Raw genomic sequence first — 243793 nt, forward strand, 5'->3', positions numbered from 1 at the left:
TAGGATTTAAAATATGATTTATAATTAAGACTGATTAGTCTAAGAATCAGATAAGATTTATATAGAAATGTTGAGAAATTAGGATTTAAAAGAAACAAAAAAAGGAATTAAAAAGGAAAAGAATTGAAAAGAAAAGGGGATTAAAAGAAAAAGGGATTAAAAAAAGGAATTGAAAAGAGAAAAGAAAAAAGAAAGAAGAGGAATTAGAAAGAGGAGGGAGGGGGAGGGGAGGGGATGAAAGAAATTCAAAAAAGGATTTATTAGATTTCTTAAACTCATTAGATTCATTAGATTCGTTAGATTTATTTGATTTATTAGATTTATTAGAATTATTAGAATTATTAGATTTATCAGATTTATTGTTATTACTATTAAAATTGAAAGTTCAGGGTTGGACATACTCCATTTAAGCCAATATATAAACCATTACTTTGAAAAACTTATAATCCTTAAATTTTTTGAATGTAAAAAAATTTCAAATGTGAAAATCTTCAAATCTACAAAATCTGTAAAATCTATGAAATCTATAAAATCTATAAAATCTAATTTCAATTTAAGTATAGTAAAAATTGAGAGCGTGGAGACTAGTTTTTGTTTATATTATATTATATTATATTATATTATATTATAACAATTTTTATTAATAATAATTTTTTTTATCAGTTATTAATAAACAAGAAAAATGAATTTGAAATTTATAAATTTAAGCAATTTCAAAATTATAATAACAATCAATAAGAAACCAGAAATTTTATAAATCTGGACCCTGAAAATTCTTTGTTTTTGGTAATAAATATTTTGTTTATAATAAAATATATATATTGTTTTTTATTATATATATAACATTATAATTTGAATTCGAATATTATTTGTTTTTCTTTTATTTAAAATAGAAACAGAAAAATAATTGATTTTCATAAATACATTTTAAATATAATTCAATTCTTATGAATTTCTTAATATTCTTTAAGTTTTAATAAAAATGATGTTTTCATTCTATTTTCAAGAGTTTTTATTATTCTTAATATATTAATAATTATACTATTTTTAGTTATTAAAAACTATAATCTTTCTTGAAATAATTGAAATAGTTTTCATGAATTATTCAAAAATTCTTTATAAGTAGATTTCAGTACTTCTTTTTATAAAGAACTAAATCTAATTAATGCTTCTCCTTATCCTTAGACTATCACTCCCCCTAACCTTTATATTCCTTTTGATAAAACAATTAAAAAAAGAAAAGCTTAGGAAACTAAGGATTTGGAATTCAAAAAAGAATTTCAGAATTATTTTTTCTTAAAAGATTTCAATAAAGTCAAATAGTTTTATAAAAAATATATATTTAAACTGAAAATAGAATATTAGGTTAATAAATACTTTTTTTTTCAAATAGCTATATATTTGAATATAAGAATTACTAATATATCTTTTCAGGATATAATTATATTTAATTTCAAATATATTCATAAAAATATATTAAGAAATATTAATAAACTGATATTATATAATTTTTATATAATTTTGTAATATTATAAAATTTATATTAATATTAATATAAATATTAAAATTATTTTTATAAAAATATCTCTTTATAATAAATATTATAATTAAATTATAAATCAATCTTTAAAATATTAATTTAATAAAATATGATTATTTATATTAATAAAATGGATTTATTTCTTTATTAAATTTGGTTTAAAATTACAAATCAAATCTTTTGAATCTTAAAATAATAATATAATTAATTAATTAACTTTATTGAAATCTAGTAAAGTTATAGATGATATAATAAAAAAACCAGCTTTATTCTAATCTCTATTTCAATCTAGGAATATATAAAATATATTTTTACTAGATTCTAAAATTCTATTAATTAATGTTTTTATAAAATCATCTAATAATAATAATGATTTAGATAATAATGATGGTAACTGAGATGGTGACCAAAATAATAAAGGCGGTAGAGGTAGTGGTAAAAGTGGTGGTAGAGATAATAATAGAGGTAATAAAAATAAAGATTATTATAATCATTTTAATTATTAGGAAAATAATTAATACAATTAGAATTACTATTTTATTAATTTCTTTAAGATTTATAGAGATAATGATAAATGTAAGAATATTGATAATTTTTTTTAATTAAAAATCTTTATATTTGTAAAATTTTATTATAAAATATTTATGTTAATTAAAATAATTTTGATAGTCTTTTTAATTATACTTTTAGATATAGCTAGAGATTTTTATTAAATTAATTTTAATATTTTTCTTAAAATGTATAAGGATATATATAAAATAATAATTAATAATTTTGAAGGATTTAAATATTAATAAAATATATTTTTTAAATAAAATAAAGTTATTTTCAAAAATTATATTGAGAAAAATCTAATTAAAAATCTCAAAAAATATTTAATATAATAATTACAGATTTATGCTTTATTCAATATACTATTCCTAGAAATATAGATAATTCCTAATTATATTATATTAGAATCTTATTTATATATAATAGTGTTTCAAAATGCTATTCTGTAATATATAACTTTTGTTTAATTATTATAGAGTTTATTAATCAGATTAAATAAGCTATTAATTTTTATTAAAAAGTATTTTCGAAGCAGAATATATTATTTGAGATATTCTTTATGAATTAATGAAATATATTATTTGAAATATTCCTTACAAATCAATATTTTTATAATAATAGATTTTTGAATTCTTTTTTTTGAAAACCTTATAATAAGTATATCAGACAATAATCTTTCTTTGTATTAATTAATAAAGGCAAGAATAATTATTATTTTCCTAATTGTATAAAAAAGGGTTATAAATATTATAAATATATATAAAAAAGAAAAACCGATTTAAGACAAATTATTATATTAAGTATAATAATTTTGATAATAAAAGTTTTATAAAATAATATAAGCAGTTTATTATTGATATTAAATAAAAAGATAATTAAAATGATAATAGTGATGATAATAATAATTATTTTATTAATTAATATTTTATTAATATAAATAATTCTAAAAGAATTTCTAGAATATTTTTTATCTTTATAAATGCTTGTAATAATTCTTTAATAACGATTGATTTCAATAATACTATAAATATTTATAAGTTAATAATTGAGGTATTTATTATAAATGATAAGTAATATGGTATTGATATATTCTTTAATATTATAATTGATATAGATATAATTAAAAGATTATTTATTAAATATAATTAGTATTTGATATAAAAGAAAATTGAGAATATTAAATATAATATAGTTATTATTAAATAAATGTTAATTTAATACAATATTAAAATAACAATTTTTATTAATTTGTTTTATATTAAACTTTTATTTAAGAAAATAGAATAGAATATAATAAAAGTTAATCTTTTATTTTTGTTTTTTTTTAATTAATATAAATAGATTTAAATTCAAATATAATGATCTTAATAATATTATTATTATATCTAAAAGCATTTATCCTATATATCAATAATTTAATTATACATTTTACTATTAAATATTAATATTAAGGAATTAATTAATTATTTCATTAATAATAATAATTATTATTTTATTGAAATTAAGTTATAACAAATTCATTATTGATTTAGTTATTTATTTATAAATAAATTTTATAAAATATTTAAATATTTCGGGTATAATAAAAACTTTAAAATAATTAAATAATTTATTAATTTTATTACTATTATTATTAAATTTATAATAAATTATTTAATAAATTTAAATTCTCTTTATTCAATAAGGATTTTGAATTTAATTATACTATACTTATCAATATACTTTATATTAATAATAATCTAATTCTATATATTATTAATAAAAATCATATATTTTCAAACTACTTAATAATTAAATAACATATCTATAAAGTATATATAAAATAATTCTATAAGTATTGGATTGATATATATATTAATTTATTAGAATATATCATTTATAATATTAATACCAATTTTGTTAGAAAAAAGTTTCAATAATATATTATATCAATATTTATTTAAATAAAACAATCCCTATAGAAATACATTATTCAATTGATATTATTAAAAGATTTCATATATTATTATATAAATTTTATGAAATTATTTATAAAGAAGTTTATAAACTTAATATTTATTAAATAATCATACTTTAAATAATTGTAAAAGCAATTAATAATATTATTAAATCTGATAATTTAATATCTATATTATTTGTTTTTAGAATATTTTTCTATATAATTAATACTAGTTTTTCAATATTTATTATTCAATAGTATATTATTATAATTTCTAAAGCTATAATAGAGATTTATAAACTATATAATTCTATATAAATACAAAAAGTCTTGAATATATATAATAAACTTTCTATAATTATACTTCATGATTTATTATCAAACAATAAGATTTTGATTTAAAGAAAAAGTAATAAAATAATTATTAGTAAATAGAAAAGATTTTTTTTATTTATTAATATAAAAAGAAAGATATATACTCTTGATCTATTTTATAAATCTATAAAATTTAAATCTATATCAATAAAACTAATTATAAATAATTAAAAACTAAATATATTAAGAAATTAAGGAAATTGATTATAATATTAATTCCGAAATAATTTTATTAAAATTCAGTAAAGTTATATTATCTTTTCCAAAATCAGTAGTTACGTATACAATAAATTCAAAAAAACCTTTTTTGGATTTATTCAAAAATAATCAGATATTTATATCGATATTTTTCCTATAAATAATTATATTTCAGATTTAAGTTTATATATAAAATTATAATCTTAAATGTTTTATTATTAATTCTAAGGATTTTATTATATATAAAGAATTCAAAAAAAAGAGATTAATAGATTAATAATTAAAGAAATATTTAAAATTATATTATTTTCAAATATTCCTTTTAATATATATATTTTTAAACTATAATTTATTAATAAAATTAAAAATAAAAAAATTAATATTGAATTCTACAAATTAAGATTAATTATTTAAATATATAATAATATTAATAAAATATTTATATTGATATAATTCTTAATAATCTAATAATTATATTAATATATTTTGATTTTATTAATTATAAATATTCAAAAGATAAGTATAAAAATGTATATTCAAAATATTATTCAGATATATATTCAATTTACTTCAAATTTATATTATACTTTTTATATTTATATTCTAAAAAAAAAATCTATTAATTAATATGATTTTACTAATTATTAAATTATTATATAATATTTCTAAAATAAGAAATCATTAATTTCGAATATACTATATTTATTATTTTAAAAAGCTTAAAACATAATAATTTATATATAACCTTTGTTTTTCATATATTAATAATAAAGAAATTAGATTTAATATTATAGGGCTTTAAATAAATAATATATTTATTATTGAAAATAATATATTTATATAAACTAAAAATAAATAATTCAAATAAATTAGTTTTATAGCTAAAAATTATAAGGAATTTATTTATAATTATTTATTAAAATTTAATAATATTATTTTTATATTTAAAAATAATGATATTTATTTTAATTAGAAAAAGTAATATAATAATTTATAATTTATATCTATAAAGTTTATAAATATATATAGTATACATAATAAGATTTGAAAATATATTTTTATGTATAAATAATATATTATATAATAAGCTTATAAAATATATATTATAACTATATATTAATTCAAAGCATTTTTTGATTTGTTTATAGTAATATAAATAATTCAATTTAATAAGAATAATATTATAGTATTGAATAAATATATCAAATAGTAAAAAGAAAATTTGCTAAAAAATTCAAATATATATTATTTAATCTAGATTCATTTAAGATTATTATTTTTATTAATATTTTTTTTATAAATAATAAGGATTATTTATTTTAAATAGATTATATAATTATAATAATAAATAAATATAATAATATTATTTATTAATTATTTATTAAATATAAGAAAGCTATATACAATATTTTAATATCTAAATTATATAAATTAATTTAGGAATTTGATATTAATATAATAATCATTTCTATAATTAGTATTATTCTTAATAAAAAGATTTTAAATTATTACATAATCTATTTATAAAACTAAAAATAATTAATAAAAAGAGATTAATAATTAATATTATAATATTATATTAATTCTATAAGTAAAAAAAGATTATTGAGATAATTCAAATTAATAATTTAATTAATTTAATTAATATAATAATAAGAGGAAAGCTATATCAAGTTCTTACTAATTTAATTAATATAAATAAGATTAATATCAAAACAATAAAGTAAATAAAATAAGATTAAGGAAAGGGATTAGTTCTATTAATAAAAAGTTAGAGATTTTAATTAGCAGATAAAGGATATTTATGATTTTACGAATTTCTTTTTAATTATTATATTTGAAGCTATAAAACAGAATTCCGAATATATAAACAAAGGAATTTATTTAAAGGAATTTACTTCAAGAAAATGATTTTTATATAATAGTAATTGTATTAAAGGTATTTAGGCAAAAACAAAGGAGATTAGTTTTTTTAGTAATGCCTATATAAAGCCTACTATTTTCTTTATTTAACTAGCTCCTTAGATTGAATATAAATAGATATTTAGGGGCCTATATATAGTGGGAATCACGTCTTCCGTATCTCTCTCAAACCAATAAATATATATAATTTGAATTGTTCGAATTTGATAAATTATATGTTTATAAGACTATATTCATATAATGATTTCGAATTTATAAAATTTATTATAATTAAATTATAGCCCTAATATAATAATTAGTTATATAATATAAAAGTTGATTAGTAATCAATCTATATTATATTTTTTAAATACAAATTCGTTTTTTTTTGAAATAATAGCTTTTTTTGGCCTAGACCCACTTCGGATTACTAAGCATTCAATACTAAAGCCCTAGTAGAATTTTTTTTTAGGCCTATATTATAAGCCCTAAAGCTAGCTACAGGGGCTAGCTACGGGGGTTTGAGCCTATAGTTTCAGGGCCTATAGGGGTTAGCTACAGGGGTTAGCGAGTGGTACTTTGACAGTGCGCGAACCGTACTTCCACCGTACCAGGATCGCGTACGGTACAGTTCAAACACTGTATCCCGTGGGGGTACGGTGGGGGTACCGTTCCGTATTCCCACTTGGGCTATTAAGGTAGTTAAAAATAATAATAATAATAATAATAATAATAATAATAATAATAATAATAATAATAATAATAATAATAATAATAATAATAATAATAATAATAATAATAATAATAATAATAATAATAATAATAATAATAAATAGATTTCACTAGCCTTTCGCTTTTAGCTTGTATAAGGGCACTGAAGGCGTCTTAAATCCTAAAACTAGCAAATCCAATAAATCCAATAAATCCAATAAATCCAATAAATCCAATAAATCCATAAATCCAATAAATCCAATAAATCCAATAAATCCAATAAATCCAATAAATCCAATAAATCCAATAAATCCAATAAATCCAATAAATCCAATAAATCCAATAAATCCAATAATCCAATAAATCCATAATCCAAAATCCAATAAATCCAATAAATCCAATAAATCCAAAAATCCAATAAATCCAATAAATCCATAAATCAATAAATCTAATAAATCTAATAAATCTAATAAATCTAATAAATCTAATAAATCTAATAAATCTAATAATCTCCTCTTTCTAATCTCTCTCCCCTTTCTAATCCCTCTCCCTCCCCCTTCTAACCCCCCTCCCCTTTCTAATCTCTCTTCTCTTCCTAATCCCCCTCCCTCTTTTTCTTTTCTTTCTAATCCCTTTTCTCTTTCTAATCTCTCTTTTCTTTCTGATCCCCCTTCCCTTTCTAATTCCTTATCTCTCTTATCACAAGCTCTAAACCTCCAAACTAATTAGAAACATTTATTCTATTCTTTAATTCAATCTCCTCAAATCTTTAATTTTTCAATTCACTCTTTAATTAATCATTTATATCAATTACAAATAGAATTTCTTTCAATTTTATTTTATAAATTCATTTATTTTCTTTTATTAAATATCAATCTAATATTATATTACAATATTTATGTATAGAGTATTTATATTTTTTTCAATCAATCAGCTTTTAGTTATGAATTATGTTTTAAATCCTGTATGTTAGGGATATAAAAATGATAATTAAAATTTAAAATGAGATAGTCTAAATGATGTAATGTATGAGATACTCAACTCAACTTTTGAATCGAATTCTATTAAAATAATTTTATATAATTATAGTATATGTCAACTGCTATCAGCCGAAATATGCTTTTTTTAAAAAAAATTATATTCCTTTTCAATATTTTTATTTTAATTTATTAATTATACTATTATACTATATTCTATTGACATTAATTAATTATAATAATATATCTAGAATAAATTTTAATTTATATAATTATAGTAGAATCATAGGAAAAGTTTTTGAAAATGTTAAATCTATTGATATTATAATTGACTTTGGAATCTTTTATAAAATTATTTGATATATTATTTTAAAAGATTTAATATATATTAATAAATAAATTATGATTAAAAGTGTCGAAGGAAATATATGTAAATTGAAATAAATATATTATATTAAATTTATATAGTTTTTTTCAAAATCGATATATAAAAAGATTATTAAAGTATATACTTTTAATTAGGTATAAAAAAATTATTTTTAAAAATGTTTTAATTAAATATAATATAATTAATTAAAAAATTAGAAAAAGATTTGAATTTATAGAAAAATATATTATTAAAAGATTAATCTAATATCTAAATTATAAAGAGTAAATAATAAAGAAAGAAGGATCAGTTTTTTATCAAATAAATACTTTATAAAATAAAATAAAGAAAAGGAGAAACCAGAAATAAATCCTTAATTTTTTGAAATAAAAATAGGAATAAAAAATAATTCAAATTTATTTTATAAATAAAAATATAAAGATTATAATTTAGAAAGTTTTTATAATATTAAAAAAAGTAAGCTTTATATTATAAATAAGGATTTCAAAAATCAAAAATTCAAATATAATATTGATTTTCATTTTGAAATTCTTAATAAAGAATTAATTTCTATTTGAAAAGAATTAAATCAAGGATATCAATTCATATAGGATAATAGTTCTATATATTAAATTAATAAAATATTAAAATAATTTAAAGTTAGAAATATTTCTTTAATTAATCTTTGATTTTCTTATAATCTTAATCTCAATTTTATAAAATATATTTAATAATATTTAAAAAAGTGTATTTTCGAAATATTTTCTAATATTATATAAAATAAAAGCAAATCGGAATATATTAAATAGAAATTAAAAAAATATATTATAAATAATTTAATTTTTTTAAATGATGATTTATTTATAAAATTAGAAGTTAATATATTAAATAAAATAAAGGTTTATATTATAATAAATAACTAATATATTAAATATTAAATAATTAAATCAAACTATTATTATAATTCTTTTTATTATTAAAATATATATATATTTCAAAAAATCATTTTAATTTCAAATCAAAATATTGAATAATTGATTTAATAATAAAGATTGAATCAATAATAATTAATAATAAAATCCGAGTAAATTCTAGTCAATTGATAGTAATTGATTAGTACTATAATCCTTAATATACATAAAGCTATCTTATTTAATTAAATCTGTATAAGCTATCTGTTTATTTGTTTATATACTCATAAATACAAGAACCCTTAGATTCTCCAAACAAAAGTCATCATGACCGGAAAGGCTCAGCTTAATCTAATTCTATTTACTATCTTAGTAGTCTTGATTTTGGGGATTATATTCAATAACTATTCAACTATTCAATTTGGAAATATAATATTAGGAACAATCCATAATACAATTGGAATTTGATATGCCTATATCACTCAGTTCTTGTTATCTTTCGATGATCTGCTCATTATTCAGACTAGTTATGATTTGAATTGTAGTGGTTTGTCTTTTGGTAATATATTTTTCAATATTAGTTAGATCCGAGATAATGTTTCTCTATTTGTTTAAAGTCTTGTCAATATTTTTTTATAATGGTTAGTGTATATATGTATCTATTCAAATCATTTATTTTATTCTACTTGTATTTTATTAATCATAATTTCTATCTCATTATATATTGTTTAAGTATTATTAATTACTTGGAATGCTAATTGCTTTTAGTTTTAAAATTAAATATTAGTATAGTAATGAGTTATCTATTTAGTTATTTATTTATTTTTATAGAAATACAGATCTTCATTCTACTCTTTTAATATTAAAGAATATATATTATATATTTCAATGTAGATATATATTATCTTATTATTGCTAAAGAATTTCTATCTTTGATTCCGATAATGAAGATATTTATTTCAGTTGTAGTAAGTTTATGTTTATGATTTAGATTGATAACATTTTAATTAATACTTTCAATTTGCGAATTGAGAGTTAAACTAATCTTTATAAGGGTTGTTATAAGGTTGGATATTGTTTGTTTTATTTTATTATTGATATTAAATTATTCTTTAACAATAGTATATAAGGCTTGGAGATTATCGATATTGGGAGTGTTATTTGCTATAATTTGTATATTTAGTTGGTTCAAGTAATTTAGGGCTAAATCTGTAGTTGGTGATGTAAATAAAACTCAAAATTTAGTGTTTATAAGTAATTGTGAATAGACGAAAAATTTTATTTATTATATTTCAGGTGTATTATATTTGTATAGAATTGAAAGTAATTCTTTAGATTTCTATATAATATATGTATTTCTTGTTTTATATAAATAAATAAGATTAGTTAATTTAAATTAAATAATAAGATATTAAAGTATGTATACAAAGTGAATAGGTTAATAAAAATTATTTCAATTCTTAGTTATTGATTATTGATTTATTTAAATAATTAGTTTTAATATCTCTATATCCTTTTTAAAACTATATCAATATTATATATAGATGATCTATATGTATAGGATTATTTTACTATCTGGTAATTATTAAGAAAAGTTATAGTAGTTTTAGGTAGGGGCAGTTTCTTATAGTTTGTATTAGAATAGAAATAATTTTCATTACTATAGGCTATAATATACTAGATAAAGGTTATAGGAAGGTTATTTAAGCTTTGAAAATTGTTTATATTTATAATATTTATTCTTCAATATTAATAATATTTAGAAAAATTAATAAGGCTTATAGGTTGTAAAGTAATATTATTTATAATAGTAATTTAAGAATGAATCTCATAAAAAGAGTAAATAAAATAAAGAATATGATTTGAAAGTTCGAATAATCATAGAAGATATATATATGACAGTTTTTCATCTTAAAACTTAAGTTAGTATCCCAATACTGTACTATCACCGGTTTTATAGCATATGTTATTTCTATTATGTTGTACTCTTTGTGCTTTTACTTACATTATTACTACCCGATCTCAAGATGAAGTCTTCAATCATCGGCGACCAGGCAGGGTTTATTCCAAGCTTTGCCTATCAGTTAAGAGTAGGAATAGGAAGAATTCACTCAATTCAGACATTACAATTGAATAAAGCACGTTTTTTGTTATCGCAAATTGTCATCAATCGAGGTTTACAGCATACATCAACATTACATATCAACTTACAGAACACATCACTTTAAGCATGGTACAGATGAACAGCAGAAAGTTATATTATCGCTATATTACCATAAGGTATTTAATTTGAATTTTTTGTTTCCAGGATATACTATACAATTGGAATCCACAAACCTATCATTTTAACACAATATAGTTAAATAGCAGAAAGTTATATTATCACTATATTACCGTAAGGTATTCATTCCGAATTGTTTATTTCCAAGATATATTATATAATCAGAATCTGCAAGTAATATTACAATAAACATTATAACATACAATTATATAACAATAGAATAGCAAGTGAAGAACTTGAATCTGCTTACAAGTAAGTCTTAAGATGTATTAAGAAGTTTGTACTTTATAAATAAATGCTGTAATAAAACATCGGCCAATATGAGATAGGTAAAAATATTCCTAGGCAAGCGAACCCCTTTTGAAAAGACAACTCGCTAGCAGATGCATAGTCATTCTCAAATACTTAAACTAATTCAACAGATCAAAACTGCAAACAGAAGCGTTCGCACTTGAAATGATTTATTCTTCAAATCTCACTAAATCATTATTCATGAAACATTTGTTCGATTCAGTATTTAACTTCAAGCGCTGCCTAGTGCCTTTATATATAAGTCAAGGGTTACTTGCTCGAGTATAGTAATATATATAATATTATAATACATATTCACTATATTAAAGAGTATATGATTAGTAATATAAATATAAAGAGAAATGTATATTATTTAATATATACTTTTATTATAGAATTTATTTTATAAATCAATAATACTTTGCTATTCAATTCCCTGAGTTATAGTATTTTCAGTTCCTGAATAGTTTTATATAGCTTCCTTTATAATCTGAAGGTTTCTAACAATATTGCCCCATATAGAAACAAAACTCTTAAGAATCTAAACTGTAATATCAATCTTAATTATTAAGGAATTTAAATTATTCTAAATTATATAAATATTATAATTAGTATTATAAAATAACAAAAAAGAATAAATAATATAATATAAATAATATAATACTAATGAAAACTGAAAGCTTCTTATCTTGATAAGATCTAAATCAATGATTAAATTTTTGTTAACTACTATTTTGTTATTATTATCCTCAATAAGTTCCTTAATTATATTGATTATAGCTTTTATCTTTATAGCTCTTGCTTTATATATACCTATAATAGCTTTAGCTATAAGGATCCCAATTGAATAGCTGTATAATTGAATTAGAAAATAGTTTATATAAATATAAACCTTCTATGAAATTAATATAACTTATTATTAGATATATATAACCGTTATTATAGTAATAATAATATTTAATATTATTAATTACTTTTTGTATTTAGGTTATAGATATCAAATAAAGAAACATATATATCTTCTTTATATTCATCTTAATTAGTACTTAACTCAATCTTATCTGATATAAGCTTTTCCTGAGTTTGTATTAGATCTCTCTTATTCCTAATAAACCTAACAGTAATCAATATGTTTTAAGTATTGAAAGTGATTTAATTCTCCCTACAATATTATTAAAAGGTTATCAAATCCTGTTTCACCTTTATAACTTTATTCTGTAGTATAGTTATAAAGTCGATCTTTGTATTTATGAGCTGAGTTATTGTATCTCGGTAATTAGTAATATTTGTCTGGTTTTGTTGAGTTATAGGCTTTTGCAACTTGTTATATAATAGATTTTTGTATTTGATAATATTAATATAGAATAATCTATTTACTGTACCGCCTGTTATATAAACATAATCTTTCACAATATAGCTCAGATCTATAATATTTCTATAAATATTGTTCTTAAAGTTTTAGTAGTGGGTTTAATATTACAAGAATTCAAAAATTAGTAATAATTTTATTGATTTTGAGAAATAATTGTATACTTACCGGCTTATATATATCTAATAGAGATTCGATATATATACTAAGAGTACTATAATAATCTAAAGTGATATTTATATGAGTTATATAATTATCTTTATTTATAATAAGAAACATCCTAGTCTATTATATATAGATATTAATATTAATGTTTTCAACTATTAGAAAAAGGAACTTTAGGAATTGTAAATAAATTTATAATATAATTAAGAAGACCTATAATTATAGTATTATTCAAGATATATTTGCTATCTAAGCTAATAAAACTATTTGATTTAAATATAATAATTTTAATAAAAGTACTCATAATAATCAAGATTGAAATATATATAAGATATTCGATTAGAATTTTTATATTATGAATTAAAAAAGACAAAGCTATTAAAGATTAATAGCAAAACAATATATCTACAAATATAAGAATATATAATCAAAGATAATATAATTTTTATTAATTTATTAACCGATTAATTTATATCCTCATAATCCCAAACATTATCTGATAATAGAAGATAGCAAAACAATAATGAAAAGAATAGGACAAAAGTATTGATAATCTCTAATACGATTTTCCTTATATTTCAATAAATAAATATATAACAAACTTTAAGTAATACAGATAAGAAGTTATAATTATTTCATAATAATCTATTATATTAGGCTTTATCTGATTTACAATTAACAATAAATAAGCTACAAAATAATAAAGAAAATAAAATAAGAATATTAATATTCTATAATACAATCTTTATTATATTTTATTAATTATATAAATAAAAAAAATTATATTTATTCTATAATAACTTATTATATTAAACCTTATTTTATTTATAATCAAAAATAAATAAGCTACAAAGTAATAAAAAGAATAGAATAAAATTTCTAATAGTTTTTGATATAGCTTGTATTATATTTCATTAATAAACCTTATCTGATTTATACTCGAGTATTAATAATTCACAAAATAATAAAAAAAATAAAAAAGTACTAGTAATCTCTAATAGGATTCTCATTATATTCCATCAGATTAAAGATAAATTAAAGATATAAGAAAATTATACCTCCTCTATATTAATCTATTCCATTAAATTATTATTTAATTTATTATTAAATATAGACTGAGAAATTATTCTAACTAAAATACTATAAATAATTGAGAATTGAGATATTATATTATGAAATTACTATTTAATAAATTATTATATCTCCTATTAATACTACAATTATCAGAATTTCTATACCAACTGCCCTTTATTCTATTTGCAAATAAGTTATCTATCAATATATTATAAATATATATTACAATCGATTTGAAATAGATTATTCCAATTAAACTAGTTTCAAGACTAATAATATAAGAGAATAAGTATACTGACATTTTCAAACCATTAATATCTCGAAGTGATATTACAAGTATCAATATGTACTCGTAAATTAATATAATTATAATAACTTTTTAACCTAATAACCTTGAATTAGTAAATATTAGTAATTTTTTGCAAAAACAATTTGACTGATAAAGAAAAGAAATAATCAAAGATAAGTTGAAGAGAATTATAATCTACAAATTATTTGTAGAACTATAATATAATCTCTTCTATAAAACTAAATTAAAAAAAATATAATATATATAATATAATAACCATCTTAATAAATATTCAACAAGAATAGGAATAATTTATTAATACAGATTTTCCTTTAACAGAAATAAACAGAATCTTCTCCTATATATTATAAAACTCAAGAATTATATTTTTTCTATTAATAAACTATTAGATATAAGTTTTAACAATACAATTCTAAATACCCCTAATAATTAGTTTTAATATTTAATATCTTATTCCTTATTGATTTTATCTTAAAGGTTAAACATAATAGTTTAATATAATAAAATAAATTTTTTGTAATTTATACATAATCAATATCTAAATACTATTATTATTAACAAATTATAATATATTATTTAAGATATTTATATTAATATATTAATTACTATCCTTATATCTATCTTTTAACTTATTTAAATATTTATTAATATAATAACCTTTTTTACATCAAAAATCACTATTTCGATTTCTAAAAATAGAATAATCTACATCATCTTCTAAGTTATAATAATAAACAAACTCTTTATTATTATTCTTAATTCTATTAATATTAACAAATTAGTCTTTATAATCTATAAATTTATATTTGATTAATTAATATTCTATAAATTGAATTCAAGCTTTATAATTCCTATAATCCTACTTAATCTATCCCCAGCCTCTGGAAATCTTGATATATAGATTAATATAAAGAATAAAAAAGTAAATCTAATCTACCTAATCAAATATAATGATTTGTCTATAACCAATATCGAGTTTATTAAATATTTAATTACTCAACTTCAAATCACATCTATTTTTTTTTAAATTTAATCTAATCTTTTATTAGATTTAATATTTTATATAATCTGAGCAATAGTCACCTTGATAATAAATATGCTTCTTAATTTACAAGCTTATATATTGAATCAATAAATCTTATTATCAATTTTTACAAAACCGAATATTAATTATATACCCGTCTTGATATTAAGTATATATAAACTAGTTCTGAATAATATTATTATAACAACTTTTATATTTGAAATATAATATAATCGATTTATAGATTAAATAGCTATTATTATAGATCAAAAAATCATATGAAAAGTGATATTAAATCAAAATAAGAATAATATTACTTTATAACAAACTCTTATTATCAATTTGTTAGCAAAATGAAATAATATAACAGATATTTTGAATAATATCGAAGTTATAATGAGATCTTATCAATTAAACATTCAGAATAAAGAATCGGACTTCAATCTGGGAATCCAAGAATGAAAAAGAGAGTAAATTATTAATACAATTGTTAATATATTTCAAGCTATATTTAGTAAGTACTTAAAACCTAGAATGATAAGTAATTCAGAGTATATATTCACTAACATCTCTATTTTGATTAGGATTTGCAACCACAATCGGTGAAATAGTGATCAGTGATTCTGAAGCAGTAGCCACTGTACCAGACACTGTTGAATCGGTTATAAAGATTATTAGCGAAGCTGAAAGCCTTGCAAACTTGTTCCTCAAGCCTGAGACTATTGAAGGTATCAAGGGCAGCACTGAAGCCATTTTGAAGCTATACAAAAGAACTAATGCCACAATCAATAATATAGCGGCTGTTAATTTGAACTCCGCGGGAGGTGATGTTTCAGGCGAAGACCAGAGTAATACTGATTTAGCTGTTATTGTTAGCATCGCTACTTGGGATAAATGAATGATACAAAGTGATGAGCAGATGGCGTATGCGGTTGAGCAGAAGATTGAGGGGGCGGAGGCGTATTAGGCGGAGTTAAGACGATATGCCATCAATGGAAAGCTTCTAGTTCAGGCAAGAGCACAGAGTGTTAAGATTGATAAGTAGTCCCTTAAAATCGATTGATTTTTTTGTTATTATAATTACTAATCCTATTGTATAAAGATTAGAAGTATATTCAGTTCTGGCTTTAATTGTAAGTAACAAAAAGTAATACAGTATGTCTATAATAGCTTTATAATATCTATAATGGAGAACAAGATGTAGTTCTTAAAGCACAAGATTATTTTTATGATTGAGTATTTATACTTCGTATTAATATTATAATTTATATAAGGGATACTATATGGACATATAAATACTATACATTAAGTAATAGTATAGTTGTTCTTGATTTATTAAAAACTATTATTGAATATCAGGAGAACTTGGAGATGATTATACAGAAAGTCATTGTATACAAGGAGAACTACTTGAGTGATTTTATATATAAATCTGTCTAAATACTCCCATATTCAGCTTCAATACTCAGAACTTACTCTCTCTATCTTCATTATATCTAGCTTTCATTCCGATTATTCAAATTATTAATATAAGTATACAGTATAATAAGCTTTCAATAAAACCATACCTACTGATCCATTGATTTATTACTTACCTCTAATTCCTACTCAACTATCAAATTAGTATTATAAATGTATTATAATCCTTCTTTAATTTTGTTATTATAATACTTTCATCTTCCTCTTTCACTTCAAATTTCATTTTTGTAATAGATACAAGTTTAAGTCTTTCATTTATCGCTAGTCCATTCATTAATGGATTCTGTTTCCGAATCTTTGACATACAGGTCTTTCTTTTTAGCGTAAATCCCAAGCCCTCAGCCTTCTCCTCAAATATCTCTCATACTATCATCCACCTATAAATCTACACCTCGGGAAATTATACCAATATTCAGGATAATATTATATATAGATTTACAATCAAATTGCTTAGTTGATTATTTAAATATACAATTATAAAGAATAGAATAATGGATTTGTCTCCTATAAAAAATAGTATTATTAAAAATTCGGATTATATAGATCCCATTATATTTATATAATAAACTATAAAGATTATAAATCTAGGAGATTTAGATCTAAATGGACTAATGAGATTGAAATTGTATTAAAAGGGAAATGTAAGGTTTAATTAGAAGATAACTAATATTTCTAAGTTTCAGTAATCTGAAAAACTTGTTATTTTCTTTTCGAGCCTGAAATTAATATAATAATCAATTATATATAAAAAAATTTAGATTTAAATTTTTCAAAATATTGTATGATCTTTATATAATTTCATGATTTCTATTTAAACAAATTAATTACAATTATCCCAAAATGAATTTGATTAGTAATTACTACAATACTGTTATTCCTTTTAGTCGAAATACTTAGTACCCCTATCCAATTAATATTACACCGTCTTTCATTTATAGATCAATATAATAAAAAAGATAGAATTTTAAGATAATCTTATAATCCTTATAAATTACTCGTAATAATATATCATTTATTTAATCAAATATTCCTATTAACTTGCTTTCTATTATTTCGCTTGTAAGCCTTTATAGCATTATAGACGAATATATAAAGACATGAGACAGATTAGATTATTAATATTCGGTTCTAAATATTCCTATTTATATAGATACTCTAATCAGACTCTATTATCTTTCATTTTGTAGTTTTCTTCTCAGTCTTTCGAAAAAGAGTTTAAATAGATTAGACGATAAGAATAAATAAGAAGATAAATAAGAAGATAGTTAGAAATCTGTCTTTAACTTCTTTCTAGATCTAAGTATTTAAAAGAAAACTTATATAACTAGATAAGTCTAGAATATTATAAAGATTAAAAAGTATACTAGCCGTCGAGGAAAAAGAATTTAAAAGCTAAGAATTCGAAGAATTTTATTATTATTATAATAATTAATAAGAAAAAAGAAATATAAAGAATCTATAATCTGAGAAATTCTTTCTCTCCGATAACTAGGATCAAAAGTAATATTCTAATATTTTCAATTTTCAAACTTTCAAATTTGTATTATTGTATTTAATATTAGATCTACTTGTATTCTATATCGTTGTTTATATTATTTAAGAATTAATACTTATATTTTTACTATATTATTCTAAATTTATTAATCTTTAAAAGAATCTTAATATTTAAATAGAAATCATTATATTACTTAAAAATTTAAAGTTTATTATAATAATTATCTATATATCTATCTGAGTAAGATAAATTTTATATAATTATTCAATAGTTATAGAATACGAGTTTATTTTACTTTAAATAATATTCTTATATAATATAATATTATATAATTAAAAACTATTTTAGTTCTTAATTTATAGCTTGAATAGATATACTAAATCTTTTAAGTTTAAAATCTCTTAAATCTCTTAAATAATTATAATTGTCACGGCGCCAACTACGTTGCCTTCATGCCTCAGGCATACACTATTAGCGTGCCCTATTTCCTATAAGAGGGCCTTACCCTTCCATAGCTCTTTTACTCTTATAGTATAATATAAGTCTTTACCCGTATCTTAACAGTTTATATTATTTTTTTAGAAACTATTCTAGCTTTATTTCTATTTCAAATTTATTAAAGTTTCAATCTAATTAAATTGATCAGATTTATTATTATTTTGCTATATATTCTAATTACTGTTATTCTAAATCTTAATCACAATTATAGCTAATTAGATACCTGTACCTAGTCTATCCCCTCAATTCCTATTTTTGAATTATATCCTTAACTTTATTGAAATCAATATTTCCTTATTTATAAATTTATTTAACAATTTAAACATTATATATTTTATAGCTGTTTAAGCTATATTCAAATTGATTAAATTATATATAAGTACATTTCAAATCTAAGTTATTAATATCCAGATTAAAGTCAACAAATTAAATAATATAATTAATATATTAAAAATCACTATTTAAAACAATCTATAAATTCTATATTACTATAAGTATCTTACTACTTCTAAGAAGTTTAATAATAATAAATAGAATATTATAAAGCACTAAAATTAATATATTATATTTCGTAATACTATTAATTATTATTTAATTATAAATTACAAAAACAAATCGGAATTTTAAAAAATCATATTTTTTATCAATTTACTTTTTGATTCTGTTTATATAAATAATTAAATACATTTTGATATAATTATTAATAACCTATATAATTCCAATCTTTAATTTTTCAAATAGCATATTATCACAAATATCTAAAATGAATTGAATAAGTAATATTAAACTCTTAACCTTTCCTATAAGGCTTTTATAGATTATAATAAATATAGAATAAAGAAGATTTTATTTAACAATTTTATTATCAAATTTAAATAGTTTATTATTAAATATAGAAAGATTATTGAATAGTAGATTATAAATTTTAAACTTAAGGTTTTATAAGAATTAATTAATATATCTATCAATTATCTAAATAAATTCTCTATTACTAATATTAAGGTATAAATAGTTTGATAACAAGGTATTTACAATGATTTAAAGAAAAAAGCTTATTTCAATAATTAACAAAAAAATCAAAATACTAATTTCAATTGTAATTACCTTAATAATTAATAAAAGAATTAAGGTATCAACTTTAATTATAATTAATCAAAATCTTATAATAGAAAGCTAGTTATTACTATACCTTCTCCTATATCTAATCTCTCTAATAATTCTATATAATTGAATATTACTTAATCAAATTAATACTTTTTAATTCATTATACTTAAGAGTAATATATCGAATTTAACCTTTGCCTTTATTATAAAAAGCTAGATTATATTAAAAGCAATTACAAGAAAAAACAAATTAATAATATAAAATATAATATTAATACTAATATAAGGTATATCTTTTATACTAATCATTTTCTTATAACCAATTAATATAAAAACCCAGAATTCTATTATAACACTATTTCCCCTTTATACTAGAATTTATTTCTATTTACTAATTATTTCTTAGTTATACTATTATACTATATCTTTCTAATCTCTTTTAACTTTATTCAAATATTTAATCTAAAAGGTTATATCGAGGATTCTGTTTATTCAAAGAAAAGTAATAACTCGATTTCTCAGTTGGATATATTAAAAGATTGATTTTGACTTACAATTATAAATCGAGATCTTTTATAAAAAATTTACCTTTATAAATTAAAAGATTTGTTATATCTAGGAATTCTTTATATCTTAAATCAATAAATAACAAATCTCTTAAAATTTCAATAGAAATCTCCCTTACACTTAATATAATCATTCCGTTTATTAGCCTTATAGATAATAAAGCTACAGATTATAGCTTTATTAATAAAAAAATCATCTCCAAGCTCTAGATACCTATACACCTTCTTCCCCATACTCATTACCTACTTCTAGCTAATAACAAGCCCTCCGATATCCTTTCTTAATATACACTTCTGAATATACAAATTAATAATCACAAAAAGATAAATTTATTCTATATCATCACTTTATTAATTACAGATTCTATAATTCTCGATTTTTTATAACTTTAATATCACAATCCTACTATCAATTAATTAATAATAATACTCAAATTTATATCTACATATTGCTCAAGGTATTACTGCTCTGCTAATATTATAACAACTATTATTTTTGATATAGAAAATAATTAAAAGATAACTTTACCAAAAAGTAGTAAAATTATATCGAATACCCTTAAACCTCCTTTATAAAAACTTATTTCAAAGATAGCCTTTATTCCTGATATAGTAAATAATTAAAAAATAATTTTGTTAAAAAGTAATAAAATTATATTTGATATTTCTAAACCTTTTTTATGGAAGCTTATTCCAAAATCAGTTTTTATAAAAAGAATTATTAATGAAAGCTTTAAAATCATTTTATTATTATTCCGAGATTAATCTGTAATCCTTAAATCTATTATTGAAATCTCAGAAATATCTGAATTAGAAACATTTAAATTTACTTCGAGAAGTATTTTATTAACTTTAATATCTTTAGAAAAGTTTAGTGAAAAGTATAATATTCAATAAAAATTGAATAATATTAGATATCTTATTATTACTCGTTTTATTTAGTTTTATAAAGATTAGAATATATATATTATAAAACTAATTTAAAATAAGCTAGATATTATTTATAAATTATATTAAATACTAATAAACAATCCTATTCAGCTATACTATAATATTATAAAAAGTAATATTAAAAAATTTATAAAGAAAATCGATTACTCAATATTATTTACAACTAATATTTAAAGCAAATTATTATTTTGACTACATAATTTATATACAGAATTCCTATCCTTGTTTACTAATAAGCTTTCCCCTAAACACTCCTAGGATTATAAGATTAAACTTATATTAGATAAGGAATTACTATATAACAAAGAATATTTAATATCCCCAGCCGAATTCCAGATTATATATAAATGATTTAACAATAACTTGAATAAAGAGTTCATCCACAAATCCTATTTTAGATTAATTATTTTACTTCTATTAGCTACAAAGTCTAATAAAAATATTTGTATTTATCAAGATTATTATAAATTGAATAATATTATTATCAAGAATTGATACTCTCTACTATTAATTAAAGAAACTTTTAATACTTTATATTATATAAAAGTCTATATTAAATTGAATATTATAACTATATTTAATAAATTAAGGATTATAGAAGGATATAAATAGAAAACAGTTTTTATAATTTACTTTAACCTTTTCGAGTTTCTAATAATATCTTTTGATTTTTATAATATTTTTATTTTATTTCAAAATTATATTAATTATATCCTTTTTGATTTTTTAAATAGGAATTGTATTATATATTTAAATAATATTTTGATTTACTCTATTAATATTACAAATTATTGAAAATAGATTTATAAGATTATATAAAGATTGATTAATATTGATTTACAAATTGATATTAAGAAATACAAATTCGAAATTATATAAATTAAATATCTCAAATTAATTATTATATTTAATAAGATCAAAATGAATTTAGATAAAATCAAAACAATTCTTGATTAAAAGTTATTAATAAAATTAAAAGATCTTTAATGCTTTTTTAAATTTGCTAATTTTTATTAATACTTTATTTATAATTTTTCTAAGATTATAAAATTACTTAATTACCTATTGAAAAAGAAGTTTATATAATAATAGATTATTGACTACAAAACTACCTTTAATAATCTAAAGTAAATATTTGTTTTTATTTCAATTCTTACTATATTCGACTATTATTATTATATAATTGTTGAGATAGATACTTTCAATTAGGTTGTAGAAAAAGTTATCTCTCAATATAATAATAAAGGTCAATTATAATTAATTACTTATTTTTTATTAAAATATAGTATAACTAAATATAATTATAAGATTTATAATAAAAAATTACTAATAATTATTAAGTTTTTAAAAAAATAAAAATCCAAATTATATAAAACTTAGAAACTATTTGAAATTATTACCAACTATAAAAACTTAAAGTACTTTATATTAATAAAAATGCTAAATTAGAGATAAACAAGATAAACAGAATTCCTTTTAGAATTCAATTTTTGTATTATATATCAATCAAATCATAAAACAATTCATTCTAATACTCTTAACCGAAAGACAAAAGATTACTTTGTATATATTAATCCTAATAATAATTGAATTAAGAATTGCTTATAAATAATACTCTCAAAACAAGTATTTAATGTAATTGTATATAAAGATCTTATTAGATAAGTAAATAATACTACAAATCTTATTATAGCCTTTATGAATATTATTATTTCTAATATCAAAAAGCTAATCAATAATCTTATTGATAAAGTATATAATTTATCCGTATTAATTACTAGCATATACAAAATACTTCAGAATCCCATTACTCGTTATTAACCACTAATAATTAGAAAAAACCTCCAGATAATTCTTCAAAATTATAGATTAATTAATAAACAAATATTCTATCAAAATCAACTATTCATTCCCCTATTTACCAAACTCTATACACAAATCATTTATCAAATATATTCAACCAGGCCCGCTAAATACCCAGATTGTATTAAGACTATTAATCTCGTTTCTTGTATATACTAATAGTCTAATATAATAAAAAAGATTAAAGTTTATATATAAGTCTATCAACTATATTTTTATACAAAGTTTTCTTACCTTACAGCTCCCGAATTCCTTAAATCTTTATTAATTCCATTCTAATTCTAGTTTAATATCTTTATTGATTATATTATATTATTACTAATTTGTGAATATTATAGCTATAAGTACAATTATATAATTACTATCATCTATTATCTAATAAAAATACATTATTTTATATTAATAATAGAATTATTTATAAAAAAACTTATTGATTATTTTATTAAAAAAGTTTATTACTTGTATAATACACCTAATAATATTATATTTAATAAAGGTTTATAATTTATATTAGTATTTTAAATACATTTTTCTAAATACTTATCAATTATCTTAAAACGATTTTCCTTGTTCCACCCCAAATTGAATAATCAAATAAAGAGATTTAATATTATAATAAAATAATATTTACAAGCTTTTATAAACTTTTATTAAAATAACTGATATAATTAATTACCATTAACAGAATTTACATTTAATAATATTATCTCAGAAATTATTAATATATTTCTATTCTTTACTAACTATAATTTCTATTCACAACTTAGAATCAAACCCTCCTTACCTATTCCATTAAACCTTTTACATCAACAAAAGTACGAATTCCTAAAAACTAACAAAATCACAAATCAATTTAATATTATTTTGATAAAACTAAAAGTTTTAATTATTTAAACTATTCAGAAGTATAAAGATTATATAAACAAAATATATATTAATATCTCTCTATATAAAAAAGAGGATATGATATAAATTAATATTAAGAATATAAAGACTAACCAATTTATAAAGAAAAATGATAATAAATAAATTAGATTCTATAAGATTCTAAAAGTTTATAAATACACTTACCTATTTCAACTATTCATTATTTTCAAGATCTTTCTAATATTCTATAATTCACTATTTAAACTACTTTATAGTTTAGTTAGATTAACCAATTAAGCTATAATTAATAAAGCAGAATCTCATTGTAACTAAAATTGAATTCTGAAAAGGGATAATAATATAAATAAAAAAACCAAATAATAGGAATTTAATAAATTACTTGATTATCATAATGAAAACAGATTTCATTATCAAATCAAATGGAAATATTATTTATTATTATAGTAATCAACTAAAGATTTCAAAGATCAGAAGGAAATGATTATTATATTTCATTTAGCAAATCCAAATAAACTGAATCCTTTTATATAAATAAGATTTAAAAGATTTATTATCTCAAATAATCCTATATCAAGTATAATTCTAAAACGAAAATGGGATAAATTGAAAAAAGATTATTAGTTAACTATAGATCTTAGAAAAATTCATTTCAACTTTATAACGGAAATCAGAGTTTTTTAATATTATTTTAAAAGATTTTAGATTCTTATTTAATCAAATTCATTGTTTATTTAATTTAAATATAATAATAAACTAGTCTTATGAATTAGTTTTTTATTACAATTTTATCAAAAGTTGGTAAAATTAATCGGGTTGTATTTTAGCTTACTTGGAATAAGTAAATCTTAAGGGAGGGATACTGTCACGACGTTAACTACATTGCCTTCATGCCTCAGGTATATACCATTAGCGTACCCTACTTCCTATAAGAGGGCCTTACCCTTCTATAGCTCTTCCACCCTTATAGTACAATATAAGTCTTTACCCGTACCTTAACAATAATATTATTCTATACGAATTACTTATAATAGTAACGCATACGCTATTATAATCGAAAGATGTATTATATTAATATTATATAGTTAAGACAATAAGTTCTATCTTTAAAAACTATAGTTTTAATAAAGATACTTTTTAAAACTATTTATATTAAGAAGAATATAAATAATATAGTTTCTAATGTCTATATATTCTAATTATTAATATCTTATTTTATTCAAAAAGCTAGCTATATATAAGAAATAATAGATCTTAACTACGAGCTATTACAAGAGCTTATATTCTCTTGAATTATATAGTAGTTATTTAAATAAAAGTTATTTATCTCTATTTCTTATATAACGACTAATATTCATATAATTCTAATATTTATACACTTAATTACTTAATTACTTTAAGATTTTTCTTATCTCTTGAGAGATTTCAACTATAAAGTTCTATAAACATTTATATAGGAGTTTATACTATATCTTTAATAGATCTTTTAGAATAAGATAATTATCTAGAAAGCTTAACGGTCTATTTTAAGTACAGTCTTTAAAATTAAAGAATAACTTAACTATAATTAAAATTAAAAATTAAATAGTTATAAGACTCTTAAGGCTTGAGTCTATAATATAGATTATTGATTATTTTATATATAGACTTTTATAATAGTTTGCTATAAGAGTTATATTATTCTATTGAAATTATAATGACTAGATCAAGAGTTGTATTTAATCTAGTAGTTTCATTCAAATCTATTCAAATCGACGTAAATTAAAAAGATTTATCAAATGAGGATATGAATTCAAAGAGAGCTAATAGAAGTCTGATTGCTCAAGGTCTTCCCTAATACCTGCTATTATCTATGCTATTATCTATTCAAGTTATGCTCTCCTGCATTGTTTGAAGACTAGTATAATTCTATAACTAATTCTACCTAGTATCATACATCGAGTAAGTATTCCTTCCACGATCTATTCTAACAACGAACGAAGCAAAAGATCAAGGAGAGTAACATATTAATCATTGATTTTACATATCCAACTCTACACATAAATGTGACAAAGAGATAGAAAGATGCTTTTCCTTTTACTTCTACTTTCTAGTTGTTTGCCCACTGATAGGCACATACAGCCGTCAACAAACGGAAAAATGAAAGTCGTTTATGATTGTACTACCCTTCCCATATTTTCATTCAGCCCATTACCACTCAAACTCCTGTTATGCCAAGAAACTCAAACAAAATAGTGCGATGCTAGCTTCTGCATCTTGTCAATGTATGCCTGTTCAGACCTATTCTATGCATCAACTGGAGTCTCCACTCCACAAATCCGTAATAACTCCTTCCCACAACCAAACTCCAATAACCACTAAACTGATTTCGCGACCCTTACAAAGAGGGAGACCTGGGTCGGACATTGGCCAATCTTTTCGACATGAAGTCAAAGAAAGCAAATTGACCAGGCGAGCTGCCGACTTCGTAGACGAATCGACTAGCAAGATAACTACCGAAGATAGCACGGAGGTAGTTGTCAGGTACCTATTCATATTAGCTGGGTGATTTATCAATGTGGTCAGGTCAACTTACTCTCTCCATAATCGTGTCGAGGCCGATCTTAGACAATAGCAACTGCGGCAGGGCATCAAGCAACACTGATTTTCTCAATTTTACATCTCTCCACAGATCAGATGTTTGAAGCTCCTCATCAAGTTTAGTAATAGCAACACTGATTGTGTCACTCAAGGTGCTTCGAGGGATTCCGGTTTGTTCATGTTCTCGCCAGATGGCTTCGAATTCAAGCTCGGCATTCATCTTTATAGTCTCCTGAACTTCTCTAACATATTGTTTGTAGAATTCCGGAGCCTGGCCGTTGCTTCCCACACACATGTTTTCTACAAAACTCTCGTCATCAAAACTCAAGGATGCAAGGACTTCCAGAGATGAAGATGTTACACCACCCTTGTTCGCAGAAGCATCCTTGAATAGGATACATCCCGCCTCTTCCAATCGTAGCTTTGCATCCTGGGTAATGAAAAGATTGGCACCTTCGACGATGTATGGGATGGTTGATTTTCCATCTTTGATAAGCTTATTGACACTGGAAAGGTCGACAGCCGCTGGACGACCACCGCAGGGGACGAAGGCATCGGTGATGCCAGTATCACGGAGATGGAATGTGTTCCGGAAAGTTGTACCATTGCTGACTTTATCCCCGTTGGGTAGGGTGACGTTTGTCTCATCGACAAGAACACGATAACCTTCGTTTGATAATTTCGAGAGATCGTACTCGGAGATCATAGCACGCTTCGTAGCCAGGCGCTTGAGCTCATCCATGTTGAGACCCTGTGGATCAACCAAAACTCCACTGCCATCGACAATTGATGTGTAAGTTTCGTTGCTCAACAAGATTTCATTGCTTCCCAAGTCACCGTCTGGACCACCAGTCTGCATTTTTCGAACCTTACTAGGGTCCAGTTCCAGTTTTCGATAGATGCCTTTGACGTATTCTCTGACCGACAATGACGTCATGCCGTAACTATCATGAGGGATACCGCCCAGCTTGGGGGACTTTCCGGTGAAGAAAGATTTCCACCATGGAGCATTTCGCTTGCGAGCGTGCTCAGTAGCCCAGTCAACAAGATCAGCAGTATTTTCATCGGGACCCATGAAAAGAATTTCTTCCTTGCCATAAAGATCAACGATGGGATTCTTGATACCAGGGGACGAAGGCGGCAAGAGAAGATCCATGATACTATCAATATACTTCTCAAAAGCCACACTGGCTTTGTCTTGCTGATTGGCATCTAAAAGAATGACACCCTTGGAGCCACCCTCCGGAATATCCTTGTTCTTGCGTTGTTGAGTATTGGCTAGACCGTAATTCTCGTCGAACATGGAACGAGCATTGATAGAGTATGCTTCACGATTTCGAGATTTAACAATTCGAATGCCACCTCTAGCAATGTCCCTGAATCTAAGGTGGAACCCACGTGATTCTGATGTAATAACCAAGAACATGCCATACAATGGCTGGGGATACTCAATTTCAGGAAGGAATGAAGGATCGAGACGGAAGCTCAAAGCAACTTTTGTAGGAGTGTAAAAGTTAGTTTTCAACAGGGAGTTGTTGAAGATACGGAACGCAGTCATGACCATGTCTTCGTGTTCATTGTTGACAGTCCTCGAGATCAGCTCTTTGAGTTCCTTATCGCTGAGAATGTCCCCAGATGGTGAAGGTGGAATGGAGTCTTCACTGTATCCTGGGCCGAGGGTAAGATGCGTGTTTGCAAACGAAGCGTATAGTGAACGGACAAGCTCCGGATGATTGCTGATGATCTCGAGAATGTAATCCGCAGTAAAAGTCTCGGTGCGCAGTCTGCGCTTAATGGTAGATAGAATTTCGGCGTGAGAGCTGTTGTTTGGATCCAATGCAGATACTAATGAAGAGTACTCAGAGCCCAAGCGGTTGAGAAAGTGCTGAACGAAAACCCAAACACAATGACCATAGATTGTTTCCTGAAGACTTAAGCGCCCACTGGCAAACAATGCCTGGAATTTGTTCTGTGGTATGCAGTAAAGCAGGGAAATTTCCTTGGTGATTTGATGGATAGATTGTTCAAGGGTAGGGAATTTCGTTGTCAAGTCGCTTGCAGGCTTGAGATAAAGACTCATGACAGTGATACCGTTGCTGAACTGCTCAACGTATTTTCTTGAGCTTGTTACCCCGTATGAGTGGTACAGGTCACTCAGAGCACTGAACAATCCGAGGGCTGTTCTGCGTCTGAAAGCCACGACCAATCTCTTCTCAATCGAGTCTTCAATATCAAAGACCTCGATGACTGGCCCAGTACGAGAGACAGCAAGCTCAATGATCTCTTGATAAATCTGCTTGGTGTTGTTGGTAGATTTTGCTAGAAACATTCTGTCACTGATGACTTCTAGGCGGGTTTCGCTGGGGGATGGGTTAGAGTCAACGAATTGGCACTGATAGACGAAGTAACAGCGTATCGATGACTTTGTTGGGGCGGAACCGCTGTACAAGTTGCTGGTAGAACGGAAGCTCTCAACCCGGAAGAGTTGATTCGAGGATGTATCCAAATATTTGGCCTCTAATCTGTGCTCATATCGTGGGCCACCAATTGCACTCACACCGGGCTCGCTAGTATCAATATATATGGCATGATCTGAAGACTCCATGTCCAACCTGATTTCTTGACGCTTGTCTTCGCGAGCAAATGCAGCAACCTTTGCAGCATAAAGCGAGGTTATATTGCTGACGACGGCTTCAACGCTCTCGGTCTGAAAGTAGACATCGTCGATCCCAAGCTCATTATAGAACCATTCCAATTGTGCGTCAATGAGTTCAGCCGGTATCCATTTCATTGCCTTGATCTGCTCTCTCACTTCAGGGAATTAGAGTTGTACATTCATCACGGCCAGAGTTGACTTACCTTTAACCATCTGTTCTGTCCTACCTGCGAATTCTGGAGCAACATATCCAACAGTGGCGGAACGCAAAACGCGGTGTCCATTTCCATTGCCATTTCTGTGGGGGATGTTGAAATGTGTTGGTTGTGGTGAGGGTTGTCGTCCAGGAGTTCGGATGATCTGCTCCACCAACGTATGGGGAGAACGGGGTGTTGAACTACTGATAGTAGCCATGTTTTCTTCTGTGGAAAGAATGAACTGTTCGTCGTATGCGGGAAACTGCTGAAGAGCACCCATTGAGTCAGTATTGATAGGGGAAAGAACCGTAGCCATGGTGACTAGTGGTTGTGATGTAGAGAATAACACCGCCCGCTAGATGACTTGCACAAGATATGTGAATAAAAGGGAAAAGTAAGTGATGATAGACCCAAAAGTACAGCAGGTCATCCACGCCTATCTATATCGGCAAGCCGGTAATAAAGGGCCAATTAATGGATGAAAAAGGAGTCAGGAATCGTGTTGACAATGCAACTCCTGGATTCCTTGACCGCTTCATTTCTCAGCATTACTTGCATTGCCTGCATTGCTAGGGAAGGATGCTTATCAGTCGATTCCACTTCAAGAGCAACCCTGATCTCAGAATAGTCCGAGGGCGGTTGTTTGAGATAGAAATTTGGACTTATTCGATCTTCAAATTGGCAAAAAGGGAACCTGATAGCGCCAAGCCTGTGTTTCCCAGGGCAATGGAGGCGTTTATTTTGATAGGAAGCGATAAGGAAATTTATGTGGGTTTCAGAAAAAGGAATGGAAGATCTGCGCCACGGAGGAAAAACGTACCTGAGAGATAAAGTTGTATCACATACACCAGTACCAATTGTATGTGGAAAAGGTGTGGTGGGAGTTTGTATTTTCAAAAAAAGTGTACTTTACAAGAGATGGAAGTTGGTAAGTGGTGTGTGTGGTAGTTGTGTTGGATTTAAAAAGTTACTGGAACCACGAAGTGTCGTCAAATGTATGGAAGGCTCCCGGTTAGGAACGGTTGGTTTCCAAAGATTTAGTGAATTTGAAGGCGGCTCAAGAGGTGGATACCAATTTAATTGGGCGATCTAGAAGCCGTATGGCGTATGGCGAATTGATGAGTCTTGCAAAGTATCGAATGAATAAAGACTTTTTATTTTATTTTGGGTACGTATCGTCACGTCACCGTAAGCCTATTTGATCAAATTAGAGGGGATGTTGAACACGGTAGCGGGACTTGGGATACGTACTAAGCAGGGCTGACAATCCAAAAAGACGATGAATGAAGGGTGTTGATGGGTGTTGATGGGTGTTTGATGCGTGTTGATGCGTCTTGATGCGTGTATTCCAGGGGGTGAATATAGTCTTATCTTTTGCTCAACCACAGACAATACGACAGCGAGATTGTTGGGCGGGGAGAGGGGGTGAGCGGTGACAGTGAAGAACTAAGAATAGGATATAGATTGAAAATGCGTCTTTGCGTCTTGCATTCCTCGTATTGAGTGATATATGCAGACACAATGCGATTGTTGTTGCTTGTTTCAAAGATAAGAAGAGAAAGGCAGAGGGGAGGGCAAAGGAAAAAGAAAGGAACAATCTGAGTCAGACAGAGTTCGAGATAAGACGAGAAAGAGCTGGAATGCTCTTGTTATTTATATCGTTGATGAAGGGAGTAACAACGTAGAGGATGATGGAGGTTGATATTGATATTGATATGATATTGATATGATCTTAATCTTGATCTTGATATGCTTGCCATTTCAAGGTTCCAATGGCAGCAGCAAGTGAATCAATTTATAATAAATCATTCTTCTCCGACTTTCCCTACCTCAAACTCAAAAGTCTCGATTGAGTAATAAAAAAGTTTCAAGAATGAGGGCTTTAATTTTGGGTCGATTTTATTTCTCTCACTCTTTTCCCCTCATAGCTCTCATAGCTCTCATACCTCTCGTGCCTCATGCCTCATGCCTCATGCCTCATGCAGTGGTCGATTGCTTTGATTTGCCCTCTTCTGGATGCTTCTGGTATGGTTTGACATATGTTCAGGTCAGGTTCCAATGCAACGATTACCTACCTAGTGGCTAGTCGCTCGTGTTGTTCGGACGGGAATTTTGTTGGTGGTACCTGACGATCTAGCAAGGTGTAAGGTACAGGAAGAAATCGATCAATTGATGTTTACCGCTCCTTAGCGTCTGTCCTCCCTGGCTCCTTCCCCAATCAAAGGGTAAGTGGCTCAAGTGGGTAAGCGGATATCCATTTTTTTGCTGGTCGTGCTGGTCTCTTGCTGGTCTCTTGCTGGTTGGTCTCTTGCTGGTACCGTGCTGGTTCTGCTGGTTCTGCTGGTTCTGCTGGTCGGTAAGCGGTTATTCGAGGCACATCTTAGATATTGCAACCCTGTGGCCAACCCTGTGCTCCACCCCCTGTGAGCTGATAGATACATAGTAGATACGGTAGATGGCAGCGTAGGATGATTTATTAATTGACTTTTACTTAACCATGTTGAGCTATATTGCACCCCTTCAATGCGGACCTAGGTACGTGCCAGCCTCTATTGAATCCATCGAAACTCCAGTGCGGTGGCAGCGTGGCTTGTGTAAAGTCCAAACGCAGACACTCTTCCATTATCCGAATTATCCACTACAAACTACGGACTACGAGGCACAAAGTATGTTTCCGTTGGGCATTTGAATGTTCCATGTTCCATATCTCTTCCAGAAGAATGGCTATTCTTATCACTTGATCTTCCTAAAGAGGGTTAGTTTTCAACATCTCCTTCTCTTTCGAAAGTAAGGAGTAAGGTCTAATCCCGTTTCCTATGAAGCTATCTCCCGAGGACATGCGGGAAAGGGCTGAGAATGCATACTCCGTAGGGTACTGGGAAACTCTACTGCTGCTTGGGTAACCTCGAGTTCAATGAAGCCGATTTCGTAAAAGTAACTGCACCCCAAGTCATCAAAAGGAAGATCTGAGGCAATTTTGGATTCTATTTTTGGTTGAATGCGAGAATGCTCAATACCGGTCCGTCCGTAAAAGCCCCAGTTTGCCCAGCCACGAATGGTTTCTGGAATATATGGATAGGTCATCACCAAGCCAAGGATATGCTGTACCCTGATATTTCATAGTATGGATGGTGCATGTTGTACAATCTCTATATACTTTTTGGAAAGGGACGGAAAGGAAACCAAAAAACCATTCGGAAAGTCCACCCAGTGACAATATTTCCAAATAATCCGTCTCCACGACAGCGTTCTTTCGCAAGGCCAAAAGAAATAACATTCAATGTGCAGTAGAGTCTTCATGATTAGAGGTTACTCGAGTAGGTTATTCTCTCGCACGAGTCATCATTCATATTTAGTTGCATGAACCAAAATCTACGTTCAACACTCGGACTACCATAATTACATACTCCTCTAACAACAGCAACAACAACAACAATAACAACAACAACAACAACAAGAAGAAGCTCTTGAAACCTAAAACAATGGCCCATGAAGAATGAACAAAGTCCTCTTTCTCTATCCACCACAATCCACAAATTCGCTGTCTAGATTCTGTCACTTCCCCAGTCTCGCATCGCGGATCTCCAAAACACGAGGCCGAAATGACTAATTCCCTCACGGATCCCGTGATATTCGTTCTCATGACCATCAGACCTCCAAATTTGGCAAAAACGCCATAGAGTTGACCAGGATATTTCAAACAAGTTCAAGAGATATTCGATTAGATCGAACCATATTAAAATAGTAATAGTGAGACTCATATAACAACAACAACAACAACAACAACAATCAATCAATCAATCAATCAATCAATGACGAAAGCGAGAAAGAACAACGAGAGCCGTGCAAATTCATGACCTAAGCGAATCAAAAAGTCGAGATGTGATTGGTGAGAGACAGAGGCAGTGAGTAATGGGACAGTACCTAGTGCTCTCCATATGGCAACTTTCAATCAATCAAGATTTTCCCATTCATTTCTCCATGATTTGCCATTGTTCTCCATAATTCCCCATTCTTTTCTTCCAAATCACGCTTTCCCCTTTTCAATTTAGCTTAGAAGATTCTTTCGTCAACCCCGCCATTTACTATTCCCCAAATTGATTTCTCTTACCCCCAGGAAATCATACTCCAACGTCAACCTTACTCAAACTTCATCTCCTACATCCAATAGCACCTCATTTTACGCCCATCTGTCTCCTGACTGTGACAAACGCATTTCCTCATCCCTTATTACCTGTCGTCATTCGGGGTCTGGATTGTACATTGAGAATTTAATGGAATCTCATGACTAAGAGTTTGCATTTTTCATTACACATCGGTCCATGCCATTACTTGGGTCCAAAGGGTCAAACAAGGTCAATAAGACAATATTCCACCATTGAGTCTCATACTTTCCCAGCTTCCCAAGGACCGTGTTAGTTTCTCTTACCCCAGATTGTGTCACCTGCCGCTAAAAACGACTCTTGATTCAATAAGCGCCGATTCACCGTGTTTGATACTCACCCTAGCCTCTTCACGGCACGCAATTCGAATCCCATATTTCTTCATATAGTACTCCACAGTGTTCTATGCTACACCGCTAGGTTAACGCAACCTCTCCATCGTTGAGTAATAGTGCAGTTAACCCGCATATTCAAATTACATTACGTTTCTCTTTGTCTCATGGCTTCCCCAGAGAATCATATTGGTCATGAGCAACAGGATCAGCACGGACAACGAGATCAGCACATGAACAGCAGAGAATATGCTGTGTCCCAAGATGCTCAGGATCCTCTTCGTCAGATCAGAGATGAATTCCTCATTCCTTCTACGGCTGATTTGCAAGCCAGGACTTTGTCAAGTTTAGGTACGAGATTCTACTCTAGGTAGTTGGATCTGTTAACTCAATGGCATCTTAGAGTCTCGAACTTCCTCTCCTGGCGATCCCTGTGTTTACCTTTGTGGAAACTCACTTGGCCTACAGCCGCGTACTACCTCTACTCGTATAGAACAATATCTCAAGACTTGGGCAACTCAAGGTGTATTTGGCCATTTCAAACCCCTTTCTGATTCGCCTTTGCCAACATGGCTACATGTAGATTCAAGTGCTTCGGAGAACATTGCTCCTATTGTTGGTGCGGAACCTTCGGAGGTCAATGTAATGCAGACTTTGACTGCCAATTTACACCTTCTCATGTCCGCATTCTACAACCCTGATATCAATGGCAGGCACAAAATCATATTGGAAAGCAAGGCATTTCCATCAGATCACGTGGGTCGCCCCTTTTGCGCTCGTCACCAACCGTTTATGCCGGCTAAATTACATACAGTACGCCGTAGAGTCGCAGATCCGGCATCACAACCTCTCACCTGCTACGTCGATGATTACCCTGGAGTCGCGTTCAATTACCGAACCCACTCTCTCCACAGATTACATACTCAAAGCCATTGAAACCCATGCTAAAGATACAGCGATTTTGATACTCCCAGGTATTCAGTTCTATACAGGCCAGTTATTTGACATACCCCTCATCACACGCCGGGCCCGAGATCTCGGCATATTTGTCATTTGGGATCTCGCTCATGCAGTCGGAAACGTTCCACTTTACCTTCATGATTGGGACGTCGATGCAGCTGCCTGGTGCACTTACAAATATTTAAACTCAGGACCGGGTTGCATTGGTGGAATGTTCATTCATGAAAGGAACACTCAAGTATCTGCTTCGTCACAGAACACAGATCCGGGGGCAGGTTTTGTAAATAGATTAAGTGGCTGGTGGGGCAATGACAAGAATACGAGATTCGCCATGGAGAATCGATTCGTGCCGATAGCGGGTGCTGCGGGGTTTCAATTGAGTAATCCAAGTGTGCTGGACATCACGAGTCTAAATGCATCTCTGGAGATGTTCAAGCTTGCCGGTGGAATGGAAATGTTGAGGGCGAAATCTGTGGAACTGACTGCCTATTTGGAGGATTTGCTTTTAGACACAGCGATCTTTGGAAAGAGCAGGTTCTCGATCATTACACCTCGGGACAGAGAGCAGAGGGGTGCTCAGCTGAGTCTCCAACTTGCTGATGGATTATTGAATGTGGTCATGAAAGAACTGGAGTTAAGGGGAGTGGTCGTAGATGAAAGACAACCAAATGTGATAAGAGTGGCGCCGGCTCCTCTATACAACAGCTTCGAGGATGTATGGAAGTTTGTGGAGGCATTCAAAGAAGCAATGGATATAGCTTGGAAGGCAAAGCTTGGAGAAGTATCTGCTGAGGGCACACGGGAATTAGAATTGACCACCTGAAGAGATAGGATGTCATCGCAATGGGAATCAAGTCGATCAAAATCTTTACCTCCATGTGTCAAGTGCACTCAATATAAACTTTAAGTTATCAAAAGTTCTTGTCCCACGTTATGCAGTGATGCGGGGTCCCATTTTCGATTTTAGTCCGACTAGATGATCTAATCTCAACCATCCAAATGTTGCTTAAGTTTATGTCAAGTTTACTGACTTCACAGTCACAGATTTGGTGTTGTTCACTGAATCATTTCGATGTGCGTCAAGCATGGCGAACGGACTTTCAATTTGTCTCTTGCACCTATAATATGAAGCTCTAAATAATGCCCAGCCAATTCCAACCTTCACATTCAGACTATTGCCTGTTTTCTTTACGTCCAATTCATCATATTCAAGATTTTGTATTGTCCAAGGCCGACCATTCGTCGTGCAGCATCTTCGCCAAGTGTTCTGGGCAATCTGTACTACAGAGCTTTGCCACTACCATATGGATCAAAGGAAAATAGGAGAATATTTAATAGGACACATGCATAATCGCACCACTAAGCCAAGGAATCAGTCATCTCGCAAGGCGAATATGCGCTGGTAAGGAGAAAAAGTACCAGACGGCTCTTGCACCTGCACGTGTATAGACTGTCGACGTCGCACAATACGGGAAGCAGAAACTGTGCATGTGTTTGTCAATTTCTTGGAGTTGATTGCAGCATTTGATCATCTAAGTCTTTACAACACGGTAGGATATTAAAATAATATACTAGGGGCTGGGCTTACAGATTCTTGTCTGCTGCATATTACACTGGTTCTTCGGGAGTAATGTGGATAGAGAAAATGTGCTACACGTATTTTGATGTTGCTATATTATTCTTGACATTGATCGGTACTGATTATTGATCATAATTGATTTGAGGGTAAAACTTGTCTTGGACATACCAGGCATGGTGGTACCACTTCAGTATGTTTGAAGCACGTGAAAATCAACTTTCAGCACTATGCAGTCCACCAGTGGGTGCACGGACTTATGGGACACATGTTTTTTGAAAATATTCTTAAAATAAACTATTCAAAATATAAATAATCAATTCAATTTTGAAATACTATTCAATATAAAATTAATTAAGTATAAAATTATTCCTATTAATAGAAAATTATATAAAGAATATGATTTATTAAAAAAAATATAGTTTTTTGATAAATTCGATTGATATTGTATAAAAGAAAGTATATACTTTATTTTAATTTAATTAAATATATCAAAATCTATAAATCATTAATAACTTTAAAAAAAAGATTTATTAAAAAAAAAGTCTATAAATAAATTTGCAAACTTTTAAATAAATTAAAAGGATTTATATCAATCGATAAGAATATTTATAAGATATTTATTTCACTTTTTCAAAACAAATTATAAATCGAGTTTTATAAAGTAATAATTAATTATTTTTGATTAAAAATTAAATATTGTTTTTTATAAAAGAATTTGAAGAGATTTATAAATTAAAGCTAATATTATAAAACCATTTATTTAGAAAAGCAATTTAGTAATCAAAATTATAAGAAATATATTATTTTTAATAATATATATAAATATAATATTATTAAGGGATTTTGGAAATACATTATATATACAAACAAAATTATTGTTTTTATATGAAAATAATATAATAATACATCTTTTTATATATATGTATATATATATAGTTCTATATTCGTATAGTATACTGGGAGCAAATCACAGGATCACCTGACTAAGTCACATGACCAAGTCACATGATCATATCACGTGATCGTCGCTTAAGGCCACTAGCCTAGAACAGCCGGAAAACCGATTCTTGATTAGCTCTTTCAACTCATATATAACTAGATTAATATAACTATAATAAAATCGAATAAGGAATAAGAAAGAAAAGCTATATCTAATGAAATGACTGAAAAAGGAAGAGATCTATAATAGTAGAAAGCTAGATTAATAGGAAAAAAGTATAAAATAAGGCCTTTCTTTTTTGAATATAAAAGGAAAATATAGAATATTATATATTATTTTATAAAAATCATATATTTTATAAGCTATTTAGTTATTAATACGAGCCAGCTTCCCATAATAGACTAATACTAGTCTAATTCCTTTTATATACTATATATATCATATACTCATATACTAGCTCATGACCTACAATAAAAATATATATAGATCCTGTTTTTATAAAGAAAGAAGATCCTACAAAAAGCTGGAATTCGATATAAATCAGAGAATATATTAAAATATCTTTTATTAATTAACAATAAAATCTACTATAGAATATAAATTACTTTTAATAAAAAAGCTAAAAAGCTTGAATTCTATAAAAACGAAGAAGAATATACAGATAAATCTAAATCTATTATTAAATCTAAAAAGCATTCTAAAACTGAAAGTCTTAAAGAATATAAAAAACAACTTAAAAAATAAAAAAGGAAACAATTGTATTCTAAAAATATCAAATCTTAAAAGAATATTATAATATAAAAATATTATATTAAAAAACTTCTTTCAATTTATATAAAAACAATTGAAATATTATAAATAAAAGATTCTAAAGATTTTATGTATAAATAGCTTTTAATAAAAAATAATAATAATTCATATAGATTTTTTAAATATAAGCTTATACAAAAGCTTAAAAATATATACAAAATCGAAAATCTATTTTATTTCTTTAATTTGTCTGATCTGAATTTAATAAAAGATATTTGAAATATATTAAAACAATAAATTTGAAAAAAACAATGGAAAATATTAAATGAATTAAAAAAGCTTATATAGGATAAATAGAATAAGATTATATAAAAGAAAATTCAAAAAAGATATATAAAATTATTCAGCAAATATAGAATTATTATTAGTATTAATAAAAAATATATATAATCGAAATTGTAATAGTTATTAGCTTTTTAATTGTAATATATACTCATTTTCCGTTTTTTGAAACTATATAGAATATTCTGTAAGTCCGTACATCCACTGGTGATCCCCACAACTCAGGCGTTTTGAATCCTCAATCAAGTTTCTTACATAGCTTTGTATCTTGAATATCTGAATGAAACTTTCTTCGTAAGATTTAAGTTCAATGGACAGTCTTCACGATGAGGACAAATATCTACTTCGATGCCGGCTTGAAACACAGCAGTACTCATATCATAGCAATATGATTATCCAATACATTGCTCATGAAAATGGATGATTGTTGACTGCCTCTCGATATTTCACATATATCCAGCCCTCCTCAATTCATCAGCTAGGTTGGAATTCCCCAGTCCCCAAGACATCCATCTACTTTGTATCTTTTCCATTGAACGAGCGTTGAGTTTGCTAGGTTTGATGGCAAGGACTACAGAGTTAGGTGTAACTTTCATTGCAATGTCCAGTTTATGCACACAGTATTCATTACTGCGACCCACATCCCGATAGGCAACAGCTCTTTTCAGTAATCTACGTATACGGCTTGAGTCGAAGGAACAAGTGAAATCACAATTGATGTGTTGATTTTGATTCGTGCGAATTTACCCGAATTCTCCAATCTTAACATGCACGGTCAAAAGAAAATGCGTCTTGAAACATATCGGTTATTCATATTCGTATTGCTGATCCTTTTCAAATCGATGATTGTATGTGAGCGTGAGAAATTATTTGATTGTCAGATTCGAAGTAGAATGTTGAGAAGTGTTAGTATTGCTATCATGCGCGTGTTCTTTGAACCTGATGTTATTACTTCCTTACTTGAAAGGATGCCTCGAGACAATTTCGATATCATTTTTGTATGTGCCGCCTGGACAATACAGATAATATCCAATACATTGGAGACAAAAAACAAAAAAAACTTAAAACTTACATTAAGCTTCGAACGTGTCTTATGAACGATTCATTGACTTGCTGATAAAATTCAATCCAGAAAATGTTTAATTATATCATAACGAAGGATTGTCCACAGACCCATGCTTGTCAGTCCAACCTTTTCTGGAGTCATCATGCCTTCTCCAAAGCTCTCTCCCAGACACGCATTGTGCTCTCCCAGACAACTCTTCCTGCATTGATCTTCCTATAATCCGGTAAGATGTCACCATCCGGTGCACTCTCATCATCTGCCTTGAGTCTGTAAACTCCATTTGAACTTCCATTCTCACCAACCACCGAACTCCTTGAAATTTCTACACCCACAGGTAGCTCTACGCCCGGACTAGCCCCCCCTCTTATTTCGGCAGGTGGGTACTTCGCACTAGTTGCCAAAAATAATCCCCGCTCTCCCGCTTCCTCCACACTCATTGCAAATAAGTTGAGAAAAGGTAACATTACCCATCTAAAGAAAGTTGATGGAATGGCATAAAAACCCGTGGTAGAAGACATCAATCTACCAACAGCCCCAGTATCCACAAATCCCGGATACTTGTGAATGAAAGTTATGCGAGAGTTAGACTTCGCCAGTTCTTCGAAAGCTAGAGTTGTTTGAGTTGTTCCACTACCAGCAGCTTTAATCATAGTGAAATCTCGCCTTACTTCGAGATCGTCAAGATCAATTGATTTCTCTTGGCCCCCCGCTAAGATTGAAATAACCCGGGGATTAGGAGCGGTTTGCAGAAGAGGAATCAAGTTGGAGGCGAACCGGAGACGAGAATAGTAACGGAGGGATTGAGGAATGTCAATCCCTTCAGATGATTCTGGACAATATCAATACATGGTGGATAGAAAGGGGGCTATGACTAAATATACCATTCCGACCATCGAAGGACAGATAGCCTGCGCTTAAGAATACGATATCGACCTTTTCTTCTTTCCTCTTAATTTCATCGCAAAGTCTATCCACTTCCTTGATCAAAGAGATCTCGCCTTCGAGGAAGTTCAGTGTTGCTGATGGATTTGAAAGTTTCAGGTCTTTGAGTAGACGCCCTGCAGCTGATTCGGATCGTCCAATGATATACGCCTTGGGAGCATTTGCGTACTTGATGAATGCTTTTAATGTACCCATACCAATACCTGACGTTGCACCCGCAAACACGGCAACCATACCTGGAGTGCCTGTAGCTTTAAGTGCGATATTGGAAGCCCGAACAGCATTAATGCCGACCATTATGCTGTCGATTCAAATAGGTTGGATACTGCGATGTTGTTTGAAAAGTAGTAAGGTGTAGCAGAGCTCACGATAGGTTGTACGATCTTATGGAAACAAAGCAAGGAGAAAAATGAGAGATGAATGATTTGAACAGAAGACTTACATTCTAGAGAAGATTCTTACCTGATATATATAGCCGAAATCATCATACCATTACAGTCACATATTATAAGGGTCAATTTGATGTCAAGTTGTATGCACCTCGGATTCATGAAAGCTGGAGGATGAATGCGAGTATGGACCGAGCTTTATCTCTTAACTATTTATAGATGCCGCCGACGATAGAAATGGAGAGAATATTTGGATACACGTTACTTAGCATGAATATGAATATGAACATAAATACATATCTCGGACGCATGTCTATAGATGCGCAATACAAGATTATTTTATAAGTTTGGTTTCGTAGACATCCAAAGATTGAATTCAATTCTGTTCATTGGATGGATGGTACAAAGTATTATTATTCTATTTGACTTATGTCATCAATTGCTTTCACTCCGTGGCTCGTGGTTCAGTCGGAAAAACTGCGGTCGAATAAATAGTGCCCATCTTGACCGCTATTGCTGAGCAATGTTTGTAACTTTTGATGATTACCTAGTACCTACAAGCTTTCGAACGTTGTAACTTCTCCCGTCTTCTACTCTTGATCCAATACTCCGATTTTGGCTCCTGTTGAACATGGCGACCCAATCTCTTACACGTAGATGTGCTGGACTTACTTCTACAACTCCCACGTCGGTAGTTCAAGGATTTATAAAGACCGCCACAACAACCCGGTCATTCCACCAAAACACCCCGCGTCCAGTCTTCGATTTTCTTGTTCCACGTTTGGGTACTCCATTGCAGTCGGCATATTCTCTCAAGCAGAATGGGATACTAAGGAATCCCGTGAGATGTTTCTCCAACACTAGGACACGAAAAGCTACCATCACCACATTCAATCCACAAAAGAATGATGACGGTACAGAACAGAAGATTGAAATCACACCGCGTGCTGCAGATGTATGTGTCATTGCCTTCCTAATTTATGTGCCTTACTTTAAGATGAAATGATATGCTAACAACTTGCTCACAGCGTTTGCAACAACTCCGCAAGAAAGAAAACAATCCTAATCTTGCTCTTCGAGTCGAAGTCCAGTCGGGAGGTTGCCATGGGTTCCAATATGTGATGTCTCTGTGCGACCTCCCCGCCAATATATCCCGAGATCTCTTCTCAAAGGATGCTGTCCAAGAAGAATCTTCGCCTGCTCTAAATACTTCATCCGCAGATCCAAATGCTATGCCTACGTCATCTACTCCCTCGAAATCAAATAATCCGACCACGTTGGATCTTCGCGAAGATGATACAGTATTCAGCTATATCAGTGACCAATCCCACGCTAGTGTAGTCATGGACGTGTTCAGTCTCGATGCCTTGAAGGGTAGCAGAATAGATTACGAAGTCAAGTTGATCGGTTCCGAGTTCAAGATTGTTGACAACCCGGCCGCGACTAGCAGTTGTGGTTGCGGAACAAGCTTCGACATCAAGTTTTGAGTTTGAAGAGGATTGATAAGTGTATTGTAAGTTACTAGATACGATATACCATTTGGGGGTTGAGTTTGGCGTGAATGGCATGGTTTCATACTACGCGGCGTTAAGCAACAGATTGGCGGCCACAAGGGCATGCATATCATGAAATGAATTCTTTCATTTTTACAAGGTCTTACCCACTCCTTCCGGGAATCTTGTATGCGTCCCAAGGTTGCCAATACATACTATGTTTCTGAAATTTTACTATGGCCAAATCATGAGGAAGCTTTGTTCTGTGCATGCAGAGGAGAGAAGAACCTCGGGAGGTACCATAGACAAATCATCTTAAGTAGTCAAATCAGTTCTGGAAGACATCAAGAGCAACCAGCTTGATAATAATGCTTTACAATTTATGACTGGCGTTGATAGTGATGAGGTACACATGAAATACAATAGCACAGGGACAGTAGGAAGTACGAGTTGTTTCGCAATAAAATCAAAATGGTATCAATTATTTCATAAAAGTGTATCATTCTTTTGGTTTCTTATACGCCATACATGCCAGTAAACGCTAAGCCAAAGAAAAATATCCCCAGTCCAATCACCAGCTTTAGTTCATTTGTCTGACCAAAGCGTTGATCTTCTCCTCACGGTTACCGAGGTCACCACCAAGAACGTAGTGGTTGAACTTTCTTGGGCGGAAACCACCAGTTGGGTTGCTGAGCTTGAATGGCCAGAGGAAGTTGGCAGCTTGCTTGAAGTTGGGGCCGACGGTGAAGATCTCGTGGATCAAATCTTCCATACAGACGATACCGTACTTGCCGAGGTTAGCCTCAATGATGGAGTTGTCGGTAAGAGCAATGCGTTGCTTGTCGACCTTTCCGTAACCACGCTTGTAGACGAGCTCACGGACGGTCTTGAGGTTGGGGTAACCATAGGCGATCCATGGCTCGACGACCTTGAGCATCTCGAGGGTAGCCTTGGTCATGCGAACAAAGACACCGTTGTTGATTTGAAGAAGACGGAGAAGCTGGAGGATCTTGCGGGGCTTTGGTGCGATCTTGTTGATACCCTTGATACGGATAACGAAGACCAACTTAGGCTCAGCTGGGATGTAGAAAGAACCAGATTGCTTGGCGACACGAGCAAGACGGATCTTCTCACGCTCCTCATCACGGTACTCCTTAACGTACTTCTCAGCACGCTTGAAGATGACACCACGCTTCTCCTTGTTGGCCTATATGACGAGTAAGGTTAGTCTCGAGGTCATACATATTTTGAAGTACCATTGGCATGTGTTGAACTTTTGTCAGACCCGAAAGATGGTTAATTTGGACAACATCGACGTAAAGTCTAGTCGCAAACATGGTTGTTTATGCATCATGTAAAGTAACACATGCCATGTGGTATTGGGGTTGGGTGGTAATATACCTTCTTGACCTTCTCGGTCTCAGCGGCTCTTGCCTCTCTCTCCTTGGCTTGACTCTTGCGCTTCTTCAAGAGAGTCTCAGGGATGAGAACCTGCTGGGCAGTTGGGGTGGTTCTATATCAAATATTAGTCTTGTGTCCCGCATACATATGTATGGAGAAGAGCGCCGAGAGGGAATTGCAGCTATAGCGCAGCATTCTCGCAAAAGGCAAACTCGACTGTAATGACTTTAATCGGTGAAAAATGAACCAGCCTCGACGATCCCTCTTCCCACGAAGGCAGAATCGCAGGACTCAGTTGACAAATATTCTCATCCAACAAAACCTTGGCAAAAATCCAAGAAATATGCACAGCGTAATTGAATGTTTTCATGGCTCTCTAGAGATACCATTGAATTTCCATCCTTGAGCGGCAATTATTTTAAGGGAGAAGATTTTCATCTTCAACCCCAAGACCCCATACTACGTCTCTCGAAGTGCAAGTCCAAGGACCTGAATCAACGAGGGAGCAGCTTAGGACAGTTCGAGCTGGAAACCATTTTCAGGTTCCAGCTTTCGAGAGGAACGCGACCATATCTGAATCCAAAACAATCGATTGACTCTTCGAAGGAGTTTTTGGGGAGATTCTTACGTGGCAGACATCGTGGCGGATTGGCGGTTTTCGAGGTTGTCGTATCGAAAAGAAAATATTAAACTGCGATCGCGAAAACTTTATTGCAAAACTGGATGTGTGAAAGTTTTCTCGCTTAAAATGAAGCTAGTAAAACTAGCTCCGGATTTCAGAGACATGCTGATACCGATATCACGTGGTGTTTCGATTCGCGAGAGCGAGAGACCTTCAGAATCGAACTCTTGACTTAAAACTTATCCTCCATATCATCTTCAAACTTCATAGAAAGAAATTTTCAAGTCTTGTTTTCTAGAGTATTGCAATTTGTGAAGTTTAGTTTAAATCAGTCGGAGAAAGTCAAAATTCCCTCCAGGTATTTTGCATCACCAGAAACTCAGTATTTAACAATGTCCGCGATATATGCCATTGGTTCAAATGGCTCAGGACAACTTGGAATCGGCCACGAAGAGGATGTATCAGTTCCAAAGCCAGTTCTGTTCGACGATGATGTACCCGAAGGAGTGCAGCAAATCAGAGCTGGAGGTAATCATACCCTCATATTATCGACTTCAGGTAAACTATATTGCTCGGGCGATTCATCCAACGGAGCTTGTGCGCTCACTCCCGATTCACACTCTTCCCACTCGAGATTTCGACGTGTAAAACTCTCGGATGATCCCACAATCAATGAAGCACTGGTAGTTTTGTGTGCAGCAACTTGGGAAGCGTCGATCATTGTCCAGCAGGATGAAGATGGTCATGCGACGAAGATGTATTCTTTTGGGACAGGAAATAAAGGGGAACTAGGTCTGGGAGAATTTATATTTCGATCATCCAAAGCTCACATGATTGAGGACTTTCCACCAACCGGTTTGCAAGTCGTTGACCTTGCCACTTCTGTCAGTCATGTAGTGGCTGTTTTAAGTAATGGGGACGTTTATGGTTGGGGAAGTGGCCGTAAAGGACAAATTGGTGAACCTGTCGGTATTGTGCATGCTCCTCGCAAGATTGAAGGTCTTAATTTCAATGTTGTTAGAGCTGTCTGCGGAAGGGAGTTCACATATCTTTTGGCAGAGTCCTCGAGTGGCCAACATAAAATTTTAGGGTCTGATAAATGGAACATTAGGTCTTCAGCACCAGAGAAAATAACGGGTTGGACTGATGTTGGCAGTACATGGGGGAGCATCCTACTTCTACAAGAAAACAAAGCTCTTTTGTGCTGGGGAAGGAATGACCATGGGCAGTTAGCCCCATCACGATTACCGCCCGCGAGTCAGATTGCGATTGGCAGTGAGCATGGCCTAGCACTCACGGTGGAAGGCGAAGTATGTGCATGGGGATGGGGTGAACACGGGAACTGCGGACCGAAAACGAAAGATGGAGATGTGAAAGACACCTGGAATGTGGTGGCATCCTCTAAATACTTGCCGCCGGGAGCAAATATCTCATACATTGGCACTGGCTGCGCTACCAGCTGGATTTGCCTAAATTCATGATAGCCGAAATAAGACGGGCAAATCATTATCTCAACAAGCTACCTGCTTGTTCTTCTCGGCCTGTTAATCTCGTCGCCAAATTCTATTGTACCCCGGTAACGCACATGTGAGCATGGAAACGCACGCCATATATCTTGGAATCATGCCCAGGCTTGACTTCGATCTATGCCCCATCTAAGCCTCTTTTTTATAAGAATCGATCTAAGAGATCACTCGTCAAATAAGCCGCGAAGCTAATGCTGTTAATAAACTACTTGACTGTAGGATTGGGCCACTTACTTGTGATAGTCGTTGAGTTGGCGCCACTCGTTGTGTCGGCACAGTCATGTACTTTTCGTTGGGCGGAATTGAGTCTTCGGGATTACTCTTATTTTGAGTCTCTTGCAATCTACGACTTGGGTCACCAGCTGACGGTTCCTGTCAAGTGTTAGAGGTAGTCTCGGCAGATCTTAACCAAACTTACGTCCACAGTTACATCCCACAATAACATTTCGTTGTCCTCATCCTCATAATCAACAGGGTCCCATCTACGATCGTCATCGTTCGCCGGCATGAATAGCGCTTGTGATTGGATGCTAGGTTGTGGGGGTGGTGGCGAAGGTCTAGAGACCTTTCTCCGTGTGTTTTCCCGAACTAGACTTGGACTTGGACCAACCGGTGCAGCCATCTCGGAGCCTGATCTAGTTCTCTTCAGACTCGATGCGGCTTCTAGAGGCTGCCTTAAAGCCGGTTTCTTTGAAACTGCTCGACTTCCGTTTGTAGCTGGCGTTGCCGACGCCGTCCTCGCTTCACCGGTTGTCATAAGGATAAATTCACACTGCATTCCGCCCTCACTATAGGTAAGCTGCATTGGACTAGAAGGGTTAGAGTATAGAGCTCTGATATTCGTGTTGGTTATCCCGGCATGCGCAATAATTGATTTAAAGTCTTTGACGCTGATGACAATGTGCAGCTGCTCTTCGACAGTGAACTCGACGAACTCCAAAGTTTCCACGGCTATTGTGGTGCGCAAAGGCTGCTTCAGAACTTCTACAGAAGAATCAGTGATTTGAAAGATCTTTGGGATCGAGGTGAAACTTGCCATTCCCGGACATAATCTTTTCTGTGAAACTGGTGAGGCTCACGCGTCCATCAACTGAGAAAATATCGAGTTGTTCAGTACCTGGTCCAAAATGCTCTGCAAACTCGCGCAGGGTTCTGGAAGAGATTGACCAGCTATTGTTAGCTGCTTCACTCGAAAATAAAGCATGCAGGGGAGGAATAGCTTCAAAGTTCAGTCGGTAAATCTTCAAGACCCCTAATTGTGGTGCGTTGGTTAGCAAAAAGATGTCTCATCATTATGATTCTAGATTTACCATGTCTGCATAGAATCTTCACGATAAAACGACTTTTTGTTGCCCCATCTCCATCCTCAATCGAAACATCACACTTTTCTATGGCAGTATCCTTTTCCTTGAAAGCATCACCTCCGATGCGACCCTTGAAAACCGCGAGTAGAGCCTATCAAACAATCAACCAAAAATCTTGATACTGCACAAAATGCAGACATACTTTGTTGTAAAATTTGCAGCTAAACTTTTCCGGTGTTTTGCGACCACTACGCAGTGGCGTATATTGATATTTAGAGAAGAACTTATTTCCCACCAACGTAAAGGAAGCATAAGCGGACTTTGTTGAATTGAGCGTTGTCAAGATAAGCTGTAAATAGCATTAGCAATTACTTACAATAATTAAATATCTAAACATACCCTACTATGAGTAGCTTCGATAGATACTGTTTCGCTGAATTTCCCAAGACAAACGAGTGCATCATGGAATCTCCCCAAAGCATCTGGATTGAGTGTGAAAGTCAGGATCGCCATGACGAATATCACCTGAATTTAATCTCTGGAGAATATGGTAAATGTGAATTGCCTCCCAGTTCTATCGTGATATCTAGTATAGACTAGAAGTGAAGTGTAATGTTAATTGAATTGAACTGGATCTTCCTCAAAAGTCGAAATCACGTGTTATCCATCGCGTCCTGCCTAATTACGCGATTTGCCCCGCGTCTCCATCCATCATCACAAGCACAAATGCTCAAGGATAAAAGCATCTACAATAAAAACTTACTTTACATGCACTTAACTCCTATTTATCATTTTCCATGTCAATATAATTCAAGGTACTAATCACGATCATAATAAATTAAAATATTAACCATCGTCTGTCTACCCGGAGGAATTGGCCACCGTTCAGTGCTGCGATATAATGTCTGTGAAGCTCGAAATCGAGGCAAACCCCAAAGATACCATCTCTTGTCCAGCACGCCACATTACACCTAACGAGCAGAGGAACATGAACTTACCAGGAGACATACTTCTTCAAATATGCGAAGAGTTAGCCACTCAACTAGAATTCGGAGTTCTTTTCAATTGTGCTTTCTCCGGAAAACAACTGGTTGGCTCGGCGTTGCAATGGTTATACAGGTAGGTATCTTGCCCAGAAGTCTATTTCCAATACCAAGCTCTTAGCTGATCCCTGAAGGACACATAATGAATACTTGAGAATTATTAGCAGTGAAGGAGAGGCTCCTGAGTGGTCAAAAATCCAAAAGCGCAATTCTAAACACAGCGCGGCTTCGAAATGGGCAAAATTATGGCAATCTGTTGTACGCTCTAGTCTAGGGACTACTGCCTATCCATACTGTCTATATATACGATCGCTCGATCTAACCAATCTTTCGAATCTTCTCGAGGATACCACCTTCCGAGTGGCTGCGAAGGATAACTTCTTTGCTGATGAGATGGCAGAGTTTCTAAGTGTAGATGGGACACCCAGAAGGCGATCCAAGAGAGGTCCACAAGTACGACTCAATACTACAAACATTATCAATCTGATAGGAGAATCAATCACAAGATATGTCAGCGAGCGCGCGGATGAAAATCAAACAACGGTCGCTTTGGAGAATCTTTCAGGGGATATTACATCAATTGCATTGCCAATATGGGCCGGACGCTTATCAAGGCTGAAATCCATGACGATTTGGGACGGGAAATCATTGAATGAGAACGTTGCGACGGTGATCTCCAAAAGCTGTCCCAACTTTGACGAGATCCGTATATTCGTGTGTTCAGATGATACCGATCACAATCCTGCATCATTCATAAAAGGCCTCACACAGAACAGTCTCCTTTCAGTCGAGGTTTTGTCTAACTGCAGGATTGGTCCTTCTTTTCTGACCGCTTTAAACCATCATTCCGAATCACTGAAGAGCTTGAGGCTACAGAGCCTCAATTCGGAAGCCATCAAGAATCTCAACATTCTTCAAAGATGCACTGCGCTTGAGACACTCGATCTAGAGGATAGTCAACATACTGTGGACTTGGAAGCTACAGAGAACGATGTATTTCTTGAAGTCGTCGAATGGTTGGGGCGCTGCGAGAAGCTCCGAGAACTGGTTCTAAACAGAATTGTTTGTGCCCCAGCCATTTTAAAGCAGGTTTGTCTACGAAACGATATCCGACTGCAACGGTTGGTAGTTACTGGCCCTTCTCTTGTCAATGATACAGAATTTCATAGAGCAATTTCACACCAGACTGAACTCGAGGCCCTTGAACTTCGAGGTGGTTCGGACGAGGTATTTAGAGTCAGAGATGATATTGATAATCTTCTCACATCCATATGTCAACTCACTAAGCTCAAGGAACTTACCATCATGGAATCGTTTGAATATTTCAGTAGTAACGAAATCAAACGTCTCGCAACAAGCCTGCCTCTTCTCGAAAAGTTTCACTTCTCAGGTTATGGTATTGGAGATGAAATCTTGCCTTACTTATCAAAATTACATAATTTGCGAGATGTATCTATCGCTGCAATCTCTAGCTTCACTCTCGATGGCTTACTGGCCTATGTTTCGACTTTACGAGATACAAACCAAGGTCTTGTACTTTCAGTTATGAGTCAGAATTCCGACCAAGATCTTGCACCCTTAGAGTTACAACTCATCCGAGAAGGAATGATCGCGAAAGTAGATGGAAAGTTTGACTTTGCACTGCTGAGAGAGGTGGCGGAATCGGAGTTTGATTCTGCTTCTGATTAGATTGTATGTATTACCAACAGATGCGAAGAATGGTGTATGGGGGCAAGTGGGTTGGGTAGGATGTCACCAAGGCGCGAATAGGGAGTTTTGCCTTTTAATGCAACAAGGAGTCAAGAGAACATGCTGCTAGTACTGAAATTTCATATGGGAAAGGCGCAAAGCTTATATGAATCATTGCTGGCTATCACAATCTCTCTTATAATAGTCTATATAAATAACAGAAACATCCGAGAAGCATTCACAATAGCTGCTGTCTCTTCAGTAATGTCTCTAATGAAGATATAATAAATAATCATTTGACGCTAAATTGTATCTTTTTCGATAGCATCTATACTTTAATTTCTATTAATCATTCATTGCATCCCCTGACAATTACAGCATAGCACTATGTTGAACAGCAGATTTGTTCCTCATCCCTAATTTAACCAACCACATGCACAATTCCGTCGACAAATCTTTCAATCTCATGACTCGGTATGTCCGAAGCCTCCAACATCATTAAGTTTCCAATTTCATCCAAGACTATAAACGATATTCTTTCCTCTGCCACCCCACTCAGGTTACTCAATGTTTCCTCACTCTTTCTACCGTTTCAACCCTATCATCCCCACCAGCGAACACCAACGTAGGCGAAGTGATGTTCCTCACCTTTTCCAATATATTCTCATGCATCCCATATTTCGGCCATGCTGCTTTCGCATACTGGTTGCCAGCTAGCGCATTCGTAGCTAAACTACTGACCACATGTTCAGAAAAAGGTGAAGAGAACAGAACATGAGCAACGACGAAAGTAGTAGCTTCAATGCTATCATAGGCTGTCAACTGCTGCTTTGTCATTTCCTCAAGAAGAATCAGAGGCGTAGGAGGAGCAGGCGCAAGAAGTATGAGGGCTTGGAGTCTTGGAAACGATTTTGTAGGAGAAAGTGATTCAATGGTAGAAGAGAGATGCATAGCAACCTTTCCACCCATTGAGTGGCCGATGAGAATGAATGGGTGATTTGGTGAGAGAAACTCGGGAATGGGAGTGAAGATATCGTTGGAGAGATCCGTGATGTGATACGCATCTGGATCTTATGGGCCAGTGGAGGAACACCAGCCTCGGAAATCAAGAGCTAGGAAGTAGTGGTTGGAGCAGAGTGGAGTGATGAGAGGAGCATAGGTGCTAGAGGAACCACTCCAAAAATGTAGAAATATTAAGGCTGGCGAGGAGTTGAGTGTGCTTGAAGAAGACATTGAGTTGAGTGGAGGAGTTGATCTCGTAAAGTCTTGAGTTTGCCATCATGATTATCGTCTCTTGTAAAGATTAGAGCTGCATTGAAAATGTTATACTGAATTTTATGAATAAACACCTAAGGCGAGTTGAATGCTTGGATTGAGCTGAAGGTTCGAATCTAATCGAACTGAGTGCTAGACCTGCAGTCAATGTAGATAAATATACCACCTCATACAACGGGCTGGGAAGCGGATATAGCGACAATATATGCGGGCATACATGTCCACCATCGATAGTAGAACGGTTTTACATGAACACCCGAGAAAGCTTCTTGGATATTGGTGAAGACAACAATTCTGAAAGGATATTCTCAACGTCAAGGACCACTCCCTCTGCTCGGTGACTCTTGCATTGGAACTTCCATATTTTCCAGGGGTTTTTCGCCATCATCAAGATTCACCTCCTCAAATCCCTCCTCCTCGACCTCCTCCTCCTCCTCGGCCTTGTCCTCACCTGCTTTCACAGCTTTCTCTTCTGCCAACAGTCGATATTTTCTCTTACTTTTCTTTACAGCACTGCTTTTCCTCTTCTTTTTGGTCTCCCCTACAATCGCAACCCTGCTCTCCTTCCCCTTCTCCAACAACTCAAGCCTTTCTGCTAGCATTTGCCGTGCGATTTTGCGATTCTGTGTACGAGAACGGGTGGCTTGAACTTTGAGGACCATACCTGTCGGGATATGTTTCAACTGCACTGCGGATGAGGTTTTATTCTATGGAATGGTGAGTTATAGTTCTCGACTTCAGATTCAATGGCAGATGGGCTTACGATCTTCTGACCTCCCGGCCCACTGCCGTGCAAAAATACTTCAGTAAATTCTGCTTCATCAATGGGTGCTGGCCGGTCGGGCATCTTTTTCTTCCATAATGGCGTTGTATTGCAAATGTTGCGTTTAATGAGTGAGTTTGAATTCACAGCAGTAACATTTTCAAGGCCGGTGCTTCTGGAAACTATTGAAAGTAATCCTCGTAGCATTGTACATGTTGACAATCTACTGATTGCCATGAAATAAATCGACGTAGTTGGATCGTAAATTTTATTTCTTGTATCGTAATTCCATCGCATTGATTAGCATAGTGATTTGGTGAGCTTATCGTCCACCCCGGAAATTTGATATTCAGGTACTTGCTCCGTACGGGTATTCGAAACAAAAAGTTCCGCTTCCATTGGTGGTGCATCGTTCCACTTCTTCCCTTCCCTTAACCTCAATTTCTATCATATTCATCTTCACATCATAATCTTCTTGTGTATAGTTGAATTCCCCTTCTTTGAATCATCAATTAAACAAGACTTAGAAATCGCAGCTATTCTCACTGTTGAACGGACTCGAGGAAATACACGGTCAAACTACGAGAAACAGACAGCAATAAGGGGTAACAATGTCTATGTTCGCATCTACATTTCGATGGCTGCAGAGGAAGAGATATCAATATGAGGTATTTGCGCTCGTCAATAGCCAAACAGAATAGATTCTGACACATTTGAGCAGGTCACATTCTCATTGTACATGTTGACACCCACAGAGAAATTTATATTTAGTATGTCTTTTAACCTCTCGACCGGCAGCCTCTTATTCTTATTCCATTGGTTGCATTTGTCCACCCCTTCTCGAGTCTTCAACTAAAATGCACGTGTGGCTAACATCTTGATCTGCAGATTCGTTCCTCTTTCTCTTCTTTAGCATGATCATTATTGCCATGACACTTTATCTCCCACAGCACATCACATTTCTTACCAACCGCGCCTGGTTCTACTACAACGGAGACGAGTCCGCCAAGTCTGCCCTTACATCTGCGAGTCCGGTCATAGAAGCAGTGGCCAAGGAAACTATTGCAAAAGCTGTCGCGGTTGGAGTTGGAAAGGAATTATGATTTTGGACTTTCACGCAAGGAACGTATATACTGGGGGCCGTGTACCAATATCAACGATGGGATGTGAGAAACGAGAAAACGCGGCGGTGACGACTGGATTTATTTTGTTTTCGTACGGGAGTTAATGATTGCGATGGGATAGATCGGATGAACATACACCTAGCATTGTTGTAATACTTAATCATGAGACGGGCATGGGATTTGAATAGATATTTTGTTTTGGAAGTTGCTATGTATGTCTTAATGCTGGTACTCTATGAGGTCGTTGTAAAACGTGCATTGCATTCTTCTTGGTGGGTCCTATGCGGAATTTTGTCTGGCAGCCATGAGATGCTTCATAGTGTTGTACATCAATTCTCCAGCCCCAGGGAAACCTTTGCGCTCCAGATATCTCAAGACACCCAATCTATAGTCTTGCCACGATACAGACAACCCACCGTCTTCTTGAAGCTTCCTCAAAGAAACTTGTGTCACTGGTCCAGCGTGTCTTACGTCAATTTTATCTTCGGCTTGGTCCTCTAATTCCCTCACATATGCAATGGCAAGATGACATGTTGCTGGCGAGTACGAGATACTGAATAGGGAGTTAAGTGAAAGCGATTTTTCTAGCTTGCCAACGTAAACGGCCAAAACTCCCATCGTCTGCTCTGGGAGTAAACAGCCAAGTGCATTCACATCTGCTGTGAGGAAAGCCCGTGATCTCCACAAACAATTGCAGATATCCATTAGAAAACCATTAAAGCGATTGACATATTCCTTGGGATATGACTGATTGCCAAGTGCATTCGAACCCGTGCGTGAGGCCATGGCCATCTCAAGAGATTTCTTGTATAGGGCCAGGATGTTGCAAATGCGGGAGATGATCGATAAATTGGAGCTGAAGAAGAGTGTGTAAACAATTTGAGGCGGGGGAATAGCTATTCGGACTTTAGATGTTATAGCTGGGTGAGATATGAGGAATGCATTCGCTTCGTAAAACTCAAGAATATTTGAGTAAGTTGAAACACTCGAAGACTGTTGCAGAATTGTGACGACCAGCTGATTGGCGTGATTCACCAGCGCGGCTAGGTCTGTACCATGGTTTGTTGAGGTTGAAGTCTCCGAGAGTATGTTGAGATTCCACTGGCCGAGCAAAGCTTTGTAGAATTTGAGGAGAGCAAGCTGCGACTCGTGAGTACCATCTATAACTGCATCTTCAACTAGAGAGAATATACTCTGGTAAAGGTCTACTGCTTGGTCAGTCTTGAACATATTGTGCGATTTGTGGCATACCGTCAAAGGAACCAATGGGAGTATAGCTTAACAACTTTAAGATTACATCACGGTTTGTGATACCGTTCCAAAAAGGTAGCAGGGATTCCAAATACGAGAAGCATGCCGAAGGCAGTATCTAATATGTGTTAGTAGAGCGAAGCAATATCTTGTGATCCAACAGACCTTGGTGTATCTAGTGTATTGAAGTATAAGTTCGAGCATATCTGCTGTCTGCGTCTCGGAGGACCGACCATTCTCTAAATGATCTTCGAAAAAAGCCAGAAGCCAATAATCTATGCGTTGCAGCGTAGTCTCCGAAGACCTGAGATGCAGCAACTTCTGAAGCAAAGGGTTATGAATACTAGCCACTAATTGGTTTGGGAGCTCGATCTTCTCAAGCTTTTGGACAAACTCATTCACATCTCCTACTTCCTCTAGTGTGATTGAAGTCTTGTAACTGGTTAGAACTGATCGTAAGCTTTGAAACGAGCACTTACATCTTGGGCATACGATGTATGTACTTCAGGTAAAAACCCGTGCTTTCTCTCTTTGGTAGTCTTTCGGGATATACGGAAATTTTGATGAGTAGAAACAAGCTTGTCCTCTATCTTCTGAAGATGATCTTCTTGGATTATGCCGAGCCTTTCCCGCCACTCACGATTTGGATGCTAATAATATTAAAACATGAGGTATGAATAAAAAATTGGCGAGAACTAACCATAAACACTGAAGCTCTCCCGGAAGTCACGTCACCTACGATGACCTCGGGATAGTAATCTTTGTATACCCTCATAAGTCCTACCAGAGCTGGATCGTGACCCGCTTTTCTTGTCCATTGCATTCTGAAGGAAAATTAGCAGAGCTTTGTACAATGTCTTGCTCTAACATACAATGCCTGTATCCTAAATGGTCGAACGTGTTTTCGGCGAGTGATGAGGGACAACACGTGACACAACTGTGACCTTGCGAATGTTAGCCGCGATGCCATAGTCTAGAAATCTAGGTATAGATAGACAGTACCTGAGGGCAATAGTATCAAGCAAATTGAACAGTACAGCATAAAGTTGTGACAAAATCTTTGGATTCTCCAAAACATCATAGACCAGGACTATCCATTTCAACAATGCGGCTTGAGCTGCATAAGAGGGTTTGGCCTTTCCATGGCCCAGAGCTCCCACTACTTTGATGACTACTGCATCTGGAACTTTGCTCGCCGGATAAAGATGCTTGATCAAGTTCCCAACACTTCCTTGATCGAGCTCGTTGGGCAGAGTGAGGATGTCAATAAGCTTTTCCAGCGACGCATTAGATAGCCCTTCTCCATACGCTCTCGAGCATAGCCTATCCACGTGGCTTGAAACCTTTACCGACCGTTGCTTGGCGGGAATACGTGATGCTATATTGATTGTCAGTATTTTTCTTCGTTATCAGAAATCTATGGTAGGTAATGGTTGTGGTCGCGTAAGACGCGTTTGGATCTTACCGTTTTCCAAATCATCAAGAATATCATCAACATCAATATTGTATTCGATCCCAGAAGGACTCTCCATAGCTTGTCAATATCTGGATTGGCACGATGTAGGTATAGTCTTATGATTGTTCGTAAAGTTTTATTGTCGGACTTCAGTTCAGAAGTCCAAATGTTGTGTGTATATTTTTGACGTTCTTGCTTCTTGGAAGGGAATCAAAGAAGGGATGAATATTACCCGACTTGCTATTCCAAAATTTCTTTTCAAATAAATTATCATTATACTTTCGAATTTATCTACATACATAGATATATATATGCATTGTACATTTAAGTCACTGTTCTACATACTTATGGATACCCTTTTTATCAATCATATTCCGTCAATCAAGAACATGACGGATAGAACTGGGTACAGATCGAATAGTATTAATTGGTAGTTTGTTCCGTATATATACATATTCGACACTTCCCCTCGAGGGTTTATTAAATACAGAATATTCCTATGTCTATACCATATAGATTAATATTCTACATCATCATCATTTCGAGAGATTATATTATGCAAATAATAAAGCTGGAAAGGGAAGTAGTACGTAAATACAGGATTAGCATTACTCGATGTATATGTATGTAGATGGATACTTGGTACTTCCCATTGGGTATTGACTATGCAGGCATTCCAAGATATTTCTACATATGTATATTTCGAACATCTGGAGCAATAGAAAGAATCCAAATCCATAAATCCAACCACCTACGGTATCTAGGCATATTCAAAATCGCCCTCATCGTTTCGTCTTTGGTTCCTGTGTAACCATAAAATATGCGCGAAACCCAATAGATGGCATATCCCTGACGACTCCTTTCGCGTTCCTCAGTGACCGCCTCAACCTCGAAATTATCACCCATTCGCGTCCTGCGCTTCTTTTACCCATATCTATGAATATCAACATTCAAACAGATCTTCCACATTGGATGATTGGAAATGTCTCCTGTCCTACCTCAAAGACGCCAATGTCATTGGTACTTGGACCGTTGAGCCTGCACATCCAGGCAAATCTTATCCCAATCTAGCTATGATTACAATTCATACGACATCCCTTGATACTGGGCGAGACTTCTCTGCCATACCCTTTCAGTCTTCGGGCTTTAAGCTCTCGGTGTATACTGTTGTTATTACATCGAGGGTGAAGTCATTTCCCTTTGCTGGGAAATTGCACCACATACTCAAGAAAGCTTCGTATGGGTATGGTCAAAAAGAACAACCCCTGCTGGTATCTGAGAGAACAGAATTGACGGAGCCACGCATGAAATTCGTGCCAGCAGATGAATGCACTCTTTGGCAGTCGATCGTTTGAAATCTGCAACTCCGTCCTGGTGCAAGGGGGGTGGAGTGAATGACAAGCATGTGTTGGTGTTGTACAGGTTTACTCCTTCGGAGAGCCCGCGAGAAGCAGGTGGAAGCAACTCAACCCCCGAGTACTTCTTTTTTTAACGCAGATGCATTACGAATTTCTACTTGTGAGCAGAAGGCTCCTGAGTGTCAACTTGCTGCGCTGGTAGAGTGGCCCCGGACCTCGTTTGTTGTTCTTGAATTTCCGCATTGTACCGCATCCTGCTGGAGCATATGATGTATAGACGCCAGATCTATACATAGCCCATGGAAAACTCTTTGTCTTGCCAGGCTTGGCTATGCCTCTGCTTTCGGTATGCGAACGATTTTATGAAATTCAGTCAATCGTCGATTTGGGCGAGAACATGGCGTTGAACTAAGCAACGGATTTTCGTCTTGGTATTCATCTTCATGTTCCAGCTGGAAGCTAGGATGGAAAGATTGAATGCATGTACAAACTTGGCTGACCTCCCTGGTCTTAGTTTACCCTCCTTGACATGCAATGCAGGCACAAGCCCTGATCACACACTAAGCATGCCCTGAGTCTAAGCTGCCAAAAAACTTATACCTGCGAAATACAAGACGAGGAACAATTCAGATGCTCTTCGGCAGTTCAACAGCCGGAAGAAATATGACCTGAATTACGGGAGAAGAATTTTGGAATCTTTCAATAGATTCTGGTTACTGAAGCATTTACAACATCTTCGGATTATCGTTAACATTTGCTCTACATTGGTAGTTTTGGTGCATCGCATTAATTCTTGTGGTTGCGGCTACGATTCCCTCTGCCAAATAAATTGGTAAATGTTGATAGTCGTTCCAAAGCTTCCATAGTATTAAGAGATGCACCGCGTATTGCCTCATTGGTAACAAAAGACCTCGTTTTGAGGCCCCAATGAATCAACCTTTCATTTATAGTGTGGTTTTGCTCTTCAGCCCAGCACGCGGATGACCCGGTTCGTGCGCCGCCTGCAAGGTTTATGGAGGGGAGGGGGGTCACACCAATTCGTCTTCATCCTATGATATCTCGTTTCTACGCTCGATCGACTAGTTTATCCCTTCTTAACAGGCGGCAGGGTATGGAACCCACACTCTTTTCGCATTGGCGGCAATCTAATTCGGTCAGAGTCAAAGAGAACGGTGTATTTGTGTACTTGTGTAAAAGTGGACTTTCGTCTGTTACTTGATCTTTGAACAATTTTAATACTATGTTATCACCTTACAGGGAAATAACCGAAGATTAGGGATGTGATCAAGCAAGCCATAGAAACGCTGAGCAACCAAGCTGTCGGTACACGCCTTCCTATATCTTCTTCTCCAGCCTTTGGCCGTCACAATCTTGGAAACTTGAGGTAGTTTTGAAACGCTAATGAAAGGTCAAAATGTTGATTTCAAAACAGGTCTCAGCTGCGCTATGTCGTCCTCACTTGCGGCATCAGGAAATATTACAGAATCAATGTATACACCTTCACCTTTAGTTACAACATAATTGCAGCGGGCAATCTAACTGTATGTAGCGACACTGACGAAGATTTCACCTCTGCCTCATCAGATATATCAGAAGATCAATCAGATCAAGGAAATACCTCAGCTACGATATTGAGAGATTCGGCGGATTTCTTGTCGAAAATACGATCGCTTCGCGAATCAGACGTCCTGGTACTTCTAACTCCAATTGTAGTGCCGATCAGTCAAGACATTACAGACACCAGTGATCCCTTTGAGTGTTTGGGACGGGCTCTGGCCAAGAGACACGCCAAAGTCCGGCATATCCCCTATACACGAAGGTAATTGGAATATCCGAATTGGCAAGGTCAACACTGATCAGCATAGAAACGGCATTACTTCAACTCATTTAGGTTTCATAAAAAGAAGCCATGTCATTATACTTTGTTTCGTGGATCATCCCGAACATCATCATCAGTTCGAAATCGCAGAAGTCCTCTTTGCAGTCAGCGATCACAAGCCTTGGTATGCTTAACATAGTATTTTATGTCATTTTCCTGGAAATCATACTTTGATTGATTGAAGGCTTTCCAAATATTTCCTACGTATTCCCACATACTGTCAATTCTTAATCCTCTTTGAGGTCTTTCTTTTGAACAACTACTAACTTATGGGCATATTTTAGCCTCATTATGGTATGCAGTGATCAAGTAATTAAGCAAGATTCGATTCCGTTCCCTACAGTCATCTTAACCTCCGGATATACACCAGAAGATATGGAAGCCGCAGCTGCAGTGATCTTTGGGGAGCGGGAATCCAGTCCTAATATAGGGATAAATAGTTCCGCGTCCGGTATGATGGAGGCAGCTCGACCCAAGCTCTGGGCCGTTGACCAATGGAATGAATCTAGAGATGTACCGAGTGTTCTCAAGCTCTGGAGTGACAATTTTGATGTCCGGTTCTCCATTGACGTTGAGGCATTCGTGTCTCTACTTCGTCGCCCAGGTTATGCAAAACATTATGTAGTGCGGGACCCAAGAACGAGCGAGGTTTTAGGTTTTTGTGCTACATATCTTTCGTACGTCGATCAAGAAGGCGAAAGACTCATCGCATCACTAGCGATTCTTGTCGTAGGAAAGACCTATCGACAACAGGGCATTGGTCTCAGTCTTCATAATCATGCTATTGCACAGTTCAGAGGCACACGAGGCGTCATTCGTCTTCACCTGGGGAGCATCTTTCCAAGGCTGTTGTACGGGCCACCTATTTCTTCATCCACAGAATTGACTGCGAATGATGAGTGGTTCCACCGAAGAGGCTGGATACTCAACAAGGAGTTAAGAGGTCAGGGACAACGCGTGTATGATCTGATTCTAGACTTTACCGAATGGAAATATCATCAAAATCAACGGCAAGAAAAATTTAAGTATCGGCAAAGTGTACAAGATGATATGGTCGAGGTACTTCGTTTGGTCGAGGAAGCATCTATTAAACAAGGTAATATGGGATGGTTCGATCAATACTTTGCTCTAATGAACGGACCCAACGTGAAAGACATTATCATATGTCTGGAAGGAGATCAGATCATTGCAACGGCACTCACATACACCCCATTCTGTGGCAGCTCCATATCTTCTAATTTACCATGGGCAGGGCGGATTGGCCATGATGTTGGTGGAGTCACATGCATATGCGTTTCTCGTAAGTGATCTAAACTGCTTCACTAAAATAAATCTTTTAATGCTAATTGGTTCGAAGCACAGAGAAATGAGCCATTACGCCCGGAATTACTTGATGCTTGTATCAAAAAACTATACCAGCAAGGTATGAGGAGAATGTTCTATGACGGTGTAGCAAATGATGTAGACGAACTAAAACAACTAGGTGAGTGTCACTTTTATTCACATACCTGGTAAGCGACTGACTTTTCAGGTTTTGAGGAATGGGCAAAGTACCGCGACGTTTGGAAGGACGCTTAAGTAAATGGACTAGTCTACAAGACAAGGGTATTTAAACATTGACTTCATTCATTCCTACTGAGAAGTCCACTGAGGGTGCCATAAAGACTCTCCCTCCGTAGTGACGAGGGTTTAATTTCTTTGGCTTTCTCCCGTCAAGTTAAAGATAACATGAATAACAAGTATAGATCCGTGTTTTTATTACCCATAATCTTCAAAATATTATATCCGACACATTGGGCATGAAAAGGATGACACTAGCATGGACCTGCTGCAGATTATGAGCGTGTCATACACATGGGTGATAGGCGAGAGCTTGGATAAGCTATGGAACTATTTACTTTAGCGATCAAAGCAAAACTGTTACTCAGCTAGGTTCGTACTACAGTCAGGACGGAGGATAACATTATGGTAAGCACAATAATGCTCAATCTTAAAATTCGAGGCACAGGCTATTCAAAATCCAGAGACACTCTCCGCGCTTGGTATTCTAATATTAACCATGGTGGATCAATGAAGTTACAATTCAAGGACTTTCCAATATCGGCGGCCAAAAATTCTAGGTCACGTAGCACTAGTGCTTGCAACCTTTCTATCTGAAATTAGACTGCATGAACGGGGACATCGAAACATCGCACCAGGATTCAGAACTTGTGTAACACGTTCAGAACGCCACGTCTGCATGAGATCCCCACTAAAGCCGCTCAGGAAAGTTCTGTGGTTGATTAAACTAGCTATCTAGGTATACGACCTGCCGAAAAAAGTTGTGTGTGATACCACGTTAGTCAGACCTAGATGTACTTGATTAGCAAAAGTTAATTGTTACACCAGCTCCATCGCATCTACTGCTGCCTGACGGCTACGATACCTTAACAAAGAGCCTTCTTGATTTGAGCAGGTGCATAAGATGCGGCATAGACTTTGTTGACCGACATTTTACGGTCTTACCTTCTCTTCTGGATCTTGGATATGGCGTAAAATTCCAGAGATTATGACGATGATTCGCTATACCAACTGGTCTCAAGGCTCAATTTATGGTTACATGTCGGGCGAGGCATTCCGGCTTGTCACACGCAATCCTTCTGGAAATACATAACATCCATGTACAAATGTTGCGCCACTGAAATTAATTCTGCGCCGCAGATCGTCAATTCAGGTTATAGCCCCAGCTTCTCTTCAAGCTCAATGCTTATGTGAACATTTGTATGCATCGTCTCATACACGGAATCCCATTTTAAATATATATATAGTGGATCGCATTTCGAGAAAAATTTCTTCGCATCATTTCTCACTATCAGCCAGTCACGATGTTTCTTTCTTGGTGGGGCTGCATGTTTTGGTTTGAGACCCTCGCTGCCCCCCATGTCGTCCCTAGACAACGCTATTGTGGTTCGATGTTCGGTATGCCCAAGAATCTGAACTGTAAGCCTTGTGAGTAATTGATGCTTTGAGGAAGTTTTGATGCATATTGCCTCTAAGAAGATTAAACGCTGGTGAGTGCTCTTCTTGGGATATACTTGACTTGTTATTATTTGTATTTCATTTGCAAAGCACTTCAAATAACCATATAAGTGGCCAGTGTAAGATCCCAATTCAAACATCTCCACAATTTCGATTTGGTCTTACCATTTCCAAGTAGGAATATGATGCCGTCCGAAGAAGACAGGGCAAGTTTAACGCGCTAATATGCAGGCCTCTTTTGGCATTTGATTCTCGTGCAATCATACTCGGAGGAAATGACAAATAATAACCACCGCGGTAAATTCAATGTATCAGCTTTTAATTGAATCGAACTCCGTCCTCCTTAAATTCTCGCTTGTTTAGCTCCCGCGCTACGGTACGGACCGCCGTTAGTCTGTGCGTATAGCAATAGTTTCTGTCCGTGTATAAGATAGACAGAACACGGACCACTCTGTCTTCCTTATTCACTTTCTTCCATTCATCTTTTCTAGTTCTGTTGACTTGTGCTTTCAACTTTTTGATTTGGTACATGTCCACAAAGTCAAACCTGTCCTTTCACATTCCCACTTATGCTTATATTCGTATCCACTCACGCTCCGTCTACTCGAACCATTATCTCGATCTCTACTTCCACATATACCATTCTAAATGTTCAGATCCTCTATCGTGATCGTGAGGTCCCACTCATGCCCAGCCACGACCTTCCTAAATATCCATACAGCCCAACCGCAATGCAACCACAGCTCGCTGCCCCCCCATAAGCTAATGCGCTCCCCTTCTCCAGTCGCACATGTCACTCCATCTAATTTATGATCTCCTGGAGGGTTGTTAAGAAAAGTATTCATTCTTTCCGTTCGTTTGCTTCCATTTTTAATTTTGACCCCACAAATTGCTAGGCCAATTTTCGATATGAAAAGAATCCCGCATATCTCATACGGACCTTCGACGAAATTTATCCTGTGTTCTGCAAAGTATTTTTAAAGTTTCTTTCCGTGCGATGATCTATTCTATATTAAGGAAGGAATCTGTAATGATCGCTGTCTCCCAGACGTAGCTCGTCTGCAGGGATTTTTCAATGGTCCGGGCTGCATTATGGACCCGAAAAGCCGGCTCTGCTTTCCTCTTGAAGCTTCCATTGATTCTAATACTCTGAATATCACGAACATTCTAGACGAATTCAGCGTTTGTCGTAGCACAGTTGTCTCTAGTATATTCTCAAATCTAAACACAATCATTGTTGGAATATCACTCGGGTATTAAAATCTCCTATTCACGATGCTGACAACTCATCGTCTGTATCTGCTCAAATCCCCCGCAGCTACTCGAGCACAGAGATTCCTCGTATGGAGAGCAAGCTCAGTTTTGTGAATACAGCTGTAACCACCACCATTTGGATGTGAAACTAGCGAATCAATTCAGTACAGTGTCTTTCAAATCCATATATTAAGCATTCATTGTGCCGAGCGTAGCGCGCAAAGCCCAGCATACGGCCCGGTATAAGAGATTAAGACTCATAGATTCAATATATATGGATGAGACTTTATTGAGCCATCCCCTGCTTCCTCTGGAATGTGCGAATCGAATATCAGCACTTGTCTATTTGAGTTTATGGAAAGTTGTATTGAAGCCCACAGGAGAGAATTCATTGCTTTCGCTATTTCATAATCATCTCTGCATCGTCTACCATCAGTCATACACCTAAATTTGCCATAGTATTGAGTTTGTGCAACTACGGCGAACTGTACCAATTATCATCATCTCGGGCCGGCCAGAACTATGAAACTGTATTCATTAAACTCTTTCACAGTTTGTTAATGTTCGTAAAGTCAATGAACACATCTGTTAATAAGTTTGAAACTGAAACCGAAAAGGAGAAAATGTCAGTAAGAAAGATGGCCGATTGGTAAAACTATCCGACTACCATCTTGAATATATGGGCCCTAAAGCAAGTTTTGCAACACTAGCTATTTTGCATTTAACAGCAGAGAACAGGCTTAAATGTTATTGTTCGCGTGTTGCAAAAGTCGAGATAAACGCCTTCAGTAGAATACCGACAAAGTACCGATGGCGTGGAGAGCATAGGTGTGGGTATTTGAGATGAGGATATTTGTAATGGCTGCATGGTAGCTTGGAGATTTCTTCATTGTAGATTCTACCAACAGTGTTTAAAAATGAACGGGGTATCGGAATGGATATGCCAGGCTAGATTACAAATTTTATTTCACAAAGATATGTTAGTCGATTGCCTCCTTATGCCTGATAGTTGCAGTGTACACTGTCATCCTCTATCAACATTTTCACCTGTTAATACTATTGAACTTGGTGACCAGATTATTTTCTCCATTGTAAATTATCAATCTTCGTGCTTATTTCTAACGCAATCACTTTGCTGATCCTTTTTGAGAGCAATTCTCAGCAATCGACGAGTCATTTCCAAACTCAAGGAGAAAATAACCGAGAACCACAGCGCACGAGAAGGCCAGGCTTTTACTGCCCTTGAAACATCTTGCAATCGATGCCGCGGAGTGCAGAAGGATGATGTCAAAGAGAAATGAATAATCAGCCATGATAACGAAGAAAATGAAGAGACGGCAATTATTCCGCTGTTGCCGGTCCCCATGAGTGTTACTGGAGAGTTGAGTTTCTTTGACTGAAATACATTGACGAATATATCTAGAGTCTAGATCAACCCATCCGCCGAGAGTAAGCACCTAATACCCTTCTAAAAGATCAATCATCTATGTTCCATTCTAACCTCTCCATCCCATCAACTTCGAGCCTCTGCAAAAGCCAAATTTCGAACACGTCGTGTTCCCACAAGCACAGGAAACACCTTACTATCGAAAGTCGGCACACAATCAGAATATGACGATATAGATATCTTAGAACCTCTTGCCCATCGAGCTCGCCTGTCTCCAAGCCAGAACATCATCCTACCACCATGCCGTGCTTTCTATCTCTTATAGAGACATTCCGCTAGAATCGATATCCTTACCATACCTCCACCATCGAACTATTTCACCTCCACCATTCTTCCTACTACAACTCTATACATATATACTCATCCCACCTCCCGCGCAATCTCCAATCCCTTATCACGACCTCTCTACTCCTCAATTTCCCAGTATCCTAACCTCATCACTCTACCCCTCAGTAGCAATTGGCAATTCTAACCATTCGAACTCGAGCTTTTGTTTCGAGCTCAATTTCCATCTCCATCTCTATCTCCATCTCCATCTCCATCTCTATCTCCATTTCCATCTCTATCTCCATCTCCATTTCCATCTCCATTTTCATCTCCATTTTCATCTCCATTTCCATCTCTATTTCCATCTCTACCTCCATCTCCATCTCTATCTCCATCTCCATCTCAATCCCACCACAAACCCAATCCCACCACAAACCCAATCCCACCACAAACACCCTTTCCCAGAACCGAACGCTGGATCTCACTAATTAGGAAATTAGTATTTTTCAGGAACGCGCCGTTATACCAAGAAAGACTCACTGGATATATACCAATTCTGTGAATGACAGCAAGAGAATTACGGAGTGTGTTCAACTCCCGGAGAAGGTCAATCTCACCACAAACCCTCCACTACTCTATCAACATCCATTATACTCCCAGTATCAAAACTCGAAACCCGCACTATCTATCTCTACAGTCCAGTTCATACAACACCACACCACACCACACCCAAAAACCCAAAGGATAAATTTCCATCATCCTCAACCCGACAAGCAAGAAAAGCACAAAGAACAAAGAACATAGAAAAAGCGCACAAGAAAAGAATATATTCCATAGACAGACAGACAGACCAAACACACATACAATCCACAAGATTCTCCATCCTTCAGACCAGCAGTTCAGCCATTCAGCAGTTCAGCCATACAATACAATACAATACAATACAATACAGTCAAGTCAAGTCAGTCAATACATCAATACCACCTAAAACTCAAAACCCAAAGCGCGATATTTCCTGAATCATCGATTTATATACCTACCTACCTACCTACCTACCTACCTACCTACCTACCTACCTACCTACCTACCTACCTACACAGTCTCCCACACAATTCAAATACATACAATTTTTCAAATGTAGGATGGATGGATTTATAATTCATGATTCTCACTAGGTAGGTACTTCCAGATAGGTATTGAGAGATTTTTTCACATCTGATTGTTTCATTTGGGGATCGATGAGTGTGGGGGTGAGTTGGGGAGATATGGATTATAGGGATGGGGAAGGGAAGGAGAAGAGAGGGGTTATGATGTGTGATGAATAGGTATGGTATGTGATGATAAGTGACTAGCCGATCCATGTATTTGATAGAAGTGAAGTAAGTATTTATTAAACATGATACAAATTGTAGGATGGTGAATGAATGGGAAAAGGAGTTCAAGGTACGATACAGATATTACAGCAAGGAGGGACGAACAGCACGTGGGCAATAATCAATGGTATGGATGAAAGAGATTTTGATAGAAAGACATTTATTCCGTGATACATGATCGATGATCGATTTCGTTTACCATCATCATCACCATCACCATCACCATCACCATCACCATCATGCTTGTTCAGCAGAAACCTCAACCCACTTCTCCACCTCTCCAAAGCTATTCACAAGAACCTGCCCCTCCCTCTCCTCCGCAGTAACCTCCGCGTTCCCCTCTCTAACCACCACGAAACTCTTCATTCCAGCTTCCCTTGCGGCTCTCACCTCCTTGATGTTATCGCTCAAAAACAACCACTCGCCCACCTCACCCAACGCATTGTTCGCCTGGGCAATCTTCTCATAACTTGCCATATCCTGTTTCAGCCCCGCATTAACGGTATCCCAATACCCGCCTTCAAGCTCTCTCCCATCATCTCCTTCGAGCCCATTCCAAATGCAACTCCTCAAGTCCCCTTCAGTCGTATATCTCCACAACAACTTCTGCGCGGCCACGCTCCCACTACTGTAGATACAAATATTCGCCCCGTTGTCTCTCCACTTCTTCATCGTTGGGTATACATCTGAGAAAAGTGGGCACTTCAATTCGCCCGATTCATAACCACGAAGCCAGAGATATCCTTGAAGGGATTTAAGGTATGGGATCTTGAGATCCTGAGCCATGAGATCGCGGACATGGGAAAGGAGTGCGTCAGGGGTAGAGGCGTGTTCAGGCGGAAAGGCAGAGCGATAAGGGAGGAAGGATGGAGAGTCCCATTGAGTGGAGAGTGTTTCTGGTAGAGCTGCGAGAGCGTATGGGAACTGATGGGGAGGTCAGTAATTGAGCATTGCTGTCTACATTCGTGGCAATAGGTGATGTGGAAAGTTTCCTGCCAGATGAGCTAATCGACAAACGCATTGATACATAGAAATACATGTTTCAAATGTATCGGGTACCGGCATGCTAATGGCGGGGTAAAGCCAGTATCATGTATATGAGTGGGACTCCGGATTCAGGGGGGCTGGGAGCTTGCTTTGCAGTAAAACAAAACGAAACAGAACGCTGATACTATGGAGTGAGATTATTGATGGGACACGGTGCAACCAACCCATCATACATAGATAGGCACCTATGGGAGTTTGGCTCTTCCCCGCAAATGATATGAGCGCTGATCTGTACATTGGATTGACCATACACATCCGTTGAGAACGTGGCAGACGACCATTTGCATTAGTGTCACTCCATTCTCTCCTCAACGTAGATACCATCACACTTGCGATTCAATTCACCTATCTCTTCTTCTACTACCACTATCCTCTGGTTTAACGTCAATGTTGCAAGTAATGACGATCCTCCCCGTTGCCATCCCAACCAATGATAGCGGGGTAGAAGCATTGAAAGACAGAGCACTGGTAACACGACAGCTCATCACAAGTCTCACATGACTATGCACAAATCAAATTTCCTGCCCCCAAGATATTTGTATGCCGGAGCTTACGTAGTACAACAGTTTTCCGCAGTTGTGTAAAGATGTAAAGGCAATCTCATCGAGACAGTGATTGATCATCGCAATCCGAACCGTTGAATTTGACTGGTAACTAGACCAACAAGGTAACTACTTGTTTCGCGTAAAGCGCATCGCAAGAGAGAAGGGAAAGAATATGCGACTCATGACTTAATGCATAGACTACTGTAAGATTGACCAGTAGGAATAGCAAGGAAATAGTCGACCTACCAAGATATCCTTGACGAAAGAAATCGGACACACCGTGCCCTCTGCAGAAGAAGAATGAATCCATCAGCCTTTTCCATCACATATTCATTTCCTCCCCAAGCTTACTTCACCACCATCTTCCAAACTCACCCACGTGATCCATTGCAATCCGAAGATTCCATTCCCGAGAAAAATTCTGCGGACGGGTGATGTATAGAAAAGCAGGAACGGGAACAAATAGGAACCGTAAATCCCCGAGTGAAAATTTTTCATCACTCACCGATATCCAACAATACCACCTTAACTTGTGGTTTGCCTTCCATTTTATCAAGTTGGGAATCCTTCCAGATGAAATTCCTCTCTTTCCCTCGATACAGTATTGAAAAAAAATCAGCCCCGAGGTCGAAGAGAGATAGCGGTGAACTCTCGCGAGCTTCTTTCGTAATCTTGGATGGATGGTGACTTGGTAAGGACTTAGGCAATGCGTGGATGCGCGCTGGCAAAGATCGACCCTAGACTACCAAGTCTACTTGCTAGGAATCGCACGTTCCGTTCTTTATGCACGAGGGTGGAAGGGTGGAAGGGTGGAAGGGTCGAGGATGAATTTGGGAATCTGATTCGTCAATACGGTGCGTTTGACTTCCCACCCGTCCTGCTTGAATCCCTCAGGCCAAAACTCTTGGCTCGTAAATCGTATGGATGAATTCAGGCTGTTCATGCAAGATGCAAGCTTATGCTGCAATAATCAGGAAAAGCTCTGTGGGCGAAGGCTCCATGCAGTTAGTAAACGGGGATTTTCGGCAAAGAGATTTGGCCTTTGGACTTTGGAGATAGGACCACGATATGATATGGGATAAGTAGCATGCATGTACGTAGGTACGCGGAACGTGTTCTGTGTTTTGTTGATAATGTTCCGGATTTGGCAGTGAGCATAGGGAAAATGAGGAGTAAAATAAAACAATCACCTTTTTTTATTAAAATTATGATGGCGGTGAAGATATCATCAATTGCGAAGGAATGGCCTTCCTGTCCTGTCTCTCGTGAATGGCCAGAGACCAAGACGACCGACCTATTCTGAAATTTTGCAATTGATCACATTCACATCTTGGTTTTGAACTGAGTGTTGGATACACCCCCCACTTACCAAAAACGATCAAAGATGGTGGGCGGTGGGCGGTGGGTGTGAATCGATCAACTCCACTCAATAATCATTACTTAATGTTTGATTCATGATCAGTTTCATACAATCCAATTGATCCGTTCAAAATTCACGAAAGAGCAAGTTTCAACGAGCAAAAAACAAAAAACAAATTCTGGCCGCGGTTCATTCAAAAGCACATTTGTTAATCATTCATTCGTAGCTGCATACGCTTTTGGGACTAAATAAAGTATGGGAAATCATGTCCGTCCTACCCAGGGACTCACTCTCACGTTGGAGGCATGGCATGTACACATCCTTAGTTTCCCATGATGCATGATGCATGCTAGAGAGGTACATATGTATGGGACGAGTGACAGTGAAGATTGCTATCTAGACCCATCTTGGAGCTTCAAGTGTGTCGATAAAGCTATGGTGGACTCTAAAGTGGTAGATAGGAATCGATACGATTAGTTGATGGTGATGATGTTATATTTGGATAGGTACGTATCCACGAAGAGATATGCATGGCTTGGTTGGGGGCCACTCTGACGATGGGATATATGTCAAGGAGGTATCAGAAGATATCGACGGTGGGATTTTGATCTGAAGGGCGAGAGTCAGGTAGGACTCTGGCAGTGATAGCTCCGCGGTATGGGAAAGGGGGGCAAGGATAGACTCAGCAGAGAGACAAGTAATATAGACTGTTCTCCGAGATATAGGTGTGCGTACAGTGTCAGTCTAGGTATATTTGCTTCTCTCGTAGCCAACATTCTCATCTTGAAGGATTCCAAGGTTCTCTCCAGAAGAAATTTCATCATCTTCACACTCAAGTGCCCCTCACCGCTGCTTGCTCCCTCAGAACAAAGGCGGCTTGAGATTATCGTGATGACAGGTACCGTCTTACTTTCATCCATCTCTCCAATGCTACTACTGTACCTTCATCTCTTTCTCTGGATTCTGGAAGCGGTATCCATATGCCGCTATTGGCGCAATCTGTGGGGTAGATGAGGAACACTGGGACAGACTAGAAAAGGATGATGTGATGCGATGCGACGCGATGGGGATAATGGTGAAAAGGTCGCGTGTTTACTGGGGGGGGGAGGGGGTTGAAGCAGTGGGAACCCACAAAGTCAACATACTCCGTACATCGTACATTTTATTCTGTGGGGGCGATAAGCAATGCGTGGTAGCGATAATGATAAAGATAATGAATGACCTCGGGACACCAAATTGTTGAATTGTTTCTTTCCTATCTGAGCTGAATTGAGAGCTTTATGACGTTTCCACATGGGGAATGGAGTCAGTCATTCAGTAATGAAATATGAAATATGAAGTATGAAGCTTCGATTTTTGAGTTTTCCATTTCATCACAGCACGTACGTACTCGAGGAGAGATAAGAAGGAGGCTTGCTTGGCTTGCTGGGCTTGCTGGGCTTTCTCTGTTGATATCATAATACATCATCCAGCCATGAACTATGAATATCATGTATCTTACATTCATGTATCGTAGAGTAGGTATCTTTGTATCTATCCAATGACTCCCGTCCAGCCAATAAATCCCCAAGACATGTAATCAATATCCTCAATCACATAATTACCGCCCAGTTGTTTCAAAGCATGTATGTAGCATTTCACACAAATTAAATGTTTCAATCCCAAATGAAAATCCAATCATCGGACTCCCTTTTCCGCAGGCTCTCGTTCGAAAGCTGATGAAGCATCACCATACGCGAGATTTCCAGTGTGGATTTCTGTTTCGCGGAAGAAATATCAAAAGGAAGATGAGTCTATCAAAGTAGATCATACTATATCTGAGGGAGAGTTTCGGGGGGTTTTTTGAATGGCATGGCATGGCATGACATGACATGACATTCCCAATGAACGACAGCTTCCCTAGTGAGTAGTGACTAGTTAGCTATGGAGACATCGGCGGAAAGGGTCGTCGATCATACGTCTCATGAAGCCAACGGTCATTCATTTCGTGCAGGACTCTTGGGGAAGCAGCACTGCACAGGGCGCTCGATGTACGAATCGGCACGTCTGGAATGGGAAGGCGGGTGAGGGTGCAGGGAAATGACTTAATCTTTCATGATGGGGAGGTTAAATGAAGATGTGCCTTTTCCCACAAAACGCAAAGGATAATAGATTGAATGATGCTGTCAATCTCGAGGACAGATTGTATTTACTATTTACGCGGTGGATAGCTCCGGAGACAGATGGTTGAGTTGTGACTAGATTCCCAATTGAAACCATTGGTCTCTTCCCATTCAAAGACTCGATACCTAGGTAGTCATACATACATAGTAGGTAATAGACAGACATAAATCAAGTCACCTCACAGAGCCATTCTGAAGTCAAAGGAACCAAAAGCATCCCAGCTAATCGCCCTGTACTCCGTACGACCCATCAAATTACCCCACGACGACAAGAATGATGTGTATGAATCTACTTGTGACATCCCTACATACATGCTCACATACATACTCAGGGTAGCGTAGCCGTGCTTCACCATATAATGAGATCTGTAACTTTCCTGCGAATAATGGTGAAGAGGTACCGCCCAGAAACATACATATTCGGAATACAGGACGGCTGGCTGGGGAAACAAGAAGAGTACGTGTATCAAATGATATGCGATGCACCAAACATCCGAAATATGGAGTAGGTAGGGAACGAGGTAACCTTACAGCAGTATGGTACGTACATAAGCGCGAGTTTCAAGATCAACGAATTCCCAGTGGGTGAACGCGAGGATCTTCAAACGAGAGGGTTTAGCAAGCAATCTTCTGTGGATTTTTCGAGTCTGCTGATTTGCTTGGAGAGTCATGCCGATTCAATTGTGGTGAGAAAGAATGGATCTGTCTGGTCTGGTCTGTCTTTGATGCAAACGATCCCATCTTCTCACAAGTCTTGAATTGGTCTCATCAGAATCAGAATCAGGACGGGGCAGTCAATGGAAATGGAAGAATGTGTGAGCGGAGACCTCCGTAAATATTGAAAAACATTACGACCTACCTAGGAGGTAGGTATGCAACAATCACAGAGGCCAATCCATCCGTAGTACCAAGATGTCGTCTGGTGCTTCATCTGCTCAGCAATGGGGTGACTTTTCCACATCATTACGACAAAATCGCCCCCTTTGTCGAACGTGATGAGGGTTGAAAGCAACATCGGAATGTCCTACCAGCTAAATTAAGAAGTGCGCACCTTGCAAGTTACCTCGAGAGGTCAAACGAGGTAGTTGGGTGCAGACTGCAGTAATGGAAAAGCATGTCACTGGTTTAGAAAGTGTACGTGTGTATGTAATATGTAACATGTATACGTGTAACATCATATCAGCTCATATCATCTCATATCAAATGATTTGATGTGATTGACCATTTGCCATGATCTACCGGATGATGAAAGAAAACAAGAGGCTGGGCCAAACCAAGTTCTTTCGCCTCTTTAATAACGTTTTCAATCGGGGTTTCCTTGATGGCAATAAGGACAGCAGCAACCACAACGACAAAAACCACAACAACCACCGTGGCCTAAATAATTCTTTGTCCTTCCAAAATCCAAATAGATGGTCACACGACCTTTCACCTCAGGAACGTACTAGGCATGTCAAACCCTTTTGGGGAATATCGGAAGCAGCGGTATCTTACCGTAAAGGGATCAGAAATCATTTGGAGGCTTGGTTCGTCGTCTGTCTGACAGTGACGGGTTATCTAACTTGTTACTAAGCTAAGCTCCTCTCCTCCATGGAATGGATCTAAGTTGTCTGGAATCTGGATTATGTGTCCTGTACTCTGTTTGTTTGTTTCTTGCTTTGTGAAATTACGATGAATCACTCAGAGGATTGCGAGTTTCGTATGTACTGACTTATGTGTTCTCATCTCATGATTTTCATTACTGTTTTGAGCCAATGGACAGGCGAGAAACGCCCAAATCGGGTTGTGTCATTCCAACACGAGTACATTGTACGGCTACCGTCAGTTGTCTTGTAGCCTTGTAGGTATCTAATAAGTCAAGTCATCATATCAATCTTGATGACTGATAATATGTATCCTTGTAGCGTAGTTATCTCCGAAGTCATTGATCAATTCCTTCGAGAATCCTCAACGAATTTGAGAATATATGTCATCTGGCTTCATCCATGAGAGTCCAGACGTTCAAGTAGAAAACGTGTTTAAATTTAGCTTCGCTATTGCCGACACAGCCTTCTCGAACCTCAACACACACCTTTAGAGCCTTCAGAGTAGTGAGAGACGGACTCCGGAGTTACATAAGAGATCGACTACAGGCTTTGTAGCATACCTGCCTACCTGCCTACCTACCTAGCATTGAATTGGAGTGAATGGGAACAGCCAAGGCACTCGCCATATTCGTCATTCTCTAGCCAAAGGCCGACCTCTAATCTATCCATTAATGCCACTCTAGAACCACCAATGGTAACGGTATTTTCCCCAGCTTGAGGGCGTAAAGATAGATGGACAGATGGGTAGCATTTGAGAGCGCCAAAGAAGGCACAGTAAAAGGCGGTAAAGTCCCTCTCTTTGACTGCAATGCTACCAAAGTATTGGTCTAGCTATGCTGTGACCTGAGATGGTGTGTATGGTGAGCGTGGGATGGTGTGAGCAGACGACGGTAATGCAATGCATGCATTTCTTAGGGGCGTGCATAAAGGTAAGATTAGTTATTCATGGGCTTTGGGTGAGGTTAAGATTAGCAGCCAATTGTATGTTCATGAGGCGTTCCAAGGAAGGAACCCGATAGAATCATGTAAGAGCAGCAGGATGTTAGTGATGAGATGTCTCCAATGATCTTCGAATGATTGGATCAGTGTGATCACTCTTGGTGTAGAATTCACAACCTTGAGCCTCTTTGGGTATGTGGTGGCTGATGACCGTCGCTGCTGCTTTCCATCGATTCTTTGTTGGAACTTGGAACCCTGGAATGTCAAGGATTTGGTTTCCTTTGAAACTCCTTTGAGCGATCGATCATCAATGTTATACCGGAGACGGACAAGTAGGGCATTCTTAAAAAAGAAGGCTTGTTATCATATTATTCACCGAAAGGCGTGTCTTGAAAGAACACCAGAGAGTGAGAGCATGAAAGGGTGGGGTGTGAATCGAATGAATGACTGGCTAATAATTAGACTTGGGAAAGCTTGGGAGGCTTGAGCAATGAGCGTGTGTACACATCCATCCGATTCCCATGGAAAATCTGGGGTGAAGTGTTTGTTTCCCCTCCTCATCATTTCTTTATTGATATCAAATGATAAGAGAGTAGAGGTATAGGTACATACCAGACAGATCGTTTGGATCCAATCAGAAGTGAAGAGTAAAAATGATGACAGGAATATCAATTGATAGATATATGTAGATGCATTGCAACCTTTTGATTTACCTTTGATTTACCTAGTATTTGATATTATTACCCATACTCCCTCCTCCGTACAGACTCCAGAGTCACTTCATTCGATCCTCCCTTCTACTTCCTTTCCTCACTTCACTCCACTTCATTCCTCATCTCACCTCGCCTCGCCTCGCCTCCTCTCCTGTCAGTCATCTCACACATTGCTTGTACCGTTGGAAATCTTGGTCACTTGAGCACCTTTTCCGAATGTGCTAGAAAATTCAAGAACCCAAGTGATTCAATTAGTTTTCAAACCTTCACCCTGGAACCTCGCGAACCTTTCTTTGATTTACAATCATCAATTCATAATAGTCGTCGCGGTCACCAAGCCTATTTCGAACATTGGGTTTCGTTTGGACTTGGAACTTATTTAGTTTATCGGTGGCCCTTCCCTTCCCTTCCCTTCCCTTTTCTTCCCGACGTCAAGCTCAAGCATCCGGGTCTCTATCTTCAACACTACTTGACACATTATCTCGCACAAACCCATCTCGTACCAATCCATCTCGTACAAACCTATCTCGTACAAGATTCCCTAAACGTGTACTATACCGGACCGGTACTCATATCACATATTATCAACCGAGAAAAAGATCTGCGACGGTTTCCCTATAATCACTTGCCGCGGATTCTTACATACAGCAAAGGAAGGACAACAAGTTCGTGCAGGACCGACAGAGACCATAATCCACGGAGAGATACTTTTTGTGGTGGTACAAGTCAATATTGTTTTACCATTATTTACGACCCAATTCATGAACGACTACGAATAATTACGAATAATTACGAACAATATATATATCCATCTACACAGACATACAGACAGACATACAGACATACGAGATTAATACCTAGGTACACTTGTTACCTCTCTATCGACGACTCACGAATTCACTCCGTACTAATTCACATACGGACCTAGTGATTAGTACTCTACTTGTCTATCTACACATTCACATTCACATTCACATTCACATCCAAATCCAGATCCACATCCACATCCACATCCATATCCAGATCCACATCCATATTTATATCTATCCATATCTACAACTACAACTACAACTACACTCACACCCATACTCCTTCATACTCCCACTCCCACTCAACAAAATAGACCTTCAACCTTATCACCACGACTCTCGCCCAATCACTTGACAACTGTGAAACCTCAAGATCCTTCTTTTGCCAGCCGTTCTCTGACTTTGAATACTTTGTGAGAGTTGCGTGTGTCCATCCATACCTCAATCTTCCACTCTAAAGATCCATAGGTACAAGTGACAACTCCAAGCTGAACTCCCTCGGATCCAAAAGCCACATCTACGCCCAATCGGGTTCTAGCCCCAAGTTTATTTATTTATTCATCTCTCTCTTTCTTTATCTCTCCAACCTGCAACAACAAGGTTCCTTCATTTTCCATTCCTTGGAGACCCCTGGCAGGAAACAGACACTTATTAGACACCTCATCTCGATATCCCTACACCCCACTCCACTCACTCCAAAAACCGGCCTTTGCTTTCGCTTACGCTTCCCTTCGACTCATCCTACTTACTTACTCTTCTTCGCCTTTCCACCTGCCGACTCATCCACCTCATACACCTTCAACTCCACATATGTGCGTACGATAATACTGGCTACAATCATCGTCGTTCGCAGTTAACTTCCTCCCTTCCCCCCCCCCCTTCCTCTCTTTTACCTCTTCTCCTCTTTCTACACTTTCGACTTCACAACTCATCAACATTCAATCCCGACCGAGAGACCCTTTCCAACTCTTGACGAACCCTCTACCATCTTCTCTCCCTTTCCATCGCCCATTCCTTTGATAAAGCTCCAACCACCGTCACTTGTCTCGTTCTGCGTCACACTGCTTGCTACCACGGCAACAACTACATTCCCGAACATTCACAAGGCTTTGCAGATCCCGTTGTAATCACCAACTTCATCAAAGGTCAACTGCATTCTTCCACCTCTTGAGCAATCATCCTCTCCTGATTTTCTTCCCAACGAACTCCTATTGTCGTCAACCTACAATTTCGAACATTGGCAGAAGAAGAGTCATATCTTCTACTTCCTTGTTCTACAAACAACCCACAGTAAACACATGAGTTCCAAGTCAACATTGAAGCGTTTATCACGATAGCCAACTTGATCATCTCCGATCTGTGATACACACGCCGCCAAAGTCTTCCACTGCAAGATCATTCGCTCCAGAACTGTGCAAGTCATCGATCACATCTGCTCTACCAAAGCATCACATCACTCCATCTCGATATTGCATAATTGATTGACTTCAATTGTGTGATTGCTTTCTCGATTCGACCCACCAAATCGACATCACACCTCAACTCACCCACACGTACGTCAAGTCGTACTCCTCGAGGAACCTTCGAAACCTCAGACACTCGTTCTATCAACGTCTGACTCCTATGTCAGCATAACGATTTTCAACTCTTTCCTTATTCTATTTTATTACCAGACTTCAAGTCTCTCTTCTTTGTCCCATTTAACGAACAACTTCAATAAATCTCTTTTGTCAAAGCGTATTCGAAATACCCCTATGAGCCTCTGAACACCCTACTTCTACGATCCGGAGTTATTCACCAGTTATCATTTTCTTTTTTTCGGCGGTTAGGATACATTTATATAGCGTTGCGAGTTTGTTTTATTGCCCATACACCTTTTATCGCCTTGCCTCATTCAGATCGAACTACAACCTCACTTATTCACTCCGACAATCATCAAGAGCATAGCTCTCCTTGTGCCACCATCAACTTTGTTTAGAGAAGACAAAAGCTTTTACGAATTCCACTTGTATCTCTCGATTCTTTACCTCTCAGGGCCCAAAAACATTTCGGTTGTAACAGTATTCAAAGCTGCACTTTTGTTTTTAAGTTTATTTATTTAATTTGCACACTTCACTCCTATTCGACCTTCACACTTCTTTCTTCACTCACATCACACTTCACTACTTCAACTCTTCATCATCACAATGGAGTGCTTAAGAGAGAAGTTTTACGACGGAGTCGTCCTTGATGGACGTTTTGAAACGATATCCCCCCTCAACCATGGTTCATTTGGAATGGTTTTCATGGCGAAGGACCTAATTACCAACGAAACCGTTGCTATCAAGTGTTTAACCAAGAAATCTGCCACGATGACTGATGCAGACTCGTCATTTGCCATCGATGAACACTCTGAAGAGCTATCCTGCCATGCTCGACTTGGCTCTCACCCAAACATAGTCAACCTCATCCACTCCTTCGAGACCGAAGCCCATGTGTACATCGTTCTCGAGTTTTGCTCCAGAGGCGACCTCTACGAGGCTATTCGAACTGGCACTGGCCCACTCGAAACGGAACATGTCCGACAATTCATGCTACAACTTATCGACGCTGTTGCATACATTCACAGCAAGGGCATGTACCACCGTGATATCAAGCCCGAAAACATTTTCCTTACCCAATCAGGAGAGATGAAGCTTGGTGACTTTGGCCTTGCAACTTCCGAGAAGTGGTCATATGAAACCACGGTAGGAAGCGACCGCTATATGTCTCCAGAACAATATGACTCTGCTGGCGCGGGATACTCTCCAGAGCAAGCCGATGTCTGGGCCATTGGCATTTGTCTATTGAACATCTTGTTCTCTCGCAACCCTTTCACAACACCCACAGAGTCAGACCCACTTTTCCTCGACTTTACTCGAGACAAGCAATCGCTCTTTGATGTCTTCCCAACAATGTCACAAGATACCTACGAAGTCATTGCTCAATGCATGAGCCTCGATCCTCGAAAGAGATCACTTGCCGCTGCTCGTGAGGCCATCGAGCGTGTACTTAGCTTCACAACATTTGATGAGTTCGCCGATGACTTCAGTTCTGCCGATCGACGTGGTATTCCCAGCTCAAACCGTGAGCCATTGCGTACACCTTCTATCCAAAGCCCTCAACTCGATGCGGGTGGATCTTTCCCTTGGGCCAAGGCATTGCACGCCAGCCCACCTCAACAGTTCCGCCAGCTCTCTGCCATTCCAGATGAGGACTATGACTCAGAGGACCTCTTCCCCGGCTCCGAAGCAAGCAACAAAGATTGGTTCTCCATTGGAGAACAAACTCCTTCAATGGAATCAATTCTTGATTCTTCCCTTGGAACTTCGATGCAATCTCTAGCCATCCGCCGCCACATGAAATCTGGTCCTCCAAAGGCTAGTCTTACCCCCATCTCTGGATCTCTACCAATCGCCATGGCAAAGCCAATCCCATTGCCATCTATGGCATCAGTCTTTGGCAAGAAGAACGACATGGTATCTAAGAGTTGGGGTGATCTCTGGGACGAAGAGATGGAAGAGGAAGAAGAGCTCGACAATCACTTCCAAGCCCGTCAAGAGGCTAACTCGCGAACTTGGAGCCACGAGAGCAAGACCAATGATGATAAGGCTGGCAGATCTCCATTGGAACCTCACACCTCATCATTTGTCAACATCCCCAGAGTCGCACCTAGTCGTACAGTGGCTCACGATATTGACGAGGATTTGGTGCCTGATGGCTTCTTTTTCCACGACACCCCTACTCAACAAAACTCACCTCGTTATTCACCACCCTCAAAGAGGACTGCTTTTGACAAGTGGTCTGCGCTCGGAGATCGTCGAAGGGCATTTGCAGGAGCATCACCCTCTGAAAGATCTATTGATACGTGGAAGAATCAAAGTACTCCACGTCGGAACGTTGGATTAGGTTTCACTAGTTTCGGTACAGGTGGTTGGGATACTAAATCGAACATTGTTAGTAAAGACAAGGGCAGAGAATGTCCATGGGCGCGGGCCAAGGGCCGAGATCATCATCAGGACAAGCGAAAGGACAAGCAGTCGGATCTCGGTGATTTGGAGTGGGTTGGAGGTTGGCATGACCTCCACTTGTAGTCATACGCTTTAGCTTTCTTTTTTACATTTTTCCTCCCAGACATACTACTCACACAATTGCTTATGGAGGATCGAACATCATGGAAGAAGCTTTGTTCTTGAATATACCAACAAATTTTATTATAGGAACGGAAAGGATGTGTCGATATTGGCTTGTTGATGAGATAGCTGGTGGACAGAGAAAAGTTGAGAAAGAACTTTTAGATAGGACTCGCTTTTCTGGTGGATTAGATAGATTATCATCTCAAAAACTTTTGTCGCGGAGATGAATGGCTTGATAAATACCAGATAATTACCCACTCTATATTTTTGTTTCCTTCATGGTGTTTATGTGATCTGAAAGGGTTTGAGCCGAATAGTTTTTGAGATGTAGGTAGGTAGGTGCACAGGGTGTGGGTGTGGGTGTGCGACAGGTAGGTTGGGGGTGGCTTTCGAAAGCTGTCGGGAGATGGACAAGTTCGTAGGTGGGCGAGATTTCTCAGGCTGCTGTACTGACCACTTTCCCCCTTCACTCGGTACCATGTATGAGAACCGACGGGACAAGTAGCAACATAGGTGGGCGAGTTTAAATTTCTCAGAGAACTGAGATGAGAGAGATATTGATGTTGCTATCGGCATCTAGCATGCAGTCTTCCCTCTTCGTATGATGTCGAAGGGGGCGTGGGATGACAGGTTGGCGTAGGTAGGTAAGGCTTCTTCGTGCATGACGCAGATGAATCAGGTCGTGGCATGAGCAGCCATGAAGTGCAGGTGAGGGGTTTCGTAGACGGAGTTTGGTCCTAAGAGTAAGTGTAAGTGGAGGTGTGAGGATGAGGATGAAGGGGAGGAGAAGAGGATGGGGAGGATGGGGAGGAGAAGAGGGAAGAGGGGGGGAAGGGGGAAGAGAGATGAGGAGGGGGAGGAGAAGAGGAGGGGGAGGAGAAGAGGAGGGGGAGGAGAAGAGGAGGGGGGGGAGAAGAGGAGAATGAAGAGATGTTGGTAGTGGTAGTGGTGTGGTGGGAAGTAGAAGTGAGGAGGTGGGTTGGAGTGGATGGTGTGGATGGTGTGGATGATGTGGGGAGGGTGTGAAATGATATGGATATTTGGAGAGGATGAAGATGACCATGAATATGAATATGACCATGAAGATGAAGATGACCATGAATATGAATATGAAGATGAAGATGAATAAGTATTCATCAGAGAGGAGAAATTGCCAGTGCAATGTATATCTCATATATTTGATATATCTGATATGATAACACGATATAGTATATCATATATGAAACCCCTCAAACAAGAGAAAGAATGAATGAATGAACAAACGAATGAAAAGAAGATAGAAGATACGAAAATTAGAAGATTGAGATGAGTGAGATGAGATGCTTTACGTGTTGTCTTGTTTTCTTTTCAATTTTTCTCTTCAATTTTTCCAATTTTTCCAAATCATGGGATTTGTGCGTGCGAAATGGGGAAATGGAATAGGAGCGGGTGATTTGGTTCGTACTAGATGCACTAGGTACTAGGTAGGTACTAGGTAAGGTATGACGGAATTGTATTCTTTCGACTCGGTTATTTTTGCGGGTTGGGGGTGGAGGGGAGGCTAGGGGGAGCTAGGGGGTGGGGTGAGTGATTGGGTGATTGGCTCTACGTAGGAGAAAAACAGGCCGGATTTGACCACTATGTTGGTACGTGCACCCTCACCAAAACAACGCGTAGAGAGCATTGGTCAAATCCGGCCTGTTTTTTCTCCTACGTAGAGATTGGGTGATTGGGTGGTTGGTTGGTTGGGGGGCGTGGGGTTGGGTTGGGTTTTTGGGGTGGTGGGGATGGGAGGTGGATGAGAATGGGAATGGGATTGGCATTGATTGTGGAGTGAGTTGAGTTTAGTTGAGGATGATTGAACCTTTATTGTTTTTGTGTTTTGTGTTTTGTGTTTTGAGAATTGAGAATTGAGAATTGAGAATTGGCTAGTGCTGTCATAGGGTAGACTGAGCTAAGAGCATAAAGGGGTTGGTTGTCACGACGAATCCAATTGCTGTCCTCCCCGCATCACCGATCGATAGATATATCGATCGACGAAGAAGCAACGGATTGGATTGGATTGGATATCTGTAGTGATAGTTCTACATGTAAAACATCCAAACCCACAGAGACAAAAGCGGTTGAGATCTTCTGGGGCAGTTGGATGCAAATGCGAGAATTCTACTTGCATTGAATACTAGTATCATTGGTATTTGTCTCTTCCAGTCTAGTGTATCTATCGATCGATCGCTCCTCGCAAGCTTGCATACCTACTCGTAGGGATGGGCCTGCAGGTAGAAAATACAGATGTGCGACAGAATATCTGGGTAGTAGGTCTTGAGATTTTCATTAGATTGTCTAGAGGCTGGCTAGAACTAGGTAGTTAGTGCTAATTGGAGAGGTAAGGAGAGTAGAAGTTCATTATTTCCTTTCTCAGAAAGCCATGCCATTCTGGAGACGAGAGGTAGCGCTTTCCCTTTTTCTCGGAGATGTTTGTCGCTATTGGTATTGTAGTAGGCATTTACCTTCCTAGCATTCGGGCTCAAATCGAAGGATGAGCTAGAATACCAATTCATCAAGCGGCACAAGTACAAATTCTCTTTCTTTCTTCCCTCTGTCACTCCAGGAAGCTTCCTGTGGCTCTGCATACCAATCCAGCTTCGGGCTCATTAAATCTTAATGAGGTCTCTCTCTCTCTCTCTCTCTATACATATACTCCATCTACGACCATCCGAGAGTCTCAGAAGATCTTACATCAATCAATCTACACCTTCAATCTAAGATTATTACTCAACCAGTATTAACACCTATATAGTGAGTGACCCATTACATATACCCAGCTATTTTCCAATGCCACCCTTCCTGAAAACTACTTACTGCCAATAAAATTCGAGGCTAACATACGTTTGAAAATAACACAACTCTGTTTTCGAGCAAGTATTCAGAATTCCAAACAGTGCTTGACAGAGATTAAACTGTTGATGCATATTCATTCCAATCAAAATATCATATTCATTCATTGAAATCTGCGCTCTAACATTCGCAGTCCCCCCCCCCAAACCATTGGAGACAGCTCCAAACTTCGCCCCGAGCAATTGACTGTCTGTTCTAGACAAAGGATTAGTGTCGTAATTGTTGTATCATTATCACCTAAGTTGACGCACGCTTTACCACGTCGGCTATATCCAGATTGAAAATGTATATGAATCTTATGAATAAAGTTCATTGAATTCTAACTAATAGCTTCCTGTTGTCTACACAAAGTGAGGTAGGTTCATTGCATTCCAACGTATGACTTCCTAGTTTTTTTTATACAGAGTGACGTCCCTTATATCCTTTAGATCCACAGTAGTTATCCACCCAACCTTCCCCCCAAACGCCATCGCCATGCATATCTATACATTTGAACCTTTTTAAATCATACCTCCCTCAACTTCACTGGCCACGTTCCTTTCTCCTCTCTTCCTAGCCACTTCATCAAACATATTGGCCTTCTGAACCGCCCTCGATCTCTCCCTTACAAAAGCCAACAATCTCAAACATCCACTCGGCGTCATCCCCTCAATCCTTCTCGCCTGTCCCACACTCTCGGGCCTTGTTATCTTTAGCACCGATTTCTCATGCATAGAGATCCCATGAATAGAATCGTAATCTAAATCTACAGGTAGTTTAAGCATCTCATCCTTTTCAAAGATTCTCTGCGCAGCTTTTTGCTGTGTGACATATGGTGCGTAGACGGCTTCGATGCCAACTCTATCTCGGATTCGTTGGGTGTATGTTAGGATCTCCGGGACACGAGTCGAAAGATCGTTCATTGTGACGTCTCGAATGCGTAAGATGTCCAAGGCGTTTCGCATAGTACTATCATTTGAAACTTTGAAGCCATCGTTGATCCATACCGGAGCGCTGAATTTACTATTTTTGAGCGCTGATTTGAGACCATCCATCTGAACGACCTCGTCATTGAAGGCGGACCATCGTTTTTCACCTACTACTCCTGCTAGTCGTCCCTTTTCCGTAAGTCGTAAATCGGCGTTGTCGGCTCGGGCACTCATACGATATTCACTGCGAGATGTGAACATGCGGTAAGGTTCAGAAACACCTTTGGTGATGAGATCATCAATCATGATTCCAATATATCCATCACTGCGGGATAAAGTCAACTGTGGCAACGATTGTGATGCAAGACCGGCGTTGATACCAGCTATGATACCTTGCGCGGCTGCTTCCTCGTAACCTGTAGTACCATTGATTTGACCGGCTAAGTAAAGACCCTGGATTGCCTTTGTTTCGAGTGTTGCTTTTAGACTTCGAGGATCGACATAATCGTACTCTACACCATAACCAGGAGCGGTCATTGTGACATTCTCTAGTCCTGGAATGGTTCTTAAAAGTTGTTCTTGGGCCTCCGCGGGTATTGTCATGGAGATACCGTTAGGATAGATGACATCGCTATCAAAACCTTCAGGCTCTAGCCATACAATGTGTCTATCTTTATCGGAAAATCGTATAACCTTGGATTCGAGCGATGGGCAATACCTGGGCCCTTTCACAGTCTCTCTGATATGAATTGACTTGTCCAGATTTGCCCGTACCACAGCATGTGAAGCCTCATTCGTGTACGTAGCATAGCAGAGTAACTGGTCCTGGACAGACACAGTCTCGTTGAGATAACTGAAAGGTGTCGGTGGCTGATCTCCTGGCTGCACAGTGAGATTTTTAAAGTCGATAGAACCCTTTGCAAGGCGAGGAGGTGTTCCCGTCTTCAGTCTTCCCAGAGTAAAACCAGCGTCTTTCAGCGATTTGCTCAAACCAAATGTTGCCGCTTCCCCCATGCGCCCTGCAGGATAACATTCCAAGCCGATATGAATCTCCCCGCCCAAGAACGTGCCAGTCGTGATAACCACTTGTTTGGTAGGTATAATTTCGCCCGATTCCAGTCGCACGCCGGTAATCTTGCCACTTTGCGCCTCGCCCTCCTCCTTCGAAATAATGATATCCGCCACACTCCCGGTTACGATTGAAAGATTCGGATACGCTTCTAGCTCTTCTCGCATATGCTTTTTGTATAGATCTCTATCGATTTGCGCTCTTGGACCCTGACAAACATGTTAGCCTACAATTTTGAAATACCGCTGCCACAATTATCGCCTACCCAAACCGCAGGACCTTTCTTCCGGTTCAAGACCTTAAACTGCACTCCCGCTTTATCAATAATTCTTCCCGCAACTCCATCCAGCGCATCCACCTCCCTCAACATGGTACCCTTCCCTATCCCTCCAAAACTAGGATTGCAAGAACAAACACCAATATTCTCAAGTTTCGGGGTAATCAATGCAGTCCTAGCCCCAGACCGCGCGGCTCCTGCACAAGCCTCTGCGCCCGCATGACCTCCTCCAATAACGACGACATCATATGGTCTAAGAATACAAAGTTAGTTGCGAAATAGAGGATTGGAGGATGGAGTTGGAGGGGCGCATTCCATACCTTGTGTCTGCTGCTACACTTGCAAAAGAATTTCTTTGGAGGAACCAGCTTCTGGTGAAAGTCTGTAGTAAGGGGCGACGATATGCCACCGCAAGGCTTCTATTCATATTGGCATTTCGAATGCGTCTTGTGCGATTCTTGAATCGGTGGGAAACTTATGGGCGGGGATTTATTTTTCTACAAGGCTTATCGGAGCTTTTTTGGTCTTCGCCGATTGGCTGCATGGGTTTCAAAGGCAATCGATCACGACAACATTGAGCATGTCCAATTTGATAATGTTCCAGATTGTTACTATCTGAATGTGCTACTAGGTATGGATTGAATTTTTCGAATTTCATGGTGCAACGATTCAAGCATTTTTATAAGGTCGAGGTGGATATCATGATGAGTTAGCATATAAGCTTTCAAGAGACACATATATACACATATATTTTAATCAGATAGAGAAGCATCTACTAAGTTGATAGTGTATTTTGGGGAGCATCGTTTTGAAAACTCAATATTCAAATTCATTGTACAAAGGGATGGAAAGGGGGAACCAGAAGTTAGTAAATTAAGCGATGAGCATTGGAAGTGGTGAAGTAGAAGATAAGTGAACGAGAAGATAGGAATATAGGCGTCAAAGGAGATGGAACAATATTCAAAGACATATAGTTTTAGCGAATAGGTCAGATGAATATATAATGTCAGAAAACCTAGCCTTACTTCCTATTGTGGAATGAATGCACAATCTCATTTATCATAATGTAAGATCTTACACATTCGTCTAATATTCTCCTAACATTGAAGTTCGTGTTTTCGTCCCGTTTCATATCGAATCCGAGATCGCTAATTGCATCAATACAAATGTATCTTATACACGGTATCTCCCTTTCTTAACAAACGCCTGCATCTGAATACCCATATCCCACAAACCTCTTGTCAAACCTTCTTTCCTGTATTAGTAAACTTCTTGAAACTTTAATGTGTCGGCATGACCTGCTCCTATTCATACTAATGAGACACTTGTATGGTACCTACTCTGGCCACAAGTAAATCAATTTTTACTCTCTGACCGTCTCTCCCCCTCTTCTTCGACAACCAAACTCAACTGCTAACATGTAAACTATTATCTAACGGAAACTGAGGGGTGCAATTACTGTAGTCAAGATCTTCAAACCTGTCATTGGCATCAAAAGTACTCATCTGAGAGGTTGAGATTAATGCTACCGCTTCGCAATATGAACTATTCCAATAACAAAACGAGTGAGGACAACAAGAACAACAATAACAACATTAGCAAATTTCCAATCGCAAAAGTATCGTTAAAAAGAATCCTGAAGAACGTTGTAGACATACAACAAAACACGGTAAAGCAGGAAGCCGCATAGAACCCAGAAGTAACATGTGCCATTCACCACTGTACGCAATGACTAGATTGGATTCGATCCTCGAGAAAGCAGAACAAATTGCAAATTTTCTCATGAATGATCTACCTCTCATATGAGATAACTCAATGCATAACTAGGAGCGTTTCTCAAAGATGAGAATATCATACCGCGATAACATGATACCGTACGAGAGACAAGACAAGATTTCATTTGACGGCGATATGTCACGCCCGATAGTCATCCAAAACTCATGTATGATGCATACAAATGAGATGATCATCGCAGTTTCTGCTTATATTGATATATATCTAGACACACCGAGCAGCCGACAAGACGATAGTGAAACTTAAAAAGACCATTTGCTATTTGCTATTCGCTATATAGAAATTTACATCGAGGAAGATATATCATGCATGGATGTAATGCTCAACAAATTACCGCTTGTCTTACCGTATTTTTGAGTAAAATATGTAGCAAGTGAGATGAAATTTAATCCAGGAATAGATATATAGCAAAATCACAACTCCGAATAACATCAGAAGCAGAAGTAGATGAGGTGATGGATGACCTACAACACAACTGAAAAGGAAAAATAAACATTCCTTTCCTCAAATTCTTCATTGAAGCGTTGATCTTCCCGAGTAAGACTCCATGGAAAACAACACCTTCAATCGAGTTGCGTCGCCTATAGAGATCTTGTCTGTAGAGTAGCAGCCTGTGATTCATAGGTTTACCTATCTTTCTGGATTCATTTGATACAAAGAGTTAAATTCGCGCGAATGACGGAATCCATCTGAACTAAACAATGCATTTGAAAGGTTCCCAGTCCCGTTGATGTTCAGAAAAAGACGGCCGAGAAGAGCGTATCTCGAGAGGCTACTACACAAGACAGCCTACCACGCATTATATCATAGCAATAAGCAACAGAGGTTTGTGTTTATTATAACGGATTCATTTCTGTTTAGCCATCAGTGATAGCTTTAACTAGAAGCTACTAACTATGTGTATCTGCGACGATAAACTCTAGCGGCCAAGAAACATAATCTGAAATCCGAGTTTTTTTATGTTTTGTTTTATGTATTGCTGGTCCCTCCCACACAGTTAGGCTACACCGCTTCTCCTTCCCCCAGTAATCCAACTCAATTGCTGTAGTCCAGACGGCCGAATCTTGCCTTAAGAAATGTAACAATATCAATCGTTATAGTACGAGATTTGAGGTATGACCATCAATCGTAAGAACATTTCCGAAATTGCTCCCCAATAATACAAGGCAAACCAGCCCTAACATTGCGAGAACTAACATGGGTATACCAAGCCATCATCTCTATAAAAATGCCACAAACCCTGAAAAGCCCATGCACCAATTCGTAACCATAACGCTCTCACTGGAGGAAGAAAAAATGTGCATGATAACCAGAACGCCAATATAGGAACCCCACCTGTGATGCCATATAAGCCATCACCCGAACTCCATTTGCCATGAGAAAAAAAAGAAAAGGAGGTTTGGCCGGGAAGTTACCTTGCTGATCCAGCAAAGCCGGGCGAGTCCAGTTTTAGGATCCGTCTTAAATCGTTTTCCATGCCTCGAAAATCGGGATTGCTAGTTCCAGGGAGGGTACTAGAGGAACCTTGTGGCACAGGGGAAGAATGTGTGACTTGGGTGGTATTATTAAGATTATTGCCCGCCGAGAAGTTATTTCCATAGATTTGAGAGAGGTTTTGAGATGGCCCGTATGAATGAGCACGCTCAGGCGTTCTTGTAGGAGTTTTCGCTGGGGAAACTTCTTGGCGAAGACCTGACCGAGCGGATTTGGGAATTTCACCTGAGCTTCGGGAATCACCTCTGAATTTGTAATTGGCCTGCGGAGATCTTCCAGGTAGGCCGCCATTCCTTGGGCCAGTGGGAGAGCTGTGTCCACCATGACTGGACATTGCGGAATTCGTCGTTAAGCTCAAAGCAGGCCCAAGGTTGCCATTGGTGGATGGTCCTTCAGAAAAAAGGTAAGCCTTGAGTTGTTCTGACTTGTCTAGTGGTGACTGAGAGTGACTTGGTGATACTTGATGTGGCTGCGAGGGACTCGAATTCTTAAGTGCTTTCATGATCCTTTCATTATAAGGAGTGGAGAATGCTGGCCCCAATGGTAATCCAGGACTGTTGGATCCATCCTCCTCCATGGAAAACATACTACTTGCTGAACCACGAGAAGCTGGTATGTTTTTATTACGGTATTGACTGTTGGGCTGTGATGGAGTTCTTGTATTCCCCGGCGACTCAATTGGGGGATTGAAAGGCCCAGCAGAACCGGTGGCATTTGAGTTGGTACTTCGTGCTCGTATCTTTTCGGCCTTCTCCCGTTTATCTGCTTTGAAGAAAAGATCGAGGGGTGATTCCTCCCTATGTGACACATCCCTAAATATCTGTGCTGAAGATGGAGTTTGCGAGGATTCATCTGCCGAGGAATCTGGCTCTTTGATTGCACTCCCAGTCCTGATCGCTGGTGATTCTGGGACAGACTTTGAAAAGAAACTGGGCATAGGTAAAGCTGACGGAGCGGGAGATGCATGGAAAGTTGGACCTGCATAAACTTGAGCTGCGGATGGTGTTTGAATAGGTCTTGGAGCAGTTGAGCCACTGGCAGATTGAGCACCGGTCAATGGCGGGGTAGTTCGATCGCTCCTAGTTGCAACGGGAGACGTCTGAACATTTTTGGGTCTTCTTTTGTTGGTAGACTTTCTGGAACTATTGTCGGGTAGGGTTGAATTTGGTTTATTTTGAGAGGCTGGCTGGTTCTGCTGGACTCTTCGAGGAGTTCGAGGAGGGGTAGTAGGTTGCTGATCAGAATAAGTCATCGAGGGGTGCATGTTTTGTAAATATGCCTGATTATTGTAATCATGTGGACTTTGAGGGGCGTTTCGAGGTGAGGCTGTTCCGAAGTCTGTAGTGAAGCTTTGGGGTTGACGTTGCCCTTTGTGGGGAGTCATCGAGGACATCTTAGTTTGACGCCTATGAATGTGTGATTGGGTTGATGAAAGCTGTTCTTGATACAATGAAATCGAAATGATTGTGCTTGGTAGATAATACGAGACGAAAGCTTCCGCGTGTCTGTGCTATTGCCTGTGTAGATCAGATGGTACGAAATGGAGGGCTATAGGTAAGGAGGTGGACGTTCGTTGGCTGTGTCTCGCAATCTAGTAGAAGAGTAGTATTTTTGGTTGAATCTGTTTAATTTTACGTGGTTGAATGATTGAAGTGAGTTATTCATTGTTTTCGGTATGATAGTTTTATAATCTGTAGTATGTTTTTGAATAAGAGAAGGGGGGGGGAAGAGAGGCTGAAGAAGGTAAATGCGATACTGCGACCGATCGCTCTACTCCGTACCGTTTCACTGATCGATTTGGTAGATTAGTCATCTCCTTCCAATCAAAGCCCTCAGACTCTTCAGACAGATACCGATACCGTGAACAGGACGTAGGCAATGAAGGTAATTCAAAGACATCTTGTATTCATTCGACAGCCCTACAGCTATAGCTACAACACAGCCCTACGGTTGAATGGATCTATTTCATGTTAGTTTGGTGAAAGTTAGAGATCCGAAAATATTCAATCGAAGCCCAAGGAATTCTAGTACAGTATTAGCGCCCTCCTTTCGAGCTTTGTTTACACCAAGCCGGAAAGCAGCCAAGAGTTCACGTGACCAAGACTGTTATGCCTAAACTACGGATAGGTAGTTCCAGAATATCAAAATACCATCATATGGATGTCTACCGTAGATTGATATCTATCTGCGTCCAAAATCATACATAATCAAGAAGTCCTTTTATTTTAGATTCCGAGATTAATCGTTCTTCCATTGCAACAAACACCAACCTTCATTTGAACCGATTCATACAATCATCAGCTTATCCATATTAAATTCGCAAATCAATTCGTTCGCATCTCATCCTGAAGTACCCCGCCAACACCAATAATTTAGATAACCATCAACACTCCAAATATCCCATCACCATGGCAGACGTAGAAATGGCAGATGCCCCACCAGCTACAGGAAAGAAGAACGGTCTTAAGAAGGCAGGAGGTGGTGAAGGTTCGGAAGGCAAAAAGCGCTTCGAAGTGAAGAAGGTATAGATGCCTCGACTGTTGTTGGTTTTCTGCACAGCTTTAATAAGATATCTAGTGGAACGCGGTAGCTTTGTGGGCATGGGACATTGTTGTCGATAACTGCGCCATCTGCAGAAATCACATTATGGATCTTTGTAAGTTCGAGGATGCCAAACAGGATACCAACTGCTGACTTTCACAAAGGTATCGAATGTCAAGCAAACCAAGCCTCTGCCACAAGTGAGGAGTGCACTGTAGCTTGGGGAATTTGTAACGTCAGTAATTCCTTTCCCCTAGTGGTATTTGTTCTAACATCAGACTACGAACAGCACGCTTTCCATTTTCATTGCATCTCCCGTTGGTTGAAGACACGCCAAGTTTGCCCACTTGACAACAGAGATTGGGAGTTCCAGAAGTATGGTCGTTAAGTTGGGGGTTTGAGATTGTATTTGGGATTGGATGGGGTATTTGAGGAAGATGATGAAGCTACGGACATGAAGTATAATATACCAAAAAGAGCGGCACGAATCTCATCTGCGCGGTTCATCCAAGACCCAGTGGGAGGCAAATGGAGAATTTCTGGCAGGATTGGCGTTAAGGACACAGAAGTAGAGCGAAACTTCGGTACAATGTAGCTTTCAATGTGAAGCGTTTTATTTGTGCCAATATATTGTTTGCATTTTGAGGTATTCCCAATCCTATGACGCCCCCAGATTAAATATCCCTTCAACCATTCTTCAACCAACAGTCTTTCCATCCACAACAATCCCTTGTGTCGATGCATCCCGACCACCTAAAGGTAACCATCTAACGGGGTGTTTCTTGTAGAAGGGCCATGGAGGCACAACGATGGCGAAGGTGAATGCCGTTCCAAGTAAACCGAAAGCAAGCGCCAGTTTGATATCTTGTTTGAAGAAGCCAACAAAGAAGGCAATGGCCTATTACTATCAATCAGCATATTTCGAATGACCAGGAAGGGATAGAATGATTTACTCCGGATATTGCTAACAGAGCTGTTGTCAAGAATTCTGCCAATCTTTGACCTTCAAAGTCCTACACGCGGAACAGGGAATCAGCATCAGACCCAGCTTTATGACCTTCAATAATATGATTGTGTGAATGATTGTATACTAACAATTTGTCCTTCGGCAAGATCCCGAACCTGGTCAAGAATTTGGTCTGCCATGTTCGTAATTTGTGTGCAAAGTTGGATGACCGAATTACAGAAACAACGAATCAAGTCTTTTACTAGATAAGAAAGTCGATTTTGTGAAATGTTACCAAATTCTACAAAGTGTCCCTTGAAGCTTAGGTTGAGGCCACAGTTCAGCCTTGTTATGGTTACCTATGGTAGGTAGGTATACCCTTGACTACTAATCGCCTTGGCCGATAATTGGTAACCGGGGGGCTAAAGGCACATGGTTAGAGTTTGGGTGAGGGATGAGCGAGTTTGGTTCAACAAGATGTACAGTTTACTTGATTCCTGTTACTCAAACGGCTTGATATTAAAGTTATCCTACGAGTATAGAGAATACTATAGATATATGAGCTGGACGAAAACCTTCAAGTCTTGGCTAAATCGATAGTAGATAAGATGTGATGGGAGAAGATTCCAGTTCATGTATGGCGATAATCCACGACAAGAAAAGGCTTGGAAGATAAAGAACAAAGGGTATCTGGATGCAAGATTACATTCTCAGATGTCTGGATATACCAATGAAGAAGTCTCATGTCCTCAATGCACATTCCAAAATCAAGATCAATACGTCTTCTCGTGGGACCAAAGCATCCATTAGACAATTGGAACACAGGCAACCCAATGAATCCAAGCACCAATGCACCGATCCCGTATGTGAAAAGACGACTTGTATCGTTTGGCCTGTTGAAGAACATTATCAGGTCTTGGCCTTTGGATGATGGTACACAATCATACCACACCAGATGCCTCGATGGCCCCGAGCAGAAGGATTTGCCATGAAGAGGTTGTTTATGTGGGAGAGATGATTTTGCAGCGAAGGAAAGAAGATGATCTATTGTGAACTCTTATGATCTAATCGACGAGATATGTAAGACCTAGCAAAATGTAATTGATACCTAATAACTACCTAACCACCTACCTAACCATACGAGCCATACTATATATATCAAATGTCTGAGAACTGGCTGGAGGTTGGTAGGTCAATTCTCCATCCATTCTCCACCAAATTCCCCCCCACCAAATTCACTTTTTTCCAATGAATGGAACTCTGAAGAAAGTGTACGGAGTAGTAAGGAAGAATAAGGAGTAAGGAACGATAAGGAATGATGAATTCGAATAAGGAATAATAAAAGGAATGAAATGATTACCTACCTTCGTAGTAGGTATTGTACACCAGCTGGAAACATACATCCACCCATCCATCCACATCCACCTATCCATCCACCATCGTGACCCGTACACTAATACCTACCACTAGTCATAATAAGCGCCTCCACCAAGATTTCTCTTTCAAGCTTTCTTCCTCCAACTCCACTTCTTGTCCTCCTTGAAAAATTAACACCTCAAACAATATCGGATTGGTTTCGACCTTTCAACTCCCTTTCTTATTTAAACACAACATCTAACATCTCAATTCTTATCTTCAAATATCATTTTGCGATTAGCAACTTACCAAATATCTTTCATTTGGCCATTGGCTGTACCCTTAGCCATAACATAACGAGTACGCTTAGGGTTCCCAACACTACATAAAACCGGCCGACCTTTTTTTCAAACTTCTTTTACCTCGAAAAACTTCAACTCAAGACCGGCCACCCATAAAACCGACTTGTCCACCCTTCCAACAATCCAAGCCACGATCAATTCAATTTAAATACTGTTCCATATCGAAATATTCAAATTGTCGCATCAGAGCGATTGTCGAACGCGAGCGTCAATTCATTTCGACTCACAACGCCTCAACGGCTTCATAAACAATCAACCACCAAATTGGCGGGACTCGTATTCCAAGGCTTTTCCTTCATCCGTCCCCTCCTCGGTCCAGTGAAGATCTGGGCCTACTGCGGAGGCGACAAGAAACCCCCATAATTGCACTTTAAGCAATCCAAAGTCGAAACATATAACTGCAGCTATACATACACATCAAAAAGGGGTAGCGGATGGACGAGTAGCCATTCTTCACTAGACACCACACTGTACAGGGAGCACCTGTGCAAAGCCAACTATCAAATTGACGCCAAACAAGCGGTGGGCGCTCGTTGCGACCTGCCTAGACTTTGAAAGCTTTGGCTTCCTAGAAATTTGTATGTCGTTCTTGTTGTAACCGATGGAGTCTAATGGCTAATTCGCATGCAGAAACTTAACCTAAATATATCTTATCTATAATATTATAACTTAAAATGTCTGAACACGAAGACACCTCCCTTGATACCGGCTACAGCACGCCGGTGCCAGAATTAGATGACCACAGACATCAATCCCAAGCTCTACCAAAAGCTCGTTCTCGCAGCGGTACTATCGATAGCATGCAAGCTCCTTCTCCCCGAGCTCCACACAGTCCAGACCTAGCACACGTAAATAACACACTTCTTCAAACAATCGCAAGAGATTTCGAGGAAGCCATTGTCGACGAGGACTCGAGAGGTGTATCTCCAATGGCCATTCGAATGGCAGATAGAAGTCGTAGAGGAACTGCTGTCACTGCCGATATCCGTTCCCTATCACCACCAAGCTCAGTGAAAGCATTTGCAGATGCAAGAAGAAGAGAACGAGAAATGTCTGTTTCGGACCCAACCCCTGGAAAGGCATTTGCAGATGCCAGACGGCTCGAAGACCATAATGCTCTTCATAGAACAGAATCACACGCCAGTCACCGAAGCCATCGTACATTTCGTAGCAGACGCTACACTAACGACAACGATGCGAAGAGCTTCGCAAGTTCGTGCAAGTCAGCCAAGGAAGATGTTTGCTTCCCTCTACATGCTTCTCCAACCAAAAACACCTTACAAATCAATTTTGAAACCCTCGAGGATTTCATTTTGGAGGAGGAAAATCGTTCCAAGACTCCCGTAAACCACACGCAACCTCGAATCTTCCACGATTTGAGAACTAACGGTGCGGTGCCCATGATTGTTACATCGGAAGGTACAGTTGTTGATATTCCTTCGGGTCCACCATCAATCAATGAGAAGTTGGATTCATCTGACCTCGAGGAACTTACTCGGCCAAAGCAATCGCACCCAGACACTAATAGGTTTGAATACTTTTCCTCGCACGGAGTAGATAGTATTCACGCATCGGAATTTGGTGATCTCATCTTGCCAGGAGAAGATATAAGAACCCTATTCACTCCTCCACAAGAAGAAGAACAACCAGGAGAGAGTGTCTGGTGGTTGAATATGAACAGCCCGACAGAGGAGGAGGTTCGTGTGATTTGCGAGGCATTTGGCGTCCATCCTTTGACCATCGAGGATATCACAGCTCAGGAAACGCGAGAGAAGATTGAACTCTTCCCTTCGTACTACTTCGCTTGTTTCCGTTCCTTTAGCGTTGTAGAGATTGAGGACGGCCAGGAATACGATCCATTCAACATTTATGTCATTGTCTTCCGAGAGGGTCTACTCAGCTTTAGTTTTTCGCCAAATCCACATGCAGCCAGTGTTCGTAAGCGTATCACATTGCTGAAGGATTATTTGTCTTTGAACAGCGATTGGATTTGCTACGCGCTAATGTAAGTTTTCCCAACAAGTCACCGAGACCATGAACTGACAATTTCACAGTGATCATATCGTTGATACCTTCGGCCCTGTTATCCACAAGATCGACAACGAGACGGATACAATTGAGGATCAAGTATTCATTGCTCGCAGTGATGACATGCATGCCTTTTTACGAAAAATCGGCATGGTTCGAAAGAATGTTATGGGTCTGATGAAACTTCTGGGTGGCAAGGCCGATGTCTTGAAAGGCTTCACAAAGCGCTGTAATTCGAACTACCTCGTCACTCCTCACATGGATATTGGTATGTATCTTGGCGATATTCAAGATCACGTTGTCACCATGATGACCAGTTTGGGTCACTCTGAGAAGATGCTCTCAAGATCGCACAGCAATTATCTCGCACAGCTGTCAATTGACAACATCACCCAAGGGAACAACGCCAACAAGGTTCTGAGCAAGATTACTCTCCTCGCCTCCATCCTTGTTCCTCTTAACTTGGTATGTGGTATGTTTGGTATGAATGTTGCTGTTCCTTTCGGGAACGAGACGAACAACCTCATTCCGTTCTTTACAATTTTAGCTGTACTGGTGTTTTTCTCTCTTGCTTCCTTGGCCCTTGCAAGACGGTATAGATATATTTAGAAGTTTGTGGGAATCATTGTGCTTGATCTAATAATACTGTTGAGAGGGTTTGTAATCTTGGCAGATGTGGTAGATGTGGTACAGAACTTGGGCTAGATTCATGGTGTTACTATTACGGATCTCTTGGATACATTTTAGATGTCTTTAGATTTTGATATTGTTAATAATAAACCAGATACTACCTAGAATGTATGAATTGCATGATTCCAGTAAAGTGATATGATAATTGATATGTGCTTCAAGATGTCTGGTCTGAAGCGGCCAAAGAGGATTTTACACGTGACCTGATCAATGACTCTGATACCGATAATCTTTGAACCCGGCAAAATTTCTGAAGCTCTGCTCTCTCAAGCTCTGTATCAAACCATTGAATTTCAACCCCAGCAAATCACCAATTTCTCTGTCGCACACATAGGAATCCTTTCCTTTCCTCTCCAAACAAAATCTCAACACACAACTGCGAAATTCTCCATCAGTTAAACAAAAGAAAATGGATTCCTCATCTCTTCAGCAAACACCGGATCTCTCCAAGTTGTCGGATAGAGACAAGCAGGAATTGCAACAGTTTATTGTTAATGAGACGCAGAAGGCTAGGATTCAACAGTGTATGTGTTTTTTTCTTTTCATTTCTTTCTTTGTTCTTTTTGCTTTGGTTGTTGGAGTTCTTCTGGAGTTCTTCTGGAGTTCTTCTGGAGTTCTTCTGGAGTTCTTCTGGAGTTCTTCTGGAGTTTGTTTTGGGGTGGTGGGTTTTGTGTGGAGGGGGGGGGGGTTTCTGGGGGGGGGTTGTGAATTGTACTGCACTGCACTTCATTGCCACGCCGAGTCTTCTTCCCCTCCACGCAAGAGGGAGGGCTATTTGAAAACATGGATGGGCATAAGAATAAGAAGAAGAAGAATATCGAACCACAAGCTAACAACCTCTAGCCGTTCACTCCCTAACCGACGTCTGCTGGAAAAAATGCGTGACGGGCAGTATCCGCAGCGGCAAGCTGGACAAGAGCGAAGAGAGCTGCACGATGAATTGTGTCGAGAGGTTTTTGGATAGTAGTATGGCGGTGATTACGCATTTGAATACTATGAGGGCGAATGGGGGGGCTTAGGTTGGGGTGGGGTTGTGGTTTGAGGAGATGGGGATGTATGATTATTAGTTTGATGGGATGTGATGCGATGCGGTGGATGGGATGGGATGGGATGGGATGGGATGGGATGGGATGGGATGATGTTTTGAGGGGATGTCTGTGTTGGAATGGATATCTTATGATATGATATGATATGATATGTATACTTTCCACTTGTTTCTGATATGACCGAGGTGAGGGAGAGGGGGATGGAGTGTTAAATGAGGTATATGGATATGAATGAGACATGCATGAATGATGTCTCTTGTATGAATAGAAAAATCTAGGCGGATATGCTATGTGATTTGGGTTCAATGAATAACATGATATCTCTTCTCGCAGGATCTTGACCTCGTTGTGGAGGAAGTCGATGAATGGTGCTTGGCTGTATTGATGTGTGGAGGGTAGAAAAGCGGCAAAGTCGATGGAGAGACAGCCATTCTACATAAGGGTATGTTAGTCCAACATACGGTTTGAAAATCACTTGGAGGGGCTCGTGAATTTGGAGTAGAAGCTTGATTTGTTACGAATGATGTCCCTTATGCAGGAGGAACTCCGGGGTTTTCATATGGATTCATGCAATCGCAAGTCGAACTCGTTCGCTTGTACACAGTTTCTCAAAAACAAAACATAATGTAGCACATGATAGAGAGCCATCACAAACAAAACATATACAAGTTCAAGTGTATCAAGAATTGTCATTGGCAGGGTAATACTGCATTGGTATACACATTTTGGAAATCATCTCATTACGCTAAATGGATGTGGGTATCGACCAATCGTAGAAAAAGCTGGTTGTTTCTTCAACCATAAAACTTTTTGTTTCCCTCAAATCCAGATTCCTAATTCCACTCCCAGTTTTGATAATTTAGACAATGGCGAGCTTGGTGGCAGCAATGTCAAGAGCATCAACATCAGCAGTAAGACGGGCGAAGGCCTTCTTGGATCCATCAGGTCTGTAGTCGATATGTTAGTAATTGCACATGATGGAAGAATTTGAATTGAGCCTACCTGATGAGGGTGTTGATCTTGACGGTATCAATGTCGTAAAGCTTCTTCAAGGCCTCCTTGATTTGAGCCTTGTTGGCCTTGATGTCGACAATGAAGACAAGGGTGTTGTTCTCCTCGATCTTCTTCATGGCGCTCTCGGTGTTCAATGGGTGGATGATGACCTTGTGCTCATCGAGACGGGGTTGGGAAACGATGGAAGTACGTGGGTACTTTGGTGCACGGGAGAGTTGGAGGGTCTTAGGTCTGTGGAAGGTGGTCGAGAGACGGACCTTGCGGACCTTGTGGGAGTGAACCTGATAGAATCATTAGTATCAAATATTAATCTCAAGAATGAATAGAAGAACTTACACCCTTCAAGGTAGCCTTAGCAGCGGCATTGGCCTTCTTGTTACCACCCTTGGCGGCGGCACCTATTAAAACTTACGCATCAGCAAGCGCTCTTGAAGAACTCGCAATATCTGCTACTGCTGGTGCGCATCTTTCGCATTCCTTCCGGCTGTATCTGGAAATATTTTCATATTTCGTAATTTCAAAGCGGTCGCAATATTTTCCAAGGACGATATTGCGATTAAGAAATGCGATCAATGCGAATTTGAGAGAAAGGAGACTGTACCTTTCTTTGCTACGGGAGCCATTTCGACGAATATACTTCCTGAGGGATTAGTATTGGAATTGAGTTGTCGAGGAGTTGATGGATTGCTTCAAGAAAATATCTCGAGAGAAAAAGTCGAATTCACAGATCGTGGGCGAAAATTTCGCTAATCGGAGAAACTGTTTTGCCGGGCACCGAAGAATGACAAGGGATGCATTTTCCATCTAATTTTTCGATGTAAATACTTTGTGTACTAGTCGGGTTTAATCTTCTGTTATTAATTGATTCATTTTGGTTTTTTTATATTCGTGAAGATCTTCCGTTTTTTCGCTCGTGAAGACTCATGCTGGTTTCAGCATTGATTTGAAGTTCTCAAATCTTTCACCATGGGTATCAACAAGAAAACAAAACTTAAGTCTCTCTCACAAGGACGACCACCCACGATCAAGAAACCAGCTCAACGTATTTCAAGCAAAGCTACTCGAACAATTATTCGTAAGCACCATACGTTAGAAAAGCAAAAGGCCAAGGCGTTAGCAGAAGGTGATGAAGTTAAGGCGGCGGCACTAACACGTGAGATTGCTTCACAAGGGGGATTGGAAAGCTATCAACGTGCAAGTCTAATCGGGCAGGGCAATGATAGAGGTGGAGATAGTAGCAAGATCTTGATGGATTGGCTAGCGCCTCTATCTAAAGATCTCAAGGACCTAGTTGAAAGGAAGTCACCTGTCCGCATGTTAGAGGTTGGAGCTTTGAGTACTACGAATGTTTGTTCGAGAAGTCACACCTTTCATGTTGAGAGAATTGATCTAAATAGTCAATCGGAGGGAATCACGCAGCAGGATTTCATGCAACGCCCGCTACCGAAGGACGAAACCGAAAAATTTAACATAATCAGTCTTTCTCTAGTCTTGAACTACGTTCCGGATGGCGTAGGCAGAGGTAATATGCTACTCCGAACTCGCAAATTCTTGGAAACAATCTGTCCGGCTGGTGATGGCTTTAGCGAATGGTTTCCGGCATTGTTCTTGGTACTACCATCGCCTTGTGTGAACAACTCACGTTATATGGATGAAGCGAGACTGGAAGCAATCATGGAGAGCTTGGGATACGTCATGGTGAAGAAGAAGCTTTCGAACAAGCTGGTATATTATCTCTGGCGTTTACAGTCGCCAACGATGAAACCACGACAATGGAAGAAGGAAGAGATTCGAGCTGGAGGCAGCCGCAACAATTTCTCAATTGTGCTTAAGAATTGATCGTTATAATGGGGGGAGGGCAGGCGGTCTACATTATACATTGTACGTTGATGGACCGGTTGCAGCTGTGTCCCACGAACGACTATCAGAAGGAATTCTAACGACAATCAACACAGATTCCGGCATCGACCGGAATGTCCAGCTTGCTTCCGTACACTGAGGGGTTGTATCCTGCATGGAGCGATAGGCGCAAGATGCAAAATGGGCTCGGACTACAAATTTTATATGGTGGGTCGGCACCCTTGAGGAACATTTAGGCCTCTCCTGATGAATAAATAGACAAGACGAAAGATCGCCCAATCAGTTAATGAGAAGGTACTGGTGCGTAATGCGAAACAGTCAAAATCATGAATGGCATGGGGAGATTCGGGAGAATTAGTTGAGGCATTCGAAGGTGGGGGGATTTTCGAGTTTTTACACAAAAGTACCATGTAAAGGATGGATAAGAATACGGTAGATATCAGATTGGCCGAGAACTGCAAAGGACCTGACGGGCAGGTGGGGCATCTAATCCATGCATCTACCTGCGCCGCTGCATTTCCAAGTTTCTACTAAAATGTTGCACTACTTGAAGGGCAAACTCGAAGACTCATTGAGTAAGTTGGAAAGTCTAGAAAACTTTGCTTGAAGGAACTCAACGAATGAGAATCATAGGAGGGGAGGAAAGAGGGGAATAAACAAAAGTAATGGTTGCACGAAAATACAAGGGATGATATAAAAAATTTGTGTTGTGCATAAAATTGAATCTCGCATGACATCGGCATGAAAGCCCGATAAGCGTTATCTTTGGCTGGAGAAGCTTGCTTGATTTTTAAAAAGGCGGACTAAAACCATAAAATATCAATCTAGATAGTTCTCAATATGCAACCCACACCCAATTACACCCAATTCTTGATCCTGTCATATTAATTTGCTCGTGTGTCCATTCTCAAGAAACATCAGATGGTTTGGCAGTGATTTTTCTCTCAAGGTTTACTAAGGATTCGAAGATTATAGAATTTTGTCATACTCGGTTTCTGACTGTGGCATTTGATGATATCGCAATAACGAATAATATATTGCATCCTCATCATGGCGCCTCCTCCCAATCGAAATCCAATAACCTTCCATGAGTACGAGCATGGCACATCAGGATCCCCCAGAGGCTCTATTAGTAGCAATCGAAGTGTACGATTCGACTCAGGCAATTTCTCTCCATCTGCAGAATCTGATTATCTAGCCCCTGGGGATCAGAATGAACAGATGGAAGGTTTGAGGAGACGAAGGTATTTCGTCCTTCTCTTTCTTCGCGTGTATGATGGCTAATTTTTGATTCCAAGGTCTTCGATTGCCATGCGATTTAACTCTATTGCCCATGCTGGAGGTGTAAACAGTATCGAGAACTTCGCGCGAAGTTTAACACGAGCTACTGCCTTCCACGAAATTACTCCGCGCCGCCCGTCCTTCATACTTGCTGGGGACGGCACCGGAGAGGGTGATGATCCAGATCTAGAATATGGAGGATTGCAGGCGGACTATGGTAGAATACCTCGATCTTCCTTGATCAGAGAACAGCTACGGAGATCAAATTCGGATGGCGTGGGTGATGACGAATCTGCAATTGGCGATGAGACAGAGAGCAACCTATCCCGGGTTGCCAGCCACATGAAGCCCGAAGGAGAACGACTTCTTGGAGGCGATCGCTCAAGCGTGCAAGGAAGTGTAAGAGGCGGTCAATCCATCTTTGCCATTGCTCCGCATCTATCAACTCCTTTGGCGGGAAGCTATGGAACGTCTTACGGCACATTACGTTCAAACTTAAACGAGTCATCGATGATCCATGCTGGCCAACTTTGGCGACAACAACAAGCCACCGGCGCAAATGTTGCTGACGGGGAACACATGCCTTTGATCGTCAAGGAGGTTGAAGAAGATGGAAAGATCGTACTTGTGGTTGAGGGACAGTCTACGCTTCCACAGACGATCCTTAACTCCACGAATGTTCTCATTGGAGTTGGACTGCTCAGTCTCCCTATGGGTTTGAAGTACTCGGGACTGCTATGTGGCATGATATTACTCTTTCTATCGGCGCTTGTTACGTCGTACACGGCGAAATTGTTGGCTAAGTGTATGGATAGAGATCAGAGCCTTTTGAGTTTCGCAGACGTTGCTTATGCAACCTATGGTCGCAAGGCAAATATAGCGACTAGTATACTTTTCACTATGGAGCTTCTTGCGGCATGCGTTGCCTTGATTGTCCTTTTTGCAGATTCCCTTAATTCGCTAATTCCATCCGTCGGAGTCAATGAATGGAAAATTCTATGCGGTCTTCTTTTGATACCACTCAATTTTGTCCCGTTGCGTTTATTGAGTTTTACTAGTATCCTTGGAATCGTCTCATGTTTTTCCAGTATGCAGAACTATTCCCCAATTCCAACATATCAGCTAACCATGATAGTTGTGCTAATAATTCTCATTGATGGGTTTGTAACACCACGAACTCCTGGTTCTCTATTGGAACCGGCAACTCAATATATTTTTCCAGCCAATGTAAGTGTCTTAGATGCGCCTCATCTCAGTATCATTCGTCATTGTATATCATATCATCACCAAAAACACCCAGGCTATCAGGTCTATTGTATCCTCGTACACTTCTAACGTAAATTGGTGCATTCAAACCGCGGTGTTCAAATTCGAATCAAAGAATCATCTCCCAATATGATGTTTCCGAGAATGAGATTGACATGATATGATATCTATCACTCTAATTTTTGCTAATACTACTCCTGTCTAGTGGCTCACGCTCCCACTTTCGTTCGGCCTTATGATGTCGCCCTGGGGAGGACATTCGGTTTTCCCCAACATTTATCGTGACATGAGACACCCATATAAGTTCGACAAGGCAGTCAAATACACATTCAGTTTCACAGTAAGTTTCGATTAATCTCCAACCTCGCCTACATTGTGCTAAACATTTCATAGTATGTGCTTGATGCTACAACTGCTCTGGCTGGTATATTGATGTTTGGAGGTAAGCCCGCATTTCAAATTCAGCGCTCCCCTCTTCCTTACATCTTAGTCTTTGGGTCTATCCTTCTTCCGTTCAAAAAACACATCCCCCCACAAGCAGTTTCAATGCCAGACAGACACTAATATGTCTGTAGATAACGTTATGGACGAAGTGACCGCCAACATTATTGGGAACTCAAGCTACCCTCGCAGCTTGTCTCTTATGATATGCATATTCATTGCCATAATTCCATTGACCAAGGTCCCTCTGAACGCCCGCCCTATTGTTTCCACAATCGAATTGCTCTGTGGGCTTGATTCTCGCGCCATGCCCGAATCACAGGCCCTTACCGGACTCTCAGGCTACACTCGTGGTATAATCAAAGTTGCCATTCGTATCATTGTTCTCATCGTATTTGTAATCATTGCTATTGTCTTTCCGGCTTTCGATAGTATTATGGCGTTTATGGGTTCGGCTTTATGCTTTACCATTTGTGTCATCCTACCACTTTTGTTCTACGTCAAGATGTTTGGAAAGGAAATCAGTAGGAGAGAGCTGATATTGGATTACTGCTTGATTGCTATTAGTTCTATAATGGCGGTTGTGGGTACCGTCTGGGCTTTCTTGCCCAAGGAACTTATTCACGCCGAATAATGCGCGTACGGCAAGCGACGCGTTTTTAATATTCTTGGGGAGGCAGCACACATGTTTCGGAAATGTATTCGTTGCATGGTTCATAAGGATTGGTATTGGAGTTCTGCATTATGCATTGATGGTGGTCGTTTGATACTCTCTATGCAGTCGCTCCATACCCACCTTTTCTTTATCTTGTTTATATATATTTCTTATTCGGTTCTCGGGTTGTCAGTCATGGAGAATGGTCGCTGGTTATTCTGTGCATATGATGGAGATGAAGTTACGTACATATTTAGGGTTTAAATGAGAAATAGGATATATACTACTACTCGATTTCGTGCAATGTTCTCGTGAATATTATATGTAAGCGTCCTTTGACTATTTGCTTTTGGGGGGTTCATAGTCTTGAGTGAGCTTCCGGTGAGTATTGGGATAGTTGTAGTGGAGATATACGAGGGACTACCTACATGCCTGGTTGAAGGAACAATGCTCATGCTTTCATTCAAATCAAGTTTTAGGAATACAAAATAGGTAGTTGTGATAATTCGAAGTCTTTCCCATTACTCTGTAGAATTCTATAGGATTCAATGGTATCACTATATCGTTTCATCAAGTCTTCTCATCTTATGTTCAATGCCTACCTTTCGTAATCACATCTCTATACCTCGCATTGTGAGACAAAAAGTCTAATGTATATTTCCGATATATAAATATATATATACAGTCTGGATTCCTAATATTACATGCAATCCCATCATCATCTATTCGCATACTTTTGCATCACGGCTTCTTATCGGATTGTCCCTGTTCCTGTCCCTTTGCCTTCTTGGTAGCATCTGGTTGACCGACAATCTTAACGGCATCTTTGGTGTAGATGTAACTCATTCCGCTCCAGATGGTGGTTGTGGCTACTAGGTATCTGTGTGATCTGTTAATGTACTATTTTTATCGACTCGTCGGTATCTCGTTTCCTTGCTACATCAACTCTTCTCTCGGATTTGAATCTCTTCACCCATACTCCTCGCATCACTGGCTTCAGATACATCCTACCCAACATCTTGCCGAACGAGTAAAGAGTCCAGAGCAGAAGAAAGAAGAAGAAGAAGAAACATAGATTGACTCACTGAAACCCCGTCATAGCAATCCCAACATCCCAAGTAATCAAGGGCAAAGCCGTCGTTGCTCCAATTAATCCCAACTGCAATGCCGTGTTATACTTACTAATAGTAGTTGGATGTACCTCCGCCGATGGAAGTGAAAAGTCCCAATAACGAGAGAAGGTTTTGGGAGGAGGGAGAGAAATCCATCGCCAATAGATGGCGGAAATGGCGAGCCCAATGTCGCGGCCGAGGATTATGGTTGCGAGCCAGACTATGATAGAGAGAGTTATGTTTAGTCATCTTTCTTTTTTTCTTGAAAAGGGTGAGGATTGATGTTCGAAATATTGGGCAGAGATTGACATCATCAATATACCAAGGCACAAAGGAGGAGTAAGAAAAAACACACCAGGCAAACCCCCCTTAATCGCCAAACAAACCGTCAAAATGGTCATCAGCGTCTTATCCGCCATCGGATCAATAACCGTGCCCACTACCGTTTGCAAATTCCATTTTCTCGCAATCCATCCATCTACCAAATCCGTGATCCCAGCATAGGCAAAGAGTCCAACAGCCCACGCGTGTTGATCATGCAGAACGAGGTATCCACAAACGGGCGCAGCGATAAGGCGAGAAAAGGTGAGAATATTGGGAACGGTATAGATGTTTTCATGGGGAGTCAGCGATTTCATGGATTTCAGGACTTCGAGGGGTTTCTTGAGGGGTGTGGGTGGGGGCGTTGGTTGTTTGCTGTAATTGCGTTTGCATTAGGTCTCTTCATGTTTGAGAGGGAAAGGAAAGGATGGAATCCAATAAGAAATCCATCGCTGTGTATCCAAACAACTCTCAAGTTCACCTAGCTCATCTCCCATCAATGAAAGCGTCACTCGACCTCTCATAATCTCGCGAGTCACGTGACATAAATCCCCTTTTTAAGAAACTCTCATCCCAACTCCCACCAAAAAAAGAAACAATCGCCATACCTTTCCTTCTCCCCACCACTCTCCGTCGAATACCTCACAATCCCCCTCTCCCGTCGTGATCTATAACCCATTAGTCCCATACCACACAACCCCACGCGGCTATCACCACCCGCAAAATAAATCAATCCTCACATATCAGAAAAGAGCGCACCCCCATTCCTCCCCTCCCAACCCCACCCCACACTCCTCCCCCTACACATCGATCTCGAAAGCGTATGCATCGCCACCCGCGGCATCGAACGCGTACAATTCGTTCCCATCCCCGCCCGCATCCCCATTCCCGCCGGCAGCCCTCCCTTCAAAAACATGAAAAATTGTTGTCTAGCCATCACTCCCGATCTTCTCATTGCATCCTGATTTTCCCTGCAACCCTGGAGAAAACTTTACTTAAGACCCAGCACCGATAAACTCAATCCGACGGGAAGTTTATTTTATCGAAAGTCAAAAAGATATGGTTTGAGTTTGTTGGGTGTTTGGGGTGGGAAGAACCTTGATCTTAAATCGGATGGAATCCAAAATACACTTTTCCAATCAAATATGGAATTGCCCGCGGGGAAGGTGGGGTGTCTGCTCTTCCGGAAACCAATAGCCGCCGCGCGTTTATTGGCGGTAGGTAAGGTATCACAATGTTTCATCACCATAAATCTACAAAATATGAGCTTGAAGGAATGTTTCTTCTTACTTGTCCAAGTGTAGAACGGTGTCTTGTTAATTTTGTACATTCTATGGTCTATGGAAAATCATTAAGAACCATGGAAAATCATCTTGATGTACAGTAGTAAATGTATTTCATGAAAAAGATGAGATAAAGTATCACGGAGAGAAAGATCGATTGATACACAAATCTCAAGCAAGAGTCACTTTCATATAACGTTTTCTGTAAGTTCTTTAAGAATATCAATATTTAATTACAAATTCAAGCCTATTTAAGAGCTGCTCGCCCGATTGACCTCTATAAAACTGTTCAATATACAGTTGTAAAACGGATAATTTCAACAACGCCTACAAAACCAAGAATCAATGACACCTATCGGGATCATCGTTCAGTGATGGTATAACAATGGTATCCGCCCCGACAATCATTCCAAGAATATTGCTGCTAAATATCTGCAGTACACGTACGCCTGCGCCAGCGACCATGCGTAACCCATATACACACACACGAACTTATATATACCCTGGCGCCGGCAGTCACCCGTAACCCATACATACGTACATACATGTATTTAACCGATTAAAATCAAAGTAAAAAAGTTTCAAGACCCGGCATCCCAATCGCCAAGAAAGAGACTTTGTCTCATAAGCCATTTTCGAATAACCAAAACAAAGAAAAAGCTTCCTATCGATACAGAAAGGTTGCAAAATGGTAACGATCATGAGACATCTCCTCCAAAGAAAGAGGTTGAATGTATCGTCAAAATATACAAAGAAGTTATGCTCGCTCTCCAGCTTCGCGTCCGTTATTAGAATGGGCGTAGTGGCGTAGGAGGAAAGGTAAGAGCTGGATGATACAGGACATCTGGGTCTGAAGAAAATATAATCAAAGTTGGCATATTATGTTGTCTGCCACTTTTTGAATCAACAGCTTCTAAAGTCCGTTTGAAGAGGGCCAAGTTTGATGGTCCACGTTGTAATGAGCATGCCCAGTGCTGACATTTCCCGGCGAGGTTTCCATGTTTTGAGGATATTGATTGCCAGTTTGTGTGTTGTATGGTTGGTTAGATTGCGACATGGTTCGCTGCGCTTGAGAATAGCCATGCGAAGGAGTGGTTGCATCTCTTGTTTGATATAGATTTGGGGAAGCGTATGTACTCTCATTGAAGTTTCTCGAGCCCATTTGGCTCTGGAACATTCCAGAAGCCGCCGAGTCGTGTGAACTCCTCGAGCTCATTTGACCTTGGATCATAGCAGGCATCCCCGATACCATTTCGGATACTCCAGAACTAAGTCCTTGCTGGCCATAACTCGAAGATCGGTGAGCAAGGGGTGTTGCATTCATGTTAGAGATGGAACCATGTCGCTGCTGTCTGTAGACATTGTTGTATGCATCAGCTCTTTGTGTGTCATACGTGCTTGGAGTTGATGAGTATTGAGCGTAAGAAGAGGCATGCGAACTTGTCGCAGGTAGTCCTCCGGTATAAGGACTGATGGAATTTGGGCTCCCAGAGAGAATGTTATTGTAAGAGCTTGGACCTGAGCTTACTGCAGGGAAATTTCCGTTGAATGGCGCGAGACTGTATGGTGCGGCTGACATGCCCATTGTGTAGTTGTTGTTGGAGAGAAGGCTGTTGGTTTGGTATGCCATGCCATGCGCAGATGGTGCTGGTAGTCGTGGCGCATTTCGATTTGAATAGTCGTAATTGCTCCGTCCTGAATTGTGTTGGTAGGCAAGGTGATTTTCATGTACGTCGTCTTCATTCAAGAGATTGGAGTCATTGGGAGAGTGCTTGTAGCTTTTGCTATAGATAATGTCCCTACGCGGCTTGACGTCTGGGAATGCATTTTGTGGGATTGAAAGTTTACCAGAGACGACATCATCGATTGTGTAATACGACACAATGTGATGGGTGAGTTCTCCTACTTGGACGGTGATTGTCTTCTTGATGAGACAATTTCCATCCTTCTTGAAGTCGTATGAATCAACTAATGAACCGACCAATTCACGTTCCATCTCTTTGTTGAGTGGTCCATGCATAGAAGAGTAAACGCTGCCTCCGGGACTGGTGGAACCATTGCCATTCTTTCGAATGCCTTGTCTCTTGTCTTTGGCCATGGCTCTCTTTTTCTCTCCTGGTGCAAATGGCTTATTCAACTCTCTGTAGACAAGGAAGTTTCCTACCATGCGACTTGGACTCCATGTTGTACCATCGGTCCATCGTTTTACTCCAGAGGACTGTGCTTCGTGTATGAAAATGTTGCCGCTCTTGATGAGTTCAGATCGCTCCTTGTCATGGGGGCGACGGGCAATATGATTAATCTTTCCAGTAAAGGCAGCTTCGAGAAGGATCATTGCAGCTTTTGTGTCGGGGATGTAGCCATACCAGGTTGGCTTAAGGGTACCATTCACCGCAACCGGTACAGGCATTGGCATAGAAGCACCTAACGATGCCATCATGGAGACTGATGTGATACTATATGGGGTGGGTAGGTTGTGATGTGTACTAACGACAGTTGACTGACAGAAGGAAGAAGGTTAAACAAGAAAGGAACTGTCGGGAGAAGGTGGTGGATGTGGTAACGTAGTAGTGGTGATATACTCCTGGTGTGATGGACGAGTAATGATAGATTCAAGATCGAATATCGAATATCGAATAATGAACAATGAACAATGTATATTGAGAAATATCGAATTTTCAAGCCGAGATGATGTTAAGTGGGAAGAAAAGAAGAGACCCAATGATAGCTGGCACTCCACTGAGTGACAACGACTAATAAATATAAAGTTCGGTGAGAGAATAAGGCTGAGAAAAACAAAGTTCAATATTGAACTATGGAAAGTTATTATGTGGAAATGTCAAATTGCTGGTAAAGCTTTTTTTTTTGTCTTTCTTTAGAATTATGAGGATATTTGATGTTCTTGAGGTCGAAATGACGAGGTACGGGTATATATGTAAACGACGGGGTTTTGAGCTTGGGCTCTCGTTCGATACGTTCCGGTGGATGGATGTTCGAGGTCGAATTCCGAGTACGATGGCTGATGGATGCTGATTTGGATGTCGATGTTGGTTTGGATGTCAGGCTTGCTTGGCTGTGAAGAGCAATGATTCCATTCAACTAGACGATTGATGATGATAGTCGGATGAATGGGAAGAAGAAGAGTGTGATCGGTTCTTGCGTTCCTTCTGCTTTTGCTTTTTATCATTTACGTGTGGGATGGTATGGTAATAAGAAGATAGAAGTGATGAACCAAATCTCCAGAATAGAAAGAGCAATTTGGAAAAAAAGAGAGTTTGAGAGAAGTTGCGGGGGAGAAATCAAGCTAAAGTACTGGGAGGTATACTAAGTCACGACTCACATGATGTAGCAACGATTTAGGATTTATTAACCCTCTAGCAGCATTTTACTATCATTTAAATAGTAAAAGCAAAAGCAAAAAGCAATGAATTTTATCTATCTATATCTACGCTTAACTTAAGGAGGGAAGGAGTCAAGAAAGAGTAAACGTTTGAAAAGTGGAGTGGTGGTAAGAGGCGGACTACTGGTGTACCTAGTAGTATCAACGATTCCAGACTTTTACACTTTATTATTATTGTCCAGTTATGACTTCCGAGTTACGAGCTACGAGTTATGTTATCTTATGTTATTGGCTTGCTACATTCACCGGTCGAGTCGAGTCGAGTCGAGTCTTGTCCCAAAGAGTTAGGAATGAGAACTCAGACCCAGGTCTCCCGTTCGAAAAACTACCGACGGATCAGAAGCTGTGTACAGCGGACTTTTGCTAAATTTCCGCGAAACTAATTGGTACTTTCTGTCCTCTGCACTCTGCACTCTGCACTCTGCTGCACTCTGCAATCTATCATCTACAATCTGTAATCTGTAATGCATGTAGGTGTGTTATAACTCAAGTCGTGTTAGTCCAGTTAGGCCGGTTAGTCGTCTTAGTCCCTCTAGTCGTGTTAGAACTGATTAGTCGAGTGGAAATCCATCTGGTAGGTGAGGTCAAGAAGTGGACATACCAAGACTTGACGAAAAGTAGCAACTAGGTAGGAGCTATGTACTCATGTATGACTTGTGTATTGCCCATTAATTAGTGATCAATGATCATATCTGTGCATCACTTCACCTAGTTCTCCCGCTAACTCTACATGGGGTCCGGCTATTTTCTGAATGGTTCATCGCCGGTACTAGCATCTTGTTCAACTCTCGACTTGCAAGGGACGAGGAGCTGTGTTGCGCCTAAGATGCAGGAACTGAACTCGAAGACTCTTGAGATTGAGAGTCAAAGACTCAAGAGTCAATTTATTCCAATGTTCAGGGCTATCCGTGGTCCAGGCGTCAAACCTTTAAATTTGAAGAACCTGAAAATAATACACCGTATATACCACACCGTACCCATACCCAGCTACACACCCATTAATAAATGAAGATACAGCACGGCTGGTGAGTTGGTGAATCGTAACGTGTCGACACTACGACTGCTTGGGTCAATACTTGTCTGGGATATAGTCCTTACGGACGTAAAAGCGTAGAACGAAATGCCTGTTTGATGGCGATGCATTGCGCTCCATCCCTCATGCCCGCCCTCACAGCCAGGTGCTGGGATTTGCTCATTTGGAGGTGGGAAATCTCCGTAGAATGTACTTTTATGCTTGTAATCTGGATTCTCGACATTTAATTTCATACATAACACAGCTGAGCAAATTATTTCCAATATTAATTGACAAGGTGTGCTGCGGATTAGCTTTGGCTCTACATCGTATGTACAACATGGATTCACAAGAGCCGAAATCACTATACGACACCTCTCTGAACAAATGGAACATCACAGCAGCAGAGATCGTAAATGCATTAGCATCCCATACGTGAATCCTAACCACTCCATAGATAACAATGATACAATATTCACGCTTGAAAATGCTTAGCTCTTCGTGACATGGTCTTTGCAGGGGGGGAGGTGAGAGCTGCCGCTTCTCGGGGAAGCATTAGTCTGAAGAAAGCTTAATACTTATTATTATGCTACAAGGTAGCGAGATGATTAGAGAAAGAAAGGCTCTTTTCCATGGGTTTCACTTGATGCTCAAGTCGGCGGCCGGGAAATTCACATTTCGTAGAGTTCATGTTGTATTTCCTTTGAGTTGCCATTAGGAAGTGTCAAAGATGCAGACGGGGCCACCTCCCGAAAGTTTATGTACGGAGGAGCACGTTGCAGGCGGGTACCGGTATTCTGCTTATCTGGGATCTGTACTGGCTTGGCTGTGATCAGAGTTTCTCATGGCAAGGAAGTAGTGGGTGCTCTCCGTCGACAAGTTGGAAACTCCTCTTGGCTGTCAAGTCTTCAAAGGTGGACGACTTTCTTAGCATTATTAGCAGTGTGTGTTCTATTATTACATTTTTTGTGCAAGTTGAAACATCTTGTGATGCTCCAATGGAACAGATGTCCGAACTGTATGAGAAAGACGTTTGTTTCTCGAAACTTTACAGAGAAAATTCCATTCCTACGTCTGCACGGTTCGGTATCCAGGACCGCAGCAGCTCCTACATCTTGAGATTCATTCTCGAACCTCCTGAGCATAACAGTAACAGAATGACCCGGTGGATTTTCGGTATTAAGTACCATACCAGGCCTAGTTTTTGATCCTCGAAACGATCTTCTAGGCCTCTTGTACTTTGAGAAACACTAGATAGCGACTGTGCACCCGAAGATGAACGACGTATACGGATTGGAGAGACACTGCGCACGATCCCTAATCGTTAGTGGCTCACGAGTGAGCAATTCCTTGCGAGCCGTTGTGTAAAGTCCTGGTTCGTCTGGTTCTCCCCCTCATTGTGTACCACGCAGTCTACAGTTCTGGGCGCGGTTGAAGTGGTGTTTGTTCTGTGACACACAAGATGGTTCTACGATCTTCTATCGAAATAGGAAAACGAGAAGCCTGGCTATACGTATACAAACTCTGCGATGCTACTTCTGTTCTGCGAACAAATATACTCTAGCTCTCCATGATCGGGTTAGAGTGACTTCATGGCCCTATCAGTTGCCACCCACCGACCAGCACAAATACTGTAGCCTCATACATCGCACACCCAAAGTGTGATCGTTCTTGGGAATGTTTTAGAGTTTTCGTTCCCTGTTCCAGTGGGCTTCGAACCAGTATAGTACACAAACCACCAGAAAACATCCGAGCACAAACTTTAACGGTGAATCTATTTGACTTTAGAGCTAAAAGCGAAGCACACGTTTACCATCCTCCTTATATCGACTTCTGCCCTTTCGCGATGAACTTTCACGGTATTTTCAGAGACGTCTGTGTGGTTTGGCCAGTATGGGTTCAGATGCGCACAAACATTGCAATATATCTCCGCGTTGTTAAAACCGGGCCGTGATTCATATTATTTCCTGGGAGTTCATAGATCTGAGTTGAGAGAGACCGAAGAAAGTCTAAGTAGCGAGGTAGTGGACGATGTGGTACAGTGAAGTGATCGATCGTCATTCTCTAGTTGTTCGCCATAATGGAAAGGATGGAATGTCAGTGACCATTGGCGTTAGGAGGCTTAGACTATTAACCGCACTTGGAACTCAAGTAGCGCCACCTACGTAGTAAGTCTGTACGCGAGATGTGTAAGTGCAAAATGCTTAGGACTTACCGTGAAGATTGACGAATCGGATCTGGTCCGACACAACCTGAAAAATTGGCCACTTTTGAATGGCCCGAGTCCTTGCAAGTTGCCATCGTGAAGATTCAGTAGAAGCAATCCAGATTATTATGTGTGCTCGCCTCTACACCGACGTGTGTAACGAACAGAACATTGTACAATCACGACCGTCAAAAGTAGATTTTGTAAATGGCAATATAGTACGTGATGGTGTTCATGTGGTAAATGTCGATCCCCAATATTAGCAAACTCTAATACGATTTGGTGATTAGAGAATCGAAATTTTCACGATTGGCATCAAAAGTATAGTCTCATGTGGAGGAAATGATGAAAGAAATATCAACTTGAAGAGACTAGCTTAATAGCTCCCTTCCAATTTCACGATTGACATAAAAAATGGTCTCAAGTAAAATGATGAAAGAGATATCGACTTGAAGAGATTTGATAGCAGGTAATTAATACTGTGATTGTCAATCCTCGAAACATTTACTATGATTTTGATGGGAAACTCAGTTATTTCCAAATAGGTATAATTAGTAAGCTTATTGAGAGCGTATAGTAAACTTGTGTAACATATATAATTATTTTATAAAATAATACTCGAGATGTGAATAGATTCAAGACCCTTAAAAATGTAGAATCTCTCGTTTATTCAAATTTATACTATTTTTATCCTGATTCTCTACCGAATTCATATCGAATTAGATATAGAATATACAACATTACAGTACGAATCTACCATTCAGATATCATATTAGTAAGAGATTAGGTGTACCGTACATGCAATATAATCTGGAAACTCAATATCACAACTCCATGATCTCTATTAAGATTTCATCAAAAGATCGACATTTCAATCTTCGTTGTTCACAATTCAACATTTATCGCTACGGTGATTACATAACACGCATTGCCAGCCCATTAGGCCTTTGGTGTATCTACTCCGCAAGTATCGACACGACACAATACCAAGTAGCCAAAAAACATACGTGGAATGTACGCTTTATGGTGGATTGCATCGCTGTAGAAATTTGAGATTTTGGGTTACTCTACTTTCCTTCCTCGAGCTTTTCTCTCTATTGAATGGACTAAGAAACTGGAGTGAACGAGAAAAGCTGTGATCAAATCTTCATTCGATCATATCTCCCAATAGTGTGTGTAGTGTGAACAGGGAATTCGAGCTAGGAGATCGACCGACCATTGGCCTCGAACTTAAGGTTATCCGAGAGATCGTTTGAATCATTAGTGAAGGACTTGAGACTTCAAACTTCGATATTCGATTCAATTCAGTCCGATCAACGGAGCAAAGGAGACAGTTGGGTAGTTAGTTCATCACAGCCAATCAAACCAATCAGGTCCATTCACCCATGATAGCATCGATCGAATCCCCGCTTGACATAATCATAACCACAATCATCGTTGTATGTTGTAAGTTGTAGGTTGTAGGTTGCATGGCGTGGGTATTTCCCGACACTTGCTCATTTCTTAATTATGCCCTTAATTATCTAATTACAGCAAAAGTAAACGCCAAGAATTTCTAAGCAGGACGGAGTACGGAGTAATCATTGTGATGGAATCAGAAAGGGGGGGTTATTGATGTGGAAGTTCCTCGCTCTTTTGCCCCCCCTGCCCTGCTTCAATCTTTGCAGATTGTGAAGATTATGTGAAGATTGGAAGCTTGGAAGCTTGAAGATTCTATTGCGCCCAAATTAACTCGAATGTCCACTGTCCACCTATGGTATGGCCTGCCTCCTCCAAATTAGTGTAAAACGTCCCGCCCCAAGTCGAGTAAATTAATGCGCATTTCTCGTGATTCGATTGGTCTATATACGGCCATGTATAACTCGGCGAAAAGGTCGGAGATTGACCGAAGTTGCATCGACTAGCAGAACCATGATCTACTTGGGCCTAATCAAGATACTCGTGCAGGCAAGGAAGATGTGTATTTAGTGCTACCTATGAAGCTAGATGCACATACCACGAAGTCATTAGACGATAAGAGGGTTAGCCCCCTTTTCCCTTAGTGGCGGAGTTGCATACCAGGTACTTTACGGCCGCACGAGTATTGGTCTCACATCTCCTTTCAAGGTAGATCCTAGATTAGCGGGGGGTTGTCCACATTCATTTTGCACCAGATTTCAGTACCGACTTCGAACCCCCAACTACCGTACAGTGGCCTGGATACCCCCACCAAAGTGTTGTGTAACATCCCTTCTACATGGGCAATGGGCATGTCACTGCAGATGCTCACCTACTGATTTCACTTGGAGTGGCCCTTGTCGAGATCCGCTTCCATCAAATTAAATAAATCCTCCTAATTTCACTGGGTAGCAGACGCTTTTCTTCCTCAGTCTTCTTCCATCAAGCGCTGCACCCTGGTGCATTCCGATCTGAGGGTGCACAGCTGCCCAACGGTCGAAGTGGGCAAAGAGGGAAAAAAGTGGCACGAGCAGTATGGGTCGGCGCTCATGCCCGCGAAGATCCCCGAATCTGTAGACGAAACTTTCGAGTTCGCCGTTTCGAAAGCTTCCAATTTGCTATCTCGCCATGTTGGCTCTGGGGGAGAAAGATACCGTGTCCACGTTGAGCATTTACTGTACAATCTTAGCAATTTTTCCACATGATGCCCCCCAAATTGTCTCATGGTAATACGGTGTTTGAACATAATGTCCGTGACCTTAAGTGGGCTCATGGTCATGATTCTACAAGATGATGAGGAGAGCGGTCTGTGGGTTGGCTGAAAAGGTCCTAAAAGCGAATTTATACCAGATCAGGATGCATGCTTGTTGAACACGCCTCGTCCATCTTGCCTATTCTGACCATGTTGTTATGGACATTGGTGTAGGTCAAACAATAGACGAACATTGCAAAATCATGCCATAGCAATATTTCTCTCTTAATTCTACATTCTCGCAAACGTTGCCATAATCTGATCCTTTCCAAACACAATGGCATACTTCGAGACTGCTGGTCATGTGGAATTATCGAATGTTTTTTTCTTCTCTCGTCGCGCATGATGAAACCTCATCTGGAAATGCCGTGCAAGGGATATCATGTCCACCACGAGGCTGTTCGATGTGGCAATGCCTGCTGGGCTTACATAAATCAAATTAGACATCGATCTTCAGGAAGTGATGAGAAGCCAATCATGAGGGAATCTTATTCATGTCGGGGTCAATACGAGATGATGGCCCCATGGATAACGACGACGTCGGCATTACAGATCCAATACCGGTGCAGGTGTTTTAGAGGGGCCTTCGCCTTGTTTCGCCCTGGGCATGTTGTAGATGAGACTCGGGAGAAAGAGGGTTGTTTTCTCACATGAGCGGGTTCTAAGAGGGTTCTACGCGCATCTAAAATTACTCACTATTATTCCTCAAAATATTAACATGATTACCTAGTATGTTAAGTTTGAATTGAAGATGATTACACACAACTTTGATAGAGAATTGATAATTAAGCGAATCTAACACTTCGAATGTAATATTTTTCTACTTCAAATTAGATAGAACTTCATCAGAAAAAGCAATCTTATCAATTCTGGAATGATTAATCTATTAATGGATCAATCCTTATGTCGAAATCTAGTTTTCGAGAAGTGATTTTTAGATGAAATGTTTATAACGAAAATAGAAAATAAAAATAATCATTTTGATAACTTTGTATATATTCACTAGGACAAGTTATTTTTATTGAAATACAGAAAAATCTCTCTATAAGAATCCCCTCTATAAAGGATAACCTCTTTATAAGAATATATTTTTCAGAGCTAAAAAAGGCCTATATTCTTAAAACCCTTCTATTAGTATATTCTTATATTTTTCGATTTCAGGATTACATATATTCTTATTGAGTCAATAGAATTATTGGAATTAGTTATCATATGACAAATATATTAGGGTTTTAAAGCGATTTAATTAAAGGTCAAAAAATATTACGAAAATGTTACGAAAATAGTCCGATCGGAATCAAGCAAAAAGAAATTACTACTATATCAGGATTAAGAGGAACCTCTATATTAGGATACCTCTATATATCCTTTAAAAAGACTACAAAAACCGGTATCCTTATAGAGAGGTTTTGCTGTACCTCCATCAGGTAGTTGGAGTTCTTCATGTAAATTCTAGAAGTATAATTCGATGGGTTTATGCCTAAAAATCAAAGAACATGCACGTTCGCTTCTCTAATGCATGCGTTTTACAAGACTTACGCCGTCAATCATCGCATGTTACACCAAGCAGATAGATGAATTTTACCCTGTAATTAGCAATCACTCAATCCTACTTCCCTACTGTCTCTAGGAAATTTCACACATCTGTCTTGGCAACTGTGCATCTATTTTGACTGATTCTACATGACACAATCTCGATTCCTGTGTTGTTCTCATCAGGCATCATACTGGTTAAAAATTTCTCCGCATTGTCTTTAAGTCAGGGGCCTGCCTTCATGTTAAAATCATCGTGAACAGTACCCTACCGACACGTTTCATAGCACCCTGAACCCCAGCGAGTGTGGATGTCACTGTCCACAGATCTGCATATTGGACTGCGTGCTTATCATAGGGAGCAATATCCATGAGGTGCCAATACCCAACCGCACGTGGTACACCGCAGTCGGAACTAAGACCCTCAGCCCATAACGCCAGCGCAGGCTATGGGAAGGTATCCGCAGCTGTGAATACCACCTTAGGATTGACTTACGGCAGGTCCAATAGGAAAATCATCGCATCGGAAGATTGACTTAATTAAGGGTATTCGCTGTAATACCAGGGGCGCTTCGATCCATACACATTACCCGGGAAAACCATGGGTACGGGGATAGACCCATCAAAAGCCTCCATAGTCGGCATGCCCGATTTAGGGACAGCGGCCGGTGCATTCAGATCGGTGAGGGAGCCGGAGAACAAAACACCGCATTCCCAATTGCTGCAATTCAACTTGGGCTCCTTCGTTACTCTGTCCTTTACCATACGGCCCCTTTAATTGGTAAGGTTAGCTATTTTTCTGCCCGAGCAGCACACCGCAATAAATAGAAAAAGTATTTTGTGAAAACGGAACACTTGCCATGCACTTTCCGAGAGGTTTGCGCTTCCAACGTATGCCCATGCAATGGGTTGTGGACTTTTTTGACTTTTCTGGGATCTTACGAATAACATTTTGTTGTGCATCAATAATCCCTTTCTGCGACTTTGACAATCGCGCATGAGGTCCCTTGGAAAAGCACTTGCATTGTACCATTTTGATCGAAAGCAAATCGTGCCAGCAGCCTGTACATCGTAAAGTTAATGACCTTTTGGACCTCTTATCCTGGTAACCATGATGGACTCTTCTTACATTTGTGCCACCCTTGCTTTCTTTGACGGTTTGTTCGCTGTAAATGGAGATTTAACAACCAATTCTGACGTACAAGGTTGAATAACTTACCTGGGAAAATACACGCGAAACCTGCGCCCAATTTCTTCTGAAAGCTGAGTCTCCATCTTGCACCTTGCGGGCTTCTCTGTTCTCCACTTGTATTCCTTGAACCCATTATCGCCTAGTACAATAATTCAGTCCCGTTTATCGGCAAGAAGCGACAAGAATGGGTGCTCGTATTAAGGACCCACTTCATCCCAGCGGATGCCATTATCCGCGTGATAAGGCAGGTAATAAATTAAAGTCTGGGGAAAGTTCGGAAATGATGCAGATGTCAGAATAGCATGCTTACCCTGTGCTGCCAAATACATTGTTCGGAGAAATCGGTCATCAAGATTTCCCATGGACGATGTCTGTTGACGTTAGTGTCCGCCTCCGACAGCAGCCTCATATTTTGTTGAATGGGTGTGAGCTTACTACGTATTCAATCTCCAAGGGGTGGTCGGTATGCAGACCCAGGCTCCTCACACAATTACCTAACCCCGGATAGCCGGTTCTTTGTAATTCCATGCCAAAATGGGAACCTCCTCTGACTATTGTTAAATGTAATCAAGTGAAGGGGGGTTACGGAAAGAACAAACATCGAATGTGCGAATGCTAAATGTTTCGTATTAGAGAAATCAAACCTTCTGAGACTTTCAATCGTCCGAGGTGCCAGAGTCATCGCATGAAGATAGTACAGTAAATCCTGTGCAAATGGTGTTAACTGGTCATCAGAAGCTCTCTCGCCATTGGGTAACCTTGGGAGATCGATCAAGAACACGACCTGGCCATCTTTCATCAGTCCAATCCCGATATCAAAGGTAGGCGCTCACATTTTCCAAAATGCCACCACTCTCCCCCCAATCATATGGGGTCAAATTTGCCGAGGGTATGACCAGTCGTAAATGCGTAGGGTGTGCCAGGATTTGAAGTTTTGAGTGCATGATATTGACATTGCCTTCCATCGGAGGAAAGCAAAATCGATAAGTCTCCGGTGCCAATGACCTGAAGTTCATTTTCTATAAGATGTCAGCGAAAAGTTTCATTTGAAGTGCAGTGCATGGTTTCCATCCCCCAAAGTTCGATAGTAGAGAAGCAAAAGCCGGAACAGACGCCGATGGTCTTGATACTGGATCACAGTTTCCAAAGGTCTTGACTGTAGCTTAGATCTGAAAACTTTTGCTATTTGTAAAGCCACGAACTTCATAAATTGATATCATAATCAAGCTTCAAGTTCGATGCATCCAATGATTCCACCGTATAGAGCGAGTTCATTGTTCCGTTGCAGTTAAATCCCTGAAATTCTTGAGACATGCCGTCGACTTCCAAACTATCGTAAAGAAGTCCAAATATACATCTGGTAAATCTCTTGGAGAGCCAGATAATTTTGATCAGCCATATGAGTCGGAACCGGCCTCTTTTGATGCCTGGGGAAGCTCTGTTGCTTCTGTCTACTGAAGTAATCTTTTCCAGCCTCGGTTCGTTGTACCCAAAGGATCTATGGACCACTCGAGCACATCGATACTATTGTCCTGGAAAGAAAGAGAAAGATGATATAGATAGACCGCGAACTAGAACAGAGGTATTTTCCTGTATGAAACTGCAAGATCAAGAAAATCCTACTTACTTCAGCTTCAGTCTTTGCTTGCAAGACCCAGATGACTTTGGTAGAAGGTTGAATCTTCGATCTGATCCAATCAGAATCTATCTGAAAAGCCCCTAGAACAGCATGTTCAAGGGTTGAACTCTGAAGAACCTCTTCAATTTTGATGTCATCCTTCCGGGGGAACCCTTGCGCCCAGGTCTTTTTAACAATCCCGAGAGGAAATTGAATGCCGGTACCTGATATGTCACCTTCTGATATGGGACGTTTGGATAGCTTTCCTGGCATGGTTGAAGCTTGAATGTCGGTCTCGGAATTTGGCTCTGTGAGGCTTGATGATTGATCGAGTGCGTTGTCTAGTCCTTTGTCGGTGGAGTCTCGAGTTGTAGACTCCACCTTCCTACCTTTGACTGTCATTTGATGGGATATGGGTTCCGACCGAGAGACTTTCGGTTGGCGGCGATCATTTAGTGAGTTTGTTGGCGACGAAACCGAAGCCTTTCTTTTCTTGGAAGTGGCATCTGGCTCTTTGCTTCTTTGTTGAATTCTTGCTAAGCGTTCTTCCTCTATTTGTTTACGAGTCAGGCCATTGAATAACGTGTTGCTTGGCTGGCTGGATACTACAAGTGAAGTCAGTATCAAAATCATAGGATACGCATTTTTAGGATGTGAGATCGACACTCACCTTGAGAAGTGGTACTGGATTCAGCATCAGTGCATGTGTTGAGAACAGGATTAGTTCTTGGAAATTTGAAATGTGTTGCGACTGGCGCATCAAGGTCATCGTCATCTTCATCTTCATCTGAATTGGTGAGATCGACAGCCTTCTTCTCATGGATTGGGGCCGACGATAAGGTTTCCCTCAAAGAAAGAGCAATAGCTCTTTTCAAGTCTTCGTCGCTTTCGGAGTCGAACATAGTTGGTGGACTCTTTGAGGGAGCAATAGCTTTCTTTAAGTCTTCGTCTTTTTTTGAGTCAGACATGGTTGTTGGACTTGTAGTGAGATCGACAACATTCTTCTCACGGATTGGAACCGGCGATAACGTTTCTCCCAAAGAGAGAGCAATAGCTTTCTTTAAGTCTTCGTCATTTTCTGAGTCGGACATGGTCGTTCTACTTTTAGATGTGGTTGTAGAGATCGGTTGTAAAGACGCACTTTGGACAAACGGGTTATGAAGTATCTTTGTACGGATAGCTGCTTTACCTGCCGTTGACAATAATAGCGAGTTTGTCAGTATCAGAAAGGTTTCTGGTCGCTTATAGCAACGAGCAGATACACGAGGAAAGTGTGAATATATCAGGCAACGAGGCATGAAAGGTACAGTGAGAAAAGTGTGGCAATATAGAAGATTTCACTAATAATTATCTCATATTCCAAATGTCTAGACTTATGGTAACATTGGCAAATACCTTCAGAGTTTTGAGATGAAAGATACAGACTGTCGATGACCCTTGACTGATTTTATTTCGTTGATTTTCTTTTCTCAGCACAAAGGTAAGATGTAGAGAAGAAGTGTAGAGGAGTTGAAAAGTTAGAGAAGGTAAGAAGTAGTCGAGTTTCATACTCAACGCTACTCCTTCTTATTAGTAGGTAATCCTTGCTATTGATATTCATCTGTGGATATAAATTGGATAAAGAGTACTAGGTATATTATTAAAGTAGCTAGTTATCCGTTAGCTGGGTGAGTTCTTATACGGGCTCGAACGGATCACCAGATTAGTCTCTCCGACTGACTACTCCGACTGAGAAATCTCCGTCGGCAGTTGGTCTCTCGAATCTCTCTTGACATCTTTCGAATCAATTGAATGATAAACCGACAACAAATGAAACATACGGATTTGAGATGGTCAAAAGATTTGTTAGCTTTCCTTACTTGACAGAAGATCAATTGATACGACACCACTCGAACATCCAATATGGTAGGCATGGTGTTCATCCAATGTCAAATTTATCATTGTGTCGGCTCAAACATTCAGATACCGAGCGTTATCCGGATATTCAAAGTATATTGAGATACAACAGCCCTACTCAGCCTTATTCCATTAATTAAGCTCGATCAACATGCACCTCATTCAAACACTCTAATAGACTTTCGATGCCTACCTAGTAACCTCAAAGGATCCCAAATAGGCAAGTGTGTCGAGGTAGGTACGAGGTAGTCTCTCGCCTGTCGAAAAAACAAGGACACCGAAAATATACACTCATTTCAAAACTCGATATCAATTCAGACCATCATTGTTTCTGCTTGGAAGTTGATCAAGTATCTTTGCTAGCTTCGAATCTATCATGAGATCTATATATATTATTTATATTTTGAACACAAATTGATATCATTATGAAGTATCAAAGTACATCAAAATACAAATGTTATCAATGGATAGCTCTCTTTGGAGGATTTAGTGTCCCGAGTCCTCCGTCCTACTATCACGTGACTATCTCGGCCCGTGGGTTGAATGCGGATCAGTGCGCGGAGATAAGGATTTCAGCGAGGTTAGATAAGACATTTATTCCAGAAGTATTACGATGATGGCAATATTATTGCCTGGGTGTTCTTTGCCTTTTCTTTTGGACAAGTATTAACACGTCTTTATGTCATTACGTTTATTTGGTAGGCCAATTTGGCGTACATCTTCTCTTCGTTATACTTTGCGCAGTTCTCGGTACATTTCTCAAACTCACAAATCTCCGCCATTTCCTACCATACCAAAATGCCCCTCACCAACATGTTCTTGCGCAGAGAACCCCGAGATGCCAGAAGGCTTCGAGATAGACCATTCGAAGCCACTCAATGGAACAATGGCCGCATATGCTGAACAAGTCCTGATATGCACGGGGAAGCCAGATTGGCCTTCTCGTATCGAGGAAGAAAATTCCGGGGATAATCTCGCTGCGGACATTAAGGAGTTGATGGGCCGCGGCGGAATGTATAGTGATGTATGATCACCTTTCCTTCAGTTGAACTACCATTAACATTGTTCTATTTATTAGCCTTACAACAACGTTGCTGTTACAAATTCATCCTTTCCTTCTACCGTTGCCTCACATCGACCCGAAATCATAACGACTTCTGCCTATATAGTCCCATCCTTCAAATATATACCTTTTCTCCCGCGAGTATCGTTCGATTCTGTTCAAGCTTTGGTGAAAGGATATTTACTTCCTACGAAACTACATCCCGCACACGATAACCTATCTCCGATACATAAAGACCGCTTGCTGCGAAGTAAAGAACAGGCAGATTTTCTACCCGCCGTGAAAGACGTGAAAGATACATTAGTATTGATCTGCGGACACGGAGGACGAGATGTCAGATGTGGAATTCTAGCTCCAATCTTGCAAACTGAATTTGAAAGAGCCCTATCAGCGAAAGATGTACAGGTCTTGCACGGTGCGGTGGAAGTAGGTGACGGGAGCTCTACAGAACGATTAGAAGGGCCAATCGAAGCAGTTGGAAATACTGCAAGAATCGGGTCTATAAGTCATATTGGAGGACATAAGTTTGCTGGGAACGTTATATTGTATATTCCACCTCATACAAAGACGAAAGATGGTGAAGCTCATCCATTAGCCGGGTGTGGGATCTGGTATGGGAGAGTAGAACCAAAACACGTAGAAGGGATTGTGCAGGCGACATTATTAGAAGGGAAGGTCGTAGAAGAGTTGTTCCGCGGTGGCATTAAACAAGGTGGTGAAATCTTGAGGATATAAACTTCTCTAATTCCAATGGGAGCCAAATGTAACAACACAGTGTGAAGTGACCCTGTCGACGGAGTGGTAAGGCATTGACCCAAACATTGTCGAAGATAGACAATGGACTGCAACAACAAGAATTGGATTCAGAAAATATCTCCACGGTGGGAAAAGTTCCAAGGCATAATTGAAATCATTGCAACGGAGAGCTGTAAAGTCTCAACCTGGAGAGGCGGCCCAGGGAGGCAAAGTGTCCACATGCTGATCGTATTACCAAGCCCGATACAATGCGCGGAAATCACTCATGCATTGGCTGTGCGTGGCGACGAAGGTGAAATGTTTCCGGTGTGATATTCATCGTGAAGATCGAATTTTTAGAGCCTGCAAGAAAATCATCGTGTCGAGGTTTTTACTGCAAGTTTTGGCATGATGGAGGGAGGGAGGGCCTCCTTGTTAGGCTAAATTTTGTGGTTATATGGTTATGGTTATACGGTGGAATGTGTGGTGATATAGTTTGAATGTTGGATTTGTATTAGACAATGAGATTCTTAATATAAAAGAATAGAAGGGCTTTAAAGTAATATAAATACTAAATATAAAGAGATTAATATTCGTATATAGTAATGAATTATAGTGATTTATAATGAATATAGTTTAAATATTATGTTCATATTAGACATTGAGCTCTTTGACATGAATGGTAGAAGGGTAGAAGGGTTTTAAGATAATATAAGTGTCAGATATGAATATTTATGGTTTTACTAAAAGTTTTAATATCATGAAGGCTTCTTTGGAGAATCTAATCGGATCTATTAGTGGCGGCGCTTATCGTCTCTACTCTATTTGCCCGCTTTACGAAAGCAAGCGGTGTCTTTGGAGAATCCAATCGATTCTATTAGTCGACGGCGCTTGTCGCCTCCTCACTCTCCTTATTCGTTTTACGAAAGCAGATGGCTTCTTTGGAGAATCTATTCGTATCTACTGGTATGGAGGCACATGTATATTGATGGCGGCTCTTGTTATCTCTCTCTCTCTGCTCTATTTGCCTCTTTTCCGAGAGCGGTATCTTTTTGGAAAATTCAATCGGGTTTATTAATCAAAGAACAATGAGTATTCGTTACATCAAAGATCCTGTATGAATACAATGCTCGAACCACATCGCCATGTATCAACGTATCATCACCATATCACCATATCACTATATATGACGATAACCCAATACTATATACATCAATCTCTTCATATCTGGATTTAATATTGTTTTAGAGCCCTTTTTCAAATCCCTTTTACATCAAATATCTCATTGTCTAATATGAATATAACATTTGAACCATATCACCATGTAACTCAATACATAACCTACCATATGTATCTATCCCTTCATATCTAGTACTCACATTGTTTTAAAGCTTTTCTACCCTCTTCTACCCTCTTCTATATCAAAGATCTCATTGTCTGATATGAATACAACATCTGTACCATATTATCATACATCACCGTACAATAATTTAGCCTAGATAGAAGACCACATCGAGAGAATCACATGATAATATAAGTACGCAATGCATTGCAGGTCAGAAAGAATCTTGGAAAAAAATGGCGATCGAGATCGATCATCGAGAACAAGCATCGGTATCGGGTTTTTGGAACATATGGAAAAGAACAGCATGGAATTTGTAATTTCCATTCCACCATTTTATTGATTTTCATGAACACGAGATCAAGCAAAAGTGGAGTGAACTTTTGCATAGAGCAGTCTAGAAACCACTTAGCATGAGTTGCCCCTCTCAAAAAGCAAGTATTTTGTGCTTCCCATGCACATCAAATTCTAGAATCAGTATTCGTATCGTTGTATGAGAACTGCTTTGATACAGCCTGTGAACCTATTAGCCACTCATGGCGGGGGATCGCCTTTCCGAACCGAAGGTATCCGCACCGCGCATAGCTTTCCCCTCAACTTGGTTTGGGAAAAAGTTGGTCAAGCCACATTATGGTGACACTTGTATCGTTTATGGCTTAGCTTCATAGAGACCCCTGAATGGCTCAACCACACCCATGGTCCATTACCTACTTTAATTGATACAGGCAACGTCTCCGAGCTACGTACTATGTAATGAGGCTTGTGTTTTGCAAATCTTGATTGGCTCAAATCAAAAAGCTCCTACGTCATTGTAAACAATGGAAGCTCAGCTGTTGTAGCAGATGGAGCTTGAGCTCTTTCTTCCCAAGTCAGAAGGTGAATCAACTCTCCCTTTGTCTGCTAGTTGGAAACAACTGCCAACCAAGCAGATTCCAAGTATGACGTACTAGAGCTATCCAGGTAAGGAGTGAATTCGGTCTTAGCTTCCTTTTGGAGAAAGAGACCAGAATATAAACCTCATCTTCTCCCCAAATTTTCGATTTCTTCTCCATCAACTTTACAACTCACAACTCTACACTACAACTTCAACAATACAAACAACTTCAAACCAAACCTTTAAATCAACACTTCAAACCTTTCAAAATGGAGACCGTCAAGGCAAGTCTACCCTTTTTACAGTCCATCTTCTCTTCCCAAACTTCCACAACATCTTACATATACAACTCAACCATCTTTTCTCTATCTTCTTAACCCTCTAACATCATTTTAGAACGCCGCCAACTACGTCGCAGAGACCGTTCAAGGTGCCACTGCCACCACCTCCAAGGAGGCCAACAAGCAAGTCGCCAAGGATAGCGATGCTAGCCTTTCCACCCGCGCCAGCGCCGGTATCGATGCTGTTAAGGACAAGGCTGATGAGTCTGGACACAACACCAAGGCTGATGTCCACAAGGGTACGTTTCAGTTTTCTCACCTTTGAACGTTTATAGACATGTACTAATGGTTTCTACAGAGGCTGCCAAGCACTAAATTCCTCAATTTGACGGATTTTACTCTCTGCATTCTATCATAATGACTTTGGCGTATGGGATGGATGGGAGGATTCCTGGGGAGGTGATGAGCCTGAAACTCATGTACTAGTGGTCTCAATACCCTCATAATAACGATGCTTTTATGACACTCAACCAAATTTGTCTTCTATGTTGCATTTGTTACGTGAATCTAAGCTCCCATTGTCGGCCGGTTCAAGCCAAAATCCGAACCACATTTCAGCCAATTGAGCAACTATTGTTTCATTATCGTTCTACTATCGTTCTACTATCGTTCTACTAAATGACCAAAAAAGCTGGTCACTACAGATTCTGACCTGCGGGATTCGCTTCTCCACCCGATCATTGGGGGGATATTCTGATGATGTCATATCGTGGGGAGCTTTTGCTCCGACCACGTCTACGGATTAAAGTTCTCCGCGTTCCGTAAAGTTGTGAAAATTGTCAAAGCTTCATCTTCAGCTGGAGCTTTCAAACTTTTGGACCGACAGTTGGATCAAATTGTCCATTGACTTCAATTGTCTTTCCCTGCACAATTACAGGCTCTCTCCCCAAATCTTGATAGATCGGTGAGTTGGATTTGAGTCAATCAATTTTTACACTCTCTATCTACCATGTCTTCCATAATGGAGCATATCGACCAAACCACTATCCTCTCTCTCCTCGGCGTCGTCGCAATTCTTCTATCCTCCTACATCCTCTCTATCCGAGTTCTCGCGCCCACTACCCCCTCCTCCCTTCGTATCCTCTTCATTTGGCACTTCTTCGATTTCCTCATCCACACCATCTTCGAGGGTTCCTTCCTGTACAACTGTTTTTTCTCTCGCGCCCCCTTCGATTCATCAATTGCTCATCCAGTTGCTCTATCTAATTTCTTGGGTACAAGCGAATATGTATATGGAGCACAATATGCGGATAATTGGGCGAGTAAATTGTGGATGGTTTATGCGCAAGCGGATCGAAGATGGGCGGGTGCAGATTTGACAGTGGTTAGTTTGGAGTTGTTGACTGTGCTTGGGGCTGGACCCTTGGCACTTTGGATTTGTTGGGGGATTGTGAGGAAGGATTGGAGAGTTAATTTTTGGATGGTGGTGCTTGCTACGGGGGAATTGTATGGTGGTATGTACATGGGGTTCTTCTCTGACAATCCAATGATAGGAAATTATATGCTAACTCTGTATGTGAATAACAGGTTTCATGACATTTGCACCAGAATGGTTAATCGGCTGTAAGAATTTGGATACGAGTAACTTTATGTTCAAATGGGTTTACTTGGTATTCTTCAATACGTTGTGGGTTTTCTTACCTCTATATGCAATGTATGTGGCATTCTATGATATTGGTAATGCGATGCAGTTGAGGAATAGCGTTATCAACGCAAAGGTAGAGATGATGAAGCGAGAGAAGAAGAATTGAGGTCGAAAGGGGGTGTCTAGCATGAGAGGAGGAGATAGCATGAAGTCAGGTGGATGGGAGACATCTTGGGCTCGTTAGGATACCTGGATTTGGGAGCCATTTAAGCCATATAATACATTCTAAGACCATATATTGTATCTAGAAGAATAATATAACATTTATTTCAATGTCGGTATCTAACCTCGGAACTGGAGTCTCAATCTACACACTAGGTACCTACTAGGCGGTATCTATTAAGTAGTTTGGAATTTCTATGGAGGGTATATAATTTCCAATGTAACAATGTTATGGAAATAAAAGGGTTACGGCTAATATTCAATGAGCCAAAATACAGCAAAACAGCAACAAGAGTTCAACTCGTTACAGTTTATAGTCTGCACCCAGGTATGCAAATGTCATATAATTCTATGAGTGGTGTACCAGTGTACAAGTGTACAAGTATACCTCGGTAGGTAATTATTGAGTTGTAGATGTCATGGAAGTGCTCAGATCTTCCAAGGAATAAGGGCTTCGGTTGACCCTACGCTACCTGTTTCCATGTCTCTTTAGTTGAATTCCCGAGGTTTATGAACATAGGTACTTGTATGAACTTCTACCAAGTACCTACTTAAAGGTCATCGGCGATCAGATCTCATCTGGAGATTCTAAGAGAACTCCCTCGATAGTGGCTGTGCTAGCATTTCACGTGACTAATTAAGAAAGAACCTGTTTTCAAATTGTGGCTTAGCTTAGCTAGCTTATTCTTTCCGCCACTGACGAATCACCAATCTTGGATGTGATCCCTTGATCCCTTGATCCCTTGATCCTAACACCTTTGGCAATGACGTCAACAAGGTCTCGATCAATGTTCCCAAGCATTTGGAAGACAAAACGTTACAATCATGACATTCGTTAAAAAAGATTCTAATGACCAAAAACGACGAATTGAAGACGAATTGAAGACGGATACCAAGTCTTTGCAATTGGAAAGGTCCTTGAATATCACTTCTGAAATCTTGATGTTCTCAAATACTTTCACCGGAATCGGTACATCCCGTGAAACGGCACAAGATCTTCCATTTCGTCCTCTGGTGCGAATAAAGGAACAGCTCTAGATCTTGTGTTAGAGTATTCTCCAGAGTAGTTTCAAAAGTAGCTACTTCCTATTCCTACTTGATGCAAATGATCTCGGCCGTTATCGTTTTGGCGGCAATTGAGAACAGCCACCAAAGTTACTCAATCCTGCATCGACGAGCGAAGACTCACATAAACAAAGAAAAGTGAAGGCACGTGAAGAAAGCAGAGGACCGAGCAAAACAACCAAACTGCAAAACAAAGAAATCTTATACGAAGACGAGGCTTTCTAGGTGAAGGTTACAACACCATCTACTTATCATCATTGGTTCCCGCTGCCGAGTGGTTCGATTTATAGTTTATGATCAACCGGCTCCATTTGACGACATCATACGCAGATCTTCATAAAGTCATCCCTCACTTCATATTCTCGAAACTCCATATTTAATATCTTTATTGTCCTCAATTTTCTTCTTTTTATCTGATCTGATATTTTTCCATCTACCCCTTCATATACCCAAAAAGGAACATAAACCTTTATATATTTCATCATGAGAGGCGGCGGCGTAGCACTCAAAGCCCTTCAATGGTTCCTTCGCGGCGTGGAATTCTGCTGCTCGGTTATCATTCTTGGAATCTTTGCCTATTTCCTCGCCAAACTCTCTACCAATAAGCTTCCTATCGCTACCTACATCAAAGCCGTCGAAGGTATTTCGGGTTCAGGTGCATTATACACAGTTCTTGGACTCAGTCTTCTCTGTTGTGTCGCCGGTTTGATGTTCTTTTCCATCATCGCTATCATTCTCGATTTCTGCTTCACCGGCGCATTTATCTATGTAGCTTATGCTACCAGACATGGTAGATCATGTTCCGGATACGTGTATACACCTTTGGGCAATGGAATCGCTGCCACGAATCAAAGACTTTCCGGAGTGGGCGCCTTGAGAAATACATCTCTGCCTAGTTTGTCCGATAGCTGTAGATTGAATACAGCTTGTTTTGCCGTTTCAATTGTCGCTGCGTAAGTGCACCGTCTATCTTTATTCCTTCATTTCATGTGCAGAGGATCAATCGAGAAAATATAAGAAATCACACTGACATCGATATTAGTGTTTTCTTCTTTATTTCACTCTTTGTCGAATTAGCTCTCATCAAGCACCACAAAAAAGAAAAGGCATTCGGTCCATCTCCCAACAATGGCTATACTGCCGGAACCCGTGGAAGATTCTGGCCAAAACGTCAACGAGTCCACGATGGTGAATACATGGCTGGAGGAGTTGTCTCAGAAAAGCCCGACGCATTACCCATCCACTCTACTCCTAATGATGTGAGAACCTCGAATGCTACGGATGCAACCATGGTGGCACGAACTCACGAAGGTTATGGTTCACAAACAGGATATGGACATCCTCCTGTATCCCCAGTCGTTGGTACCCATGGTCATCAGGTCAACGGTGTGGACTATGGTACTGGTCCGACAATGTATGCACCACCTCATGCAACAGAAATGCCAGCTGAGGGGTACAGAGGAACTCATCAATATCAAAATTCCAATGGTACTTTCTAGGTACCGGCGGAGCGATATTCTGATGCAGGAGATGGGGGAGGGATGAAAAAGAGTCAGGCAAGGACCTGCACAACTCATTGCAATTTGGCAGATTATGTTTCTCCAAAGTTGACAAAAATGTATATATGTTTGTAACGATACCACGATATTTTAATGCGTAATACTTAAGTTTCTCATCAATAACATTGGTCTTCAATATTCTCAGTTGCAACTGATTTCCTTTGCTCCTCGCTTGTGCTTTATTATTCTATCTATTGTGGTAGTGATAATATCTCATCTGACTTTTGTCAGTTGTACTTTTTTCATTCCACATCATCTCATCTATCCATTTTGTTCATCTACAGTCTACACCATTTGAAGCTTCCAATCCCTTCCAAACATCTGGGATACTGAGTGAGTTCACAAGATACGAATTATCTAATTCGTTTCGAATATTTCTACTACCTAGTCATTCTACCTTTCTTATTCGATATCGCATACTCGGTAACAAAATCTAAATGCTATCATGCATAATTCCTGAATAATTGGGTTATATATATCTACTATTTCTATTTCCATTTCCCATTTCCCATTTCCTATTTCCCACTCTGAATAGGTAACCTACTTACTTGCTACCTTGCTACCTTGCTACCACATCCTCCCTTTTATATCCCCATCTATCCATCCATTTATTCATCCATTTATTCATTTATTTATTCATCTATCTATTTATTTATTTATCTATTTATTTATCTATTTATTTATCTATTTATTTATCTATTTATTCATCTATTTATTTATCTATTTATTCATCTATTTATTCATCTATTTATTCATCTATTTATTCATCTATTTATTTATCTATTTATTTATTCATTTATTTATCTATCTATCCATCTATCTACCTATTCATTCATTCATCCACCTACTCATATACTCACTATATCTCACCCCTATATCTCTATAAACAAATATAAATAAATATTACTTCATCTCCATCTCCATCTCCATCGCAACCCTAAATTCCACGCTATACACCCGACTAAAGCATCGAGATTAATTATTTTATTAATAATAAACAGACAGACATAATTATATTGAGATATTATAGATATATACTTTAGTATATGATTTACGATATTAAATATGAAATAGAAGTTCTGGCGATATATAGTATTGGTTATGTTTCTTATTCTTATATAGTATAGTATAATCTCTTAGATTGTAGTTATATTTATAGTATTTATTTAGGATTTAGAAGTTTAGAAATTTAGAAGTTTAGAAATTTAGAAATTTAGAAATTTAGAAATTTAGAAATTTAGAAATTTAGAAATTTAGAAATTTAGAAATTTAGAAATTTAGAAATTTAGAAATTTAGAAATTTATAATGAGGTTATATTGAGTGATTATATTGACTTGGGTATGTTGAGGCGGGGTATGTGGAATGGGATAAGGTAGAGTATCCCCTAGACTACCAACTAGCGGCCTCTACGTAGGAGAAAAAACAGGCCGGAATTGACCACTATGTTGGTACGTGCGCCCTCACCAAAACAACGCGTAGAGAGCATTGGTCAAATCCGGCCTGTTTTTTCTCCTACGTAGAGGCGGCGCCGTGTGTAGTCCGTGCACTGAGCAAGAACATCAATAACCTTATAAATAGTATTATATATAAAAGTTTTAATATTATATTTGAAGTTTAGAATTTATTGAAAAAATAATAATAAATATATTAATTATATCTCCAAGGTTTTTTATTATGAAATAATGATTCTAAGATTTTATAAATATTATTATATTTTATTTTTGGGAATAGAAGATATTTGTAGGTAATTTCTATATGATTTATATTTAAATATATATATCAAATCAAAAATTTAATATTTATTAAAAAAAGAAAGAGTAAATAAAAGATTATATAAAGATTTTCAAAGTATATTATTTGTTTTTATTAAAATTGTAAGTGTTGAACTATTATTATAGAAAAACGTATCAAAATGATAAGAATTCTCAAAATCCTGATGTTCTAATTGGTCAGTAAGTGTATATTAAGCGACGGCGCTGCTAGTTGGCAGTCTAGGGGATAAGGTAGAGAGAAGAAGTACAGGTGGTATTTGAGTTTTGTGGTGTATATTCTTTCTCCTCATTGCAGGATTTTTATCTAGTTGAAAATCTTCCTGTGCTCCCCCCAAATCAGATCATATTATATTATATACTCCCTCACAACAGAACAAACAATCTCAAACACATCCCAAATTTCCACTCCTTACTCTCTACTCTCTACTCTCTACTCTCTATTCTCTACTCTCTACTCTCTACCCTCTACCCTCTACTCTCTACTCTCTACTCTCTACTCTCTACTCTCTACTCTCTACTCTCTACTCTCTACTCTCTACTCTCTACTCTCTACTCTCTACTCTCTACTCTCTACTCTCTACTCTCTACTCTCTACTCTCTACTCTACTCTACTCTCTACTCCCCCTATCTACCAACCCCTCAAAAATGAGACGCGAATCTCAACCCCCTAAACAAAAATACATATCTGCGCGAACCACCCGATCAGCCGCACAGAAAAAGTCAGCAGCGCAATGGAGAGTCTGGTAAGAAAAGTTACTGCGAGGGAAAAAGTAAATGTGAAGATAAAGCATCTAGATGAAGATGCACATCCTATCAATAGCGTAATCAATAGGAGGAGTGAGAGAGATACGAAGAAGACCTCGGTGACTACGGCTGTTATGAAGGGATGATGATGATGATATGATACGGGTACTTACTTGTTGAGAGAGAGAGCTTGCTGAAGCCTGGATGAGTATTGGAAGGAGCGGGCGGATGAAGTAATGAGTAATGAGAGAGGGAAGGATGGATTGATAGAATGCAATATCATTTGGGTATATGATTATAGTGATACAGTAATACAATAATATAGTTATCCAATATTTTCTTCATTCATTCGAGATCGACAACCCCAAACTCTAGAGTTGTGTTTCTCGGGGAAAAAAACCGCACCATGAATGTCCATAGACAACAGACTCGAAGCGCGAATGATAATTGTTTTGGATTCGTTGCTAGGCCCCTTTTCAACCAAGCCAGACGTGTTGAGACCGCCCCATATCACTTAGCCTGATTATCCTATTATAGGATAAGCGAGGCCAACTTAAAGTACCTACCTACCTAGACCAAGTTGGAAGCTTTACATCTCTCAGGAGAGTAATTAACGAGGCGAAGACAGGTGTCAAACCTAGATTTCTGGTAATCACAAAATTGAGAGTATGATTGAACTTTAGCAGAGCACCTTTATACAGGGAGAAAAAAAAATGCAATAATTTGAACACGCACGACCGACGATATAATAGTATAGTAACAAGATAGATTTTAAGATAAAAGTTTTAGATATGTACAACTAAAATTATGTCCAAGAAAGAACTTCGAATATGTACAGCGAGAAGTTCCAACCATAGTATGTACAAGATAAGTTGTATATTCAAGAATGGGCCCGTTTCAAAAGGCGAAAGAGAGCGGAAGTAATGGGCTTCACGAGCCAAAGAGTTCAAGAACCCTCTCTTTAGAGCTTGCCAATACCGGCATGGGCCTTGACATAAGCGGGGACGGAAGCAGCAGCAATCGCAGCAGGAACATAGCCACTTTCCTTGGTCTTGATGGTGGCCAAGAAGGCGGTGGTACCGTAACCTGGAAGGGCTCCCGAGCTTGAAACTGCATTTGCGACACAAGCACGGCCGAGGTATGCGGTGCAAGATGATTCGGTTCCAGAAGCGGTGGTGAAGATGGAGCCTCCAGCTGAGGAAGAAGCAGCTGTGATAGGAGTTGTGACAGATTGGAAGTAGTTGCCCTCCAACAAGACTGCAGCGCCAACACCGATATCGAAATCATGGCCTGCGACATTGTAGAAGTAGTTGTTGACGGCGTGCATGGTGATAGCATCGCCGGAGCTTCCACCGACCTTGGGAGCTCTGCCAGAGCAGTGATGAATGTAGTTGTTTGCGAGAGTAACGTAGTCGGCGGCACCATAGAAGAGCATTGTCCAATAGTGTTGGCCGTTGCAAGTGGCGGACCAGGAAGTTTGACCATCGAATTCATTGTTGGAGATTGTGAGTCTACCGGCTGCATTGTATCCAGTGACAAGCATTTGTCTACCGATGAGAGAGAATTTACAGTGATCGATCCAGATCAAGTCTGTGCCAACCTAAAGATAATAGTTAGTATGTTGGCTTTGCAACCTCCCTTCCCCCGAGAAGCAAAACATACCAATGTGATAGCATCACCACCCCAGATCAATGAAGGGTTAAGGTTGGTAATATGAACGTTTTGAATAATGATGTTGGAAACACCAGAGAGATAGAGTCCCCGACCAATGATAACACCCGCGCTGCCTACACCAACAATACTCTTGTTGCTCTTGACCTGGATTGGTGTGGTACCAGCGTTATCATATTTGACCGTAGTTGCGGGAGCAGATCCACACCAACCATTTGCATTGATGGCATTTTGTCCACTAGATCCGCAGGTATTGCTAGTTGGTACGCATCCAGTTGCAGTGGTAGTTCCCAAAGTACCGCGGAAATCAAATGTCTTGGTGATAAGAATGACTCGTGGCGATGAGTCTGTAAGGTAAGAGACCAATCTAAGAAAGAAAATCAGTTGAGGCTTCTATGTCAAGTGTACATTTCGACTCACTCGGCAGTTGTAGTAGGTGTGACAGGGCTAGCACTTCCACCACCAGTCACCTAAACGAGGTTAGTATGCAAGAAAGGAACAGTACACCAATGAATACTAACTCCGTGAGCAGCACCTGAAGCTGATCCGGTAACGCCTGCGCCATGAGCGAAAGGCAACAGCGCGGCTGTAAACCAAAACAAGAGAGAATGCATGATTGTGCTAAGAGTGATATTATGGAATGTTGACTTGACAATCTAGGAATTGGTTGCAATGTTTTGTGTTTAGATTTCGTTATCTGGAGGAACATCTCTTTATATATTGTTGATCCTTCTGCCCCGCATTAACAGATGAAATGGAGCTTCCTCCTATTCCAGAATATCGTAGCACCAGGAAACTGACGATGCCTGGTGGATAATATTTGCCGTTAATCTTCCATATTGAAATGCAGGACCGTCTGTACGCCGGATGTTAATGAATTAGGAATCTGACAGTCAGGGCTAAGTAAGCCTATACTTCAACGGTGCTCGGCGCCCTGGTGGACCCTGTAAATATTGGCATTGAGTTCCTCGCTGGTGGTTCCTGGAGCGTATAATGAAGGCAAAGTGACCGACGTCTTATGCCTGCATGCCACAAGCGCCAACTACACCGGATCAAGCCCCCAATACAGAGTGCCAAGGTGATGCCAAGATATGGGTTCGGCACTATGTGGTAGCGGGAAAATCTCTTGTATGATGGAAAATTCCAAACCTCCGCCGAGATATGTGAGAGGAGTTATCTCTAGACTGAATGAAGGACAAAAGCTTGCGCACCAATGATATGGGCATTGGTGTTGGGGATAGAGGACCCTGAGTACGTACAATATCTTCAACAAATTGCCTAAATAGAAATTCAACACGTCAATGTACATGCGTGAAGATCACTTGACCTCTTTGGAAGGAAAATGGAAATGTGGTTGGTACATCACCGTCCTCTTTAGAACAATACAAATATAGAAATCTACACGACCCAAATTGGTAAAGAAGAGTGTACTAGAACAGTCGGCTTAGGCTTCATAGAAAAAAAACTAAAATCCGGGCCATAAACCATTGCAAGTATAATAAATTCCAGTGGAATATACCGACAATAAATTGTTTTGTTTGCCGTGTATGTTCCCCAGATATGCAGATAGAAAATCTCCGATCGGTACCGACGCTGTACTACAGCACATGCACCGCCATACATGTATTGTTATCTGACAGCGTGGGATTGAACCTTGAGTGGGATTGAACCTTGAGTGGGGGAAGGGAAGGATGGCAAGTTGCCAAGATGGAATAATTACCGATTGTGCAGAGAAAGGTAAGCATCGTGACCTATAGTGGCGCAGCTATTGCTTCAGATAAATCATCACGGAGAGTCTGTACAACGATGGGAATGCCACCGTCTTGGGATTTCGAGGCCGGTTCTCCCGAGTATGGTTGCTTTAACGGGAGAGAAGTATTGAGCACCCGGGATTTGCTCTCCGAATACGATACTTGACAGCGTTTAACCGACAGACAGAGGACTGTGTTGTTGGCATACTCGTCGAAAAGGTCAACAACCCCTTGGTTACTCTCGGGTCATGAGGCCAAGTCGAGGTCGAAATTACACATGGTTTCATGCGAGGTAATTCCAGAAACATCGTAAGTCATTTTCTTGGAATCTCATGCATCTCATTCGACAAGCTAATTGTATGATGCTAGAATAGTCTTAGAAAGGGTTTCTCCCGCTGATGGTCGAAGTTTTGGAAAGTATGAATGAAGTCCTCCGTTCAACAAGGTGACTAATTTAAAGCACTACAAGCCCGAGGTAATATCGACAAAAATGGGGGAGGAAATATTCAAAGTGAAAGCAAGATGTTTCCGTCCATAATCTTATACTTCGTACACCAGTACTCTCTTGATTCTTGGTATTCCAAAGAGGAAAAAGGGGTCCATATAAACGCTTGGTACGTATTTCCATATTGAGCGACGGCGGTCTAGACACCTGGGTAGGGATTTCGGCGACTGCTTCGACTCCTTTGTTGCTGTCAATGCTATTCAATTATGAATCGGATATTGAGCAAAAGAGTTGTTTTTCAGTAAATTCTCAAGTCTCTCATAAATGTTCTTACTCTAACCGAATGACCAAAAAAGTTTGCGTTGCAGCGAAAGAGAAGTCGAAGCTGCAAGCTGCGAGCTGCGAGCATCAAGACGAACCACAACCAGCCACAGCCCAGTCCGGCACGTGACGTGACTAGGGAACTCAAGCCCCAATTCTTTCTCAGTAGTACGACCTCGGGAGCTCGAGCTTCTTGGAAGTGATCTCTCCTTTTATTATAATTATCGATCATGAAATTGCTCCTCAGTCGTTCGCGCGGGATGATGAAGCGTTCTTGTCTCTCATCTGCTCATTGAGCGACCTTCTAGAAGACATGTTTTCCATGGAGAAGGTACCTGTACCCTCGAGAGCTTTTCCAGCACTTGAAGTCTGCTTCTTACGGTGTTTCTCATGAATACGCCCACGGAAATGTGTTTCGAACTTGCTGACGCTGATGTCTGTGATTCGCGACTTTTCTCTCTCATACTTCATGGTCGCATTGTAGGACATTCCAAAACAAGCTGACGCGGTCAGTGATCTGGCCTCCAAACCAGTCTATACATAGGAGAAAAAACAGGCCGGAATTGACCACTGCGTAATGGTACAAACACCCTCACCAAAACAATGTGTAGAAAGAGATGCTACGCATTGGTCAATTCCGGCCTGTTTTTTCTCCTACGTATAGCCAGTATCCAAGAACCAATCCAATATCCTCTGGCCACCGAATAGGGATACATGCTCTTATAATTTGGTCTTCGATTCCGTCCCATGCTCAAACAATACAACCTCATTACGTTGAATGGCTCCGAACGTCGAGATTTCATGGTGGCCTGAATTGGCACTGCATAGTAGGTGTCTACTCTGGAATCATCACAAGGACTCAATGGGACATAGAAAATCAATGATGCCACAATTTCTATTATCGTCGAGGCTGATTTTCTCAGTAAATGCGCGAGTGTGCATTCAATCACAGCATAGTGTCGGCTATGCAGACCGGGTATGTTGGTTCTGACGAGTTTGTAACGAATCAACAAGGATTTGCGGATATTTGATTGGCCTACAACGACTATGCCTGACACATTATTGGCCAGCTCCCTGGACCATTGAAGAAACGGCGTGATATCAGTCTCCGAACGAAGATTCTCCTTCATTGTCCAGCCACAAATCAAACATTTAAGTAGGTAGACAGAATACCTCTGGGAAACTAACTTATATTGCAATAGAAACTGAAATTTACATACACATAATACATTTTTGGCTAGCCGATCGATCATGTCGAGTCCTGGATATTCGCAGACCGATGTCTCCTCGAGTAACCGATCTCCCTCCATCTCGGTCAGCCGGGCATCCAGTCTACCGTCCCGGCCACGCCTCAAGCCTTACCAGACACCCGATCGACCAATATTGGGCAAGTTCCCTACCTCTTCATCTTCGGTCTCCAGTGTCAGTACGATGTCGACTGCTGATAGCACATTTTCGATTAGATCTTTCGGACGTGATTCGTCGCCAATCACCCCACCAAATGATTTCGAGGTATCAATTGATCAGTGGCCTGCACGACCTCGAAATTTGTATGAATCCCCCACAAGAACTTCAAGGAATTCAAGATGTAAATATCAAGCATTGGCTTCGCAATCCAAAGCTGATGAAGGTCGAGATCGAGTCGAAGGTCAAGGAGATGATGAAGTTGACTACCAAGATGTCAATAATGAAAACAACCAAGCTGAAAGGGTATTGAAGATGCCTGGGGCTTTTCCCACCGTTGCAGAAGAAATCATTGCCGAAAGGCGCATGAGCTCGGGCTTCAATGATGCCTGCAATTCTATGCCTGTTCAGTATCCTATTCTTCCAGCGATAGCACCACAGTGCCCGAAGTTTTGTTCTTATGGATCCACTCGCAAAAGCACCCGAGAAATAAATCACGCTATACAATCACTTCTCCAGAAGCCGCTCAAGCCTTATTGCGACCTTACTGCTGGTTACATATATGCTTTTGAATCTCCCAGGTATGCTCCTCATCACATAAAGATTGGCCAATCAAGCAGAGCTCCAGAAACTCGCATGCGCGAGTGGTCGAAATGTAGAATACCAATTTCCAAAATTTCCAAATCTATATCTATAGCTTCAACCGAATCACCCAGCGGAAATGACGAAGACGCTTTCTATTACTACGCGTTAGTTGAGTCTATCCTCTTCGAAGAGTTCTATAATCAACGCAAGTGGTTTGAATGCGAGGTTTGCAAAAGCAACCACCGCGGACCTAGAAAGCATACAGAATGGTTGGAAATCGATCCATCAACTGCAACTCATGCAATAAGGCGTTGGCGTACTTGGGTCGAAAGAGAAAAGCCATTCACATCGCTGGGGAGGCTAACGGCCTATTGGCAGTGGAGAGTGGATGAATTACCGAAGAACTCATCGAGCATAAACTGGGATGATTGGACACGACCTGGACTCTGGAAGTATTGGGGATTTCGGCTAGAACAGCTTTCCCTTCATACTTCAAAGTTAAAACCGCATTTTACGAGGAAAGATAAGCAATTTTGGACGATGAGTTGCTTTTTCGTATTTGTTTCATTCTTTATATACACCCCCGAGTTTACTATTTCCTTTGCAATGGTATTACTTGCTCTGTGATTCTACTTTTGGTGTGGTCATCGAACTTTCGGGAGAATTTGGAGTTGATGGTTGGCGTTTGCATATGGACTTGTGATTGGTGAATACCAAATTTGAGGTGTGTGGTGGCAAGTAATCCAATATTGTTATGATTCTCTTAAATTTTTCTTTATGTGTCTTACTATACCTTTAGAAGATTCGCTATCATATCGTCCATCCAAGTATGATTAATGACTTTGGTAAATTGACTTTTCAACAGGTGCCAAAATATTCCTTTTAGCCGATACTCGGGTAGGAGAGAAACGTGTGTGCACGTTCTCACTCTGGACGGAAAAACGGACACACCAAAAATATGTTATCACTTCCGAAATTCATTTTTAAATCAATAATCGATATTTTTAATTTTTGTTTGAAGCAGATTATTTACAGGTTGATATTCTATAATATGATTTTATTATATTTAATTTACTATATTATTTCAAATTATTATTGAATTTTGAATTAATAGTGTTTTGAAAAAAGTCTTGATTTTAGCGGCTTTGATGTGCCCGTTTTTCCGTCCAGAGTGAGACGTTCTAACCATTCTTGGTGTAAACGGAATTTTCGGTACTCGAATCCCCGTCCACGGCGAGCGGTCCACAAAGACCCGTTTTGATAAATATGCTTACACGTCGTACAATATTTGAACTTATAAAACAGTAGGATCACCCGTAAACTATACTTGTGTGTTTACACTCTGGATACTGTCCAAAGCTCAATCATCAGGTCAACGATGGCTCTACCACCTCCGCTCCCCCAAGGGCCAATCTACCACCCAACGCTGCCGATATGGAAACGCATGACTCTGTGGCTCAAACTACACTTCATCAAAACCCTTGCCAATATCTTGGGCCCAGTATTGATCTCCCCCTATGTGCGCGGTCGAGCAAGCCTCCCTACATTCACCAAAATCTATCCCATCCACTCCTCACTCACCCATAGAATTTTCGTCCCACCAACCTACAAATCCGGCGACCCACCTCTTCCCCTCTACCTCAACGTCCACGGTGGAGGATTTGTCTTCGGTGTCCCTGCCATCGACGACGAATTCTGTTCTTACTTCTCCTCTAAACACAACATCCTGGTCATCTCCCTCGACTACTCCAAAGCTCCCAAAGCAATGTTCCCTCAACCAATTAATGAATTGACTGATGTCGTAACCTCCATCCTCGAAGACGAATCTCTCCCATTCGATCGTTCCAAAGTAGCTATTGGTGGTTTCAGCGCTGGCGGCTGTTGTTCCCTCGCCGTTCCACAAGCTCCCTCTCTTCAAGGCAAAATCCAGGGCGTATGTGCATTCTACCCCCTTTGTGGGTTTGTGACGCCGCCATCAGTCGCAATTGCAGCGAGACCTTCTTATGCGACTAAAGATCCTTTGGAAACTTTGGGACCACCGTTCAACTATGCATATATATCTCCTGGAACGGATTTGTGTGATCCGAGACTTAGTGTTACCTATGCGGATAGAAAGATGTTGCCGAAGAAAATTTGTATGGTGGGGTGTGAGTTGGATATGTTGTGGTATGATGCCGAGTTTATGGCGGAGAGGCTTGCGGGTAAGGAGAGGGTAGAGGGTGAGACACTCTGGGAAAAGGACGGAGTGCGATGGGAGAAGATTATGGGTGTTGAGCATGGTATGTTGAGAAGACTTCTCTTGTATCGACCCTTTGAGTATAAGGATGAAGTAGCCAGGCTTTCCAATAGTTTGGACTGCAGTTCAATAACGAGAGACTTTGGATTTCTGGATCCGATTTGGACATTTAGAAGATTTGAAACGTTGAATTAATTTCGAATGTTGAGTTACACTTGGAATTTGAAGGCTTCTATCCAGTCTGCTAGTCTAAACTAGTAGAGATCTTGGTACTCTGAAAGTATAAATTGAAATACTAATTTTGATCTAGGATTTGAGAATTCTGGGGGGCGTCTGCAAAGAGATAAAGTAAAGAGAGAAAAGTTAATGGTAATAGGAAGGAAAATGTATGATGACGCTGCAGAGTGGTTATTCAGAGAAGTCTACCACTAGATTTTCGCCCTCGTCTGGCCCTTATACTCTGCAATTCGGTTCGTTTCGTTCCATCTACTAGATATAACCCATCGAAAAATGATTGTTTAAATATATAGCTTTCCAGGCCTGAAGGACTCTGAGCAGCATTAATCATTGTTTATATTTAAATTATATATTGCTTTTCATCCTTGAAACGTTTAGATGAGAACTTCCACAGTCCTCCTGAATGAGTAATAGCAATTCGAATTGTTTTCTCAATTTATCGTAATGAGAATCTTCATGCCATTGTTCAAGATACCTACCTACCTAGGTACCCAAATTGCGAAGAAGTTCTATGAAGCGAGGACAAATGCACCCTGAAAATTGTGAGGCCCCCAAGCAGAAACAGAAAGTGGATAAAATCCATCATCGAAACCAACATCTTACGCTCGCTTCACCACATCTACCCCATCCGCCGATCCCCCAACCGGCTCGACATTCTCCGCCCAAGTCCACATCTCCATCGATATGTCCACCTGTCAATATTTGCTCTACCAGGATCCAGAGTCTCCCTTTATACTTATCTTCATCTCAATACCCACCCATTATCGCCACCAAAGAAATATTCAGTGTGTATTATCATTGTGCCAGCCAAGAAAACCCCGTTGTTTCAAACTCTCGACCCTGGCTTGGCGATCATTTGGGAATCATGCGTTTCCAAAAGAGGTTGGGCCGGCCAGAGCACTGACGGCTCGGCTTGCGGGCACTACCGAAGGGTATAAGGCTCTTGAACCTTGGCTTTGACACTGAAAGTTGTGGGTCAGATCTAGATTTCTAGATCACGGCGTCGGTGGGAATTTCCCTTTAGTATGGATTCATTCGAGAAGGGGAAGAGCAGAGTGAGAACTGGACTTGAGCGGAGAATAGCTGGTGAAGATAAAGATTTCAATGAGTGACAACAGAAGATGAGTTTGAATTTGAATTTCTCTTTATATTGATATATCTATAGATATATGAGTTGCTTTATCTTGCTTTTTCTGCCCATCATTGAGACCCCATAAGATTCTATCCTCATGTTCAAATTATAATGTAAGAGCTGTGTGGTATACTTCCAGCTTGACCCGAGCCATGAAAACGCCACCATAAGAACCAAAGAAAAAGAAGAAGAAAAGAACACACTCACAGCTACTACGCCGTGTCAATAATAACAAATGATTCCTTCATCTTTTGACGCTTGTAAATTACATATCCAATCCATCCTCATTCACATCCATTCATTGCAAAAAGTGAAATGGGAAATCTATTCCTCATCATCTGCACTCCTTGTCTCCACAAAAGTGAGCTCGGCAACTGATCCCTCGACCATATTGAGGTTAACACCATCAATACCTGGGCTTGGTTCACGCTTAGTGACTGCTGAGCCGTTGATATCTTCGACGTTGCGGACTGTGGAGATGGAATTTGTTTGTCCAACTATTGTGCTGACATATTAGCTTTGATTCTGTGATTAAGAGTGTATGAAGAAGGGAGTAACTAACCAGCTGGTCCACCACGAATAAACATGGTTGTGACAGTAGTCTTCATCTTGGGGTCGGCAACACCGTCCTCACGTTTACCCATCTTGGTCTTTGCTGCACCAGCAGCGGCAGCGGTTCCTCCGGTGCCTCCAGCTTTGACGAGAATACCAACACCAGACTCTTCGGTTCCGAGTTGGACTTCGGGGCTGGTCTTGATGGCACCGGCAGCGTAGTTGAGAGCGGCAGTCAAGGTTTGGATGTCACGTTTTGCGGCTCTATCTACATCCGATCTCTCGAGCTTGACAACACGGGGTGCGATTTCCTTGCCCATTCCTTGGAGTGCTGTTACTTGAGCTTCGGTCTTGTCTTCGGTAGCTCCCTGAACGGCGGCGGCGGCGGGTGCGGCAGCTACGGCTGGTGCTGCTTGTGCTTGTGTTGGGGTTGTGGCGGCGGCACCACCGTTCGCTGCGGCACCGTTTGTAGCGGCGCCATTAACAGCGGCTCCTTCGAGCGCGTTCATGAGGTTCGATACATCTGCTTTCCCTCCGAATGATATTTCACCATCACCGACTACCAAGGCAGGTGAATAGGCGCCAAGGTTGATGTTCAGAGGGAGTGCCGAGATGCTAGTGGCGATCATGGCCATAACAAGATAGTTGGTCAACATTTTGAAAGTGGATTGTGAAGAGGTGCTTGCGTTGGAGACGGGCTGTGAAATAAGGGTAGTGGGATGAATTAAGTGAACGAATATCTTGAGCGTCAAGCTTAGATGTGTAAATAAAGATCAAAAAGAATCAAATGGAGCACAGCTGAGGAATTAAAACTCTTGGGTGCATGAGGACAAGACTTCTTATATCAAGAATTCATACAGAAAATGCGTTGCCAATAATTTCCAGAGGCCGTGCAATATAGCTTTGGCCAACCCCACACCACACCCACGGTTCCTAACATCGAGGTTCTAGCCAATCGAACGATTTTCCTATTCTGAGATCCTAACAATTCACAGGTTTTGATTATGACCCTTTTTCGCGTGGGATGAATGCCAATATTTCGTCAAACGCCAAGTGACACCGACAACGCGATGCACAGGAATGGTATCAAGCTCTCGAGAGACTCAGCACAGACCAAATGCGAGGAAGCAATTATCTTGGCTGTGATTGCAAAGTCACGGCGACGTTTTGAAATGGCTTTGGTAAGTCTGGCTATGCTTTTTGGCGTTAGCTTTCTGATAATTCTAGTTCTTGGCAGGTTCTAGCGTCGTATGAGAATCCCTTAAAGGTCACAGCGTAAACCCCGAAATCTCTGGAAACGAGTTGCATCTCCAGACATTTCACAATTTGACATACTATAAACAGATTAAGTTTCCTCAGAAATTCCATTTTGACAAATCTCCCCCAACGTTTGACGTTTTTCATCGCAAGTCTTGGCTGACATTCTGTAAAACCCTGCATATGTGTTCTTCCAAGTTCCAACCGCGGATCAACATCAAAATGATCCAAATCTCGGTCAAATGAAGCAAGTATAGGTAGAATAATTGGTGGTAGGAACTTTCCTTCCCAAGGGGTCAAAGTTTGAAGACGACATTTAGGAAATGAGATGAAAGAAATTCTGTTTTAGTCGACGCCACATTGTTTGGACGTAGTCTCGCGGTTGTTTTTCATACCTAGAAACTAGATATCAAATGTATCTACGTGACTAAGAGTTGGCAAAGCAATATCGAGCTTTTTTGAACTAGTAATGGCTCGGAAATCGAATGCATGAATTGAACTTACGTCCCCTTCTCAAATATGGACCATAGCACTATGGCCCATCACAATCTCAATAACACAGAGTAGAAACGCGAAGAGCTTAATCTTCCGTATCATACCTCATCTGAGGAATCCATCTGTATTGCTTCATTCTGATACAAAGGGCTTGCCTCAACTTCTCGCACCCATAACTGCCAAGGTCTTTCTGCGGTGTCGTCGTTAAATTTTTCGGAACCAGAAGCTTGTTCGGCATTCAAAAACCTTAAAGGGCCAAGGTCAGCAACTCTTCCCTCGGCGTTCCTGAGCATAAGAGCTTTTGCTTGGAGACCCGCGTTGACTTGAGTATAAACGGCACGGTAGATGGCTTGCTTGATACTTGATCCAACCGTCGTGAAACCGTGATTTGCCATTAAGACGACGTTATAGTCTTGGGTGCTTGATTCCGGCTTGGAAAATTTCTCGGCCAAGGCACTGCCAAACCGTCCAGAGTTTACCAAGAAGTCTTGTCTATCGTTCGAGGTGTATAGCTCCGTGATATCAAAATTAGGTACGTGGTCACCTATAAGTAATCATTATATACATATTCATGCATCTTTCCCGGAAGAGTATCATACCTAAGAACCCAGCCATGTGAAATATCGGTCTCATCTGGACTCCGTTCATCGTGTAGGGGATTACGGCCTCGGCATGACTGTGGATAACGCAATTGATTTCTGAAAATCTCTTGTAAATTTCGCTGTGGATAAACCGTTCTTGGTAGCCCTTCTTCGCCTTCGGATCTACTGGAGCAGCATCGGATACATTATAATGTACCAAGTCGGAGATGGATGAGACCAATGCTGGCGCGGTCGATGCCGACATAATAAAGATACCTGGGTTGTCCGGATGGCGAACAGACACATGACCATAAGCATCGACAACATTCTGATGATGCAAAATGTGATTCGCGTGGACGAGGGTTTGAATCTGAAGGTTATTGATTAACCTAGGTCAATAATCTTACACCATTCTTGATCATCCAATCTTTGGACTTTTGCAAAGCCCTCCTCCCAATATCAACATTTGCACCGATTGTCCACGCACGCTTCAGACTATTTAGGAAGTTATGTTCTCGACACCAAGAGCTTGCCAATGCCCCATGCCTTTGTTTTATCCGAAATCTTTGGACGAGTACATTGACTAGATGCATGAGGGCACACAAACTGGGCCAACACTCACAATCAAGTTTTTCATTTTCAATGAATCTCACAATGTCCCAAAGTATTACGACCAATCGATACGATTTGACAAAGAGTCGTGATGTTGTAAGACGATGTTGATGTGATTGCGGTGATTGTGTCAACAGCGTTGCGAAAACAGACGGCGATGATACTAGCAAAATCGACGACGATATTGTTTGGTTGTTTGTCCATCGGATGGAAGCACCCGTGGCGGGATGATAGGTCACCTGCTTTCAATTCTCCAGACCTCGGTGTCTCCACAATCCGATCTATCTACCGGTATCTGCATCTACAGCGGCGCGCACCGATTTACTGCAAACCAGGGAAACATATCACATGTGATAGCTTAATAGGGTTAACGGGACCGAAATTACCGCCAGCAATATTTCACGTCTTCAGAGATTTCATACCTTCATATCTTCATATCGTGGTAGAATCGTGGGACCTCAGAAGCGACAGTATGATGATAATCATTGATGGACGACGGCGAGCAGCGAAATGTGAGAGGATGCTTGGCGTTCTTATTTTAGAAGGTCGCTCGAGTAAATCCCAGCAATCTGTGTGGCTACCTTCCAAAAACTACTTAAAGAGTCCACGACAACAACCATCAGAAACATCACAAGGGATGATAGGAACTTTTTAATTTTTCTATCATTATCTTCAGGGGATTTTGAGCCTGCACAACATCTTACCTCCTGTTGTTGCTCCAAGAGAAAATCTTTCCTCGGCGAATGATAACCGAGTGGTAGGGAAGTTTATCATCTATCATCTATCATTCGCTAGACGGTAAGAATACGTAATGTACCTGACTATCGATTAGCCTTATTAACTTTCTTCATTTATCGATTGGGGAATCAAGTCCTTTCATTTGACTGCCGATCAGGGGACAAGCATAAAATGGAGATCAATATAGTATCAAGCGTCGGTTCTAGCCCATTTAGGAACCTTCAAAACATCGTAGTTCGATATCACAATTGACCTATGAGCATGGAATATTGCCATGTCGTCCAGCCTTTCCTTTCTTATACACCTTCTTCTCTTAGATAATGTCTCTAATACAACCCAACACCAATGGAGTGTGACACGTTTTGGTGAAGATTGCTTATCACCCATGGCGAATGAGTGCGATTTGGAAATGTTATATATCTTTGGCCTCGGTAGTAGTGGTAAATCTTCTTTGTGTGATATAGAAGCATCGATTTCCCTCGCTTTCCCTTGGTATTGAAACTTTGTGCAATAATGACTTCCTCAATCTCCAAAGTTCTTTTGCCATTTGTGCTTCTGGCACCAGCTGCACGCGCAGCCAGTCTAGCTGCGACTCCTTTGGTATGTTCGAGTCCAGCATTGAGTTGTAGCGGTTCCAGTACCAATACTTGCTGCTTCAATACTCCTGGTGGTCAAATGGTCCAGACCCAATTCTGGGACTCCAATCCTAGCACAGGTATACAAATCTCTTTCCCTCCTACCTTCGCTTCACAAGTTGGAAACTAATCATACTCAAGGTCCTTCCAACTCTTGGACAATCCACGGTTTATGGCCCGATCACTGTGATGGTACCTATGATTCAAATTGCGATACCAGTCGTCAATATTCAAGCATAACCAACATCCTTTCTGCTGCTGGCCAAACATCCTTGCTCTCGTATATGAACACCTACTGGGTCAGTGATGACTCTACCAATGAGGTGTTCTGGGAACACGAGTGGAACAAGCACGGAACTTGTATCAGTACTCTTGAGCCTTCTTGCTACAGCAGCTACACCACCGGTGCAGAAGTTGTAGACTTCTTCAACGTTGCTGTTGATCTTTTCAAGATTCTTCCTACCTACACAGTAAGTAGCCTTCCACATAAACAAAAGAGAGAAGTAACTAACATCACCACAGTGGTTAGCCAATGCTGGCATCGTGCCCTCCACCACCAAAACCTACACCTCTGCTCAAATTCAAGCAGCCATCACCGCCGGTTTCGGACATCCTGCCACCATTCAATGTACTTCTTCCTCTCTCGATGAAATTTGGTACTCCTTTGAAGTACGCGGTTCCGTTGCTACCGGAACATTCGTTCCCATTACTCCCGTCGGTCAATCTGGAAACTGCCCCAGTACCGGCATTAAGTATACTCCCAAGTCCGGCTCTGGTACTCCAACTACCACCGCGACTGCTCCTGTTGGCACTGGCAGCTTCTCTGGATCTGGTTATTTGGAGGCATATGTTGGAAGCACCAATAACGGATGTTTGATTAGTGCAGGTACCTGGTACACTAGCGGTACTTGTGCTACATACACTGCCACTGCTTCTGGTAAGCCTCTTTTCCCCCACTCCTGATGAGAAAATGGTTATCAAAAGACCTACCTCAACTCCTCATCTACCATCAAACGAACACCACTAACTCTCAATCTAGGGACTGGCTTCACCCTCAAGTCCTCCAAGGGAACGTGCGGTATCTCCGGCAGTACATTTTCCTGCGGCGCCGGTGTCTCCACCGTTTTCGGAGTAAGTTTTATTCTTCTCCTCTTCCCCTTCCATATCAAACCCCAACCCACTAACACATCCCAGTCCTCCGGTGGCTACCTTACATACGGCGGCTCATCTACCTTCTACGCCACCGCTACCCCATCCGGTTCTACCCAAGCAACCGTTTACACCTCCAGCCAAAGCGTCTCTGTCAAGTTCGCCTGGAGCGCTGTCTAGATGCTTTTTCTTTACTCGTCGCGTTAGTTTGCTATGTCGGGGAAAAAAATATCAAGGTGGTGAAAAGGGGGCGGCTCAAAATTATCAAAGACTGTGGTGTTGTAGCATGGAAAGACAAGCGCATGACAAGAAAACAGTTGTATTTAGGAAAAGTTCGAATTTTGCACAAGAACATGAATCTGGTTCAAAAAAAAAAATTCATGTGAACGTTTGTGTGTCTAAAATGAAGATTCTCGAATTCTAGCTTGCTGGGATACCTACCTAGTCTTACGGTCCAAAAACATAATTCAAATCTTGCATCCACATCTCTTACCACCCCTCTCCTCACCTCATCCCACTTCATTCTACGCCCGATCTTTATATGACTTAACCGCCTACTACATAACTCATAGTCACACCTCGCCGCTTCCCATAGAAACCACGAAATGCATTGATGTGTGTATTGTTCTTCAAAGCCTGTGCCTCATACCGCGCCGCATCGTATTTTCTGACCAATCCAATCATGAGTCATAAAATGCACCGCACCACGCCGCGTTTGCATCTTCGTATCACATTGCGCTTATATCCAAGCAAATTTCAGTAACCAGGTAGCGCTCGTGCCGCACCAGCATTTATCTTATTTCTCCACTCCACGTCCTTACTTTTCGCTTGCTACTTCTCTCCATACAACTTGTATGTAGAGTGGTATTTGAAGGCTCACTTCCTCCACTGACGTATTACAACGAATTTATGCATGGCGTATTATCATTCCTTCGCGGTATGTATGGAAAGCCTGACGAGCGACATATGATCCCTTTGAAATTTTCTTTGTCTCTTCTACTCCATCTAGTCTCTGTATCCCTCATATCTCATTCCTCAGAACTAACAGTCTGATTATGTACTGTATTGGAGTATTCGAATTCGGCATCGAAAGTAAACGACACAAAGCAAAACAGAACATCAACATTAGCAATAACATTACCAGATCTTAACCAAAAGCTCTTCAAACTTCAAGCTTAATCGGCGACTACAAAGCAGCTCTTGCATCTAAACCTAAAATATTATGCTTGCCCACGCATCCTAATTTTTTGGAAACCCGTTGGGAGTTTCCTAATTCCGCATCAGCACCAACATCACTCCAACGCCAAGCGCTCCCCCCACCACCAACAGTTATGAAAACCCGTAAATTGCCCATTTCCGACCTCTTATCCCGTATCATATCACCCCGATCTTACTATTTACCCTATGCTCAATTATCAAAATCTGCAAAGAGAAGGAGGCTCGGACATGAATGTGACATACCTAGTATGCCTAATCCACGAAATTTCCAATCTTCAATAAATTCGCTGCAGAGCTAAAGCTTGGTGCCATGTTGGTGGATCCATATGTGACGTTTGAAGTCATGTCTATGAGGCTGATTGGAGAACTCGTGGTCTGTGTAAACGCTGACGAAGTGAAATCCTTCAGTGCCATTCGATGTCAACAACCTTTTCGAGTCACTCTATGCTGGATATTCCCTCTCTAGACCCTTGTTTATCAAGCTCAGCTTGCAAAATTGAGCGAAAGAAGCGTGAACCGAGGGGCTTTCCCTTAGAGTAGTACAATTGTTCAATGTAACTCTGCTGTTGAACTGCCAATTGAATGATTGCATTCCAACTCACATTGCACTGGTGTAGCTGTATTCCTTCGCTTCCCAAATAAAGTATTCGAGGAAAATTTTGAATGTGAAATGATTTATATAAGAGGCTCCGGTCGTTCAGCTTGAGATGATATTACTGTATCAATCCTTTTCTTTCCAGACCATACAGCTAGCTCGGCTTCCCTTACCTATTTTTTGTGCTCTTTTTATATCATAATCTCTTTTCTGGACACTTTATCCTACGTAGCACTAATTGCGAAACTTTCGATATGGCATCTCCTTCCGGCAAGAATGTGCACTTCGTGGGAAGTATCTGTCTCCCTGACACACCCACGGTTTACCGTACACTCAGTGCTGCATTTCCAACTCAACTAAAGCGTATCCCCGATGGTGAGCCCGGTAACCGAGGGAACTTCGTCCTCTGGCAAAGAAGCGTGTTCTACAAATACCCTTATCTTATCCGCTCTTTATATTTCTCCCTGGCCAAGGATCCAGGCCCGATTCCCATTTCTCCTGAGAAGATCCAACTCATGCCTGTTGGATATGACGATGCTGCCATAGACTCATATGCTACTTTTTGTCGACTTCGGGATAGTGGTACTATACCGAACGGGGTGAAATTCCAGGTTTCGCTTCCTACACCTATCAATGTTCTTCACGTAGCAATAGAGCCAGCTTATCAAGAAGCAGTTGAGCCAGTTTATGCGAAGGCTTTACTGAAAGCTGTTCGTCGTATCCAAGATGAGATTCCTGCAGAAGATTTGGCTATACAATGGGACGTTGCTGTAGAGTTCGCATTTCTGGAAGGAATTGTGTTGCCTCCACCGCACGTAAGTATTCATGAACTTAGTGACATCTCTATCATTTCCTGTTTCAGCGTCCTAGACGAGTACTAACTCGACGTTTTAGTGGATCATGGCTTTGAAAGACAGTATCATCAACCGTGTCCTCGAATTAGCAGATGCTATAGATCCATCCGTCGAACTGGGCTTCCATTTCTGCTACGGTGATCTTGGACATCAACACTTCACGCAACCGAAAGACATGAGCTTATTAGTCGATATTGCGAATCGAGTCTTGACTGGAACAAGGCGGAGAAGATCTGTCAATTGGATTCATATGCCTGTACCAAAAGATCGGGTTGATCGAGGATACTTTGAACCATTGAAAAATTTGGAGAAGAATGACACAGAGTTGTATTTGGGAGTCTTGCATCAGGATGACCTAGAGGGAACGAAATTAAGAATCAAATCTGCGAGTGAAGTTGTAGCAGATTTTGGTATCGCAACAGAGTGCGGTCTAGGCCGCGCGGATGCAAGAGAGTTGGAGAGTGTCTTGGAAATTGCAAAGAAGGTTACGGAAGAACCGTAGGAAAGAATGAAAGGGTGTATTAGATATGAGAATCAATGAAGGGTGATTGTTTTGGTGCTTCAACATTTGTGTCTTATCAATATTCAGTCAACACAGATGGCAGGTCTGACTTCAAACACTGCGTCTTTCAATGCTTGGTCATGGATAAATTCCAACTTGTAGTAGAGGTATTATGTGAGATTCATGACCTGTGTGTCAGACAGATCATTGTTAAGTCTGTTTCTTCCTTTTCAGACATGACTTGAGTGGTGTCAAATAATGTCTTGTCTCATATTGTATCGAGTAGAACAGTTGTCCTCTATTTATCTGTTCTCGACTTAATTACTCCAGAGTGGTGAATATGGTAAAAGTAATGGTTGATTGTGGTTGCGATTGTAGTTGTGGTTTTATGTTTGTGTTTCCTGGTGAATCCCACTTGAACGAGATACATACGGTTGTGGAACCAATAACCTTACCCCTGTCAATAGAGGGGTTTAGTGGATTATAAGCTCACAGAAATACCCCCCACTATGAAGGAGCAACACTCAGCTGCTCTTCCACCTCCCGACTCCAATCCCTCTATACCCCAGATCCAAATTGAAAGCTCCAGTAACTTTCAATTCATACCCAATTCAAAATGGCAACTCATGAGCAAAAAGAATCTACATCCTCCCGCTCCGTTCTTGACCCCACTACCAGTACCCAAGAAAAGTCCTCCAAAGACGCTGCACCCCTCCGCGCCCTCGATCACCAATCCGAACGCGAGACATCCCAAAATGAGAAGCCAGCCACTATTCATATTGGCACACGCAAATCCGCACTCGCCATGGTGCAAACCGAGCAAGTAAAAGCTGCGCTCGAAAAAGCTCATCCCCATTTAAACTTCGAGATTACCAAATTGGAAACGATGGGCGACAAGAATCAAGTAACTGCTCTGCATGATTTCGGCGCAAAGAGCTTATGGACACATGAACTCGAGGCTTTGTTACTGGACAGGAAGTTGGATATTGTGGTTCACTGCCTTAAAGATATGCCGACGCAGTTACCGACTAAATGTATAATTGGTGCAATTCTTGAACGAGAGGATCCTCGGGATGCGTTGATTATGAAGGCAGGAAGTAACTATAAGAGCTTGTCAGAGCTGCCAGCAGGAAGCGTTGTGGGAACAAGTAGTGTGAGAAGAAGCGCGCAGATAGCTAGGAAGTACCCCGAGTTAAAGTTTGAGAACGCGAGAGGCAACATTGGAACTAGATTGAACAAACTGGATGCGGATGATGGGAAATATTCATGTTTGATTTTAGCGGCGGCGGGTTTATTAAGAATGGGTTGGGGAGAGAGGATCACGCAGTATCTGGATAGTAAAACAGAGGGTGGCGGTATGTTGCATGCTGTGGGACAAGGTGCGTTGGCTTTGGAGGTTAGAGATGGCGACGAAGAAATCAGCACGATGATCTCTGCGTTACAACATGAACCGACTCAATTGGCGGGGTTGGCAGAACGAAGCTTGATGAGAACTCTGGAGGGTGGATGCAGTGTGCCGATCGGAGTTGAGACGACCTGGATCGAAAAGGGGAAATTGTTAATGAAGGCTATCGTTGTCAGTCTTGATGGCACAGAGAGTGTGGAATCAGAGAGGTTGGAGGAGATCCTAACACCAAAAGACGCTGATGAGTTTGGATGGTCTCTTGCTCAAGACTTGGTTAGCAAGGGTGCTGCCAAAATACTGGAGGCCATCAACCTTAATCGACCTGTCATTAAGGAGGGTGGTAATGCATAGTTGAAGCCCCGAATGACATCGTTTTTCACAGACACATAGGCTACAAAAGTAAACTTTTCCTTTACATAGATTGACTGGCTGGACCACCAATAGCTTTCAAATATGTTCCAAGAAGGCTACAAGCTGCATACATGTATAAATGTAGCAAATCCAGTGTCATTCCCCTCCAACCCTTATGTTTGTTGAATAAACTCCATTCCCAAATACACATTCATCAATGTTGAGTTGAATCCTCCGTCTATGCTATGCCCCGCCCGTCCATGCAATCATGCCCTCGTTTCTCGTCATATACCAACTCCCATCGCGCTGCCTATTCCTCAATAAATGTCTTGTAAGCACTTTCATCCATCAACCCTTCCAAGTCCTTAACTCCTTGTTCCCCAACTTCAACCTTGGCCACCCAGCCTCCGGCACTTGTTTCATCTTCGGGACCCTTGTTGATGGTGCTTGGTGCTTCCTCCAACATCGTATTAGCTTGCACAATCTTGCAAGTGATAGGGCTGTTGATATCGGATGCGCTCTTGACAGACTCTACGGCCCCAATGGCATCACCAGCGCCGACCTCTAATGGGACGGTGGGAAGCTCAACATAAACGACGTCACCGAGAGCATGTGCGGCATAATCACTGATACCGATTGTGCCAGTCTTGTTATCGGAAGAGAGGAGAATCCATTCGTGGTCTTTGGTATACTTCTTGTTGAAAGCTGCGGTTGGGGAGAGAAAGTGTCAGTATTGGTGGGATATATGGTATGAAATGGGTAGAATCGGACTCCAATAAAGATTCCCATGATAGTGATTAGATTGCGAGTCTTCCAAAGTCTCATCCACACGCCGTAGACCACATTGGCTCAACTTCTTCACTCTGCGCATAAAAGCTCTATGACATAGGCCGGTGGTCGGAGCACCTTGGATAAGAAGATCAACTTACCAGCTCTAGATACTGAGAAAGCTCGAACAGCTCCAAAAGATGAAGATCTCCACGACGGAACCGTGTTGAAAGTGCTGGATGTAATTTTTGAGGCACATGGCCTTAAACTCCTTGCGATTGATGCCATTATTGTATATGTAAATGGTGTTTGAGGGGTAGAATTTTGGGGTGGAGTTGAGCTTTAGTCAAGGAATCATTAATTCAATTATCAATAGAGTGTAAGAGAGGTGTGAGATAATAAAAATGAGGATTGTTGATATGGATGGATCAGAAGAGATTGAGCCAATCAGAGAAATGTCCCAAAATAAAGCCGACAAAAATCCAGGGCCACCAGCGGTCTCTTGTCAAGATGTCTCTGTCTCTGTCTCTATTCTGTCTCTATTCTGTCTCCGTCTCCAAAGACAGGGAGGGAGGACAACGAGGGAACCCAATGGCGAGCTATTGAATTGAATGAAACCCCCACCTGAGGAAAAGGAATCTGAATATCAATAGGAGCAAGAATATCAATTGGCTAATAATATGTGTATATCGTATATGTTTCTGTATAATGTATAAAATGACCATATATTAAAATACAGATATAACTGCAAATGAAAATTCAAACAAAAACAATAACAATAACAAAAACAAACACAATATAAATACAAGCACACACACGATATAAAAACAAACACAATATATAAATACCTACCTAGGTAGATTCTATCGTATTACTTTCCCAACTGGAAGAATGTACTGGTCGAAGTGTATCTAGGAATAAAGTCTTTTTCCTTCTTCTCCTTCTTCAATACCTAGGTACCGGTACTTTGATGATAATATCAATCAACATCATAATAAACAAACACAACCTTCTTCTTTTCTCACATCCACAACAAACCCAAAGAACTCTCAGAGGAAGACGCGTCGAAAAGAAGGGAATATCTACTATCTCCTTTCCTCCCCTCCCTTCCTCTCTCCCTCTCTCCCTACCTCCCTTCTTTATTACGGAGTAAACTGTCTCTGGTCGACCTGCCCGAGTTGCCTTTCGCACGCCCAAGCGCCGAACCACCGCATGACAATTATTTGCCTTGCCTTGTCTTCTGGCCTTGTCTTGTCCCAAGCTTATTAAAAACCCCCTGGATATTTCTCACGAGGTATAACTTCAATCGTCCAAACCAAAATACAATTCAAAATCTCTCCGTGAATCTTATTAGTCATTCATATCTTGACTTTCATCGTGGTGGCTTTCATCTACGGCGGTTATAGATTCGTCGACAATTTTTGATACCAAAATAACTTACACACTACACCACATTACACTACCTACACTCCTACACTACCTACACTACTCTACAATCAGCCGTGAATGATCTACCATAACATCCCAGTGTTGATCTCCTTCTTCCAGCCGCCAATTCGAGATCTCACCCTTATAAAGATTCATAGGTAACCTTACACATTCATTCATCTCTATAATTACCCATAAATCAGTCAACCTGGATCCTACCACTTTACCAGTGAGCTCTCCCGCTCAATTTCACGACGCAGTAGATTCGATGGACGCCGAAATCGCATACGAGAATCAGGGAGTCGACCCACCTCAAGACGATGCTATGGGCGGAATGGAGGAGAGAGCACATACGCCAACGCATAACAGTCGACACTCTGCGTCTGCATCTGCAGATTTTCAAACCCCATCACAATATCCACAAGAATATCCTGCGTCACCTCCACAAGAAGAACCTACAAATGGTCGATATGCTACCCCTCCCACGACTTTTCCCGCGTCACTTTCGCGCCCGGCTTCAGGTTTGTCAGGTCAAGGCAACTATGGCAACGCATACCAAGAACAAAATTCACGGGGCTCAGGTGCGAGTACAGATCAGCAACAGCAGCAACAACGGGGCTCGAAGAATAGTGTCGTCATCAAAGTCGGCATGGTAGGGGATGCTCAAATTGGCAAAACCTCCTTAATGGTCAAATATGTAGAAGGTAGTTGGGACGAAGATTACATTCAAACCTTGGGTGTTAACTTCATGGAGAAAACTATATCTATACGCAATACTGAGATTACATTTTCAATATGGGATCTGGGAGGACAGAGAGAGTTCGTGAATATGTTACCGCTCGTTTGCAACGATGCAGTAGCTATATTATTCATGTTTGATTTGACGCGAAAGAGCACGTTGAATAGTATTAAGGAGTGGTATAGGCAGGGGAGAGGTTTCAACAAGACTGCGATTCCGTTCCTGGTCGGCACAAAATACGATCATTTTGTGAATTTTCCGAGAGAGGATCAAGAGGAGATCTCAAATCAGGTTAGTTTGACCAATTCTTCGATTTCGTTTCGTTTTGAGGCGTGCTAACAGATGCGACATCAGGCTCGAAGATTCGCAAAAGCAATGCGCGCAAGCCTGATTTTTAGTAGTACAAGCCATAGCATCAACGTTCAAAAGGTAAGACCATCTATATTTCATTCTTACATACTTGCTTGCGGTCACGCCATACTGCTTATATACCAAACCTTCAACTGACAAACCACCCAATTGCAGATTTTCAAGATTGTCCTCTCAAAAGCCTTCGACCTCAAATGCACAATCCCCGAAATCGAAAATGTTGGCGAACCTCTTCTCCTTTACCAATCCGTCGGTTAAATCGTTGTTTTAATCTTACGATTTGAATCGAATACCTATTTCTTTACGCCCCCAACAATCTCTCTGTCAACCTCAATCCTCGATTCCGCGACCATCATTCATTCTCCTTCTACATTGTGTAAATTCTACTTATAAACTACCCACTACTCAATACCAACATCAACCTCTCCCACAATCCCAATCGAAATGCACAATGCAAAGGAGGAAAACACGAAACCTTCAACACAGGAAAGTCGAAGAAATCTTCACATACCACATCACACCAGATCATTCTAGAAATCTGGCAATTTTTCACATTACACACATCTCAACCAATGGGCATTCGGGAAAGGCGCGCGGGGAAATTGGAGGGAAAGGGGAAGAAATTCTTGTAATTTTATCTCTCCTACTTTCTATCAAGTCCATTCTTGTCTTATCTTGATCTGGCACTGCATTCGCTGCATGGCCAGTCATCTTCACCAGAGAAGGGGAAGCATAGTATTCATTGGTTTCATAAGACAGACACAGACGGGCAGGCATGCAGGCAGGAAGGGAGGGAGGCAAGAAATCAAATTTTTAAATGTAATAAGAAAATCTTCGTGTTCATGTTAGAATGAATCCATCCATACAGTCAGTCAGTCAGTCAGTCAGTCAGTAGCGAGTGAAGCAAGCAAAGACTTGCAAAATATATCTCGGGCGACTTTTTTTGAGGTGATAGTCAAGTGAATATGAATATGAATGCGAATGCGAATGAATGAATACACGGTAGGTAGGTAGGTACCTACGAACTTGCATGTAATGAATGTGATTGCGGGACGGATTCTCGAGATTATGGGGTATATATGGAGTACGATGCAGGGCATATGCTTGTGTGAGTGTGACCTGCAGATGGGTCTGGACTGCGTATGTATGTCGTGCATAAGTTCTTTCTTGGAAATTTCCACCTCCTCTATAAATTACCAGCCTCCTTGTGTACACGCATCCATCACATATATCCACTTTCCAAATCTTCGACTGCCCAAGCGAGCCAGGCAAATGTCATCATGATAACGAATGAATTTATTAAAGTATGTCTTTTCTTTCCGTCATCTCTCCTCTAGTATTCAATTGCAATTTTGCGGATTCAAAGCTATGTGTGTATGTATGTATGTATGAATGGCATTTTGGAAACAAACCCACAAAAGAATGTAACGGGAATGGATATTATATACATCCTCATCACGAATAATATCACCCATAGCATCACCACTCGTAACGATATGATCCGCTCCAATTCTCCCAGTCTCCGAATAATCTCAACTCATAAACTCCTCCAGCTCCAATTCCTCAACTGATACCTGTTCAACAGCCCCCAATCCCATACTCCAAACTCTACTTGCATTTCCACTCTCAACCCTTCTACCGGTATTACCACCACCATCATCAATTCTTACAAGCATGTCAGCGCCGTCGCAATCCGTAAAAGATCAACAGTGGCCACTCACAACCCTGACGATGTCTTCTTCGAGCTACCGAATCCAAAGTAACTAGCAAACCCACTCCCCGCCGAACTTTGTTCCGAAGGAAATCTCCTCTTTTCTTTCCTCAGGCTCGAAGGCGTGATAGATGGCGGATAGGCGCCAGAAATATGCAACGGCGTGATGGGCGAGGGATAAGGTGCAGCGGGTGATGGAAATGGTGCTGGCGGTGCTACGCTGCCCTTTCGGCTCGCCATACTCATGGTTCCATCCCCGTCAATTGGAGTCACACCGATAAAGGGATTCTCTTGATCTTCAGAAAGGACTTGGGCAAGTGTAAATCGAGCGTCGCTTTCGTGTGAAGCAAAATCGTTAAGTCTAGGTCTCCGACTCCCTTCTTTTCCGATAGTGGACTTTTCATTAAACTCCGAGCTTTGGTCGTTGAAATGTCGAGCAATCCTTGTGCTGTATTTTTCAAATTCGGTGTCCCGACTTGCACTAGCTTCCATTCTCGCTCTGTCGGCTGGAGCAATACAGTCATCCAGACTGTGTAGACAATCCTCGTAGTTTGTATGAGTTGATTGGTCATTATCACTGGTATCGACGAGGAGTCCACCAGGAAGTCGAAGAGAATCATGAGATGTGCTGTTTGGTTGGCTACCCTCGGCTGGTATGATAGAGGGGCAACTAGAAGCTCTGTGCTGTTTTACCACGGAAGTTCTATTGCTTGAGGGGCTAGAGACGACACAACTTGAAATTCGGTGCTGTCGGAGAGGAGTAGAAGGGCCAGAATCTGCTGCACAATCTTCTAGTAAGTGCTCCTGTTCTTCTTCCAACACCAACAACAGGTGTCCCTGCTTTTCTCCCGACACTGAAGTTACATCGCAGTCTATCTCATTGTGTTGCAAAAGTGGGCTGCTTATTTTAGAATCATAATCGCAATCATCGAGTAAATGCTCATTGCATTCTGAAATGGCACTAGAAGCGATGCAGCTCACGGCCCGATGCTGACGTGGGTTAGGAGTTGATGAGCCCGATATGATATAGCCGTTCTCGTTCTTATTATTTGCTGAATTTCCAGAACCGGCATTGCCACCGCAACTCGCAATACGATGCTGCTTGACAGGGCTTGCAACTCCAGAAAGTAGACATCCATCTTCCATCAAGTGAGCCATCACCGCTGAACTTTTACGACTCGATTGAGGACTATCAGCCGCATAGCTTGCAAATCTATACGGCTTAGTGAGAATAGGCGTAGAAGATCCAGTCGTAAAGCTACAGTCTTCTAACCTATGAGACCCAACTCCATTACTTTGGTTCATGCTACCAGAAGGAATCGAGGCACAGCAGCTCGATATACGATGTTGTCTGGTCGTAACAGGACTGCAGCCACCAGACAGGGCAGAGCAACTCTCTATGGAATGTTGCTCGCGAGAAGGAACAGGGTTAAGGGCCGTACAACTGAAAGCTCGAGATTTCGATGATAATCTAGACATAGGCGAGCCGGATTCGAGAGTACTCTCGTCCAAAAGATGACCGTATTGTGAAAATTGAATAAGAGGGGTTGAGAGGTTGGAATCATCCACGATATCCATGATAGATTTTGAGTGATTGTTTTGCATAACCGGAGAAGGTGAGCTTGATGGAGGTGCAGTCTCGACGGTGCAACTTAGCATGCGATTCTTTTCTGCAGAGCTTCCGGGGGTCCTAATAACCGGGGTGCCAGGTGTAGCAGGACAGCTTGCAATTCGATGTTGTCTTATTGACCTTTGGATACTAGACGGGTTCCTAGGCATAATGGAACAACTTGTGATTCGATGTTGTATTGGTATATCCAATAACCAAGCGGAATCCACCGATTCAGCGCAGCTATCGATACGACGCGGGTTGGCAAGCTCGGAAAGCGGCATTTCAGCAACATCGTCTTTAAAGGTATGCTGCCGAACAGTGCTTGAACCAGAGGATGTGGTAGATGGTACAACAAGATCATCCAAGGCGGGCAGCAGAAGATTTTCTTTATCTTCACCAAAGTGAACGGGACAACAGACGCTTCCTTTCTCCTGTAAACGCCTTTCTTCCTTCGCATAATGATCCAATACAATCTTGGTAGCGGAGTAATCAGAGAAGTCATGAACGTAGGAGAGATTTCCTCTTGCTGGCATTCTAGAGAGTTTCTCGCAGCCTTTGACTCGTAGATAACTTCCATGAAGTGAAGGAGTCGGCGAATCTGGCTCAATGACAAATGTACTACAACTGGCAATACTGCCCAGACTAAGTCTCTCTGAACTTACTCGGGTTTTCTGTTTCGAAGATGTAGTACCATCAACAGCGGCACCAGCATTGCTGGAGTTGATAGCTCTCCTATGCGGCTCCATAAGCATGTGGTCCTTCAATTCCTCCATCTCACAATGTTGAGCGGTGCTCTGGTAATCCGAACCCCGACAGCTATGTTCACTGGCACTCAGAGCCACTGCAGGAACCTCTTGAAGCTCAGAATTTGTAAAACGCCTTCCTTGATTGAATATCCTGCTTTCTACCCCAGGATTTTCGGCCGAAGGTGCTTTCTGCGAGGAATATCTCATTGGCTGCGATAGTTTGGGTTGTATCCGAGACATTTGTGCTTCATTGGGGAATCTCGCTAGCCCTGAAGCACCTTCTCTAGCCCGTACTTCTCGATCATGTTGCATCATAACACATGGACCACAGAAACATGACTTGATAACATCATTCCCCATAGACCCTAAGATTCTGTATTGGGCACGAATCCGGGCACGTTGTATAAGAGTAAGACCAACTATTTTTGTTGGTTAGCAGAGACATGATGAATATTGACCCGAGTGTTTACTGACTCGACAAACAACAAGCAGCTGTCAAAGCACCATGGATCCAACACATCGAGTTACAACCGTCAGAAGACTTGAAATTATGCGGATCTCGACCAAGAGCTACATTCTTCAACCGCCAGTGAGTCTTTCCATACAGAAGACAAGGAACAAATAATCCCTCCAAGGCAGTTGTGTGATCGCCCTCGGGATGATGGCAGAACGGAACCATCCAATCACTTTGTCCTTTATGCTCAGACTTGTTCCTGTTCATAGATAGCTCCGATCTTTGTGGTTGATCGGGAATGGCATAACGTAATTGAGGAGTGGCAGCGGGCTGCCTGGCTTCAACCATAGCGGGAGCGGGGGCAGTCGTTGCAAGTGATTGTCGATGGACTGGAGTAGTTGGATCCAAATTATATTTCGTGACTGGTGGATTCTTGGCCAACTTCCGTTTCTCCCGGCGAGCTGCCATGGTCATTGGAGCGATATTTATGAATGAGCCTGTTCATTCAGGTTAGTAATAGATTTCAACGTGGTACGGAATTCTCAACTTACGATGCACTTATTATAGTAATGATTCGATGCCGAAGATAATAATTCTGATGATGTTTGGGTAAGGGTACAAAAGTGAAGGGGTAAAATACACATCAATAAACACTGGAGTTCTGTCGCTCCTTCTATATAGTCTACCACTGACTAGCAATTGCTCTTCCTAGATTGTATGGATACTTTGGCAGGTGTGACACTTATGTTTGGCTCCTAGAGTACGACTTTCACTTGAACTTTGAAGATTGGCTTTCCATCAGCAATTATGGATGGTTCATGGAATTCCGACACTAGACAGTCAAATAACTTTTTATTATCGAAATCTGCTTCCCACTCTCGAATCCAACACAACTACAGCACCAGTAGTTATTCAGTAGAGCAGTTGCCCGAGTATGGCATTTAAATCAGCCCATGAAGAGATGCGCACATTGCGGAATAAACAAGAGGAAGAAACTGCAATTCATGATAATTCCCCCAGGAAATCTATCATTACGCTTTTGTGAAGGATTTTGATACATTATGTACATTACGACGGGGCAAAAGACACATTATTGTATCTCAATCGAGATCATGAACATGAATATTTAAGAATCAGATTCTTCCTCAGGCTGGGATCATCGTTAGCATGGCTCATATCTTTCCAATGAAAGACTGTATCTCTCGTGAGCTCAAAGCATTGAGGATGCACAATCTTTTCCATAAGTTCGAATTAAATTTAGTTTATACCTGGGGGCGGTTTGGGTCGACGGTTCCCTTGACCTTGGCAGTCTCGGGAGCACCTTCACCCTTTTTACTCTTGGTAGGGTCGTTGGTAATATCGGTGGAGTGCTTTGTATCGGTGTTTGAAAGACCTTCTTGTTTGCCAGATTGAGTGTTCTTGCCTTGGGGCTCCTTTGAAGCAGCGGCCTAGGAGTAGAGATGTTAATTTCGGATATAATCCTTCGACGTGTAACAACATACCTTATCCGATGGCTCTCCCTCCTTTGCTTCTGAGTTATCCTCGCCTTGCTTAATGGCAGCCTTACTCTCTGATCGAGCTTTGTTTCCGCCCTTTGCATCAGGAATTGACTTGCGGACGTTCTTGTCGGTCTCTCCTACAGTCTCTTCGTCATCGGAAGTAGCTGGTGTGTCTTGTTCCTTAGCCTCGTCATCACTGTCGGATTCTTGGGTCTTCTCGGACTCCTTTGGCTCTTCCTTGTCCTCGGTCTTTTCATCGGTCTTCTCTTCAGTCTTCTCTTCAGACTCGGCTGGCTTGTCTTCTTCTTTCTCTTCTACCTCCTCTTCCTTCTCCTCCTCCTCATGCTCTTCATGTGCATGGCTATCCCCGTGTCCTCCATGACCGTGAGCAGGTTCTGGTTTGTTTGAGATCAGGAACCAACATGATGGAACAGTAACAGCTACTGCTCCGGCAGCCCTAAATTATGACGTATTAGTTTACGAATTCTTTCTGTTAAGGTCAGTAAGAACAAAGTAAAACATACCAGACGGCATCACCACCGGACTTTGCATGTCCATGACCTCCACTGGCATAAGCTCTTCTAGCGACTTGGTTGAATTGAGGGCGTGCCCGGATGTTGCGCAAGTTGCGCACAATAGCTGCTCGTGAGAATGCCATTATCGGAGGGGTAAGATTGAAGGGCGGGTGTGAGTAATCTAATAAAACGTTATCAGTAACAATTTTAATGATAGATAAAGCTTGAGAAAATAGCTGTATAAATCAATTGATATGTAGGAGGAAGGATAGGAAATGTAGGTAGGTACTTTATGAGGTAATACAATATTATTGAGTGAATTGAGATTCCGAAAAAATCCTGGCAGATTAGTAGTTGGGCGAAAGATCACGCCAGCTGAGTCTAATTGGAGCTTCTCTGGAGCAAAGCTTGGTGTAGGTGGAGCTTCCACACTATTTTATGTAGCCTGAGGCAATAATTATGGGAATGACTAAGCCGATCTCCCACTTCCCACGGCGAGCCACGGCTAGAACCGCCAAATACCTACCTAGGCACGTGCTAGAGTCTGGGTATCAAATCAACAGACACCTGCTGTACGGAATACTGTACGTACTAGCTCAACCCCCCACTACTTCTTCCGTCACCTCAAGGACCCATAAGCCATACTACACTACCTACCTAGTAGTACTTTAATAATTATCTATCAACTTTACAAACAAAATCAACATATACTCCGGATTGTCACTGTCTTTACGACTTCATACAACCCTTTCTCAATACACTATCTCACCAGGTAAGTTCGCAATTTTCCCATTCCCTAACACTTTCTTGCTTATGGGTCTTGGAAATCCAATCTCAAAATAACATCCAAAAGTAATAAGCTAACTTAGCTCGACCTCCTCAAGGCTCCTCCCATTCACGCCCGCATCTAAACTAGAAAAAAACAACAACAAATAACTACCAGTTTCTCCAAAATACAAATGGTAGTTTGATATTGTCACAACACACATTTCTCCTTCTAGCTATCATCATTAGGCCTGCCGGTCCATAGTGAAGATGGCTTCCAGCTCAATAACCGTCAATCCCACCTCATCAACAGTTGCATCTCTGTTGCCAAAACTTCACGATGCGGATCCAGATTATAGATTCATGTCATTGAATGATCTTTTCCAGGTGTTGGAGAGTGGAAAACCGGATTTCCTTCACCACGATTATAATACAGCGGCAAAGACTGTGGATGGCATTATCAGAACGTTGGATGATCAAAATGGAGAGGTACAAAATTTGGCCATTAAATGGTTAGTCTGCCAACATCCCTCGATCTAAGTGGAACTCAATTGACTTGAAATAGCCTTGCTCCCCTTGTTGCCAAGTTACCCAGCAGTATAATCGCTCCGTTGATTGAGAGACTTTCGACATTAACAACTGAACATTCGGTTGACAACTCAATACCTGCTATGGCTCTGCGAACGGTTGTCATCACTTTACCAAGACCGATCAGTGGTGTCACCCCCTCCAAAGATGTGCTCGAAGCATATTCTGCTATTAGCAGAGTTTTGATCCCAAGATTAGTCGGACGTATCGTTGCTCAAAAACCAAACAAGGGCCAGAATCTTCCGAATCCCCCACCAGGAATGCTTGATCCTTCCACAAATACCGAAATTGACTCGGATGCTGTTGATGTTTTGATAGAAGTTGCAAGATGCTTCGGTCCTCTTTTGCAGCACACAGAAGTCGAAGCACTACAAAGTTTAGTTGTCGGTATCTTAGAGACCGAGAGAGCTAGTTCTGTCGTCAAGAAGCGGGCTGTTGTTGCAGTGTCTCTACTTGCTATGTATTTGACGGATTCCGATCTCAGTGGCTTTGTATCTCATATCATCGAGTGTCTTCGTAATCCGCACCTGACCCCTGTACAACGACGTTTATACATTACCATTCTCGGATCGATGGCTAGATCCATACCCTTGAGGTTTGGACCTTACTTGAAAACTCTTGCGCCATTCGTGCTTTCTGCGCTGAGCGAGCAAGAACTTCAAGATCAGCTTGAGAACTCCGCGGAAGATGGTGAAAGCAACCCTGAGATGGACGATGTGAGGGAATCTGCACTCGTGGCACTGGACGGCTTTCTAGCATCTTGTGGTGCAGAAATGCGAATTCATACAGAAGAAACGATCGCAGCAGCTCTCAGATTTTTGAAGTATGATCCAAATTATAACGACGACGATGACGACGAAATGGGAGGAACTCAATCTGATGAAGATGATATGGCCGATTTTGATGATGACGATGATTTCGAGGCAGACGCTGGATTTGACGATGATGATGACGACGCAAGTTGGAAGGTTCGAAGATGTGCTGCGAAAACTCTCTATACCTTGATCTCGACTAGGGGTAGTGGTGACCTACTCGAGGATGGAACTCTATACGCCCAAGTGGCTCCAACTCTTATTCAAAGGTTCAATGAACGAGAAGAGAACGTTCGACTTGAAGTTATTGCTACCATGGCATGTCTAATTGGGAAAACTGGGGAGGGTGTCCTGGTCAACTTTTCACCAGATGAGTCTTTAAGCCATGCAAATCAAGCGCCCCCAAGTCGAAAGCGCAGAAGAGAGAGTGCTGGGTCAGCCACTTTTGATACCAAATCTTTTATTTCAAGATCTGCTGGTCTGACATCACCAACTATTGAGCCGCTCCCTGCTTCAGGTCCCCGAACAGACCTGGCAAGATTGACCCCTGTGATTGTAAAGACTGTTGTGAGATTACTGAAGACAAGCCCCATTCCAACGAAGCAAGCTCTCGTCAATCTTTTGGATGGAATGGTTTCAGTTCAGGTGGGAGGGCTCTCAGAATACTTTGGTCAGCTTGTGGATCCTATCATAGATTCTATCAAAACATCGGGAGGTTCATCGTCTACCGCAACTACTAGTGGCGGTGCTGCCTCGGCCACTGCAAATACTCTGCGAATTGCTGCTCTCAAATTATTGGGTGATGTTGCACAAACTCATTCTTCGAGCGTGTTACAGCCACACCTACCTAAAATCATTCCATGTGTAGCATCAGCTGTACATGATAGGTTTTACAAGATTTCTGGTGAGGCTGTCGGTACAGCCGAACAACTCGTAAAGGCTTTGACACCTCCGAGATCGAAGTCGGCGAAGTCAACTCAGCAAGAAGATATTTTGAAATTATATCAAGTTATAGTCGATCGCGTATCCGCTACCGATGCAGATGTTGAAGTTCGTCAACGTGCTATACATGCTCTAGGTATCATGCTTGCTCGTACAGCAAGTCCCGAGGGCTTATCACTTCTCTCAGAAACTAACCGAAGTTCTGCTCTCACTCTGCTCAATGATAGACTAAAGAATGAAACCACTCGCCTCGCTGCTGTAAGAGCTATTGATACTATTGCTGTCGGTTCAATTGAGGTTGGTCCAACCACTAAAGGCCAACTGCAGCCACCGTGGATTCGAGATGTTTCTCTAGAGCTTGCAGCACAACTCCGAAAGGCCAACAGATCGCTTCGCGGTGCAAGTCTTGGAGCCCTTAAGAATCTCATCGTTTCTCCGGCAGCCAGAAGCTCCCTCGACGCTCCGACTGTTCAAGGCCTTATTGACGCGCTTCTTCCGCTTCTAACCACAGTTGATCTTCACCTTCTCGGTCCGGCGCTTTTAGTACTGGCTACTTTGGTAATGGATGAAGCAAAGCTTGTTGTTACTGACCAGTTAAACCTTGCTCTTTGCGGCTTATTGACTTCATCATTAAGTGGCGCTGTACTTGACGCTGTCCTTCTTTTGGTAGCCAATATCGGCAAACAAGGAGTTGGCCAACCTTTGATGTCTGGTTTATTAAGAGATGTTAGTACTCGCGGAGACTCTACAGTCGTAGGAAAAGCTATTGGCACGCTTTTGGTATTTGGGGGATCCTCAGTCGGAGTCACACTTGACAATTTCTTAAGCGAAGTACAAAATCCCTCCTCGGATGAAGCTAGACAATGCTTAGCCTTGGCTGTTCTCGGAGAAGCTGGATTACAGTTGGGTGCAAAATCGCCATTGAATCCATCAACCTTCACAGCTCATTTCAAATCCTCTTATGACAAAGTTCCTCTTGCTGCAGCAATCGCATTAGGACGCGCAGGAGCTGGAGACACATCTTTGTATCTTCCAGAGATATTAAAAATGATTAAAGGTGGAGATGAATTTTTACTTCTACATTCTATCAAGGAAATACTTCAGCAAGCTGGCAACAATCCCACTGCCATCACCCAGCACACTACTACTCTTTGGGAAAGATTACTTGCCGCTTCGCAAGCTGAGGACAACAAGGCTGTTGGCGCAGAGTGCATTGGTCGTTTGACAATGATTGATCCTAAGGCATTCATGCCACAATTGAAGGTTTGTTGCGATTGGAAGATGTTGAATTTGCATCCGCTAATGATTTTACAGGGCTATCTCTCCGATCCAAATGCTTCAATTAGAGCTATGGTTATTCAAGCAATCCGTTATACCTTATCTGATAGTGATGACTCACTTGATTCAGTGCTGAAGGTCATGTTGATTGATATGCTGAAGGTCATGCTGACTGATACTGAGTTGGAGAACCGTCGGTTGGCACTGACTACATTGAACGCTGCTGCGCACAACAAAGCAGATCTCATCAACCCCAATCTCAACCAGTTACTTCCATTTGTTATGAGTGAATCAGTAATAAAGGAAGAGTTGATTCATGAGGTAATGATGGGACCTTTCAAACACAAGGTTGATGATGGTCTAGAGGTCCGAAAGGTAAGACACTCCTTACAACTTCTGTGATGCATCGCTAATATAGGTTGTAGAGTGCATATGAAACGTTGTATGCTCTTATGGAGACCGCGTTCTCACGTATAAACATTCTTGATTTTTACGATCGTATTATCGCCGGTTTGAAAGATGAGCACGACATCCGATCTCTTTGCAATCTGATGTTGAATAAGTTGGTCATCCTGGATCCTGACGAGACAGCTCGACGCCTCGACGCGATTGCAGATTGCTTCCGCGTTACTCTGTCAGTCAAATTGAAGGATTCAGCCGTCAAGCAAGAAATCGAAAAACAGGATGACGCAGCCAAGAGTACCCTCCGCTCAACGCTGAATCTGCATGCTCGGATTCCATCAGCGAGCACAGGCATGGGTGCGCAAAGCAGCCAACATCAGACATGGAGAACCTATTTTGAATGGGTAGAGAAGGATTTCGAAGCGCAGTTGAAAACACTGAGAGAAGAGAAAAAAGATTAAATTTTGCTTGGCGGAGCGGAGGAGATGTAAATTTGACTAATAATGCTGATGACATGAATGACGACGAAGACGAATGTGATGAAGATAGCGGCGAATGATATTGGCATTGTTACGTATATGGTTTTACAAAAGTAAAGAGGCTTGCATACATGATTTGCAATGCATACAAAGTGAGCGAACATGAAGCAAAGGCGGTCGATTTTAAATAGTGGAGTTCAGTATGAATCCGTTCTCAAGCTAGATAGCTACTTACGAATCATTTACATTCTCAAATGACGTGCTATACATGTGTTAGATATTGTGAGTAGACTGTTAGGGGATCAAAAGAAACCATCACCCAAGGCAGAAATGAGAGGAGTTCTATCTTTCATTTCCGCTAAAAAGCCACCCAGCTATTGCTGTAATCTACAAAGAAAGGGTTCTAAATTTACATGTGTAACATTGAATAAACGAACTCCTTTCTCGCTATTCAAATATACAATAAAAGATCCATTTCTTCATAATCTTCCTTTCTTTCCCACCCCATTTTCCCACCTTTCCCTTTCGTTTTCATTGGACGTTCATTTTATACGATGCAGTTGCATTGTATTTTCTCCCTTCCGTTTCATACACGTTATACGTCATCCCATTTTAGCCCTTCTCTACTGTTTTAATGCATTAAATGATTTACTTGATGATTCTGGTAACCAATCCAGTGGCGACGGTTCTTCCTCCCTCACGGATGTTGAAACGCTGACCAACGTCCAAAGCGCAAGGCTTCTCAATCTCACATTGCATCTCGACATTGTCACCTGGCATGACCATCTTGGAATCGGCGTCTTCAGTTCCGTCAGGGAAGTGGAGAGCAGCGGCTTCATCAGCAGTTCTGATGAAGATTTGTGGGCGGTAGTTTTGGTGGAAACCGGTGTGGCGTCCTCCTTCTTCCTTGGTGAGAACGTACATGGAGACGAGGAATTTGGTGTGGGCCTTGGTGTGTCCTGGAGCGGAAATGACCATTCCACGTCGGACATCTTCACGCTTGATACCACGGAGCAAAAGACCGGAGTTGTCTCCTGCACGGGATTCGTCGCAGGACTTCTTGAAAGTCTCGATATCGGTGACCTTAGTCTTGATGACTTGGTCTCCCTTGCCAACAATCTCGACTTCGGAATCCTTCTTGAGGACACCACGCTCGACACGACCAGAGGCAACAGTTCCACGACCTGGGATGGAGAAAACATCCTCAACAGACATGAGGAAAGGCTTGTCGAGGTCACGTTGTGGGGTTGGGATCCAAGTATCAACTGCGTTCATCAACTCATCGATCTTCTCGGTTCCAATTTCTGGTCTGCGGCCCTCGAGTGCGCAAAGGGCGGATCCAAGAATGATAGGTGTCTCTTCTCCTTCGAATCCGTATGTGCTAAGGAGATCACGCATCTCCATCTCGACCAACTCCAACATCTCAGGGTCCTCAAGAGCATCGACCTTGTTGACGAAAACGACAATCTTTTGAACACCGACTTGACGGGCAAGCAAAAGATGCTCACGGGTTTGAGGCATTTGTCCGTCAGAAGCAGCAACGACAATAACAGCACCGTCCATGTTGGCAGCTCCAGTAATCATGTTCTTGATGTAATCTGCGTGACCGGGACAGTCGACGTGGGAGTAGTGGCGGGCTTCAGTGGCATATTCGATATGGGCAGTCGAGATGGTGATACCACGCTTTCGCTCTTCGGGAGCCTTGTCAATGGCACCGTATTCGAGGAAATTGGCCATTCCCTTCTCTGCTTGTCTCTTGGTAATAGCGGCAGTCAATGTAGTCTATACAATCATGATCCAATTAGCATTTATTTGCCTCTGCGGGGCTTTCGAGATTGATATGATGTACCTTTCCGTGATCGACGTGACCAATTGTACCTGTAGAAAATTAGCAAACGCCCAGTGGCATATATATAGAGGCAGAAACCATACCAATATTAACATGCGGCTTCGAGCGCTCGAAAGCGGTAGCATATGAGCGAGCAGCATTGATCACAGCAGCTCCATTTTGTCTTCTCAAAGCATGCTGCAAAGGACTGACAGCATTACCCTGACGCAGCGCAGATCGTGCTGTCTGGAAGAAAGGAGTAATTGATCTCGCAAACGCCGGCATTTTGAATGTGAGATTTAGAGGAAAGAAAGAAAAAAGAGTGTTTTGGATGGGATTTACAGACACTGGTGCCACTGACAATATTTTGGTTCCATCTCGAAATATTTTTTGGGCCATCTAGGTCGCCGTAGTTGAGTATGAAGTTGGTCTGTGCGAGGTTCCAAAATGACTTCAGGACTACGAAGTACAAACATGTTTGAACACAGCTACCTACGTCGTATTTAGAAGTTGGTTCTAATTTGAATAATATATACAATGGACTTCTTTCTTCTTTCCTACCTTCTTCCTTCCTATTTGCTTGATGATGACAACCCTCAACGACCTCACTCTTTGAATACACACGTGACATTACATCAGGTTTCCACCAATTAAGAGATTCGGATTAGTGGTTGCAGATCCACTCCGCACATAGCTTTTCAATATCTGAATTGTTATTGAGATCGGAAAGACACCGAGAGTTCAAGTGTTCAAAAGTTATCCAGGCAGCTCTATAAAACAAAACGAAGAACGAGCCGTTCTTCAATCAGCATCTATATGCCTCTCTCACCGAACTCCTAACTCCCGCTATGCTAATATATCAATACATGCTAAATCACAAGGCAATGTCAAATCTTCTAAACTCCCTCGCACCCCAAAGATCAATTTGGGCAAAAGCGTCCCGGATACCACCCCATGCATCTAATCGCTCCAATTCTGCTGCCTCAACCTCGTTTGCTACACGAGCACTTGGTTGATATTCGTGCCATGGCCATTCATCAGCGGGACACTTTTCCCACTCCCCGTCAAGCAAATCTGATCCATTCCCTCTGAGTCTAGGAGCACCGGGGACTTTTCCCTCTCGAAAATACGCCCTGACTTTCTCAATGGTACATCTGGATTTCACAGCTATAGTGCAATGTCCTTCGGATTCTTGTTCAAAGAACCCCGCGTCCACGAACTTTGTGGCCATCTTTACTCCTGCGAATAATGGTGTAACGGGGTCTGCGCTGTTGCTAATATAAAGCAGTGGAAATGCAGTCTTGATTGGCTTCTGCCTGTGTGCTGGATGGTCATCCCATCGCATGGGGGGATCAATACTTTGGATATCATATCCAGAACATTGTATCATGAGCGACATCCATGCATCCGCAAATACTGATTGGGCTTCCATGTCTTCGAACATGCTCTCAATCTCAGAGTACGTGTGGTTGAGCTATAAAACAAGTTAGAACTTCAAAAGTAATTCGTGCAGTGATATGCTTACTGGGTACTTCTTGTCACTGCAAAGAATGACTCGTTGCGCATCATTGAAATAACTCCACTTTGGGAGGGAATGGTTACAAACGAGCCCGAGATCGTACGACGGAGGTGTTGGAATAAACTCAAACCAATCTTCGCCGTTGCGTTCCAGGGCATCAAGCAATTCAGCGGCAGCTCGGAATCCGTACAGGGGAGCGTAGAGCATCAGGAAAATTTGATATTTGACGTCTGAATAGGTCACGAGAAAGGGTGTTAAGACGTCCTTTGAAATAACAGATATCGGGTTCTCTTTCAGTCTCTCCATAAAAGACTCGAACCTTTCCTCGATATCTGTTACTTTGTCGTTCTCCCTGTAGAATTGACACGCAGATTTCGCCTCGTGGCAGTATTTGAAAAAAGATGACCACACCTTGTCTGCATCTCGTTGACTCTCGAGCCACTGCAAAATCGAGGAGTCAGCATCGCTTATCACGGAATAACTTTTGAAGCAAAATGAGAAAAAGCGAAGTATAAAATTTATATCGGGATCCCAAAAAGTACACGTTATAGAACATAAAAATGAAATTTGAGATCAGGGATTAGGATCAGGTAGTAAAAGAAAAAGATTGTTGTGACCGGTTGAACTTACAATAGGAGCAACATAATGATCAGCATCAACAACACCATCCAGGACAAGTCGGCCTACTCTATCCGGGAACATTGCTGCGAAGGTAGATCCAAGAAGTGTCTAGAGAATTCAGCAATTATCACGAGATGGTTGAAGATACATACCCCGTAGCTGAAACCCCAATACACTAATTTACCCTTCGTTTTTCGACTTGCATCTTCGGGCTCATTTTCTGGCTCTCTTTCATTAGGAAGATCAATATCGGTAATATCAGAGTATGGCGATTCTTGTTTTATACTCGAGGTCCAATCATCCCACGCATCTATGATACTAATCATATCTCTTGCAACACTTGGTGTTCCCGCATGTCGGAAAATACTGCTTTGTCCACTCAGAGAATCTTTCTCCGCGCACAATTTTGCCATAGCCTTTGCACGTGCGTTAAGATGTCGCAATGCTGTTGAACTCGCATTAGCCAGACCTATTGCTTGGCCCGCGACGTTGAAGAGTAGCCTGTGGTAATCTCCTCGTGTCTGATCATCTCCCACTCCATCATATGTCCCTCCATACGAGAAACAATCGGCTCGTGGTGTCGTTGCTCCAATACCTCGAGGATCAAATCCAATCACATCTTGATCGCCACCAACAATGTTTTGAATCAATGATCCGGCTCCTAAACCAAACAATGTACCAGAACCTCCGGGGCCACCTGGATTCAAGAGTAACGGTGATTCAGAGAATTGATCTCCATTATGATTCCCAGGTATTAGAATTAACGCAATATGTACTTTAGGATTATCATCCGATTCATTAAGAGGTCGATGATAGTCCATAGGAACTGTGAGTCTTGCACATTTGAACCTCGATCCAGGTTCGTCAAAGCATGGGTACCATTTAAGTTTTTCACTCGGTATTATCTGTAAACATGTCAGACAACTGAGGGTCCATAAACCTGGAGAGAAAATTCTAAACCTCATCAAATTCATAGTACTTGTTCCCATGGTTATCAGGTATTGGTTCCCCAGACTCAACTAAATCTGATATGACGAACCACGTCCACCAGACAAACAAAATGGTAGCAATAATGAGACCTGGCCATTTCGGGGAACCTTTAATAACCTTTACGTTCTCAACTCGTCTGATGGTTTTAGGAAGAAGACTTCTTCTCTCCTCCACCTTGGCATCATCAACATCGAAATCTTGAAGCGTCTTCATTGTAGAGTCCTATAAACTAGCTGGTTCATCGAAACGAGAACTCGCTAAGAAATCAAACATCAGTGAAAGTCTGTGTCGTATCTGTAGATTTTGAAACGCAATAACTTCAAGAAAAGGCGTAAGAATGAACAAGACTGCTTGAAATGGAAGTAAAAGGGAAGTGTATGTCTAAAGCGGTACAGTTTCAAGCAGGCGGGGGCTCGGGGTAAGCGCATAGGTCTCATGAGGAATTACAAAGATCGAGCACGTAATAGATCGGATGAGTTGTGTCCAATCATAATCCTGGTGATGTTTCGTTTGTGTCCATCAGCTGGCGCGTTTGATCTCCCTCCCTACAGGTAACAGAAGGTGGGGGCTGAATGGTACGTGCGCCGCAATTTCCACCAGGATCAGGTGATCCAAAGGTTGTGGAGGAAGGCGCTGAGTACCACAAGCGTTTATATATGCTAGAACATTATTGACGACTTAACAAGCTTGGGTCATGTTCGCAACGAAATGCTCTGAAAATAACAAGACTCGAATCACCAGACTCACCAGTTTGAATAGCAAATAGAAAGAGCAAACTATAATTGGTGGCCCAAGAATATAGGAAAAGCCAATTTTGCCGAAGGATTGGGTTTTCGGCTGGAACGAAAGTAACGTTGACAATGAACTGGAATCTCATTTACAGGAAAGCAAGAAGCTCCTTCATATGCATACCTAGGCTGTAAACTCCAGCATTCCGGTTGCAGGCGTCGTTCTCAGTATGCGCATACCGCGCGAGCACGAACGGCAATGTCTCCCTCCAGATACATACCGACTTCAAGGCACATGGATTTGGGGGATTTTGAAAGGCAGCGATACATCTGCATCGAAAAAGCTGAGAGCGACACGGCGTCCCTTAACTGCAACCGACGAACAATTTTCCGTTGCCAAACTAATCGTGTAGCGAGCTTCTATATAGCAAAGTTCTCTCTACAATGACACGCATAAACGAACGAAATATAGCGCTTGTCGAATCGCACTGTGTGATACCATTTATATGGATAACAAAGCCACACAAATATACAAACTGACGGCTCGAAGCTTGATAGTATACAAATAGATGACGGTTATATGGCACTGTTGCTCTGTATTGCACTTCCAGCAAATGACGGAGCTTCTGCTTCCCGCCTTTAATGTGCATAAGGTCACCAGGCCAGTATCAAACCATTTGTTGTACCACCTTTACAATACAGACCCTTCCTTCGGAATATCTATCAACCACGGACGTGGGAATTCGCGTAATCAAGATAGGTGTGGAACACTCAGAATGTCCGCAACCTTTTGGTGACTTTGGTCTCGTGATACCCAAAATTTCGTCGTTGCCAGCCTGAAGCATTCATCCGAGCTCTATGCTCTTGTTTGAGAGACTCAGACCCACTCCATATCATCGCTATCATACTGCAAAGTATAGAGTTGTGGCACCATATGCGGACTTGCATGGACTTTTAGAACTGCAATCTCTCGCATTTGTAACACGAGAACGAACCTGAATCTACATCTCACACGCGTGTCACCCTTTCCAATCCCCCGAATAGCACTGGCATCATATGATATCAAGTCTACTATGTGCAAACGTAGATCTGTGTTTGTTTTCATGCAGTTGCAATGCAGTTTGCTAGAGATTGAAGGGTACCCGAGAAACCTTGTTACGCCTGTACTTCCACGCACATCCGATATGGCACAACAGCAATAGAAGCAATCGCAAATTTGTTTTCCATCAGAAGAATGTTCGGCACGCCAGATATCGTCATTTCATGTCGGTGAGATCCATGTCCTTCAGGGCTAGCGCTAATCTACCTTGAAACTAGTCATAGCTTAGCGGATATCTATCCCTATCTTCATTCCCTCCACACTTCTTGTAATATAAAACTTCATCTGTCAAGATGTATCATCACTGTGCAAGTTTTATAATTTGTGATTGCGAGTCGTGCATATGAAAGACTTACCATGTGACCTTTTGCGCTTCGTTGTTCTGCTTGGTTACAATCGTAACCAATTCACTAACAAGCTAGGAGGGTGAATTCCAGGGGCATTGTCCAACTCAGTCGGTTGCATATTGATGGATGTCCCTATTTTGATGCATTTTCTATACTGCTACAGGTGAATTGTTTCCCCAATGGGAGCACCCGAAATGCATGAAAGACCTTGGACACCACGTTCCATGTCTGTGTCTCAATGCTTGATGAGCTCTTCATTTATCATGGTATGGCAGCTTGAAGTGAAAAACGTTGTTTCTACCGGTGTTCTACCCTTCTGATCTTACCACTCTAGTCTAGGGGTTTTGAAGTTCCCGATATCCCCTTTGAAAGAGGTACAATCAAGTGACAGCGGGTGCCGCACGAGGAAGTTGCGAAGCCTTGTTATTCTACTGTACACACAAGGAAGGCACGAGGTCTCGACATTTTCAAATACGGTTCGTTGAGTCTACAGTTTACATTACAATCAATCAAGAACAAATGCACATAAAAACAGACCCAAGTGCTCATCCTTCAACATCCTAAGTTGCTAGCAAAACCAACACCCAACACCTAGAAATAATCAGCGAACATTATCACTCAAATGTCTCCTTCGGCTATCATCGACGAGTCCAACTTCCTTCCAACTGTTGTTGACGGGGCCAAGGCTGCTCCTCCTAGCCCATGTCCACTGGCACCAGGAAAGGGAGAATTTCCTTCTGTCGAGTACTACGATCATCTTGCTAGAACCTATGAGGGTGCTTTTTCCCACGACATCGGTCTCCGAGAATTCATTGAGAGAACGCTTCTGGAACTACCCAACAATGCAAAAGTTCTCGATGTTGGCTGTGGAACTGGCAAGCCTGTCTCATACACGATGGCAGCCCATGGTCATGATGTTCATGGTCTCGACCTATCCGGCGCCATGGTCGATCTATCCATGAAATGCGTTCCCACGGGCTCATTCACGCAGGCGCACATGTTGGATTATACCCCCCAATTCCAGAACAATACTCCTGACTTTGACGTCATCTTTACCATCTTCTCGCTCTTCTGCTTGTCTCGCGAAGAGATGACGACAATGGCCTCAAAGATGTTCAGTTGGTTGAAACCAAACGGACTCTTGTGTATCGGCACCATCTGCGCCGAAGACTTCAAAACAACACCTTCGATGTATGATGCGGATAGACAGTGCGCCACGAATGTTGGAATGATGTTCATGGGATCAAAGTGTTCTTCCATGACGGCATTCACAAAGCAGGGTTGGAAAAGCGTGATTGAGGCCGCTGGTTTTGAGATAATCCACACGAAGAGTGATTTATTTACGCCACGGCCAAGTGCAGATATTGCTTCCGATGATGAGATGCATTATTATATCATGGCAAGGAAGATGTAAGACGGTTGGTCTTCTTAGGGTGAGTCTAGAGTGTATCAATTGAGCTTGCGCATCCACACTTATCTCTCATCCTCCATTTTGCAGTGATATTTCCACCAAAAACTGCATGCATGCACCGATCTATGTTGTGTCAATCTAAAAATACGGAAGTCCTCAAATCCTGCCAATTTATCCTCCCCCCGTCATTCACCGCCCAACATTCACTCTCAAAATTTCCACTCATTTCCCCTCATAAAACAAGTGGGTCCACCACCTACCTCATCGTCGCTCAATCTCCAACCACCCCCGCCCCTCAAAAAGAAAACCCCCCCCCCAAAAACCTAAGATCACCACCACCCAAAAAAACAGCAAAATGATGGGGTGGCCAGTCCCACCATCCCAGCTTCTCACGCGCGTGAGGCTGTGGCCAATACCCTGTTTAGCGCATTCAAGCCAGTCACTTCGACGACCTCCGAGCCACCAGAAGCCATCTCTATGCTAACTCCGCTAAACGAATACATATTGGTTGAAGATAATGCTGGGTATTGGGATATATGTATGGATAGCAAATGTGAGGAGGAGATATGATATGAATGTGATACTAGGAGATTCATCGCGCCTATCGTCTTGATTGTCATCTTACTAAAGATTTCTGCAAGCTCGATTCTCCCGCCCATCGGCTGAAGGCATTACAATTAAATATAGGATGCAGCATGTGCTAATTCAAATGATGTCTTTGAAACCCTATAACAATAAGCGCATCACAAGGAACGATAGAACATGCGTATAAAATCAGAAATATTTGAAGTTGGGCTGTGTAGGTGTGGTGCAACGAGTATCTCAAAGTAGGAAAAATTGACTCTTAGTACCTAGTAAAAGCAGACCTTGATCTCATCCGTACAATAGAAGCAAACGTCAACCAGACAATCATTGTTATAATAGTTATGCCAGGAAAAGATCCAAACTAAGTTTGCTGAATTGCGCAAAATGTCTCGAATTTCCACTTTCCCCATACCATTCCTCACTCCCATAGCCATAACCATTCCTGCAACCGGTTTATCGCTGTTATCTCAACATCTAGCATCTTCCCCAAGTCCAATTTCCAATCTCCCACCCTTGACTACCCTTCTTTTCAAGACAATCCTCTCCAAACCCAAAATTAGGTTGGTCATGATACTCATTCTCCACCACGAACAACTTAATTTCCACACCACCCGTTTCCGTTCCTACTTTCTGCAAGTTGTCCGCGAAGGCTTTCACATCGTCGACAAAGACTTCGTCTTCACCAGCTACGATTAAAATTGATGACACGGCGGTGGGAAGACGTGACCACCATGATGAGGAAGCGTAGAGTGGTTCAATGTAGTTATCTGATGGAGCAGAAGCCTGATAATCGCTTGACCACTTTGGATTGATGAGTTTAGGTTAGCCGAGTAATGACGGAATTAATTGAACAGTGAGGTTGAGGTTTGGTTAAAGAAATATGAAGGAAGTGCAATTGGAGAACGGAGACTTACAATTCTGATAGCGGAGGGATGAATTAGATCTTTATATTCATTCCTCTCGTAGGATTTAGAGCTGGTGGCAAATGTAATCCAAGGTGCTAAGAGCACAGCTCCATCCAGTGGTTCTGAGAGGTGAACTCGAGGAATGCTTTCATTTGGATGACCATGCATGATGTGAGACAGCAGAGCGAGAACGAGATTTGCGCCTGCGGAGTCGCCGGCTAGGATTATAGAGGATGGAGCGTAGCTGGAAGAATAAAGATATGACAGTTAGTCTTGGGAGCTTGTGATAATGTGACTTGAGCTTTTCCAATAATCTGGACTACAATTCATTTAAGATTCTAGCTTTAAGATTCTGAAAATACTATCATCGATATATAGATTCATCATTTCAAATCAATTTGATAATCAAAACGATTTCAATGCTTAAAAGGGATTGAAGATTCCTAAAGCTTTGGTTTTTGGGATGCAATCCGGACTATTGGACACCCACTTTCAGAAAATTAAAAGATAAACTTACTTCAAAGTTTGAACGACATGATTCAGCAACGCGGCAGCTTGTTCCAATTGCCGAGGATAGACCCTACTCGGGGAAAGATCTATATGCATTTATCAGTATTCACATATCAATACTCAAATTACATGTAGATGTAAGGTAAAATAGCATACCATAAGATAGGAACAATACTGCCAAACTCTTTCCCTCTTTCTCTGCACCATCCACAAGCCTAAACATATATTCGACGGCGTCGGGGCTTGCAGGAAGTGCAAACCCACCCCCTAATAGACACAAACAGTTCAGACCTTGTACGCGATACAATGAGAGGAACTTTGGACGAACCATGGAAATTAAGAATTACTTTCTTCGCTCCTTTTTTGCCTATCCAGTGCGCCTGCGTTCCATCCTCCAAAGTCTCGCTCAAGGGCTCTACACCCCGCTGCTTGCAAACGGTTTGGTATGCATGATCGGTGTTTGGATTGACATATCTTATTAATTAGCATTTGATGCCAAGCTTCTACCCTCACTATTCATCATGGCAACTCGATAGCGAATTGGAATAAAGGCCATTGAAGAACTAAACACAAGATGTTCCAGTGAACACCTCAAGCAAGTCCGCAATTTCCCCAGCCAGTTTCAAAGACAACTTACAAAATTTGCCTAGGACTCATTCTCCTACACATAGTCCTCACAGCTGTAAGAAGGACATATCTCTTATAACTTCCCCTCTTCGCATTTTTTGTACGCCATATACCGGTCAGAAGACTAAAGAATGTGTTTCCTACTATTTCGGGTTTCTCTGGTTAGTCCGAGTTTGCAATGGTTTGGTACATAAGAAAGGAAGCATTGGAGAAAATGAAGGGGTTGCATACAGATACTCGTGTATGCTAGCACAACATCCAGTTTCTCGGCAATAGATAAAGTATCGGCCAATTTTTTCTGCGAAATAGTCGAGGAGGACATTTTGAGATAAACTTTGTTGAGTTTTTGAGAGACAAAATTAATGAGTTGAGAAGAAACGAAACAAGATTTGTTCAAGAAAGACCAGCGATGAGCTAAACAACTCTTCAGCTGAACCCCCCCGCATCGATGTGCAACATCACCAGGATCGATCCTACTGCATACAGCTAGTTGCATGAGCTGCAGCTGGCATCCGAGCGGAATGACGGCTGCAATGTAACCTCCAATAGTCATTGAACAATAAGAGTAGGATAAACAATAAAACAAGGTTGAACAATGAGAATAGGAATAGGATAGATAACGCGAATAAATTGAATGACGCACAAAGGCTAGCATAGGAAACAACATGTCCAGTATACAAAAACCTTCCGCTAAACCATCCGTACGTTGATTTTCTGGCGGGCCGTAAAACATTGTCTTTTCGTGTGTATAAAAAAAATTCATATTTGGGTATCATTGCTCTCTTTGAATTCAATTCAGCTTTTTCATGCCCCTCTTTCGCTTTCCACCAACTTCCCTTCCTTCCTCAATTTCTAACATAGCTTCACGTTTCTTCTCTCCTACCAACTTCAGCGATTCTCTGATTACTCTCGTTTCCAGGTTTACGCCATCCTCGGCCCAAGCTTCCATCTGTCTTCCTACTCTGCTCTCAATGGCCTGTATCAACTGTACATCCCTTTGGCCTACGAATGAAACAGCTTCTCCTTTCCTTCCAGCTCTGGCTGTACGTCCAACTCGGTGAATATAATCATCTGGATCTCTAGGGATATCGTAATTGATTACTAGACCCACCTCTGGAATATCAAGACCACGAGCAGCTACATCAGTCGCAACTAGAATTCTGGCCGCAGAGGCACGGAATCGACCCAAATTATCAATTCTTTGTCTTTGTGGAAGTTTAGAATGGAGGGCCGTAACTCGATGATCTAGAAGTCGCAATAAGTGGGTGAGGTAATCGGCAGTAGCGGTTCGATTGCAAAAGATAACGATGGATTTTGGTAAGTTTTTTTCAGTAAGTAGGAACATGTGCAGATAGTGCTCTCTATGTGTTACCGGTACCTGCAGATGCATTTGATTGAGGGAAGGTGGAATCGCCAGAGCCTGTGTATCCACTTCGCAAACAAAAACCGGAAGTTTTCCTGGTGTGCGAGGCATATCCTTCAAAGCTCGCACTTCTGGAGTGACTGTAGCCGTGAACAATAAAGTTTGTCGTTTGGCGGGAGGTGGAAGGATAGATAGACATTCTTCAACATCTGGTAGCATACTTCCTGCGCTACCGGATGCAAGTAATCGATCCGCTTCATCAAGAACCACCATGCGCACCCTACGTAAAGCACCAATCGTGTCTTCGCCCGAGGTTCGAATATGATCTGCCAATCTACCAGGGGTTGCGATAACAATATGTGGTCGTTGAGCAAGGGCCGTTGCCTGGGGCCGCATGTCCGAGCCTCCCGTTATCAGGACAGCCTTGAGAGATTGAGGAGATGAGATCGCTTTGAATTGCTCGTAAATTTGTAATGCCAATTCTCTGAGAAAGTGATGTCAGCCAGATGATACCATATTCAACACGGCAAGGTCTTACCTCGTGGGAGTAAGCACTAAAGCAAAGATCCCGAAAGGATCTTCAGCCCATTTTTGTAGGATTGGAACAGCGAATGCCACTGTTTTTCCAGAACCTGTGCGACTACCTCCTATACAGTCTCTTCCCTTTAATATTTCTGGTATGCAGCCCTTTTGAATTCCTGTAGGCCGCTTGATAGCCATAGATCCCAGCGATCCCACCAACCATGGCTTCACATCCAAGGCCGCAAAAGTGGTTTGCGCATCTGTAGGAGCCAATATTGCGCCATTGCTAACATTTTTGGCATCGAGAGAATTCTTTTGCGATTTAGCCTTCACCCGCGAAGGAACAGATGTGGTAGCAATCAAGGGGGTATCTTTTTGCGTTGGCTCCTGGGATGTTTTTCGCCGTTTCCGCGAAGCTTGACTGTCTAAAGAATCTGAATCTGAATCTGAACCCGCACCGGATTGCGAAATGTCATCCTGTTCATCTTGTTCGTCATCGGATGAGGAATTGTGATTTGATCGTGGGGATAATCCGGGCGCTTCAATTGAAACTTGATCAACGGTCTTGGATCCTTGTATGGATTTTTTGGAAGGCATCTTTGGGAGGTCCACGTCGTTTTTGGTGATTTGAAAAAATTCGAGGAAATTATTTTTTTCCCTTATTCCATGGCTCGCTCACTACCATTTGCTGACTGTACTATGGTACATACCTGCCAAATTCGCGCGCGCTAAAAAGCTTGGCGGGGTTCATCGCCTTTCTCAAAGTTTCTGGATTGAGACAAGTAGTTCAGCCAATAGGATCATCTGGATTCATATTTACATGGGCAGATAAGTTCATGGTCTTGTTCTACGAATTACCAATCGTCTAATAAGAGTACAAGCATCAATAATCTCAATTCTGCATAGAAATGGAAATAGAATCACTCATGCAAGATTCTCTATAAAAATAGCTCGGTTATCCTTTTCATTCTTGAAGAATTGATCTTGTGAGTGATCAGAGAAACAAAGAAAGCGATACTTTCTTTAGTTACAATTAGATTGATGTTGACTTCCATCTCTTGAGCCAGCTATGATTTTCTCATACGAAGTGGTGTATCTCGTGCCAGACAAGGAGATATGGGGAAGGGGAATTCCAGGAACCGGCAGTTTGGGCGGCTTACTACATACGGTTCAACTACTCCGTAAACAGAACATTGACAGCCTATGAATTGGTTTAAATGACTTACTTGGCTCAGAAAAATCCAAAAAGTCAACATGTACAGCTATTCAATTACTAGATATCCATTATCTGATCACATTGAATAATGAGAAGCGAGATAGCAATGTAGAATTACGAAGTATGTACTCCTTTTGATGAATATACGAAGCGACTTGCAGAGCTTCTTCATTGCATATGTCCGGTACCGAAAATACTCATGATGTTAATCTAATATGCAAATATCGTAGATACATGAGAGTGCTTCTGAAAATCGGTGCTCTCTGTATGACTGCATTTCTCTGACCACCATCATCTTACCTCTCCTCATTCATACCTTTATTACTGCACTTTATTCTTACGCCCCCCATGATCTATACCAGTGATTGGGTTGCACGGAGTATACCGAGTAGAATTCAGCTACGAAAGAGGGATTGTTACGAAGAGAAAAATATATATGGCTGAACCCTAATTGTCCAATTCGCTATGAAACACCGATGCACTCGAAGGTAAGCAAGCACCTCTAATTGATTGATGAAGGCAGACGACGATGTCAGCAACGACGACAGCTTTTCGAGCATCATCCACCGAATATCCGACTTGCCTTTTTATGCGTTTCGGGAAGAGTAGCCAAATGCAGCTGTCTCCATAGCAGCAATCTACAATTAGTTTGGCGCTGTGCTGGATGTATATATATATGCTACCCAAGCGAACAAGGTTGAACTAATTTACATAGGATAGCCGTTGAGCCGTTAAGAGACAAGACTCAAAAGTCCCTGGAACTGGAGTAGATCCGTAGCTCATGCTATTTTGATCGATAGCCAATCCCCGGGATGCTGTAAAAAGAATTCATGTTACGTTCTGTCCTAACTCGTTAGATTGTGCAGTAGTACTGATGAAGCGACGAGGTAAGGAGTGAAAAACAAACAGGCATTGAGTAGTATAGATTGGTAACAATGATTTGCAAAAGAAAAGAAGAGATCTTTTTTAAATAGAAACATTCAGGGCGGTTGGTTGGGTTGGTTAGTTGAAGGAATGTTTGGTAGTTTCTTGGATCTCCATTGCACTCTCTCTACCTCTTGAGCCTCTCTACTCTGTACTCATAGATTCTATTCCCATGCCTACCTTGGTAAATCCAATCGGTCTCATCCGGTCACAATAATTCTTTCAATCCTCATCGCTCTCGTCCGTTGTTGTTGTTGTTGTTTGTTTGTTTGTTCCTTTTCAGCTACCATTTATGACAATGCTCATGATAATATTTTATTAATCTACTCCATATATAATCTTCGAGCTTCTCTCCCTGTCTCCTTCGCTCCCTCCCTCCTTGCTCGCTCACCCCCCTCTCACCCCCCTCTCTCTCTCTCCAAAAAGATCCAACTATCTTCTGTCTTTTACATGGATTAAATATAAACTCTTGTCGTACGCGCATCGACCCCAATATTGTATTCCCTTGCAGCTTTTTAACGTGTATGCGGGCACGGCGGGCCTTTCCATCCAATCCCATTTCGATTCAAGGGAATCAAATCTTCCCTTTAAAACATTCTTTTACCACCTGCACCATTGCCATTTCTTCTTCCACCATCAATCAGTTCATTCACTTCTTATTGTTAGAGAAAAGAAACACAACATTGTTTGTGCATGTTGTGATCGATACCTACTTGTTATTGGATTCTTATATTATTTATATATTATACCGACTTTTATATATCTTCCGATTAGACAGAAGATCCTCTCCAATTGTTTCAAATATTGCCATACAAAGGATTATCACATATCCTTTTCCCCTCTTTCCGCCAAATCCCTCCCAAGAACCATACCCTCAATTTACTATTTTATCGACCCACACTTCGTGACGATAAGCTTTGAAACGGAAACGAGTCTCGGTTTGAATACCCACAGATTATTACGAGTACCTACCCAACATTGGAAACTGGAACTGGAAGTTGGAACAAATTGCCTTACCATCCTTACGAGAGTTGTCACAAAAATCCTTTTACACAACCAACCTTTCTCTGCCTACCTACCTACTATTCACTCAATTTATCCAACATCCAACCTAGCCAACTTTTCGAGAATTGGGATCAGTCACAAGACGGACCTCGGACTCATTTCGACCATATAAAAGCATTTCCTCGTTTGCAGCAACAGTCTCTTGCAGCGGTGGACTGCATGCCGATGCAAGATCAGTGCAATAACATAAAGAACACCGGCAACGGTGTGACCCGAGATTCGGAACTTAAGACAACGGCAACGACTTCGAATCCTGCCGTGTCCGTTTCATTTTTACGCCGCAACCTTTCGACTGTTCTGTGTGTACTATGAGTAGACAATACGAAGATCACACCACCGATTCGAAGACCTCGAGCAATCTCTCCCTCAACCCATTACCCAACATGTCTTCTCCAGCTCCATTGTTACGCCCTCCGATTCCAGGTAGTCGACAAAATGGCGGCGCAAGGACACCTAGGTTGGGCCTGGCCATACCACCTTCTCCTAATGCTAAGCCCGTCAATGCTCCTGCAACAAAAGGTCTCACACTTCAAATGCCTGGCTCGATGCCTGCGCGACCGGCATTACCTCGATTACAACTAGCCACTCCTATGGGAAGTAATGCTACGCCATATGAACAATCTGGAAGGGGTGCAGTTGCACCAGGACAATCTGCAAGTGGGGGAAGCGAAAGTAGTGCAGCACATTCAAGATCAGGTAGCTTTGGGCCGATGGATGGGAAGGGGAGTGGTCCAACATCTGCAGGTTCCCAATATTCTGCATTCTCATTAGCATCGCAATATGGTTTGAGCAAGCCGCAAGGTACACCCGATCCGTCATCAGCTGTAGGCTCATTATATTCGGAGAGGAGCGAGGGAGGTGTGGGCATGGAGCGGGATGGCAGCATGAACGGACTTGAAGCATTCGACAAACTTAGCTTAGAAAAAGGGAGAACATTAGATGTCGAAGATTTAGATGACGATGGATGGCGGATAGCGAGTATGGAGAAGAGGATTGAGGAACTCGGAAGCTTGGGAGAGGGAGCAGGAGGTGCAGTAACTCGATGTATGCTGAAGGGTGGAAAGACCGTCTTCGCGTTAAAGGTAATTTGTTATGCCTCACAATATCTTCTACGCCGCTTACTGACTCTCTTAGATCATCACCACAAATCCCGATCCTGATGTCAAGAAACAGATTGTCCGTGAATTAGGTTTCAACAAGGGTTGTGCTAACGAACACATCTGTCGCTACTACGGAGCTTTCGTAGAACCATCGACGGCTACCATTTCCATTGCTATGGAATTTTGCGAAGGTGGTTCTCTCGACTCAATCTATCGTGAAGTAAAGAAACTTGGTGGTCGCACTGGTGAGAAGGTCCTCGGAAAGGTTGCCGAAGGTGTCCTAAACGGTTTGACCTACCTCCATGGGAAGAAGATCATTCACCGAGATATCAAACCTTCCAACATTCTCCTGTGTCGCGATGGTCAAGTAAAACTATGTGATTTTGGTGTAAGTGGTGAGTTCGGTACAAAGGGTGATGCAAATACCTTCATTGGAACATCATACTACATGGCGCCTGAACGTATTACGGGTCAATCATACACCATCACTTCCGATGTCTGGTCAACTGGTGTAACACTTTTGGAAGTAGCCCAACATCGCTTCCCATTCCCAGCAGATGGATCGGAAATGCAACCTCGTGCTGGTTTGATCGACCTTCTAACATACATCGTTCGACAACCTATTCCAAAATTGAAGGATGAGCCCGATGCCGGCATCAAATGGAGTGACAGCTTCAAATACTTTATCGAGTGTTGGTATGTTCAGTCCTAGTTCATTTGGGTGGAAAAAGTCATACTAACTTCAAATTAGTCTCGAGAAAGACCCTACTCGTCGTGCCTCACCTTGGCGAATGTTAGAACATCCATGGATGGTCGAGATGCGAGGCAAACGTGTGAACATGGCACACTTCCTAGCCACCGTATGGGGCTGGTGATCTAACTTCATGAATCATTCTACGACGTTATTATCGCAAAGTCTATCCGATATCAGAGGATGGAATAGCAAACCAATGTAGACCAAATCTACTTGGCGACGAGAAAAAAAAAAGCCAAAGCACACCATGATGATATATTACACACAACGACCTTGAGCCCTGACGATACGAGACGATTACGCTATTACATGAAATTCCACCAGATATGAGAAAAATCTACACCATGGTTTTATCATCATACCATCTACCTATACTTTCCCTTTGTATCAACCACCTCCCTTCACCTCGCAATCTACAATCATCTGCATTTACCGGCGTCGCCATGTTTTTCTTCCTCTTGAATCGGGTTCGGCGAAGCGGCTTCTTTTTTTGGGTATAGGAGAAATGGTTTTGGGAAGCATCGAGAGTGAGCGAAACTGAGCGGTTGAAGGGGATGCAATTTGCGTATGCGAATGAGTAGCAACTGTTGAAGGCTTCTCGTTCCAATTGTACTACTTACATATTCTTAGTTATCTACCGAACTACCAATCTATCTATACATTTATCTATATTTGAATCTCTTATGGAATAACATCATGTGCTTGAATTTTATCATGGCGATGCCGTAGTTGGAAAGTGGAAATTGGATGAGTGATCTAGTGATAATCGAATTTACCGACTTCTCATTAGGTCTCGATCTTGTATACCTGGATATTTGGCACAAGATTTAAGGCTCATTCTATGAAAAAATACGCGCATACTTACAAATCCCCTCGAACCCCCCAATCTTATTAATGCCAGTGTTCTTGAGGACCAGAAACAGCCTCGCTAGCAAGATTGTTCCCCCTCCCTCCCCCCTTTATCACTTTGAATATCATGTTTTGGCTTCAATATAAATACAATGTTAATATCATAGTACATCAACAATAACCTAAATTACGATTCAATATACACACCTTGTTGGTAATCTCATCGCCACCATCAAACCCATTTTTATAGCCATCATGGTATCATATCAAGGGCACCCATAACTCCACTTTGATTGGCTGGCTTCAAAAATGCCGAGGTTGAATAATCCTTGAACACATCCGAATGAGAGGGGTCTACAACCGAACAGACGGAGATATGAACCTCACTATCAGCAAGAGGAATACACCACATCATACTTATTCAATTACCAATTCATCATGTCACAAATAGATCTGATAGCAATCATCTTTCCCAAGGAGGGAAAAGCAGATAGAGTGAGCGTCGATCTCCCCCAACATGTGCCCTGGTGACAACTAACCCCTATACCTCACTAGGTTGCAGAACTCCTGAATGAAATCTCTACACATATCGAGGCAACTGAGCCTGGGACATTGAAGTATGAAATCAAGAAAGAAGTCAACAAAAAGACGGGTGCTGTAGAAATTGTTATGCTTGAGAGGTGAGTTTGATCTCATTGACGTCATCTGCTACATGTGGATTATATGAAACTAATGAATGAATCAATAGTTACAAAGACAAAGCTGCAATCGCAGCCCATGGATCTTCAGAAGAATTCAAAGCTTTGGGCAAGATGTTAAAGGATGAGGATCTGATTGCCAAGCCCATGGAATTGAAGTTTTTGCAGCATGTTGGGGGATTCTCGTCGAGGTTGTGAACGCGGAGGGTTGCAGTATGAGAGACTTTAGTAATCGTATCTAAACTCTCGAATCTAAACTCTGCGAGGGATATAGAGACAATGCAACTAATTTAAAAACTTGGTTGGCGGATTCAATCGATGCATACCTTAGATGTGAGAGTCGCACGTGACAGAGAAGTACCTCGTCATTGACCCTTCAAGAAAGATTGGATGAGAATGTAAAGCAAGAGAATATGTCACTTTTGGTCTTATTGTTCCTTTAGTTGCCATGAGCTTTCATGCTGTATTCAAATACAATTTTAGTCTGCCATGGATTTCCAGAATAAATGGTGGATTGTGGATTGTGGAATACAAAATAGTACCAATCTACTTCGATCTGGCCACCAGTCGTGACTTCCCTTTTCATTCTCACCACAACAATCATCATCATCGATGACCAAATGACCTTACACGGCAGATCCTTTCAAATCTACCTCTTTCAATGGGTGGGTTTGTTTCTCTAATAAATCATACTCCTTGAATCTATTTGTCACTCTTCTTTCTCTATCAACTCATCAAATCTCGCAATCATGGAGCATGAATGTGAGCAACAACATTTCACGCCCTTGGTTTTCACCTCTCACACGGGAAAGGTATTCCAGGTGGAAATTGATGATATCGCACAATTGTCGCCAAAGCACGGCAGATCCAACAGTGTGGTATCAATCATTGAGCTGAGAGCTTCATCTCCATCCCCAAAGATATCTGCCTTGGGAGGTTTTGATGGCCATGGACCCGATGATCCACAACTTCCAAAGTATGTTCTCAACCCAAAAGTTAAACTGGAAGTTACGATGGCAAGACCAAAGCATAGTTGATACGCGCAGACACTGATATGAATGGAAGGTGTACTTAATCCAGAACACACCATGCTGACAAGAATCTTTAGAGCCCTGCCTTCACACCAGCGGAAACGTTCCTCATGCGGAGGCTCTCCTCTTGTTTCCTTCACGACTTCTACACAGTCGTGCGAGAAAATGGAAACCTCGGGCATGAAATCATCGTCATCTCGCAAGAAGCAACCGGAAAATTCTTTGTGTGATGATTTCCAGGAGGGTGAGGAGTTCGATGTCTGCAAAGCTTATATGGTTTATAATGAATATGGTGAACTGGTTGATGCTCATAGCCATCTTCAAACCAAAAACACCCAGGATTTGTCAGTCACAGAAATATTGAGATTGATTAAAAAAGCATATCACCATGACGTTAGTTCTTCCCGTCATCATTGAATGTTGTGAGACTTGCACTTCGCATCGCTATAGGGAGTTTGGAATTTCATGCTGACTTTACGTTCAATAGTTCAGAGCGAGAATGAAAGATATCGAACAGATCAAGGGCCAAAGCTCATTGGGCTCAGAAAAGGACAACTTAACATCTGAGGAAAAATTGTCATATTGGGAATACAACCCGAGCTCATCGACGAAAACTACACCGGTCAGTGGAGAGCTGCAGTCTCGGTCTGTTCCTGTTTACCAAGGACCACCTCGGGTCTTGGAGGTATGTCTTTTCTGCTGTACATTGGAATCGTACTAAAAACCACAGATTGGGTGTAGCGATGGGAGTTGGTGTTTCAAAGTTAAGGAAGACCAACCAGATTGGACTGTGGAGGGAATCGATGAGACAGACCACTGGTCTTGTGTGCAAAGAGACATTCAACTTGAGTATGATGGTTGTACTCGTTTGGGATCAACGTGCTGATTATTTCATAGGGATTTTATTGTTCCGACTCCCGAAATGGACATGTCCGATTATTTCAGCCGTGTCAATTCTTCACAAACCCAATCCGCTCCTGCCTTTAACGTTCGAAACCTCAATTGTCTACTTGCGCACGCGGATCCTATTCCACATAATCTATACTCCTTTATCCGTGGAAGAGATGTCTTCGATAGAGTTGAGAGTTACAAGAGCTTTTTGGATGATGTTCGCTTGTGAGTGAGTTCCTGAGATTTACTAGCTACTACAACTAACGGCGAATAGAATTCTACAACCTGGTGGAGTTGTGGAATTTTTGGAAGTTGACCCTAGACCAAGATCAAAATTGGCAGGTCATACTACTGTGAATCGTGAAGAATATCACCGGAGCGTACCCCAAACTGACTGGACTGATAATATTGCCGATCGTCTTAAGCGACCATCTTACGATAGCGAACTTGCAGACACAGTCCCCGGCTGGATGGAAAGAGTCATGGAACGCCATAAAGCAATATTGCGTCCACGTGATGGAATTCCTGCCGCCAATCTAAAGTCTTGGCTAGAAGGGGCGGGGTAAGCTAATGAATAGGCAATCTGTCTCATGGAGAAGAAGCTAACGGTACATAGATTCTGGGATGTCAAAGAGATTGTTCATCGGCTACCCGTAGGAGGATCTACAACTACCGGTCAACGTCTAAAGGAATTCATCCTATACCAGATTGAACTCGAGAACGATATACCTCAGGTATTCTTTTCCTGGCCATTTTGAGTCTCTCGGCTAACTAGATGTAGCTTCGCGAGAGGTTGTCACCTGTCGAAATTGAGGAGATTGAGAGTGGCAATCACTACCTCACCTTGCACATCGTCACGGCTCGGAAGCCGCGCTGCCCCCGAGCTGGCGATCTTCTCATGAATGGCACCAGAGAAGAAATGACGGATATGAAATATGATCAGATGGCTAGAGTCAATGAATTGCCAGTGAAGAACCAAGCAGGATGGAAAAGGTTATTCCAGTGCAGAAGTAGTCTCTTATCTCACACCTGCTAATTTGTTTGCGTCTTGATAGATTCGATCTCGGTCGTATTTCCGAAATGATGACATCATTCGATGAACATCACCCTGGAAACATCTCACTCTCATCACCACTCTCTCAATTAAGAGATGGGGCTTGATGTAAGTCAGAGTGAAGGAGGTATTATGATGAAGCCAGGAGAAAAGATAGAGGTTGAATGATGACATGGCTAGAGTGAGTATATGGTTTATCTCAATGGCTAGATTATATAAACTATGAGCATTGTACCGCAGGGTGTTTGCTTCCATGATACACAATTACAATCAGACATTTACAAACTATAGCTCTTGATATTTGGCCATCCAATGAAAAGAATACTGAATTCGATCAAAGGCCAGCGATCAACCATATACTCCTTAGACTGTAGTTCAATTGCTGATTTCTTGATACATAAATTGTAATTTTATAGAAAGGATACGCAACCCGGCAGGAGACAGAACAGTAATCACTTAGTAGTTTTCAGGGACCGGATCAAGTCCCTGCACCTGAACGACATTGGGAATCAACAGCACAGATTCCCCCAATATATAGGGAATCTGCCGTTCTCATTCTGAAAGAATTTGCTTGAAAGCAGTAAGGAGCTTACCGCTTAAGCGAGTGGTCTACGCTGCGTTTGGTAACAAAGCATCACGACTTTCGTGAAATACACTAGGAAAGCTTAGTATGACAACAAGGTGTTGTTATTTTTTTGGGGAGGGAGAGGAAGTATCAGGCATTATCCGGCGATGGAGATGACACAAAATTAATGCTTTACGATTGACGTTTGATGTACCCATGGACCACAGTCGGAATTAACCTCTAAATACAACAAAAGCCCTCGGAAACTCGGAAAATAATCTATCTTCGTGCATTGAGGGATTACCATTCCAATTTCTGGTTGATTGCCTTGATAATTCTAATCTACGGTGTGCAACTGCATCTCATAGCAAATTCGAACAGCAAGGAAGATAGACCTCTTCATAATGGTAGAAATTATGGGTGGGCAATGAAAAAGACGCAACAAAGAAACAAAGATATCCCACGTGGAATCTTGCAGAAGAATTGACGGAGATACCCACGCAACAACGTAAGGATCGTGATATCAAGTATTTTGTCATTGGTTTCAACCTGCCAATGTTTGTTCGGTTGAGATGAGAATGTGGAGATATCCTTCTGACAAAAAGGGAAGGGGGGTGGTTCTACTTTGAAAATCCTTTCAAATTCTGGATTTTACCGTTTCAAGACATCGGATTTCGATATTCTACCGTGTGTACTCTGTACAAAGAAGAGGTGTGAAGATAAACTGAGAGGATCATTCTCTGGACCTTGCATTGAATGTATGAATGTATGAGTGTTCTGTCTGCTCATGATATTATCATCCAGCCGAGGAAAAAACTATAGTCTTACGTTTGCTTCAACACCAATCTCTTCAGTTGATCTTTCCTTTTAATATCTCAAAAATACAAAAATTTAATAATCAATTAAGAAATTTTGGAAAGAAATATGTTTACTCAATGGCGATTCAAATGCGGAAGGAAATGTGAACCCCGAAAATTGAACATCGTCTACTTGACTTATCTCGCGGGGTGAAATTTGAATGACATTGACAAAAATCTCAAGAGGAAGTGACTGTCCTCTAAACCTGCCTGTTATGGATTCACATACTATCTGTTCGCCATTTCCGAGAAGTTGCGATCATGCAGGTCCCATCACAACACTTGCTTGTCGCAAGGACTCCAGAATAGACTTGAGCGATATCTGTCAATACTGTAACGCTTTTCATGCGTCACCCGAGGAGTGCGGAAACATTCCAATTAAGATGAGTGAAGCCCTCTCAGATTACACGGTGCCCACGTTGCCGAAGGTACCGATATATCTAGACACGATACAGGAAATCGACACTGAAAGCTCGACGACAGTGGCGCAGACCTTGAATCTCGATGGCTTTGATGGGACTCGGGAAAGGGATGATCAAACTTATGGTTTTGTTCAGCTTCCGAAGTCGGGAAAGAAGATTTCATCGAGACAAGTTCCAGCAGGAACTCATATGTGTAAGATAAAAATGCTTCTGTATTTTTTAACTTTAAGGTGGAATATCGTGCTGATATTATGGTAGCTCCGCTCCATCAATTTGTAACCTCTCCTTTCAATTTGATGCCATTATCTCCAACGTTTTCGGATTCTTCGGGCCAGTCTCGTTTGTACGGCGTATCGAAAATATCAGTGTTGTCGAATCCTCCACGGGAGGACGAAGATGACTACCGTCTTGAAAAGTCAGACTTTATACGCAAGGAATTGAGGAAGCCGGTATTTCCAATCAATGAGATACACACGCTGCAAAGTCTGATCGATGACCTGCTCGATGAAGGACCATCTCTCGAATTCGAGGTTATCACTTATGCCCGGCTGGACAAGATAGTCGAGGAGATTTTGCAGCACGTCCGGAACAATTTTCTCAGCCAAGGACCTTCATTCAGACAGATTATGAGGAAAGCGCAAAAGCTTCGTGAACAGTGGATTGAAACTTTCGGAGACAGGTTTCACACTATGGATGATGAGCGATTGCGGTTCATGAAGGAATCTGGCTGTCTTCGGGACATTGAGCTACAGACCACTTCGGAGATATCCGAATTAGATGGTCCGACGTGGAAAATAAGAAGGGCCGCAACATTTTCGGAGAAGGAGGCCAATGAGAATTTTGAGCCAGGAGCGTAAGTTGAAAACTTCTGTTGTTTCCCATTGCCTCTCATTGTACAAATCCCTCTCAACACACAAGAGCTTCTCATTGCACAAGAGCCTCTTAATGCACAAAAGTCTCTCGGGGTACGAAATTCTCTCAAGTTATAAGAGCCTCTCAGTGCACAAAACCCCTTTAAAGTACAAATTCCTTTCAATACACAAATGTCTTTCAAAGCACGAATATCTTTTAGAACACAGATGTTTTTCAAAGTACAAATTCCTTTCAATACACAATATACCTCTCATTGCACAAATGCTAACCAGACAATGAGCAGTTGGTTTCTTAACACCCATTGTGCTGTTCGGGATGGGATTTTGCCTGATGCAAAGGACGGGTTTACTTGGGGAGTGAATGGTAAACCAGTTGCATTTTCCATGCTTTCTGGGTTTGAAATTAAAGGTTCCGGAAAGAGACAATGGGTACACATCATCGAATCGAGAGTCTGCGCATACCACGCTCGCCGGCTCATGTGTGTCGGGAATGTGATCAGACTTTTGCGGGGCTACAAATTGAAAAGTGAAAGGGCACCCAGACTCGGTGTTCGGTATGACGGCCTGTAAGTAAATTTCTGACACTCATCGCTTGATATATTTATATATGCTGACTTGTATAGCTATAAGATCGAAAGTTGGGGCCAAGTTCTCTTGAAGCTTTCGGCGGGACCTGACATCTATCGTAACACTATAACCCTAGTGGAACTCTCAGGACAAAATACAATGAAAGACCTGGATGTGATTCCAACTCCGTGGCAGATGGACAACTTCTTGATTTATAAGAAGATGATTGAGAATGATATCAAGGCACGCGAAGGTGAAGCTGCTTACAAAGAATACAAGTCCTCGGAAGGTAAAAAGGAAGCGGCTCGAAAGGCTTTTGTATCGAAATTGAAGTCCTACGACCAGCCTGCATATAAATTGCTAGAGTGTACGACTCACAGACTTGAGAATGCATTTCCGCTTCCACTATCATTCGAAGCATAACCAACCACGCCATCTTAAGTATGCTTAGTTTGAGGATACGCACAACGTGGAGAGCTAAAACGATGTTGTGATGAAGATGATAAGAATGGATGTTGAAGGAGACCGGGAGAAAGAGCGAGCCCCTCTACGATTATAACGAAGTATGACACATAATATAATATAACGAATTGACGAATCAAGATAGATATGATGGTCCTCTGTGATCTTGATTCCAACAGCATTCTGTTCTCACCTACTCAGGCAGAATTTGCATTTAAACTTTGAAACTATCTTGAACATTGACAGAGCATTTGACTGGATTTGATCTTGACCTGTCTATACGTGAAAGAAAAACACGATTGGGATTGATCACTAGCGAAACTCTTCAACAATCCAATTGTTCCATTTCGATTCAGAGAATAAAAAGATTGAATATAATTATAATTATAGATTGTCTAAGGATTTGTTCAATACTGCCAACCCTCATAGATTTTTTTGTAGTTGATTTATTACAGAATTTGTTAGGGTGATCATTTTTGGCATCTTTTCCCTCGCACGTATATAGCCTGCCCTGCATAAGTTACGGGATTGGCTGGTTGCCGTAGTTAGTGCGAAACGAAATCACGTGCAAATATACCTTGAGGAAAATCTCAATTCATTTTCCGTCTTCACTTCTCACCTCACCTTCCCGTCGGAACCTTCCCAATTTGATAATTTGAGGTTCTTTCCAGTTCGAGATTTTGGACTAGCAAGTGAATTTTATCGACAAATATGGCTAGCTTAGAAAACAACGAACAAGGTTCGTCACCTCGCAAGAGGCAGAAGCTCGATTCTTCTTTAGCTACCCCAATCTCTTCAACTTCTTCTTCCCAATTGAACATCGCAACCAGTTCAAATCCAATCGCAAATTCAAGCGACAAAATGGAGATTGATCCTCCAGGCCAAAGTTTGGTTTCTGACGTTCCATTATCTTCCCGACCTGAACATGCTCAAGAAGTTCGATCTGGAATTCTTCATTATGTCAATAAGAAAAACCCCGGATTTCAAGGTATATTGAAGCAGAGGTATGTTTATTTGTCTTTCCTTCCCCCAATTTGGTGTGATGTTTGTCACTGCGGTTCAAGATGGTTGCTTTTACAATTCTGTTTGTTACCTGCCCTTTCACAAAACTATGGCGTGTACCTTTCAGAATCCGTTGGAGATGTCCAATTACTTTGATTTCGCTTTTCATTGAGGTCAAACGGAGTGTAGTTATTGCCAATATGGCTTTATGATTTTATTTATATTGTAACTCTATCTTCAGTTTGAACTGTAGTTAATTATGGTGCATTAGATATACGGATTTCCTGGTCAACGAAATTTCCTTGGGAGGCGAGGTGGTCCACCTTAAGGATCTTAAAGCTCCCCAGAGCAACCAGCGCGGAGTGAGTTACTACCCCAAAAGATATCTTAGATCAATCTACATTTTTCTAGCAGAACGTGAAACTAATGGCTGTGAACAGGATGCAGCAAATGCCATTGCCGTTTCAACAGAAATTGGTAAAGAGAACCAACCAACAGCAGGAGGTTCGGAGCAGGCTGAATCAGTACAACCTACTTCTACTGGCTCTGCTGCAGCTGAAATTGCGGCTCTCGCAGATGTCACAAACAAAAGTGATTCTGTGGCTCCAAGCACTTCAGTTACTGCAGTCAGTGGTGATGTCACTACACAACCATCAGCTGAAGAACCAAATGTCGTCAGTATCAAAGAAATTCGACCCAACGATATGGAGATTCTTGTTGAATACTTTGGCGACGCTCTAGCACTCCAGATCATCGAGTTGGACAAAAAGATACAGCAGAAGCCCAATGCCAAAGCTGCTACATTTGGCTCCCTAAAATCAGAACCAATTGATGATAGACCCCGCCGTGGACGCATTCATGGCTTTGTGCGTGCGCGTTTTGAGTCGCGTCTGGAGACTGAGGCTATGGATGATAATTCTATCAGTATCTTCGCGGCAGCTCCACAGCAGCAACAACGTGGCAGAGGACAAAACCAGCGCGGTAGAGGCCAGAATAATGCCGGTCGAGGCAATTTTCGCAGTCAACCAAATGGCCAGCCCAAACCAAAGGGAAAAGTTGGATGGGAAGAACTTGGTGGGGAATATCTTCACTTCACGCTTTATAAGGAAAACAAAGACACCATGGAGACTATCAACTTATTGTCTAAGTTGACTAGGACTGGCGCCAAAGACTTTGCCTACGCAGGTACCAAAGATCGCCGTGCAGCCACCGCACAGCGTGTTAGTGCTTTTCGACACCATGTCACAAGCATGGCTCAGCTCAACAAGACGTTAAGAAATCGGTGCAGAGTTGGCGACTTTAAGTATGAAAAGTATCCACTCAGACTGGGCGATCTCGAGGGTAACTTTTTTACCATCACACTGCGCGATTGCCATTTCGGAGACGATAACGATATGGACGATGCTACAAAGGTTCAATCGGCAGAAAAAGTTATTGGAGATGCTATTAAACATCTGCAAACTCGTGGTTTTCTCAATTACTTTGGTTTGCAACGTTTTGGTACCTTTGCAATCGGTACACATGAAATCGGCAAACTGATTTTGAAAGGTAACTTCAAGGGTGCTGTCGATTCTTTGCTCGCGTTCAACGAGGATGCACTTGCAGCAGCCCAGTCAGGCCAAGATAGCAGCACCATTGGTAGAGATGATATGGCGCGTGCCCTTGCTATTCATAAATTTCGGGAAACCGGCAGGAACTCTGGTGGCAGGGACTCACTTCCACCAAGATTTTCCGCAGAGCGAGCTATCATTCAACACATGTCTTCTGAGCGCAAGCGCAACGACTATGCGGGTGCTATACTCTCCATTTCACGCCATCTTCGTACTATGTACGTGCATGGATACCAATCTTTCATTTGGAATATTGTAGCCTCCAGAAGATGGGAACGCTATGGAGACAAAGTTATTGAGGGCGATCTTGTTCTGGTAGAGAGCAAAGCTCCGGAACAAAAAGATGAAGTTGATGAAAATGGAGAAATTGTGATTCACGCATCTGGAGGGGACGCCGCACTTACTTCAGATGAAGTGTTCCAGCGTGCACGCTGCCTTTCGGCCGAAGAAGCTGACAGTGGAGCCTTCACCATATTCGATATTGTCCTTCCCATGCCAGGCTATGACATTGAATACCCCAATAACGAAATTGGAGACTTTTACAAGGAGTTCATGGCTAGCGAGCAGGGCGGTGGTCTGGATCCTGCGGATATGCGTCGAAAGATCAAGGACTTCAGTCTTAGTGGTAGCTATAGGCACCTTATTGGCCGAGTTAAGGAGGGAATGAGTTTCGAAGTCAGAACTTATCACGATGAAACGGAACAGCTAGTCGAGACTGACTTGGAGATTATCGAGAAGAACAATCCTCAAGATCATGAACCTTCCCATATTCAAACAACACACGTCTACGCTAGGAGAGAAGGCGACCCACACGGATATGCAAACTTCCAAGAGAATAACCGCCATCAGAATGATAATCAACAGGAGAACGGACATCGAGATAATGGCGCTCAGTACAACCAAGGCGGAAGACAACAAGGTGGACGTGCTCGTCACATGGCTGATGCTGCAGAACAAGGTCGCCAAAACCATGCTGTCTACGGTGGCAGTGCTCAGCATAATGCTTGGAAAGCACTACCTAACAAACTTGCCGAAGAAGACAAAGCTGCAGCTGAAGCATGGGAGGTAGAAAAATTGAAGCCTGTCAATGTGGATGCTATCAAGCAGCCAATCTATCAAGAGACATTTATCCAAACTTCTGTGGACGATGAGGGTCGCCGTACTGGAGTTAGAACTCAACAAACTCTCGGTTCGAAGAACGAGCTTCTTGAAGCAAACATCTTGGATAACAGAGTGGCAGACATCGAGAAAAAGTCGAAGGTTCAGGTCACTGAAACTCCATTGTCCGAATCTGATGATGACACTGAGACTCAAGAGGGAGGCGTCAAACTTGAAGTCTCGGCTGGTACCAAAAGACCTGCCGATGAGATCTCGAAGGGACCTGTTTGCGAAAGCAAGAAAGATCAAGTAGTCGTCAAAGTTATGGAAATTGAAGATAAGAAGGACGGCAATTCCGCTATAGTTTCTACTGAGATCAAGGAAGACACCCAATCATCCGAATTACCTCAGCCAACATCCACTGACACTGAAATTGCAACCGCACCAGCTGTAGAGGAAGTTGCCGAGGAAGCAAAACCTGTTCGACTTGCAGTCATCGTCAAATTTGGTCTCGGCTCAAGTATGTATGCTACAATGGCTCTTCGGGAGTTGATGCAGCAAGGAGGCGTCCAGGTCTACCAACCAGACTTCTCTTCCGGCAGATAGTTTTTTATTACATGCATTGAAGCGATTGTTACATAGTCAAAGGTTGGAGTTTGTGGCAAGATTTTCTGTGGTCAGATCTGGTATGATTTGTTGCTCATCGAATAGATGGATTTATTCTATGATACATGGAAGGTCATGGATTTAGAAATACTGAGCAATGACTTGTTGATAGATAGACTATATCTCTGAATGAGACATGAATAAAAGTACATGTTTTAAGAAAGAATTTCATGAAACAGTAGCTTGATGTAAATTTTGACGTGAATAACGATCCATCTCCCTCGTTTCTATCCTACAATTGCTTGTCATGCCTCGATAAAATAACGAGGTGTTAGTGTTCATTATGCTTCACATTATCTATGTCGTATACCGAGCTGGGTGTTACTGGACAGCTCGATCACACAATTTGATCTATACGGATCTAGAGCATCTGGCACATAATGTCCAACTCTCTAAGATAGGCATTGCATTGCCGTGCTGCGCGGTTAAGGGCGATCTAAAAAGCACCTACAATTATATCCAAGGACACCAAATGAGGTATCGTTTGTTCTATCCCAATTTCTAGATATCGTACAGTTTAAACTTGCATCTACATCTCTTCTCATCTCTAGATATTTGACAAACAAAATACAAAGTCTAGATCTCTTCTATCTTTAAATCTACAAAACAATCATACCATATAATTTACACCTGTCCGCCGACCCTTTCCCCAAACACCGAGTAGAAGTTAGACTGCGTAACATGGCTTTTCCTTCCCGTTTTCTCGTCAAAAATATGGCAGCCCTCTCGCGCCGCATTCGGGGGTGTGTATAGATGTAAACTCACAGCCACGTTCTCGGGATCGGGATTGGATATTCTGTGGAGGCCAAGATCGTCGGACATGTAGGTTACTTGATTCGTGGTGTAGGTTGTAGTTTTTATTATTGTGGGGGGCGTGTTGAAAGGCTGGGATGCGCATGGGGAATGTGTGGAGGACGTGGAGGTGGATGGGAATGTGTATTGGGTTTCCGAGAGAGTTCCCGCGAGGACTTTCATGAGACAATGCGCATCTGCGTGGTCGTGCAGGGGCGAGCCTTTTCCTGGACTCCAGACCAGAATTAACTAGACGGAGATTGATGGTTAGTTCGGTAGTATCGAGAGCAGAATGAAAGGGGTAGGTGTCCAGTACCAAATTACTCTTCCCGTTCCCTTCATCTACCAAGTTTCTCGTGTAGCCTCTGCTTAAATCTGCAAATGCGTATTTTCGCCACTCGTCTTCGTTGGAGATGTAGCGCTCCATTAGGGAGCGAAGCTGCTGCACATCTACGTCCGCGGATGTGAGGCCGGAAGATGGGCCGAGAATTTGGGAGAGGTCTGCGACGAGTTGATGGAAGGAATCGGGGGACGAGGAGGGTTTGGTGGATGAGAGAGAGGTTGAGCATGCGCCGGTAGCGTCGAGAGCTATGGATGGAGTCATTTTGAGTATTTAGTGAACTATTGAAGGTAATGTCTAGCGGGATAGGTAATTTTCCTAAGGAGGGAGGTCTTTCGGACAAATGTATGAATTTGATATATGAATATGATACAAGCAAGTGTAAAGGTATTAAAGGAAGAGGAAACCGTTTGTACAATTATAAATACATGAAACAAATAAAATAATATCCTATATAAACGACTGAATGATTGTATGTACGAAAAAAATAGAATCTCCAAAAATCATTGTTCAAAGAAAATTGTAAGTGAAGTCAAACTTTTGGTCACATCATCGGACTTTCTTTCCGCGGCCTTAGCAAGCATATCAAATGCCCCTCCATTCACATTCGGTTAGCCCAGATCAATGACATTGATATCAAAAAGTCACGCTCCGCTGACAACATCCAGCTTCAGACAATTGCAACCAGCTCTTCAACGCAACGAAACAAAATTCCGGTATTCTACATCGCCCAAACTATCACCATGCCACCAGCCAAGAAAGCCGCCGGGAAAGGAGGAAAGGGAAAAGGAAACGACGCGGGCGATGCGAAAGAGACAAAAGTTAAAGGAGCCCAGCAAATTAATGTTCGACATATACTGGTGCGTCACCTGATCTTTGAATACTTCCTTTGTGATTGGAAATGATCAGTGGATGGGATATTGATTTGCATACCTACAATAGTGCTCCAAACATAGTAAAATGACGGAAGCTCTCCAAAAATTAGAGGCGGGTGCAAGCTTTGATAGTGTGGCTCGGGAAATGTCTGAAGATAAGGCGAGAGCTGGTAGGTTTTTTTTTGTTTACTAGGTCAATTTTGTAGATATTTCCATCGAGCAGGGGAGGATTTCAGGAAAAGAAGCTGACAAGGAGTTTTATCATAGGAGGTGCATTAGGATGGAAGGGGAGGGGAGATTTGGATGCTGAGTTTGAGAAGGTGGCTTTTGAAATGGAAGCCAGTACTACGGCGAAGCCAAAGTATAGAGAAGTGAAGACGGGGTTTGGCTATCATATTCTTATGGTTGAAGGAAGGAAGTAGGCAAGAGCAATCTAATGAAGCGAGGAATGAATATTGGAAGCTGATTCAAGGACGAGAAAGACTTTGGTGGATGGGATGTGCATTGTAAGGGGGTGATGAAATTACTAGCTGAAGTGTTGGGCGTTGTTTGCGTTTTCTCGATTGAGTGCATGAAAAGGTTCTAGATGAGCCCATGGATAGGGCTGAGAACCTAGTCTTATTAGAATTAATAAACCTTTCTCCACAAACGGCAGAAGCATAGGTCAGAAAATGCGGCGCGACCAGTGGAAGGTTATAAAATTGGCCATTGAAGGTGCATGTTCACGTGCGTTCACTGTGCGAAAAAAGGACGAAATTTTGATGCTCCATAGCCAATGTCATTGCCACCAGTAATCCACGCTATTTGTGTGTAAATCCGAATGATACAATGTATGTCCGCTGTAGAAACTCCATATCCGTGGCGTATTTATTGCTCGGTTTGGAAGTAGTTGAGGAGCATGGTGCGCTCTTGAGACTCCTCACCCCAATCCTTGACGACAACGCAGGAGCAGTTGACGACCTTGCGTGCGTTACCCTCACGGTCCAAAACACCTAAACGTTTGTCAGTTAAAGCCCCAGGTAATCATATACCGGATATACTTACACAAACCAGCCCACTCGCCCAATTGCTTTCCGTCTGGAACCTTGATCAAGGGGATCTTGTGCTCGGAGCAGAGAGCAACGACCAACTTCTTGTATGCTTCCTCCTCGCATGCCTCGTTGAGAACACACATGTGTGCTTGGCGACGGTCGAGAGCCTTGGAGGCTTCACGGAGACCTCTGGCGAGACCATCGTGCATAAGTGCGAGCTTGAGGACACCCTTCAATGCGTCGATAACGGACATTTGTCCCTTGGATGCATCTCCGGAAACTTCGACCTCATCGGCCTCGGCGACAATTGGGGAGGTTGGCTCTTCTACGTCAGACTATGAGAGGATGATTGTTAGCGACGATTACTTCATGTAAAAACCCAAATCATTGAATTTCGTATTTTGGTGGGGGATATATCCCAGATATGCGACTTCATTGCGCCAATGGCGCGTACAATCGATGAAGCTTTTCTACCAAAAAATAACAAAAAAACCAACTTACCATCTTGATTGTGATGATATCTTTAGGTCCTCGAAGAGTATGTTGATATATTTGGATTTTAATGTATGGAGAAAATTAGCTTGAGAATCTTGTGTTGTAATTATTCTGCGTTTAGCGAGACCCTAGCACAGGCGACCAATTAGGTAATCACGAAAAGTTCCCACAATGAATTTTAAAATTCTCCATAGTAAATTTTGATTGAAAACCTCACGATCTTGAAATTTATTCCGAATTCCCTTCCCACGACAACTTCAACGCCCATTCTATAACGAGGTGTGTAAATACTGCTACGATGGCAATTCTTTCAGAAAGTCCTTCATGATTGACAAAGAGGAGCAAATCGATCATCTACTCAACTGTAAATGTGGTATTCTTTGGTTTCGATAATCGATAAGCTTCGGCCTACTTTATTTATCACCATGAATCCATAGCAGTTGAAGGATGTCGACACTACTTACTCTATCATTCGACACGAGCTTTAGAACCCTCTTGTCAATCATGAGGGCACTCTTTATGCTTGAGAAATCTTGAAGGCTAACATATCGACCCTGCAGATACCTCATCTTTGATCAAGCAGATTATTTGAGAATCTCTATCCGTCAAAATGGTTAAGACTTCAGTCCTCAACGATGCGCTCAACGCCATCAACAACGCTGAGAAGGCCGGAAAGCGTCAAGTTCTCATCCGCCCATCCTCCAAGGTCATCGTCAAGTTCCTCGGTGTCATGCAAAAGCACGGTATGTCGACAAATCTTTCTTCTTATTCCTTCATTCGGCATGATAACTAGATAATGATCTCAACTCCACACGATCAAAGTCCTTTAAGTTGCCGATATATCAAGCTGCGCGGATCTTACACGTTCTCTGATTATTATTTATGAAGTTATATGTTTAATCTTTCGCAACATACTAATGTCTCTCTTTAGGCTACATTGGAGAATTCGAGGAGGTTGATGACCACCGTTCCGGAAAGGTCGTTGTTCAATTGAACGGCCGGTAAGCAACAACTTTCACCCTGCTGTTAAGAATACATTGCTAATTCCATGATATAGTCTTAACAAGACCGGTGTTATCTCCCCAAGATACAACGTCAAGATTGAGGACTTCGAGAAGTGGGTTGTCAAGCTTTTGCCTTCCCGTCAATTCGGACACATCGTCCTCACCACCTCCGCTGGTATCATGGACCACGAAGAGGCTAGACGCAAGCACGTTGCCGGAAAGGTCCTCGGTTTCTTCTACTAGACGAAAAATACCAATAAAGGAATACAAATTATCATGAGAGATGTAGCCATCTAGGGAACCCAGCTTCCGGGGTTGGAGTAATATCTAGAACAGGTCGCTGAATATACCCATTTCGTTCTTGCTTTACGCATGGTCCGAATTCTTCATTTGAAGAATAGATAGGTCTATTACCAAAAGTCAATTTAATCTCATGATTTATAATTTTTGTTCTCCAATCGTGCAATGTGATATTTATTTTTCATGATGTTCTAGCTTGATCTACACAAACGACACTTTACATTGGCGAAGTTACTCCATTCGATTAAGCAACAGGCAATTCAGGCGGCATAATCTAAGGCGCGCGTATAGCGCTACTGTCAGCGTATGGTAGTTTACCCATAAGTTATGTTACATCGCCATTGAGCAAATATGTTGTAGCGTCCATCTACGAGAACCTCCTGAATGTGTAGACCCAAGATGCATGTTCGTGGCGTAAACATCAATATTACCTTATCCTAAGCTTTTTTTGGCTTAAACACCGAAGATGTTCTTATCTACCTAAGGTGCCTCCTACCTACCTAGTATGCATACAAATTCTTGGAAACTACCTCGAGACAGAGAAAGTGAATGAAGGAATGCATCGCGCCATATCATGGCCTACTTTACTACATCACAAAATGCACTATACCTGATTTCGAGCGTCCTTGAGTCCTGGTAGAACCACAACAAAATACTTCCAAGGTTTCAATCCCGATAGTGAGCGAGCTTTCGTTGGATCGGATTCGCTCAGAATCTCAGACACAACTCCTTTTTGCACAATCATTCATAAGACGAAAAAGGAGTACTATGGACCGTATCATAATGTGGCGAAATTAACATAACTTTTTCCATGAAATGAAGAATGGTTCATATATATGGTAGCATTGTGGTTGTGGCCAGAACATCGGAAGGAATCCCCACTACAACCAGCATCTTTAGGACGAAAGTCTTTAAGAAAATACTCGTAAATCACCAGCAATTCAATTCAGCCAAAGAAGAGAATAACATCTTACGAAACTTTCAATTCGTCGCCACTACTCACACGCATGCGACAAACAGTTATATTTTATACGGTATTTCCCTTTTGTTTTGATCATATTCGTACACGACTTTATCCACTCCACTCATATGCGCGTCTCGTCGGCAGGAAGGCCGCATTCGTTGTGCAAGGATAAATTAACAATTATCCAAAGAACAAGGGGGTCTCACGAGCACCCGGAAGTCGCAGTAAAGAGTACAAAGAGTCTGCTTCTGGCCCAACCGTTACTATGGCTGGACAAACTCGTCGTAGGAGCTCAAGTGCGGCATTTCAACATCGCGCTGAACAAGTGCACTTTGTTCCATTCGATGGACATGATGAGACAAGAAGACCTTCTCTCAGCGCAATGATAATGAAGACGCGGCGGAAAATGAAGTCTCGCCAATTTCTACTGCTGATTAGCATTCTTACCTTGGCTACATTTTCGATATTCTATCTGCGAGCGCCTTTTCCATACCATTCGACCTCTTTCCCATCCTCTAATCAGAAACCGAAACAGCCAAGCATACCCAATCGAATATCAACTTCCATTGATGATGTCAAGAAACCGCAGGAAGCTTCGTATCATATTGGTCCTTCGCATCCAATTTATCAATTAATCAAGGATAATGAGCAAGCGTTCGAGAATACCAAAGCGAAACAATCGAAGACATTGGAGGAAGCAGTGGCAGAATATAGAAAACGATATGGGATACCTCCGCCCCCTAATTTCGACAAATGGTATAATTTCGCGAAGTCAAAAGGTGTAAAACTCATCGACGAATATGACAACATACATACATCCTTAACGCCGTTTTGGGGTTTGAAACCGGAAACAATCAGAGGGAGAGCACGAGAGGCATTGGGTTTTCCTAATAATCTCATAGGATTATTAATTAGAGGAGGGAAGGTTACAAAGATTGAGGGAGGGAATCAATGGCAACAAGACGCTACGGTAGGAATGATGAAGCCATTTTTGAAGTACCTCCCCGATATGGATCTTTGCTTCAACATTCACGATGAACCTCGTGTGGTTGTGCCATATGAAGATTTGGCCCGGCTAGTACATGTTGCAAAAGATCAGAATATGCCAAACGCGAATTCTGTAGAAGCACCCAGAAACTCATGGTCTCCTAGACCGATTGATGTCGCTAGCGACGGCCTGCGAGTGCCGGAAGTGAAGACTACACGATTCAACGTTTTTTCACATCAGCCAACTTGGACCCATTCAAGGATGTCTTGCCCTCCAGATAGTGCCGCGAGGAGTCTCAACGATGGACCAAAAGAGGACAATTACGGTAGTTATGCCGTGACGGAGCTGGGATTTGTGTATAACCAAACTGCGTTCTCAGATATTTGCCAATCCCCTTCTTTTAGCGAGTCCTTCGGATTTTTCGATCGTCCCAACGCCTTTAATATCGTGCATGACTTGTTCCCGATTTTCTCTCAATCAAAGATCTCGTCGTTTTCCGATATATTGTATCCATCTCCTTGGTACTGGTATGGCAAAGTACCATATGAGGAAGCCGAAGACAAGGCATGGAAGGATAAGAAAGACAAAATATACTGGAGAGGTTCGACAACCGGAGGCTTTAGTCGAGATGGTGGCTGGAGACGGCAACACAGGCAAAAAGTGGTACAAAAAGTTAACGCTGGCGATCAAGCAAAGATTTTGGTCAATCGAGGCGAAGAGACAAAGGAAGATTGGCAGGTGAAGAGTGTACCACGAAGTGATTTCAAGGAAATTTTTGACATCTTCTTTTCCCACGTTGGGCAATGCGATCCTGGGGATTGCGAAGCCCAAAAGAATTTCTTTGATGTGAAGGATGCAGCGAAGCAACAAAATGCATGGAAGTATAAGTATCTGCTTGATATGGATGGAAATGCTTTCAGTGGTCGATTTTACGCATTCTTGAAGAGCAAAAGTCTGGTATATAAAATGGCTGTTTTCAGAGAATGGCATGAGCAATGGCTCAAGCCTTGGGTGCATTATATTCCTTTAAGCTTAAGAGGCGATGAATGGGTTGAGGCAGTACGATGGTTTGCGGGAGAAGATGTTGGGAAGAAAGAAGCAGAACGAATTGCCCTCCAGGGAAGAGATTGGGCAGATCATGTGCTCAGAAACGAAGACCTAGAAGTGTGGTTCTTCAGATTAATGCTTGAGTAAGTTCCGCTCTCGTCTACGTTTCTATTCGGGTGTAGTACTAATATCTGTCCAGATACGGAAGATTAGTTGACGACGACCGAGAAATCATCGGATATACAGGAACAACAGGATCGACATAAACATAATTTCATCATAATTAACTATATTCGAATCAGCTATGTATAATACGAAGATTCCAGATCTTCTTTTAATTATTCCTGTACGATACGATGTTGACGAAACAAAATGCTAGAACAATCGCATTTGCATTTTACGTGAACACCCCCCTCCATTACGAGATAATGTTGAGATAGACGGTCAGGAGCTCATGTACAGATTAACGCATCAATACTTCGATTGCTTGACTCGCTGTGGAAAGGGGGTGGTACCGGGTTTGATACAGTCGGACCCTTTGCTATGTTTTGAAATGTGTGCAGGAGCATGCATATTACACCATTTCTAATATACCCAGGGCTTTCTTTTCTCTTTAATTCAGATAGTCGATGGATATAAGGATTGATACCCTATGTACTTAGTTTGCCTTATATATATAGGTGTGTGCATGTTTTAGTTCCCTAAGGTGATAGGAGAAATTTATCAAACAGATATTGGGAAAAACTTAGAGCTTCGTACTATTTTTTTGACTTTAACATGAGTGTTATGTATACACCATCAATCTTGATCTTTGAAGTTTTCTGATGAAGATCGATGGATGAGTGAGCTCTGCGGCTATCTATGACATACCGTCTCGACATTGGCAGGGGGAATGTGAAGGAAGTAACCTTTCGCGCATTGACTTACATTTACAGTATTTGATGAATGTATAGCTTAATTCTGCATTTCGAAAAGCACTTATGGTTCCAGTTGTGGGTTTTGCCGGCTTTGAAATCTCAATGTTCATCAAAGTCAGCCAGTCAGTCTTTTAAAATGATTAGATAGCCACCCAGCGCATAGGTACTGGATCAAAGGGGAAGTAGAGAAAACACTCTTGTTACACTAGATCTAGTTCTATATTGAGAATTGTCGTTATGCGATGCTTTTCCATATGGTTAGATCTCTATATGCTTTTAACTGCCTCATGATATGGTTCCACCAAATCATTTGCGTATGTCAGAACTATTCAAAGCTAGATCTCGTGCATCTCTATTTTGAATATATTGGCCCTAGACTCATCGCTCAACTTATCCTAATTGCCATCCTGGATTACAAAGATATGAATGTAATGTCTTGTGACAGGAACGATGAGCACAGCCAATCATAAGGACACCGTAAAGAGTAGCTAAAAACACAGCCAGCAGATTCCAAAGTCGCGATTCGGCTATGTCGGTCCCCTCTCGTCTTTCACGGCCTGAAATGGGTATCTTTCAAAATGTGAACTGCCAGAACAACGGTGTGTTGAGGGAGGAGGCCATACTCGAGTTGACAAGAAGTGTCCCGATATTGACGTGGAGCTGCAGTTGTGAAGTTATCTGGAGTGTTCAGCTGTGTGAATGCTCAAAATCCTTCTTCGTAGATCCAAAGCTTTCTCGACATGGATGGTAGGTAAGCATACGGTAAATTTTGATTGGGAAATGGTATAGGTTTGCAAAATGATATACGTGGAATGGATGTTCTCTTCTCATATGCGAGAATAGATTTTTGATAATACTGCATTCTTACTGTGGTAACTGTCAGAGTCAGTACTGTCATTGATGCAAAATTACAAAGCAATTGTCTCCAGGTCCGACGCTGAACCTGTCAAAAACGTCAAATATGCCATCGTCCTCATAAATCATGGCTTAGGCTCTGTATGAAGAGCTAAGAGATACCAGAGATGTTGTAGAAAGCGTTGGTGTGAGGGGAAACTACTAGAATGGTGTCAGCGCGTAGAAGCCAATTAGTAATCTCCTTCCCCATAGAATAAAAATAACTGTTTCAGGAAAGCTAGTGATAGGTCTTTGCTCGCATGCTGGGTCTCTTGTAATCTTTAAAGAAGATGCGCTTGTTTGTGTATTTATATGCAATTAAGCACTTGGAATGAAGTAGAATCAGAGTTTGGTATCTCTCAGCGGATGATATACGCATGATCTCTCGCTCACGAAAGAGCTTTGTCAATGCAGCTCAGATCAGGCAAAGTCGTCGAAGGAATCGGTCAAAAGGTTCTCCTTATTTTTAAGCAATTAGGGGCCAGGATGATTGACGGCTTATATGGTTTGTCAGAGCAGAAACAAAGGGTATAAGAAGCCAATGTTTGGAAATCTATGCGTTCGAAACTTGGTACAGCTTGACACAGTCCTGAGAAGTACATTCTGATTGTTGAAAATCTACCCATGAGGCACTTCACCATCTCGTCGAGAAATTTCCAGCAAGGTATGTTACAAGCTATCGCTGCTCTCTCGTTCTGGAAGTTGGTATATAAGGACGAGGCAATATGTCAGGCGCGCGGAGAAGCTTTGTGGAAATGGGTCAGACTCTCCATCTTGAAACCATACGGTATGTTGGACCTTCTGAGTACCATTGATGTTTGCTGATGAGATTTGATTTAGCTTTAGTATTAATATTGAAATGCAACACCGTCTATCACATACGACCATAGACTGAAGAGAATTGGGCATCCCGTCCGCTCTGCCATACACAAGCTTCAGATCGGTGGATTAGTAGTTGGGTGGGTGACCACCAGCGAATCCCCACTGTTGTATGTATTGTTTTTGCTTTTTCCCACTGCGAATGTTGAAGTAGTTTCGAGGAATGCCAAGCAAGAGAAAAGGAGACGCGGATGAGGCTAAAGACAGAGTACATAGGGGTCTAAACGATAATTATAGACTATTGCGGTTTGTTTTTTACATCAAGAATGCCGCCGTGCTTGGATTTGCTTGGGGAATGAATGATGGTGTTGGTCATAACTTCTTGAAGTAGAGGAGGATTAGAGTGCAGGAATTGAGTGATGTCAGCTATGAGGAATATGAGATAAGGAGTCGTGTATGCGTCCACCTCTGGATGGGAGCATGGGAAGATGGGAAGTTGTTTCTAGATCTGCTGTGTGCTAAAACCGAGTCGGAGTATTTTGTTCGCCGGTATGTCCGAACCACGTGGGGGGGAGAATGTATACTGCTTTTGTACACGGAGAATTCGGATTTTATAAAAGTGAGGGCGATCATGCCGGAGAATAGAATGAGCCCTTTCACTTTTTAGACTGTAGAGATAAAATGTTCATTAACGAAGGTTGAAAAGCGTACCGACTCGCTGTAACAATGGGAGCATCGACTATCGGAGCGCTCCTCAACTCTTAACATTTGTAGTCAATTTCATTTAGCAATGGTTTGGCTTCAGAATTGAGAGTCTCATTGTTTGATCTGTTTTGAAATGATTTAAAGATTCATATGATGTATGGATGAAAACTGAAGGAAGAATGCCAGATCAGATTTAGCATTAGTTCATGCACCAACGGTTGCTACTTGCGGTAGTTGGTGGCATAGCATTATTGTGAGAGAAGAGACTGAAAGCAAGACACAACGGGAACGAGGGGTGCCAGAGCCAGATTCATTAACGAGATATGAGAGAATAGACCGAAGTTCCGAAACTACAACGTCTTGATGAATATGCTTTGTAAGAATTTATATCACAAAATGCATGCGTCCGAAGCCCCGGCGTCCGAATTTTAACCTCAGTAGCATAAAGAATCACGGCGTAGCAAACTTCTTACTGCCGCATTGCTAAGCTTGCAAGAATTTATCCTGTGTATTGTTGTGTTGGTATTGTGTGATGAGTGTTTGGGAACTTGGGAACATGATACTCAATGTCAAAGGTGGGCGAATATCGTTAAGCCCCTTTTCCAGCATTTGTGCAACAATATGAAAAGTGTATAGGCTCGACGGGATAAGAAACAACGAGAAAGAAAGCAGAGCCAGAAAACTCACATATCTTCTGATTTCGAGGAAAATTTAGGATAAACCATCAGAGACTGAATCTAGAATGCTGCCAACACTGGCGACAAGCATTCTCCTTTGACTTCCATGATGGGGGCAAGCTCCATATATTACCATTTGGTTGCCCGAGTCAAACGAAACATCTAGAACCATGTGTGCTTCGCAAAGCAATGAATATAGCACCAATATCAGCCAATGGACATTTCTTTCGAAAGATTTGTTGCATATCGACATCTTGTCGGTCCCGAAGTTCATCTCATATCTCGCGAGGCGGGCCGTTAGATGCGAAATGATTGGTCGCTTATGACGACGGCGCAGTTGGATATTTCTACATTTGATACTAAAAATTGAGTACATGAAGGAGCTGAACACCAATAAATTAGAATAATGCCTCAGTTGTTGCATTCGGTCCCGACAATGGATATTGCGATGATTTTCCAAGTGGATGGGTTTTGCTTGATGGTTACATATCGCAACGCAGATTGATCCCAAACGGTCTGCTTGCGCCACATGTTGAAAGATTGGTACCACCCAAACCAAGTATTGATAAATACAATCCTTCCCTCAGAGCCTTCGGTTAACTGACTGATTATATCCTAAATCAGATATTTGCCATATGGAGTAACTTGCTGTACTATACGCGTTTTTCGTTAGCTCCTTCATCCTGTGAAGTTCCAATAACAAGTCAAGGATTTCTCATTCTCATACGGATCCATACTTCCACCTCTTGAACTGAAGAAACCGTTTGGTCTAACTCACTCAGTTGAAGCATAAGATTAAAGTTGTCACAAAGATCAAATGCTAAACCAAGCTCCAGATTAGTGTCGGCGTACTAGATACATCCACAATGAGTTGGAAAAGATTTAGTAATTGCCGCGTATTGGCTGGCGAAGCTGGCACATAGATTGTACGTTGATTTTGTGTTCGTTGCCAAGATTAATACTGGTAGGCGATCAACAAATCGGAGAAGGAATGTCCGACCCCCCTCATCTCCTTCACCGGTACCGAGATTTTGATGGATTTTGTCCGACTTGTCCTGGGTGCGATATGGCATCGGGCTAGATAGGTTTGGGAGTAGTTTAACCTAACTGCAGAACGGTTCGCTGGATCATGTGAAGACACAAACGAACTTAAAGAGACGTCCACGTCAATTATTACTACTAGGTAGACCAGCTTCACTTGCTACGTTCAAACGTTTTCACACTCAATAGCAACCAAAATTATCTTATGAGTACAATGCAACCGTTGAATTAAAACCTACCTCATCGTTCCAAGATGAGGGACATAAGCCGACTTGATTTCCCAACTTCCCGGCGGGCTGTACAACCAATGACTACTCATTATATCACGGACTTCAGCTCGAACATCTTTCAACCTCTTCTTATTCATCTCACGCTCCCAGGTATTCATCTCACGCTCCCAGGTATTCATCTCACGCTCCCACGTATTGATCTCGCCAAGGTCGTCAATCATCTCTGTTGTCGTAACAAACTTGCGCGGTCAAAGTTGGCCTAGGAAGGTAAAACGAAGAGAAGCAGGGTTGGTCACTATTATATTAATGGGTAGCATTGTGAAGGTGGCCTATTTCTCATGCCAATTTTCCCAATACAATTCCGAAGTACTCTTGGTTACAAAATAACGCTCATATTGTTTAGATCCTCGTCAAGAGAAAACGAAGCGGATCTAGTTACTTTTAATAACAGAATAACATTCGCGTGTTCTCTTAGAAGTTCGTTAGCAAAATAGAGAGTTCATAAAACCTGGAAAATCAGGGGAAGACTTGCTATTTGGCCAGATGCCGACTTTATGATGTCAAGAATAACGTGCTTCGGATTAGCGTCTGTCTAAGGAAAGATCTACTTAAGTACCCAATGCTTCTATCTATTTTGTCTACTCGCTAGCCTTCATGTAGATCCGGCTTGTGGTACTTGACCTAAGAAAAGATCAGCACCTGGTTTCTGGCCTATAGAATCCATCCATGAACTTCTCAGTGTGCCAGGGATTTGGGCCTGTATCGCCTCTGCTACTTCCTGAATCCGCGCCGATCTAGTGAGCCCGCCAGCTTTCTGAATGATCTTCGTTGTCTTGTCCGTAACAAAGCTTCTTGCTTTTAGATCCATAGTCTTATAAAAATCGTCCACAAATTCTATAAACCATTGCGAAATACCCTCGGCCAGAGCAAGATTTCGTTCCCAGTTTATTAACTCCTCAAGAAGGACCAGGTAGACTGTTTGTAATATGGCCTCGTTGTCTGGAAAGTTCATATAATCGTACGTCGCCATAAACCTCATCAAATTTTTGAACTGTTGCGATGTATTGAGCGCTTCCCACTTATCTTTGCCTATAAACTCCAGGACATTGGTTCGGTGTAACTGCCCCTTTAACGCATTCAGGTCTCTATGGACCAAGCTCAGAGCGCCAGGATATCGATAGGAACCGAGAGCTGAGAACAAATGATGCATCATTGTTCCCATTTCGCTCGTGATAACACTTTTAACTTGTATCGTTGCGAATGCATCCCATGCAGCGGTTGGTATTATAGCGCGAGTAGGTATCAAACCAGAAGGGAATTTCTTGACATTTCCCGATGCCGTAAAGATAAATTTGGCCAGTACTTGTTGTTCGAATACATGCTCAACAACTGTTTCTGTGGTACGTGGTAAATTATTAAGCAAAATCGGCACTGCACATTGTGTCGCAGCTTTAGAGAAGTCTTGCCCGTAATTGCGGTATACGAACGCGGTGTACTTGAGTAATCTTTGCCAGTTGGGATACGATACAGACTTTACTGTCGCTTTTGTGAAGCCAATAGCAAAGGCTGGAAACTGACGCCAAGCGGTTCTCTCCTCAATAGATCGGAACCCTAGGCTAGTAATACCCGAGTCTGGCCCAATATCTTCCGGGTCTTCATATTCCAGTTCTGAGCCATCGTCATCGAATATCCCGGAATATGGAAACGTTTCAGGGGAAGTGGAACAGAACTCTGGATCTCCTGGTTGAGGTCCAATAAATAAATCTCCTGCACCCAGCCCCACAGCACATGTGATGAGATAATAATTGCCAAAAACATAAGGAGCGGGGTATTTTATCACATCATTAGGGAAATCTCGCGATATCATGGATTTTCCAGAGAATGATCTAGGACATATCGTCGGCAGATCGGAAGACTTTGTATGGCTCAATATTTGCTGAGAGGTGTCATCACCACTCCAGGGCGTAAAAGAACCTGCGACACTTTCCAGGCTAATTTGAGCACCACTAATACCTGCTTGCAAGGAAGGGCAGTTCTTGTCGTCGGATGTAATGGCCACAAAGGCATCGTGAAATGCACTAATTTTCTCATGTATCTCTACTTTGCCCGTGCTGTATGAATCGATTGTAATGTCCAATTGCATAGTAGGCATAAACCCAAATCTAGCCGTGCCAGCCGTTGAATCCGAGAATCCATCGCCTAATAGCATAGCCTGCATTTCAGAGCTACCATTAGCAGTCCCCAAAGAGGAAGGATAGTATTGCGTGATTGGGGTCGGTGTTGATGTATTGAAGAATACCTCAAAGTCGGCTGCCATCTCAATATTAGCATTTAGTGTAGCGACAATCTGCAGACTAGGCTTTATGTGAATGAGGCCGGGTACGCTGAATTCCTTGGAGGTCACTGGACTAGGGAATACATTTGCTCGGGTATTAGGAAGCTTCAGTCCACCATATACTTGGATGTCAAGCATAGCGATTACTTCAATCTCGCTCTCTGAGAAACCATAGGCCTGTACAATGTTGAACGGGACAATGGTACCAACAAAACTATAACCAAATCTTGTTTTTGATGAGACATTTCCACTGAAACCGATGGAGGCATAGTTGTCATCCTCACCTTCACAGCTCTTACTGCTACTGTATAGTGGAGATGTGAAGGCTTTTGCGAAAAGAGTGTGGTCGAGGTCACCTGATGCTTCACTTCGAACATCATCAAATCCTAAGATCATTAGTATCTTGAACTATTGGAAGTGTAAATGATAATAAACCTACTAGATTTCCATGATGTTGCATTTGGACTAAAAAATCTCTTCGAAATATCATCAGTAGATCTTTTTTTCGACTCGCCAGCACTGTTGACGACCGTGTTCCAATAACTTTCGAGATTGCTGTAGTCAATACGTATGTAGACATCCCCAGCATCTCTTTTAACAAGACCGAAGTCATAGCTGATTTCTAGATCTGATACTGTCCGATTCGCTGCGCCTGTATAGATTGAAGGAAGCTTCTGATTATCGGATAAGGACAGACTGTGAGCAACAGCATATGTTCCCGGACCACAGCCTTCTGGTAGCTTGATAATGGTTCCATCGACTCCACCTTCGAGTAATTCATGACAGTTAGATGGGAGACTGTTAGAATTACAGAAAATCCGTACGTTTTGTCGGCTTTTCCCTACGGGACAGCCCAAAAAAACATAATCCGAGCCATCTCGTTTGCTCATAGTAGTCACCACACCACTAGGGCCATCAATAAGTACAAATCCAAATCCTTGATTATCGACACCACCTGCACCGGGTCCTATATTCATAGGCAACCCCAAGGCTTGCAAGTCCCATTTCGGTACATCTACTTTCTCGGGTAGTGTTGGAAATATTCTATCCAGTGCCACGGGGAGAAATGGACTATCGCTGGTCGGAGCATTACAGCACAATGATTTAGAACGTCCTGAAAGTGAACAAAGCTTGTGAGAATCTCCGTAGTCATCTAAGTCAAGCTGTATATCATTACTACACGTGAGGTTAGAGCTATATTCGGTGTGATGGAGGGGATTAAATTTACTCATCGCAATTATTCTGGTCACAGCCACCTTTACCTACCCAATGACATCCGCTAATATGCGGGTTAGTCGGACAGCAAAGCTTTCGGTCTTGTGGACCTGAACCTCCCTGATCAAATGCACAAATCACTGCGAAAGGTTAGTAAGCTAGACCCGAGAACTAAAATCTGTATTGACTTACAAGGATCATATTTGCTAGCGACTGATTCATAACCGGTATCACAATCTTTGCCGCATCCTGCATATTTGCATGACTCTATTACCTCTGTATAAGTTGTTGTCTTACAGCAAAACACCTTTTGCCCCGGACTGAAGCATTTCGGGCCATCTATTCCATAACTAGATTGTATCAGCGGCATTGAATTTAAATAGAAGGGCTGCACTTACTTATCATAGAATAAAGTAACTTCACCAGTATGGCAAGTTCCATGACAGCTCCGTCCACTCTCTCCCCCTCTCCAAGTACAAGAAGGTGCAGCATCAATTGGACAGCATATTGGTTTACCTCCGCTACAACTATTGGCTCGGCTAATCTCGACCTCCTTTCCAAGAAGACATCCACCTCCGCATGTACCCATATAGCATTTCTGGCCGTTCTGGGATGCCCAATCTGAAGTGTCAACTATAGCCTGATCTTCAAGAGCTTTGGAGCTGATGGAGCCAAGGTTTTCACGGCCAAGTAATCCAGAGAGTGCCGAAAAATTATTGTCATCCATGTCGACTATAAAAAATTAGTATATAATAGCGTGGATGGTGTGAATACTTACTAGCCCATATCAAAAGCCCACCAAGTCTGTGTGGATAAGTGTTAAAAATCGTTGACAACCGAGGGATTTGAAGCTTATTTATACGTACCCAATGCTGTTGGCATATTCAACTTTTTGTTTGAATGTTGTTTCGTTATCATAAGAAATCCATTGATCGGTATTGTAAGTGAAATAATTGATCGCAGCAGCCTCATCATATTTAACGTCAATTTTCTGATTCGGGTCATTGAGAATGTCTTGGATCTCAAAATATCCTAAGATTCCTCCCTCTCCAGTACAAGGACCCTTATCAGATGCGCCAGAAAACAGACATCCAGGGGTCTGGCAGTTAGTACTGGATAGTGTGAAAGCTCTGCCATAAAATCCAAGCCCCAAAACAACCTTTTCAGGTGGGATATTGTTTCTCCATAAAAGTTCCATCGCGAGCTTAATCTCGGTGAGATTTGTGTGGGCCTGCACAATACTTCCAATGTGATTGTGACTATCCCAAGCCCCATGTAAATCATAGGTCATCATGTTAATCGAGGTAACATACGGTAGCATTTTCGGACGATCGAACCACCGAAGGTACCAGTACGAGGAGGGAATTGTAAAGGTTATGCCGAGACTATCTCCTTTTGGGCTGTTATCGAAAGTTTCTCGTAATTGCTTGACAAGCAGGGGATAGCTTTGCACATCGGTATCACTGCCACCACGATCTTCTGCTCCTGGATATTCCTACATGAATTTAGCTATGAGTGCTGTGAACAAGGAACAAATATTACCCAGTCTAAATCGACGCCATCGAATCCATAATTCGTTAGAAACTGCAAGACATTTTGAGCAAACAGTGTTCGGTTTTCTGCATTCGCAGCAATGTTAGGAAATAGTGGCTGTGTAGCAGTTTGATCATCGCTAAAAGCCCAACCCCCGATTGAAACATACACCTCCAAAGCAGCATTCCCAGACGTCGAACTTTTTACATCTGCAACTTGCTTGAATAGATCTTCGTTGATCGTGCTGTCCATCGTTGTTACTTCGAGAGTGTTTGGGTCAATATAGGCGAAGGCAAAATTGACACGCTGAAGTCCATCGACTGGAATTGCATTCGGAGGAAACAAGTGACAGGCACGGGATGCAGACCTGTGTTTGTCAGTAAGGACTTACAGCTGAAACTACACCACAAGTACATTACCATGACTCGTAATATCCAATGACGTTATTTCGAACATCAAATGAGCTTCCTCCATCAGGAAGCGAGGGTGTACCGCAGTTGCTTTGACATGAAGAAACATCGCAGAAATCCGAAGAGGTACCGCAAAATCCTAACACCAGCGTCAGTACTTGACATTGATAAATATACAAACGGCAGCCATCTGACCATATCTGTTTCAAAAGTTAAGCGTGTGATTTACTCGATCGGAAATTCTAAAACTTACTGACTACAACAGATGTTCAATGGACATGTAGCCCCAGCTACCTTTGCATCTTTGCCACATTCGGCCACAGTACTGCAGTTGGATACACAGGTATCGCCACAGTATGTATCGCCATAGCCGCAGAATAAAGGCTCAAATGCACCTCCACAGCAAGCTCCATTCGGACAAGGTTTGGAGACGGAACTAGACCCATAATCAGTCTTTATTTCAGCGAGAGCACACAGTGGAAGAGAACATACCATGAAAAGTCATCTCTTCTTAAAAATTCAACATTTGAGATGGCATCTGAAAGCGACAAAAGATCTTGAGAATTGGACTCGGCGTGGGTATCAGAGAAGAGGGCACCAAAGACTGGAAAGAAAGAGGTATATAGAATGCTTATAGACACGAGTAACCCGCAAAATATGAGAACATAATACTTGAGAGAGCCATGAAAAGACATATCAGCTACCAATCGGCTGATGAAGCCAAAAAGCCGCTATTGAAAAAGATCAAAACAAGCCTGTGATATTTTTGTCAATAGACTGGAAGTTTTTTTGTGAAAAATTACTGTTGTGAGAGTTAAAATTATGGCAGAGGGCAAAGATATCTTACTAAACGAAGGGAGTGAGAATTCTTAGCGTGCTCCTTCATTCATTGTGCATGCTGCCTTTTGAAAATACTCACGAACAAATTTAAATTAACGAAAATTTCCTCAGCTCATCTCGGGAACCTCCATTGGAGCTAGAAGAGTGCAGATGATATCAACAAGTATAAATATTGAACACAAACACAGAGATAACGGACAGGATCTCATTCATCACACCGTCACTCAAGACAACTGTCTATAACACACTATGACATCTGATTGTTGGGTATCTCATAACCTGGTCCTAACCAAAGGATGCGTCGGATTAACATCTCTTGTGAGGTGGACATTGTTGTTATTGTTCGTGGGAATCAATGATGCTCAAGTCTTCCATAACTCATTAGTTGATGTCGGTTTTCCTGGTATATCTACACTTTGTCTCAATGCTTTGAACAGCTCTGTTGCTTGTAATGATAGCCTTCCGACAGCGATTTGGACTCCTGGTGTATATCTCGACGTCGATTCTTTGGCATCGCTTTGCATTCCAACATGTAAGGAATCCTTACAAGTTTACCAATCATCCACGAAAAAAGCTTGTACCTTCTCCGATGTATTTGTTTCAGGTGAGGATAATTTGGCATACCCAGCATCAACTTGGCCTGACCGGTACTTATACTATTATGAGATATTATGTCTGAGAGACGTGTGAGTTTTATCTTAACTCCCTTTTCAAGAAAACCAGGCACAGCAGCTAATATTCCCGGACAAAACTTAGTGCTTCTGCTCAATTTTGCAGCTCAGTATTCGACTCATGGACCACACCAACTGCGGAAAAAGCAGAGCAAGATTGCTCCGATTGTGCACTTGGAATCCAACAACTCGAGCTTGGTTCACCATACGGGTACTTGTCTGATGCAGCTGTCGATTTCGCTTCTACCACATCATCTTGTGGCAAGACAGGATATCCTTACACATCACCAACTGCTATCGCCCTCAACAGCTCATCGACCTCTTCTGTCACAGCCACGCCAACTCCTTGTGCTACCCCATATACCATAAAGAATGGAGAAGATTGCAACTCAATCGCGCGGACTCAAAAAGTATCCACATTTTGGCTGCTGTACGAGAATAATCTCCAGGCATACTGCGCCAATTTTCCAGCTCCTGGAAAATCCGTATGTATACCAAAACAATGTGATGTATACACAGTCGGTAAGAACGACACATGTCGAAGCATCATTTCCACCGTCCCGGGAGACATCACTTTGACACAACTCAGCTCCTGGAATCCAAATATCAACATAGCATGTGGTAACCTAGGCCAGCTTTACGGCACAGAAATATGTATAAGCCCCAGAGGAGGATGGAAATCATCTACCAGTGACACTTCACCAAATTCCATGATGACTGCCGCGTAAGTGAAATGTCTCTCGCTATTGATCATTAGTGAGGCTCATAGCACACGGTTACAACAACATTCTCGAGGTGCTTAGCTAACTGCGATATAGGCCTGTGCCAGCAACTATCGCCAACGGTACAAACATCTATTGCGCAAAATACTATGTGATACAAGCGGGAGATAGTTGTGCCTCGGTGTCTATTCAACAAAGTATATCTCTCATAGACTTTTACTTTTTGAAGTGTGTCAGCCCCTCTACCTAACTCACCAGTTGAAGTGTTGTGGTACTAACCCATTGAGCCCTAATATCAACAGCAACTGCACAAACATTATAGCCGGCGAAAGTTACTGCGTAGAAGCGGTAGGCTCTATATCCACGTACACTTCGTCTCAAAAAGCCACAATTACAGCAAATCCTTGCCTCCAAGCATCGCCGCCCTCGACTTGCCTCCTGCCGATTGATATTACTCTCTACCCAAGTGCACCGTATTGGAGCGAGGGGGCCTCCGTTGTTGGAAACAAAACGATAAAATGGCTGGACCCTGTAGCTTCGGACACAATTCCCACCTGTTACGAGTATCGGGAATACTATTCCTTGAACACGACCAATACTACATTTCTGAAACTTGAACGAGATATCAATAAATGTGACTGGGTAGCCGGCATAGAAGAAATCACACTGGCAAACTTCCTGTCATGGAACCCATCGTTGGCAGCACAGGATCCTACAAATTGTACTCTTTCGCCCGGGTATCGTTATTGTATTCAAAGATATAAGCCTACTCCGAGTAAGTTGGTTCTATCTTCGTGTTAGTATGACCTGACAAGTATAGCCATCGTCCCAACATCTACAAGCATCAATAATCCATTCATCGCTGCTACCGCCACGGATGCCCCACCTGGGACAGCTAAAAATTGCGATGCCTATGGCTCCATGTACGGAGGCGATATAGAAGGTAAATATTTCCCATCTTTCAGCATATGATAAGAGCTAAAACAATTCAAGACATCACGTGCGATAATACTCTCAAATTTTATGCCATCGATCTGCCAAAGTTTTACGCTTTGAACCCATGGGTAAACTCCGATTGTTCTGGATTCTATTCAGGGTTGAATTCTACCTCTTTTCGATCCTTTTGCGTTGGTACTTCGAGTAGCGCCGCGAGTGCACCACCAGCACCTGCTCAATCGGGCATCGTTTCTACTTGCAGCGAGTTCTATACCGTCCAGCCAGGTGATACGTGCCCCAGTATTGAGCTTCGATATGGGATTTTGTTCGAGCAATTCCTTGCCTGGAACCCAGCCGTGCTTCAAAACTGCACGCTCCTTATAATTGGGGATTCTGTTTGTGTTTCTGCGCCTACTCCAGCTTCTAACATACTCACAAGCACAAGTGCAAGCACGGCCACTCCCACTGAGGTTGTGTTCATTGGTTAATTGTGGTATTTTACCGCATAGGTGGGTAGAACCTTGGAACTACAGCATGCGCGGAAAAGGTAGATATGTCTTGCTTCTCTCATCGCTAGCTCCAATTTTACTATTCAGAATACCACATCTTGCTCTCTTACTTGATGAAACTGTGATTTATGTACGGGCACCAACTGGAATTTTCGCAGAACTTGCGCCAATTTCACTTTGCTTGCAGATGAACCTTTCCATACCCAAAAAAACAGCTGCACAAAAAACATACACTGAACAAGGAATTGTAGAACGCCAATGTTCGAGAAGAAAACGATCTCATATTTTTATACTATTTTTAATCTAATACGAGATATTTTCCAGTTAGAACTAGCTACAGAGAGCAATCTAGTTATGAAAGAAGGAACGCAAGTTAACAGCACATACAAGTCCTAGCCTTCATCTCTTCGTCAGATGGACATGGAAATGTGAAGCAATCTATAATACCATCCATCGAGCCTCAACCCTCAGTCTAATTCATGGCAATGCCACCCAATTTTTTCATAAAATAAAAGAGAAAGAAAAGTCAGATTACAGAAGAATTTTTGAAAGGGTGCGCAGAAATCACGTAAGACAATTCTACCCCTCCCTACCCTTTTTAAGAGAACCAAAACGCCAAAACGACCATGGGATGAATATACGTCTTTTCGTCGTCATCAAAGGTGGTTATCGATAGTCGTGGTTGTTATAACTCCGTTTCGATCGACCGGGATAAGACATCTTACCAACGTCTGCCTCCACCTAAAGGAGCGGCGTTAGAAGATGAAAAATTGCCTACCAACGGCTCTGTTAGTCCCATCGTTTGATGGAACAAGGAAGAGTGAGAAGGCAGGAGGATTTAGAATAACTTACCACCGCCACCACGCCCACGGCCACCGCCGTAGCCACGTCCACCATAACCTCTGCCTCCGCCACCACCTCCATATCTGGTCATCTCAGCAAGACGAGGATCAATGACCTGCTTAGCTTCAGTGAGAACGTTCACGAGATCACGAGCCTGCTTTTGATCTAGGGAATATTGTTAGCCAATGTAAACCTCAAAGCGGACGGGAGACATACTGTCAGTGGTGAAGAGAGTGATTGCGGTTCCCTTCTGTCCAGCACGACCTGTACGACCAATACGATGGATATAATCCTCCGAATTGTTAGGGTAGTCATAGTTGAACACATGGGTAATGTTTCGGACATCTTCATTGATGGGTTAGCAAGAACAGAAAAATTTGGTATAGCAACGGTCCAGGGCGGCTCATGAAGAAGCTGCATTTGACTGCATCCAATACTCTCTCGGCGACTGGCATGAAACTGTCCAATGCGGCTTATGCCAGGGTAGGTGATCCAACACATCCAGGCTCTCTGGGATGGGAGTCTTGGAGACAGCTTGATCAAGTCAAGAAATGCCAATTCCATATCTGGTACCTGTTAAAGTACTGTCGAGTTTGGAATTACGAGCGCAGCACGGTCATGCTACACTTAAGGATCCAAGACACCCTAGAATTAGAGAACCGAAAGATACGATAGGGCCCGGGCAATGTAACGCAATCTAGGAAGCGCCGAAGCGTCGAGAGTAAAGCACCACTAAAAAGGCTACTGAACGTTGCTGTGAGGGGGGAGGGGGTTTTAATCATACCAATACCACGCGAAGCTACATCAGTAGCAACCATGATCGGGCTCTTGCCAGTCTTAAATTCATTCAATACCCAATCACGCTCATTTTGTTGCTTGTCACCGTGAATAGCTAAATTTTGTTAGTGATGTTCACGTGGAAGTTCACAATAGTACTTACAGAGCGCAGGCCATCCATCTTGTCTAAGGAAGCGGGTAATATCGTCAGCAACACGCTTGGTTCCTGTGAAGATCAAAATCTTGTTATCCTTATCTTCCATAATCTTTTCCAAATGTTTGGTCATCTTATCGCGCTTCTCGAATTCAGAAACAACTTCGACGATTTGAGTAATTCTGTGATTAGCAGAGAGCTCCAAGGAACCAATGTTGACTTGAATGAACTCATTCAAGTAATCAGAGGCAAGGGCTCTAACTTCCTTTGGCCAGGTAGCAGACCACATGCAAGTTTGTCTGTCTGGTCTGATTTGTCCAAGAATCTTACGGATTTGTGGCTCGAAACCCATGTCCAACATACGATCGGCCTCGTCGAGAACAAGGTATGTAACACGACGGAGATTAGTCTTGCCAGACTCGATCATATCAATGAGACGACCTGGAGTGGCAATACAGACCTCAACACCCTTGGCGAGATCGCGGATTTGACCACCCTTAGGAACACCTCCGTAAACACAAGTGTTGCGAATACGGGATGACTTTCCGAACTTGGTGATTTCTTGTTGAATTTGAACGGCCAACTCACGGGTAGGTGCAAGGACCAAGACAATTGGGCCGTCACCAGGAGCGAGAAGTGGTTGTGCGTTGATGTGTACGATAGCTGGAAGACAGTAGGTGAGGGTCTTTCCGGAACCAGTCTCGGCAATACCAACAACATCACGTCCAGAGAGAGCCATAGGCCAACCCTGAGATTGAATTGGAGTAGGCGCTGGGAAACCTTGGGCCTTGACTTCGGTCATGACGTATGCAGGGAATCCAGCCTCATCGAATGTCTCGACGGGTTTTGGAATGTTTGGGCCTTGAACGGCAATGTTGTGCTGAGCTCTGAATTTGGCAACATCTTCTTCTGAACGAGCAGCAACGACTGGATCCTCCTTGTAGAAAGATTTCTCGAACTTTGGCATGGTGTTGAGATCTGCGTGTGGAAGTTAGCATTTTGTTTTGCGGAATTTTTATCAACAGCCTTTCGAACTCACCCCAGTTTTGCTTTTGGAGGTTAGCACCAAGGTTGTTCATGCGGTCTCCACCAGCACCACCTCCGCCATATCCACCACCTCCTCCGTATCCACCACCACCACCTCCAGAGTAGCCGTTGACATTTCCACCACCACCTCCGCCGCCTGTGAAAATTGTTAGTGATGATTCTAATCGAGTAAAATTCTGTTTGCATACCTCTGCCACCTCCGTAACCACCTCCACCGCCTCCAGAGTATCCATTAGATCCACTATAAATTACACGTCAGTAAATATCAGCAAGTCGGAATGAATGAATGAAATAAAATGGTGCTACATTGTGATGGCGATGAGAGATTAGGCTTCGGCTTCAAAGCGAAACGCTAGCCTTAGCCTTATCTCCCACACACTTAACACAATGCAACGCGATGCGCGAAAACTTATCAACAATATCTAAACTCGTAGGTTTTTGCATACCCATTCGAATATCCATTGGAGTAAGAGTTGCCTCTGCCATATGAGGAGTCTCCATTTCCGTACCCGTTACCGCCACCACGGCCGCCGCCACCATATCCTCCTCCATATGACATATTTGCGATAGTTTTTGAGAGTGAGAAATTGAAAGAGAGTGTGATGTTATGATGGTGATTTGAGATTTGCTTTGATGATTACTGCGAAAATGACTTCTTGAGTTGATGAGAAGAAGTCTGGCAGATGAAATTATTGTTGTTGATGAGAAGAAGTCAAAAAGCAATGGAAGGTGAGGAAGAAGAGGTTTGAGTAAAAAAAAGTAGAAAGGAAGCTACGCTATATTCTTTTGGGATTAGCATGAGAGAGGTGTGACTAAGCCCAATCAGGATTTAGCGCTATCCATTTTTCTTGTTCTTGGACCCTGAAATAAGATCTTGTCTCCAATTGAATTTTTCTTTTTCTTTCAGCCAATCAAAACAATCAGATTGTTCCAAAATACTGTAAATCTCTGAATGCAATTTTTCTTTCTCTATCCCTCTTAAACTGGGTATATCCACGTCTGAAAGCTTTTTTACCTTGCCGTCGTGACTATCTTCTACTCCGTACCTCGCGTACTTTGTACGTACCCTCGTACCTTAGAGCTACCTACTGCGGACCCGGTTCTATACCTTGAAGATTCTACATTTCAATTTTTCCCTCCACCGCCACCCATGTCCCAGAATCCGGTCTCCATCTGCAAGGCAATTAGTAAATGTTTTTATGTGTATTTCTCTCGCCTCTGTGTTGTTTCTGAGGCTTTCTCTGTGCTGCACGGTAGATATTCCTCTTACGCCCGTTGTCCAGGTGTGTTTGCTACCCCCATATTACAACGCAGACAGGTTCCAGGCCGAGGGAAGCGTATGGAAGTACGCAGCTTTTCGATCTCTGAAAAAGGTATTCCAACTAGTTAAAAGATGCGTACCTTTGTTGCATGAACAAATATTTTGACCAATTCCTCTATCCTATGGGGTGACTGCAGCAGAGCATGTTTTTCAAGCAAAGCTGCCCGAATGGTCAATACTGTCCAATCCCCATGAGTTGTAGGGTTATTCTGTCACATACCTGATCCAACTTTCACTGCTTCCGTATAATCATCTGCAACATAATTTTCTATCCATTTCCAATAGACATTTCCTTCCCGTTTTGTCTTCGGGTCTGCATGTAATCGTTTTGCTATCTCCCCGTAGCCGATAAGACAAGGCGCCATGGATATTTGAAGAGCCAACCAGTCCTCAGATTGTCCGATATCGAGAACATACCTATCAGTTTTTAGTATATCATTGCTATCAAGGGAGAGATATCCATGTACCTTGTGTATGCTGTGCATGCTATTTCGGTACTGTCAAAATTAATTCGATTTGTGAACGCGAAGAAGCTTACCTTGGCTCTCTTCGCAGGCTTCTATCTCTGCTTTTGTCATACCAAAACCCTCACAGTAACTGATATGCAGCGCCATCTCCCGATGGATATGAAGTACGATACCTGCAGACTGTATCAAGAGTTAGCACACACCATATCCAGAAAGGGTCTATATTCATACTGCAGCAATGCCTTCCATAGTTTTGGCTTTGTACGAAGCTAAAGCAGTAGCCCTAGCAAATTGCACCTGTAAATTGTTAGACCATATGGATAAAAGTTTGAATGCTCTGACAGACAAGGTAAAGATAGTCTTGAATAAGGTAGTACTTGAATGACTCCAGTGGTAAGGTCCCGTCTCCAAGTCCTTTAACAAATGCATGCTCAGTATGGTCTCGCCACGCTCCTTTAACATCCGGTCTGTCCAGAAGGTATTCCACAAAGTGACCCCTGCGATGATCAATTCAGGAACTTAGCATCACTTGGGAAGATAGACTTACGGAGCGAAAGGTAAGGTGTAAGTCGAATGGAAATGATTAATCGGACCATTACCCTTCCCCAAGTCTGGCGCTGTTCGTATTCCTGCTTCAATGTATCGACAAGCGCTTCTCACAGCTTGTACCACAGATAGTCCATTCGCAATGTTCGAAGCAATGGCGGCTACTCCCATTTAGCTTCTGTTTCACCAGGTATACATGAATAATAAACTCACAAGCCATCGAACATCCCGTTCCATGGGTGTTCCGTGATTTCTGATACCTAGTCCGGATTTCTGTGATGACTCCCTCTCCGTACAAAATATCAACCATGAGTTCTTTTTCTTCCTCCCTAGTAGCTACTGTTCCATCTTTCTGTAAAGGCAGATGACCTCCTTTCACTAGTACATATTTTGGGCCCAGTGATTGTACCGATTTCGCTATCTCTCTCAAGTCATCCAAGTTCTTAGGTTCTTCGACAAACTTGCCAGCATCGGAAAGGAGTAGTTGCGCTTCAGGCACATTGGGTGTGAGAACAGTGGTATAGGGAAACAGAAGTTCTCGTAGCTGGCGGATTGCTGTAGAAGGCAAAAGCTGTGATCCACTTGTAGAGATCATTACCTCTTGGATGTCAGACAACTTGTACGTCGATTTTGGGAAAATGAACGCACAGGATCAACGATCAAAGATTTCACGTGATGTCTTTTTAATGCTTTTGCCACCACTTCTACTGTTTCTCCAGATGCTAGCATACCTTAACATATCGTCAGTATCTAAGCTATCCGGATTCATGATCATCTCATCGTCAATTCAGACATAAGTCTCGGGCAATTTACCAGTTTTCACTACATCAACCCCCACATCCCCAACTGACACATCAATCAACTTCCCAACAAACTCGGCAGGAACATAATGAATATCCTCAACCCCCAGAGTGTTTTGAGCCGTCAAGGCTGTTGTGGCAGTCATAGCATAGCACCCATGAGCAGCAATCACTTTTTGGTCGGCTTCAATTCCGCTGAGATGATAACCATTAGTCTGTGGCGGGGTAAAATTGCGGAAAGGGAGGATGCCGGAATACTAACGCTCCACCGGAACTATCAGAACCCGCGATGACGAGCACACGTCCTACTCCCATAATGAAATTGGTGATGTGAAGAAAATTGCTTATTATTTGCGAGGGAGCAACATCGATTAGGAATCACTAGTCGTCTTTAAGATGCTAGGATGCAGTGCCATTATGTAATCCGCCCTAACGAAACTCAACCCTCAATCTTTATTTACCACGTGAGAATCTTTGAAATTTCGTTACGATTTGAAGGAATTAAGTAAAATCAAGATTTTAAGTGGTAGAACCAATGAATTTAATTTATGTAAATTTTACCGTGTTAAAAACCATTATCCAAGATGAAGATGAAGAATATTCGCTAAAAACAATATGAAAACAACTTCCCCCCTGCCCCCCCCCTCCAAGACTCATCCTGTGTTGTTACTAGCATCCAGCCCTACTAGACAGGCTTTGTGGCGTCTATCATAAATAACTGTCCCAGTTTGACGTATGAAAAATCGTTATAAGGTCTAAGTACGATGAGATGTAGGTAATCTAGCAGGATCATGTACTCCCTGCATAGATTGAGGAGGCGACGAGTTATCGTGGAAGTAGGATCCTTCCGTACTTGACTTCTCCCTGATTACTGAGGTTCCAGATCCACCCATACCACTGCCACGACGTTCTCTGATCTTCACTGTTGCAAAAAGAATGACTGCTACCCACAAAACCCACATAAAACCCGCGATCACGCCGTATGCGATCTCACCCTTTTTACTATTGTCAGCTAACCTCAGACCTAAGCCACCGTTGATAATACCAAGAGTAATAACCGCACGGCCCCACCAAACATGGGGATAAGTTGCAACATTGGAACCACCGCGACGCTTGTATAACATGTGGTGCGTCAATCCAGTGATAGGCTGAAGTAGTAAACATCCGGCGACAACAAGGCCTATGATTGAGTGGGTGCTCCCGAGGAGATTAGACATGTGTGCGATCCATACCCCCATTCCAAGTGACGCAAGTACAATTATATAAGCGCCAACCATCCAGCCGGCATGGAGCCATAGCAAATTACGGAAATTAAAGATCCTAATCGCGATCGCACCTGAAGGGAAGAGAATAACGTAGGCAAGGGAAGCCAAAACGCCATGTGCGATGGTCACTCTCGTTATGTCAGATGGTCCAATCGCAGCATCACTAGCGCCAGAGGATGTTTGGCTGGGCGTAGAAACGGATCCAACCGTCAAGAATGGGTTCGTGCTTTCTCCGCCGGTGGCTGTCTGTAAATTCAAAGTGGCTACTCCGTATGCATCATGAAATTCGATATCTGCATCGACGCTGTTGGACGATAATGCAGCGCCGGTCTTATGGGCCCAAATCCATGACGAGGAAGAATCAGTGAAGCTCATAGATCCACCGCTCCAGCCATCACAATTTGAACCTGTCCGAATGGTTAGAACAGGTGCCAGATGGTTTTGATTCCGAACATACATCTAAAATTGGCTACCATTTGACCATTTATTATACCAGAACCATCCAGTAAAGTGACCTGAGCAGAAGTGTCGAAATTTGGCTCTACATGCCCAACGCCGAGCCTAGGACTGATTGTGACATTGCTCCCAGTCGAATCGGCGTACATTACAAAAATGTTGGCACCTCTCATAGCGGATCCTTGTCCAATGCCTATCCAAGACATTGTATCTGGTCCACTCATCTGTATATATATATCCCCTGAGCCACTCGAAGCAGTCGAGGCTGGTATGTTGACGGCAAAACATACATCACCCGTACAGTAGGAGACATTCTGAGCGGATATTATCGATGCTAATCGATTAGTGGTGACTGTAGAAGCAGGGGAAATATCACTCACACGCCAGAATAGCACCAGCCAAAAAGCGTGAAAGAAACATCATTGAATTTATGTGCAGTTGATTTACTGAACAGGACAAAACTTATGAAAGAATGAAGGAAGTATAACGGTTTATATGTTCGTTAGCACTAGCTCCTCTAGTAGGGTTTATCAAGACTCCTTTGGTGAGGGGTAATATGGCAAAACTTAAAGATAAGTGACATATCAAGACGGGGTTATGGGACGAAACTCAAAAGTAAGTGACATATCAAGACAACCACACAGCCTCTCTTGGCAAGAGCATGAGAAGCTAACCAAGAGATAACATAACCGCGTGGTCTTCCCCAAACATTTCTTTGAGGAACCATTATTTGTATTGGGGACGAATAATGAAGGCGTCGACAAACGCAGAATCATGGGTCGAGAATTTGCAGGTAGAGATGGTCCTCTGTGACATCCGAGTGATGTTACAGTGACACCAGAGGCTTTTGTAGAAACTCGAAGATCAAGCAGGCCAAGGTGTGACGTTCTCCGGGATCATTACTTGACTTGTAATCTAGAACTTACAAGCTCAAACTCAATAGCTTCACGAAGCACTAATCGCCAGCTTAGCGATGTTCTCATATGCATGAGGTGCCGTATTCGTTTAATTTGGCTTGCTTGTAGTAAGCAAGGGTAGAAAATTTAAGCAAATTTAAGCAATTTTAAGCTTCAATTAGACCGCTTTTAACTGGGGCAAATCGATTGAAAGATGGAAAGCGTACCCCAGTTTACCAAATGAATGGGTATGTGAAGAGTGATGTTGGTGATCTTATCGTGTCGGTAGCGAAATGGGTTCCTGCATTGCACGGCGGAACAATGTTTTGATGTGACATGTCAACTTCATGATGAACTCAATTTTCGGATGATCGATTGCCAAGCGTGGCTGTCAACGTAACCGGGGATAACTCCATATATACCTTATTTAGCCAAGGTGTGGACACACGAGGTGATTCGGGCTCTCCCCTTGCCGGCATTGTTGGCATTGGGATTTGAAGGCTGGGTGACGTTGAACCACATAGAAGCTTCAGATAGTAATACAATAAGAGAATTATAATTCGGCGGTCTGGGTTTGTCCCGTCGACAAACGTGGGAGAGGCAGTGCAGTACGGTAGCCAAGACGAAGCAGCTTGGCACAATCACGACGATTGGCTCGTCAATCTCTCGATTGTGGCCACCGTACCTAGTAGGTACTTGTATAATTCTTTGGAACGTCCAAGGAGTACCTACCTACGCAACGAACATTTGATATCCAGATTATCTTTGGATGTGATACGTGATATTAACGTTACTGGAAGGAACAATTCCATAGGAATTAAGTGACCATGGATATAGGAAATCTTTTGAACGAAGGATAGGACAAGATGGCTCAAACATGAGACGAGAGCTCAAGTGCACCAATCAAGTTGAGACTCGAGAGTCGCCGGCTATTGTTACCATGACAATACGCCAGAAAAGTATATTCACTTTCTAATTAACTTATTGTACCCTGTTCAAGTGAATTTCTAGGGCGAAACTTCTCCTACCTTTGCCTTTTTATTATTGATGCAGGCCTTGACCATGACTGCATAGCCTTGCTTCACCTCAACAATGCGTCGCGCTCTCCAAGCAGTGCTCTCCCGCCGAGCGCTAATATTGCCTCAATCATCTTGCAATCTTGATCACCATTATTCTCATCGTGCTTTGAACAGGCTTCTATATTCAACCTCACCGCGACTACTCCCGCAGAAGCCCACCACGTTCAACATAACCTATCCTAAACCTGCGCATGATTCGGGCCCAAATACAGAATACGATGGACACTGGGTGAAATTGATCAAAGAAGTGGTTGAAGGACAATCTAGTTCATTGTGTCCTGTCAACTGCACTGGCTCGGTAGCCTATCGTACATGTTACAGTGCGTGCGACTCTACTCGCTGGAATCTATTTCGACAGGAGTTTGATAGGCTGATTCTGAAGAAGTGGGAGGCACAAGCAAAACATGGTGTGGATCCAGATGGTGCCAGGTTCTTGTGGAAGCTGTGGTGGTTTGACGCGGATGAAGGTGCAGATATGACCTCATTAAACATGTATGTGCTTGCCGTTTCGCCAGTCCAGATGCATTGGTACATATGATATAAGTGCTGACTACTATAAAGCAAGTTTGCAGATGTTCCTGGTATTGGAGATAACAATCCGTCTCACCATATGGACCCTGATTTGAATCCAACCCATGCATTCTTTCTCCTAGTTAATGAAGAAGTCATTGCGTCTGTTCTGGAAGGTCCAGCAAAAGGCGAAATTCCATTTGTCTATGTTGTAGACACTCATTCCTGGCCTCCGTACGAACCCGACGAGGACGAGATTGAGGACGAGATTGAGAATGGGCAATGTAAGGATGAGGATTACAAGGGATATCTCAAAGTAGCCGTTGAATTGTATGGGGAATTTTGGTATTTTGTATCCACGGGACATTTCGGAATGGAGGAGCTTGCGCCTTCAGATGAAATAAGCAAGGACATGTTTACCGAATCAATCATGTGAAGCATTCACACGGCGGAATATGACTGACTTTCAGGGGCGCGAATGTCCATTTTTGTAGGTAGCCCTCGATACTAGAACATTTGGAAGGAGTGTAAAAGCCCTATATTCTAGCCCCATCAGTGTCCTTTTCAAGCATACTCCACTTATCAATATGATTTATGTGCACGCCTTGAATTATTGCACACCCCTTTTCCAATCTTCCAACACAACATCCAATCCTCCATCCCAGCACATAAAGTTTATTTCTACCAATTTATTTATACAACCTCGTAGTAGAAAGTCCGTCTTATGGTTCCAAAGATTAAGGATCTCGCCATTCCACCCACCCCTTACCACGACATAACCAACATACATCTTTCTGATTCGAGCTATGAAGCCTCACTTCCACATTCTGGGATAACCCCGAGGTGTGGAATCCCCTTTTCAAATATTCCCTCTACCTATCTATCGCGTTCCATGCAAACCATCCAGTGAACCGCTCGCCCGAACAAGTAGAGAGTAATTTGCCGCACCAACGATCTGTTGCATTCTTAACATACCTACCACCAGACACACCTCTCTCCCCCAACCTCAATTGAGCTTCTCCTATCCTTCCTCACTCTCCCCTCTCCCCTCTCCACAAACATTCCCCATCAACCCCCATCAACCCTCCTTCACACCTCCGCAATCCAGCTTACAATCAATCATTCCATAATCCAACAATCAATTAAACCACGATCCCCACTCAAACCCAAGCCACAAGCATGGGAGATAAAAAGACAAGACCCCACGGGGTAATTGAAGGAAAACAACATAAGTTTAGACACAACTAAGAGAGAAGAAGTGAAAGATGCAAGAGAATAGAAGGGATAGGGGAGAAAGGAAGGAGTACATATTGATGTATGATTGAATCCACTTCTCACCTACATCAATATGGAAACTAATACTTAACCATAAACAACCCAATTTAATCCCCTGCCTATTGAAGAACCTACATATGTGCCTGAACATACACATCCATATTCTCCACAACTTCTTCAACCCTCACATGACCTTCGTCTACTTAGCACCCAATCTCACATCTTCCACTCATTACTCATTACTCACTACTCTACGATTTCCAATCTCCTCTATCTACTCACCTCTTCCACTCAATACTCATTCACCACCCTACTCACCACCTCCTTTATCTTCCTCAAGTACACCTCAAGTATACTATCTACTCCCCCTTCTCTCACCTGATCTTTTCCTTCCCTCCCTCTAATACCCACACTCTCTTTCTTGCCTTCCTTCAGTACCCGCCCATTTACACATCCACACACCCCATCACCTCTCTCCAGTACCTACCTATCCACCTACTTCCCTTCCTCTTGCCCTCTCCTTGAGCCCCCCTGTAGTCCCTCTACCCCCTCTCCCTTCTGTCTTCATCTTCCGCCTCCATACGATAACAGAACCAATCCAATCCATCCCATCCCATCCCAGCCCCCAAAGACAAAGAATAACAACAATCTATTATCTTCCTTATCCCCGCCTACATCCCTATCCCTCTCCACAAATCCCCTCGCCCATCCACCTAAATATTCGCCCCATCTCCTCTCTTCCCCTCTCCCCCTCCAATGAATTCCCCTCCAAAATAGAAAAACCATCCAACCCATCCAACGCATCCAATCCATCGCACCCCCAAAAAACAAGAACAACAAAAAGCACAATCCCCATCTCCATCTTCATCCTCATCCCCATCTCCATCCCCATCTCCATATATATCCATCCTCATCCCCCTCCACACCTCCCTACTAATCCCAAACAACCCCTTTCAACCTTCCAACCCCACCAAATCCATTTCTTCAAATCCCTTTCTTCAACTCTTTTCCTCAACCCCTCCCAACCTTCCAAATATCCAAATCCCTTTCCTTCAACCCCTCCCAATCCTCAAAGACACTCAAAGCAACCACCCACCCCCTCCACCTCCCCCCAGCCCTCAAAAACCCACCCTCCACCCTCCACCACTCCACCAATCCAAGACATTCCCAAACCCTCATCTCAACTTAACTCAACTCAACTCATCTCATCTCATCTCCTCTCCTCTCATCTCGTATCAAAAAACCCCACAAACTCACAAACCAACAAACAAACGAACAAACGCACCTACCTACCTCCCTCCCTACCTCCCAAGAGCCCAGTGATCCATCTATTCATAGCAACAAATCCAAACCCAAACCCAAACCCAAATCCAAATCCAAATCCAAATCAAAATCAAAATCAAACCAAACCAAATATATGAACCCCTTCCCTTTCCCTCCCCTTCTCTCCCCCCCAAGATCCCCCATATAACTCCCGAAACCCAAAACATCCCTCCCTCCCAAACCATCCCATCCCATCCCATCCCATCCCATCCCATCCCATCCCATCCCTCCCGAAACCCAAAACATCAGACGAACCATCCAAATCCGCATCCAAATCTCAACCCCCAGCCACTCCAATCCAATCCACTCCACCTCGTTTCGTTTCGTTTCGTTTCGTTTCGTTTCATCTGATCTACCCTACCCTACCCTACCCTACCCGTTCCAAGTTTCGTTTTAATCTAATATTAATTTACGAAAATTCACCGTCTATCTATCTATCTGTTTGATCGACGGATTGATTGATTGATTGATTGACTGATTGACATCTGTCAAATGCACATACATGCATGTCTAGATTTACATATACATACATACCTAGATATGCACATCTAGATTCAAATTACACATCCAAATTCACATCCAAAACACAAATTTCACATCCAAATTCACATCACAATTCACATCCAAAATCACATCCAAAACTCAAATTCACATCCAAATTCACATCACAATCAACACAACCAACACAAACCACAACCACAACCACAATCCCAAATCTCACAATCTCAAAATTCACAAAAAAACAGACCTCAAAAAGTTTCAATAAAAAAAACATTAAGATCATTCATTAATCTCATCATAAACTTTAAAAAGTTAAGTCCTTAAGGTAAGGTAATTTCTCTCTCGCTCTGTGTGTGTGTGGTCTTATTTCCACATATATCCGTAACTTTGTAAATCTGCCTTTTCTTGACTTCCCAAGAAGTAGATAGCCAGACAAAAATGAAAATGAAAAAGGTTGAAAAGAAAAGAAAAAAGATGAAAAAGGAAAATCAGAAAGGAAAAAACAAAGAACAAAAGCCATTTAAATGAACAGGCGCTCTCATAATTTGAAGAAAATTATGTAGAATACATTAAGTACAATTATCTTGATCTTGATCTTTTAGTTTGTTCGAGAAAGAGGTTTCTTTATGTTCCACTCCCTTACCTCGAAAAATAGGTAGGGTAGGTAGGTTGTGTGAATATTTCCTTTTTTTCTTTCCAGTTCCAACCTACAAAAAGAAATTGGTCCACCACAAATTCTAACGAGAAGGGTATCGAGGTACATGTACGAACGACGCCAGTTGCCCTAAATCCTGCCTTGATAACACCATGCTTTGCCGTTCATAAAGTTGATTGGGGTAATGGGGGGAAACAATTGTCGATGAGCCGGTTCGAGAGAGAAAATTTTGATGTTATTATGTAACTGAATAGAGTTCGAGGAGACAATATCATTTACATCATTGCGTGATGATGAAACGTTGAAGGTGGAAAGGAATTTTATATGCAAGATGAATGTATGAGAATCCTCCGTATGTTCATGTGATTTTGGGAGTTAGGTCCAGACAGAAAGGAAAAAGACAGCAAAGTCATAAGAGAAGATTTATGACCAGCTCTCCTTCTCCTTCAAGCCACCGATGCGATCCATATCGATGGATTGAAATCTGGTTCCTCCAGTTTCCTTTTCGTAAGCGGGTAGTTGATCCTGATCCTTCAAAGGCTCAAGGCCAACACCGGTTTCTCCGATACGAACAACCACTACACGACCGCTTTTCTTGTGTCCAGTAGATTCATCATGCTCATCGGGGAAGGTGATGCGAATTTCAGGAACGTCTTCAGGTGAGAGTGGTGCACGGTCGGAATCCATCATGGATGATTTTTCGTCATAGACATGAATAGTGGAGCCGCGGCCACCATAGGGAGTAGCCGTAATAGTCAATCGGCGGTGATTTGATCTTGGTTGCTCGTTATGTAAAGGCAATTGCTGACGAGCAACGGCTCTGTTACGTCGAAGCTTGCGCACAATGTACAAGGCCCCTGTTAAACAAAGCCCGATGAATACCAAGATCATCAAGGCAATAAGAAGATCAACCATTGAGTTTGACATGGTGGTAGTTGAAGAGTCGTCACGGACGTTGAGAATAGATCTAGTTTTGAGCATTGATATCGAATCCATGATTATGTAAATGAATGAATGGTATGGTAAATATTATTGCGTCGAGTTGTCGTTGAATGGGTCGTAATTGGGTATCGATGTCATGCACACAATAGCAAAAAATCGGAGAAGGTATTGACGTTGATTATGGCTATGGCTATATCGCATGATGATGTTAGTCCTTGTTATTAGATTGAATGGGTCAAGATAGATTGAAGCTATTCATCTTTATTGAATCTCCAAAGTCACATCCCCATGTGTGTAGATGCTCGCATTGGCGACAGGATAGTATCTGATCCTCCTCCATTCACCACACCACCTCATAACCACAACATTTATAACCACCACCAGAAAAGAAGATGAACAACTTACACAAAGAGTAAGAAGTTCCAAACAAGACAAGAGCAACAATCAACAGCTACCAAGGTAATGAATGATTGGAGTAATATTCGCTGAATCTCCTAAGATTTTAATTTATTGATCTCTTCCAGAACTGAAATTGGGCTGGACCTTTCGAAAGAATGGACGGTTAAAATCAACTAAAAAGAGTGAAGTTGATTAAAACCTATGAAGGAGTGTGAGAGTATGGAGGTAGTTGTTGTTTAAAAGAATGTGGATATCCCGAAGGAAGGAGCGTTTATTTGTTGTTGTCTTGTCTCTTGGTTGTTAAAGCCGTTGGGGAAGAATTGTCGATACTTTCTTCAAGTTGTATTATGAAGAGAGATGGAAGGAAGGTTGAGGTGGAGGATAAAGAAGGTGAGGTGAGGTGAGGTGAGGTGAGGTGAGGTAAGGTAAGGTAAAGGAATTAAAAAAGAAGAGGAAAGGAGGAAGGGGAAAGATGAAAAAGAGAAATTGTGCAAGCGTAAATATAATAAGTGTAATAAGTGTAATAAGCGTATAAATATAACAAGTGAATAATACCTGGGTAATAAGTGTAAAAGTCGATAGATAAATAAGTGTAAGTGTAAATGTAAAAGTGTGTAAGCCTCGTTTTTTCTTTCTTTCCTTAGTACTCGGTAACTATCTATTATCTATCATCTGTCTACCCAGTAACAACCAAACCCCGACATGAACATGAACATAAATGACAAGCTGAGGACCAATCATTACCAATACTACGGAGTAACTCACTCTTTTGAACCTTCTTTTCTTAGTAACAATCCATCTCATCCCATGTCATCCAAAGTCAATTCAAGTTGAGTCAAGTCAAGTCAAGTCAAGTCAATTCCACCCTATTCCATTCATAAAAAAATAATCACAAATTACCTAGGGAGTTGGATCTATACCTATACCTACCAGCTTAGAAACTTGCTTGGTTGACTGCTTGAATGCGTGAATCAATGCTTGCTTGCTTGCATGCTTGCCTGCGTGCGTGCGTGCTTAAAGTTACTCTGGATAAAAACGGGAAAATCGCAGCGTGCAATTTGTACATACGGAGTACACTTGACTGGACTTGGATTGCAGACTGCAGACTGCAGTTCGTACCTGCTTTGAAGAGATCCACACCCATCCACTCATCCACTCATCCACCATCCACCCATAACAGTGGATCCCGCTGTTCCTAGTCTAGAACGCATTTGAACAAATTCATTTAAACAAAAACGGTCTTGAATCGTGCGTGATTGGTGCCGGGAGCGCTGGTGGAGTCATGAGCATCATCAAGGGAAAAAGGGACAAAAAGGGACGAAAAATGGGAAAAAAAAGTCACATCTAATCTGCAATGCAGCCAATGAAATTCGTCCGTCGTTCTCGTTAAGGTTGCATGTGTGCCTCAATTTACCATTCTCGTACCTCCAGTACCTCGACCTAGTACCTACAGAAAGACTCCACCGAAACAACATCCATCAACGTGCATGGGACCTGACAACAAGGCCAAATTTTAAAATGAGATCTTGCCCACTTTGTTCGTGTCGGGGAAGCTGGGACGAACGTGGGAGATTTGGAGATTCCCTTTTTCACTGCCTTCTTCACTGCCAGGTTTCTCGATCCATCCATTCATCCATCCATCTAATCTCCAACGCTACCAGAAACGAAAGAAGGAGAAGGCGAAGAAGAGAAGAATCAAACTTCCGAAGTTTATGTCGGTGTAGGAAGTCAGAAAGACTAAATACCATCCATCCCTAGTGATACGAAGGTCTCCAGGAGGAAATCTTGTCCATCGCAATAATGATTCTATTCATAGACGCAACTAGTGAACGCTATTTACAATTTGTATCTCCAAAAGCGTATCCAGAGCGAAGATCACAAAGACAAAGACCCAAATCATTTTTATGCACTTGATCTTTTTATACCGATCGCGCGGTCGGTCTAAATACCTATCTAGTATCTACAAAGATATTCATATTTCCGTCTTTCAATAATGCTCCCTTTCTCCCTTATGCATCCATCTATCGAATCTCAATCTGCACATCCAACCGCCCAAAGAAAAGTAAGCAAATCATGCATCCCCTACCGCAAGTATCTACAAGTCCCTACCTAGTCTTCCCGAACCCCCTTCTTTCATTTCATCCCGACCCAATCCAATCCGGTACCAAGCGGCTTCGAAGCGTTTATTATTTCCTCCGTATGAAGAGATGTGATGTGTTAAAGAGAAATGATAGGAGAAGAACGAACGAGTATCGCTTTCTTGGGGATAATTGTAGTTGTGATTCTTGTTGGTTTCTTTCCGTGTATATGTATGTGTATATGTGTGTATGTGTGTCAAAAATAGGTAGGTACTCATGCAGAAAACCAATATGCATAAATCCAATTCCCGCACTCTGCTCTGCTCTATGGAGACAGAACAGAACGAATATCTATAGATTTCGAATGTATACAATCAACTCAACTCCTGTGGTTTTCGTTTCTTTCTATGTTATTTTCGACAGATAGGTACTTATTACTTGATGATAAAATAAATAAATAAAATAAAATAAAAATAAAATAAAATAAAATAAATAAAATAAAATAAAATAAAATAAATAAATAAAATAAAATAAAATAAAATAAAATAAAATAAAATAAAATAAAATAAAATAAAATAAAATAAATAAATAAAATAAAATAAAATAAAAATAAATAAAATAAAATAAATAAATAAAATAAATAAAAATAAAATAAAATAAAATAAATAAATAAAATAAACTAATCCCATACACACTAGATACATAACTCACTTATTATTACTCACTCACTTACAACTCGAGTTGTATCACTCCACTCACTCACTCATTTTCCAATCCCGCATACTCGTATATACTACGTAGGTATATATATCTTTAAAAATCCAATCAACTAATAACTAATTAACATTGAAGTTCATATATACATATATATATATATATACCTAGGTAGGTACCTAGTAGATATCTTCATCATCACGATTTTGTTTTATTTTATTCTTATCGCAGCAAATGATATTCCTAGAATAACATCATCGCTCATAACATACATACCTATATACACAACAACAATAACATACATCAACTTCAATCCAAAATCCAAATCAAACCAAATCAAATCAAATCAAATCAAATCACCAATATTTTCCTTCCTTCCTTTCTTCCTCCCGTTCGTTCCCATTCATTCCCATTCATTCCCATTCATTCCCATTCATTCCCATTTATTCCCATTCATTCCCATTCATTCCCATTCATTCCCATTCATTCCCATCAAAAAGTGGAGAGAGAGATTTCGTTCATCCATTAACTCTCTCTCTCTCTCTCTCTCTCTCTCCATAGATTCTAGGTAGATTCTAGAACTCTAGAACTCGGGACGGATGTTGGGATTCGGGAATTCTGGACTCGTCAAAAATACTACTAGGTACTAGGTAGGTATAGTATATCAACCCTCACTTATTATTGAGATGTTATTCGGTTCGGACGAAATATGCTTAATATATTCTTAAATTCTAAATTCTTAAATCCTAAGTTCTAATTCCTAAATTCTAATTCCTAAGTTCTAATTCCTAAGTTCTAATTCCTAAGTTCTAATTCCTAAGTTCTAATTCCCAAGTTCTAATTCCCAAGTTCTAATTCCCAAGTTCTAATTCCTAAATATTTAAATATTTAAATTTCAAAATCCCACAATACACCTTCATCCCCCCCCCCCCAAAAAAAACAATGCATCCATGTTTCAAAATGCGCAGATGAGGATCTTCATCATCTCTAATTAGTGCTAGCTTGGAACCTACAAAATGCATTCGGAACGAACACCAGTAACCATAACCATAACCATAAGAAAGAGTTATAATAAATAAATAAATAAAACTTCACTGACCACCCACCCACCCACCTGCTCAGTGCTGCAACAACCTCCGGGCGCGACTTGACTTTTTATTTCTCTCCCTCTCTCCCTGCCTCTATGTAAGCAAAAAAACAGGCGGGAATTGACCACCATTCGAAAGACCTTTAACAACTAAGATCTCTTTTCGATATAATATTAAATAATGAAAATACTTGATATCAATACAAAGAAGACTCAAATTTTGATTTGATTTTTTCAAATTTCAATATTTAATTTGAAATGAATTTATAATCTATTAAAAAAGATCTTTGAAAGAGTACTCAATTTCCGCCTGTTTTTTCGCTTACGTAGAGCCTGCGTTGTTTTTCTGGGGTTGGGGCCGTAGCCATGCCATGCCATCCATCAACCAATGACGAGGGAGGGCACGGATAAAATAGACGTGGGAGTGCAGCAGTTATAGCTGGAGATCACATGAATTCTTTTCCTCGTTTCTCCATCGTGGCGGTCAGACTTCGAGGCTGAAATGCGTGGAGAGATCTTGGGATCGTGCGCCGGTAGTTAAGGAATCCATATCTACGATATCGAGTTTAAAACAAAAATATAACCCGTGGAAAATTCAAAGTCTATGCACATTCAACATATGTATTTGTTTCCGTACTGATATTGAAGGAGCAAAACGCAAAAACCTTCGATTATCCAAGCTCTCCAAGATGTTTGACTTTCGAGTACTTATCACTCATCGATCATATCCCATGTAGTTGTAGAAAATTTCCTTTAACCTTCCCGTTTGGACATTGAGAAGAAGTTCAAGAGCTAAGGGGGGCTCAAGGGGACCGACCGAAGATTTCATTAACTAGCATCGAGCCGCTCGAAAGAATCTCTCTCGTTTCCGAATTCCGAACCGCAGAAATCCTCCAACATCAAAAAACGAGGGATCGCTTCTTGGGACCGATACTTCGAAAAAAGGGTAATGTCAAAAGTTTTCGATTATGTTATGTATTATACTTCCATTATTGCCAAATTCTTTGTATGCTGAAAAGCTCTCCATCCATCCCTTTAGACGTCGTACTTGTGAAATTAACAATCCAAAGTTATTGCTTTTGATAATCCATCTCAAAAGGGCTCGAGATACTCCAGTCGGAGATGGGGGGGTGAGCGGGTGAGGGGTGAGCGGGTGAGGGGTGAATGAGGAGCCGATATCTTGGCAATCCCAAGTCATATATTCCCTTCTTGCTGTATTTAATCACATCTGTTTGAAAAAATCCTTCCAGGGTCTTCTGCATCATGTGCATTGATGCACTCAGAAGTAGCTGCTCGTCAAACGGAGTTGAGCGTTGCCTGTTCTGTCTAGTTGATACTGGTTGTTCAGTCAATATTGGATGCCCGGAGGATATTAGCTACCAGTTGGTATTAGCTGCCCATCTGATATTCGTGAGATACTTAACTGTAAGTTTTTCAAAGATCTTAGCATATAAAGAAGTCAGGGGGTTTGGGCTGACCAGTGCCACTCTCTGAATCTTTCTCTGCGCAATTTTGCCGCCTTTGGCCATATATCAATCTATTTCCGTAACGACCTTACCAAAGTTCAAACGCAATTGCTCCATGCGCCTTTCCAGATATTTGCATCTTCAATACTCATGCCATTCCAAAACATTCCTTGATTGCTTCTATAAAATTTGCAAGCTTCATATCCAAAAGCATCTTGCCCCTCGTAATTTTATCGGGGTTTCCAAACCGCTAATCATAACAT

The 243793-nt window shown here is 40.5% G+C and overlaps 68 protein-coding genes across 68 annotated transcripts; 35 read left to right on the top strand and 33 right to left on the bottom strand.

Moving 5' to 3' along the window:
- Positions 1-26629: 26629 nt before the first annotated feature.
- Positions 26630-30576, bottom strand: EAE98_008566 (uncharacterized protein; the record flags this gene model as incomplete). The annotated part of the gene is made up of 3 exons (XM_038956189.1): positions 26630-27354; positions 27403-30218; positions 30267-30576. The coding sequence occupies 3 exons, from the start codon at positions 30574-30576 to the stop codon at positions 27205-27207; spliced, it is 3276 nt and encodes a 1091-aa protein (XP_038807270.1). The 3' UTR covers positions 26630-27204.
- Positions 30577-34922: 4346 nt separating this feature from the next.
- EAE98_008567 (uncharacterized protein) lies at positions 34923-36538 on the top strand (the record flags this gene model as incomplete). The annotated part of the gene is made up of 3 exons (XM_038956190.1): positions 34923-35106; positions 35159-35511; positions 35570-36538. The coding sequence occupies 3 exons, from the start codon at positions 34923-34925 to the stop codon at positions 36536-36538; spliced, it is 1506 nt and encodes a 501-aa protein (XP_038807271.1).
- Positions 36539-40532: 3994 nt separating this feature from the next.
- Positions 40533-41631, bottom strand: EAE98_008568 (uncharacterized protein; the record flags this gene model as incomplete). Its single annotated transcript, XM_038956191.1, has 2 exons — positions 40533-41221; positions 41274-41631. 2 exons carry the CDS (start codon positions 41629-41631, stop codon positions 40533-40535), a joined length of 1047 nt encoding a protein of 348 aa, XP_038807272.1.
- A 723-nt stretch (positions 41632-42354) lies between these two features.
- Positions 42355-43210, top strand: EAE98_008569 (uncharacterized protein; the record flags this gene model as incomplete). The annotated part of the gene is made up of 2 exons (XM_038956192.1): positions 42355-42678; positions 42752-43210. The coding sequence occupies 2 exons, from the start codon at positions 42355-42357 to the stop codon at positions 43208-43210; spliced, it is 783 nt and encodes a 260-aa protein (XP_038807273.1).
- A 456-nt stretch (positions 43211-43666) lies between these two features.
- EAE98_008570 (uncharacterized protein) lies at positions 43667-45461 on the bottom strand. Its single transcript, XM_038956193.1, has 3 exons — positions 45246-45461; positions 44618-44729; positions 43667-44423 (listed from the first exon to the last, which is right to left on the bottom strand). Exons 1-3 carry the CDS (start codon positions 45254-45256, stop codon positions 43797-43799), a joined length of 750 nt encoding a protein of 249 aa, XP_038807274.1. The 5' UTR covers positions 45257-45461; the 3' UTR covers positions 43667-43796.
- Positions 45462-45631: 170 nt separating this feature from the next.
- Positions 45632-46720, top strand: EAE98_008571 (uncharacterized protein; the record flags this gene model as incomplete). Its single annotated transcript, XM_038956194.1, has 1 exon — positions 45632-46720. The coding sequence occupies one exon, from the start codon at positions 45632-45634 to the stop codon at positions 46718-46720; it is 1089 nt and encodes a 362-aa protein (XP_038807275.1).
- A 209-nt stretch (positions 46721-46929) lies between these two features.
- EAE98_008572 (uncharacterized protein) lies at positions 46930-48582 on the bottom strand (the record flags this gene model as incomplete). Its single annotated transcript, XM_038956195.1, has 7 exons — positions 46930-46953; positions 47000-47137; positions 47184-47749; positions 47802-48017; positions 48076-48220; positions 48272-48418; positions 48469-48582. 7 exons carry the CDS (start codon positions 48580-48582, stop codon positions 46930-46932), a joined length of 1350 nt encoding a protein of 449 aa, XP_038807276.1.
- Positions 48583-48970: 388 nt separating this feature from the next.
- Positions 48971-50801, top strand: EAE98_008573 (uncharacterized protein; the record flags this gene model as incomplete). The annotated part of the gene is made up of 2 exons (XM_038956196.1): positions 48971-49188; positions 49247-50801. 2 exons carry the CDS (start codon positions 48971-48973, stop codon positions 50799-50801), a joined length of 1773 nt encoding a protein of 590 aa, XP_038807277.1.
- Positions 50802-51365: 564 nt separating this feature from the next.
- EAE98_008574 (uncharacterized protein) lies at positions 51366-51770 on the bottom strand (the record flags this gene model as incomplete). The annotated part of the gene is made up of 1 exon (XM_038956197.1): positions 51366-51770. The coding sequence occupies one exon, from the start codon at positions 51768-51770 to the stop codon at positions 51366-51368; it is 405 nt and encodes a 134-aa protein (XP_038807278.1).
- Positions 51771-52390: 620 nt separating this feature from the next.
- Positions 52391-53136, bottom strand: EAE98_008575 (uncharacterized protein; the record flags this gene model as incomplete). Its single annotated transcript, XM_038956198.1, has 2 exons — positions 52391-52783; positions 52840-53136. 2 exons carry the CDS (start codon positions 53134-53136, stop codon positions 52391-52393), a joined length of 690 nt encoding a protein of 229 aa, XP_038807279.1.
- Positions 53137-53249: 113 nt separating this feature from the next.
- EAE98_008576 (uncharacterized protein) lies at positions 53250-54174 on the top strand. The gene is made up of 3 exons (XM_038956199.1): positions 53250-53507; positions 53561-53609; positions 53728-54174. Exons 1-3 carry the CDS (start codon positions 53451-53453, stop codon positions 53940-53942), a joined length of 321 nt encoding a protein of 106 aa, XP_038807280.1. The 5' UTR covers positions 53250-53450; the 3' UTR covers positions 53943-54174.
- On the bottom strand, positions 54175-56825 carry EAE98_008577 (uncharacterized protein). Its single transcript, XM_038956200.1, has 8 exons — positions 56680-56825; positions 56217-56592; positions 56087-56158; positions 55915-56038; positions 55694-55864; positions 55380-55646; positions 55215-55332; positions 54175-55168 (listed from the first exon to the last, which is right to left on the bottom strand). Exons 1-8 carry the CDS (start codon positions 56744-56746, stop codon positions 54243-54245), a joined length of 2121 nt encoding a protein of 706 aa, XP_038807281.1. The 5' UTR covers positions 56747-56825; the 3' UTR covers positions 54175-54242.
- A 2604-nt stretch (positions 56826-59429) lies between these two features.
- On the top strand, positions 59430-61485 carry EAE98_008578 (uncharacterized protein; the record flags this gene model as incomplete). Its single annotated transcript, XM_038956201.1, has 6 exons — positions 59430-59518; positions 59578-59847; positions 59894-60031; positions 60192-61207; positions 61265-61390; positions 61439-61485. 6 exons carry the CDS (start codon positions 59430-59432, stop codon positions 61483-61485), a joined length of 1686 nt encoding a protein of 561 aa, XP_038807282.1.
- A 6018-nt stretch (positions 61486-67503) lies between these two features.
- On the bottom strand, positions 67504-69406 carry EAE98_008579 (uncharacterized protein; the record flags this gene model as incomplete). The annotated part of the gene is made up of 3 exons (XM_038956202.1): positions 67504-68190; positions 69105-69145; positions 69364-69406. The coding sequence occupies 3 exons, from the start codon at positions 69404-69406 to the stop codon at positions 67504-67506; spliced, it is 771 nt and encodes a 256-aa protein (XP_038807283.1).
- A 9207-nt stretch (positions 69407-78613) lies between these two features.
- Positions 78614-80539, top strand: EAE98_008580 (uncharacterized protein; the record flags this gene model as incomplete). The annotated part of the gene is made up of 1 exon (XM_038956203.1): positions 78614-80539. The coding sequence occupies one exon, from the start codon at positions 78614-78616 to the stop codon at positions 80537-80539; it is 1926 nt and encodes a 641-aa protein (XP_038807284.1).
- Positions 80540-83955: 3416 nt separating this feature from the next.
- On the bottom strand, positions 83956-86136 carry EAE98_008581 (uncharacterized protein; the record flags this gene model as incomplete). Its single annotated transcript, XM_038956204.1, has 3 exons — positions 83956-85641; positions 85698-85962; positions 86030-86136. The coding sequence occupies 3 exons, from the start codon at positions 86134-86136 to the stop codon at positions 83956-83958; spliced, it is 2058 nt and encodes a 685-aa protein (XP_038807285.1).
- Positions 86137-88914: 2778 nt separating this feature from the next.
- On the bottom strand, positions 88915-90390 carry EAE98_008582 (uncharacterized protein; the record flags this gene model as incomplete). The annotated part of the gene is made up of 1 exon (XM_038956205.1): positions 88915-90390. The coding sequence occupies one exon, from the start codon at positions 90388-90390 to the stop codon at positions 88915-88917; it is 1476 nt and encodes a 491-aa protein (XP_038807286.1).
- A 1015-nt stretch (positions 90391-91405) lies between these two features.
- EAE98_008583 (uncharacterized protein) lies at positions 91406-91926 on the top strand (the record flags this gene model as incomplete). The annotated part of the gene is made up of 4 exons (XM_038956206.1): positions 91406-91519; positions 91575-91653; positions 91703-91773; positions 91828-91926. 4 exons carry the CDS (start codon positions 91406-91408, stop codon positions 91924-91926), a joined length of 363 nt encoding a protein of 120 aa, XP_038807287.1.
- Positions 91927-92235: 309 nt separating this feature from the next.
- On the bottom strand, positions 92236-92684 carry EAE98_008584 (uncharacterized protein; the record flags this gene model as incomplete). The annotated part of the gene is made up of 3 exons (XM_038956207.1): positions 92236-92436; positions 92492-92551; positions 92634-92684. The coding sequence occupies 3 exons, from the start codon at positions 92682-92684 to the stop codon at positions 92236-92238; spliced, it is 312 nt and encodes a 103-aa protein (XP_038807288.1).
- Positions 92685-93967: 1283 nt separating this feature from the next.
- Positions 93968-97027, top strand: EAE98_008585 (uncharacterized protein). The gene is made up of 3 exons (XM_038956208.1): positions 93968-94780; positions 94833-96207; positions 96257-97027. The coding sequence occupies exons 2-3, from the start codon at positions 94877-94879 to the stop codon at positions 96837-96839; spliced, it is 1914 nt and encodes a 637-aa protein (XP_038807289.1). The 5' UTR covers positions 93968-94780; positions 94833-94876; the 3' UTR covers positions 96840-97027.
- Positions 97028-97118: 91 nt separating this feature from the next.
- EAE98_008586 (uncharacterized protein) lies at positions 97119-98015 on the top strand. The gene is made up of 2 exons (XM_038956209.1): positions 97119-97444; positions 97764-98015. The coding sequence occupies exons 1-2, from the start codon at positions 97330-97332 to the stop codon at positions 97937-97939; spliced, it is 291 nt and encodes a 96-aa protein (XP_038807290.1). The 5' UTR covers positions 97119-97329; the 3' UTR covers positions 97940-98015.
- Positions 98016-98825: 810 nt separating this feature from the next.
- On the bottom strand, positions 98826-99603 carry EAE98_008587 (uncharacterized protein; the record flags this gene model as incomplete). The annotated part of the gene is made up of 4 exons (XM_038956210.1): positions 98826-98913; positions 98969-99261; positions 99317-99378; positions 99582-99603. The coding sequence occupies 4 exons, from the start codon at positions 99601-99603 to the stop codon at positions 98826-98828; spliced, it is 465 nt and encodes a 154-aa protein (XP_038807291.1).
- Positions 99604-99946: 343 nt separating this feature from the next.
- Positions 99947-100819, top strand: EAE98_008588 (uncharacterized protein; the record flags this gene model as incomplete). The annotated part of the gene is made up of 1 exon (XM_038956211.1): positions 99947-100819. One exon carries the CDS (start codon positions 99947-99949, stop codon positions 100817-100819), a length of 873 nt encoding a protein of 290 aa, XP_038807292.1.
- A 1071-nt stretch (positions 100820-101890) lies between these two features.
- Positions 101891-104462, top strand: EAE98_008589 (uncharacterized protein; the record flags this gene model as incomplete). The annotated part of the gene is made up of 6 exons (XM_038956212.1): positions 101891-102084; positions 102139-103208; positions 103257-103348; positions 103593-103727; positions 103781-103829; positions 103963-104462. The coding sequence occupies 6 exons, from the start codon at positions 101891-101893 to the stop codon at positions 104460-104462; spliced, it is 2040 nt and encodes a 679-aa protein (XP_038807293.1).
- Positions 104463-105116: 654 nt separating this feature from the next.
- EAE98_008590 (uncharacterized protein) lies at positions 105117-106871 on the bottom strand (the record flags this gene model as incomplete). The annotated part of the gene is made up of 5 exons (XM_038956213.1): positions 105117-105363; positions 105569-105815; positions 105951-106291; positions 106525-106623; positions 106657-106871. 5 exons carry the CDS (start codon positions 106869-106871, stop codon positions 105225-105227), a joined length of 1041 nt encoding a protein of 346 aa, XP_038807294.1. The 3' UTR covers positions 105117-105224.
- A 1241-nt stretch (positions 106872-108112) lies between these two features.
- On the bottom strand, positions 108113-109636 carry EAE98_008591 (uncharacterized protein; the record flags this gene model as incomplete). The annotated part of the gene is made up of 1 exon (XM_038956214.1): positions 108113-109636. One exon carries the CDS (start codon positions 109634-109636, stop codon positions 108113-108115), a length of 1524 nt encoding a protein of 507 aa, XP_038807295.1.
- A 4032-nt stretch (positions 109637-113668) lies between these two features.
- Positions 113669-113912, bottom strand: EAE98_008592 (uncharacterized protein; the record flags this gene model as incomplete). Its single annotated transcript, XM_038956215.1, has 2 exons — positions 113669-113675; positions 113827-113912. The coding sequence occupies 2 exons, from the start codon at positions 113910-113912 to the stop codon at positions 113669-113671; spliced, it is 93 nt and encodes a 30-aa protein (XP_038807296.1).
- A 4667-nt stretch (positions 113913-118579) lies between these two features.
- On the bottom strand, positions 118580-121940 carry EAE98_008593 (uncharacterized protein; the record flags this gene model as incomplete). Its single annotated transcript, XM_038956216.1, has 10 exons — positions 118580-118811; positions 118899-119101; positions 119169-119205; positions 119259-119370; positions 119542-119602; positions 119667-119778; positions 119831-120015; positions 120065-120250; positions 120859-121454; positions 121520-121940. 10 exons carry the CDS (start codon positions 121938-121940, stop codon positions 118580-118582), a joined length of 2145 nt encoding a protein of 714 aa, XP_038807297.1.
- A 1427-nt stretch (positions 121941-123367) lies between these two features.
- EAE98_008594 (uncharacterized protein) lies at positions 123368-125164 on the top strand. The gene is made up of 2 exons (XM_038956217.1): positions 123368-123769; positions 123824-125164. Exons 1-2 carry the CDS (start codon positions 123425-123427, stop codon positions 124541-124543), a joined length of 1065 nt encoding a protein of 354 aa, XP_038807298.1. The 5' UTR covers positions 123368-123424; the 3' UTR covers positions 124544-125164.
- Positions 125165-127028: 1864 nt separating this feature from the next.
- Positions 127029-127415, top strand: EAE98_008595 (uncharacterized protein; the record flags this gene model as incomplete). The annotated part of the gene is made up of 3 exons (XM_038956218.1): positions 127029-127043; positions 127156-127339; positions 127399-127415. 3 exons carry the CDS (start codon positions 127029-127031, stop codon positions 127413-127415), a joined length of 216 nt encoding a protein of 71 aa, XP_038807299.1.
- Positions 127416-127608: 193 nt separating this feature from the next.
- On the top strand, positions 127609-129018 carry EAE98_008596 (uncharacterized protein). The gene is made up of 2 exons (XM_038956219.1): positions 127609-128554; positions 128628-129018. Exons 1-2 carry the CDS (start codon positions 128050-128052, stop codon positions 128849-128851), a joined length of 729 nt encoding a protein of 242 aa, XP_038807300.1. The 5' UTR covers positions 127609-128049; the 3' UTR covers positions 128852-129018.
- A 714-nt stretch (positions 129019-129732) lies between these two features.
- EAE98_008597 (uncharacterized protein) lies at positions 129733-129945 on the top strand (the record flags this gene model as incomplete). The annotated part of the gene is made up of 1 exon (XM_038956220.1): positions 129733-129945. One exon carries the CDS (start codon positions 129733-129735, stop codon positions 129943-129945), a length of 213 nt encoding a protein of 70 aa, XP_038807301.1.
- Positions 129946-130455: 510 nt separating this feature from the next.
- On the top strand, positions 130456-131471 carry EAE98_008598 (uncharacterized protein; the record flags this gene model as incomplete). The annotated part of the gene is made up of 2 exons (XM_038956221.1): positions 130456-130925; positions 131015-131471. 2 exons carry the CDS (start codon positions 130456-130458, stop codon positions 131469-131471), a joined length of 927 nt encoding a protein of 308 aa, XP_038807302.1.
- Positions 131472-135009: 3538 nt separating this feature from the next.
- EAE98_008599 (uncharacterized protein) lies at positions 135010-136333 on the bottom strand (the record flags this gene model as incomplete). The annotated part of the gene is made up of 4 exons (XM_038956222.1): positions 135010-135648; positions 135711-136086; positions 136140-136189; positions 136241-136333. The coding sequence occupies 4 exons, from the start codon at positions 136331-136333 to the stop codon at positions 135010-135012; spliced, it is 1158 nt and encodes a 385-aa protein (XP_038807303.1).
- A 3154-nt stretch (positions 136334-139487) lies between these two features.
- Positions 139488-140852, top strand: EAE98_008600 (uncharacterized protein; the record flags this gene model as incomplete). Its single annotated transcript, XM_038956223.1, has 1 exon — positions 139488-140852. The coding sequence occupies one exon, from the start codon at positions 139488-139490 to the stop codon at positions 140850-140852; it is 1365 nt and encodes a 454-aa protein (XP_038807304.1).
- Positions 140853-141603: 751 nt separating this feature from the next.
- Positions 141604-142893, top strand: EAE98_008601 (uncharacterized protein; the record flags this gene model as incomplete). The annotated part of the gene is made up of 2 exons (XM_038956224.1): positions 141604-142504; positions 142772-142893. The coding sequence occupies 2 exons, from the start codon at positions 141604-141606 to the stop codon at positions 142891-142893; spliced, it is 1023 nt and encodes a 340-aa protein (XP_038807305.1).
- A 1261-nt stretch (positions 142894-144154) lies between these two features.
- EAE98_008602 (uncharacterized protein) lies at positions 144155-145038 on the bottom strand (the record flags this gene model as incomplete). Its single annotated transcript, XM_038956225.1, has 2 exons — positions 144155-144327; positions 144393-145038. The coding sequence occupies 2 exons, from the start codon at positions 145036-145038 to the stop codon at positions 144155-144157; spliced, it is 819 nt and encodes a 272-aa protein (XP_038807306.1).
- Positions 145039-146232: 1194 nt separating this feature from the next.
- On the bottom strand, positions 146233-147684 carry EAE98_008603 (uncharacterized protein; the record flags this gene model as incomplete). Its single annotated transcript, XM_038956226.1, has 3 exons — positions 147338-147684; positions 146734-147085; positions 146233-146678 (listed from the first exon to the last, which is right to left on the bottom strand). Exons 1-3 carry the CDS (start codon positions 147350-147352, stop codon positions 146233-146235), a joined length of 813 nt encoding a protein of 270 aa, XP_038807307.1. The 5' UTR covers positions 147353-147684.
- A 731-nt stretch (positions 147685-148415) lies between these two features.
- On the top strand, positions 148416-150193 carry EAE98_008604 (uncharacterized protein). The gene is made up of 5 exons (XM_038956227.1): positions 148416-148780; positions 148842-149170; positions 149223-149637; positions 149740-149831; positions 149895-150193. Exons 1-5 carry the CDS (start codon positions 148579-148581, stop codon positions 150027-150029), a joined length of 1173 nt encoding a protein of 390 aa, XP_038807308.1. The 5' UTR covers positions 148416-148578; the 3' UTR covers positions 150030-150193.
- Positions 150194-151916: 1723 nt separating this feature from the next.
- EAE98_008605 (uncharacterized protein) lies at positions 151917-153018 on the top strand (the record flags this gene model as incomplete). Its single annotated transcript, XM_038956228.1, has 2 exons — positions 151917-152477; positions 152557-153018. 2 exons carry the CDS (start codon positions 151917-151919, stop codon positions 153016-153018), a joined length of 1023 nt encoding a protein of 340 aa, XP_038807309.1.
- Positions 153019-153634: 616 nt separating this feature from the next.
- EAE98_008606 (uncharacterized protein) lies at positions 153635-154774 on the top strand (the record flags this gene model as incomplete). Its single annotated transcript, XM_038956229.1, has 1 exon — positions 153635-154774. The coding sequence occupies one exon, from the start codon at positions 153635-153637 to the stop codon at positions 154772-154774; it is 1140 nt and encodes a 379-aa protein (XP_038807310.1).
- A 310-nt stretch (positions 154775-155084) lies between these two features.
- Positions 155085-155830, bottom strand: EAE98_008607 (uncharacterized protein; the record flags this gene model as incomplete). Its single annotated transcript, XM_038956230.1, has 2 exons — positions 155085-155479; positions 155704-155830. 2 exons carry the CDS (start codon positions 155828-155830, stop codon positions 155085-155087), a joined length of 522 nt encoding a protein of 173 aa, XP_038807311.1.
- Positions 155831-157238: 1408 nt separating this feature from the next.
- On the top strand, positions 157239-158336 carry EAE98_008608 (uncharacterized protein; the record flags this gene model as incomplete). Its single annotated transcript, XM_038956231.1, has 3 exons — positions 157239-158000; positions 158064-158138; positions 158235-158336. The coding sequence occupies 3 exons, from the start codon at positions 157239-157241 to the stop codon at positions 158334-158336; spliced, it is 939 nt and encodes a 312-aa protein (XP_038807312.1).
- A 1274-nt stretch (positions 158337-159610) lies between these two features.
- EAE98_008609 (uncharacterized protein) lies at positions 159611-163075 on the bottom strand (the record flags this gene model as incomplete). Its single annotated transcript, XM_038956232.1, has 3 exons — positions 159611-159743; positions 159800-162566; positions 162622-163075. 3 exons carry the CDS (start codon positions 163073-163075, stop codon positions 159611-159613), a joined length of 3354 nt encoding a protein of 1117 aa, XP_038807313.1.
- A 652-nt stretch (positions 163076-163727) lies between these two features.
- Positions 163728-164758, bottom strand: EAE98_008610 (uncharacterized protein; the record flags this gene model as incomplete). The annotated part of the gene is made up of 4 exons (XM_038956233.1): positions 163728-163751; positions 163870-164049; positions 164104-164557; positions 164625-164758. The coding sequence occupies 4 exons, from the start codon at positions 164756-164758 to the stop codon at positions 163728-163730; spliced, it is 792 nt and encodes a 263-aa protein (XP_038807314.1).
- Positions 164759-165650: 892 nt separating this feature from the next.
- Positions 165651-169863, top strand: EAE98_008611 (uncharacterized protein; the record flags this gene model as incomplete). The annotated part of the gene is made up of 4 exons (XM_038956234.1): positions 165651-165892; positions 165946-168985; positions 169037-169375; positions 169426-169863. The coding sequence occupies 4 exons, from the start codon at positions 165651-165653 to the stop codon at positions 169861-169863; spliced, it is 4059 nt and encodes a 1352-aa protein (XP_038807315.1).
- Positions 169864-170529: 666 nt separating this feature from the next.
- EAE98_008612 (uncharacterized protein) lies at positions 170530-171994 on the bottom strand (the record flags this gene model as incomplete). The annotated part of the gene is made up of 3 exons (XM_038956235.1): positions 170530-171663; positions 171731-171759; positions 171814-171994. The coding sequence occupies 3 exons, from the start codon at positions 171992-171994 to the stop codon at positions 170530-170532; spliced, it is 1344 nt and encodes a 447-aa protein (XP_038807316.1).
- A 449-nt stretch (positions 171995-172443) lies between these two features.
- EAE98_008613 (uncharacterized protein) lies at positions 172444-175236 on the bottom strand. The gene is made up of 5 exons (XM_038956236.1): positions 174810-175236; positions 174002-174754; positions 173859-173957; positions 173235-173669; positions 172444-173183 (listed from the first exon to the last, which is right to left on the bottom strand). Exons 1-5 carry the CDS (start codon positions 175050-175052, stop codon positions 172584-172586), a joined length of 2130 nt encoding a protein of 709 aa, XP_038807317.1. The 5' UTR covers positions 175053-175236; the 3' UTR covers positions 172444-172583.
- A 2399-nt stretch (positions 175237-177635) lies between these two features.
- Positions 177636-178427, top strand: EAE98_008614 (uncharacterized protein; the record flags this gene model as incomplete). The annotated part of the gene is made up of 1 exon (XM_038956237.1): positions 177636-178427. The coding sequence occupies one exon, from the start codon at positions 177636-177638 to the stop codon at positions 178425-178427; it is 792 nt and encodes a 263-aa protein (XP_038807318.1).
- Positions 178428-179483: 1056 nt separating this feature from the next.
- EAE98_008615 (uncharacterized protein) lies at positions 179484-181373 on the bottom strand (the record flags this gene model as incomplete). The annotated part of the gene is made up of 7 exons (XM_038956238.1): positions 179484-179810; positions 179924-180158; positions 180432-180510; positions 180581-180691; positions 180753-180898; positions 181062-181194; positions 181283-181373. 7 exons carry the CDS (start codon positions 181371-181373, stop codon positions 179484-179486), a joined length of 1122 nt encoding a protein of 373 aa, XP_038807319.1.
- A 57-nt stretch (positions 181374-181430) lies between these two features.
- EAE98_008616 (uncharacterized protein) lies at positions 181431-183533 on the bottom strand (the record flags this gene model as incomplete). The annotated part of the gene is made up of 2 exons (XM_038956239.1): positions 181431-182898; positions 182953-183533. The coding sequence occupies 2 exons, from the start codon at positions 183531-183533 to the stop codon at positions 181842-181844; spliced, it is 1638 nt and encodes a 545-aa protein (XP_038807320.1). The 3' UTR covers positions 181431-181841.
- A 2916-nt stretch (positions 183534-186449) lies between these two features.
- Positions 186450-188116, top strand: EAE98_008617 (uncharacterized protein; the record flags this gene model as incomplete). Its single annotated transcript, XM_038956240.1, has 3 exons — positions 186450-187223; positions 187276-187937; positions 187993-188116. The coding sequence occupies 3 exons, from the start codon at positions 186450-186452 to the stop codon at positions 188114-188116; spliced, it is 1560 nt and encodes a 519-aa protein (XP_038807321.1).
- Positions 188117-189282: 1166 nt separating this feature from the next.
- On the top strand, positions 189283-189740 carry EAE98_008618 (uncharacterized protein; the record flags this gene model as incomplete). Its single annotated transcript, XM_038956241.1, has 3 exons — positions 189283-189339; positions 189400-189524; positions 189593-189740. 3 exons carry the CDS (start codon positions 189283-189285, stop codon positions 189738-189740), a joined length of 330 nt encoding a protein of 109 aa, XP_038807322.1.
- A 551-nt stretch (positions 189741-190291) lies between these two features.
- EAE98_008619 (uncharacterized protein) lies at positions 190292-192625 on the top strand (the record flags this gene model as incomplete). The annotated part of the gene is made up of 9 exons (XM_038956242.1): positions 190292-190518; positions 190651-190966; positions 191061-191258; positions 191304-191422; positions 191471-191689; positions 191739-192026; positions 192081-192198; positions 192246-192457; positions 192520-192625. 9 exons carry the CDS (start codon positions 190292-190294, stop codon positions 192623-192625), a joined length of 1803 nt encoding a protein of 600 aa, XP_038807323.1.
- Positions 192626-194323: 1698 nt separating this feature from the next.
- EAE98_008620 (uncharacterized protein) lies at positions 194324-196224 on the top strand (the record flags this gene model as incomplete). Its single annotated transcript, XM_038956243.1, has 4 exons — positions 194324-194555; positions 194621-195215; positions 195519-195800; positions 195858-196224. 4 exons carry the CDS (start codon positions 194324-194326, stop codon positions 196222-196224), a joined length of 1476 nt encoding a protein of 491 aa, XP_038807324.1.
- Positions 196225-196922: 698 nt separating this feature from the next.
- On the top strand, positions 196923-200803 carry EAE98_008621 (uncharacterized protein). Its single transcript, XM_038956244.1, has 3 exons — positions 196923-197267; positions 197537-197627; positions 197706-200803. Exons 1-3 carry the CDS (start codon positions 196975-196977, stop codon positions 200577-200579), a joined length of 3258 nt encoding a protein of 1085 aa, XP_038807325.1. The 5' UTR covers positions 196923-196974; the 3' UTR covers positions 200580-200803.
- A 266-nt stretch (positions 200804-201069) lies between these two features.
- On the bottom strand, positions 201070-202259 carry EAE98_008622 (uncharacterized protein). The gene is made up of 2 exons (XM_038956245.1): positions 201748-202259; positions 201070-201680 (listed from the first exon to the last, which is right to left on the bottom strand). Exons 1-2 carry the CDS (start codon positions 202033-202035, stop codon positions 201264-201266), a joined length of 705 nt encoding a protein of 234 aa, XP_038807326.1. The 5' UTR covers positions 202036-202259; the 3' UTR covers positions 201070-201263.
- A 255-nt stretch (positions 202260-202514) lies between these two features.
- Positions 202515-203068, top strand: EAE98_008623 (uncharacterized protein; the record flags this gene model as incomplete). The annotated part of the gene is made up of 3 exons (XM_038956246.1): positions 202515-202631; positions 202714-202816; positions 202914-203068. 3 exons carry the CDS (start codon positions 202515-202517, stop codon positions 203066-203068), a joined length of 375 nt encoding a protein of 124 aa, XP_038807327.1.
- A 282-nt stretch (positions 203069-203350) lies between these two features.
- On the bottom strand, positions 203351-204181 carry EAE98_008624 (uncharacterized protein; the record flags this gene model as incomplete). The annotated part of the gene is made up of 3 exons (XM_038956247.1): positions 203351-203638; positions 203691-204012; positions 204179-204181. 3 exons carry the CDS (start codon positions 204179-204181, stop codon positions 203514-203516), a joined length of 450 nt encoding a protein of 149 aa, XP_038807328.1. The 3' UTR covers positions 203351-203513.
- Positions 204182-204377: 196 nt separating this feature from the next.
- Positions 204378-205620, top strand: EAE98_008625 (uncharacterized protein). The gene is made up of 4 exons (XM_038956248.1): positions 204378-204451; positions 204733-204915; positions 205104-205173; positions 205230-205620. The coding sequence occupies exons 2-4, from the start codon at positions 204783-204785 to the stop codon at positions 205417-205419; spliced, it is 393 nt and encodes a 130-aa protein (XP_038807329.1). The 5' UTR covers positions 204378-204451; positions 204733-204782; the 3' UTR covers positions 205420-205620.
- A 1085-nt stretch (positions 205621-206705) lies between these two features.
- EAE98_008626 (uncharacterized protein) lies at positions 206706-208741 on the top strand (the record flags this gene model as incomplete). The annotated part of the gene is made up of 2 exons (XM_038956249.1): positions 206706-208618; positions 208675-208741. 2 exons carry the CDS (start codon positions 206706-206708, stop codon positions 208739-208741), a joined length of 1980 nt encoding a protein of 659 aa, XP_038807330.1.
- A 4999-nt stretch (positions 208742-213740) lies between these two features.
- EAE98_008627 (uncharacterized protein) lies at positions 213741-219946 on the bottom strand (the record flags this gene model as incomplete). The annotated part of the gene is made up of 12 exons (XM_038956250.1): positions 213741-214228; positions 214291-216479; positions 216533-217269; positions 217322-217448; positions 217501-217658; positions 217707-218040; positions 218087-218112; positions 218175-218803; positions 218851-219208; positions 219261-219390; positions 219509-219687; positions 219744-219946. 11 exons carry the CDS (start codon positions 219944-219946, stop codon positions 214411-214413), a joined length of 4950 nt encoding a protein of 1649 aa, XP_038807331.1. The 3' UTR covers positions 213741-214228; positions 214291-214410.
- A 394-nt stretch (positions 219947-220340) lies between these two features.
- EAE98_008628 (uncharacterized protein) lies at positions 220341-222908 on the top strand (the record flags this gene model as incomplete). Its single annotated transcript, XM_038956251.1, has 6 exons — positions 220341-220777; positions 220848-221486; positions 221581-221712; positions 221772-222259; positions 222305-222427; positions 222478-222908. 6 exons carry the CDS (start codon positions 220341-220343, stop codon positions 222906-222908), a joined length of 2250 nt encoding a protein of 749 aa, XP_038807332.1.
- Positions 222909-223650: 742 nt separating this feature from the next.
- EAE98_008629 (uncharacterized protein) lies at positions 223651-226309 on the bottom strand (the record flags this gene model as incomplete). Its single annotated transcript, XM_038956252.1, has 8 exons — positions 223651-223703; positions 223782-223937; positions 223989-224117; positions 224557-224664; positions 224713-225681; positions 225743-225886; positions 225939-225991; positions 226197-226309. 8 exons carry the CDS (start codon positions 226307-226309, stop codon positions 223651-223653), a joined length of 1725 nt encoding a protein of 574 aa, XP_038807333.1.
- A 435-nt stretch (positions 226310-226744) lies between these two features.
- EAE98_008630 (uncharacterized protein) lies at positions 226745-229199 on the bottom strand (the record flags this gene model as incomplete). The annotated part of the gene is made up of 12 exons (XM_038956253.1): positions 226745-226923; positions 227152-227231; positions 227292-227488; positions 227539-227557; positions 227610-227718; positions 227770-227835; positions 227885-228035; positions 228086-228245; positions 228298-228682; positions 228733-228815; positions 228898-229079; positions 229147-229199. The coding sequence occupies 12 exons, from the start codon at positions 229197-229199 to the stop codon at positions 226876-226878; spliced, it is 1533 nt and encodes a 510-aa protein (XP_038807334.1). The 3' UTR covers positions 226745-226875.
- Positions 229200-229540: 341 nt separating this feature from the next.
- Positions 229541-231349, bottom strand: EAE98_008631 (uncharacterized protein). The gene is made up of 3 exons (XM_038956254.1): positions 230986-231349; positions 230607-230939; positions 229541-230556 (listed from the first exon to the last, which is right to left on the bottom strand). The coding sequence occupies exons 1-3, from the start codon at positions 231026-231028 to the stop codon at positions 229640-229642; spliced, it is 1293 nt and encodes a 430-aa protein (XP_038807335.1). The 5' UTR covers positions 231029-231349; the 3' UTR covers positions 229541-229639.
- A 1244-nt stretch (positions 231350-232593) lies between these two features.
- Positions 232594-233526, top strand: EAE98_008632 (uncharacterized protein; the record flags this gene model as incomplete). Its single annotated transcript, XM_038956255.1, has 2 exons — positions 232594-233072; positions 233142-233526. 2 exons carry the CDS (start codon positions 232594-232596, stop codon positions 233524-233526), a joined length of 864 nt encoding a protein of 287 aa, XP_038807336.1.
- A 3741-nt stretch (positions 233527-237267) lies between these two features.
- EAE98_008633 (uncharacterized protein) lies at positions 237268-237840 on the bottom strand (the record flags this gene model as incomplete). The annotated part of the gene is made up of 1 exon (XM_038956256.1): positions 237268-237840. The coding sequence occupies one exon, from the start codon at positions 237838-237840 to the stop codon at positions 237268-237270; it is 573 nt and encodes a 190-aa protein (XP_038807337.1).
- Between the last annotated feature and the right edge of the window lie 5953 nt (positions 237841-243793).

The sequence above is a fragment of the Botrytis deweyae genome (assembly GCF_014898535.1).
Source record: "Botrytis deweyae strain B1 chromosome Unknown BDEW_023, whole genome shotgun sequence".
NCBI classification, from domain to species: domain Eukaryota; kingdom Fungi; phylum Ascomycota; class Leotiomycetes; order Helotiales; family Sclerotiniaceae; genus Botrytis; species Botrytis deweyae.

Excerpts from the sequence above, each read along its gene's own strand:
- EAE98_008621 (XM_038956244.1), top strand. The coding sequence starts at position 196,975 with ATGGCTAGCTTAGAAAACAACGAACAAGGTTCGTCACCTCGCAAGAGG. Across the intron at positions 197,268-197,536 it reads CAAGGTATATTGAAGCAGAG|ATATACGGATTTCCTGGTCA; the intron begins GTATGTTTATTT and ends ATGGTGCATTAG. Across the intron at positions 197,628-197,705 it reads CCCAGAGCAACCAGCGCGGA|GATGCAGCAAATGCCATTGC; the intron begins GTGAGTTACTAC and ends GGCTGTGAACAG.
- EAE98_008613 (XM_038956236.1), bottom strand. The coding sequence starts at position 175,052 with ATGAAGACGCTTCAAGATTTCGATGTTGATGATGCCAAGGTGGAGGAG. Across the intron at positions 174,755-174,809 it reads AGTACTATGAATTTGATGAG|ATAATACCGAGTGAAAAACT; the intron begins GTTTAGAATTTT and ends ACATGTTTACAG. Across the intron at positions 173,670-173,858 it reads ATCATTATGTTGCTCCTATT|TGGCTCGAGAGTCAACGAGA; the intron begins GTAAGTTCAACC and ends TCGATTTTGCAG.
- EAE98_008594 (XM_038956217.1), top strand. The coding sequence starts at position 123,425 with ATGTCATTACGTTTATTTGGTAGGCCAATTTGGCGTACATCTTCTCTT. Across the intron at positions 123,770-123,823 it reads GCGGCGGAATGTATAGTGAT|CCTTACAACAACGTTGCTGT; the intron begins GTATGATCACCT and ends TCTATTTATTAG.
- EAE98_008576 (XM_038956199.1), top strand. The coding sequence starts at position 53,451 with ATGTCTATGTTCGCATCTACATTTCGATGGCTGCAGAGGAAGAGATAT. Across the intron at positions 53,508-53,560 it reads GGAAGAGATATCAATATGAG|GTCACATTCTCATTGTACAT; the intron begins GTATTTGCGCTC and ends ACATTTGAGCAG. Across the intron at positions 53,610-53,727 it reads CACAGAGAAATTTATATTTA|ATTCGTTCCTCTTTCTCTTC; the intron begins GTATGTCTTTTA and ends CTTGATCTGCAG.
- EAE98_008570 (XM_038956193.1), bottom strand. Across the intron at positions 44,424-44,617 it reads AGACCGAGAAGGTCAAGAAG|GCCAACAAGGAGAAGCGTGG; the intron begins GTATATTACCAC and ends CTCGTCATATAG.
- EAE98_008604 (XM_038956227.1), top strand. The coding sequence starts at position 148,579 with ATGACTTCCTCAATCTCCAAAGTTCTTTTGCCATTTGTGCTTCTGGCA. Across the intron at positions 149,171-149,222 it reads AGATTCTTCCTACCTACACA|TGGTTAGCCAATGCTGGCAT; the intron begins GTAAGTAGCCTT and ends ACATCACCACAG. Across the intron at positions 149,832-149,894 it reads GTGTCTCCACCGTTTTCGGA|TCCTCCGGTGGCTACCTTAC; the intron begins GTAAGTTTTATT and ends AACACATCCCAG.
- EAE98_008625 (XM_038956248.1), top strand. The coding sequence starts at position 204,783 with ATGGTTAAGACTTCAGTCCTCAACGATGCGCTCAACGCCATCAACAAC. Across the intron at positions 204,916-205,103 it reads CGGTGTCATGCAAAAGCACG|GCTACATTGGAGAATTCGAG; the intron begins GTATGTCGACAA and ends GTCTCTCTTTAG. Across the intron at positions 205,174-205,229 it reads GTTGTTCAATTGAACGGCCG|TCTTAACAAGACCGGTGTTA; the intron begins GTAAGCAACAAC and ends TCCATGATATAG.
- EAE98_008577 (XM_038956200.1), bottom strand. The coding sequence starts at position 56,746 with ATGGAGAGTCCTTCTGGGATCGAATACAATATTGATGTTGATGATATT. Across the intron at positions 56,159-56,216 it reads CTTGATACTATTGCCCTCAG|GTCACAGTTGTGTCACGTGT; the intron begins GTACTGTCTATC and ends AACATTCGCAAG. Across the intron at positions 55,333-55,379 it reads AATACACTAGATACACCAAG|ATACTGCCTTCGGCATGCTT; the intron begins GTCTGTTGGATC and ends AACACATATTAG.
- EAE98_008622 (XM_038956245.1), bottom strand. The coding sequence starts at position 202,035 with ATGACTCCATCCATAGCTCTCGACGCTACCGGCGCATGCTCAACCTCT. Across the intron at positions 201,681-201,747 it reads GGAACGGGAAGAGTAATTTG|TTAATTCTGGTCTGGAGTCC; the intron begins GTACTGGACACC and ends ATCTCCGTCTAG.
- EAE98_008596 (XM_038956219.1), top strand. The coding sequence starts at position 128,050 with ATGTCTTCCATAATGGAGCATATCGACCAAACCACTATCCTCTCTCTC. Across the intron at positions 128,555-128,627 it reads TACGGGGGAATTGTATGGTG|GTTTCATGACATTTGCACCA; the intron begins GTATGTACATGG and ends TGTGAATAACAG.
- EAE98_008631 (XM_038956254.1), bottom strand. The coding sequence starts at position 231,028 with ATGATGTTTCTTTCACGCTTTTTGGCTGGTGCTATTCTGGCGT. Across the intron at positions 230,940-230,985 it reads GGCTGGTGCTATTCTGGCGT|CATCGATAATATCCGCTCAG; the intron begins GTGAGTGATATT and ends CTAATCGATTAG. Across the intron at positions 230,557-230,606 it reads AATGGTAGCCAATTTTAGAT|GTTCAAATTGTGATGGCTGG; the intron begins GTATGTTCGGAA and ends CCATTCGGACAG.
- EAE98_008585 (XM_038956208.1), top strand. The coding sequence starts at position 94,877 with ATGTCTGAACACGAAGACACCTCCCTTGATACCGGCTACAGCACGCCG. Across the intron at positions 96,208-96,256 it reads TGGATTTGCTACGCGCTAAT|TGATCATATCGTTGATACCT; the intron begins GTAAGTTTTCCC and ends ACAATTTCACAG.
- EAE98_008586 (XM_038956209.1), top strand. The coding sequence starts at position 97,330 with ATGGATTCCTCATCTCTTCAGCAAACACCGGATCTCTCCAAGTTGTCG. Across the intron at positions 97,445-97,763 it reads GAAGGCTAGGATTCAACAGT|CCGTTCACTCCCTAACCGAC; the intron begins GTATGTGTTTTT and ends AACAACCTCTAG.